The following is a 265,947-nucleotide window of genomic DNA, read 5'->3' on the forward strand; positions in this document are numbered from 1 at the left end:
CACCGGCACTATTGGTGAAATTTCATTAAAATAAGATGGACATTGACATGATTTAAGATTTGTGGCATTTAGTCCACACATGTGACCTGGTGACAGTATGCCAAAAACAGCTATATGCACAATGAATCCTGAAATGCAAACAAAAAATTAGTAAAATTTAGTAAAGTTAAAAACACTGGATTAAAGAAACTCAGTCACAAAACTCTCATGTTCTACTCAAACTGGCACCATATTACTTCTTGCTCATTTACACGTTTATGGGAGTAAAACATCATTGTTAATATCAAGTAATTAGAAACACCCAGCTTTGACACAAAAAACAAGAAAGGATATAGTATCTGACATGGTAACTGTCATGTCATGGTAACATGTCAGTAACTGAGGTGGCAAAGGGAAAAGGTGCGGGCAGATTTCTGCACTGACAAAGGCTATCTATTTCTCCATCTTACTGATGTTTTGTTCACTGTATGATAATATCATTTCTTCAGTACTATCTATTTCCTAAGGAAATAATTAATATATTTTGCTTACTAAAGTAAGGCTGTTATTGGTAACTGTTATTCCCCAAGAAATACAACCACTACCCAAATACAGAAACTTGAGCACACAAATGATGCCACATGTTCCTTTTTACTCTATACGATGCATCCATTGGAAAATTAACAGCATCATTAACACAAACATTTTTGTGGGATTTCTGTCCTTTTTTCCTTTTTCATATATTAATTTATTTATTCATTCATCTGCTGTATTTTCAATCAACTATCAGAGACACCTCGTCTGATAAATCCAATTAAATAAATAAATGCATAAGGCAAATAGCAAACTTCATACTGCTCAATCCGTTTGATCGCCCACCCATTAGCTCATTTCAATATGAAATATTTACACAGTAAATTCAGAGAACTTCATTAACGTCATGTTATGGTCGAGATTTTAAATATGGAAAGTCATGAAATTCTGTGTTATGTTTTCCAGTGCAATCATTTCTCAGCCTCCTTGAACATAATGGCCCCAATTCAGCGCATCTTAAACAGGAGTACAACTTATTACCCACTCACAAAAGAGTTCAATTTTGTCCATCAACTTTAATGCCTTAATTTTAGGGCTTAGTATATCTACCAATTCTAATACTTCAGGCTTTTCTGACTAGCATACTGGAAAAAGTAAAATCACAGTAACGCAAAATCAAATTTAAAAGATTAAGACAAAAAAGCAGGCTCTGAAGGCAAATCTCTCATCCCGCATTAATGGGATCTACAAAAAAGAAAATTTATCTCTAGGATTTTAAAAAAAATGTTACTTTGAATCTCAGTGTTTTCTACTAACTCACTCTACATAACTAGCAAACTAACATTTTCAAATAATATGTGAACATGCAAATGTACACTAGAATACATTTCAAATGAAAATCCAAGCCTTAAATTAAATCTGAGCTGTAAGTATAGCAGCGATGATGTAAAAATGGAAGAGGGAAATGTCTTTCTATCACTTGATCCTCTGGTACCTTGTGCTGCAACATCAGCTGTAGAGTCTCAGAAGGCAAGGTCCCTGCTCGCTACTTTGCTGACTATACATTTGTTGCAGCAACTGCAGAGGTTCAGGATGGAAAAAGAGGAAAAGATCCATGATGAAGAACCTGCCTTAGGACATGCCTAACACGGAGACTATGTGCATGGTGAATGGGGATGTAAATCTACAATTTTTCACCTGCCATGTGCTAAATTGCTCCAATGAATTAAAAGTTCTGTGGTGCCCGTAACATACTGGTGTTTCAAACATACAAATATTAAGGCCATGATCCTGTTACCTGTTGGGTGGACAGACCCCAACTGATTTCAGTGAAGCTCCACAAGGCGGAGCAGTCTGCCTGTGTAGAGTGAATTACAGGATCAAGGTCTAATTACCCATTTCCAATATTTTATGCTGTAGACAGTGTTGCCTTTAGATACAAGACCTTCTATCAAGCCCTTCTGAAAAACACACGGAAAAAGCAACTCAAAAAGTTTTGAAAAATCTGTTATTTGGAATATTTGGGAAAATCTAAATGGCAACTGTCAGGAAAGTCTCTCCTTCTGACGTGGAAATCTTTTTAACATATGGTAAATACTGTGTACATGCTTAACAATACATTTAGTCTCCCACTGCACTTCCAGAGAGCTGCAAGTTTTCCAGATGTTTAAAGAAATCTCTTAATAATCCCGAAGTGTTTTTTTTTTTTTTTTTTAAATGAGTAACGTACAAGACACTGGATAGCTCTGATGTGTGCTGCGAACTGCCCGCCCCCAAACAAACAAAAAGCTGAAAACCCAAGCAACAAAATCCCAATTCATCTGAAGCATACAGTGCACAACTTCTACATAATCAAAGAAATCACAAGTGCCCATTTTACTTCATGCTTCCTAAATTAAGTCCACTCAGCTTTCTACAAATGACATTCATATCATCCCCGCTGTTTCAACAAGCTGTTCAATATGTCCTAGTTACAGTAATGTTTAGTGTTTCACAGTGCTGTTTAACAGTTATTAATGCCAAAGAGATTTAATTTTGAAGATTGAGATTCTCCAAATATTTGTCTCAAAACAATTATTTTACAAACAGGCACATACTTATTAATTTCATTAAGAAATGTAATTTAGACCTTAATCCAAAAATGTATTAGATGTGGAGCCCCACTGACTAACGGGGGACCCAGTCACACTCAACACCTTGCTTAGGTTTTGGGTCCAAATTAGATTATTTAACTGAAATAAAGGGATACTCATTACGAGTGCTGAGAAGGGCAAAAATGCCACTGTTGTGCATTTATCCAGCTTAAGGTCTTACACAGCCCATTTTTGGAGTATCTGGGCATCTCAGAAGCTTTAATGTATTTATCCCCAACGTAAGCAATGCTGTTATCCCCAATGAAAAGATTGGGAAGCAAGGCACACAAAGCAAGTCTACATTACAAAATTAAGTCAATCTAAGCACAGACCAAGGGACAGGTGCAATCTAAGTTACGTCAACCTACAGCCATCACAGTAAATAAATTGCTTTTGTGTGTCCACACAAGCTCCATGTATCACTGGGGTTCATCCCCACCAGGACCGCTTGCACCCAATTAACTGTCAGTGTGGGGCATTGTGGGACACTTCTGAAAGGCAGCAATAGTCAGGATAAGCAACACAGTGTCTACACTGTATCGACCTAACTACATCGACCAAGGTGGAGTTAACTTGGTGTACTAAGTGAATTACATTGTTGGGAGTGACATTTTAAGGCTTGTCTTCGCTACTGGGGTAAATTGACCTAATTTACACTACTCCACCTATGTGAATAACCTAGCTGGAGTCGATGCAGTGTAGACTGACTTCGGGGTGTCTTCACTGCACTGCGTCGACAGGAGACGCTCTCTGGCAGACTTCCCTTACTCTTCTCAGAGAGCTGGAGTACCGGAGTGCGCTCTGCCATCCATTTATCGGGTCTTCACTAGACTAGCAAAATCAACACCTGCTGCATCGACTGCAGCGGCTTCGATCTCCCTGGTTGTGAAAACAAGCCCTCAGTGTAGACGCTTACAATTAGGCTGATGTAAGCTGCCTTACGCTGACCTAACTCTGTCACGTAGTAGACCCTGCTGAGTTTGTGACTTGTCAAGGTTACACAGGACGCCAGCAGCAGATCTGGGAACTGAACACCACTCTCCCGATTTGCAGACGAGCAACCTACCCCTGGAAGCAGATGCTGCAGGAATGGGTATGGGGGGGCATAAACAGGGGGAGAACGCAAGAGGGGACAGACCATCTAGCCCAGTATCCTCTCTTCCGGGAGAGGCCAGTGTCAGGTGCCCCAGAGGGACCGAACAGAACAGGTCATCATCGAGTGATCCCCCCGTGGCCCAGTCCCAGCTTCTGGCAGGAGGGGGAAGCGGAAGAGGAGACACAGGGAGGATGCATGCGGCAGAAGGGGCACTCTGGGGGAGGGGCACCCACTGGGGAACACGAGGGGGCGAGCACAGACCAAGGGACAGGTGCAGCAGGCCGGAGAACAGGAGCTCCAGGACAGAGGGCACAGGCCCCAGGACAGGCACTGGGGGGACACCCGAGGAGGGACGCTCCGGCGGGGGGGGAGGAGACAGGCACCGAGGGGCGCTCTGGCTGGCGGGGGGGAGGAGCCAGGCACCGAGGGGCCCACACCCGAGGAGGGGGGCGCTCCGGGGGGGGGGGGAGGAGGGGCCAGGCACCGAGGGGCCCACACCCGAGGAGGGGGGCGCTCCGGGGGGGGGAGGAGGGGCCAGGCACCGAGGGGCCCACACCCGAGGAGGGGGGCGCTCCGGGGGGGGGGGAGGAGGGGCCAGGCACCGAGGGGCCCACACCCGAGGAGGGGGGCGCTCCGGGGGGGGGGAGGAGGGGCCAGGCACCGGGGGGCCCACACCCGAGGAGGGGGGCGCTCCGGGGGGGGGGGGGAGGGGCCAGGCACCGAGGGGCCCACACCCGAGGAGGGGGGCGCTCCGGGGGGGGGGAGGAGGGGCCAGGCACCGAGGGGCCCACACCCGAGGAGGGGGGCGCTCCGGGGGGGGGGGAGGAGACAGGCACCGAGGGGCCCACACCCGAGGAGGGGGGCGCTCCGGGGGGGGGGGAGGAGACAGGCACCGAGGGGCCCACACCCGAGGAGGGGGGCGCTCCGGCGGGGGGGGAGGAGACAGGCACCGAGGGGCGCGTGCACAGACCTGGGGGAGGGGCAATACGCTGCCCCGCACGGCACGAGCCGCCTCTGGGCCTCAAACGCCCACGGAACGATCCCTTCGCCCCGCCCCCCGCCGGCCTGCTCTTCACAGCCTCGGTCCGGGAGCGCACCGCGCGACCCACCCCCATTGGCTGGCCGGCGAACGGTTCCGTCTTCTGATTGGTCATTCTCGTGCAGCGGCGGGAGGAGCCGCTCCGCTCCCGGCACGCGCCCGGAGCCTGCGCCGCCCCCCCCCCCCCCCCCCCCCCCCCCCGCGGCTGCGTGCGGAGGCGCCTTCCCGCCGAAACGGCGGGCGGCCCCCCGCAGGAGGCTGCGCAGAGGCTGAGCCGTGGGGCGGGCGCGCGCTCTAGCGCCACCTAGCGCCGCGCCGGGGCGGGCCGCTCTTCGGCGAGACGCTCCAGCCCCCCTGGCTCCGGCCCCGGCCGCTCAGCTGCCCACCCCGCGGCTCGCGCTGAAGGGAAGCGGGGCCGTGGGGGCAGCGGCCCGGCCCTGGGCACGCCGGAGGGACGGGGCCTCTCCGACCGTTCGGGTGGAAGCCAGGCCGAGCCCTTTGAAAGCGGGCCCCGGCGAGCCTTCGCAGCCGCCGCCCAGGGAAGCTTGTGCTCCAAGAAGCGGGTCGCTCGCTACGGTGGCCCGAGTCCTCCCGTTCCTTGTCGCGGCTCCGGACTAACACGGCGGCTCCTCTGACGCCTTCCCGCCTGTTCCCCAGGGCCGCAGCCCGCGCCGGGGGCGCCAGCTTTGTGCAATTTTTGCTGGGGCCCCAGGGGAGCCGGCCGCCCTAGGACGCCTGTGGACGGGGCGGCTCTGAGAACATGAACCCAGACACTGGTGGAGCTGGCCCCCTGTCCCTCAATAGTGGGGGAGCACGGGCCCCGAGAACTCGCCGCCTATGCCAGGGCAGGCCCTGAGGTACTTTGTTCACCCCATTGTATATTTAGAAGGTTAAATTTATATATATTTATATTATTTTATTTAAATATTTAATTAATATTTAAAATAGTTCAGGTTGATTTCACAGGGATTGATATTACAAGGGTACCTTTTAGGCCTGTCAGTAGCGTGGTTCCAGTATGGCAGATGCTGTACAAACCCACGTTCCCGACCCCCAATCGCTTACACGCACTATACATTTAAAAAAAAAAAAAAAAAAAAAAAAAAAGAGGACGTGTGGCACCTGAGAGACTAACAAATTTATTAGAGCGTAAGCTTTCGGGAGCTACAGCTCACTTCGTCAGAATACACCATTTTTATTTGGACGGTTTTATAAAACCATCCGTCTTTAAAAATGAAATTAGGGCATCCACAACGTAAGTGGCATTGACAGGGCCGTGTACGGAAACACACCCTTTCTCCAGAGAATAGGCACCAACCCCACCAGCTTCCTCTCAGTGCCATCGATGTATCTCAGTCCCAAACACTGCTGGAGGTCAGATGAAAAAAGAAAAGGAGTACCGGTGGCACCTTAGAGACTAACAAATTTATTAGAGCATAAGCTTTCGTGAGCTACAGCTCACTTCATCGGATGCATTCATCGGAGGTCAGATGGTCTCCATTAACCCATCAGCCAAGACCTGAGTGTGGTGTCCTGGTTAGGCCCTTCACTAAAGAAACAGACTGAGATCACCAGCTCATTTCACTGTGGTTATGATTCATGCAACAGCTTACACGTGGTAATATTTGGCATCCAGGGGCTTGAGCCCTATTTGAAACTGGTTTTAAAACTTTAGTTCGTAGAGTGGACCACATTAATAGAGATCACTGAATGGAAAATTCTTTGTACAAATGACAGGGATGTAAAGGTAATGTTACAAAAACAATGAATTTATTTTAAGCTTTTAGAAGGAATAGCATCTAGAAATGAGGAAAGCAACACCACATGAGCAGTCTGTGGGCTACTGGTTAGGAACAGTTAGCCTAGAGAAAAAGAAAGATGCTTCCCTACCAAACTTCAGAACAGTGTAGCAGCAGCAGCTTTGCAGTAAAGTTCTGATTGCATGGACTTGTTAAACATCTTTGTGAAATTTCTGCTGAAATACAGGGGCCTGTACACTACAACCTCTTAACTACACTATAGCTGATCAATTCAAAAATAAAAATATTCCATCCTGTGTGTCTTTCTGAAATAAAATGTGTATTAGGATAGGCTGGGATATTGGTACTGGCTGTTTCCTACCAAATGCAAAACGTCTACAAACACATTACACTTAAACACATGATTATTAAAGCTAAGGCTAGTCAATGTCTAAAGGCATAATTTAGAGCTAATTATTAATGCAACACATTAGGACAAACTCATAGACAAGTTTGTATTGGCACCTTAATTGCTATCTTGATACATGGCTATTATTGTCTGCTTACTAATGAATAGAAAGCACCAGCATTTGCTTTATTTGGGGGCGGGGGGGGGGGGGGATGTTAGCTTTTCTTATGGCCCAACTCATTTTAGAACTGCTGATCTAGTGAGAACTAAGGTATTGCTTGTTGGGAGACTAAGGGGTCTGTCAAATACACATTGAGAGTGTAGGACTCAGTTCTGCAGTCTTCATTAATAATTTTATTAGAATGGGATTTTTTTCTGAATAAGACCTTCAGGATCAGCTCTATCAACATTTTTCCATATCTCTGTGTGGCGATAGTGCCTACAGTATATGTTTTCCCCCTACTATATGTAATATGGAAAGCCAGATATATACAGCAACTGGCACACATACTGTAGGGTCCTCAAGGACTGCATTTTTTGCACTGTATGTAAAGCTATTAAAATTGAGATAGAAGAATTTGACCTGAATTACATTACTGTACATTATATATAGCAACATTATAGATACGAATTACAAAATATACATTTCCTCAATTATATAGGCTTAAGGGGTAAAAACCTACATTGCTCTGACAACGTCAAGAATCGTTTCCCCTGTTTAGTAGGGAGAAAGAATCAGTGACTTGTCAAAGCAAGATACTGACCTAAGAAGTCAAAAGAATAAGAAAAGTGGAGTAGAAAAGGAGGATTTCAATCAGCTGGCACGACTGTGTTATGTCACGTCTGGGGAGCTAGACACTAAAAATATAAAAGGAGTACTTGTGGCACCTTAGAGACTACAGCAAACAGGGAAAGATTAAGAATGAGCTCTCAAAACTGGATCCTCTCATAAAGAACCAACCTTCCTATATAGTCTCTAAGGTGCCACAAGTACTCCTTTTCTTTTTGCGAATACAGACTAGCATGGCTGCTACTCTGAAAACTAAAAATATAAAGCATTTTACTCAAAGCAATGACTATCAAGACAAGATGTTATGATGGTAATTTGTATACATTCTTATACTATAAATTACCTAAGTGCAAATTATGCTAAATTTAAAGCCACACTACTTTTTGGCCCTGCCCTTTACATTACTCTTGAAGCAAGTGTGTGTCCAATAAAATTGTGCCTTACCCGTATATCCCTAATCTCATGAGAAAGACATCAAGCTAAAATAGGAAGAGACTTACTGGCATTAGGACCTCATACTGGTTTAATGCTATTAGTTGGCTATAATGGAGAAAAATATATACCAATGGAGAAATACTGTCAGAGGAAGGGAAAAAGGCAAATACTGCATTTTCCAGTTAGTACATTTTAAAACTGTATATAGGTAAATTGGGATACCTGTATGGCCACAGCAAGATGAAAATACGAAGTTTACAAGATTTTGGTGAATAAAAATTACCTCGATGTCTATACAGGACCCTTTTGAATGAAAAGGAAAAGTGAGTGGTGGCTTATATACAGAATGTGATAAGTAAGTGATTATACCAGACACTGCACCACACTACTAGTTTAGTTCATCCAGCAGAATCAATGTTGTTCTAATTCTGGGTATTTCCCAAGCTCAAGATTGCCAAATGTGCCTCACTGTACGGTGGTGAACAAGCATCTATAAAGGACTGGACTGACACCTTCAAACCTATTTATGGCAAGTTTGAACCCTGGTTATCACCATAGTTCAATCTACTTAAAATAAAAACTACAGTTCTCATTGCAGTGGTCTGTAGGAGAGCTAGCATTTTACATGTTTTATATTTACATTCAGAGATAGAAACCCTTATAAATGTACATTTTAATTTAAATTGAAATAAACTCTTATGTTACTGTAATCTGTTCGTCTAGTTAAAGAAGAAAAGCCTACATTTTCCAATACAGACATTTATCATGATAAACCCCTCCATAAAAATGCCCAAGTAAGTAACATCAGTTTCTGCTTATGGATCTCCAGATCAGTTCAGGTCTATATGTGCTTGTTTTTCTTAACAGAAGAATTGATTTTAAAAACCATTTAAGTTAACACGTGCCATAGTTTTTTAATACAATAAAATTAAACATTTCAAAACAAATCAAAGGACAGCAAATTTAAATATAAATTATTGGAACATTCATTCTGATTCTGCAATGAGCTGCCACATGGAGTCCCAGGGAAGTCAGCAGGTCTGTGTCCACACTGCAACTGAGAGCACATCTGCCAGTCCGGGCAGACAGATTCACACTAGCTCGGCTGGAGCTAGCATGCTAAAAATAAGTGTGGATGTTGCAGCTGTGATAGAGCCTCAGGCCACCCAAGCTCAGACGAAGAGGGTAAGGTTAAGAGCCCGAGCTACCGCCGAAGCCACATGTTCATACAGCTATTTTTAGCACACTAGCTCCAGCAGGTGTTTCTGTCTGGGTTAGGAGGCTCACTTCCCGCTGCAGTGTAGACATACCCTTGAACTCCAACCAGATGCACTGGCTTGGAGCAGTCGGAGCAAACGTTGTTACTCCCATTTAAAGCCCTGTTAGTGTGCATTCTTCATAGGAAAACAATGTGCTACAACCAATTGATATTTTTCCACTGCAATTAAACCTAGATCATACGGAGATTCAAAGGGAACAAAAATTATGTTTGAGTATAAAGCTAGTTTATCACACTGAAAGATTTCTTAGAGGCATAAGCATCCAGGTTATGAAATTTGGATTTGACTTCTGTGATAAGAGATTAATGCATATGGATGCAAGATGAAAGTTCCTTTAAAAAAAAATCACAGCACTTCCTGATGAACAAAGTATTTGTTTTAATTTTTTGGCCCAACCTTTACTGTTACCGATTTTTCTCCTGATTTTTGCCACAAGACAGTATTTTCACCGCTACCACAAGAAGAGATGCCAAGCGGCAATCAATCACACAACTTAATCCTTTAATAAAATACTATGGTATGTTTATTTTAATAAAAAAACTTCATTGTATTTTGTAGACACTAGAGGCTCTATACACCAGAAATTATAAAAGTCACAGGTAGTTGCAAATCTGGTTTCTACATCTAGTTTGACGTATTCAGCAAGAAACCTGGCTCTGCATCTGAAGAGTCTTGCCTAAAAGTTCAGTTGGAGGTGGAGATTTCATTTAAGAGAGTCCTTTTACCCACTATACAGCTCTATATCCGATTGAGTAGGGCAAGAAATTATGGTCTAGGTATACTTAAATCCTGCCTTAGTGCAGGGGTATGGCCTCTTGAGGGCCCTTCCAGCCCTACATTTCTCTGATTTCTCTAGGACCACAGAAGTCTCCTCCTCCCAACTCCCTCTTCCAAAACACTGACCTACTCCTTCCCCACTGATGGTAAGCCAGATGCCTGAATTCATTCAGATGGAATGAGGAGTGTTCCTTCTCTAGCCAGAGAAACCACATTCAGTTAACATTTTTTCTGACCTTTGGTGGGAATTAAGCATAGAGATAAGCAATACTTCCTTTAGTGGACAACAGCAGCATCCTGTATTCTAACTTCTAAATATGGAGGGAGAAGCAAGAATAGTATGTGGACCAGAAACCTAAAACTGAGGTTAAGGAGAAATTTGGCCTCTTGACCCTGAATTTGGCAAGTAGGTGGCAAGCAACAGAAGTGAAGGGATTCTGGAACAGTCAGCATTCACGCAAAATTATTTCTGTTGAAGAGATATCTAATCTTATATCTGGAACAGAGTCTTTGGGAGTTTTGTACAATAATCATCTGCATTCCTTATGTACTACAAAATTTCTCTGGATGGGGGACAAATTGCTGGGCTTTATTTCTCAGATAACTGCTTTGAATTCAACATTATAAATCTGTTCTAATGAAGCAGAGCTGTAATGCTAACTGTGAGTCACTAGATTGTGAAAACTGCCTGGGATATTTTAATTAGTTATGTTTTCTTTTTCCAGTAGAAAAGTGTTTTATAAAAGACCCCAGGAACAGTTTTGCAATTACAGAACTTGTAGAAAAATGTATGTAGCAATGTATTCTAAAGTGCTTCTTTTACTTCTCAGCTACTTATCAAAAATTAGACTGGTGTATCTTTTGTAGAAGCACACAGATTCCTAACAGCTCAAGTACTGCTAGGTGATTCCTGATGTAGAAGAACCCTTCACTCATTTTGTTTAAATCAATTATATTTGCTTTGACAACTGTAGTGAAATGACTTAAATGCAATCCACCTTTTTTAAAACATGGCCTTACTCTGGTTTATTTATGCAACATTATTACATCCTTTAAAAGAAGTAGTTTACTTCAATTCCAAATATAGGGATTAAATAATACACATAAAAAGCTGTAATTCAGTGAAGCTATTGCCTATTCACCCTGAAATAAAATAGTCTTATGATTGAACTGGTGAAAAAATCCTTCCAATCACCTTCGTTTTATTGGCAAAGTCATTTAAGGTCACTTTTGCTTCCAAGACCATCATCTTCCATGGTTTCCACTGAAGGAGTTTCGCTTTGTAATGGCTTGTGGTTCCACAGTGTTTTGTTAATCAACAGGCTACTATGAATATACTACTGTAGTCACTAAATTTCAGATACTGCCATGAGAAGTCCAAAAATTACAGCTTTCCCGCCGCCCCGCCCCCCCAAATTTCAGCAAGACAAAAGTCAAGTCCCAGTTTAATCTTTATTTTTAACACCATTTTAAATGGCAAAAAAATGGCTGCTGTGCCTTTCAGGATGAAGAACTAACACGATGACCGGTGTGATTGTTAAATGGTATACAGGTACTGTACTGCAAATGTACCAAACATACAGAGTGGAAAGACATCTACAGGCACAGCCATTTGGATCAGCTACTCCTATGTATATAGTGCAGCAGGATTGAATCTGCGTAGAGAGAACCACAGTTTGGTGGCATATAGCAAATGACTGCACGTGTTTGGGGATTTTTTTGTTCTCTGGAGGCATGATGATAAAGCATCCCAAACAGCAAAAGACAAGCTTCTCCAATGTTGTTCTCATTCCATCAAGTAGTAGTTTTCAGTGAAGGCTGGCTATTATTGCTGAGATAGTAAAGCACTTCGATTGGCCTTCATCTTCTCCAGCCGTTTCACTAGATGGCCATTGCTAACTTCAAGCTCTTCAGTTTTATCCAATGCTGAGCGAAGCTGAAAGGAAGAAGCAAAGGAAAAGCCATCACTAGCTTTTGAAATGTTTTTCCTTTCCTAAAGAATGTGGCTTGGGTGTCTTAACACTAATTCTATTCTGAATTCCATATTGCTGCAACCTCACTAAAAGAACAAGCAGAAGGTCCTGACAGATTTTCAATAAGTTCTGACAAATTAAGCAACTGCCTGCACCATTACTTTGAAAGCCACACAGTGTATGTTATTCATAAGACATTTTTTCAAACTAACATGCCTCAGATTCTGAATCCAAGTGGTCTATAATATTATGGTCATCCCTTTTACAAGACACTGATAATTTTTGTACAAAGTATGCCTTGTGAGTTATCATTTGAAAAGTCATAATCTGCTGAACATTATTATTCCATTGAAATATGAGTAGCAACACTATGTGTAAAGTTATGAGATTCTACTCTATGATAGTTACTGAAATATGTTGCAATTCTGGGTAACACCCACAAACCAGTTTTTCAAAGACAAAGAGACACTGGCCCCAGCCAGGTGTTAGAAACAATCAGATACTCATGTGACCTTTCTCCCACCGGGGTGGGGGTGAGAGGGGGCAGGGAGAGGAAAGGCATGAATAAGCAATTTACATTGCATCACAGGAACATTTCAAACCTCATTTTCACAACAGACTGTCACCACGACTCAGCAAGGCCATTTCTAGCACAAGAAATTAAGTTATAAAGGGGGAAGAGAATGCTTGACTTCACCTCTCCTTTTCCCATTTCTCTGCTCATAACATAATGAATCTCAAAGAACTGAGCTAAGGAGGGAGTGGTCCAGGGCTGCAAGGAGACCTAGCCTGTGAAATTTACAACAGTGTATGGTAAGACAAAACCTTTGCTTTTAAGTTCAGTTAGCTTTTTAAGTTAGGTATTAGCTTGCTTATTCTTTTATTTTCTTTTGTAATTAAATTCCAACTTTATTCATTATCACTTGTAATCACTTAAATTCTATCTTTCTGTAGTTAAACTTAGCTTATTGTTGTATCTTAACCAGTGTGTTTGGATTGAAGTGCGTGGGAAACTCTTTTTGGGATAAGCCCTTAGCCTTTTCCTTTGATGCAATGATGGACTTTCTATGAGTTTGAATTGTTCAGTAGTGTGTTGGACAGCACAAGACGCACATTTCTGGTGAAAAGTCTGGGACTAAATTTGTAGGTGTCGCCCTATATGTAATTCATTAGTGACTGGTCAGAGTGCACATGTATTTAGCTGGGAGTGAATTTGCACGCCGAAGGCTGTGTGAGCAGGCCAAGAATGGATGTTCTGACAGCACAGCTGCGTAAAAGGCACCCCAGGCTAGAGTTAAGGGGACACTGCTGTTCAACTCTCCACATTCTACCCTGGGGAATGTCACACCAATTAAATAGCTTGAATTTCAGAGGTGCTGAGCAAACCTCATTCTCTCTCAAGTCAGTGCAAACTCCAAGAGGAATAGTACGTGTTCAGCACCTCTGAAATTCAGGCCATTTACTTAGGTGCCTGAACATTATTACTTTTGCTTACTATATAGTTATGGTAGCACCAACTTCCCAAACACTCATGAAGGATAGTTTCTGGTCCAGTGGTCTCACACTATAAGAACAGAAGTAGAGAGTGCTTTGGGGAAAAGGAACAGGAACATCAATAAGCAAGTAATAAAGTCATTGATTCATTATAGGCAGCATGGAGGAAATGGGTCTTTTAAGAAGGCCTTATGTTGATAGAGTAGGGACACTGTGGATGAGATCAGTGAGGCTGCAACATGCAGAAAGGGCCACAATGAAGGTGACACAGAGGTTATTGTGTAAACCTGACAAATGAGCAGACAAGGGCTGGAGTAGCGGTGGACTGGAGGGGTGGACAATATGAAGCTTGACAAAAGACAAGTAGAAGGGGCAGAATTATACAGAACTTTGAAGGTGATGACAAGATGTTTAAATTTGAAGTGATCATGTATGGGGAGCCCATTGAGGGACATGATCAAAACAACAAGCAAGGAAGACTAGTTCAGTAGCTGCAATGTCAATCAATTTAAGTGCTTGACTTTAAGCACCAAAATTTGAAAATGTTGATATAAAATTTAGACTTCTGCCAAACATGTAAAGTTGCTTGTGTGACCTATTTGCTATGTCCTTTATTGTTGATTCTGTGTCATTGTGATTAAATAACGAAACATGACCTCTGATACCCCCTTGCCAGTATTCCCAGCTTCCCACTCCTTTCTCATTTACACATCTCATTACGGTCAAATATCTGAAAGTACAAAAACAGAAGCTGTAATTGAGAACTGATTCTTAATGAAGTTAGTTAAAGGACATGTATGCCAACACTTGTAACAGTTTTTATAGTACAAACACCAATTACTCAAGTCTTAGGTATTCTGACTGAAATGAACATTTTGGATTTGACACTTGTAAATGATACTTTGTCACTGAAGTAGAACTGTACTGAAGGATACAACTCTGGGATATGAGAGCTCCAGTCTAGTCAGTAGCACCAAGTCAGAGAGAGATGCTAGGCATTAAGGATGACGTTTCCTGAGAGTCAGTTACAGGGGAAATGTGCTATTGTGAGTTGTCACAGTTGTGTTTGCACTAACCAGATCTAAGAGTGGGAAGATTCTGGCCACATCCTTCAGCACGACTAACAGGACCAACACAAAAGTACCTTGCAGTAACCCAAGAATGAGGCAACTATTGGAGAAAACAGCTTTCAGAGATGTGTCTGCTTCTCCTCTGTAGAAATGGAATTTGCTTGTCTATAATGTTGTAACAGTAAATTACCTCTCTTTGGAGTTTGCGTTTCTCAGCTTTCAATTCATCTTCTATTTTTTCAGCATTTTCAGCAGCACATTTGTATCGAGCTACTTGACCTTCCAACCGTATTACCTAAGGTTAAAAAGCAAGTATACCATTAAGAATTCTATATAGGTAAAATAACTTCTAATCCTGTCTTTCCTTTGGCAACCCAGTGAAGTTGGGAGTCTACACTGTGTTCTTATTAGAATGAAGGGCATGTTCTGAGAAATAAACTATGCCACAGAGATGTCAGTTACTGGTAACTCCAGGTTGCTTGTCCATATTTTTCTCTAATACTCTACCAACGATATGGGGAAATGCTTCAATGTATTCAAAAAAACATAACTTACCTACACTGAAAGTTAAACAGGGCAAACTTCTCTACAACCAGTGACTAAGTAGGGCCATTCTTTCCTCCTGAAGAATAACTGTGTGGCTGACTTATGCAGGACAAAAGGAATAATGAGCAGTGACACCAAACTATGTTATGCAGACTTGTACCTACATCATTTGCCTCCAGCCAGTCAAGTACTGCAGGCATCTGGATATAACCACATTCTAAAGTGTTCTTGTATTTTCAAAATGGTGTTAATATAGATCCTTGAAGTTGATTGTTGTTTTGAACTCTACATTTATAGAATAATATTTCTGATACGTAAATGAAAGTATTTCCACTCTGTGTGAACACAATTAGATCGCTCTGACTCCCTAACAATCCTTTCTTCAAAGCTTCTTACAGCAAACAAGACTAAAGGTTTGCCTACACTGCCTCAGAGTTTGGACTACAGGGTGTGAATAGCAGTGCACACCAAATTGTTGCACTGTAACTCCCCCATGTCGATGCTGCAGGTACTAACTGAAAGGTTCATAGTTCGCGTTAATGTAGTCCTTTTCAAACAAGACTACTTTACTCCTGGGGGAATGCTGCACCACTGTGCAATGCAGAATTTGCACAGAATTTCATTTTTCCCCTTAGAATTTGCACTGCAGAGTTGCTGGCCGCCCATAGAGGCTGCTGGACCCCACAAAGCCTGGCTCCCAAGCTCGCAAATAGAGAACACTGCCAAGAGAAGGGGGAGCTGGAGAGTTCCCAGCATACCCTGAAGGAAGGAGGCAGTGTGCAGGAAACTCCGTATGTGCCCAGGACTCAGCATCATGCTGTTTCTCCCTCTACGTCCCTGGACTCTGGGAGTGCGGGTGTCTGGCCCCGTGGCTGGGTTCTGTGGGGAGGGGGTATGGGTGTCTGGGCTGGGAGGCCCCACGCAGCTCTCTCTAACGCCCCCCAAATATACTCTCCTAGCATCCCCAAATATACTCTCCTACAGACCTCTCCAGCATCCCCAAATACCACCTCCAGCACTCCCTAACTGTACCCCCTCCAGCTCCACCTCCCACTCCCCCCCCCCCAGCAGTATCCTCTATTTGGAAACCTCTATATGGTAATCCTACGGGAGCAGGGCGAAAAAAAGAGAAGCAACTAAAAGACCTCAGGGGCAGAGTTTTCTCTCAAGATGTGCCCAGCTGGCACGTGACACATCCAACAAAAGCACAAACAGAAAAACAGTAACTGGGTTGTTGAAGGGATTTCTTTAACTCTCTACTTGTGGGGGAATCTTTTTTTGTTGTCTGTATTGCAGACATGCTTGCTGACAAATAGGCATTTTGAAATAAATTACCAAAATAATTGAAATTGGCACGATTATATTGTGTTATTTTGACAAATAAAATATACAGAATTTTAAAATATCATGCGCAGAATTTTTAATTTTCTGGTGCAGAATTCCCCCAGAAGTATACTTTAGTGCGAACTAGAACCTTTTAGTTTGTGCCTGCAGTGTCCAGACAGGGGAGTTACAGCACTTTGGTGCGCACTGTTATTCACACCCCCGTAGTCTGACCTGTCAGGCAGTGTAGACATAGCCTTAGTTTATCATGGAACTGTATTTCTTAGCTGATCACGCACTCTCCATGTGCAAACTTACATTCTGCTCCAGAGTTGTTATCTCTTGTTCAGACTTTGCAAGTTTAAATTTGAGGTCACTGATCTGTCTGTTGGCATCTCCTAAAAAAATTACAAATCTATTATCAGAAATGTAGGAACAATCTGGACAGGGCTCCAGTACATAAAATGCTGGAGCTTTAAAATGTTGCATTATTACTTTGTGGGGCTGGCTAGTGGGCAGGTGGTTCATGCTCTGTGCTTTGCCATGAAATACTCTGTAAAGTTCCCTTATACATGCAAGCTGGTACGCATAGACACTCCAGTCCCTGTTAGCAGGGAGCGATTCAGATCACATCACTTGACAATTCTAAGAGTAGAATTGGTAGTGTGAAGGGAGCCCCCACTCAGCCCTACTTGATAATACAAGGGAGGTTTCTGTGCAGCATAGTCTTGAAAGCGGAAACTGAAACGCTAAGGACACCCCCCTCCTGCACCTACTGTAGAATCTTATCTACCTGCCCATTGCACTGAAAATTCTATCAATGTAACAAGAATGAATTGAACAAGTGGATAGACAAGATAACCTGTAAGTGAGAGAGACTCAGAATTCAAGAGTAAACCAATATACCGCACATAGCAGTTTACTCTTAAAATGGAAATTAAGTTTACTTTGGAGATCAATCATGTGCATATCTGTCCCATTCTCAAGAACTTCATCTTCAGACTGCATATTCTCCATCTTGTCATTCTTCTGCTTCTCTTCCAGTTGTCCTTTTAGTGTTTTAATCTGAAAGTCCCAAAATAATTCATTAATTTCAGTGTCTCTACAGAGAGTGGTCCAAATCAATCTACAGACTGCCCCCCACGAAAGTTCAGTTGGCCAGAAGGAATGGTCATACTTAAATCATCTGTCTCACAATATATGTTTGTCATAAAATAGTCTCCTACAAATTCCTTTGCAGCACTGTTTAACATGGGAAATTATTTGGGAAACAGGGTATAGATTCTAGAGTAGAACTAGTACGTAACATTGAGGGGACAGAGTTTTTGGTAATGAAGTTTATACTCTACATGCAAATTAAAGAAAGTCAGATTTTTTACAACATGAGTTAATGCAGGTGAACAATTATAATAGTCCCAAAGGTCTCAAGAGAATAACTGATAGGAATCTTTATACTATCTTGGAATTTTATGATGTATAGTTTCACCATCAATAATTTGGCTATCATTTACCCAGCTATTGTATTCCTATTGCATTTTTCCTTCTAAACTGTACGTTGTGAAACAAAAAGATTGTCAGCAGCTATCCAAGGAGACAGAGGGAATATGAAGTAGGGCTTCCCCCACATTCACAGAAGGCTAAGATTATGTCATGGAGGTCCTGGAAGTCACGGAAGTGGCAGGACCCCCTGCAACTGACAGCTGCAACCCGAGCTGCCCAGCTGCCACCCACCAGAAGCAGCTGGGGCCCCACCACAGCTTCGTCGCCAGCAGCAGATGGACCCTGAAGCTGGTCAGTGGCCAAGGGCAGGGCCTCCTGCAGCACCCAGGGGCCCCAGCTGCTCAGCAGCTGGGGGAGGCCCCCCACAGTTCCCCAGCCTCCATCACTAGCAGGTCCCCTTTCCCCCCATAGCTCCCCTGCCTCCGTGGGTAGCAAGGGGGACCCCCCCATCAGCTCCAAGCCCTGCAAGGTAGTGGGGGGGACAGACCTGCGGGGGGGGCCCCTCCCAGCCACTGGGATCCTGCAGCTCCCAGCCAGGACACATCACTGCTTCCATGATTTTTTGTTTTTTGCCCGTGACTTTTACTAAAAATATCCATGACAAAATGGTAGTCTTAATGATAAGCCTTATGCAAAGACAGGCCAGCATGCAGACTGTTTACTGTTCAAAGGGCTGTTTTCTCTGGAATGTTTTTGTTCTAAGCACTTTGCTTTAAGAAGGCTGTCTGGTCACTGTTTATCACCATCATTGCATCCCGAGAAAGCAGAACTGCCTGTTGAGATAATCATGGTTAACTTTGGGGACTGCAGTGCAAGGCCTAGTCTGAGTCGGAGAAAAGCATGATTGCACCCCAAGAAAGGTGGCTGCGTGAGGCCAGAGACCTGAATGGGGCACCCTTGAAGAGACCAGGAGGGGTCTACAGTGCAGTTAGCCCTGTAACACATGCAACTAGACCATTGGGGGGGAGGGGGGAAGAGAAGAGAGAATCCCCCATTCAAAATCCTGATGAAGTTTTTTATGAGGATTGTTTTTGAGTGTGTCCTTTCCCGTGTATGACTGTTTTTGGCAGAAATCTGCCTTATACCCATCCCCATAAATATATCTCCAGTGTACAAAGCTGAACCCAGTTCCTGTGGAATAAAAACACTGAACACAGGAAGGGAAGCAATAGCAGCAGCATTTCCAGCAACAGCTGCTATGCTTTGTTGGGCATTATCGCCTATGCTCTTTATGTTATAGGAGTATTTTGTTCTCTTGTAAATCTCCTCCTCACCATGTTGCTTTACCAGGCATCCAGCAATACTGAAATATGTTAATTACCTGTTCTAGCAAGGATTCTCGTTCACCAATGAGCTTTTTCAGTCTGTCTGAAAGAGAAGAGAGAGAACTCAGTGCTGATTTAGTTAAATTACATCTTTCAGGGTGTATATTTAATCAAAGAAAGAATTGTGAAGGTTAGTGAAACTAATGATGAAGGTAGTTATGCACGTACCACAGGAAATGAGGTCACAGACAGGACTGGGAAGGGGTTTCAGCCAAAGGAAGTTATGTCATTCTCACTGAGCATGCTTGTCACTTCAGTAGCAGCACCCAGCTGCATGCAAACAGGCTAATCTTCTATTTTAGGTTAGCATGCAAGAACTCTAGGGTCAAACACAACTGCAACACAAAAATCTCACAAATCTTTAAAATTTAATATCATTAACAAGAGATTATACACACCTGCAATCATTGCTAATCGTATTATTAATCGTAATCGTTAACATTTTAAAATCTTAACTAAAATCTTTGCAACTAAGTAGCTTGGCTACAACATTTTCTTTCATTATCTCTAGTAAAACATTTGCCTGTGATTTTTTTTTTTTTTTTTTTTTTTTTTTAAGAAATAAAGTCTGGTGAAGTGGTTCTCTCCATTTTAGTCCTTCAGGTCGAATATAAATGGGAGATTGTTAGCTTAGACAATTTGCTGTGTTAGACCTGAATTTTGAAGCAACAGGGATCAGTATACAAAAAAGAGCGAGCATACTGTTTTGCAGAATTAAAAAGATAATTTTAAGAAAAGAAAACTGAAGTAAACAAACAAACACTCGTCTCTTTCCTTTGAGGCAAAGGGAAACATTTCAGCAGGTGCCATATGTTTTATGCAACAAGTGATTTTATGAACCATGGAGCTACGTTACCGCCAAGTTGATTTTACCTTTATACTGAACAAAATACATTGAAAAATGTATTCCTTTAGAGCAGCTGAATTTGACCAACAGAATTTTCCTTTTTACAAGCTGCTCAGTGTTTTGTTTTATACTTATTCTGTAGAGCATCTATATTACTTTGTCCTCCCTACAGAGAGAGAGACAGAGTAAACAGAAGTTGGTCCAGTAAAATATATTACCTCTGCCACCTTGTCTCTCTATTACCCTGCAACCAACACAGCTACCCTCCCACAGCACTCCTTACAGATAGGCAGTCAGCTACATAGAGCCAACCATATAGGTGCTGAACACTCAACTACCACATCAGGATCTGGCCTACTAAGTTAACTGCCAACATCAGAAGTTCATTCAGGAAAAAGAGTTCTTGCATTTCTTAGAGTTTGCAATTGACAACTCACAATCAGTTATAGATTTTACTGAAAATATTCCTAAGGATATAATTTGTGTAAAGAGACCTACACTGTATGTTTTGAATTCTTTATATGAAGATAGTAGGCCTTTTTAGATCTTGTATATGGAAAAGGTCATCACTAAATTATTACCCTTTTTCTTTGTTGACATATTATACTTAACACAGGAAATAACTGTGGCATCGGAGATTACCGGTATATGGTAAATGAGAAAATGTTGACTTTTTAAATGGAAGCCTCTATATATGGCAAATCTACAACTAACAATGGTAACTCGAGATAATGCAGTAACTCATCACTGTGGGGTGCCTATAATCACAAAGAGAGGTCATTCTAAGATTATGAAATTGCACCTTTTTATCTGTGGTGTCTGATACAACAAACACACATATCATAAGTAACATGACAGTTCAGCAACATTGTACATCTACTATATGAAAGCATTCAGCATTCAGAACTGCCCAAGAAATGGACAGGACACAGGAAATTTCAAGAACACCCGTCTTTGTGGTAGCCAGGCATCGATGTGAAACCATATTTTGTATACTTTCTTTGGAAAGCAAAACTTTCCTGATATGAAACTGAAAGTGGGGGTGGAGAGGAAGGGAGGGAGGGACGACTACCCACATATGACACGTTGTGGTAAGTCCTGCAAAATAAATAACTTGGTTTGAAACACATGTGCATGTGCATATACAGTGGCCAAAAAGCAAAGGGAGGTGGAGAGCAGAATACCCTGCTTAAAGAAGGAAAATAGAAGAAAAATGGAAACAAAGCCAAAGAACAGAAGAGCAAGGAAAAGTACTGCAAGGCTGGAGAGAGGGTTGGAAGTCAAACATCAGAAGATGACCCAGAAAGCAAACTGCTAAAGAATGAGGTTTAATATAGGACAGAACGTTCCATTTTAAAGTTAGCCCCACCTGCCAAATGGTCCATTTAATTCTGGAAGATAAATTAACCATGCACACATATATACACATAATTATTACACTACTACCACAGTATTTACAGTATGGTACACATATGCCCTTTGTGTTTGAAATATATCTGCAGTGTCCAGAATAGAAGCACTTAATTATCATAGTTATTTTTAGAGCTACCCATTGCATTTTTTGGGACATTTGCAAAGCAGGTTTTCACACCACTCCCCACAACATAATGGACTTCTGTCTACTTCAATCACGAGTCTTGTGCAGGTGTGAGGATCTGGGGGAGGGCAAGTGAAATGGTTCTTCTAGGTATAAATAAAACAAAAGGGGTGTGTGTGTGTGTGTGTGTGTGTGTGTGTGTGTGTGTGTGTGTGTGTGTGTGTAAAAAAAGAGTTCTTTAGGTTCTCCCCTTTCCACCCTTCGTCACACGCATAGAAGAGGAGCCTGTACTGGGGTCTGTGAAGAAAAACCCACTATATTTTTATTTTGAAATGTTACGGTTTTTTAACAAGCCAAGTGTCTGAGGGGCAGTAGGAGTATAACTCCATTCTACGGTGCCTTTTATATGTGGTAGCTAATTACCTACTTTACGGGGTACAGTGTATCCCCATTTTGCTGATGGCAAAAACTAAAACAGAGTTTGGGATTTGACTAAGGCATCTGTATGGCATGCCAGAGCTGAGACATGGATACAAGATACCTTTGCTCTCCATCCCATGTTTAACCTATGCGGTGTCTCACGCTATTCAACTATCTCAGTTGTGGCTGCCCAGCAACATAGCTGGTCAGTTGCAAGAAACCAAGTGGGAGAACTTGCAGGAGTCCTAGTGCCATCAGCAGCAGCATGGGCAGTATTGCTCCCCCAGACCTGTGAACTGATTTGGGATTGGGACCATCCCCAAACCATGGGTTATGTGTACCCGAAAGGCCAGCGTGGCAGCTGAAAGGTGTGGGGGGGGGGGGGGGGACGACTGCAATTAAACCATGAATCTTTAGGAAAAATTCAGAGTCTAATTTTCAAGGCTAGTTTTAGAAAGAAGAGTACTAGGAACTTATTTTTTTTTATATGAAAGCTGAGAATAGCACTGCCATGCTAGATACCCAGATAAACTGGAGCCACTGGCCACTGGCTTCGGAGGGCCCCAAAGGCTAGCTCTGATCACTTAATAGCCCCACATACAAAGAAACTACAGAATTTCATTAAAGAGTCAATGAGTTTACTCCATAAATTTGTGCTTTTGTTGACTGAAGGATGATTCAGTCCACTATAATTAAACCATCCGATTACTTTGTCAGTCTGTGACAGCTGCCATCATATGGGATTGACATGGGGACCTCCACAGCTAAAAGAAGTTGTAGCTATAAGCTTGAGCTGTTATGTACTATGGAATTATTACACCAAATAATCTGATTTTCAGTTGCATACTTTCTAACCTTTGGCATTATTACATAAACACATACTGGGAAGTCATATTTCCTAAATAACAGTGCACATTTTGCTGGGTGCTATCTATGTAATCTTCGAGGACTGGTAAGTAACATTTTTGCCCTATTATCTGTGGTTCTTTTCAAGATGATTTGCCTGCATGGAACCACACTCATGCAGTGCACATAACCCAAGGCATGCATACACAATGAGTGGAGATTCACATCGGAAAATAACCTAAGAACTCAGAGGCCTTGTCTACACTGGGTATTTGACCTGATTTCAGCAATTGGTGGCCAGTCATGGATGTAGCTGCACCAGTAAAAACTTTGCTACACTGATGGCTGGCCACTGAATGCTGAAATCATGGCCAATATCCAGTGTAGAGAGTGCCCAAATTTGGAAAAATAGAAGACAATATGACCAAGTCATTAAATGAGTCATAATTGTATCGGTTTCCCTGGCCCTGTACTAATGTTCTAAAAAAATTCTTAAAGATGTGCACATGCTTCAGAGGAAAATAAACTGAAATATTAATGAAAAACTAATATTAACTTGCCCTTAATTATGTCAGAAGTATTTAAATTACATTTCTCCTTATGAACAAGTTGTCTCCAGACATACCAAGTGCTGGTATATGCTTCAATGGATTAGGCATCATTAACACATATCTAACTATAAATGACTTTCTAATTATTGACAAAGTCTAGTGAGCACATTTATTTATATTCCATTTGAGATTCAAGCAATGAAAAAATCTTCATACTAGTTAACTGTACTATACAGTAAGAGGTGCTTTGAAGACCTGTTGCAGGTCATCAGATTAATAGTGTAATGATTATATTCCAATATTAACATTTATTGTCCTCAATCTTAAGGACTGCACATTTTCATAGAAACTGCACCAAAGCTGCCATCACAGTGTCAGAAAGGAAGCCATGTAAAAAGCACTGTAGGTTTAAAATTACTGACTCATGGAATGTCATATTAAGTTCCTGGGATGTGGAGGTCAAGGTTTCTTAGCAGAATTAAATCACATCAGTTCTACTACCTATAATGAGCATGGAGGAAAATGGTCAATAAGAAGTTAGACATTTAGAAAAATTACAATACATAAAGTGTTTGAGAGGCCACTCTGCAATGCCTTTTTACCAAAAAAAGCTTTTAGAATCTCGTATCAGTTTAGACTGAATTTTATGCAGTGCTCTGGACAGGTATTTTAAAGTATAAAATAAGTTTATTTCAATTATATACAGCTCAATACATTTGTGATATACATCTTGAATCTTTTCAATGTATTTGCACTCTACTAATTTTGTAACAGCAATACAAGCAATATCTTGCTATAGACCGCCCAAAAGCTTGAGTCTGCATCCCCTTTTCATTTTCATTGCTTAACACAAGTTTAAAAGAATGTTTCCTTTTGCAAAAACCACATTTATTCCCAGCTGGTTTGGGAAAATTTGCAAATAAGACATAAATCTCAGTTTATAAATACAGTTTATATTCAGGCTATCACAAGCAATCTAGCTGTTGAGAGGTATTTTCAAAAAGGCAGGTTTGGCTATATGGGCACTAGTACATAAAGAGCAATACCAATTATCTGATTAAGACATTCAAAAAGATTAAGACATTCAAAATTGACTTCATCCTGGCAAGGAGGAAGGAAAAAGTATATTCAGAGATAAGAAAACATTCTTTCATAACCATATTTTTGCAAAAAAGACAATGCAATTTAAACAAACTTTCCTCTAAGAAAAATAGATATTTTTTCATACTATTAACTTTGCAAGAAAATGTACTTGACAGAAAATCTACACACACATTAGCATGTGTACCAAAACAATCCTAAAAAAAAAAAAAGTACATGTGAGACATGATGTAGAAGGCTTATTCTGGTGCAAAGTGCCTAGATTAAGTAAACATATATACTTATTCCTTTCAGAAGACTAACAGGTCAAAACATTTATGTTTTACTTTCTTAAACTCTATACTGTTCTTTCAAAGTGTGCAGACTAAGCAGATTCACAGTGACCTAACTAATATTTTGGCATTTTGTGTGTTTATCTTGTATACCATGCTCTGGAATGTGTTCATACTAAAATCATACACAAAGTAGGTTTATATGTTGTTTTTATTTTTAGCTGTTATATTTGGTTCCTGAACCTGTAGGTATTCACAAAGAAGTTTGGATATTAGTACAGTGCTGTAATGCTTGAGAGTTGCTTTATGATAGTTACCATAAAATGGTGATGTACCTAACAGAACTCTCTGGCAGGTATTTAAGTACATTCAAAATATCTAATTTGCTTAAAACTAGTCTAGAAAATAAGAGCAATATTTAAGGTCCCTTGGTAGGAGATATCTGCCTTAAAGGCATTTTAACTAGACGTGAATCTGAACATACATTTGTGCTGCTTGTTCTTTTGGTGATAAAATATGAAACCTGAGAGATTAAAAACAAATCTACATGTTTAATCTCTGGTGGACATGTATCGCAGTAAATAACTTGGATGGATGTCCACATATATAGATTGACATTGTACTATGAGACTTGCATATAGAGAAATTTAAAGAATATTTCTAAAGTCTGATTTATTGTGCAAAATGCATTTTTGTATTGAAACTGATCTAATAATATGTAACTTATTTGGGTCCTTGATTTTGAACTCATGATATCATACAATCTTCTTTAGATCTACCCTTGCCCCGTCTACTAGCTTGCATATCGTCTTTGCTTTCATCCCTAGTGTTGCCTAAGTTTCCTAACTCCTGTTCTGATGAATATTCATCAGCTATTTTTTCCATATTATTGCTGTCTAACACGGTTTCATTTTCAGTTTCGTCTTCCACCAGATCACATGCTTTTTCTGGAGCTGCAGACCGAGAGGTATCAGTTTGCAAATGACCAGCTTCTTCAGCTTCCTTTTCTTTTTCCTGCTGGATACTAGCATTGCCTTCAGTAACCATGCCCTCATTCTCTACACTCTGTGTTCTGCTTTGATGAGTTTCCTCCTTTTCACCTTTTTCTGTTTTGGCAGTTTCTGTGACTATTTCCTTTCCCCTAACTTCCTCCAACGTTTGTGTATTAACTTTCTCAGCATCATGCTTTCCGGGAGTTTTTAATATCAGCCCTAAATCATCATCAAAATCAAATTTTTCACCGTCATCTTCCACTATTTCCTCCTCTTGACCCTCCACCTCAACTTGTTCATTAGACTTCTCATCCAGCTCTGCTTTCTGTGTCTTGATGTAATCAGCATCTTCCTCAAAATCTGGAACAACTTCCTGTTTCTTAACTTCTTGTAATTCGTTCTGCTCTTCTATTCCTTTATTCTCATCTTCCTCATTCCCATTTCCCATCTGTTTTGTATCCCTTTCTTTTCTGCTAAGTTGACATGCATCATCTAACACAGTTTTCTGAATTTCCATTTCCTTTGTGTTGCCTTCAAGGGATTCATTAAATTGCTGTGACAGTTCTGTGATTTTCTGCAATGAACTATCATCAGAAACAGATCTATCATGCTGCTGGTCTGTAAGATCCAGCTTCTTGCTACTTTCCACTGATGCCTCTTTATCATCAACTTTCTCTTCAATAATTACACTGACATCTTGAGTCAATTCCTGTCTAGATTCATCTTCCTCTTCTTTAACTACTTTCTGCATTTCATTTTCTACAGTCTTATCTTTTTCTTGTATTGGATTATTCTTTACTTCTTCACTGCACTTAATTGTTTGGGTTTCTACCTGTGTTCTCTCATCTTCCATCAACTCACTTCTACTTTCCTTTCCTTTCCTAGATTCATCCCACGTTTCTGTGTTTGACTCCTCAATTTCATGATCGCTGGGACTAGTAACTAAAATGGTTTCTTGGGATTGAATTTCTTTCATGACATCTTGGTCCTGCTCTGTCTGATGCGATACACCCTCTTTTACCTCTGCAAATTCATCTAGGGGTACCAGAGGTGGTTCCTCTTTCACCCTTTTGTTTTCAGAATCTGGTTTTATGTCCAACATGCCTGTTACTTCTTCCATCTTTCCTGTGTCTTTTGTTTGTCCCCTCTCAGCAATATTCTTCTCATTCTCTGCCTCATCTTGCATATTTCCTTCCTCTTCTGCAAATATCAGATCATTTTTTGAAAAAGTGGATAGAGTATGTGTTTCATCTGTTTTTTGTTCTTTTACAATTGTATCTGGTGTGACCTCACTTGCACATGCTGTTTCTCCCTCCTCTTCCACAGAATCTACTTCTTTCCTTCCCTGACTCTGAACTGTATTTCCAGTCTTATTTTCTTCTTCAGCTGTATCACTGTCATTTTTACCACCCTCTCCTTTACCAATTGTTCTCTCTATGCACCCTTCATCAAGCTGTTTCTCCAAGCTACTCATAACCTCATTTTCAGTGCTTTCTTCTGCTTGATAGAGACTTTCAGTTTGAGCCTCCATATGTGATTCTTTAATACCTGTACCTGCTCTTGCATCTTCTGGTGATCCTGACTGATCAGAAGCTGACGCATGGCTGCTAGCCACAAAATCAAGAGCTTCCTGAAATATTTCACTACTGCCTTCTCGCTGGCAAATTGTAAAATCCTCTTGTGTTATTTTCTGCTCTTGTGCAAGTCTTTCAGATTCGTGCTCTGTGTTTAAGTCAGTAGGTCTTCCCTGAGGAGTCTCAATACCCTGACTTTTCAGTGTACCCGTTTCCCAATTCTCATTAGTCAAGTGATTTAAATCACTACTATGTTCAGATTCCTTACTACCAGACTGTTGGGCTTCTAAGCTATCATCTCCTGATTCTGTTTCCTTTCTCAACTCAATTACATCACTATTTTCAGTGGAAGAAACATTTCCTGAAACATGTTCTGTATGGCTTTGAATTTGTTCCTCACGTCCACTACTTAACATCACTGTTGATGTGACATCATTGTCTTCCACGGTTTTCTCTGCCTCTGTATTTTCATCAGCATGCAATGTCTTTATCTCCTTTACAATTTCCCGCTCCTCAGACTCCTCTTTGTGTTCCTCATGCTCAGTATTCTGCAAGATTTCTCTTTTCCCCATATCCTCCAAAATCTCATCTTTCATCTCCACTTCATTGGCTCTGCCTAAAAGACCATTGAGAAAGTTGAAGGGACTACACCAAGGGGTGACTATTTAAATTTGTTAAACATGTAACACTTACCTCCCCACTTAAAACCCAAAAGAGAAAATGAATTAAAAGAATCGGTTAATAAAAGATCAGCTTTTGCCAATTACGTGAGGCAAAGCAGCAATTGAATTAGTAAATTCTCTGATCAGTGAACCCCCCGCTTTCCCAAAAGCAAGAATTGTATCCGATTCTGGCATCAGATAAGTTAAAGATTTCTCTAGTTGAAGCTGTATGAAGTACAGCTTTCATAAATGAGATGAACATTTTTCAAGCAGTGCAGTTTATTAATAGTAATGTAACAAAACTCGCAGATTTAAGATTATGAGACAAAGGTAGTGGGTTTTTTTGCTGCCAACAAGTACAAGCTATCACCATATTTTTAACCCTCACATTGCTCTATACTGTATTATTATTGCCAAGCTGTGTTTGTTTGATGGCATTACAACCAAGTAACTTACCTAATACTCAGCAATATTTTATAGCTATTGACTTAAAAAACAGACACTATTTTATAAACAAGTGTGTATAATGAGTGTTATAGAAGATGGGATCTGATTGGCAGGCAAATGTTTTGAATGCACGGATATCAGACATAACACACAAGGTTGAAGCTCAGTTATTTAGCGCTTCCTCCAGGCACTCCATCCAAAAGGGACAATATTTCTTCCCAAGTATTGTTTAAAAATATAACTTTTCTTCCAATTTGCAGCACTTTAGGAGCAAAAAAGCAGGTGTTAACCAGCACTCAATGTCAGGTATTAGCTTTTGTTCCTATGACGTACCTGTTTCCATAGAATCAGAATACATTAAAACAGACTAGAGTTTTAGATACAACTTATAAATGTTCTCATATCCTGTTTTTGTTGTTTCAAATTGTTTTCACCCATGGAATGAGAAAAAGCTGCCAACAGCTATATCTGAGAAAACTCTCACTTCCAGTTAAATGGTTGGCTGCCTGTTGAGATTTGCTAGTATTTCAATTTAGTAGTAAACATCCAGTATTTTCTCCTCTTCCATGAGCATAATGAGACAGTGGAAAGTTCAATAGCTAATGAGTTCAGATTCTGACTATAAATCATAATTGCACCAAAGTCAGAATCTTTGCCAACCAATTAGATTCCTCCTTGTCTGAGGACACACATACATAATGTATACTTCCTGTACACACTGCTGGGCATATCATTGTTATAAAATTTCCAGCAATATAAATTGCTTTATACTTAACAGTACTAGATATTAAGAATTCAAATGTTAAAATGTCTTGCAACAGCACACTGAACTATTGTTCAGCAGACATTTATGTTCTCAAATAATATATTAGTTACAGAATTTGTATACTAAATTTACATATATGAATTCAAATGCTCTTATTCTGGTTCTCTCTCAGCTTAATTCTTTGTGTTAGAGAAAATAATCAAAGCAACAGTAGGATTGTTGAGGACATTCCTAAATTCAGGTTTTAATATTAAGCTAAATAAGCTGCTACTCATCTTGTATTTATACTTGTGTCATGACCATTTATTTTCTCAGGGTGCAGAATAAAGGGAATATACAGTAAAATCTCCTTTTGCAGGTACAGAAAAATGTCATGATATGCTTGAAGTGAAGCAACCCTAATCAATAAGCAGAAAAAGGCATAGGAGGTGATTCAAGAAGCTGCGTGATTGGTTAATTGTCTAAATAATGAATGCTCAATCTCCAAGCAAAAAAAGTGAATGAATTATGATTAGACAGATGGAAAAGTCTAGTGCAGTGATACTCAGACCTCAGTGGTTCAGGAGCCAAATTAGTAATCAGCATTACCCACAAGAGACACAGTAGTGTGAATTCATTGTTTAATTTACTATTGTACTATTCATATTTAAACACTGCAAGTTGATAACTTAATTGATTAATAACTTAGTAAAAGCATCCCGCATTTTAATATCACGTGCTGCAAAGAGCTGCAGGAGACGCATTGGAGGGCCATTTGCAGCTCACAAACCACAGTCTGAGTATCACTGCTCTAGTGGAGTGTGAGCACTTACCTAGTGTCCCATCCCCAACTGTCTGTAAGGTCTGAGTCGCCCCTGGAGTAACCTTGGTAGAATCTGAGTATCCTTCATTATTGAGACCATCTAAAGCCTCTCCATTGGTGGCTACTTCCAAATTTGGGATTATTCCATGTTTCTGTGTATAAGGAAGAAACATTTTAAAAGTCTGGTATTCAAACAATACAATTGGCTGAACATTCTTGCCCCTTTATATTTTGAGCAGTGGTTGCTTCATAACAAAAGCAATGAGAATGTGCCTTGTTCAAAGTTCTGACAGAACAGATCTGATCACCTTTTTAAAGTAACTCTGTTGCCCAATATCTGAAATGTTCCTTGGACAACAGCCCCTTGCCTATATTCACTATAATATATTAGGAGTACCAACAACCACAGAAGAGATAGGTAAGAAGCAAATTCTTGAAATGAATGAGAGGAACATGTACATACGGCTCATCAGGGCTGGACAGCTGAAACCAGCTTTTCTGTCCAGTGCACCAGAAGAGAAACCAGCAACTGATTACTTAATTGCTTTAGCAACAAGAGTTTCTTCTGTTCTTATGGCATACCTTCAGTTGTTCCTTCAGCACAACCACCTCATCTCTGAGGTCATCCCGCTCACTCCTTATGGAATCAAAGAACTCTTTCTGCCTCTCTAACGCCTGAGTGTTCACAGAGCAAACAGACAGAAGGCAGGGAGACAACAAGAAAGGAGAAGAGACTATGTAAGGCAAGTTAGAAAAAAGAATAAGCAGGTTTCAGTTATTCAGAAATTAATGGAAATGACATGCATGAAAAGGAGAAAATTAAAAGATTAAAGGCTATATTTACAAATTCATAAAATATTTAAATCCAGTAAATATATGATTTAATCCAAACATTCAGTTTAGGGAGTTCATAATAAATACTCAATCCCTGATATCCTGTGCTATGTTGGGATTAGATTTTTCAGTAACTAAATACAATAAGGCAGCTAAGAACAGATTTTTATTTATTTTACTGACTTTGAAATTTCCTATAGTACTTTTGTGTGGGTGTGTTTTTTAAAATCAAAATACATTAAAGAAAATGTATGAAAGCTGGTCTGACAGATCTCAGTGGCGTCCATGGAACTTTATTTCCATGACAGACTGCAAGTGCGTATACCTCAAGTATGCAGCATGTAATACAAACTTTTATAAAATTCTCAGCGGTAGTGAAATTTTGTGGGTTTCACAAAATTGTGGGTTTCAAATTGCCATAAGTCATCGGACAACATCATGGACAAATGACTTGCCAGTTTCTTTTGTCCACCCAAGAAAAGAGTCTTTCACATCTCATCTGTCACTGACTACCATATTTCTCTTTAGAAGTGCCACTGAGAGTTAGCATTTCATTTACACTGGTGGGGGGAAATATGAAGATTTTCATCCCAAAAGTCCAAGGAGCTATAAACAAGCCTACTTTCTCCTTTCCCACAGTGCAGTTATGGTTTAAAAGAGTAAAGGTAATAAATTTGAATAGAAAACCAATTCCATTCAGCATTGAAACCACATCATGAATAGCCAGTATTTTATTAAAGGGCACTCCTTTCTTAGTTCTACATATCCATGATGGGCATGCACACATTTCACCATGTTATGTGAATTCCAGTGAATTTTCAAATCTGGTCAGAAGATAAGCATTTTCTTGGACCTTATCTTTTAAGTTAAAGCCACAATTCAATGTAAAGAGTATATTTGACAGATTGTGGGTCACATTGTATAGGGTAATATTTCATTCATGAAGTTTTGCAGGTGCGAAGACTGCTAAAGAAGCTCAGTGTGAAACTGAGCAAATTTCAGAAGTTGTGTGCGTGTCCTACCCCTATTTTTTTGTCTTTCCACTCTATCGTCTCCTGAAGATCAGAAATTTCCCTGATATAGTTCTCCTGTTTCTGTTGTAGCTGTCGGATTTCCTGAGGGGCAGGGACACATAAGAAGACAGAAAGCAGGTAAAGGGTTAATCAGAAGAAAAACCTCAAGATTGTAGTGATGCAAAGAACAATGAAATCAGGTGTTAAAGTACAATCATCTACCTACATGCATCACTCCCATACCCAACTGTTTTCATTCAAAGAGATGAATGCAACTCCTGAAACCTACCCTGCTAGGGACAGCCAACCTCTCACCTTTAGTATGACGACAAACACCTGTCTACTGGAACTATTTTGCTCTGAATCCTTACTTGAGTTTTATGCCATTGTCCTCTTTCTTCCAGCCTCTCCACAAGAAGGAGCCCAGAGCATATAACAACTTATTTTGAGAAATTAAAGACAGCGTAACATACAAATCCAACTACGAACAGTACTTCTGAAATATTTTTGTTTCATCAGTCCTAACCCATTTCAGGTCTAACAGAATGAACCTACAGTACTGCGTCAGATGAGAAATCTGCGGCAGGGACTAAGATTCTCCATTCCTGTCTGAGCCTTCTATCCTCTAACTGTTAGTTTGGAACACACACAACAAACAACCACATTAAACACAACGGAGTAATTACCTACCTCGAGCATTTCTTCTCTTTGCTTCAGGGTCTCCTTGATTTCTGTGAACTGAAACTGCAATATGCTATGAGCATGCTTTTCCCGCTCAAATTCCTGGAGAGGCAAGGAAATATTTATTTGTCATGCATAATAAAAATACCACCTAGAGCTTTTTCATACACAGATCTCAAAGCTTTACAGAGGGGGCAGTATCAATATCTCAATTTTAAGCTTGTTTGTCTGCGATTGGGACTGGGTTATTTCAAACCAAATGCTCAATTTAGACACTGATCCACAATAAACTGGGTGGTGTGTCTCTTATGAAGGAAATCAGATTGTGACTGGGTTATTTCAAACCAAATGCTCAATACAGACACTGACCCATAATAAACTGGGTGGTGTGGGTTTGGGGGCAGGGGGAGTGCACATCATTTACAACACTCAAGCCCTGCTGACCTCAGAGATAGTGACTAGGAATGGAACCTACCTTTTCCAAAAGGCAGAGTACTCCAACTTGGCCAGTCCTTATAGTGAAATTTTAAAAGCAAACCATTTACCAAAAGCTATGCATGATGGAGGACACACTGACCAATATCTCATGAGTCAAAGATTTAGCTCCTGAGATAAGCCCAATGGAAATACTAGTTTGCATGAAAGTTAACTCAGTGAGGCTCATTCCATCACCTCAGTGAGGTGACAGTAATTCAAGTCAATAGTATATTTTCAATAGTTAAGCCCATGAATGCCTTAATTTGTTTAAGTACATCTCACAAAACCCTCCTATGGCCTTTTGAATTAAGCTTTGTATGTAACCGTGTCCCAGAAGAAACAGGAAAGCCTTCAAAAGTTGCTAGGGATAACATTTCCTGGAGTCAGAAATGCTTTTTGGATATTCTCCAAGTCAAAATGCAGATGAAATTCATAAAGCTATAGTGATGAGCTTGTATGCGAAAAAGTCACCATATCCTGGATATTGACTTATAAAATGTAAATCTCATATTCACGTGCCTACAGATAAAGGCAGAAAAGGCAGCCAAGCTGCTAATGAGTGCTATTCAAAGGGTAGATTTCTATATACTTGATTCATCCCCCTCTCCTTACAAAAAAAAAAAAAGTAGTTTTTCTTCCCTGAAGATATTTTTTCAAACAACTTTCAGCTTCTCAAGAAGTGTTCATACTTACTTTGCTTTTCTCTTCATATTGCCTCCTGGATTCTGCCAGCTGTTCTTCTAACTCTAACAATGCATCCTTCAAGGTATCTACTTGGTACATGAAGTTTGTTTTCTCATTGTCTAGCTGTGCATTAGACACCATAGCCTTTTTATATTTCTCTTCAACTTCTGCTAGGGAGTCCTAAAGGCAAGAAATATGTAGGTACAATGAGAAGTTACTTCAAAGAAAGCACTTTTATACGTTGCAAAGTATGCAAGTACATGCTTAATTGTAGACATGCAAGCAGTCCAACTGAATCAACTGTTAACCATGGCTTAAGTAACTTTGCTGACTGGGACCCCAAACCTGGGAGAAGAGGTGGCAATATCTGCGCTTTTTGCGGTCTTAAATTAGGACTCTAGTATGTTTAATTAAAAATTGCAGTTACTGTACACTACCTTTTGGCTATGTGCACACTTAAAATGCTACCAGAGGCACAGCTGCAGCACTTTAGCTTAGACACTCACTACAGCAGTTAGTCTACCTCCCCAAGAGGCAGCAGCTAGGTCGCCAGAATGTAGTGCTGTCTGCTTTCGGGGTTAGTTCGGTCAGCATAGCCACATCCCTCAGGGGAGTGGATTTTTCAAACGCCTGAGAGAGACAGCTATGTAATGTCAGTTTTCAGTGCACACCAGCCCTTTATACTGCATTTTTGGTTAGATTTTTGCTTCAGATGAAGTGTGAAACTAATTTTTTTCCATGCTTACCCCTTATTTTATTAGATCACCTTTCTCAATCTGTTCCTACTGCCTAGGCAATTCAGATTTATTAACTCAGGCTGAGCATGAGAACAGTTCAGATATAATAATAGCTGAAATGTTGGCAAGATAAAACCATTTTCCATGTTACACCGCAGGTCTAAAACCTCTCCTGGTATACAATTTGAATTAAGACCAACCTAACAGGAACTTTCGAATGCATTGCAGTGTAAGTATGCAGGCAAGAAACAAAAGAGATAGATGTCTTAATTTAAAGCTAGGATCAACAATCCACCAGTTCATTAAGTCACATTGCTAGCATTATATGGATATCCATGATAAATTTTTGATATTATAATATTCCATTTCTACTAGATCCATAAACATTAAAGGGGGAAATGTGCAGACTTTTAAATATGAAAAGATGACAAAATACGTAAATTTCAAATTAAGAATCTATTTTGGAATACTATTAAAGAATAAGGCAATCTGACATTTTAAAGGTACAAGAACTTGTATCTCATCATTAAATATGAATCATGTTACTGGTGCATTTTGCAGGTATAAGACAAGAAATATCAGTTGCTGAAAGGGCATTAGGAATCAATGCAGCTACATGATTAATTAAACCCTTAAAATTAGTTGGCACAAAAGTACACGAAAGTACACATTGTTAAGGGTAAATGCAGAATCATAGCAGAACATGCCCAATTTTGTTTTATTAGTATTATCAAATTCTATCCCAACCCTGGACTGTCATTTAATAATTCTAAATTTGAATACAGAGAATAAAACCACTAAAGAAACAGCCTAAATCAGATGGAGGTTTCAATCTATTCACTATTTATCACTTTTATTCTGTGCGGGGATGAATTTAGCTTGCTTAAAATGTTCCAGTCTCTTCCTGGCAAATTCTGAGGAAAGTTACTATAGCTGGAAATTTTTAATTAAGTACATGTTCCACATTCTATGCCAAAAGCAAGATCAGAGGTGACTAAGCAAAACTGAAGTTGTTGGTCTTCAAAGACGCAAGCAGACCTGGATAAAAATGCTACAAATGCACTTGAAGGGAACAATATTACAAAAATCTAGTTCACTTATTCTCACAGAGTAAAGTAGATTTGTTTGCAGAATCTAATATATATTTTGTGATCTAGAAGAGAAAAAAGTTTAGGCTTCATATATCTAAAATATGCAAAAAAAAAAGCACAAACTATTTTTTCCATTTGCAGGTCACATAAGATGCCAGTAACCGAGTATCTTGTATTACTGAACAGATGAGGAAAAAGTATAAGAGAAAGTTTTAATTTTAATTAACAATTATGTTAATATGTACTATATTAGCATATCTGGAATGCCAAGTCCCCAGTACACTCATCTTTACATGCCTTCTGTTATTCAAAATGTGAGCCAATGCAGCTGAATACATAGGATAAAGTGTCAAACTGATACATTTATTTAGCTGCTACACCAAAATCCTTTTGTGCATTAATGGAATTCGTAGGCATTCCTCCCCTGCAGCTGCTGTGACTGTTTATCCCATACAATACGGAGGTTTTACCGGGGCTGCTTGTATAGCATGAGATACGATTGCCTCTCCTTCAGGTATGCATAACTTACCAATTGTTTTACTGGGACTCTCTACCAAGTACCTTTTAAAATACATTTACAGTATTTAACTTTGATTTCCCATGGCACTGAACTCCACAGGTTGGTTACACGCTTAATAATCAGCATTTACTTTTATTTTAAATATACCCTAAAATTTTGAGTGATTTCCTGTTCTTGTATTATGGACATATTTTAAAAGGAGTAACTGATCGGTATTCTGTATGCTCTAATCTTTATATTACAGTTGTTGATGGAGAATTAAATACATTCTCAAGACACCAAAATATAAGACATGCAGTAGTAAGAGATCTCATTAATCGCCTTTTCTACAGAAGTTAATAGACTATTTACATGTGCTGATTACCAAGAATTATCCAAAGAAATGATTACTGGTCATCAGAATGGGAAGCATGTTTTCCTCACTGATGAAATGCTTTTAGTTAATTCACACCTCAGCATAAAAGCATGCAGGTTAAATTCTAGTTCTGTCTCTTGTTGTGACTCTCTGAAAGTTTAGCTGATGTTAATATCACATGTTCAGTCTGCAATAAACCAGTACCTTCATTTCTTTCAGTCCCTGCATGTATTTGCCTTCTACATCCTGAATCTGGTTCTTTAACTCATTGATATCCTGAGGGAAATGGCAAGAAAAGTGAATGATGTCAAGAAAACTAATGGGCAGTTATCACAGCTGAGTGAGAAGCCGGTGTTCAAAATTCCCATTTACAGACACGTTTCTACTCTAGTTTGAGTTTTCTAAACTTCATTATAAAAAGATTTACAGGCTTTTCAGCCAATCATCCTTCTTGAATACATGTATATTCCTGTCCTAATCATTTTGATTAGGAAAATAGGTTGTTTCTACAACAATAAGGATGGTCTTGTGGTGAATGAACTAGATTGTGACTCAGGGGATCTGAATTCTGTTTTCAGCTCTACCACAGGCTGTATGATATTGGGCAAGTCCCTTTCTCTCTCTTGTTCTGCCTCAGTTCCCTATATGTAAAATGGAAATGCATCCGATGAAATGAGCTGTAGCTCACGAAAGCTTATGCTCAAATAAATGTTAGTCTCTAAGGTGCCACAAGTCCTCCTTTTCTTTTCTATTTCTCTACTAGCACCCAACAGCGGTGTTGTGAAGATAAATTTATTAGTGCATGTGAGGTGCTCATAGCTACATCACTCTATGATAAGTCTCAGAGAATAGGAACATGAGCACTAACAGGACATCCCTAGGACGTTTGGGAAATACCACTGGGAAATGGAATAAAGACATTCATTTTAATTATGAGCCCAATTAAAGCTTTACACAATCTCTCTCTCTCCTTGGTCACCTACTGATGCCAGAACTGCAAAAGAAATAAAATATTATAATTTGGAGGTGACCAATGAAAGAGAAAGGGAAAGGGATTGGGTTTGTTTCCCACTTTCATGGTTTTTAACACCGGATGGAACTATTACGATCATCTAGTCTGATCTCCTGCATAACACAAGCCATAGTGTTTCACCCAACAATTCCTACATCAAGTCCATAACTTCCAGCTGTGCTACCGCATCTCTTTTTAGAACAGCTATGCACCATTTTTCCAAAAAATAAGATTTTTTTAAACCAACCAATAAAATACTATAAGGTGGGTGAGGTAATATCTTTTACTGGACCAACTTCTGTTGGAGAGAGAGAGAGACAAGCTTTCAAACTTACAAAGAGTTCTTCTTTAGATCACCCAAAGAAAAGCTCTGTGAAAGCTTGTCTCTCTCACCAATAGAAGTTGGTCCAATAAAAGATAGTACCTCACCCCATCTTGTCTCTCTCATATCCTGGGGCCAAAATAGCTACACAACTCTGCATAAAAGAGACCACAGTTACTGCCCACTTTTAGACATCAAAAGGGCTAAATCTTTAGATGAATTAGGTGTTTCTGGTAACTCCTGCCAATATTGATTTGCATGTGTAATTTCCCACACATACTGATGGAGAAATATAAAACTATGCTTTTAAATAATTCCACTGCTTACTAAGTCAAACTTAGTGGGAAACTTCAAGACATGAAGAAATACATTCTGACTGGCAAGAGACAGCTCCTACCAATACATGTTACTTACAAAGACTTCTTACCTTTATTTCTCTAATGGATGCCTCAGTATCAACGGAGATGGAGGTGTCCCCACTGCCTCTCCGGGAGGAAGTTCCACCCAGAGAGGCTAGCGTAGCTGCTGATAAGCTTGACACAGTACGAGCTCCCTAGAACCATACACAGTTTAAATAAAATGGGTTATGAAATAATCCTTTTTAAACACAAAAATGAATGCATGTGAATATTTTGAGAATGTGATCTGCCTCTTTATATGCATACCAAATCAGAATGATCACAGTGATCTCTTTGGAACAAAGAAAGTTGTTTTCATTTATAGCAAATGGATCATCAGTAGACATGCTGTGGGTCACAAAAGAACTTCTGTTGAACAAATTTTATGTCCTGAGAGTTTTCAGATCATTTATAGTATGACTACGGATGGAGACAGAAGCCTTCACTTTGAGGGCACCAGTTCAAATTTGGAACAGGATGAAATTGACTGACAGAAGTTACCATCAGATAGCTAATTGGTGGGCTATGAGAAGCAAGTCTGTGCCTTTAATTCAGTCCAATTCACAGTGAGGTGTCCAACGTCACCAAAATTATATAATTGGCACTCATGTTGGCAATTCCAGCAGCGGCCAGTGTTTGAGTACAGAGCCTCAGATGAGAGTTTTACTTCATTACAGTGAGGCAAGGTGAAGCTCACTGAATTTATTCTGTAATATTCATAGATTTTTAAGGCTAGAAAGGACAATCTTGTGTGGCCTCCTGTAATATCACAGAAATTTCACATCAAATTTCACCCAGTTACCTCTGCGTTGAATCCAATAGCTTGTATTTGACTATAACATTTCTTCCAGAAAGGTACTCAGTTTTGATTTGAAGATCTCAAGAGATGTAGAATACACCACTTCCGTTGATAGTACATATCAAAGGTTAACCATCCTTAAGGCTGCGAGTCTGTCACAGATTCTGTGACTTTCCATGACCTCCATGACTTCTGCAGCGGCTGCCTCAGGGGTTGCCCAAGCCGGGCAGCCCTTGGGCCAGCAGCAGCAGTTTCGGTGTGTGGGAGAGGGCTCAGGGCTAGGGACAGGAGGTTATGGTGTGTGGGGGGCTCCCTGGCTCCCACTGGCATGGCCCTGCAGTTCCTAGGCAGAATGGCCAACGGGGTCCTGGGCCGTATGCCGCTGCTGCACCCCCACCCCTCCGTCACCAGCAGGTTCCCAGGCCACCTCCCTGGCACCCCTGGACTGCCCCCTGCAGTCTCATGCCCAAGTTTTAGTTTGGGGTATATAGTAAAAATCATGGACAGGTCACGGGCTGTGAATTTTTGTTTACTGTCGTGACCTGTCCATGACTTTTACTAAAAATACCCGTGACTAAAATGTAGCCTTAATCATACTCCACTGTTAAAAAATTGTGCCTGCAATAGGCTATACCTCTCTGACACCCCCCTCAGAGAGAGTGGGCTCTGCTCTTGCCTCAGAGTTGGGGGCACTGCTCTCTGGCTGTGCTTTTTAAGATGTTGGCCCCCTTGCAGGAGGAAGTTAAAGCAGTTTAAACAAGAAGTTAGTATTCTTCCACAGCAAGCAGAGTTGTAGTCCTTTGGGAAGCTGAAGAAGAAATGAGAAAAGTATCTCTTTTCTGAGAGGGCCTGGGCAGCCATGGTCTCAAGCTGGTTCCCTAGTCAGCACTTTTAGAGGATGGGGAGCTCGGAGTTGCAGTCCTGTTCCTTCAGGATATCACTCTGCACTGAGCAGGGATCCGGATCCTCCCTTTTCACGGCCTGCCCCACTCTAGGTTTGACAAGCCTCACAGATGTACTGGGTTGAGGCTGATGGCACCCAAAAGGGCTCTTTAACCCCTCTCCTGACTGGGTGGGGTTCTACTCCACCACTGTGCCTTATTTCTAATTTGAATTTATCTGACTAATTTCCAGCCATTAGTTCTCAAGCTCTGCTAAATTAAAAAGGCCTTTTAGTGCCTAGTATTTTCTCTGCATCAAGGTACTTACACACCATAATCAAGTTAACTCTGTCACCTTTTTGATAAGCTAAACAGACTGATCTCTAAGTCTCATTTTAACACTTTTTCCCCTGCCCTTGAATCATTTTTATGGCTCTTTTCTGTACCCTCTGATTTTTCAACATATTTTTAAAATGTGACCATCAGAACTGGACACTGTATTGCAGTATTGGTCTCGCCAATGCTATATAAAGTAAAATCATCCCCCTACTCCTATTAACTACTACTGTTTATACATCCAGAAAGGGGAACTATATGAAAAGGAGGAAGCTAGTTAAATGGAAATTAAAAAGTACAGTCACAAAAGTGAAATGCCTGCAAGATGCATGGAAACTTTTTAAAAACACTATAATAGAGGTTCAAGTTAAATGTATACCCCAAATTAAAAACCACAGTAAGGCAACCAAAAAAGTGCCACCATAGCTAAACAACAAAGTAAAATAAGTGGTTAGTGGCAGAAAGGCATCCTGTAAAAACTGAAAGTTAAATCCTACTGGGGAAAACAGAAAGGAGCATAAAGTCTGGCAAGTCAAGTGTAAAAGTATACAATTAGGCAGGCCAAAAAATAAATCTGAAGAGCAACTAGCAAATGACTCAAAAACTAACAGCACAAATTTTTAAGTACATCAGAAGCAGGAAGCCTGTCCAACAATCAGTGGGGTCACTGAATGATTTAGGTGCTAAAGGAGCATTCAACAAAGATGAGGCCATTGGAGAAAAGTTAATTGAATTCTTTGCATCAGACTTCACTGCAGAGGATGTGAAGGAGATTCCCACACCTCAGCCACTCTTTTTAGGTGACAAATCAGAGTGACTATCTCAGATTGAGGTGTCAGTACAGGAGATTTTGAAACACACTGATAACAAACAGTATTATGTCACCAGGACGAGATGGTATTCACCCAAGAATTTTGAAGGAACTCAAATATGAAATTGCAGAACTACTAAGGGTGGTATGTAACCTATCGCTTAAATCGACTTCTGTACCAGATGACTGGAGGATAGCTAATGTGACATAAAATTTTTGAAGTCTCCAGAGGCAATCCTGGCAATTACAGGCCAGTAGCCTAACTTCAGTACCAGGCAAACTGATTGAAACTACAGTAAAGAACAGAATTCTCAAACACATAAGATGAACACAATATGTTGGGGAAGAGTCAACATGGCTTTTTAAAGGGAAATCACGCCTCACCAATTTATTAGAATTCTTGGGGGGAGGGGGGGTCAACAAACAAGTGGACAAGGGATCCAGTAGATATAGTGTACTTGAACTTTCACAAAGACTTTGACAAGGTCTCTTGGCAAAGGCTCTTGAACAAAATAAGGAGTCATGGGATAAGAAGAAATGTCCTCTCATGCATCAGTAAGTGGTTAAAAGATAGGAAATAAAGCGTACGGATACATGGTCAGTTTTCAGAATGGAGAGAGATAATTAGTGGTGTCCTCCAGGGATCTGTACTAGGACCAATGCTTTTTGACATATTCATAAACGATCTGGAAAAAGCAGTAAACAGTGAGGTGGCAAAATTTGCAGACAATACAAAACTACTTAAAATAGCGAAGTCCAAAGCAGACAGCGAAGAATTACAAAGGGATCTCACAAAACTGGGGGAAACAGAGACCAAAATGGCAGATGAAAATCAATGTTGATAAACATGAAGTAACACGCATTGGAAAACATAATCCCAACTATTCCTACAAAATGATGGGATCTATAGTAGCTGTTACTACTCAAGGAAGATCTTGGGAGTCATCATGGATAGTTTTCTGAAAACATCCACTCAGTGTGCAGTGGCAATCAAAAAAGCTAACAGAATGTTAGGAACCATTTGGAAAAGGATAGATAATAAGACAGAAAATATCATTATGCCACTATATAAATCCATGATACACCCACACAAATACTGGGTGTAGTTCTGGTCACCCCCATCTCAAAAAAGATACATAAGCATTGGAAAAAGATACAGAGAAGGGCAACAAATATGATTAAAGGCATAGAACACATTCCCTATAAAAGGTTTAAAAGACTGGGACTTGTCAGCTTGGTAAAGAGACAGCTAAGGGGGGAGTATGATAGAGGACTATAAAATCAGGAATGGAGTGGAGAAAGTGAATAAGGAGGAAGTGAATAATTTACTGCTTTACATAATACAAGAACTAATGGTCGCCTAATGAAATTAACAGACAGCACATTTAAAACAAACGTAAGGAAATACTTCTTCACAAAACATATAGTCAACTTATGGAACTCATTGCCAGAGGATGTTGTGAAGGCCAAAACCATAACAGGGCTCAAAAAGAATAAGATAAGTTCATGGAGGATAGGTCCATCAATGATGATTAGCCAAGATGGTCAAGGTCACAACCCCATGCTTTGGATGTCCCTAAGCCTCTGATTGCCAGAAGCTGGATGTACATGACAGGGGACAGATCACTTGATAATTGGCCCAGTTCTATTAATTCCTTCTGAAGAATCTGGTACTGGCCACTGCCAGAAGACAAGCTCGTGGCTAAATGGACCACTGGTCTGATCCAGTCTGACCATTCTTATGTTCTTACTATATGAAGCCATATCCTGCCATGGATTTTATTCAAAATCAGTGTAAATTCAATGCAAGTTTAACATGGAAAAGTGGTAAGATATGTGTTATGATCAATATAATTCATGTCAACTCTCTTACCTTCTCAAAGTCTTTTTCTGGCCTTTCTTCAACCTGCAAACAAGAGGGAGATTATTTAGAAGCAATACTTGGATAATATTGGACAAAGGGAAGACAAAATAAGCCAGGCTGTTTGTTTTTAAACCTAGCTCTGAGGAAGAAGGTTCACTGGCAAGATATTCTGCTCAAAGAACAACCACAACACATAGCACTGTAATATCCTTTGTGGGAGGAAGCAGTCTGGATCACACCTCTCAAGCCTTCCTTCGTGTACAATACATTTTAAGATGGGGTATTCTTCTAACTGATAAAGTGAAGCTTGTGAACTTTTCTGTTAGGACTGCTCACATTATATAAATGCTCTTTACCTTAATCAAGAAAGCCATATTTCAAATCATTCAGAAATTAGACAGGTGTACAGGCCACATATAAATCACTTGGAATAGAAATCCATATCCAAATCTCAGCCACCCAAGAGCATACTTCAGATTAGAAACCAATCTATAATAAGATGCTGAAAAGGGGGATAGAAAAAGAAAAGATGTAAGATGAATGAGATTAACCAGAAGGTGGTCTTGGGGTGGGCATAACTTTGTTGTAGCTCTGTTCTTTAAATTAAAAATAAAATATGAAGAGTGTCTCACACATGGAGGAGACAGGATAAAACAGACAGGCAAAAAGGAGGGGCCCTTGGCATCCATGTAAATCCTCCCAATGTAGTACAAATGATCAGATGGTAACCTATCCCAAAGAGCAAGGGTTGAGGTCCCATTTGCAGAGAATGTACCTCGTTTGGATTGCAAAGAGAAGTAATCCAAGTTGAGAGTACACTGGTTTAGATTACGAGTTGGGCAGGAAAAATCCGCAAATTTGAAATTTCAGTTCCAAAACACAACAACAAAAAATTCCCATGAAACTACATTCAAGAAATTTTATTTTGGATAAAAATATTTCAGCCTGATAAAACATCTTGTTCCAATTTCACCTTTTAAAATGTTATATAACATAAAACGGAACTAAAAAATAACTAAAAAAAATCAAAATGTTATTTTCCGAAAATGCTGAAATGGAACATTGACTTTATTTGAAAAAATGGAACAGAGTATTCCAAGTAAAATTTTGTCCATCTCTATTTAGGGCGCAGCAAGTCAGTCATTTGAGGACTGATGTAGATGCTATTTTGGTATTTTATTTTTGGATTTAAAGGAAGGGGAATGCAGAGGGAGGGGCTGCAAAGATGGTAAAAGGATTAATAAAGGAATTAGCTATGGAAGTATACAAGCAGAAATCAAGCCCACTCAGGCACACAATTCTGAATACAACATAATTAGAAATGAAACATTTGCCATACAATGGTTCATGCCTTCAAATAGCCAAAGAGACATACAACTTTCAAGTTTTGGATAAGCTAACGAGTTATCAGTGTCTTTCCCTTTAAGGTATCATTTTTGAATGTCAAAGGGCAAAATAATGTCATTAAAAGGAAAAAAGGTCTGGTAGAACTAAAAAAAAAAAAATCACTCAGATTATTTCACTTCAAGAAATTCATTTTCAGGAGGACCAGATTGTAGCAGGAAAGAATTGGTTTCAAGATGATTTTTTTATTTCTTTCAAAGGCATATTTGCTAAACACAGGCATTTTCAGATTAATGATCATTTTAAGAATGAAGGATGGTTTATTTTATTAAACAGCACAATTGCTGAGTTATTAACAATAGTGGGCTCAGTCTAGGATCCAAGTCAACAGCAAAGAACATTTTAAAAACATTTCTTTCAAATACTGCAACACTTTGGGAAGGGTAAATCCTACTTGGAAAAGCCTTCAAGTTTAGACCAATGTCTTACTGGGACAAATCGGATAGGAAAGAAAAAGTAGATAAAGAAATAGGTGTAGCATTAACCTTTCTGTACCAACTATTCCAACTCAGGTTACCAGAGATCTGGATGATGGGATGGACTGCACCCTCAGAAAATTTGCGGATTACACTAAACTGGGGGGAGGAGTAGATACACTGGAGGGTAAGGATAGGGTCCAGAGTGACCTAGACAAATTGGAGGATTGGGCCAAAAGAAATCTGAGGAGGTTCAATAAGGACAAGTGCAGAGTCCTGCACTTAGGACAGAAGAATCCCATGCACTGCTATAGGCTGGGGACCGACTAACTAATCAGCAGTTCTGCAGAAAAGGACCTGGGGATTACAGTGGACAAGAAACTGGATATCAGTCAACAGCGTGTCCTTGTTGCCAAGAAAGCTAACAGCATATTGGGCTGCCTTAGTAGGAGCATTGCCAGCAGATCAAGGGAAGTGATTATTCCCCTCTATTTGGCTCTGGTAAGGCCACATCTGGAGTATTGCGTCCAGTTTGGCGCCCCCCGCCCCCGGAAAGGATGTGTACAAATTGGAGAGAGTCCAGCAGAGGACAATGAAAATAAGTACAGGGCTGGAGAACGTGATTTATGAGGAGAGGCTGAGGGAACTGGTCTTATTTAGAGAAGAGTGAGGGGGGATTTGATTGCAGCCTTCAATTACCTGAAGAGGGGTTCCAAAGAGGATGGAGCTAGGCTGTTCTCAGTGGTGGCAGGTGACTGAACAAGGAGCAATCATCTCAAGCTGCAGTGGGGGAGGTGTAGGTTGGATATTAGGAAAAACTATTTCACTAGGAGGTGGTGAAGCACTGGAATGAGTTACCTAGGGAGGTGGTGGAATCTCCATCTTTTAAAGGCTGGCTTGACAAAGCCATGACTGGGCTTATTTAGTTGGTGTTGGTCCTGCTTTGAGCAGGGGGTTGGACTAGATGACCTCCTAAGATCCTGAGATCTCTTCCAACCTTAATCTTCTAGGTTTCTATGAAATGCTTGTTTCTAAATCTTTAATGAAGCAGACAAGATCTGTAGAAACTGGCATGGCTAAATAATCCCATTAGAAGTTATACTGCATGGTTGGGGTGGGTCTCAAAGATGATTTATGGAAAATGAGTTTGATTCTCCAGGACAAAAACTGGATGACAACAATTAATGAGGACATTATATTTATATCATTTGAAAATATTGAACAAAGAGTTATCTTCTATGGGAGGCATTTGGAGAAGTTTTTAGGGGTCAGCTGATAAGCAGAACCTCTCAATTGAAAAAGGGGATTAAGAAAAATTAAAATCAGAAGAGATTCATAAAACCCCAGGTTCAAAAAGTATATAAATAATTAACTAATATTAGTGGGAAACTAAATATGTTGATGACACATGCCACTGAAAAAGCCCTTAGATATATAAAGCCGATGTTTTATGAAACAAGAAATAAAAATGGTAAATTACTGTCTTAAATTTATAGGGATTCAAAAGCAATTATGCCACCAATTAACAGCCAGCAACAGATACACACCCTAGTGATGAGTGCTACTTTTGCTGCTTATTATAAACCCACTCTTCTTCAAATACACCAAGCTCTGAAGTGATTCAAAAATATCTGGAAGTAGCAGGCTTGCCAAAGATACATGAAATTGATAAAGAAACTGTAGATAACAGAAGAAGAAATCTTAGAGGCAACACCAAGCATGGAAAGTACTCATATTTCAAGATCTGATGGCTCTTCAGGTGAGTTTTATAAGGTAATTTAAGGAGAATATTAGGTCCCTTGAGGGATCCCTTTAGGGAAATTTAAAGCTCCAACCTAAGGCCTTGTCTACACGATAATGTCAGAGTGACATAGCCACCTTGTGTCAACCTAATTGTGCACAAGTCTACACTTAAATTTGCCTCCCACCAATGTAAGTGCTCCATTATGCCAACAGAGTAACAGCACCTCCCCAAGTGGCACTGAGCCATGGTCCATGTACTGAAGTCGACACAGCAAGAATATAGATATTGCATTACCTTTGTCAACTCTAACAGACCTCCAGCCCACAAAGCCCAATACTGACTGCTCTGGTCACAGTTGTCAACTCACTGTCCAGGGTCACAGAAACCAGGAGTCCCCCACCCCCATTAAAACCCCACAAATTTTTGAAATGCCTTTTCCTGATTGTCTATCTTGGCAAGTACACCTAGCAGCTCTCCACTGTTGTGTGCAACTGCCCAACAGCCATGTTGGCTACACACTCCAGACATGCTCCTGCCTGGAGCAGACAGGAGGTATTTTATCTCCAGGGCCTGTGGAGAGAAGAGGCTGTGCAAGCACAGCTATGGACCAGCCATAGAAACATGGACATCTATGAGCATATTGTACAGGAGATGCAGGAGAAGGGGTGTGACAAGGATCAGCAGCAGTGCTGGGTGAAAGTAAAGGAACTGCAGCAGGCATATCAGAAGGCCAGAGAGGCCAACGATCAATCTGGTGCTGAGCAGCAGACCTTCTGCTTTTACAAAGAGCTGCATGTCATATTTGGCAAACTCCCCACCGCTACCCTATACACCACTGTGGATACTCCAAGGCCCCTAGTGTGAACAGTGAGGAGAGTGGGGGTCCTGTGACTGTGGGGTCCAGCTATTCCACGAGTCAGGAGCTATTTGAGATTCCACTGCAGTTCAGTCAGTGCCAACAGTTGAGCACAGGGAAGCCTGATGCAGGGGAAGGAACCTCAGGTACATGCATCCGACGAAGTGAGCTGTAGCTCACGAAAACTTATGCTCTAATAAATTTGTCAGTCTCTAAGGTGCCAAAAGTACTCCTTTTCTTTTTGCGAATACAGACTAATATGGCTGCTACTCTGAAATCAGGTACATGTGTAATTGTATTTCCCATTACAATGATGTAATGATCCCTCCCCCCAACTTAGCAGGACACAGGTACTGACTTTTCATTAATTTACTTGTACTAGAAGAGGCAGTGGTACAATAAAGAGCTAGAGTTGCTATTGGTTTTTCATTGCCCTGCAGAATTAGTAGGGGGGCCATATAGAGCAGTTTATGTACACAGGGGTGTCCCTTGAATCCTCTTCATAGATCTTAGTGAAACTTCCATGGAGGTATATTGTAAATCCTCTCCCAAAAGTTTCTAGGGATGACAGCCTTATTTCTTCCTCCACAGTAGGACACCTTCCTATGCCAGTTAGCAATAACTTCAGCAGGCACCATTGCAGTCAACAGGCTAGCAGCATAAAGATCCGGGTGGCTTTGAGATGCCAGCAACAGCTGTGCTCTCTGTGCCTTTGTTACCCTCAGACGTGAGATTTCAGCTAAATTCACCATCTCTTGCAGAAAATGGAGCCATGATGGGAACCTGACCCTGCAGTCCCAGTCACTCCTGCATGACTCGTTTCTGCCCCATAATACCTTGCCAAAACTTACCAAAAGACAGTGCACTGAACGGTGGTGAGTTGCATACTGGGATACCTACCCATGGTGCACCACATTCCTGGTGAGTTCTTGCATGGCGGACACAAGGAGCCAAGTATGCACGTGCACAAGCAATATATTAACTGCAGCAGCTTTTATGCTGACGTAACTTGCATTGGCAAAAGTCTGTAGTGTAGAAATGCCCTCAGCTCCAGTCATCAAGAAGAGGGGATTCTCGGTATCCCCTGTTAGTTAAGAACTGACATCAGCATGTAGAAGGCCCTTAACATTTGAACCAAGTGGAAACTGTAAACAGTGGAAGTTCATGAAAGAAAGTTTGTTTTTCTTTGAGGTTACACAAAGTTGTTGCCAAACAATGCTGAACTTCCAAGTTACTGTGCAACAAAGAATGCTATCACAAAAGCAAACCGATGGAGAACAACCTAACTGTCTCTGAACTGCTCACCATACTTTCTACTGTAAAAATAATAGCTAATACATGCTACAGAAAAAATGAAAGAATAAAGTACCTGCCAAGAAAATAATATAAATAGGAATACATTTAATAAAAATGTAAAAGCTTTTTATTGTAGGACTCTATTAAAATAAATCAAAATCTGTATGTTTTAATAATGTATAATAGTCATCTCTACTAACAGACCACCTGAATCCCCATCATTTCATGGGGGGTTATGCAAGAGAAGGAAGGCATACGTAGAGCAGTTTTCAGTAAAATTCCTATGTGCAGCATTGTAACTTGGCAAGGGGTACAAGCTGTTCTTTGTAAAATAAGCACATCACAGAGATCAGAGTTCAGCCTCTTTTGAAGGTTATTTTTCAGAATAAAACCAGAGCCATGTTACAAAAGCATCAGCACTATCAGATGGGTGAATGCAGCTGGAAGCCAAGCAGGAGCAGAATAAGTCTACAAGTCCATATATGGAAGTATTGCCTATTTTTCATAAACAGTAATGAACTACTGCAGTTTTAATACATTTAAAACTTATTTTCCTTTTTCTTTCCACTTAACTAGCAAATATTTGCTATTAACCCTTCAAATGCCTTGCCTTTACACATACCCAGCGCCAGCATTGCTACCGTGCACTAATATAGTGCCTTTCATCTGAAGCTCTTAAAGTGTTTTACAAACATTTACTAAATAAACTTCAATACTCCCGTGAAGTAGGTTCATATTATCCCCAGTCTGTGACAAACAGAAACAACCAAGTTAAGTGACTTCAAGGTCAAACTAAATCAGTGGAAGAGTCAGGCCTTTAATCCAGAACTCCCAGACACCAGCCTCTTAAACTAGACCACATATGCTTACAAATTTTGACAAATTGCTCTAGAGCACCTTGCATTGTACAGCATCAGGTACTAAAAAGCCCACAGCCAGCGTGTGAATGTATCACTGAATTGCTCCTCAGCTCCGTTTCAGTGACATGGGATAAGATCATTTTCCCAATGAAAAGCAAGGTCTTTTTTTCCTGTTTATTGTGACATGAATGAAATCTGAGATCACATTTTCTATTCTAAAACTAGTAGAGTATTTCAAAATCATTTATGTTCTTAGGGGAGTGAGCTCACCATTGATACAATTTCACAGTTGTGTTGACCTTTTCTGCTCTATAAATCCAGCACCAGAGGGCAGTCTCAAACTCATAATCAAGAAAGAATGAAACAGCACCACCTCTGAGATGGACAGGACATACTATCTAATGCTGAATGAGAGATGGACAGTGATTAGATACAGGAAATTATAAACCTATCTTAACACTGAGGAAATACATTTTTTACTAATTTTAATCAGAATGTAGTGTTCCTTCCTGCCTCATTGGGAAACAGTGACTGATGTAATCAAACACCACTCATTAAAAGTACAGTATACCAGAGTCTAAAAGTGGTAAATTCTATGGGCATACACAGGGCCATCTTAAGGCCTTGTGCATTTCAATAATAGTCTACCTTGCCGTAGGAATCAGTACAGAACTTTTAAACGTTACTAGCGAGAAAACCTCTGAACTTTGTCAGGTGAGGATTAGGTGTTTCTTCAGGATTCTTTGTAACTAACCTAGATAAGGAATGACTATTAAATCAATCCTTCTTACTTAAACAAACCTATCAGGAATTTCTGGAATGCAAGTCAGCACTGCAACAGATTGCCACTTCAGACAAGCTGAAGCACAAACAGATCTGCCACTCTTCACTGGCTTTAGCTGTCAGCTTTGGTATACCAGTAAAATTTTAAAATTGAACGGGGAGACTGTATTGAATGAAAGCTGTGAAAAATGAGGGCAAGGCACCAAACAACTAACATTTGCTTAGAGTTAAATCTACTTCCGTTATCACTTGTGTGCTGTTAGTCATTAAAGGTGTACCCTCCTACAACATAAAGAGTAAGTTGCAGCTCTGCCAAAGAATTACTATGTTGGTTTGTTACAGCTAGGCCTGCACATTCTCCTAACCACACTTGCATTTTCAAAGACATGTCTTATAATGAAAATATTGTGCAGCCAATCAGCTAGTACAGCCCCTCATAGGCTACAAAAAAACCTGACTGTTGGTCCCCACCCTTCTATGCGTCTCCAAGAAATGGGAAAAGGAACATAGCAGAGATTACCTGTTGTGTCCAGCTAACAAAATATGCCTTTGAATTCCAAACAAACATGTTGTCTTCTTTTTAGCCCTGAGAAATCTTTTAACAGATTCAGAGAATAATGGAATTGGTTTCAAAGGTGTATCTTTCAAACTACTAGCTCCTCTTAGTGATTAAAAAGTCTGAACATTTTTAAATTTCCAGACTTAATAGCATAGAGTGACACTTTCCTCTTTTCTCAGCATTTAAAAGACTAATCTACATGATCAGGATTTACCTCCAATTTTTTCTTAATTACTGAAGATTTATGGAAAGTGAAATCTGCCAGCATTATCCTGAAGATCTGTATTTATACAGAAAACTATGCAGTTTACTGTTATATTAGCATGTAATTATTTGTACATAGGCACAGACACAGGAGTGGGCAATAAAGAGACAGTCACATGATGGAAGGGATTAATGAGCATCAGATCAACTTGCAATCAGCAAACTTGACTAAGTACCATCATCTTATTACTTCAGTTTAACGACACACACGCAAATATAAAAAATTATAATTTTACATACATCATTTTAATATTACCAACTATATTCCCAACACATGCATGCATATTAAAAACTTCACAGCACTAAGACTTGTGCAGGGCTAAATCTGCATTCTCAATTGCTTGCAGGTGCCGCTACTGCAGTTTTTTGCAAAAAGGAGCTGAAATCAGTGCTGGGTGGAGAAATGGAGTAGTGAGAAAAGCTAATGAGTTTGAGGGACATTTTCCAATATTTAATTTGAGAAATCAGCATCTTTCAATGGCACTCCACTCCTTCAAAACATACACTGTGAAAACTTAATACCATTTAGTTGTGTTTTCTTTCTCTCACAGCACAATTAACAAGGGTAGGAAATAGGTACAGTTGTGTGCTGACTTGAGAATACCTGCTGTAAGGGTGTAAAGCCAAGTTCATTTCAATGCTGCCAACTCACATGATTTTTATTAATTATTTTTCTCATAATACCTGGACTTCTCCTTAAGTGTTTAAATACCTTAGTGTAACTGTTCATTCTAATTTTCCCTATTTTGGAGGGTTGAAATCCAGCTTTCAATGGCACTTAAAAATGTTATTGCTATATTATATGCATTGTAAAAACTCCACAGTTCCTTCAGAACCATTACATACTATTATGCCATTAAGTACTTGTTTAAAAATGCCAATTTTTATTTACAGGTTAATGGCTGCAGTATGTTAGCTGTGCACTGAAAATCCTCACTATATCATTTAAAAAATCAGAAATACCCTGACCTTTATGATGCAAAGTTTGTTTTTAAAGCATTAGGAAATTACTTCCAAAGATCTGTTTTTTTCAAAACAGAGATCCATTTCTCAGTAAGTCCTCAAGATTTTTTTTTTTTTAAAGACCTGAAAGACTGGATTTTTCAGTAATACATTTTCAAACTAAAAATGTTTTTATTTTTAATAGTACAACTTTAAAATGGTCATTATTTCGCTGAGATCATACAAACCCACATTTAGTCCTTTCATGCTGATACATATATCAGAAAGTCATAATTACCCTGTGTCAAATACATAGTTATTTATGGGAAAATTTTCTGTACAGAGTTTTGTACATTCACATTCTTTGTACAATGTTACCAAACTTCATACCAGGACAGCTCTACTCCTGTTTGAGCCAAACACGAGAATCAAAAAACAGAACACTACCACCTAATGAAAGTCTTTCAAAGCCAGGTTTAATTGTTAATAAGTAACCCCTATGGCAAGCTAACAACAAACAGAGCACCTTTAAAGAAAAATACTGTATCATAATTACATCAACTGAATTCTATGGCCTTTAGTGAGTGGAACTTCTTAAGGAAGGGATCTTAAACATCAAAGTCTTGTGTGGAATTAAGATCCAATGATCCCTTCTGTAAAATAAAGTGGGGTGCGTGTCCATCAAAAGTTTACCTTCTAGGCCAGGGTGGGCAAACTTTTTGGCCTGAAGGCCACATCTGGGTGGGGAAAGTGCTTGCAGGGCCATGAATGTAGGGCTGGGGCAGGGGGTTGGGGTGCGGGAGAGGGTCCAAGGTAGAGGAGGGGGTGCAGTGTGCAGGAAGAGGCTCAGGGCAAGGGATTGGGGCACAGGAGGGGGCTCAGAGCAGGGGGGCTGGGGTGCAGGGGGATGCACAGTGCAGGAGGGGGTTGGGGTTCAGGCAGGGAGCTTAGGGCAGGCAGTTGAGGTGCAGGATGCAGGAGAGGTTCGGGCTCTAGCCTGGCGCAACTTATCTGGAGCGGCTCTGGTATGGCAGCGGCGCGCACCGGGACCAAAACAGTCTCTCCTGCCTACATGCTGTGGCCCCGGCCCCACGCCGCTCTGGGAAGCGGCTAGCACGACGTTCCTGAGGCCCTTCGGAGAGAGGGGGCAGAGAGCTCCGCACACTGCCCTTGCCTGTGGGTACCTCCCCCAAAGCTCCCATTGGCCACGGTTCCCCGTTCCCATTCTTTATTCAAGCCTAAGTTAATTGTATCCAGTTTGCAAATTAATTCCAATTCAGCAGTCTCTCGTTGGAGTCTGGTTTTGAAGTTTTTTTGTTAAGAATCGCAACTTTTAGTCTGTAATTGAGTGACCAAAGAGATTGGAGTGTTCTCCGAATGGTTTTTGAATGTTATAATTCTTGACGTCTGATTTGTGTCCATTTATTCTTTTATAGGTTCATAGATACTAAGGTCAGAAGGGACCATTCTGATCATCTAATCCGACCTCCTGTACAACGCAGGCCACAGAATCTCACCCACCCACTCCTACGAAAAACATCACCTATGTCTGAGCTATTGAAGTCCTCAAATCGTGGTTTAAAGACTTCAAGGAGCAGAGAATCCTCCAGCAAGTGACCCGTGCCCCATGCTACAGAGGAAGGTGAAAAACCTCCAGGGCCTCTCCAATCTGCCCTGGAGGAAAATTCCTTCCTGCCCCAAATATGGCAATCAGCTAAACCCTGAGCATATGGGCAAGATTCACCAGCCAGATACTACAGAAAATTCTTTCCTGGGTAACTCAGATCCCACCCCATGTAACATCCCATCACAGGCCATTAGGCCAATTTACCATCAATATTTAATTACCAAAATCATGTTATCCCACCATACCATCTCCTCCATAAACTTATTGCGTTTAATCTTAAAGCCAAATAGATCTTTTGCCCCCACTGCTTCCCTTGGAAGGCTATTCCAAAACTTCACTCCTCTGATGGTTAGAAACCTTCATCTAATTTCAAGTCTAAACTTCCTGCTGGACAGTTTATATCCATTTGTTCTTGTGTCCACATTGGTACTGAGCTTAAATAATTCCTCTCCCTCTCCGGTATTTATCCCTCTGATATATTTAGAGAGAGCAATCATATCTCCCCTCAACCTTCTTTTAGTTAGGCTAAACAAGCCAAGCTCCTTGAGTCTCACAGAATCACAGAATATCAGGGTTGGAAGGGACCTCAGGAGATCATCTAGTCCAACCCCCTGCTCAAAGCAGGGACAATCCCCAATTTTTGCCCCAAATCCCTAAATGGCCCCCTCAAGGATTGAACTCACAACCCTGGGTTTAGCAAGCCAATGCTCAAACCACTGAGCTATCCCTTCCTTTCATAAGACAAGTTTTCCATTCCTCGGATCATCCTAGTAGCCCTTCTCTGTACCTTCTCCAGTTTGAATTCATCCTTTTTAAACATGGGAGACCAGAACTGCACACAGTATTCCAGGTGAGGTCTCACCAGTGCCTTGTATAATGGTACTAAAACCTCCTTATCCCTACTGGAAATGCCTCTCCTGATGCATCCCAAAACTGCATTAGCTTTTTTCATAGTCATATCACATTGACAGCTCAGTCATCCTATGATCAACCAATACTCCAAGGGCCTTCTCCTCCTCCTCCGTTACTTCTAATTGATGCGTCCCCAGCTTATAACTAAAATTCTTGTTGTTAAACCCTAAATGCATAACCTTACACTTCTCACTATTAAATTTCATCCTATTACTATTACTCCAGTTTATAACGTCATCCAGATCCTCCTGCATAATATCCCGATCCTTCTCCGAATTGGCAATACCTCCCAGCTTTGTATCATCTGCAAACTTTATTAGCACACTCCCACTTTTTGTGCCCACGTCAGTAATAAAAAGATTAAATAAGATTGGTCCCAAAACTGATCCCTGAGGAACTCCACTGGTAACCTCCCTCCAGCCCGACAGTTCGCCTTTCAGTAGGACCCGTTGCAGTCTCTCCTTTAACCAATTCCTTATCCACCTTTTGATTTTACACAGAGACTGTCCAGTTTGGCCAATGTACATGGCAGAGGGGCATTGCTGGCACATCATGGCATATATCACTTTGGTAGATGTGCAGGTGAATGAGTCTCTGATGTGATTAGGCCCTATGATTGTGTCCCCTGAATAGATATGTGGTCACAGTTGGCAATGGGCTTTGTTGCAAGGATAGGTTCCTGGGTTAGTGGTTCTGTTATGTGGTGTGTGGTTGCTGGTGAGTATTTGCTTCAGGTTGGCGGGCTGTCTGTAAGCAAGGACTGGCCTGTCTTCCAAGATCTGTGAGAGTGATGGGTTGTCCTTCAGGATAGGTTGTAGATCCTTGATGATGCGTTGGAGAGGTTTTAGTTGGGGGCTGAAGGTGATGGCTAGTGGCGTTCTTTATTTTCTTTGTTGGGCCTGTCCTTTAGTAGGTAACTTCTGGGTACTCTTTTGGCTCTGCCAATCTGTTTCTTCACTTCAGCAGGTGGGTATTGTAGTTGTAAGAACACTTGATAGAGATCTTGTAGGTGTTTGTCTCTGTCTGAGGGATTGGAGCAAATGCGGTTGTATTGTAGAGGTTGGCTGTAGACAATGCAAACTTGATACAATTAACTTAGGCTTGAATAAAGACTGGAAGTGGATGCGTCATTACACAAAGTAAAACTATTTCCCCATGTTTATTTCCCTCCCCCGCACTGTTCCTCAGATGTTCTTGTCAACTGCTGGAAATGGCCTACCTTGATCATCACTACAAAAGGTCCCCCTCCCACCCCCCTGCTGGTAATAGCTCACTTTACCTGATCACTCTCGTTACAGTGTGTATGGTAACACCCACTGTTTCATGCTCTCTAGGTAATCTCCCCACTGTATTTTCCACTGAATGCATCCAATGAAGTAAGCTGTAGCTCATGAAAGCTTATGCTCAAATAAATTTGTTAGTCTCTAAGGTGCCACAAGTACTCCATTTCAAATAGTTGACAAGAATGTGTGAGTAACAGTAAGGGAAGAAATTAGCATGGGAAAATAGTTTTACTTTGTGTAATGAGCCATCCACTCCCAGTCTTTATTCAAGCCTAATTTAATGATGTCCAGTTTGCAAATTAATTCCAATTCTGCAGTTTCTCTTTGGAGTCTGTTTCTGAAGTTTTTTTGTTGGAGAATTGCAACATTTAGGTCTGAAATTTAGTGTCCAGGGAGGCTGAAGTGTTCTCCAACTGGTTTTTGAATGTTATAATTCTTGATGTCTGATGTGTGTCCATTTATTCTCTTGTGTAGAGATTGTCTGGTTTGGCCAATGTACATGATAGAGGGGCATTGTTGGCACATATCACATTCGTAGATGTGCAGGTGAATGAGCCCCCCAACCTGCAGCAAATACTCACCAGCAACCACACCCCACACAACAGAACCACTAACCCATGAACCTAGCCTTGCAACGAAGCCTGAATAAAGACCAGGAGTGGATGGGTAATTACACAAAGTAAAAACTATTTCTCCATGCAAATTTTTCCCCCTACTGTTACTCACACCTTCTTGTCAACTGTTTGAAATGGGCCATGCTGCTGATAATAGCCCACCTTAATTAATTGGTCTCATTACAGTTGGTATGGCAACACCCATTTTTTCATGTTCTCTGAGTCTATATGCCTTCCTACTGTATTTTCCACTGCATGCATCCGATGAAGTGGGTTTTAGCCCACAAAAGCTTATGCCCAAATAAATTTGTTAGTCTCTAAGGTGCCACAAGTACTCCTCGTTTATTTTTTAAGCTCACTTTGAAATATCCTTAGATTGCATATTTCAGAACAGCAGATTGAGTGGCACAGTGGTTTATGTACCAGCCGTCTTCACACAGACGCTTCAAATTTGGCTCATTTATTGTGCAGTATATTGGCTCACCTGACTTGAGTACACTATTGCACCCGAAATCAGCTGTTTGTTGAATTCCACTTCATTTTCTGCATCATTGAACTAACTCAAACCCCTCTCAATTTATATATACAAAGGGATCTGTCTTCCTCCTGCATAGAAAAAGCCCCTGAAGTTTTGAGTTCAGACATCTATTGGTGCAAAGTGGGACTGCATCATTATACCCCCCCATCCCTGCCTTCTTCCCCTTTTCCCATATAGCTGGGGTTGCATCACCACATCAGTCTTTTCCAGGCTTGCTGGTCCAATGCTTGCTTTGTAGCCACTCCATCCTACCACATACAGTCCATCCACCATTTTCTTGGCCATCCTCTTGTTCTTCACCCATGTACTCTAATCTCAAGCATCTCCCTAACAAGATCCCCTTCATCCGTTCTTTGTACACACCCATACCATTTCAGCCTCTTCACTTACAGCCTCTTTTTGATATCACAGACCTTGGTTTCACTCCTGATGACATCGTTCTGTTGTCCCTCTTCTTTTTCTAAAAGCAAATTGCTCCTTTCCTAAAATGGGCTCCACTGTTGGACAAACGTGACTATGATTCTCTCTAACATCTTCATACAATGGGACAGCAATGCAATTCCTTATTACTTTGAATGTATATGTCACCATTTTGTTTGCATAATGGTACCAATATGGACTTTTTTCATTCTCTTGGGAGTGTTTTCTCTTTCCAAACTGCACACAGGACTCACTTGAGCCAGCATACACGAAACTCTTTCAAGGCTTTGATAATTTCCACCATGACTTCATCTGGACCTGCTACTTCTCCAGGTGCCATCTTCAGCAGTGCAGTCTGGATGTCTGCCTCTGACAGGTCAGAGACATCTGTGATCATCGGTTCCCACAATGGTAGTGTAGCATATAAACAGACCCTCATTAAGTTGACCCTCAAAGTATTCTTATGGTTATTCATATTCTCACTCACTCTCATATCTATATCTATATCTCATCAATACACAGGCTTCCAAACTGGAAGCCACATTCACTGGTGACCTTTACCATAATTAATTGGTACCAGATTTTGATTGTTTTATTTTCAAAAGGAATAATCAAAGTTACCAAGCCCCGAACTTATCCTTTTATCTGGATATTTTCCCAAAAAAACCGAGGTGTAAGTATTTTCTAAAATTATCTCACAAGGGAAGGCCTAAAACAGAATTCAAGTTTTAGCTCCTCAGCTAGGAGGTGCATAAACTCATGGTGGAGTTTATGATGACTGGGAATGTCTATTGAAAGTGTGTGTTTGTTCATGTCATCCTTGTAAAAGCCCATATCTTCGCTCCCTAAGGGGAAGTGCTGCAGCATGTATCTGGCAGATAATAATGATTGAGTCTAAGGGAATTAGTATAATTATACTGGTGTTAAACTTTACTAAAAGTGAAGTGATGCTTCGTTCAAGCAGACTCATAGCCCTTTGAAAGTCACTGGAAAAATTTAAGACTTACTCCACTACAAAACGAATTTTGCTATAATCTAGTTCACTATGCAGCACGTGGGTGTGGGTCACTTGCCAGAATTATCTGAATGTCTCTCACTTACTCATTTCCCTGCCATTGTGGGGGCCTCAGGCACTGGTCTACTTGTATTCTCTGCCTGTGGATAATTTTTTTGTTTGGTTAGGTGCAGGAAAATGCTAGATTGATGTCTCTGGAAACTGAAGTTCTATCTTTATCCACATAACGTACACAGTGCTGGCAGTACAAGCTTGCTCAAAATGCTCTACCAACATGCCTCACACTTAACCCTGTGGTGGCATTTCTAGAAATTAAATGGTGTTCAGTGCCTAGCCTTTCTGCTGACACCACCGAGTGCCAACTGTAGCAACAGCTTTTGCAACAGTCAGCTGTTCAGCAGCAATTAGACGCAACTCATCTCATTTAAACCACAACCCAGCTATCAGATCTGGTCACTATGACGTCGGTTAGATTTAAAATGATGCCTGTGAGGTGAAAATCTCTAATTGTCCATTCTATGAGTCAGTTTCCCTGATCTCGTATGGTACATCAGGTTTAAAAAAGGATTTCTAAAAATGTAATTTTAGATCTTATCTAACAGATCAAGAGATGACTTAGTAAGTTGTGCACTTATTCTTTAAGAAAGGCTGCATACTTCCAATTGGTCTTTTCTTTACTGAGTATGTTTATGCATATTTATGTAAGTACTGTAGATTGAAAACACAATTCTCTTCCATCTCAATAATTAAGAACAGAATTTATAAATAGCACCATGATCAAGAAACAATGGGAAAGCACAGGATACCCACAGGAAGCATATACCAAACATTTTCCAAATGGAGATAAAAGACAACAAGCAGGGAGAATGTGAGGCATGACTACAGTACACATCAAGGGAAAGGGAAACCCAAATCAATATAGCCGCTCCAAATTCACAGTCCACATATTGCTAACAACTCACAGTAAATATCGGTTTTTAACTATACGGAGACACCCATCTCTTATATTTTATACTAACTTAATGAAGACGCAGGGTTTTGTGGCATGGTTATTTTGTTGATACAGTTTTTTCAGCATTACATGATACAAAAGACTTAGCCACAAAAGGTACAAGTGAAACGTATTGAAATGATCCTGTCATTTTCTGAGAAAGCCCAAATAGTTCTCTTTAAATTCCACATTCTAGGCATGCTTAATAGGTAGCCTGGTCCTAAGGACCATGGAATTCTGCAGTTAGATAAGGAGATAACATTGCTTAAAAGGAGAGGTTTTTTCTGGTATACAAGTTGTCTGAAATAATGAAATGTCTCTTCAAGTAAGGTCCAAAGCCTCTATATGATAATTTTGTCTAGTAAAATTACATTTACTGGCCGGACTGCTAATAAGAATTATGGACTCACCAAGCAAGGCTGAAGGACAGCACTTTGGCAGTAATCTCAGCATCCTCTATTCCAAGCAAGAGTGGAGTCCATACTGTACAAGGGTATTGCTATTGTACAGTGCATTCCCTCCCCCTCACCTTAATAGCAGTGTCTGCTAGTAGGGCTAATCTTCCGGTTCTTGGGTGTCTGGGAACATACAAGAGATTAGGTGGGCAGAAAATGGGTGGGAGACAGATTGGACAAGTTAAAGTATGGTATAAAAAGATCTTGAGAGAAGAAAGAGCCAAATATTTGGAAAGAGGTAGAGAACAACACAGGGAAAGATAGATATACACGGAGGTAGGAGAGAAAAGAAAGAAATAGGAAAGATTGAAATCACCACCGGGGAAAAAATGCACCATGAGCAGGTCAGAAAAAAGTCTAAAAGATGCAGGAGAGGGAGGGAAGTTATGTTTCAGGTAGTTAGATTGACAGATGTTTGATTAACTTACAAAATGATTACACTATTTATTTATTCCTTTAAACTGCAGGGCTGTGGCAGCAGCCAGGTATTTATTACCCTGCTAGTGGAGGCAGGGTAAATTTTGAGCCAGCCCCAACATCTTCAGTAACCAACAAGTATCAATACCCTATTGACATAATTGTTGCAGAGTCTCCAAGTCTAGTAAACTCTGCTGAACTTAGGCTGTTGCACTTTTGAGTTCTGTGCTATCTGGAGCTTCACCTGTTAAGAGGCCTGTCAGAGTGTACTGTGCACCTCTGACTCTGAAGAAAACCTCAAAACTGCAAGATGTAAAGATGGAACCTGCTTGGCACAGACCCTCATCATACAATTTGCAGGATATTGAGAAAGGAATGAATGTATGCATGTTGGGATGGCTAACTGATGGAAGAGCACATCTTAGATTGGGTATGGTTGTGTCTGGTGATGCTTCTCCAAAACTTAATATTTATTTGGTTAGAGGATTTAGCTACGGTTCACACTGTTTCTTTGTATTTTCTGATCCTGCTCACTGATCCTTAGTTATGATCAATATTGTATTATAGGTTAAATTAAACTTGCAATTGACTAGTTGTCTGACACCACACTTTCTGCACAAGTATAAAGAAGCCTTGGGAAACACAGGAATGAAGCAGCTGAAAAGGAGGAAGAGATAAAGAGAAGATATGTGCTCACCACTGGACTTGCCCGAGCAGAGCTGGCTCTAGAAGATGCCCGAGATCCGGAGCCGAGGTAGCAGCTGTACTCCGACGGCTGCCCACAAATACCCCAAGAACACAGTAAGCAGAGATAAGAACAGGATTAGCACTGGAGCAATCAGAGCAATAGAAGAGTCAGAACACTACCATTTCAGGTTAGTTAAAAAAGGGGTGCATGCAGCTGTGAAAGAAAAAAGAAGGTTGAAGTTGAGAGCAGAGACCTACATTAGACAAAAGGTCTGCATAAGCAATTGGTACAGCTAATGGACTCAGTAAAAAGGTTTTGGTTTAACTCTTTTACACCATGTGGAGCAGAGAGACGTTTGTACTTAATATTTTATTTGAAAGTTTAAGGTATCAGCCATTCCTTCAATCTCTGTATGTATGGAGTGATTCCATCCCATTCCTTCATTAAGAGATCTTACCTCCTAGCTCTGTTCAGTCCTGTGATGCTTTGGGAGTTCACCAAGACCAGTAAGGGGGTTCTGTCAGCCCCTACCCTGTAACCTTGGGTGCCTTTAGGCTGTGCAGCTTTGGCTGAGAGCCCTGACGCCAAAAGTATGCGCACAACACAATGGTCTCACCCTGAACTCTGACCAGCCCACTTACTCCTTGCAGGATGACTCCAATAATCTTCCAGACACGAGTCTCCCCAAAACCATCTCCCCTGTAGCGTCAGTCCCTTTTACTGCTCACTCACGGGCTAATAAGTTGGTTTTTGTTCTGGCTCTTGGGAGGCAGCGAACATGGTGTTACCTCTGTGAGTTTGCTGCAAGTTAGAATGTTTTGGGGAGCCTTGGGTCCAGAAGGGTTGCTGGGGATGCCCTGCAAGGAGTAACTGGGCTGGTGGAAGCTCAGGGTGAGACCACTGTGCTGTGAGAATGCTGCTGGTGTCAGGGCTCTCAGCCAAAGCTGCACAGCCTAAAAGGTACCCAAGGTTACAGGGCATGTGGCAAGAGAACCCCTTTTTGGTCTGGGTGAAACCCCAAAGTTTCAGAAGCCCCTCACCTCTTCTGCAATACTGTGCAGTTACAAAATGCACACTTGCTCCATACCCAAAGCAAGAAACCTCCATGGTTGATAAGTGTTTCTTCTTGATTGGATACAGATACTATGGTAAGAATTGTACCTTCCCATAGAGACTGAGAGCATCACCCCTTCAGCCTCCATCTCCTGCAGATGTAGGGATTCTAGTCTTTCCTAAGAGCAGGTTTCTACAGAGCAAGATATAATTGACAGTGTTGACTTGTGGCTGACAGGTTTAGGCCAAAATAGTCAGAGACTTTATCATGTTAGTCACCACATTGACAGGCTGGAATCTGGTGAAAGTGGAGAATGCAACAGTATAAAATAAGGAATGAGTTTTACCCATTAGAAAATCAGAATTGAAATCCCTTAGATTTGAATTTCTGAATTCCCCCCCTCCCCCATTTGACACATACTTCCACAGCACCAATCAGACACCCTATTGCACTGCTCAGTATTTTTACACACATGAATTATCAGGTGTATATAAAGATTTCCACATATTCATACCACACTTAAAAAAAATGTGCTCTTTATGCTCATTTCCTGTGAGACTGTTTCTGCCACTACTGCCTCAAAGACAACTTTGAATGTAATTTTTCAGAAATGCAATTTTGATTGTTAAAAAAGCAGGAACTGAAATACACAGAGCATGTCCTGTTTATTGTGTCCTTCAATGATCAAAAAAACTTTTATATTTCAAATGTTGTTGGAGACAAGACTGATGTTTTGTTGACTGCCTTGTCAATGAATTCCTATAATTAAAGATGTCATCAGAGATGCAGATTTCTGAATCATATTTGTTAGTTATTAGCCAGTGTTGAGTAGTAGTGGAAACTTACACATCCTGGTTTTGGATGGCAATTCACAGCAGTGTGTGAGAGATACTAGGAATTTGTAGTAATATTGGTGGATTTATTTTGTAAATAAGACTAATTTTGGAATAAAGTGCTCACAATTGAAGCTTTAAAGGTTTGACCTTCTAAACAACTATTAGAATCTGAAGAGGAATGACCTTGACACTAAATAGATTCATAGATACTAGAGTCACAGATACTAAGGTCAGAAGGGACCATTATGATCATCTAGTCTGACCTCCTGCACAACACAGGCCACAGAATTTCACTCACCCACTCCTGCGAAAAACCTCTCACCTATGTCTGAACGATTAAAGTCCTCAAATCGTGGTTTAAAGACTTCAAGGAGCAGAGAATCCTCCAGCAAGTGACCCGTGCCCCATGCTACAGAGGAAGGTGAAAAATCTCCAGGGCCTCTCCAATCTGCCCTGGAGGAAAATTCCTTCCTGACCCCAAATATGGCAATCAGCTAAACCCTGAGCATATGGGCAAGATTCACCAGCCAGATACTACAGAAAATTCTTTCCTGGGTAACTCAGATCCCACCCCATGTAACATCCCATCACAGGCCATTAGGCCAATTTACCATCAATATTTAATTACCAAAATCATGTTATCCCACCATACCATCTCCTCCATAAACTTATTGCGTTTAATCTTAAAGCCAGATAGATCTTTTGCCCCCACTGCTTCCCTTGGAAGGCTATTCCAAAACTTCACTCCTCTGATGGTTAGAAACCTTCATCTAATTTCAAGTCTAAACTTCCTGCTGGACAGTTTATATCCATTTGTTCTTGTGTCCACATTGGTACTGAGGTTAAATAATTCCTCTCCCTCTCCGGTATTTATCCCTCTGATATATTTAGAGAGAGCAATCATATCTCCCCTCAACCTTCTTTTAGTTAGGCTAAACAAGCCAAGCTCCTTGAGTCTCCTTTCATAAGACAAGTTTTCCATTCCTCGGATCATCCTAGTAGCCCTTCTCTGTACCTTCTCCAGTTTGAATTCATCCTTTTTAAACATGGGAGACCAGAACTGCACACAGTATTCCAGGTGAGGTCTCACCAGTGCCTTGTATAATGGTACTAAAACCTCCTTATCCCTACTGGAAATGCCTCTCCTGATGCATCCCAAAACTGCATTAGCTTTTTTCATAGTCATATCACATTGACAGCTCAGTCATCCTATGATCAACCAATACTCCAAGGGCCTTCTCCTCCTCCTCCGTTACTTCTAATTGATGCGTCCCCAGCTTATAACTAAAATTCTTGTTGTTAATCCCTAAATGCATGACCTCGCACTTCTCACTATTAAATTTCATCCTATTACTATTACTCCAGTTTACAAGGTCATCCAGATCCTCCTGTATGCTATCCCGGTCCTTCTCCGAATTGGCAATGCCTCCCAGCTTTGTATCATCCGCAAACTTTATTAGCGCACTCCCACTTTTTGAGCCGAGGTCAGTAATAAAAAGATTAAATAAGATTGGTCCCAAAACTGGTCCTTGAGGAACTCCACTGGTAACCTCCATCCAGCCTGACAGTTCATCTTTCAGTAGGACCCATTATAGTGTCCCTTTTAACCAATTCCTTATCCACCTTTCAATTTTCATATTGATCCCCATTTTTTCCAATTAAACTAATAATTCCCCATGTGGCACCTTATCAAACGCCTTACTGAAATCTAGGTAAATTAGATCGACTGTGTTTCCTTTGTCTAAAAAAATCTGTTACTTTCTCAAAGAAGGAGATCAAGTTGGTTTGGCACGATCTACCTTTTGTAAAACCATGTTGTATTTTGTCCCATTTACCATTAACTACTTTCTCCTTGAAAATTTTTTTCCAAGACCTTGCATACTACACGTCAAATTAAAAAAGAAAAGGAGTACTTGTGGCACCTTAGAGACTAACAAATTTATTAGAGCATAAGCTTTCGTGAGCTACAGCTCACTTCATCGGATGCATTTGGTGGAAAAAAAAACCAAATATTTTTCCACCAAATGCATCCGACGAAGTGAGCTGTAGCTCACGAAAGCTTATGCTCTAATAAATTTGTTAGTCTCTAAGGTGCCACAAGTACTCCTTTTCTTTTTGCGAATACAGACTAACACGGCTGCTACTCTGAAACATGTCTAACAGGCCTATAGTTACCCGGATCATTTTTTTCCCCCTTTCTTAAAAATAGGAACTATGTTAGCAATTCTCCAATCATATGGTACAACCCCTGAGTTTACAGATTCATTAAAAATTCTTGCTAATGGGCTTGCAATTTCGGGTGTCATTTCCTTTAATATTCTTGGATGAAGATTATCTGGGCCCCCCGATTTAGTTCAATTAAGCTGTTTGAGTTTCACTTATACCTCAGATATGGTAATATCTATCTCCATATCCTCATTCTCATTTGTCATGCTACCATTATCCCTAAGATCCTCTTTAGCCGTATTAAAGACTGAGGCAAAGTATTTGTTTAGATATTGGGCCATGCCTAGATTATCCTTGACCTCCACTCCATCCTCAGTGTTTAGCGGTCCCACTTCTTCTTTCTTTGTTTGTTTTCTTCTTATTTATATGGCTATAGAACCTTTTACTATTGGTTTTAATTCCTTTTGCAAGGTCCAACTCTACTTGACTTTTAGCCTGTCTCACTTTACCCCTACATGTTCTGACCTCAATAAGGTAGCTTTCCTTGCTGATCCCTCCCGTTTTCCACTCCCTGTATGCTTTCTTAATTTTTTTCTTAATCACCTCTCTGAGATGCTTGCTCATCCAGCTTGGTCTACAACTCCTGCCTATGAATTTTTTCCCTTTTCTTGGGATGCAGGCTTCCGATAGCTTCTGCAGCTTTGATTTAAAGTAATCCCAGGCCTCCTCTACCTTTAGATCCATAAGTTCTTCAGTCCAATCCACTTCCCTAACTAATTTCCTTAATTTTTGAAAGTCAGCTCTTTTGAAATCAAAAACCCTAGTTGCAGATTTATTTTTGTTAATCCTTCTGTTCAGTTTGAACTGAATTAGCTCATGATCACTTGAGCCAAGATTATCCCCTACAACCATTTCTTCTATGAGGTCCTCACTACTCACCAAAACCAAATCTAAAATGGCATCCCCTCTAGTCGGTTCAGCAACTACTTGATGAAGGAATCCACCAGCTATCACATCTAGAAAATCTGAGCCCTATTATTATTACTAGCACTCATCCTCCAGTCTATATCTGGGAAGTTAAAGTCTCCCATGATCACACAGTTTCCATTAGTATTTACTTTATTAAAAACATTAAAAAGGGCTCTATCCATATCCATATTAGATCCTGGCAGTCTATAGCACACCCCAAGCACTATACCATGGGAGGCTCTAATAGTTTTCTTCCCCAATGTAATTTTTGCCCAGATGGACTCTGTCTTATCCATTCCATCGCTTCTTATTTCTTTACATTCTAAAACATCCTTGATATACAATGCTACTCCACCACCTTTACCTTTATTTCGGTCTTTCCTAAACAGCACATACCCTTCAATACCTGTAGTCCAGTCATGACTACTATTTCACCACGTTTCTGTTATCCCTATAATATCTGGTTTCACTTCCTGCACCAGTAGCTTTAGTTCCTCCATTTTGTTACCTAGGCTCCTCATATTGGTGTACAAACATCTTAATTTTTACTGTTTGGCCTTGCTCACATTCTGTACCCTATTAGGCACAGTCATTCTACTGCCAGTATAACCTATTAGACCAGTATCCACACTGCCCTTCCTCCTTATATACATTCTCCTACCCATGGCTGTATCCTTTCTTACTTCGTTTTCTTCCCTCTCAATGCTAAAATCCGGCGTGGAGATTACCTGGACATCTCCCAACCATCTCCCCCAAATTCCTAGTTTAAAGCTCTCTTAATCAGTTGTGCCAGCCTCCAACCTAGAAGTCTATTTCCTTCTCTACTCAGATGAAGTCCACCCCGAGAGAACTGTCCTCTGTCCACGAATGCCTCCCTGTGGCTATACATCCCAAAGCCCTCCTTATAGCACCACTGCCTAAGCCATCTGTTGATAGTCAATCTTGTCACACCTTTGTTGCCCTTCTCTAGGAACAGGCAGAATCCCACTAAAGATCACCTGAGCCTTGATTTCCTTAAGCGTCTTCCCCACCCTAGAATAGTCTCCCTTAATACTTTCCAGCGAGAATCTAACCTTATCATTTGTTCCCACATGAAGGATAATTAGGGGATTCTTTCCTGCTCCCTTTAGGATCCTTTTCAACCTCAGGTCTACATCAGGTCTACATCCCGTATCTTAGTTACAGGCCTACCTATTCTTCTCAGTAAAGAGTCCCGATCACATAGACCTGCCCTTTCTGTAGTTTCTGTCCATGAAAATAATTTCTGAAGACAGACAACACTAAAATATACCAACTTCCGTAACTCAATTGGGCCAGTAGAGAAGCCATCCTCAACTCCTCAGTTACTGAGAGAACTGACAAGATTGCGTATCCTCAAGATGAACAGGTCAGTGGAAGCTTGCCTACTTTGTTTTACAGGTGGGTAGCAATGCAATTTCTAGTGGGTGGTGTTGGGTTTTTTCCCTTGGGTGGATGTTTGGTTTTTGCTTTGTTTTTTTAAACAAGATAAGAATTGAAGCTTATGTAGGGAAAAAACTTTCAAGTTTGGGACAGAAATGGTCCTTTCTGCAATAGAGCCATAAGCTTAACAATTGTGATTTCAAGACAGTATATTGGCAGCAGATAACAGTCAAAAAGCTATGGAAAAAGGAGAAAGGAGCACCCTCAAACCATGCTTTTATTGATATTCTTCAGATAGTGACAAAGCTTCATGCATGTTGACTATTGAACTTTGTCTCAGAAAATTCAGAGCAAATACTTAAGGATTCCATTCACTTAAGAAACCTGTTAGATGAGTCTTGCTCCATCACTGCTATTAAAAATATACATAAAGTAAAACAAAAATATAAGAAATTATTCTTGAAATATATTACGGGGAAAATGTAACTGCTCATACCAGCCTAATAGTGAACTATTGTTTCTCAGCTACCTCATTTCCATTTTTCCTCTCCTTGCTTTAGCATTTATAACCAGGAATAAAGCTCCTCTTTAAATTTAAGGATCTTGTTGGAAAGCAATTTGTAAATCGTCATTAGCAAAAGAAAAAGATGGATTGCTGAGTTAAGTGCCCTCTGATCAGTAATTTGGGGGTGAGCAAGGAAAGAAGAACTACATACCACTTTGTCCTACACATTCTCTCAGTGTCTTTAGCAAGTGAGGAAGAGAACTCCAACATCCTTCAGAAAATGATTCTTGGCAACAATTGCCCAAAAGTCTCTTCAAGATATGAGCAAAGCTATAAACTTCACGGCCACGAGCATAACTGTGTCAGTGCAAAGCTGTAATCGAGATATTCCTCTGGAGGCAGGGGTGAAAGTAATTTAAAGGACACACCTGTATGCAGGGCCGGGGTCTTGAGCAGGGGGCAGGGCCTCAATCAGAAGAGGCGGGGGCTTTAAATCCCAGGGCCCTTTAAATAGCTATTTAAATCTGGTGGTGATTTAAAGAGCTCCGGCTGCAGTAGCGGTGGCTGGGAGCCCTGGGCCCTTTAAATCACTGCCAGAGCCCTGGGGCTCCCAGCCACCAATGCTATCCCGGGGCTCCTACAGCGTGGCTCTGGTGGTGATTTAAAGGGCCCAGGGCTCCGGCTGCTGCCAGGAGCTCCAGGCCCTTTTAAATTGCCAGCCTGGGGAAGCTGCCCCCTACCAGTACGGTCAGCTGTGTACCAGCTCTTGCCAGTATGCCGTACCAGATCGTACTGGCTTATTTTCACCTCTGTCTGGAGGCAAAGGCCTCATATTTCAACTGTCTTGTGATTACAAAGCACCATGCTACACTAGAACAGGAGAGTTTGCATTATTCACCAGCATGCAGAATCTGTGGCACAGTAGAGAGAAGAAGAGAATGACATTATGGACATTAGTGTCTTTGTACAACATCCTTAGGCTTGGCAAAAAAAATTTTTATAATTTCCATGGATAATATCAATGTTTATTTAAATGTTCACACTTGAAGGAAATTATGGGGGTCCAGACAATTATTTAATGACTGTAGACATTGAGATATAAAAAGTTAAAGTATTAAAGCACAATTTGTCAATACCATGGGTCAAAATAAACTCCAGTAAGTTCTCATGCAGGCATTTTTCTTATTTTGTCTATCTATAAACTTCAGTCATCAATGGAAATATTTTTGCACCTGTGTGGTCAGTGAAATTGAATTTATTGACATTTACTGATAAAAATCTAATCCTTCCAAGCCTCAACATTCTCCATTCAAAACGCTATGCTTCATGTCTCAACAAGATGGAGAAATAACTCTCAGGCTCAGAACGCAGAGCAAATGAGTGTTTTGCCCAAATCAGGACTGCAGGATATGATCCTTTGAGATATTTGTCTAAATGACACACCCTCTACCCACCAAACACGACTGCACTGTCCAGATGGCAAATCCATTGGATTACAGGCTGCTGGGCAACCCAAACTGATTATCAATGGATGTTGCAACAGAGCAAAATGAAAACAAGATCAGAACCATGAAGCAAATTAATTTGAAGGACAGAATAACATTGATAAAATGTACAATTCTATTAGCAAGTCATATTTTGATTGCAACAGAATGTCATGTATTGGTAGAGGATAAAGTGAAAATATCAGCTGAGTTAGCATTACAGAGACAATTTCAATTTATTTTTCTAAGTTAAACAGGACCACGCTTCTAATGCATAAGAGAGCATTAGAATATCTATTTTTCATTAATTATTGGCAAAAAATAATGCAAAAGGTTTAAGACTTTCACATGGGAAGCACCGAACAACGAAGGTCTCTATTTACATTTTCAGAACAGGCACAATGGCAGTACAAGTTTCCTCACACTGCCCCACCAAAATGGCTCCAAACCTGACATGGGGACACTGTCTGAGAGGAGAAGGGGTGTCTTTATCTTTAGCCTGCATTTTGCAATTGACATTAAGGATGTTAATAGTAATGCTGATATTTATAACCTGTTCACTAGTTAATGGACTAAGCCCTACCCATCCTCTAGCTCATTTAAATAAGCCAGTGAACAACCATTAAATGCTAATAAATTGTCATTTTTGACCAGAGTCAGATTTAAATGGGTAGAAGCATCTCCCATAAATGATTCCTTGAGCTCTCCAATCTCACCCTAGCTAACTATTACAGACTATCATCCTCCTAAGTCACCTGGTATAAATAAAATGTTACAAGAGAATGAACCCCAAACCATGACTAAGTCACAAGTGAAAACATAGTAGCATGGGGGTACTGAAATTTTAAGCTATGTGAAGCCAGTTTATTTAAAAGTGAAATGGAGCCCCAGGGAAGAGGGGGGTGGGTCTTACATAAATGTGGTTTTCCAGCTGATGTTTTGAATTTTCTTAACAGCAAATAAATTCAAAGGCAGAGCCAAGATTCCTTTCACCAGAAAGGGTAACCCCTTATACTGTGTCATATTGAAACTATAGGGTGATACCCCTGCACAGTGTAGCATGACAATTGCAGATAGGACACTTAGTATTTGACTCCAGTGAATCTACATGGAGGGAACTTTGTAGAGGTGATGCTCCCAGTCTTGTTTACATAAAATTCTCCATCATCAGCTATCTGGCCAATAATCTTATCCGTATCAATGCGCGGTATAAAACTACGCTCTAGTAAAACAGGTTATCATAGGACAAAACACTGAAGACAGGCCCAGCAGAAAAATGCAGAAAAATCTTACAGCACGAGAACTAGAGGCACTATATCGATGATTCCCACTGTAAATGCTCTCATCATACAGAGACGCCTACAATTAAAAAACAGAGTCAACACAAAACTGGTAGACTTTGGTTTTGTTTCTAATCTGGAGCATTACAAGATAGCAAGGTGCAGCACAAACAAGAGGTGCAGTGGGGAGGAGAACGAACAAAGGTGCAGAAACAACACGGGCATTTCCTGTAAAATCCCATATATGGCATGCAAGTGAAGAATGAACCCACCAATTCTTAGCTCCAGTGAGCTGTGGAACTACAGAACACATGCAGAATTAAAATGAGAGATCCAAAAGTCATCAGAAACTTCACACATTCATGCATTCTTAACAGTTCTTTTTCAAACCATCAACTTTAACACTTAAAATTACCTGCTATAAAGTGACAACATCAATTCTTATAATTTTAGTAGTGCTAAATCAAATATTTTGGGGTTGGGACAGGGTAAGGAAAAGAGAAAAATTGATTCCTGGTAAATTTAATTGAAAAAGAGATATTAGTTACTGAATTAATAGGAAGCTGTTGGTGGGGACGCATGTTATAAACCATTACCATCTAGTTCGATTTTGGAACACCAATCTCTGGCTTATGTGGCTCAGAAAAGGCAGGGTAGGTTTTCTATCACCATTGTAAAGACTTGAGAATGAAGTTAGCTGCACTCAGTTTAACACAGGAAAACAGAGGGAATGTATTCTGCAAGATACACTGTATATTTTGTTTTTAAACAAGACAAATTTTTGCCAATTTGTATAGGTCAGGATTGATGTTGCCTCTTTCTAGTCCATATTTCAGTGTCCTACATCATACACCAAAATGAAGACAGAAATGTCTTACTCCAATTAGAAATCTGCAGAAGTGTTACAGATCCATAAGCAACTGTTGCAGAATTCCAATGGGAGTAAAATGTAGGACCAGCAAAACAGAATTGACAGATGCACCATGGGCATATGTGCATTCCATTCAAATGGATCATATACTAAAATGACAATATAGTACAATATAAATAAACTGGACCAACAAGATAGTCTCGACAAACTGCAAAGGCAAAAGACAACATGTGCATGGGTGAGTGCACAGCTTCTGCATTTGTGGTTAAAATGACAAAGCACAACAAACCCTGTAACTTCTGGCAGGCAGAACATCACTGTACAGCAAGGAAGGCTGGGGAAGACAAGCACAAACCTTTTTTATATAAAAATGGATAACAGCAAAAAGTGTTCACATTGGGATTAATCATCCCAGTCAGACGTATTCATGCTATTAAAATTCTTGTGCTATAATGCAGGGGAAGCTGTGTACAGATATTGTACACAGTATTACAAAACTGTATTAACCATCTGTGCTTAAAAACTTGAAAGCTCAAGTACAAACAAAGACTAAGTATAAAGTAGACATATATGCATGTTTCCTACAGGAAGGGAGGATATCAGAGAGAGTGCAGAAGGAGAACCGAGTAACTTATTTTAGTCACTAATCCTCTCCTACTGTCTAAGAGAAAGACCTAGATGTAAAGCTATGATTTTGTCATGGAGGCCATGGAAGTCATAGAATCCATGCCTTCCAAAGACCTCCGTGACTTTAGCCTGCAGGTGGCTGGGAGCTGCAGGGTCCCACTGCCGCCAGCGGAGGCCGTGAGCTGTGGGGTACCCCCGCCGCTCCCAGCCATCTCAGGCGGCAAGGGGGACCCCGCTGCACCTGGCCATCGTGTGGGACCCCACAGCTCCAAGCCAAGGGAGAAGGGGGACCCTGAAGCTCTGAGCCCCCATGGGTGGTGGGGGCCCCCAGAACTCCCAGCCAGGCCCACAGCTACAGAGCGGCTCCCCATTTTGTCAGATATTTTTAGTAAAAGTCAGGGACAGGTCACAGGCTTCTGTGAATTTTTCTTTATTGCCCGTGACCTGTCCCTGACTTTTACTAAAAATATCTGTGAAAAAATCTTAGCCTTGCCTATATGTACAGCAGTCAGAAGGAGAGCTTATGACCATTCTGGTTTCAATCAAAGCCAGCAATTCAAAAAACAGAAGTAACTTTGGTGCAATACCCACAGAGACAGGACAATTAAGAGGGTAGATTTTTAAAATACTCCAGACAGTTTTGAACCATCTGTGACCTACTTTATTATTGAACAGAAAGCGACAAAATCAAATTATTCAGAATCAGGATGGACAATTCTGCTTACATTATAAGACAGGATACCATAAAATAAAAGAAACAGGGAGGTGCATTCACAAAAGACATTACTGTTAGTAATACACATTCCCAGGAGGTGAGTGTGAAGTTCAGAGTGCACATTCAGCAAAGGCTACACAAGGCACAATACGGTGCTGTATATACTGTATATACATTAACAGCACCTTCACCCAGCCAGATACACTGTACTTTGCCTGCATGCAGAGAGGACAATTCAACCGCCAAGAGGATTTTAAGGCCTTATGCTTGGGTGATTTTCCGATGAAGTGAGCTGTAGCTAATGAAAGCTTATGCTCAAATAAATTTGTTAGTCTCTAAGGTGCCACAAGTACTCCTTTTCTTGCCCTAGTAGGAATCATTTGCCTTGTAAATTACACAGAGTGGGAAGGGAGAGGGTTGCAGCTTCATCTCACATGTGCCAAGAGGAAACAGACTGGCAAGGTGAGCAGAGGAGTGGTCTCAGCTAAAATAAACTAGTAATATTTAATGGGGATTTTGCAGTCTTTTCCAAGACAAAATTTATGACAACTGTCAAAAGCAAAATAAAACAATTGCAGGAAAAGGAGAGGCACATATCAACATCATGACCTGTCTTAAACAGATCTCTGTTTCCCATTCCAGACATAAATTTGTAACAAAACACAAGACCTAGACACGCCTGGCAACCAGACCGACAAAAGTGTCATTGCTTCGCACCAACGTACTATCATTATCTGTGTGAATACAGGAGGTTGTATTGTCCAGGTGAACTCAAAACAAAAAAATCAAGGTTTAGAGGGAAACAGACAGTGACAGACCCTATTTCCATTTTGGGAAGAAGGTTGGGATTTGGAAGTAAAGTCACTGTTGTGAAGACCAAGATCACAGTAGTAGGAACCCTGTATCAACAGGAAGAAAAACCTGAAAACTCTGCTTAATGTGAAGGAATTGTCAAATTCTGTATTAATTCCTTTAAATTAGGACAGTGGTTCTCAACTTCATTGCACTGTGACCCCCTTCTGACAACAAAAATTACTACACGACCCCAGGAGGGGGGAACGAAGCCTGAGCCTGCCCAAGCTCTGCTGCCCTGGGCAGGGGGCCAACGCTGAAAGGCTATAGTCCTGGGCTGGGGGTGGGAGGGAAAGGGCTGTAAGCTAAGCCCTGCCGCCCAGGGCTGAAGCCCTCAGCTATCGGCTTCAGACCTAGGTGATGGGTTTGGCCTTTAGCTTCAGCCCTGGGAATTAATCTGACTGAATCCCCAGAGTAGACCGCACTAGATCAACAGAAAAATTCTTCAATTGACCTAGCTACCATCTCTCATGGAGGTGGAGTACCTACACCAATAGGTGAACCCCTTCCATTGGCACAGGTAGCATCTACACTGAAGCATTACAGCGGTGCAGCTGTGGCATTTCAAGTATAGACAATTCCTCAGGCACATAAGCACTTAGACACTTGAAAATCTGACCTCATGTGAAAGAACATATTACTCTCATCCACTATATCCACCAGTTTAATGCTTAAAAGCTCTGAAGCCTAGTGAAAAAAAATCTATATATTCCATTTATCATATTGTCTTGTCCTTGTGCAGAGGAATTACCAATGTATACAAAACAGCAGAGGCACCTCTCATTTAGCTATCATAAATAGATCGTATTTCAGATTTTTAGAACAAATTTCAGTAACAAACAAGCTGCACTATTTTGTGCATCATTGATCGAAATCTGCCAGCAACAGCTTTTCCTAGAATTATTTTCCATAGCTTCAGACTTGGGGAGTCAGAGTGAAGTGAAGCGGAAATGGGGGAGATGAAGGAGAGAAGAGAAGGGATTATATTCTTCGGCTTGGAATTCTTATTAAGATGAAGGTGAGGTTTTATAAAGACAAAATTATTTGCTTTTTCTTGATTTTTCTTTGATTATCAGCATCTCTAACCTTCCCTGAACAGGAGAGACCCTGACAGCTGCAGAATGTGGAATAGAGAACCAAGACAGGCTGCAGCAAACCAGGTTTAACAAAACGTCTGTTCCCACTCAGTTAAACAAGAAACCCAGTAAAACTAGGAAGTAAAAACCAGGCCTTCAAGTAGTAGAAAGGCAGTTTACAACACTTAATAGGACTATTAGTTTCCCAAAAGCTTTAGGAAAAATGAGGTATTATATACTTATACTGTAGCATACAGTAACATACAATATTATGGTTAAGGCATGTTAAGAATTAAATGGCTTGGAGCTTTGCATGCACTAATACCACATTTGCAAATTAAAACCTGTTCTCTGTTTTAAACATATGGGTAGGATGTAAATCTGTATTGTTCTAAGGGAGTAATGTTGGAGATGGAGTTTATTATGCCCTATAAAGACAGCTCAGCTACGTTACTGTTCCCCTAAACCTTACTCTCCCTTCAAATAGTGATCAGAATTACTGTTAGTAATGAAGACACCAAGGAGTGAATAACATGATTGTAATCATGCGCTACATAAACTCCATGCTACAAACCCTGCAGTTTCCACAGAAATCATTTTAATATTTAAATAGAAACCAACCAACTTCTCCTCCCTGGATGGCTTCTTTGTAGATTTTCTGCTCTCCCCGCTGTAGTTGGAGCTCTAGAGTATGTCATTAAAGAACAAGAACATCATTTATCAGAGATGCTGGCACAATCAAAAGAGCAACAAGTCCTCTGAAAAGACTGTACAGTGTTTCCTTTTGTCAAAAAGTTCAGCAAGATTGGCAATACTTAAACTGTTTAAACAACAAAAAATGTCCTTGTATGTGTTGTCTTTTCATAAGTGTCCTTGTTGCAATTTCAGCTAATTACTGCAAATTTAAGGCAGGCATAACGTACAAAGCTACAATTTATTACAACTATATCTTCAATTTTATGTTTTTTCCACTGAGACTTGCTGCACATGTCCACATCGCTAGTTGTCTGGAGTTTTGATCACTGTACGCCTCCTTATGCATATAATGGATGTAGCTACATGAAGTTTACTGCACTTACTCAGTTCATTCTCTAGGTTCCACATGTAACAGCTAAATACACAAAAAGTGTAAAGGCTACAGGAAAAAAAAGTTTACAACGGGGAATTAAAACAAATGCTGGCTTCTGCAAAATGCTTAAGTATATGCTCAACTTTAAGTATGTAAGTAACCCCATTGAATGCTACAGGGTTACTCACATGCTCTGAGTTAAGCATCTACTTAAATGCTTTGCTTAATTGGGTCTTAAAGCTGTTTTATGTTCTCCTTGTATATGCAAGGCTTTTAGTTTGCATGATGTTTATTGAATCCCATTTCTTTAAAGAGAAGCAAATTCTAGTGGTCTGGAGATCAGCTTGCTACAGCATCATTGTTGGCCTTCATGGTGGTAAACACAAGATAAGGGAAAAACCATGAAGGGAAAAATTTACAGAATAGTACATTAAAGGGGAAGCTGGACAAAGATTCCATATTAATGGTCTTGAGCACTTGTTCTGAAACTGCAATCCACTGAACACAGGTCATCCATACATGGACAATGTGGCTTAATTAATGATGAAATTAATTTTTTCTGACTTAATTGTGCATACTGTTTAACATAGTTTTTTCTACTTTTAATAAGCAGTAGCATATTCACATGGCTATAATGTAGCTATGGTGATGCACACAATGGACCTCCATCTCAAATGGTCCCTTGCAAGACTTCATCCTTCATGAAGAATCAGTGAGAGAGGTTAGGCTTCTTAAATCCCTGAAAATTGCATCTTCCAACCTCTTTTGTGGCTGACCTCATGCTCTACATCCTTCAACCTCAGCTCTGTAAACCTTCTGTAGAAGTGTACCTTCTGCATTTTGGACATGACCCCACCATAGTAGTCATCTTGTTCTCGGCTGGTACAAGACTGCAACTTGCTGGGATCATCTAAATATATCCTCCTTTGTGATAGAATCAAGCCAAGGGATGTTAAGCATATGCTAATTTTTGACATTAAAGAGAGTTTAGTTCTCTCCTCAGCTGTTTTTAATGGCTATGTTTCTGCTCCATCTAACAGGGTTATCACCATCAAACTGAATCACACCTCATACCTTAGATGTCACACAGTGTGTGTAAGACAACATTTACAAATACTTTAGTAATACCGTTTGATATGTAGTTCGCAACTCTATGAAAGTTCAGACATTTGTTGTATGCAAAACTATTGTCTTATAGTTGTATTTATGAAAAACACTACCTTCAGATAGAGATCAATAGAATAAATCCCTTTTACGTGTTCACAATTTAACAAATGAACTAATCTTTCTATGTTAGGCTTGGGGTTTTAAAAATTTTTACATTGGGGAAACACATAAAAATGAATTGATTGTACAGATTCAATTAGATATTTCATGCCCATATTCCAATGACAATCAGATCTCTATAAAGGATGCATGAAAGAGCTCCAGAGACTCCAGTCCAAGCTATATTTCTACTGCCAAAGTATTTTTCTCCATAACTTGTTTTGGGTTTTTTTACCCAATTAGTGTTGACAGAACTATATTCTGGCCCTCAAATCCTACCTGAATTTTCTCAGGCCCAGTCTTTTTCCTTCCCACTCACGGCCTCTTAGAATCATAGATGATCAGAGTTGGAAGAGACCTCAGGAGGTCCAACCCCCTGCTCAAAGTAGGATCAATCCTCAACTAAATCATCCCACCCAAGCCTTTGTCAAGCAGGGCCTTAAAAACTTCTGAGGATGGAGATTCCACCACCTCCCTAGGTAACCCATTCCAGTGGTCCACCACCCTCCTCCTGAAATAGCTTTTCCCTAATATCCAACCTAGACCTCCCCCACTGCAACTTGAGACCATTGCTTCTTGTTCTGTCATCTGCCACCACTGAGAACAGCCTACCTCCGTCCGCTTTGGAACCTCCCTTCCACTAGTTAAAGGCTGGTATCAAATCCCTCTCACTTCTCTTTTGCAGACTAAATAAGTCCAGTTCCCTCAGCCTCTCCTCCTAAGTCATGTGCCCCAGCCCCCTAATCATTTTTGTTGCCCTCCGCTGGACTCTCTCCAATTTGTCCACATCCCTTCTGTAATGGGGGGCCCAAAACTGGATGCAGTACTCCAGATGTGGCCTCACCAGTGCCAAATAGAGGGGCATAATCACTTCCCTCCATCTGCTAGCAAAGCTCCTACCAATGCAGCTCAATCTGCCATTGGCCTTCTTGGCAACAAGGGCACTCTGTTGACTCATATCCAGCTTCTTGTCCATTGTAATCCCCAGGCCCTTTTCTGCAAAACTGCCATTTAGCCAGTTGGTCCCCAGCCTGCAGCACTACATGGGATTCTTCCATCCCAAGTGCAGGACTGTGCACTTGTCCTTGTTGAACCTCATCAGATTTCTTTTGGCCCAATCCTCCAATTTGTCTAGGTCACTCTGGACCCTATCCCTATCCTCCAGAGTATCTACCCCTCCCCCCAGCTCAGTGTCATCTGCGATCTTGCTGAGGGTGCAATTCATCTCATCATCCAGATTATTAATGAAGATGCTGAACAAAACCAGCCCGAGGACTGACCCTTGGGGCACTCCGCTTGATACTAGCTGCCAACTAGACATCGAGCCGTTGATCACTACCTGTTGAGCCTGATGATCTAGCCAGTTTTCTATCCACCTTATAGTCCATTCATCCAATCCATACTTCAACTTGCTAGCAAGAATACTGTGGGAGACCATATCAAAACCTTTGCTAAAGTCAAGGTACATCACGTCCACCGCTTTCCCCATATCGATCGAGCCAGTTATCTCATCATAGAAAGCGATCAGGTTGGTCAGGCAAGACTTGGCCTTGGTGAATCCTGTGGTTTACTTTTTTTTGTTTTGTTTTTTTATGGACTTGGTTGTGCCTCTACAGAGGAGCAGATGCCTAGTGACCTGCACGAGTTGCAATATGGAAGTCGGGGGAAAATGCCTTCCAAAGCAGGGACCAAAAAAAGAGCATCTGCTATTTTGCTTTAGAAAAAGCCCCCAGTAAAGGAGACAGTTAATTTCTGGAAAAGTTTCCTGTTAATTCCATGAACTTGAGTGGCATTTTTTAGAAACTCTCTACTAACCCTGCTAGATTTTCTACTCTGGGATGATCCATACATGTCTTCATCATAACCATTTGTCTGTCATGAGAGAAAAATGAGAGAGAAAAAACTTAAATGAAACCAAAAGAGGTCTCAGGAAAAGTCATCATTTATTCAGAGCTAAGACATAGATGGTGCTTTTTCCACAAGTACACCAGGGACATTGGTTCCCCAGGGATCATTATGACTTCAGACAGCTCATATAACACTTGACAGTTTTGTCTGCCAGCAATACCTGTAAACCATCAAAGATGTCCCTGTTTTCACGTCAAATTTTTGTAAAAACAAAACATCAGCAGAATGTATTTAAAGTATCAGTCTTTTCAGATTCCTTGGGATGTGAAAAGGGATGGTTTCACTTCAGTCTACTGAAGGGAATGGGAAAGTTGGTCCAATAAAAGAAATTACCTCACCCATCTTGTCTCTCTTAATCCCTAAAATTGTTATTGATAGGTTTTACTTTTATTACAAATATTCTCTACGTATTTTGAATGCATCACTAAAAGGAACATCAGACAAACTAAGCTGAATCTGTTTTCAAACAAAATGCAACTGCATACTCACTGAAGAGTTGTATGCCAAATTACAGACTGAAACAAATTAAAATGATAAATCCCCTCAAAAACAGAATTGGTAACAACAGCCTGTAATAAAGCGATGTCAAAATGCACCAGTGCATAAACATTTGCATTCATCTAACAGGATTACCAATGATTGAATTTCTAATCACAAACTACACATTTCAAACAGTCCCCTGGCAACATATATGTTGCATATTCTCTCCAATAAATGTATGTGAAAAAACTGAAAATGCTTCTTTCAAAGAACAATGAAATTTAACAAAATCAATAAGAAACTAATTTTTAATCAGACTATCTTCTATATCAGCAAAGAAATAAAAACCCATTAGCTAGCATGCTAATGCTGTTAATAGTTAATTAAATTTATACAGTACAGTGGAGTAAGATATTACTGTAGCAATTAGTGAGACACTTATTTTTGGAGTCATCATAGATTTCCTAGAAAATTTGAGCATTTGCAGTGAACAAAATATTTGACATGTTCCAGCTTTCTGTTGGCCTTTCTACTTGCGTATGCACAGAGAAAAACCTGATTAATGTGGATGTGATTAGGGTCTTCATACTACAGAGACTTATGCACATGCTTAACTTTAGACTGCAGTATGAGAGGCTAACAATATCATGTACATTTGTGAACAAACCTTACGGAATTACAACAAACTTTGGTGAATTAAACTGAACCTTACTGAATTACGGTTAATACCTTTAGGGTCCACTGTATTAAAAATGCAATTGTGAACATGTTATGGCACTGTATGTACTCTCTCTAGTAGGGACAGGGATGCTAATTAATTTCTTCCTTTATCAACCTTAGAAGCTATTCCCTTGGGGAGGGTGCACGTACTTGTTCAAACAGGATTTGCCAGGGATCAACAGAGCAAGAAACAATTTTTTGGATAAATAGCCTAGTTTTAAAGTGATCTAGGGCCTTGTTTCTGATGCAGCAAACGGCTAGGACCTCTGGTCCATGGAGGGTCACAAGCCTTCGGGAAGGACTGGAAGGACTTGGCCTGCTGAGGCCTCATAAGACCACGTGCCTGTTCTGATTTGAAGCTGTAATTAACTTGTAACCACAATGACTCCCCTAGAAAGGAGGCTTGAAGGACTGCTCCTGCCAGAATCCATGTTAGGGTTGGGACTCTGGTAAGCTTATAAACATCTGTGTAAGGTTCTTTTAAAATATTTTCTCCGTAGTGCTTTTACCTTAAGACTAAAGTAGGCTTGCTTAGAAAGAACTGTGTGGTTATTTATATCTGTAGCAGTCACTCTTATCTGTCTCTGAAGAGAAAGCAGACAGATCTGTTTAGGCAGCGTGTCTTTGTTGGGAAATACACATTGAAAGCAGGGAACTGAGCAGCCTGTGAATACCCTTATCAGAAAGGAGAGACATGCAGCTCTCCACCCAGAAAGGCAACAGCTGGGGAGCTGAAACATGAGAGTCAATGCTCTTACTGAACCACTGTGAGGAAATGCAGGGACAGTTGCCCTGAACTGTCGCATTCATCATAAGAGTTACTATGAACAAAGTTGTGGCAGACAGACAAAATGAGTAAATATTTGCCACATTTCCACCTCCAGGGTATTTACTGTATTATTTGGCAATATATTTTGGACTAAATGCAATATTCCAATTGACGACAAAAGAAAGCCTACATGTAGGTGCCCTGTGGAAGTCACATAAAGATTAATTTTACAATAACCTTCTCTAGAAAAAAAAAAACAGGTGATTGAAATGTCTTTGGCATGAAATCAATGCAGCAAGAAAACTAGTCCCTAGTTTGGTGGAGGCATTTACATCTGATGACCTCCCCTCTCACCGCCCCGGTTCTGCAAAACCAAGTCTGCATTCCTACCTGGAAGCAATCAAACTCTATTTTCCTTAAAAAAAAAGGTTTCAGAAGTCAGTTCTGTGGATGTTTGAGGGGGAGTCTGTTTTTTAAAGATGGCTATTCTTTGAGTTTTGAAAATTTTCCAGTGTAAAGCTCCTTAACAAGTAGCCTGTAAAAATTGTTTTATTTAATGAAGCACTCTAGAAACTTAAAGCATTGTTCAGTTATTAGCTACTTGCATGTGCTTGTTATATTGAATGTTGACCCATTACTTTTACTGGTTTGCTACTTTAAATGACATTCTCCTTCCTCCTGCCTCATGGAAAAAATACATTAGTTATCAGTCATACTAGCCACTACCATCTTTTCCCTACATCTTTCTACTCACTAATGTAATATATGAAGATAGAGTATCTTGAAAAAAATCCTACAAACAGTACTGCTGTATAATCATTTGGGCTGAACTGCATTTTGTAATAAGCAAGTGATACTTAGTGCTTTTTGACAGGTTTCAGAGTAGCAGCCGTGTTAATTTGTTAGTCTCTAAGGTGCCACAAGTACTCCTTTTCTTTTAGTGCTTTTTATGCACCCACAACCACAAAGAGCTACAATATATTCTTGGCATGAGGCTGATGTATCAGTATAAACGAAAACTATTTGTCCCAATCTGGCCATAACCCTATGGCCAACAATTTTTGCAAGTTCTCTCCAGCCCCATCATAACCCTCTCAGAGGAAAACACTCTCTAAATACATACTGTATTGGAGTTCTTCTTTTTGGGCCTCTCATTTTCTAATCCAGCCTGCAGTGAGAGTAAGAATACCCGGTGAAAAGATCAATGAATTCTTGTATTTCTATTTTCCCCATGTCCTACATGCAGATCTACATGCAAAAACCAGGTCCTGTATTCCTACAAATCGACAGAGCATGATTCAATATACACACTCAGTGAGGATATAGAAAATAAAAAAAAAAAATCACACCAGATTCAGATTGCTAGTTTATGATTTAAAATGATTAAAGAATGATAACCATGCAGTTAACATTAATAGCTGCAGTTAAAACTATTCATGCCTGTTGGGTTAAATCAAATAATAGAGTCCTCTACCATATATACGTACTACATCAATATATCCATGCAAAAACTGAGCACAGCAAGTGTTAGACTCATAGAATATCAGGGTTGGAAAGGACCTCAGGAGGTTATCTAGTCCAACCCCCTGCCCAAAGCAGGACCAATCCCCAATTTTTACTCCAGATCCCTAAATGGCCCCCTCAGGGATTAAACTCACAACCCTGGGTTTAGCAAGCCTGTGTTCAAACCACTGAGCTATCCCTCCCCCCAGTTAGAGCTGTATCTGAATATAGGCCACTGACCAAGGAAATAGAATATATTGGGTGAACAAATTCTTAATTTGAAATAGGGGTAGGGAATGCAAAAAAAGAGAGAAACACACAGCCTTCAATGAAATTGGCCGCAAAAGCTTGTTTTCAAGTTCTGATGTGGAGGCCTGAAGCACTGATTCACAACAGCCAGCTAGAGGGAGGTAGAAATGATGCTTAGTTCAAATGAAGTGGAACTGCTCTTCATTCAGCAGCTTTTAAAAAAAGATGATCTTGTACTTTGCCTTTTGTGGAGGCACAGCAAGACCCTATGCTCTATCACAACAGACTCACAAGAGAGTAGTATTAATGTTGTGTTGTAATCTAAACCCAAATTTAAGGATCCCAATCTTAAAATCCTTTATTTTTTGCAAATAAAAATACTGTAACTATGAATGTTGATTTTTATCTTCACAAGCAAAGATAAGGCTATTCAGACATGGTATATACTGTACTGCAGATTTATTCATCTTCTGTTTCCCGGAACAGATCTACTTGAAATGAGTTATGTAAAATAAAAGGTGCTTGAAATACATGGGAAATGAAAGTTGTATATAATATTCAACTCTAATAGGTAATAGCTTTTCTACCTAGATTTTAGTGATTTCCAAGACAGCTCTTTGCACAATGGGGAAAAATGTCCAAGAGATACTCCTGGGGGAATTCTGCACCACTGTGCATGTGCAGAATTCATGTCCCCGGCAGACTGCTTTGCGTCCCTGCAGAAAAATGACTTTCTGACAGTTAAGCAAAGGGAAGCTGCAAGAGCAGTCATGCACCATTCCATAGCTGCGCAGGTACATTGTTTCAGGCACCTGGAGCCGTCGGCAGAGAGGTAAATCACTGCAGGGCTGGGGACATCCCAGCCAGTGACTCCTACCCTGAGCCGAGATCAGATGCTAGTTCCAGCTGGGCTGGAGGCAGCAGAGGATGGGACTTCCTCTTTCCCTACAAGGAGTGGCTAGGGCTGTGTCAGACCCATTCCCAGAAACCTCCCCCAGCTGCAGGAAGCTCAGCATCCTTCCCTGCTTCCTGCCCTCGTCGCTCTTCAGCTGTGGGGGAGGGATCACTGTACAGGGAGCTGGTCCCCCATCTGCCCAACGCCCATGAATCCTGAGCTCCCACACCCAGACACCCCCGCTGAGCCTCACCCCATACTCCCAGAACCCTCCTAGCCCTCCATACATCAGCTCCTTGAACCCCCTGCATCTGAAGCCCTCTGCACCCAGACCCCCTGCATCAGGACCCCCACCCCTGTAACCAGATCACTCCCATTCAGCTCCCTGCACTCAAGTCCCCACGCCACTGACCCCCCAATTAGCTGCACCCAGACCCCCAAGCCCCATTCCCCCAGCACCCAGACCTCCCTGCTGAGACCCCACACCCAGACCCCTCCACTGAGTCCCAACCACTTTCACCTGGAAGCTCCTGCAGAGTCCCATTGCCCCTGCACCTGGAATCCCTCCAACGAGCCTCTGTGCATCCAGATCCCCCCCATACCTAGACCCTCCCACTGAGCTGTCTGCAACCAGATTGTCCCACACAGAATCCTCTCACCCCACACCTGGATCTCCCCCCATACAGAGCCCCTCCGCACTTGGATCCTGCCTGGTTGAGCCTGCTCACCCACACATGGCACAGAGGGGCAGGGCCCCTGAGTGTTTCTGGGGTAGGCCCAGACCTTGTGCTGTGTCAGGGTCAGGTGCAGCCTCGCCACTGACTCCATGTCCCGGGGGTGGGGAGGCTGTAGCGTGATCTCCCACCTTCGTGCAGTCAGTGGCCTGTGCTCTGCACTGCCATGCTGGAGCCTCTGCATTTATTTATTGACAAATAAAACGTGCAGAATTTCAAAATATTGCGCGCAGAATTTTAGGCGCAGAATGCCCTCAGGAGTAAAGAGGAAAAAAGTTCACTGTTCATGTCTCAATTAAACACACATTTTGAAAAGAGTGAGCTTTGTATTTGTGAAGGTTACCACACAGAGCACTGGAGAATGAAGCCATCTCTCCTCTGAGCAGGTACAATGTAAGTAGTGGTAATGCAAGTTTCTCCACGCAGCCCTGAAGGAACGACACCTTTAGGTGGGAGTTAGTTCATTCTCCATGATTGTTATTTAATCCTTTGCCTTGCTGAGTCTGACAAATGTCATAATGCTAAGTGAAACAGTGGGATGAGTCTCATTCCTTACAGTCAGGTATCCACATCAGAGATCATAACACTGCTATCATGATCATTTGCCTTTTTGGGTCTCCTTCTCTACTATTGACCAGATATAGCAATAGGCGTTAGAAATTGTGGAAAAAAAGTACAATCACACACTGCAACTTCAGACCATTCTCACCACTGGATAGGCACTGGCATACTCCAAGTCAGACTGTCAAGAGCATGAGAGGAAACAAAAACTATCAGGAAGACATAGGCACTGAGGTGTAAAAGTTTAAAATTCCTTGGTTTTGAGCAACGAGAGCACAAATGCCACCACCGGTTCAGAAGTAAGGAATTTCAGCAACCATCAACCAGATTAACGAGAGAAACAGAGACAAGTCCTTGTATGCTGCATCACTATTGGGCGATAATTCAACAATATTTCACCTTGTGGGATCTTGGATGTGGGAGTTGGCCCATTATGAAATTATTAGGGAAAACTGTGGAGAATTTGCAGTAGAAGAAGACTGAAACCAGGATCATGTGTCTTAAAAAAACAGAATGATATTCTAAGTTTTTCTGCAACAAAAATCACTTAAGAGTAAAGCAAGCCTATGAGGCTTCCAGAATGATACGGTAGGATACTTGGGCAGTTTTCATCTGTCTCGGAACAAATCACAGTAAAACATTCTTAGAGGAGAATATTCCAGGCAAAAAAACTCTAAGAAATTGCTGATTTTGGAGGACTGGGAGGTTTCACATGGTAGTAACTTTTCTGACATTGCTCCACTGTTCGGAAACTTCCTGTGCAAAAGAGAAAGAACCAACCCTTCAAGAGAAAATTTGTAAATTCTACTCATCTTGTATGGTATTCCATGAGTGACCATATAGATATTTCAAGGAACTTTCACAGGAAGCAAAACAGCTTCTTTTTGTAAGAAATTAAAAAAATCTGTTTAACACCAAATTCAAATATGAAGATTTCCATAATACAAAATCCAAATATGAAGTTTTCTATAACAAGTAAACTTTGAAACAAAAGGTTTTCAAACAAATTCCACCTTTACTTACTGACAAAGACCCGAGTTCAGATTTCTCTGTGAATCTAATCTAGTTTCACACAAACTTAAATAGAGACAAGATATAGTTCCCTTGTTTCTAAAGTATCAGAGGGATAGCCATGTTAGTCTGGATCTGTAAAAGCAGCAAAAAATCCTGTGGCACCTTATAGACTAACAGACATATTGGAGCATAAGCTTTCGTGGGTGAATACTCACTTCATCGGATATATTCACCCACGAAAGCTTATGCTCCAATACATCTGTTAGTCTATAAGGTGCCACAGGACGCCTTGTTTCTAAAGTGTTCTTTATGTTAACAAGGCTTAGCAAAAGAAGCAGAGAACCCTGAACTCAGATCTTAGGAGGCCAGGTTTTCATTTCACTTTTATACATACATAAAAAAGCCAAACCAAAGACCCCTGAAAGAAGTCAACAGAAGCATAACTAAATGTCTACACAAACCACTTAAAGCATATTCACAATTTTGTCTTGTCAAGCAATTGTGAGCCAGGTATCAATCCTAAGAATATAATTAGTTTTATTTTGTTTCAGTGTGAATAAAATCATGTGCATTAAACCAAGGCTATTAAGGGACAGACTTTGGCTCAGACTTATAAGCTAAATATATCTACCTCCTGTTTTCCTTGGCCTGAAGTCACAATTGCCCCTGGGTCAGGGCAGGAAATCTCAGGGGTTTCTCATTCTTCAAGTGTTAAAATTAAGGGGTCAAACCTCCCTCAATGTGTGTGCAAAACTCAAATATTTGGATTTGTGATCATTCATTGAGAAATGCCCCCCTTTTAACAGTCATATAGGAAATTAGGTGCAATACGTTAGGGATATTATGGCATAAAGTTTCTTCCACAAGACTCTATTAGACAAAGTTTTCCATCAAACAAAGGACATTGCTCACAAACTTAACTAGTAAATATTTATGAGCTAGATTTTCAGCTGCTGCTAGTCACCGACTTCAGTGGCTACACCAGTTTGCACCAGATAAAGATCTGGCTCTTAAAATTGAAAGACTGTATGGTTCGTAGCATGGGAATACTGTTGGATATTAGGGATGCTTATTTGCACTCCAGAGAGATTAGAAATCAGACATTTCTTTTGGGTGAGGAAATGCAGCCTGTTTAGTGAAATGCAAGTTTTAATTACCAATGGCCATCAGAATAAAGTATATTAAGGTCTAATAGGGACCCTTATTCATGAGGATTTTGGAGATGATATTTCAGTCATTAATTTCCTCACAGGCCATGAAAATACACTTATAGTCAGGACTGGATAAACAGTTTAATTGAAAATTGCCCAGAACAAACTAAACTGAAACCTCAAGTGCTCTAGTAATGAAAGCATTTTTCCCTAATCAGTTCCATGCACAATTTTATTGAAGTTTAATTAAACTAAAATCTAAAAAAATCCATTTTAATGTTCATATTTCTTAACCTTTTCCTCATCATTGAGGAAAACCCGTTGATTATTGCTTTCTTGTTAGTGAAATAAAGAATGCAAGGTCATAAAGGTATCAAGCACATTCTAGTTATACTGTTTGGGAAAATTAAATTAATCCACAATTCCAGGAGGTGGGAATGTTACAGTAAAACCAATGTCACATCATGAATAGTATATAGATGTCACACAAAAAGGGAATGAGACACTCATAATACAAGATATACTGTATGTCCACTAAAAGATGGGAATTTAATTAGCAATCACTCATTCAATTTGTTTCCCCAGTGGTGAAATTTTAGGCCTTTTACATATAAATATAAAACTATTTAGAGGAAAATAAGACCATTCCATTCAACAGTTACTCGGGATATTCCTCCAGAAAGAAAAACAAACATTAACTCTTAGTTGAGTAAATAATTACAAGATCTTCCAAGAGCTGCATGAAACCTCCCTGCAAATGGTGAAAGCTAGGATTAAGGATGTGGATCATTCTTTAAAATATATAATCTTAATTTGTCTGAGTTGAATAATCTATATCAGGGATTCTCAACCTTTTTTCCCCGAGGCTCCCCCCAACATGCTATAAAAACTCCACAGCCCCCCTGTACCGTAACAACTATTTTTTCTCCAGCTTCAAGGGGTAAGAAGCAGGGCAATTGCCTGGGGCCCTACATCACAAAGGGCACCATGAAGCTAAGTTGCTCAGGCTTTGGCTTCAGCCACAAGTGGTGGGGCTCAGGGCACCAGGCTGCAGTCCTGCATGACAGGGCTTCAGCTTTCTGCCCTGGGCCCTAGCGAGTCTAACACCAGTCATGCTCAGCAGACCCCCTGAAACCTGCTGACGGGCCCCCAGGTCCCTGGCTGAGAACCACTGAACTACAGCAATCTTAAAGAGGTAAACTAATGCTATTGTTAACTGCATTAAGATTCTGTCTGCATTAGAAGAACAGAACTGGTTTAGGCACAAACGATTCTATGTGCCCACTCTAGCCATGCTAATTCATGTTCCAAACTGTTGCAGTACTGCCCTATGTCAGTACTAGTACTGCTCTAGACCATTTCAATTGCAATGGCCTCTGAGTACCTATCCCATAGGCTACAGAATTTTAAGAGTTTTTAAAAGACAATCGGAGCACCATCGGACAGTAGCAGGAGGGACTCTCTCAACCATGTGCGCTATTATGAGAGCTAATTTGGTCCACGCTGGAATTAAAATGGTGCACACTGGAATGGTAGAGTGAAGCAGTTTGATGTAGCTACATGTATACTGGTTGGGGCTATTTTGTATGTGACAAAGTGTTTTTCAGATATACTGGGAAGATATTACTGTTCTTAAAGGGTAAATTTATCTCATATAGATTGGACCTAAGTAACTGTGAGCTCCTGTGACCAGTTATCCTTCCTTAGTGCCCAGTCTCATTTCTGGGAGGAGACAGGCTCCAAACATCTCAATAATGCCGGCTTTGAGGAAGAAGTCACCTGGATCCCCAAGCTATTTAAAAAGACCAGCTAAGAACAGTATTAATACTAGTTCACAGGAACACTGAACTGATGTGCTTTCCAACAGGTGATTTACATTTAGTTTCTAAACTGTGACCCCCTCACCCCCAACACCCAACCGAGTGAATGCTGCATCATTTCTCAGATTGCTCCATATAGTCACTAATGCTGGAACAGCTTAAAAAGATCCATGCAAGAGGAAATTCTGTAGACCCACATCTTGACTAAATACCTTCCCCAGTGATTAGTGAAGAGAGTATTCAGCAGAAAAAAATCTCTACGGAATTTTATGCTTTACTTATACTCATATTTACAATTTAATGTCTATGAAACTGACAGATCTATCCAGTTCTCCTTGGACGAAAGAATTGTTGGCTTCAATGTAGGCCTCAAGTATAAGGCTACAATGTAGAAAACTAGGAGGTTTGGGAGAAATTATCAGAGCTCTCTCTAGAAGGGGTGCAGAGGAACTTATTGCAAAATGTGGGAGAACAGCAACATCAATACAAAAAATCATGCACTTAATTGTACAAGTTACTAACCCTCAGGCTTCCACGGCTACCCACTGACATGCGCTCATCTTCATCTGAAGCCTATTGAAGAGAAAGTGTAGGAGACAAACAATTAAAAGAATACAGATAACAAGCAATGAAACAAGTACCGATAGAATCAATTAACAAGCCAGAGGGAGGAAAAGATTTTGTGCTAAACTTGTTAAAAAAGGCTTGCCCAGTACATGTTTCATTTACATTAGACGACAAACATAAGAGTAAATATAACAGAGCCACGTCAAACATTGGACCATTTTCAGGCAATACAAGGAAGTTCTAAAGCATTCCCCTACAGGCTGAACAGGTTAGGAGCTTGTACAACTCCTCTTTGTGCTATGTCTGGCTCATGCAAAACAAACAGATTCATTGCTCACTTATGCAAAAGAATTGGATTTTAATTTGCAAAAACTCACCAGAATTCTTTGCAGAGAGGCATGAAGTGTTGCACAAAATTAACAGTAAATACATTTATTTTTAAAAGACACACTGCCAGCGTGCTGCAAGTGACGTATGAAAATACGTATGAAGAATGCACAAAAGAAAATACTAACCGAGGCATATCTTCTGGATCTACGAGAATAACGCTCACTGTCTTCCTATCAAAGCAGCAGAGAAAATAAGAGTGAAATGTTGAAAGGACAGAAATAGTAAAACAAAGCCTTCAGTTAGAAAAAATGAAACTCAGCAGTGTTAAGAAGGAAGCTGGATTTAGCAAGGTTTAATCTGATAATGATAGACGATGCACTATGGCAACTGAGGAAAAAAATCAGAACGTGCTATTTCCCTATACCTGTCCTCCTTCCTTCATTCCAGCCCATTCTTCACTATTATACATTTCTAAAATACAATGGCAAGTTATAAGCATTGTTTTCTTTAGCCATGTTGGTCCCAGGATAGGAGAGTGACAAGGCAGATGAGGTAATATCTTTTAGTTGGACCAACTTCTGTTGGTGAAAGATACAAGCATAGGTGTCGACTTTCTAATGTGCCCGGGGTTGCTCTCCTCTGGCTGTGCCCCCGGCCCCACCTCTACTCAATCCCTTCCCAAAGGCCCCACCCCTGCCCTGCCTCTTCCTGCCCCCGCTTCCCCCTAGCGCCCTGCCTTCCTCCCAGTGCCTCCTGCCCGCCACAGGAGGGGGAGGTGCTGATCAGCAGGGCCACCAGCCAGTGGGAGGCATTAGGGGGAGGGAAAAAGCTGATAGGGTGGTGGTGGGTGCTCTGCACCCATTTTTTTTTCCCCATGCGTGTTCCAGCCCTGGAGCACCCATGTAGTCGGTGCCTATGGAGACAACCTTTAGAGCTCCCCAGGGACCCTAAGAAGAGCTTGAAAGCTTGTCTCATTCACAGAAGCTTCTGCTTGTCTCTCTTATTAGTACCTAGACATTCACAGTGCAAACACACTGATTAAGACAGTTAAATGTACTACCCTAGTGGGTCTGAGAGCCTGTAGCTAAAAGAACACTTTCTAGTCTATAGTACCCTCAGAAAGAAGTCTTCTTCAATTTTAATGGCATTCTCTACCCTGTAAAAATGAGAAGGCAATCCACCTTTTAATGTGGATTTGACTGAAACACATGGCCTTTGCTAACAAGCTAAAAGAATCTATATCCTACTTCCAGTAACTGGGCTGTATTATACATTGCTTTGTATGGGAACTTTGAACACTGACAATGTAGTAGGATGCACTAAATTTCAACAAAATGGTTTTAACACTATTTAGCAATGGCTAAAAAGTGGAATGCAAAATAAACTTAGGTGTTATACAACTATATTTGCCACAGGAGAGTTGTTTAAATTTGTTGGTTTTCAAGCAAGCTTCAGTATTCTGTGGTTAGCACTCTGTCCAATAAAACTAAGCTCTGGATTTGGGAAGCACTAGAGATAGCGAGCTCTCGCTCTCTCTGCGGAGAGCATGCAAGGTTTTAAAGTGACAAAGGCTGACTTGTGAGCTCTCAAGGGAGTATCATCAGATTTGGCAGGTGGGTCTTGCTCATATGCTCATACTGATCACCGTTTTCAGGGTGATGAAGGAATTTCCCCCAGGTCAGCCAGACAGGGACCTTGGTTTTGTTTTTGCCTCTGTCTCTCTGCAACATGGGGTAGAGGTCACCTGCATGGGGTAGAGGTCACCTCTGGATATAACTAAGGCTACATCTACACTAGAAACTTCAAAGCGCCGCCGCAAAGTGTGAGTGTATGAGAGCGCTTTGAAGTGTGAGTGTGGTCACGCACGAGCACTGGGAAAGTGCTCTCCCAGCGCTCCTAGTAATCCACGTCCATGAGGAGAATATCTCCGAGCACTGGGAGCACAGCTCCCAGAGCTCGGAGCCTGTCCACACTAATGCTTTAAAGCGCTCAAACTTGCTAAGCTCAGGGGAATGATTTTTCACACCCCTGAGCCAGCAAGCTAGAATGCTATAAAATTAAGTGTAGACAAGCCCACACTAAATCAATTCCCTGCATTTGCCAAGGCCTTGGGCACTGGTGCACCTCAGACCCTTCTATTCTCTGCCTGTGGCACACAATAGTTTAGTCTCCTGAGGGCTGTAATACCTGAATCTAATCCAGGTCAGCAGGTTCAACACAGGGGTAATGAGGGTGGGGTTTAGTGGCCTGTAATGCGCAGGAGACCAGACTAAATGATCTGGTGGTCCCTTTTGTCCTCAGACGCAATGAGGAACTTCACCTTGTCTGGATGGTAAGTCACCTTGACAATGGTGGGAGTGTAAACCAAGAAAGTGTGTGGCTGGGGGGACAGAGGAAAGGGATCAGGATTCCAAGAATCAAGCCAACAATTTCAAGACACTAACTCATGTTACCAGGTCAGGTTACCCAAAAAGACCAGCCTGGGAACAACAGCCCGGCCTCCAGTCCCCAACTAGTGAATGGCTTTATAAACTAAGGATCAAAGAATTTCTTTTTAAAAACTGAAATAAATACATTTGAAACCAAATCTGGTCTGTTTTAGCAATTGTTTTAGTTATCAGAAAAAAAACTTTTTTCAAGGTCTTAAGCGAATTTTTGTGTGTGCTTTTAAATCAAGAAATCCATTTTTAGCAACTATTTCAATCTTATGTTATGACCATTGGACAGTCGGATATTCTTGAGAGGCTAATCTATGTTTGATGGCTTACTACACAGTGAAAGCTAGGAAGTTAGATTTCAGAACTGATGGGAGCGGGAGCATCACTAGAGTAATTTAAGAACATGCATGTTGGTGTTTGCCCTTCTAACTACTCTGTATAAGGAACAGTTGAAGAGGATAACAGGGTCAATGTGAAGATGCCTGAAAGTCCCTGGCTACAACTCTCCAAAGATTTAAGTATTTATTCAACTTAGACATTGAGAACTCAATCGGTCACGAAAATTCAGACCAAAAAAAAGTATATCCTATTGCTAATGCCAACAATAGTTTTAATGTGTTTTCATTCCAATCAGTTTTATCAGTTTGGGAACAGAGCTTTGTGAAGCAGAACAGCTTCTATAATCACATGCTATATATTAGACCCTTCAAACTGACTACAATATAAAAAATACATATAAGCAATACTCCAGATGCAGAGTTCAAAACAGTCTTCATAAGACTGGAAACTGATTCTTCAAATATAGCAATATACCTGTCCCACGGAATCTCAAAAATTGTAAGCTGTACAAGATTTCAATGGTAAAATTATTTTTAGCTTTGTTGGTCAAGGCCTACCATCCACTGCTCGATGTCACCCCACTTTGTATCCAGACCATAATATTTCTATAGACAGAAAAGGGAAAAACAGAATTCAGATGAGAAAGATAAGCACTGAACTTTGAGACATGCACTGCCAAGCTGCACAGTCCGTCTCTCACACTGAAATACGCATGCTCAAGGATTAGACAAACACGCCAGTGCAAAGCTGAAAATTGCAGAGTGACTCAGCTACTTGATGCCACTGTGAAAAGCAGCGCATGCATGAAACAAGCTTCCTTATAAAGAAGTAAAGTGTTTTGCTTTGTTTTTAAATCAATCATAAACAAAGCTGTGGGCAAAGGAGTGAGAAAGGGTATAATGAGCCTTGTGTTCCTGACCCAGTTCAGTCAAGACTTGTTACAAGGGATCTGAACATAACACTTTCAGGATGAAAAGTTCCATCAAACCATGGATTTGTACACTTGGAAGGAAGACAAAGTGATTAAAATAGAGTTAATCTCCATGTACTCTTATGAAAATGAACAATTCTTAAAAGATCCTTTTCAAAATGTTAATAGGCTTTTCCACAACTTCCATCATCATGAAAGTGGTACAATATCATGAATGGCAAGAGGTTACACGTTACAAGGAATCTGCAGTACAGTTTAGGATGTGCAGAACCACAAAAGGTGGAGGATAAGGTCTGGAAAGCCCACACCCACTCAGTACCAAATATCACATATACGTTCCGGAAGAAAGCCTTCAGTTTCTTGGTTCATATTTTCTTTGCATAACAACTCTGAAGTAACCCTACTGATTTTGTGACTGGATTAGACAAGAAGTGCTTTAGAGTTCAGTAAACTAACAATTTCAGGTTTTTTCTTCCCATATAAACACTGTATTAAAAGCTCTATTTTGGGGAGTTAATGAAAGTCTACTTAACACAAAATAATATGAAAACTTTGTGAAAGTTATGACAATTAAAAAATTACTGCTATAAAGAAGAATCACTGGAAACAAGGAGTAATATCAGCACAGTTAATTCCTGTTTAGGAGGAAGATGCACATCAGAACAATTTGACTAATTTTCTCCTCAAAAGGATTCATATTATTGTAAATAAACCCACATCTAATCTTTGCCTGTACCTGCATTGTTGGTAGTGCCTTTGAGAGGGAGACGGGGAATTGTTTTTAAAAGCATGGCTTCCTATTTTGTTTAGATCTTATAACGTTTAAGTTAAACATTCAAGAACTTGAAGTCTTTATGGTATAACTCAGTGTTTAGCATCAACTCAATTGCAACAGCTTCATTCTCTTACTTCCTAAAGCAATCTGCTTATGAGAAAACTTCAGGAAAGAGACATTTTTTGGCTTTCCTTGTCTAATTCTGTCAGATTACAAACATCTCGCCTAATTGGGCCTTCAAACTAAAGGGGGTGATCTGGCGAGCCCCCTGGAAAGAGAAAAGCAGTGCTTTACAAAGGAGATCATAAACATGACTACTCAAGAGAATCTGGGCAGACAAAAAACACATGATTAACTTGATAGATATCATTGGCTTGGAGGAACAATTGAAAAATAGGTGGATGGATGCTTACTACAGTCTTATACAAGTTTGAAAAATATTAGAATATAAGCTTCCCAAAACAGTCACTGTCATTTAAATCAAACATTTTTAAAATAATTAAAAATAAGAGCATTTATTAAGTGATTTATATGTTTAAAGCACTATGCAATAGCGTTTCTACAACATAAAGAAAAAGACTCTTATTCAGCAAGGTAATTTACTTGCATGTTTAAAAATTCAGCAAGTAAGTTATTGCTTCTCTTTTCCACAAAGCATTTAAGCATGGGCTCGGGAACCTCTTGCAATGGTCAGACGCTGCTTAGCCATAAAGAAATAAGAATCCAAAGTGTACTTCAAGGTAGGGCTTAATACATTTCATTTGTACTACTTCTCGTTCTTTCTTCAGCAACTGACCATAGTTCCATGCTTTATGCATCTCATCATAAGTGCTGAGGTAGAAATGTAATATGACAACCTACCCCAAAATTAAATATAATGCAAGGTCCCAATCCTGTAAATAAATGCACTGGTTTAGACAACTGCAGAGTCCTGTTTGGTAAAACTTATAAATTTTGCTTTGTAATATTCAGGACAGATAAACTGATTAAAATGCACATTTTCTCCAAAACAATTTGCTTGGAATTTTGTCTGTTAACCAGATTGATTTAAATGATGTAATTCAAACCTAAAAATTCCATGAAAATAAAAAACCCAAGCCATTGTGTTTGCATAGGAAGCTTCTATAAATAAAATTAACAATATGCTCAATGTTTTGTGAACCATGCTTTCTGCACGCTTCTGAATTCTTGGCCTTGTTCACAAGACTGGAGATATACATAGAAGATTTCAATGTTTCTCAAATTTACCTCCTGGCAATTTACAGTTCTCCTTTGTGCCTTCCCTTCCTCCAACCACCTAAAGCTACAAGGTTTAATACCATTGGTGAAAGAAAGGCTATTGAGTGCCTTAGAGGTTCTATTCTTTAATTTATAAAATGCTCTGACAAACAGGATCACCTCATATTGATTGAAAATATTTAGTAATCTTTTAAATATGCGAAAGTATTAGACATTTGTCAAACCAACCACATCAAGTCTCTTTCTTCAAGTATTCAAAGTTGACTTATCTAATTTCCCTGCAGATTTCTCTTACAAATGGTAAGTAATTCTAAGACACTTTCAGGAAGAAAAATTATATTCACCCATTCATTTAATCTTTTTAGTTAGTATGCTATTGCAAGCTTCAAGTGCTGTTCTAGTCAGAAACGTGACATTAAATAGCATAGCAAGGTTCCAGTTTTAACATCTGCCAGTGATTCCAGATCAAATTTACTCCATTTATAAGAGTTAAGAAAAAGTAACTGGAAGATTCTGAAACACTAAAGATGGGATTTGAAAGTTAAACCAGGTAGTTCCTGGTTCATGTAGTAATGATTCTGAAGGTCAAATTTTACTTTGCCCTAGCTGCACAATCAGAATCCCTCTAATAGGGATGTACATATGCAGTGTAACTAAGGGTTAAATATGATCCCATAACTGGGACTTACTTAACAAATCTGTTGATGTGCAGGCAGAAACTGAATTCAACTTGCTCTCCCAAAACAGAGTTGGTTCGGCAAGGATAACGGAGATTAAAATTTATTTTTGTCACTGAAGTAATCAAGCTATTACTCTGAACAGATAGCAGATCATTTCAATAAGAAAGTGTCTGTTTTGCATACTCATTTTTCAGAGTATAACAGCACTTTCAGAACTCTACACTATATGGTCAGCCAGTGAAACATGCAACAAAGGATAGGTCAAAGCAAACCAGAGTGACAGGTCAAAGCAAACCAGAGTTTGATTTTCAGAAGACACTTATGGTTCAGTGAAAGGTAAGAGGCTCAGAAGGATCATTTATTAAATAAGGTGGATGACAGCAGGTTTATATAGTCTTGGGTTTCCTTCTCCCAGATATCATGATAAAGTATTTTTTAAAAACAATTTTTCCATTAAGGTGCTACATGGTTCATGCACAGCAAATACTGTACAGCTTGAGATTTTGACCTAACATGAAGACTTGCTGATGATCACTAACTACCATTATAAACATTAAAAATTGTAATTTTTGTATTCATTCCACAAACTGCTGTACGGTTTGTGACACATGAAATCACCACACAGTTTCACATTATGCCTGATTTGCCAAATTAATCTTTTGCTGACTACACTGATCATTTACATGAAAATCAGTGGGAGGGAATAACCTGAAATTATGAGATGTGAGCTAGAAAGATACTGAGGTTAAAAAGAGCATGTTTGACAGGGGAGAGGGTTATTTTAATATGTTTGACTAAGCACATTTTCTTAACTACCAGCAGAACTCTCAGAGCTGGGGTGAAGGAGGGACAGTTAGGGTATGGAGACCACATAATAGTTAGGGATAGTTACACACAGAAAAAAACCTGCTGTGTACCATGCGTTCTTGAAGGGTTTTACTTCTGAAATGGCATCAAGGCCCCTGATGTGACAAAGAAATGCATGCAAATCATAATGCAAGAGACCAGACAAACCCTACCTTTTGGACCTGATAGATCTACAGGAAAAAGGGGAAGAGGAAAGAAATTGGGAAAGAAAAAATGCTTGTATGAATAAATTAATAAATAGCCATACAATTTTAGAACCTATTGTAAAGGGAAAAGGTTGTTTATATAGTACATAGAGTAAAGTGTGAATACAGAAATAAGCCATAATTGAAATCCAGGAAACCTTTATAAAATAAAATTCCCTGCTTTCTCTCTCTGACCCCCCCCATATTGAGCTTAGTCAAATTATGCTATTCCTGATTTTAGACCACTTGATACTATAATACAGAAACAGATGTAGCTGTATGTTAACATGTAAAAACATTTCTCAAACTTTACATTGAGTCTGTGGCAAGATTCTTTCCATTCAAAGATCAAATGATGAGAATTGGATTTGCACCACTTGCATATTCCACCCTCCCTCCAAAACAGTGAATACCCAAATATCTATCCAAGAGGATAGATGCATCTACTATTACAATAAAATCAAATGAGAATAATAGCATTAGCTGTAGATTATATGCCAGCCCTTAGTAATCCCTCACTTTGTTTCTGAGTTGTACTTAGCTAAGGAGAAGCAATGACATTTTAATAACTAGTAGAAAACTGCATCATCATGTACAATTTTACAGAGTACACAGAAAATGTGTCAACTGTTGGCTAGGACTAATGTTACTGCTCAAAATACTGTAGGTATACCCAAACGCTTCCAACTGTGTTCCTCCATCCTCTGTCCAGCTTTTAATTGTAATTGTTAATAGGCCTCCAATGATCCGATTGAAAGAGCACGTCTGCAGCCAGTAACAACGGCACTGCTGCTGCTACTAACAAAACTGTTCTTACTAACAGTTTGAATGGTACACCAAAAAAATTACACTCATGCCTCTCTTTTCTAGTTAGTTTACTGACTAAGAATTTAGTTTAGTTTTTAGACTAATGACAATAGTGTGTTTGTATTGAAAGAGACAGAAAAGGGTAGAGAATGAAACAAGTTTCCTTTTGAATTGCTATTCGTAGCTCTAAGCAACAAGCAGTTTTTGCATTAAACAGACACAGTAGGAAAAACACTATACCATGGAAGGAGGATGCATTCTGTTGTACATGTGGAGAATTTAGAGTGCTCGTCAATTAAGGAAGCTCTTAATCCTTCAGAGTAGCAGAACTGCCAATCAACCATTAATTTTACCTAACATCTATTTTCTTGGAGATTCACAGATACTGAAAAAAATCCTATCACTTCTGAAACTAGGGGGCACACACTCTTCTATGGGGGAAAAACCCATCTACAGAATACAAATCAGTTTCAACTCTGAATTTCCTCTTCATTATTCAGTGCGGAGAGGGGAGCCAGGTTGATCCATCTATGGAATGGACAAGTTTTCAGTCCCCTAAATCAGTGAATTTTGAGATACTCAGAGACCCAGGATCTCCACAGCATTTCTTTAGGCATTCCCTCTCACAGGCTAAGCCTGTGCAAAATTTCCCCTCATCTCCTCAGGGTGATGAAAAGCAGTTGCAGAGTCTGTGTTATTGCCTCAGAAGTATTAACTCTGAGCACAGATGCAGAGGGAATAATTGGAACCTTGATCTAAAAATGGCTTCCCCACACAGCTAACCAACCAACTTGTGCATCTTTGTGACATTACGATACTGGATTGATGCCAGTGCGTTGCTTTGGAATTGGTTAATATTTCAGCATTATAACTTCAAAATTAATTAAGAAGGAAAGGTAAGCTATAAGGGAGAAACACTAAGTACTAATGTCAGTGTTTAATAGAAGTGGAAAGAGCATAGAAGATCAGTTTTTTCTATCTTTCCGAAACCATTGTTCTTCTAGATGTGTTGCCCATGTCCCTTCCATTGTAGTTGAGTGTGCACCTGGTGCACAGTTGTTGGAGAACTTCCCCTCAGTGGTACCTATTGGGATGACTTGAGTGCTATCGCTGTGTGCCACTGCATGCCAGTATAAAGAGAGCAGAGCCACCCCCAATCCCCTTCAGTTTCTTCTCACCAGATAGACTCCAAGAGAGGGAAGGTGTTCAGGTTGTGGAATGGACATATGCAACACATCTCAAAGAACAACAGTTATGAAAAAGGTTGGTAACCGTTTTTTCTTCAAGTGACCTTACATGTCTTATCCACTGTAGGTGACACACAAGCAGATTAACATAGACTGCAAACCTGCCTCGTTCTGACCAGTGATTGTAGAACAAATGTCCAAAAAACTAGCATTGTTTCTGGAATGATGGGAAATGGCATAATGAGCAGCAAAAGCGTGTACCCTAATGACTATAATTCTGTTTTGCAAATGTCTCCAATAAGTACTTGTGCTAGGAAAGCTGCTGAAGCCACTTGCATTGTGGTCGAATGAGCTGATACTTTAGGGGTAGTGTGACATTAGCTAACTAGCAACACAAACAAATGCAAGAGAAAATCCATAAGGAAGTCCAGCATGGAAACCAGTTTGCTTTTCACGCTGTCCACAATCACAACAAATAACTTTGTAAAGGGACTGCTGCAGTCTAAGTAGAAGGCCAATGCTCTTCTCACATCCAATGAATGAAACTTCCGCTCATCTGTATGCACGAGGCTTCTGGAAAAATGTTGGCAAATTAATTGCCTGATGAATGTAGAAACTGAAAACTACCTTTGTCAAGAATTTTGGGCGATAGTGGAGGTAAACCTTATCCTAATGAAAAACCATGTAAAGAGGTTCTGAAATCAAGGCCCCCAATTTACCCACTCTCTTAGCTGAGGTTATTGTACCAGAAACACCATTTTCATAGAGAAGTGGAGTAGGAGGCAAGTCATAAGAAGTTCAAAGGAAGGCCCCATTAATTTTGTTAGCATGAGGTTGAGATCCCATGGGATTCTTGTACTGGAAGAAACAACCTATCCAATCGTTTTAGAAATCAGAGAGTAAATCTTTTTTTCAGCTCCATAACTACTCACTGCAGAGTGGAACGTTACAACCACAAATGTACTTTAATGGGAACTGTCAAGGCATTACTGTTGGAGGTGCCAAAATGTGGTGAATGGAAGCCTGCCCTGGAGAGAGACTTCTCTGCTGAGACCGGATAAAACAGCATTTCCATTTGGCCAGGTAAGTATGCCTTGTTCAAGGTTTTCTGCTGTTCAGAAGCACCTCTCCTGAACGTTTTTCAAGTAAGTCATTTCTAGTGGGGCTAGCCATGAAGCATCCACACCATTAAGCTGATGGCCTGCAGATTGGAATGGAGCAGACGGTCATGGTCCTGAGAAATCATGTCTGAATCTAATGGGAGCAGTAGAAGAGGCCTCACTAACAATGCTAATAGGGTTCAGAACCAGTGTTGCTGAGGCCACACTGGTGCTATTGGTATGAGGCAAGCATGATCTTGCTTGGCCTTGAGTATGACTCTGGGTAGTAACGTTATCAGAGTAAAGGCATACACAGGGTTCATGAGAGCAGGACAGCGTCCGTCAAAGACCCAGGGCTATGACCCCTCTGGGAGTTGAACTGATGGCATTTTCTGTTGACCTTTGTTGTGAACAGGTGCACTTGCGGTGTTCCCCACAGCAGAAAGGTAGACCTGCTCATGTTTGGATGTAGTGACCATTCATAGGGAGGAAAGAAGGACCCACTCAAGTGATCTGCCAACGCGTTCTGCTCTCCTGGGAGGTAAGCAGCTTTGAGGTGAATGGAGTTGGTTATGCAGAGTTCCAAAGCAGAATTGCCTCCTGGCACTGTTGGGAGGAATACGCCCCTCCCTGTCTGTTTATATAAAACATTTTCTATATTGGCTGTTAACACTAACAGATTTTTTCCTGGAATACGTGCATGGAAGGCTAAGCAGGCTAGACAAATAGCATGTAGTTCCCTGATGTTTATGAGTACTCAGATCATGCAAGGACCACAACCCTTGAGTTTGTAGGGTTTCAGTTTGTGGCCTCCAAGCCAGGGATGATGCCTCCATGACCAAAATGAGTGTTGGTTACAGAGAAACGAAGGAAACTCCTGCACAAATGTTCGAGGTCTACTAGTCTAGACAGGACAAAATTAAATGCATTCGAAATGCAAATGACGTCTAGACAATGACGAGAGGAAGCATACACTGACACAAACCATCCTTGAAACCTTCTGATATGTACCAGTGGAGTTCCTCAGGGATCGGTTTTGGGACCAATCTTATTTAATCTTTTTATTACTGACCTGGGCACAAAAAGTGGGAGTGTGCTAATAAAGTTTGCAGATGATACAAAGCTGGGAGGTATTGCCAATTCAGAGAAGGATCGGGATATTATACAGGAGGATCTGGATGACCTTGTAAACTGGAGTATAGTAATAGGATGAAATTTAATAGTGAGAAGTGTAAGGTTATGCATTTAGGGATTAATAACAAGAATTTTAGTTATAAGCTGGGGACGCATCAATTAGAAGTAATGGAGGAGGAGGAGAAGGACCTTGGAGTATTGGTTAATCATAGGATGACTATGAGCTGCCAATGTGATATGGCTGTGAAAAAAGCTTATGCGGTTTTGGGATGCATCAGAAGAGGCATTTCCAGTAGGGACAAGGAGGTTTTAGTACCATTATACAAGGCACTGGTGAGACCTCACCTAGAATACTGTGTGCAGTTCTGGTCTCCCATGTTTAAAAAGGATGAATTCAAACTGGAGCAGGTACAGAGAAGGGCTACTAGGATGATCCGAGGAATGGAAAACTTGTCTTATGAAAGGAGACTCAAGGAGCTTGGCTTGTTTAGCCTAACTAAAAGAAGGTTGAGGGGAGATATGATTGCCCTCTATAAATATATCAGAGGGATAAATACCGGAGAGGGAGAGGAATTATTTCAGCTCAGCACCAATGTGGACACAAGAACAAATGGATATAAACTGTCCAGCAGGAAGTTTAGACTTGAAATTAGATGAAGGTTTCTAACCATCAGAGGAGTGAAGTTTTGGAATAGCCTTCCAAGGGAAGGAGTGGGGGCAAAAGATCTATCTGGCTTTAAGATTCTACTTGATAAGTTTATGGAGGAGATGGTATGATGGGATAATGGGATTTTGGTAAGTAATTGATCTTTAAATACTCAGGGTAAATAGGACTAATCCCCTGAGATGGGATATTAGATGGGTGGGATCTGAGTTACCCAGGAAAGAATTTTCTGTAGTATCTGGCTGGTGAATCTTGCCCATATGCTCAGGGGTTAGCTGATCGCCATATTTGGGGTCAGGAAGGAATTTTCCTCCAGGGCAGATTGGAGAGGCCCTGGAGGTTTTTCGCCTTCCTCTGTAGCATGGGGCATGGGTGACTTGAGGGAGGCTTCTCTGCTCCTTGAAGTCTTTAAACCATGATTTAAGGACTTCAATAGCTCAGACATAGGTGAGGTTTTTCGTAGGAGTGGGTGGGTGAGATTCTGTGGCCTGCGCTGTGCAGGAGGTCGGACTAGATGATCAGAATGGTCCCTTCTGATCTTAGTATCTATGAATCAATGTAGTCTGGCTTGTTGCACCATACAAGTATATGCTGCCATGTGCCACAGAAATCTGAGGCAAATGTCCACTGTGTTCCATTTGCCTCATACCTGAGGAAGTTGCACTGGTCTATATGGATCGCCATATGGAACATCCTTTAAGTTGAGGGCAGAATACCAGTCGCCCTGTTCCAGAGAAGGAATGATGGAAACTAGGGTAACCATGCAGAACTTCATTTTTTTTTTTCAGGTACTTGTTTAACTCTCTTAGATCTCAAATAGTTATCAGACCATATTTTGCTTTGCAAATAAAGAAACAGCAGGAATAAAAACCTTTCCTCTTGAAGAATACAAGAACTTTTCTCTATTGCTCCTGCTATAAGGAGATTCTGGACTGCCCGCTGAAGAATGGTCTTGTGATAATGGCCCCTAAAGAGGAAGGGGAAGAGGAGATAGAAGAAAACTGAAAGGAATATCCCAGCTCTATCATGCTTAGGACCCACTGATCCAATGTGATGGGAGTCCAAGCATGGAGGAAGCAGGATAAATGACTGACAAAAGGAACAGGTAGGAATATATTTACCTGTACACTGCTCTCTAAAAAGGCCGTCAAAATGCATGTTCTGCTGGTCAAGAGGAACCTGATGTTGCAGATGAAGGGGGCAGTGGTCACCACCCATAATTCATGCCCCCTTTTCTCGGGGGATATTGAGGCAGAGGTATAAAACTCTGATATCTGTAAGTCTACTGTGGCTGGAATTGCTTCCTCTTCGTTGACAGTGTTTACATTCCAAGGGACTTCATTGTTGCCCTGGAATCTTGTTAGCTATGCAGTCTATCATCTGTCTTTTCTCAAAAGAGGGATGGACCCTCAAATGGTAAATCCTGGATGGTCTGCTGTACTTCAGGAAGCAGACCAGAAGACTGCAGCCACAAACACCACCTCACAGAAATAGCGGATGCCATGGAATGAGCTGCTGAGTCTGCTGCATCCAAAGCATATTGAAGAGCAATCCTTGCCACCACCTTACTCTCTACCATGAGAGTGAACTCCTGCCTGGAGTCCTCTGGGAGCCTGTCTTTAAAATTTATGATCTCATCCCACAGGGTGAAGTCATAGCAACTCAGGAAAACTCGCTGGTTAGAAAAATCATAGCTGTAGACCTCCTGTGAAATAAAAAAGTTTGCAACCAACCAGGTCCAGCCTCTCTGATTCCTTACTATTCGACATCGACATTTGGTGACCCTGCCTCTCCTGCTCACTAGCTGCTGCCACCACCAAAGATCTGGGGGTGGGTGAGAGTAGATATGGTCAAAGCCCTTAAGAGGGACATAGTATCTCATCTCTGCCCATTGTGCAATAGGCAGGACAGAAGGCGGGGTCTGCCAAAGCATTTTAACTGGCTTCAGAATTGCTTCATTAACAGTAAGTGCCACTCTGGAGGTTCCCACAGAAGCTAAAATGTCCACTAGCCTGTGAGATTTCTCACAAATCTCTTCCGCTTGAATATCTAAAACCAAGGGCACCCTTTTAAGCAGTTTTTGGTGAGCTTTGTAATCCTCTGGTGGAGAATCGCTCACTATCTTTACTGCCTCATCTCATGATGAGGAAGAGGACGCACCAGGACACTGAGGCAATGGCTGATCTGCCTCTTGTGGTGGAGAAGCTGTCTGAGCAGCTTCTAGTTGCTCAGTACTTGTACCGGTACCAGGCATTGGAGAACATTGTCTGTGGTGCCCCTCAAGGAAGTCAACTCAGATGGACGAGGAGAAGTCCTAGCTGGGGGAGGGAAACCCCAGGGTGTCCAGAATGGCCACTGACGTGGTAGTGGAGGGCCCCCGGTTGCACAGGCCATTGCAATGTCCCCACTGTTGGGACATCCATGGACCCCAGGGCTCTGATGGAGGGTAAGCTTCCTGTCTGTTGTGGGACACAAAAGACCCCACTTCTGAATCCAAGACAACTGAGTCCAGAGATAACAGTGGAGCAGAACCTGTGTCAATAGGAGACAGGTAACACAAACCCAGCGATGGTGGCACTGTGGATATTAATGGTGGCTTGCCCCATGAATGTGCCAGTCTTCTAGGTACTGGAAGTGGTTTCAGTCCACACGCTTGTTGCCCAAAGTTGTCTGGAGCAAATCCAACAGAAATTTATAGATGTATATATGGGTTTTGTTACAATCTCAGTGAGTGAAGGATGGGATTCAAATCTGATCCAAATGGGCAAGTCTAGCAAATATTTTAACAACTAATGCTTCAATAAATAATATTTAGGAGGTATCTGGAATGTGGATTCTGGAATATGGGTAGTAGGAGAGCCTATAGGTAGGAAATGAATTATAATATCCCACAGCTCATTTAGACTGAGCAAAAATGCTTATTAAACTCTAGACTTCCACTTCTCTCGTATTTACAGTTGCCTTTCACAGTATCCACATGGCAAAAATGCATCACAAAAAGCAGGTTAGGTGTAGGAGGTATTGGTCTTATTTAGCCTGTTTTTTCTCTCTCCCTGCTTTACCATTCTCATTTTCTTGTACCTATCTGTGTCTCACCTTCATTCTTCAGAACCTTTTACTGTGCGTGGGCTGCTGAGAAAAAGGTGAGGTTTGCACTGGGCTTTGGCAGCATTCACAAATGGGTCCATTCTGGTATCTGACAGATGTTCCACACTTTGGAGACAGTGCAGAGAAAATTTTGCCTCTGGGTCCTAAAATATTCACACTTAGATTAGAAAAGTTTGTGTGCTCAATGAGTACAGCATTTTGCAGATAGAGAGGTGGTCTCAGAGTCTGGACCCAATTTATTAATGGCATTGATGATTAGGCCAAGGGCCTTGATTTGGACCTAGATGTTAATGTCGGGGGTGGGGGAGAGGTAACAGTGGTGATCACAGTGTAATGATGTAATGTGCTGTCAACAGCTAGCCTGGATCAAGAAGTGGGCAGCTACATTTTATAAAAATGAGATTTTTGATTAACCATTAACATTAATTTGCAGGAATTACAGTAGTTCATTTTTGAGGTGAAAATGCATGGATTAGGGTGGTTACATCCAGGTCTGACAGAAACAGGTATACTCTCCAACCAGAGTTAATAGGCAATTTCTAGCTGAGAACAGAAATTTTGTGGTAAGGTCTCAATCTTTGCAACCTTCATACCATACAATCTGGAATTAACAAAACATGGTGGACCCTACAGAGCCCTCACTCCTCAACGTTAGTGGGAACTCCTCCACACTGACAACATGGAAAGTCATCATATAACTAAAAGACTAGGTCCCAACTAAAAATAAAGTAGAATGAAGTCTTCCATACTGAAAGCCATACTTCAACACACCAATATTAACTAATGAATCCTTCAAAAAACCCTCCTGAATTTCTAATAAAGTAGTGGAAAGAGACCGCTTTGTAAATTAAGATTAATCCTCCCGCTTCCAATTTAGCCTTAAAATAGAGAGTAGGTTTATCACAATTTAGAGCCTTTTGGGTGCTCTGCAGCAAGCCCATACAATTTATATAGTAAGAAAATGACTTCTTCATGGGAAAGATTAAACAAAAGGAAAAAATGTCGACCATAATAAGTAGCATAATCAATAACTATCCATTACTTTTAAACAGAGGGATATCCTATTGCAGCTATATAATCAAAGGTTTTTCTTCTTCTATCAATAGATCTGTAAGCAGTCATGACCCTAGTATTTACAATATTTCAATACAGAAAAAAATCTACTTTATTATTTCCCACACTGCTAATAGTGGCTTGGTTACTGCAACACCTAAAATAAATGTACCATTTAACATGAACGGTACGTTTGCTACTACACAAAAATGATCCAATTAATAAATCCTGGGGCAGAAAAAAAGGTAAGCACTATTGTCAAGATGGAAGGTCTATGGATGATGCAGTATTAATGCACATATAACCTTCAGGTCTTCCCCCTTCAATCCTTCCATGAATCATAGTACCTGTTTTTAAGCTGCTGTGTAGTCTCAAAACTGGATACAGGCCAATCTTCATACAGGAACAGCAGTTTCTCTCCCACAGATAAGTGGAAAACAAATTCCAGTCAAAACTTCCCTGCCCTCCAGGCCAAGCCAGCAGGAGTTTTGTTTCCTTGTCGGTCTCTCACTGTCTGTTAGCCATCTAAGGCTGGGAAGGTATCACACAGAATCCTAGTTACCCAGTGTCTGATCTGGGTCAGCAGGTCACATGACCTACAGACATTAAATCCAAGCAAGGAAAGGAAGTGTCCTAATTCTCACTCTGTAGGGGATTAATGGAAATGAATTACAATTGCAAGTCTTTCACCTTTATTTACTTACTTTATTTACAAAAATACATCTTGAAGGAACAGTCAGGAAAGGACACTATAGAAAAGTTTATATCAGTATTTTGCTGTAGCTAGTAAATATATTTTCCTCCTCCTTTGGCTTTGTATGTGAAAGTGAAAAAAAGTCCTGCAGCCAAAGATAGCAATGACTGTATTTTTTGTAACACTACCCCCTCACTCTGACTGTAATGGCAGTAGTAAAGTTAGACAAAGGCAAACGGATTGTTGATGTGTACAGCTCTCTGCTATGTCAGACGACACATAGGGATTTTCTGCTGAGGATTAGAAAGAGTGGGATGAGATTACCACTTTCTTTTCACTTCAGACAATACTATCAATTTAAACAGTGGTATCTAGGTGTATGCCCTAGAAAAAAGCAACACATTTAAAGTCTTGTCAGCAGAGAAACCAGACTGTGCCTCTATGTAAAACACATCTCAGCATTCTACAGTAACTATTCACAAAACTGCACAGTTTACAATAATGTTAATGTCTTGTATCATTGCTGCAGAACATTGTATTTCTTAAATAAGAGAAGAATTTAATTTATTCTACAGCCCCAGAAAAATTTTAGAAAAACATTCTGCTCTCAAAAAGAAGAGGAGTACTTATGGCACCTTAGAGACTAACAAATTTATTAGAGCATAAGCTTCCGTGAGCTACAGCTCACTTCATTGGATGTAGCTCACGAAAGCTTATGCTCTAATAAATTTGTTAGTTTCTAAGGTGCCACAAGTACTCCTTTTCTTTTTGCGAATACAGACTAACACGGCTGCTACTCTGAATTCTGCTCTCAGTTACATCCTGCTAATCTCTCTGATTTAGGCACTTCCCTGTTCAGAAAAACTGAGCTGTATATTCAGGAATTCCTTCTGCTTTACAGAAATTGTTATTGTTGAACTGATTAAAAACAGGAGCCTGAACATATGCAGTCATTTCTCCCAGTAAGGAACATAAGAATACAGTGCCCTGGAGGTAGACATTAACACTACAATGTTAGAGTAGAGTTTGTATGAATGATGCCAACATAGTGCGAGAGAAGACTGAGCCTTGGTCTACACTACCAACTTATGTGAGTATAACTACGTTGCTCCAGAGGTATAGACAGTGCTATGTCGACTGAAGGGCTTCTCCCATTGACATACCTACTGCCTCTCAGGGAGGTGCAGTATCTACACCGACAGGAGAAGCTCTCCCGTTGGTGTAGGTAGTGTCTTCACTGAGCGCTACAGCCACACAGCTGCAGCACTGTAAGTGTAGACAAGCCCTTAGGGTCTACCACTGCTTCAGCTCCTGCTGAGTAAAGCAGTTTAGAAAGGGGTTAGGAAGGGTGAAAAACAATGGTTGCCTGTTATGAATACCTAATATAACCAATTATGTTGGCATCTGCCACAGATGAGGGCTCTATTTACCTGCCATAGCCCCAGGGATGAAATTATATTGGTCCCTAGACTAAGAAATGGGGATCCTTTACCTCTCCCCTGAAACAAAAAGAAACAACTAAATGTGGGAAATATTACAAAAAGCAAAAGAAATTCATATCAATCTATTACTCCCCACAATGCCTAACCTCTGTTACTGCCCAATGCCTAACCTCTCCAATTTCAAAAGCCTTATATAGCCCATGCTGCTGAAGGACAATCATTTTTCTTCTGTTTCTGGGGCAATAATCCTGCCTCGGCTGAGAAGAGTGGCCACAAATAAATTCATTACTTCACCAAGATTAGGTGGCTGGATCAAAATGCAAGTTGGAGTCAAAATTAATCATGGATGCAATGAAGTGTTGTACCGTGACTTCTTTGATAAGAGCAGCTTTACACTCAATCCTTTCCAAAAGGTGTCTCCTTTGAACCATAAACCTACAGCAGAAAACCATGGGCATAGTTTGGGGTGGAAGTGGGATGGGTTCTTCTCCCCCCTGAAATGGCAAGCCTCAGGCAGCTACAGAATTAGACCCCCGCTATCATGGGCAGCCCCATCAGCCTGACTGGTATTTCCCCCCAAATATAGAAGTCAAACTATGCTTATGCAGAGAACTAGTATTCTGCAATAGAAACAAACCACTTATAGGATATGTTTTAATGTACATAATCAAAATCTGTTTTACCCTTAATTAAGAACAGAAAAAAGATTTTACTGTGTAGGAATAGGAATTTGAAAAGTATGTTTACACTGTAGAACATGATAGGCTGGAACTTCACAGGATTATACTGCTCTCCTTTTCTAAGTGACAAAGATTTACAAGAGTGTTATGTTTCTACATTAAACATAATCTTGTGAGTATAACCTCTAAATCCTTGTTTTATTTTTGCCCTCTTCATCGCTCACAGGGTTGCCACATACCCCTCACAAAGGCTAGCACCTGCGTTACTTGGACCATGCACTCCAGGATAGGTCCATTTTTTTCCTAAATAACTCAAGATCAGAAGGTTGTTTTTTCTTTTAAAAGATATTCTCCAGGGGCTCTCTCAATCACCTAGGACTCAAAATGGTTTATAAAAAGATTCTAGCCAAGGAATGGCAAAAATGTTACCTTAGGAAACTTTAATCCTAGGCTTCGCCCTCTTGACATCTACTTGAGTTTTTTCAAAAACAAAAACAAAAAACAAAAGTATATGCCAGGCCCATTCCCAAATCATGCCATCCACAAAACATTTTTCAGTGATCTGTACCTCCCTTTTCCACTAGAATGTAAAAGCGTCCATGAGGTTACAAACAAGACATACCTAAAAGTGTGTATGCAATGAATTTAGTACCATAAGCATTGTATATTACACACAATGCACAACCAACCTGTAGAACTCACTGCCATGGGATGTTGTGGTGGCCAAAAGTATAACGGGATTCAAAAAAGAACTGGCTAAGTTATTTGCGGATAGGTCCATCAATGGCTATTAGCCAAGATGATCAGGGTCAAACAGTATGCTCATAGCAGTCTTACATCTCTGACCACCAGAAGCTGGGAATGGAAGACAGGACAGATCATTCCATAACTGCCCCGTTCTGTACACTCCCCCTGAAGCTCTGATACAGAGCACTCCAGGAGACAGAATACTGGGCAAGATAGACCATGGTCTGACCTAGGCAGCTCTTATGTTCTTACATACTGTACAAATAGGTTCAGTTTCTGATTTCCTCACCCCAAATGAGAGGAAGTTTATTTTATACATCATAGAAGCAGAGTGCTCCAAATGGATTTGATCCTAACCTTTCGAGATTATAGAACTATCACACACACACACCCTTCCCCTGTTAAAATATTGCTGCTCTCTGGTACATCACAAAGTTGCAGTTTGGCTGGATCATGCCCTGCCTCCATCACTTTGTCCATTCTCTCTGCCTCCGGTTTGGTAGCTTACCCTGTGCTCAGCTAATTAGACATCCTGGCCTCGTGTTTTTGGGTTGGTGACGGTGAGAGTTCATGTCTAAGATGCACAGTTTATAGAATTGTTTTATTCCCATTAGCCATCCTTTCATGTGTGCATTCCTTTTCAAAAGTTTATCAAGCAAATGTCTAAATTGTCCTTATATTTAAGGAACAATTTGTGGTCTGTGTTCCATATGGCACGGATGTGTGGTTTATCGAGCTGTTCAGACACTGACTATGCAATCTCTACATTTTCAGTTCATATTGGTTCTGTTTTGTATTGTGTTGGCATTTCTCTCAGAGTTCCAGTCAACTTCTTGTTTCTTCAGTCCTTGTGGTCACCCCATTCTTAATGTTCTAGACATGTTCTCCTCCAATTGCCTGGCTTTCTTTTTTTATCCCCCCTCTTCACTCCCTAAACCTGGATTACTAGCTGGCACCAGCAGTAATTGGTAAATTCCTTCTATGGTATCTCCATTCTCTGCTGCTAAGAATCCATACAACTCTTCTGGTGCCACTGTGCTCCCAGCTTCCCGGACAGAGCTTTGTTCAATTGCTCATTATCACAATAGAGATTTCTCCTTGATTAACTTTACTAATTGCTTCCAAAGGCTAAAAGCAATTTGTATTTTTCCCAAAAAACAACAACAGAAAGAAACTCGTGCTATTTTTTTTGGACTCAGTGTAGGGATCCTATACGCTACCAAAGGCAACCTTCGGTTCCTCTTCCTGCCACACATCCTCCTCCAGGTTTTCTAGTGCCCCACTGATCTTGACATATCAGCATATCACAGACCCTGGTTCTTGTATCCAACTTGACCCAGCTTGAAGCCCGTTACATTTTTCAGGGATTTTTTTTTAAATAAAGATGCCTGGCTTCCTGTCATACGAGACAGCCACCTTGCTCCTCCCCCCAAACATGCTGGTCCCATTTCCCTTGTCTCATGCCATGCCATGCCCACTCACTTTACCCCCAAAATTAGCCAAACCCTGTTCTAGTCTCATCACTCCAAGTGAGAGATTCTGCCCTTTTTTCTCTATCTGCCACAGTTGTGAATGTTAAATTGACCCACTGGAGGGGTCAATGGGAGCTGAACTCAGGCCTGCTTTTAAAGGAGAGTTTACATAATTCTTAACATTAATTCTACTCTAGTGCAAACATTAATCATTGGCACATCAATCAGTAGGCTGTTGTGCAGTTACAATTGTTTCTAGTGGAATTATTGTACAATTATTTTGTAGTTCTCACTAAAGTAACTTGGTAAATAATTTATCATTACTGCACACAGAAAATTCTGGAATCATCAGGAGGAGCTACAAAATAAAACAGCGTTGTATACAGAGTCAAATGATCTTAACCCACACAAGCAACAATGAGCATGCCCCAAATAAGGTGCAATATATATATTATGGTTCACACCATTCCTTTCAAAGAAAAAAAAACTGCAGATGGAAGAATGTACTAAAAAAGGATATTTTTAGCCTCTAGGTAAAGAGAAGGAATTTGTAACTATACACCAATTTTTGCCCTCAATTGTATCCATGGAATGCAAGTAAATTCTGCCAAAAGAGAGGTATGAATTTGGCCCTCCACCATTTATTTCTCCCATTTACTGATCAGCTTTCACTACATACCTGGAACCAGCCTTTGGCTCCAGGCTCTACATATGGGTAGTCTGAAGAACATGGTTACACAATATGTTTTAATAGTCAGCTCTTGTAATAAAAATGCATAGCTCATTCTGCATGCAATAAAATGCAAACTAAGGATTAAGATAGATGTTATTTATACTAAGCTTTTATACAGCATATTTCCTACACTGATATTGAAGTATGTTACACAGAGATCTCAGTTTTATCTCTGTGAAGCAAATATCTCCACTTAACAAGTAGGGACAATGAAGCAAAGGTTGAGAGACTTCACTAATGTTATGTGCTAGTTGGATGAATTAGGAACAAAAGCTAGGGGGACCAATTTCCAGTCCAACTGAAACCACACTGCCTCCCTGTGACTGAAAGTGATGCGGTCATTTTTGTAAGGCTAAAAAACGTTACTTAGCTTGCAATGAGAACATCTGGAAGGTTTTAACTTAAGAACTCTAACAATGTACATATTTTCTTAACTGATCCATGCTGCTTAAGCTGATCTCTCAGGGCATGTGCACTGCTTTAAGCATGAGAAAGTGCACACACATTCACTAATTGATTGGTTCTTAACTGTTATAAATGCCTCCATCAAAACCTTCTACAGTAAATAAAATGCGTGCTTTTGAGTCAGTTATTCAGCATGGCAGCGGTGTGAATTTTACTGCTTTACTGCATGTAGCTCAGGGACAGATTAGGTTTTTTCCTTTCTCTTCATAAAAGAGGTCAAATGCCCTTCTGACTACTGATGTTACAAAGTGTTCTCATCCAAGGTTTAAATGCTAAGAAATCTCCTGGCTGGTGGTTTATTAATATATGCTACAGCAATGCCTTCTGACCTTCTAACATCTGTAATACACTCTTGTCAATGAAAAACTGCATCTGTAGCCACTCTCTCCAGCTCTGCCCTCTCATGGGGCTGGGAATGAGATATCTGAAAGGTTTTTCTGAATACTGAGCATGCAAAATATAAAAAAAATGCAGAACATACATACTACTATGTATTTTATCCCACTGAGAATTACAAATAATATAGTAGGTGTATGTTTAGTCACGCTTGTGGCAATTTTGGAAGATTTTTAGAGGACTTTTATATACACCGTACAGTTTTTCCAAAACGTTTCATTTCAGTTGGTTTTCATTTATTAGATACAAGGAAATGGAGCAAAGTCTCTTGAAAGATAGCTATCTGAAGTCTGCTAAGTTGCAATTTACCAGTTTGCTGTTGGTAGTATCCGTTTTCAGTCTAACAGAGACAAGAAGAGGTCATCAACTGCCTTGTAATTACTATGAAATTGGAAGGTAATATCATTATCAGCTGCTTTAATGTCTATGTGCATTTGCTATCTGACCAGTGTCATCATAATTGTTTACCATGGATTCTTCTAATGCTGTTTAGGAAATCCTGTTACTCATGACTTAGGCACTGCAGGGGGCTCTAAAATATAAATACACTGCCAGCCATGAAAACCTTTTGGCTTTGGCTGAGACTGCAAAAGAACATTCCATTCAATCATAAGAAGCAACTGTAGTCGTAAAAGACTCTTCTTCAAACAACATCCTGCTCAGCTAGTGATCTCTCTCCAGCAGCTGTTTCCCAATCTTCCTTTGTTTTATCCCTAACATCCCTATCCTCTTGTATTTGTTAGAAGAATCAATTCTTATAACAGCACCCATAGGAACATCTGCCTAGTTCATTAGATGTGTGCCCCTACTGCAAACACAGGGTGCATAAGCTTATCTGGACAACACTACCTTGAAAATTCTAGTAACTGATCTAGAGGTTTGGTCCAGATAGTGCCCTGTCAGTCCTCTTCTAGCTTTTATTCCCCCAAGATGAAAATATTGATCTCAATTACTCAATATGGGAGGGAGAGTTTGATATTTAGTACAGCTCTTGACCTGTCAGATTCAACAGGAGCAGAACAAGTCTCTCTAGGTCTGTAAAATTGTTAACATATTGGAGACTAGAGATTTTATTTTAACATACCCCCATGCACAACTTCATTTGGCTGGCAGTAGAGAAAAGGCCAATCTTGTAAGGTGTAGGAGAGACTTGGCTGGTAGTAAAGAGGTACAATTTATCATGGGGGGGAGAGTGACATTTTCATGAGCTCAGTTTTCTACAGTCAGCAGTTGTGCCAATGGTGACCTTACTCTGAGATTATCATCATTCTTAAAAAGACAGGTGTAATCCACACAAGGTCAATGTCACAGTCATACAGCTTGGTTTACTTTACTGCAAGGATGATTAACTAATGACCCATTCGTACTAATTTTGCGAGAGCTACAAACCATAGAGATACGAGTCTCCTCTATACTTACAAGATCGTTTCCTAACCAAGTGCTAGAAAAAGCAACAAAGTTTATATTATAAACAAAAAATATCCAACACTAGTTACAAATCCGTCACATATTCTCCAGTTATAATTACACTGGCTCATGAGGAACAAATACATTGCTGCTGCACAGTCCCTGCATTTTCAGACCATTTTTATCCACAATCTTAGTACCAGTACCATTTACCCCTCACAGGCCCAACTAGGGCTATTAGTATTTCAGCTAACAGAAGATTAACTAGTAATTACAGGACCTTGGAGCCTATTCTGAGGGAGGTAGAGAGGATCAAAACACCCACTGAAAACTTCAAACGTACCTCCTTCTGCTGCCTCTCAAGTTCTTTCATTCGGATCTCCCGTGCCTCAGCTCGTGCGGCTCGCTTTGCTGCAAGCCTTGCTTCAGCCTGTGAAGAGAAGTATAATAAAACAATGTAACAGATGCCAGAGAATTTAACTTGAAGCATTTCTGTTAATCTAGTCTTCATTGCATGTGCTAGTTAAGTAAGACTTGTAATGACAAATGAGTTCTTACAGATGTATGTAATGGCCCTACCTTTCATAACTTGTTATGCTTCACAAGTAGATAACATCTTCACGCAGGCATCTATCATTATCGCTTGTATTCAAAAGCTTTTCTGTGCTCTTATTTAAAGAAAAGACTACCATATTTGTATGAATATGTAGAGAGGAAACATTTATATTAACAAAAGGTGGTAACTGGGCTCTGTCAAAATGCGTATGTTTATTTTTAAACACTTAAGTAACAGAAGCTCTGAAGAAAGAGAGACATGATAGTATACACTTACTAATTTAGGCTGGTCACACTTATATCTTTATCTCTATAATTAGATACCATGTTCACTGTCAAAAAGCATCAAACATCTGTTTTCTCTTAATCTGATATATGCACCTGCATACATGAGCACAGCAGTTGACTAAGCATGATCTGCATGTGTGCATGCTGCACAATGGAGACTAAAATTATTGAAGGGCATTGGTAAACCTACGAAAATCCACTTCAGCTTGGTTAGAGTAAAATATCCAAATGTTCTGCCTCATATCCAAAACCTCCAGTCTGGAAATCTGTCAAGAACAGGCCTTGAGAGATTTCTAGCACTTCATTTCAGCAGATTTGGAAATGACAAAATACCCTCTAGAGTGACATTTTGTTGTTCTTATAATCCCAGACAAAAGCTGGAAGGAGAAAGTCAAGTGAAGAAAGTCTACAATTAGCTCAATTAGCTTTTCAAACCTCAGAATAGGCAAAAGCTCCACTCAATTTTCCCCTGAAGATTTAAGTCGTTCATTCAGCTTTAGTTAGAATCTGGCCCAGAGCAGAGAAAGTGAAATTGATGCTCTAAATCATGGTCACTACACATTTACATACAACTGCCCTCAGCTTTTCACCCCACTGGAATCTCCACCTAGATGCTGAGAGGACAAGTGAAGTGCACGGATAGTGAGAATTCCAGATTTCACCAGAATTCCTATACTATAGGGAAGCATCAATCCTCCTTAAGAAGTATACTCACCTTCAAAATAGAAGAGAAAGAGGCCCCCAACAAGATAAGAAGAAGAAAGGTTCACCTAACATTAAGGAATTACCTGAGAATTAAACAAATCTTACCTCTAACTGAAATTATTTTTGGCAAGAGTAGCCATTTAACTGATCCATGCCAGCTAATGAGTTCAAGCAATTGCTTCTAACAGTCAGTAAAATCTAGAATAAATGTGCATAGACGGCACAGAAAAAAGTTCAATCAAGGGTAAGGACTTTTATTATGTGTCTTATTAGCAAACTCCTTTCCTCCATTTCTGAGGAAGTAAACCATCTCAATTTCACAGCATTACATCCATGATAATCCACACAGTCGGAATTGAAACTTGAGTTTAGTACATTTAACTGTATAGAGTTGGTATCTTTATTTCTTCACAACACAGCTACCTTTGAATTTCATATCAATACTGTAAATAAGAACAACTACTGCTCCTAAGAAAAGTAAACAAAGTCCCTTTTTCTCCCAACCCCTTGCCACACACACACACACACACACACACACACACACACAGCAGGAAAGGCAAAGTAGAGATTTCTCTCAGGGAAGATTGGTATTTTTTTTAATTAAGGTATTTGAGTTCTAAGAAAATGTCGAGCTTTGCCATGGAAGAATAAAGTACAAATATACCTGTTGAAAAACTGTAGGTACAGTAAGTCACTTAAGCTGTCTGCAAAAGTGTCTCAGACCTTTGTAGTCCCAGAATATTAAGGTTATGTATGGCACACTAAGTGTGCTCAGCACTGGACATACGTAATAGGCATGCCCGAAGAACCTGCAGTCTAACAGCATGTGCCTGGTACTGTTCGAACAGGAGTCATAGTCCCCGTTCTAAACAGTTCAGATCTATTAACTTCAGAGTGGAGGCCTCTAAGACACCCACTGTATACATTTCAAGGGCATAGATGCTTTGGAACAGGTAATATGCATAATCCATATGCTCTTTGGAGATGCCTTTTTTACCCTTCAGCCCTTGAAGCGGTATTAAAATATATTTGATCACAAATACACTGTACTGCCTGCCCCTACCTTAGTCAATTTTATTTCACTGACTATAAATTTTCAAATTTTAAAATGCTTAAAAGTGTTGCAGGACATCTGTTATTTTATGTCCCACACAGGTGGAGATTGTAATACGAGGTTAAATTTAGAAAATTAGACCATTCTGCAATATTCAGCACTAGTGGCTGTTAAATGACTCATGGGTATCAAGCACTTTGACAATTACCTTTCTCAATTACCTGCCCAGTCAACATAGCAAGGTCTCATTGTATATACAGAACTCTCGAAAGAGTGGAAAAGCACGTCCCTAAAACTCTGACTTTCCTGGGCACTGTATTTAGAATGTTTGTGTTTCTTGTTAACTTTCTAGCATTGCTTCTGGTTTGATCTATGTAGAGGAGAGGGAGAATTCACACTGAGATGCAAACGGTAAAGCCTTCTTATAGGCAAAACTGAACCACAGGGAAAAAACTGGCAATTCTAGTTTCACAACTCTGCTGCGGTTGCCAAAGTTTGTCAAGTACAGCACCCATTTTGGTGAACGTCTGATTAGCAGCAATGCAATTTGTTAAGTTACAATATTATACTGTAGCTACTGGTGCTTTGCTCTATCCAATATGCATTAATTTAATTAAAATATTTTGCCTAAATTGATTACAGTGACCTTGAGACTCTGAAACAGAGGAAAGAGATAATTCATTCTCCAGGGGAAATGGTCATAACCTGCATCACTCAAAATAACTGGTATGGGGACTTTCTTTAAAGGGAATGTCTTCCCCACCCCCCCAGCCATTGGGATAAGTATGGATTTAGTACAGAGTATATGTAGCTGCTTTACCTGGCAGCCAGAGGCTAAAATGTAAAGTGATAAAAACATTGATTTTAAAATCTTTCCAGGAAAGCATTGGCTTCAATCAATAATTTTAACGACTATTTATATAATATTAGAGACATATGGTTGGTGAGGTAACATCTTTTATTGGACCATCTTGTGTCTCTCACCAACGTTGATGCAATAAAAGATATTACCTCACCCACCTTGTCTCTCCAACCAGGTCTACACTATAAACTTACACTGATATAATTATGTCTCTCAGAGGTGTGAAAAGTCCACACCCCTGAATGATACAGTTATACTGACCTAACCTCTGCTGTATACCGCATTATTTATAACTGTCTATGTCTGTCTACAGCACTATGTTATTTGGAGGCTAATATGAGGGGGAAAGGAGTGCAGGAGAGCTGTATTTTAAAGAAGCCTTATTGAGGGTGCAGGAACAAACCATCCCAATGTGCAGAAAGAATAGCAAATGTGACAGGGGCCAGCTTGATTTAACAGTAAAATCTTTGGTGAGCTTAAACACAAAAAGGAAACTTACAAGAAGTGGAAACTTGGACAGACGACTAGGGAGGAATATAAAAATATTGCTCCAGCATGCAGGGGTGTAATCAGGAAGGCCAAAGCACAACTGAAGTTGCAGCTAGCAAGGGATGTGAAGGGTAACAAGAAGGGTTTCTACAGCTATGTTAGCAACAGGAATAAGGGTCCCACACTTTCCCTGACCTTCCTGAATGGGGGAGGCAACCTAGTGACAGATGTGGAAAAAGCTGAAGTACTCAATGCTTTTTTTTTTTTTTTTTGCGCCTCGGTCTTCACAGACAAGGTCAGCTCCCAGACTGCTGCACTGGTCAGAACGATATGGGGAGGAGGTGAGCCGCCCTCAGTGGTGAAAGACAGGTTAAGGACTATTAGGAAAAGCTGGATATGCACAAGTCCATGGGGCCAGATGCAATGCATCTAACGGTGATGAGGGAGTTGGGTGATGTGATTGCAGAACCACTGGCCATTATCTTTGAAAACTCGTGGCAATCAGGGGAGGTCCCAGACGATTGGAAAAATGAAAATATAGTGCCCATCTTTAGAAAAGGGAAGAAGGAGAATCTGGGGAACTACAGCCCCACCTCAGTCCCCGGAAAAATCATGGAGCAGGTACTCAAGGAATCCATTTTGAAGCACTTGGAGGAGAGGAAAAGGGATCAGGAATAGTCAATATGGATTCACCAAGGGCAAATCTTGCCTGACCAACCTGATTGCCTTCTATAAGATAAGATAACTGGATTTGTGGATATGGGAAAAGCAGTGGCCATGATATATCTTGACTTGAGCAAAGCTTTTGATACGGTCTCCCACAATATTCTTGCCAGCAAGTTAAAGAAGTATGGATTGGATAAGGTATAAGGTATAAAAATATTTAGAGATTAATACAATCCCCAGGGATCTACTAGTTTATTCTGCTTAAATCAATATATCCTCAGCATATTCAGACAGCAAAGTCAATACATCTTCACTCCATCCAATACATGTAAATTCAAATCATACACACAGTATTAGATGGAACAGATTTTCACGTAGGAGCTTCAATTAACTAATGGCTGGTTTCCCAAGATGGTGTATTTTAATGCAGAAGTATATTCTTGCTCATGATCACATAGCTATTTAGAATTAAACACTTGTTAATGAAACCAGCTCTTAGAATCAAAGACAAACATGTTGGGTTCCTGCTGACTGACTGTTGAATATTATAAAATAAAAATTGCTAACTACAACCAATACTGCACATTGTGAAGTTGCAAGCAGCAACACTGGAAAAATCAATGCAGCATAATTCCAACCAAGGCACTAATACTTCATAGAATCATAGAATATCAGGATTGAAAGGGACCTCAGGAGGTCATCTAGCCAGCTTTCTATTCACCTTATAGTCCATTCATCCAATCCATACTACTTAAACTTGCTGGCAAGAATACTGTGGGAGACCGTATCAAAAACTTTACTAAAGTCTAGGAATAACATGTCCACTGCTTTCCCCTCATCCACAGAGCCTATTATCTCCTCATAGAAGGCAATTAGATTAGTCAGACATGACTTGCCCTTGGTGAATCCATGCCGACTGTTCCTGATCACTTTCCTCTCCTCTAAGTACTTCAGAATTGATTCCTTGAGGACCTGCTCCATGATTTTTCCACGGACTGAGGTGAGGCTGACTGGCCTGTAGTTCCCCGGATCCTCCTCCTTCCCTTTTTTAAAGATGGACATTACATTAGCCTTTTTCCAGTCATCCAGGACCTCCCCCGATTGCCATGAGTATTCAAAGATAATAGCCAATGGCTCTGCAATCACATCCACCAGCTCCTTTAGCACTCTCGGATGCAGCGCATCCAGCCCCATGGACTTGCGCTCATCCAGCTTTTCTAAATAGTCCGGAACCACTTCTTTCTCCACAGAGGGCTGGTCACCTCCTCCCCATGCTGTGCTGCCCAGTGCAGTAGTCTGGGAGCTGACTTGTTTGTGAAGACAGAGGCAAATAAAGCATTGAGTACATTAGCTTTTTCCACATCCTCTCTCACTAGGTTGCTTCTCTCATTCAGTAAGGGGCCCACACTTTCCTTGACTTTCTTCTTGTTGCTAACATACCTGAAGAAACCCTTCTTGTTACTCTTAACATCTCTTGCTAGCTGCAACTCCAGGTGATTTGGCCTTCCTGTTTTCACTCCTGCATGTCTGAGCAATATTTTTATATTCCTCCCTGGTCATTTGTCCAACCTTCCACTTCTTATAAGCTTTTTTGTGTTTAAAATCAGCAAGGATTTCACTGTTAAGCCAAGCTGGTCGCCTGCCATATTTACTATTCTTTCTACACATCGGGATGGTTTGTCCCTGTAACCTCAATAAGGATTCTTTAAAATACAGCCAGCTCTCCTGGACTCCTTTCGCCCTCATGTTATTCTCCCAAGGGATCCTACCCATCAGTTCCCTGAGGGAGTCAAAGTCTGCTTTTCTGAAGTCCAGGGTCCATATTCTGCTGCTCTCCTCTTTTTCTTGTGTCAGGATCCTGAACTCGACCATCTCATGGTCACTGCCTCCCAGGTTCCCATCCACTTTTGCTTCCCCTACTAATTCTTACCGGTTTGTGAGCAGCAGGTCAAGAAGAGATCTGTCCCTAGTTGGTTCCTCCAGCACTTGCACCAGGAAATTGTCCCCTTACACTTTCCAAAAACTTCCTGGATTGTCTGTGCACCGCTGTATTGCTCTCCCAGCAGATATCAGGGTGATTGAAGTCTCCCATGAGAACCAGGGCCTGCGCTCTAGTAACTTCCGTTAGTTGCCGGAAGAAAGCCTCATCCACCTCATCCCCCGGTCTGGTGGTCTATAGCAGACTCCCACCACATCACCTGTGTTGCTCACGTGTCTAAACTTACTCCAAAGACTCTCAGGTTTTTCTGCAGTTTCATACCAGAGCTCTGAGCAGTCTTACTGCTCTCTTACATACAATGCAACTCCCCCACCTTTTCTACCCTGCCTGTCCTTCCTGAACAGTTTATATCCATCCATGACAGTACTCCAGTCATGTGAGTTATCCCACCAAGTCTCTGTTTTTCCAATCACATCATAATTCCTTGACTGTGCCAGGACTTCCAGTTCTCCCTGCCTGTTTCCCAGGATTCTTGCATTTGTGTATAGGCACTTAAGATAACTCACTGATAATACCGCTTTCTCAGTATGAGAAAGTACTTACTTTAAAACAATCCACTTTAATGAGATCAATATGCATGTTACAACCAATTTGTTTTTGCATTTAGTACTGTTTCGGCATTACATTTTTAATTAAGTGCTCATCACACACTGGATACTTTTATGCTGCCCCTCTCCAGCATTTTATCAGACTGCCTATTTATATTGTGGTAGCACATAGAGGCCCCAACACTATTATGCTAAACACTGTACAATCATGCAAAAAATGAAGTGTACCCCACCCATAAAAACTGAAAATCTAAGTGTAAGATGAGAGAGAACAGGTGAGTACAACAAATATGTTAGGAGCACAGGGTAACAAGATGATACTGGTCAGCATGATAAGCAGCAATGACTATTTATACATTGTTAATACCTGTTGCTGCCAAGTTGTTTAAGCTGCAACCCAACATTTCAAAACAAGATTTTAAATTTTCATTTTTTAGAATAGATTGATTTGTAAAGGAAAAACCTCAACTGGCAGTCCTATATCATCCACCCTGTTGTTTTGACTGCTTACTTGTTCTCTGTCATCTAAGCTCCCTTCCTCAGGCAGCAAGCACAGCTATCAATGCAGTTCAAAGCACTGTCCAAGGTTCAGGTGGGACGCTGATCAACTGCCCCAGAAAATTCAGTGGTGTTCAGGAAAGCAGCTACCTGGGAAATTAACAGCAATACAGACCACACCCTTTCAGAGAGACTAATCATGATGCTCTCCAGTCTCTACTTGTCCAAGATCACTCAAAAATCAGGTTCTCTAATCAAGGGGTGAGGTTTCCAGTGTTGTGTGTAGGGATTCCTGTGCACTGCACAGAGAAAGTTACTCCTAAATGTCAGATTAGCCTACAATAGAGACTTTACACACAATGATATGTCATGAAAATCTGAGCATTAAGATCTATAAGTGGTTCAAACATCCACTGAACTCTGCAGGAAAGATTTGTGCTGTTAACCTGTGAGATTAACAGCAGAGACTCATTTTAAATCTAAAAATTTTAGTCAAGTTGGTAAAGTTGTGACAAATGAGAACTATTGTGCACATTTATATTATGGCACACAGAGCACTTAAAATCTGTTAACATATGAACAGGCATCACATGTAACTATTCATTCAAGCTGAACTTTACAGAAACATTAAAAACCAGATTACAATGAAGGGTGCAGTATAAGAACTGAAGTAGAGCAGAATGCTGTAGTGTAAGAACTCATGAAAATTAAACACTTCCTCCACAAAGAGAGGTGTTTTTTGCATTCAAGATGGACTAGATCTCTGTTCGGAAGTATCTGGTTTAGCTTGCTCATGTTCAGTTTTCTGCTATAAATATCCTGATTTCCTGTGCATCATGCAAGTAGCAATTTTAATTGCATATTTCTCTTCTGCTGTTTCCTAACTAAGCCAGAACAGGCTTTGCCTGGATGAATTTGGCACTCCTACAGTCCAAGCAGATAAGCATGTAAAAGACTAACTTGAGTCTAATTTGAGGGGGTGATGATGGGAGAAAGTCCCCCAAGTGTGAGGAGGCTGCTGAACTTCACATTAGTGAAATTACTAAATTGTTGCCAACCTTCATGATTTTGTCATGAGTCTCATCATAATTGTTTTCCTTAAAGCCCCAGCTCCTGGAGTCGAGTGGATATGTGATTATTTCAGCCTTCATTATTAAAGAAAAAACCAAGCAGAAAGCAAGTAAAAAGAACATCAAAGTTATTATTTTTAAATAATCTCATGATCTTAAAGCCAATCTCATGATTTTTGGTGAGCCTGACTCCAGATTTTTGAATATTTAGAGTTGGAAATACTTACAATGACTTTAAAAATATATTTTTTTTAAAAAGCTACAAAATGTTACAGTAGTAAAAAGTGCGAGTGAAGATTAACACGAGAATCTCAAAGTTTAATGGGAAGAACTTCTCCTGGTATTCAAGGGTAAAAGTAACTATTAGTCAGCTGTTTTGTAGATTACTTCATCCTTCAAACACTGCCAACAACATGGGGGGGAGGTGAAGGGGGGAGGGAATACAGGCCTCTAATACAAGAAATTTATCCAAAACAGACAGGCACACATACAAATGTAACTACTAGAGAAATAAGCAGAACATTAAATAAAATTTGAAGTCCAGGTACACTTTAAACAAGTTTTTGTATGCTCCTTGTCTAACAGGTGAAAAAGATGAAGTTACCATTTCTGTTAGGCAAATCATGCAAAAGAATAGAGAAGAGTTCCAAAAAGTGCCTTGGGTAGGACAGAGGAAACAGGAGACAATTACTGTGGCAAGGAGGGCACAGAAGCCAGCATTATTACAAAAACTACAGCTTTGTACTGAAGTTGTCCAAAATACTGCAGTAAATGCATACTGTGACATTTTAAAGCCACTACAGGCCCTAAAATAGACACACTGCTGCAATAGAAAAGTTGGATGTTCTTCTCTACCTTACTCTACTCAAAATAAAAAACTCAAGTGACATTTTTTTCTAATGGAAAATCCATCCTATTTAATAGTAAAAAGAAAAGGAGTACTTGTGGCACCTTAGAGACTAACAAATTTATTAGAGCATAAGCTTTCGTGAGCTACAGCTCACTTCATCGCTTATGCTCTAATAAATTTGTTAGTCTCTAAGGTGCCACAAGTACTCCTTTTCTTTTTGCGAATACAGACTAACACGGCTGCTACTCTGAAACCTATTTAATAGTAGATATTTATCCTACCTATTGCGTTCAACCTCTCCAGCATCACCCAGGTAAAAACAGAATACTGCAGCCTGTAAATCTAGTCAGTTTCTCTAGTTCCAATACAGTATCTTGAACATGCCAATTACTTTTGATTTCACCTGCAGACAAAGGTCACCAGGGAACCGAAATTAGGGTTAGTTATCTAGAATTATGGAGTCTCACCTTCTAAATACCAATACCAATACCAACCTAAACCAGAAGCCCAGTTGGAATGATCACCTACAATATTGTATTTACACCCATTTCAAACACTGCCCCGGCACAGCCAGTATGTAATAGAACAATGACTAAGGAAGTTCTCACTTCCTGCCTAAAGGGCACATTGTCCTCTCCAAGCACAGGGAAGTAACATTCAGAAATGTATTTACATCAAGATAAAATTGATGGATTTGATTATGAATATGTTTCTATGACGGAAGCATACCCTGAACATGTGCATGCATAAAGAAATAGCTCTCTGAAACATGCAGACTTCACTGTTAAAATGGAACTCCTGACAAAAGCCAAGAGAGATAGGTTTCAGAGTAGCAGCCGTGATTAGTCTGTATTCGCAAAAAGAAAAGGAGTACTTGTGGCACCTTAGAGACTATTAGTCTCTAAGGTGCCACAAGTACTCCAACAGAGATAGGAAACTGTGGATAGCAAAAAGAAAAGGAATACTTGTGGCGCCTTTGAGACTAAAATTTATTTTGAGCATAAGCTTTCGTGAGCTACAGCTCAATCCGATGAAGTGAGCTGTAGCTCACGAAAGCTTATGCTCAAATAAATTTGTTAGTCTCTAAGGTGCCACAAGTACTCCTCTTCTTTTTGCGAATACAGACTAACATGGCTGCTACTCTGAAATCTGTGGATAGCAAGAAACCCAGCCACAGTGACCTTTGTAATCCCCATGAACGATTCCAGATACAGAAATCTTCAAATTCTCCAGATAAATCATTAAAGCAGTACAATCATTCAAAGAGACTTGATTTTACCAAGGGTCTAATATTCAAAGCCAAGAGCATGTGCTTTCTGTGAAGAGAAAGGGTTAAAGAAACAGCTTGTGAGCAGAAACAAGTTGCCTGTAGGAGTTCATTCTTATCAGATCACGTTATTAAAGTACTAATTAAACAAAAACAATCTCAGTGAAAGTTCAGTAACCTACCAAAGTGGCAATCTGTATGCAACAGCCACAATATTTTTTCCATCTCGAGAATCAATTTATTCTCAAAAAGAAAAGGAGTGCTTGTGGCATCTTAGAGACTAACAAATTTATTTGAGCATAAGCTTTCGTGAGCTACTGCTCACGAAAGCTTATGCTCAGATAAATTTGTTAGTCTCTAAAGTGCCAGAAGTACTCCTTTTCTCTTTGCGAATACAGACTAACACGGCTGCTACTCTGAAACCAATTTATTCTCACTTTCTGCTTTAAAGTTATTACCATTATGCTAAAAAATACATCCAACAGTTTATGTTTTGAATGTTTTTCCTGATTAACAGGAAAAAATAATCAGTTCTGCCCCACTGTTTCACAGTTAAAGGCTTGTTTTCTCCATACTTTATACTGGCCTTCATTCCACTTGTCTATGATATACATTCAATCAGTAAACTGGAAAAATAAAGCAATGTAACCAAGGCTTTGCTGTAGATTAGCAGTTTAAAATTTCTCTAGCCAAGTGGAACATTGCTTGTGATAATCCATTTGGCTAAACACTGCTATCCTCAGCCATAAGTACTAGCAACAAGACCAGATATTTTTGTACATTTATTCCCCTTCACCATTGTTTAATAAGGTGTAAATGTAATGAAGGGGTTACTCAGTTATCGAAATGAAATTGTCATCACTCCTTCCTTCTCACTAGTGAAGCAATCATGACCTAAATTAAAGAGACAGAACCAAACTCCAGCCAGTACCAGACAATGCTGTTTTACATCTGTGTGTCACTGAATGAACAAGATGGCTGAGACCAGATGGCTCAGGAAACAGACCAGCAGTGCCAACTCAACCACACAAATGGTATTTAAAAAATAAAAACAAAAGATTGTTCATGTATTTAAAGCAAAGTTTTACAATTTTCCAATAAAATAATTAAAATCTAAATCAAAGCTGTCCCACTGTTTATTAATATTGCCAAATTCTGCAGTGGTTTTTTTTAGCGTTTTTTAGAAATACTGAAATTGTTCACCCACAAGAACAGTTTGATTTGTGGAATAATTCCTTAATTCTTTACTTTCAACAACAAAAATCTAGGGAAGTACCCAGGTGACCAGACTAATAGGCCTCACTCCTCCAATTCCTTAGGGCATGTCTACACTGGAAACTTCAAAGCGCTCTCGAGGGAACGCTCCCATGGCAGCGCTTTGAAGAGCTCTCCCAGCACTCCTGGTAATCCACCTCCACCGCTCGGAGCCTGTCTACACTAGCGCTTTAAAGCGTTCAGACTTGCTGTGCTCAGGGGGGTGATTTTTCACACCCCTGAGCCAGCAAGTTAGAGCACTATAAAATGTAAGTGTGGACAAGCCCTTAGTAAATGTTTATCTCAGCTCATAATAATTCACAAACATCAGCCCCATTGCTAAGGAATGGGCTTCAAGGTACTTGGCATAGATTATTCACACTATCTGACCTGTGGACCACTGTAGAGTCTGTTTAACTCTTCACCTTTCACCTATATAGACTGCACCAGGACAAAAATTAAACCAAGTTTCTCCTTTAGCATCCTAATCATGTATAAATGCATTAATTACACTCACTTAACCATGTGCCAAAAATCCACACCTTAGATATAAGCCCATGAATGCCTGTTTCCATTGTAAATCTTTTGCGTATTGCATGTGCATACATGGAACTGTTTTGGAACTTCCAACATTAAGCTAAAACTCTGTTTGCATGTCTGCTCACAGGCTAAATCAAGCTATAAATGGTTTAGATATTTTTCTCTTCCCTCCCCCCCCCCCGTTCAATAGGCCAAACAAGGAATAGATAGTAACTGGCTCTAGGTACTTTCAACTTTTTTTAAACTAGGCGTGAGAAAAATAACTTATTAAAAATATGTAATATTTGAAGTGTTGATATAAAATTTAATTATTGCATTTGGTCAGTAGCAATCTTCTAAAGGTAACGCTTAGAAGTAACAAGCAACAATAGGGACTGACAGCTAGCCCTAAGGCTTCTCACGTTCCTGCTTTATTTTATGTTGTATGAGGCCCAGCACAGAAGTATTTAGCTATTTTGATGCTGTGAATTAGTGACTAAGCAACAGTTTAAGCAGGTGGGAGCTTAATCCCCATCTGTTTTAAAATACATTAATTTTTTTCTAAAAAAGCCCCACAGGGCCAGCTCAAAGAGTGTGAACTGCCTCAGTGGTGGAGGAGCCCACCTTCATATATTGCAAGTGGAAGTCAACTTGGGGATTGACGTTTGGGCTTGGCTGGCACCTGGACTCTAGGACCCTGCAAAATGGAAGGGTCCCACAGCTTGGGCTGCAGTCCAAGCCTGAATGTCTACACTACAATTAAATAGCCCCTTAGTCCAAACCCCGTGAGCCCAGCATAGTGGGGAATAATGCTAGTAATTCAGAGACAAATTAAGGATTTTACTTTGCAGAGAGAAGCTAACTTTTTAAGTAGTAACTTAAGTTTAGAGTTACCTCTTACAATCCCCCCTTGCTCTTGCAAGATTGAATGCAATACACAGGAACACCCATTCTGCTGGCAGCAAGCTGAATATATATGCCAGACATTTCTGTGTATGAGGAGAATCTCTATTTCTTTTCCTTAAACAAGCTACCTGAACACTTTCCTTGACTGTCTCATTGAAAGAACTCTCCCAAATGACACATTTCACGTTCAGAAGTGTGTCCTTATTGTTTCTCCAAATGTGTGTATTTATACATGTAAAATGTTAAGAAGTAGGAGGCTGACAACAACTACAGTGACAAAAAAAATTTATGGAGTAGATCAATGGCACCAATGGGCTCAAAAAGATTCAAGTTCAAATGGAAAAAAATTAAAGAATATTAAGAAAAAAAGTCAAAGGAAAACAATAATGAACATCAACTCTCCTCCCCATTTTACATTCCATTTGAGGCTGAAAATCTAAGATGACACACCAACCTTCCTTCTATTATACCAGCAAAATGCAAGACATACAGTTCTATTACCTGAAATGCATTTGATCCATACAGAGTTTTTTGTTGACGTTTCCAGGGTAATGTTACACTGGCACTTTGCAGAGCTTGGGGAAAAGAATGTGAATTCCCATAGTTCATGGGAAGATCTTTTACCTTATGATAATGATCTCACTTCTCACAAATTTCTGCAATTAAATTATTTATTGTACATTTTGTACATAGAAACCTTCTTTAAAAGTTTCTTTGCTGTATAAAAGAGTAACAAGTAATATTCAAAAACATTTATATAGTTAATAGAAACATCACAACACAAGCAGGTAAACTGAATTTAAACTGAATTGTTATTTGTACAAGTATAGCTGCAGACTCATGGAATGTGTATTCTGGTGCATAAAACAAAACATTTATAATGTATGTACGCACACTTACTTCCTACTGTACAGAACAGTAAACCACAGCTTCTTAAATGTCATCGGAGACCAACATGTCAAAGGCAGAACAGGCAGTGGAGCTTTCAACAAATACCAATACACCCATTAACTAGTACCTCATTTTTAACTTTTAAAGACAGCACAAACAATAGGAGATTTGGACCAGCAGATTATTTCCCCCACACACACACCTTCCTTACCAGTTTCTGAGCTTCGGGACTGAAGCAGTCTGCTTCCGTTTGCATAGCTGCAAAGTTTGTTATTCAACTTCAGAGTCTTTGAAGTTCATACACGAAAAAGGAAACAAAATATCCACCCTACTACTTGCTAGGCTTCTGCTTTATTTACTTAACATCCCAGGAAAGTATTTCTGATCCAGTTTGTCAAGTGTTTATCCAAACAAACAAGATGACTCTATCCACCTCTCAAAAATCCTCACATTTCTGTCAGCCTGCTCTGCTGACACAGAAGTCCACCTAGGGGAGTGGTCAAAACACAGGGCAAGTCACACAGGTGCTCTAGGGAGCACACAAAGAGTTAGTGTGCTTAATAAAGGAATCCTTCCTTCACCGCTTCAGAAAACACAAGCACAAGCACAGACTTCCTCTCACAAAACTTTCAGTTCTTTCAGTTCACATTTGTATTGAAGTTTCCACCTACCCTCCCCACCCTACTTCAAGGGAATGGCAGGACAGTAATAGCTTAGGGCTCCACCCTGTCAGTAACTACAGTTCTTGAGTCAGCAAGTGAGCAGCTAGCTCCAAAGATGCAGGAAGGCAGACAAGCTTATTTTTCCTCTTCCCTAGGCACAGGACCTTTGACTAAGCAACTGTCGTCATCTGCAAGTTTGATGCAAAATCATTCAATGTTCCTTAGTCTTGCCACAACCAGCACTACAACCCCCAGAACAGGATGTGTTTATTACTGTAGTGTTTTCTATAACCATCACTTTACAGGCTGTCAAATACAAATAGTTTGTGCTACTTTATGAAGCCCCTTGTGCTACTACTTCATGATATTTTTATGCTAGTGCATAAACTTATTTTTAAAAGCAGAAAAAAATTCTGAGATCCACTTGTAAACAGAATTCCTTTTTGCCTCTTATCCAACTTTTCATACTGCGCGCTGATGTGGTTGTCCCATCTCAAAAAAGAATATATTGGAATTAGAAAAGGGCAACAAAAATTATTAGCGGTATGGAATGGCTTCCGTATGAGAAGCGATTAATAAGACTGCGACTTTTCAACTTCAAAAGACAACTGAGGGGTGATATGATAGAGGTCTATAAAATTGTGAGTGGTGTGGAGAGAGTAAATAAGGAAGCGTTATTTACTCCTTCTCATAACACAAGAGCTAGGGGTCACTAAATGAAATTAATAGGCAGCAGGTTTAAAACAAACACAAGGAAGTATTTTTTCACACAATGCACAGTCAACCTGTGGAACTCTTTGCCAGAGGATGTTGTGAAGGCCAAGACTATAACAGGGTTCAAAAAAGAACTAGATACGTTCATGGAGAATAAGTCCATCAATGGTTATTAGCCAGGATGGGCAGGCATGGTGTCCCTAGCCCAGAGGTGGGCAAACTAAGGCCCACAGGACCATTCTGCCCAGTCCCTGAGCTCCTGGCCCAGGAGGCTATCCCCGGCCCCTCCCCCCATGCAGGCTCAGCTCACTGCACCACCGGCACAATGCTCTGGGCAGTGGAGCTGCAAGCTCCTGGGGCAGCACAGCTGCAGAGCCCAGCCTGACCCGGTGCGCTGTGCTGCGCAGCACAGCTGCCTGTCCTAGTGTAGCCGCACCACCAGCGCTCCAAGCAGCGCGGTAAGGGGGCAGAGAGCGGGGGAGTTTGGGGTGGTGGTCAGGGGGTTGGGGTGTGGATTGGGGTCAGGGCAGTCAGAGGGCAGGGAACAAGGGGGTTGAATGGGGGCAGGCGTTCCGGGGATGGTCAGGGAGAAGGGGTGGTTGGATAGGGCAGGGGTCCCCGTGGGAGGGAGCAGTCAGGAAAGAGAGGAGGGGTTGGATGGGGCAGCGGGGAGAAGTCGGGGCAGGGGCTCCAGGGGCGGTCAGGGAGCGGGGAGGGTGGGGGCAGTCAGGAAGGAGGGGGATGGTCAGGGGACAGAGAGGAAGGGAGGGAGGGAGGATGGGGAAGGGGTCCCGGGGGGAGCTGTCAGGGGGTGGGGTCGGATAGGGAGCAGGGGCCAGGCCACGCCTAGCTGTTTGGGGAGGCAGCCTCTCCTAACCGGCCCTCCACACAAATTTCTGAAAACCAATGTGGCCCTCAGGCCAAAAAGTTTCCCCGCCCCTGCCCTAGCCTACATTTGCTAGAAACTGAGAATGGATCACTTGATTACCTATCCTGTTTATTCCCTCAGTGGCACCTGGCATTGACCACTGTCAGAAGACAGGATCCTGGGCTAGATGGCCCTTTGATCTGACCCAGTATGGTCGTTCTTATGTTCATAATGTGAAGCAAAAACCCCATCATCAGCAATAACTACACTAAAATAGTGGCCTGTGTTTACATCTCTGCCATCTAGGACATGGACATTACCCAAGCCGCTACTCTGGGTGCATTGAAAGTTCACATTCAATAATGCTTGAGTGGATTCTCACATGTGACCAATGTTCACATCTTGGAAAAATCCAACTGAAGTGCCTGCCACTTTGGCACAATTACATCAGTATGCTGACTTTATTTACATAGATTTTATTTTAAAAAACAGACAGGTAGGGTCATCAATGTTGAGTGTGACACAAGGAAAACTTCTGTTCTGTAATGAATGGGAACTTAATTCTAACTGACTAAAAAAGGGAACAAAAAGCAAGGAACAAGAGTGAAGAGGTTGACAGCGATTAATTTAGAGTTCACCAAAATCTGTACACTACCAGTTAAGGATGAGACAACAGCAGAACAATTAAGAGAATCCTAAACTGTTACTACCTGTACTCTACCCATTTTGGATAGATCATTTTGGATGGATCACTTGATGATTACCTGTTCTGTTCATTCCCTCTGAAGCACCAGGCATCGGCCACTGTCAGAAGACAGGATACTGGGCTAGATGGACCTTGGTCTGATCCATTATGGACATTTTTATGTTGTCAATCAGGAGATGGAGTTGGACACCAGCACATTTCATAGTGTTCTAAAATTCCTTAAACGCTAAACCAAAACAGAATGTAACGTTTTGTTTCCCCAAACTCAAACCAAATACTAATGCAGATTACCACACACTTAAGTCACTTTCTTTCATATACTCACTGCATTTCTCCAGGCTATCAGGGGGTTGGGATTAAACTGCACATTTCTCTTCTCTCTATCCCATCTGAAATGTCACCCTGGGCTTATTTTGGTTTAGTAAATTTTTAAATTTCTTTATTTTCCTCATCACTCAGAAATGATCAGGTGAAAGCATATAAATAAATATTAAAATGATTATGGGCACATTCCCCAGAAGATTTCACCTTTAGCATAATACTACATGATATTTATAGGTACAGAAGGACAGATCTATGCACAATAAGCAAAATCCTGGCCATGTTCAAGTCAATAGCAAAACTCCCATTAACTTTAATGGGATCAGGATTTCACCTAATGTATGCATGCACACCATCTCCCACAAAGAAAACAGGCAGGAAATAGACATGGCCCTGAGAAGATAATCTAAATTTCAACGGTTATTTTTCAGCTGTTGACATTTTGGAAGACTAGAGGAGGTTTGTTGTCAACAGAGTCCTCTCTTCTTGGCTCCATTCCTTACATTGTATGGACAAGCAAAATAGGTTGTTACCTAGCAACCAAGCCATTATGTTCCTTCCTGGTCAGCCAGCAAAGGATGGAGAAGCCTGTAGAGGCTCCACCTAGCAACAGAGTTCAATTTTTCCATAAACTCCCAACCTACTGCCAATCCCAGCCAAAGAACTCAGTAGTTCATGCTGTTCCCATAGTATCATCCATATAACTGGCAGATTGTTTTCTTAATTCATTTTTAAGTGCATAGAATAATTTTTTATTCACAGGCTAGTATTTCACAGTAATTTTATTCAGTGAGTTCCTGGATACCAACCATGTCCCATTGTTCCAGAAAGGCCAAGCATATTCTACAAGGCTTCCTCTGCAGAAGTGCTCCAAGTATGCATAATTTACAAGCTGTTCTTCAAAACTGTCATTTGAGAAGACAACTTATTTAAAAAAAATAGTAATTTTGCTTTTTCATAATAGGCCTGCACTGTCCTATGGGGAAATTTCCACCACTTTCTTCAGCTTGTGAAACTGTGAGGTTAGGGATAGGAGTAGCAGAACACTAGAGTATACAGAATCATATCCTGCTCCCCTGGGTCTACCAGAACGCTCATTCATCCAGTGACATTTGGATCAGCAGATTTGCTGACTCTTTCTTTCATTTTACATTAACTGGCAAGTCTCCTCAAGAGGGTTACTAAATTATAGAAAGAGAATCAGAGAATTTTCGAAGTACCACTTAGACGTCAAATTCAGGGAAAAAACATAGGGTATGACCAAAGGATAGATTGGAGACCAAAACAACCACATGTGGTGAGCCTCCAATGCTGTTTGTACTTCAAATGTTTCTTCCAGTTTAAGATATTTCCTGCCTATTTTTCAGGAAATGCAAGAATATTCCACTAAAATTTTCAAACCAAGAGAAACTTTTGAAATGCACCCTTCAAGGGAGAGAATTTTTGGAAATCACTTCCAGTTGCTCTTATAACTATAAATATTAAATCAGAAATTGTTTAATTCTGCCAATGAGAACGCTGTTACTAGTATCAACTTTCTCTTCAACAGGCATCGTCCTCAATACGGATTAAGAAAGGAATTTCAGGGGCTAGGTAGCTCAGTATATTAGTATACTTTTTTCCCTATTCAAGTCCTCTTTTGGTCATACATTTAATTTGATGGTCTCCATATTGTCAGATGGCAATTTCTACTCTCAGCAGGCCCAAGATCAGATCAGCAGATCAGGTATTACACATCAGAAACAAGTGCAGTGGAGTTTTCATAGCACTTACCTGCATTACGCCTGGCTCTAGCCAGTTCTTTTCTTAAATACTAATTTTAAGTTATGGGAAAACAAATTCTTAACGGAGAAATTCTGTTGACGAGACAACTAACTCCAAATCATACCCGCTTCTCCAAGACAGCTACCCTTTTGAATTGTTCTATGCCTTTGTCATCTACAAGTTGGATTACAGTAATATACTTTAGTTTGGATTGCTTTGCGAGACCACCAAGCAGCTTCAGCTGCAGAACATTCCAGTCTGTCACCCAGCTGTGGTGGGCAGCGGACTGTATGCAGTACCTTTGCCTAAGATTCTACACTGGATATGTTTGCTTCCATATGCAAATCACTTTGCTACCTGGTTACTTGAGAAAACCCCCTTTCCCTATGATCAGTCACGAATGTTAAGGCCCGCTGTGGACTCATGGGATATAATTCAAGGTCCAATAGCAGTGTGTTTTCAGCAGAGACCCATTCCCAATGGCGCTTGCAGTTTAACAGACCTGGCAGCTTTCAGGACACAATTTTTTTTTTTAAAACAGGGTTGGGTTGAGATTTTATACACAGGTTGCAAGATTCATACTGTTTAAAGCTGCAAATGGGTCAACATATTGGATTTGTCTATCCTATGTTGATTATACAATTTAATTATTAAAATGTGAAGCATCAGATGTTGTGACAAAAGGTGTTGCATATCAATGTTCATGTAAGTAAACAAATCAAAGAACTAGATGCAGCACTAGATGCTAGGAATATAAAGGTACCTTTAAGCCCCAGGTTTCAGAGTAGCAGCCGTGTTAGTCTGTATTCGCAAAAACAAAAGGAGTACTTGTGGCACCTTAGAGACTAACAAATTTATTTATTTTTAAACCCCAGAGCTTTTTAAATCTATGAAAACTAATCTCCACCTCTCAAACATACCTAAAAAAATTGAAGTGTTGTGAAGAGAAAGAAATGGCTTATAAGATTCTGTAAGTAAACAAGCTAAAACACAATTTGGAACGCTTGGGTGGCTTGTCCCCAGGGTTTGCAAATTCCAAGTGGGTTCATGTTGCTTGGCTGAGAGTCAAACTGCTCAACTGCCTCAGGTTGATGGTGGTGGTTGTAGTGTTAGTAAACTAGAGACAAATTGTTTGCTAGAGACTTGGAAAAAATCCACTGACCAGTGGCTCGGTCACATTCACTGGAAAGTGAGGGTTGGCTAAATATTAATTTTTCCAACAATTACATTTGTTTTAAAAAATGTTTATAGCAAAAATAGCCATCTAAAGTAACTGATGCAGTGTGATCTTCTTTCTGAAGCAGTCTCCAGACCCCAGATGAGGCAGTAGCACATTCCTTCTAATTACCAAATTATGCAAACAAGACTCTCCAAGAAATGATCTGGCTAAGACACCTGGGTAGGAAACCAAGCAACTGTTATTTCCCAGCAACTGGAGATAGTACGGGGAGAAGTTACTGAACTATTACACTGGGGAATTTCTGCAGGACTCCCATTTTCAAATTTTTAACTGGCTAGTCAGGGTCCATTTTCTCAACACATTCATTTGCTACACCTGTAAGAACCCAGCTTGCAAAAAGGACAAATTAAATAAATGAGAGTGAAATTTATTAAATATAGGAAGACAGTTATGGAAAAAGCCTAATGCTCACACCAGAAGCGTGCTTGCCTACAATCCCAATCCAATGCAGCCCAAAGAGAAAGCTAACAGTGCAGACCTTTCAGTACAAATGCAACATTATATGTAGATAACAAAAACAGAAACAAAAAGGGAGCTGTCACTTTTCTTCATAAGGCTAAAAGAGCAGCAGCATTAGTAATAATTAATTAGAAAAGCAGCAGTAAAGTTATAAGGTGCAGGAAGCTAGTACAGGTATTAATCAAAGGATACTGAAGACATCTTTTCCCCCTCCCCTGTGGAATATATCAGGGTATTGCACATGCATATGATTTGCAGTTACACAGAAACATACTGCATGCTATATATTCACATGTGAATATGGAGCCTAAACCCTAAACATCAAACTCCATGGGATTGAAACCGGAAGGGACTTGAAACACCCAAGCGATAATCATGAAAGAGCTCCTGTGTAAACTGGAAACGGGAGTATGGTAGAAGGCCCATAATGTTTGCTATAAAGAATGTCAGAATCATTGCTAGCACAAACAAATGCCAATGAAGTTTGGCCTTTAAGTTAGGGCAAACCCAGGCATTTTGTCTCCATGGTATGTTGCGTCTCACCAGACCAGGGAATCAGTTTTTCAAATTAGCAGGAAAGTTAGGCTTTGAGTAGGAGCAGATAAAGGCAAATCCTGCATAAAAAAAACTGAGAACATCAAAAACTTTGAGGGCTCTATTATACAATAAACCCTGCCCAGCCCAGCCAAAACAATACGATTAAAAACTTCTTTGCTGTGGTAATCAGTGAAGTAACATTACCATAGACCACCTCACAGCATTTCATTTCAATTCAGTAGAACTTATCGTTCTGGATGGGAATGTTTGAAATCTTATACGTTCCTTTGACAAAGCATACTACTTGGAGACAAGGATATAGTCCTATCTATTATCTATTAGAGCCTTACCAAAAAGCCAACAGAAACCTGTTATACCCTAGTCACAGTGTAACTCCTTCTCAGAAGGACAAAACACTCTAGCTTAAGGTACATTATTGCAGCATCAGTACAGCATACAACCTGGGGTCTTAACGTGACATGTGAATTTGCATTCTTTTTTGCAAAATACTGTCTGAGACACCTGGCTCATCACTTAAAAAGAAAATGAAGTTATTTCAAAGTAAGTTATTTCAAAGACACACACACACACACACACACACACAGACTTATTTTCAAAGTTTGAGGAAAAGACATCTAATTAAAAACTCAGCTTTTTGCTTTGACCCTTTTAATACAAATAAATATTTTTTTTTAACACTGGGCCAAACAGAATAAACTTTTTTTTACATAGATTTTCCTGCCTTATTTACCTGTGAAATTTGTACAGAATGTTAGAACCGAGGTGACATTCTAATTTCATTATTTAAGGAGCAATACAAGTTCTCATAACATCAGTAAAATTCCAATATGATGTTACACTTCTACTGCGGTTCCAAAGCAGAACTGTGATTTGTAGTTCTGATGTTCTTTAAAATACAAGTCTCATTTTCTGATGGACAGAATAGATAGAAAATACATCATACTGAAAAAGAGTTGGACAGAGTTTAACTGAAACGATACTATCTGTGGCTCAAGTAGTGCCTTTATTTAACATTTTTTATCCTGTTCTCAGGGCATTTAAGAGTGTGTCTATATTAGTGCTTTGAGAAATATCCTTTTTTGAGGCATAGTTATGCAGAAAGATCTTTTTTTTTCTATGCCATGACCCCACTTCATCATTACTCTCTTCAATGGGCACAACCTGGCATCCTTACAGTTTAGCTGGCAAGGATTACAAGAGCTCCTTGTAAATAGTAACCAAGGAAATGAACTCAAGTATATACAGCTAAATGCTTCTTTGGAAAACAATGTTAAATTTTCATCACCAAAATGTACCACCAGAATCAACAGATTACTTTCTATGGAGGCTAACATGAGACATAGCAAGAAAGAGGAAGGAAACCCGGAAAGGTATTAAGTACTTCTCAACTGCACTGAAATCAGAATAGTTGACATCATGCTAACTGCGGAAGTTTAAGGATACGCCTACATTAACCCCAAAAATCCCAAACCAAACCAACCCACAGCAGAAAGTCTCAGAGCCTGGGTCAGCTGACTCAGGCTCACAAGGCTCATGCTACAGAACTAAAAATAGTAGTCTAGACATTCCTGCTCAGGCTAGAGCTTGGGCTCTGAAACCTGGTGAGAGGGGTGGGTCTCAGAGCCTGCACAGGAACACTGCTACTCTTAGCCACGTAGAGTGAGCCCTGTGAGCCCAAGTCAGTTGACCTGGACTCAGACTTACTGCTATGGGTTCTTTGTTTTAGGATATTAATATTTGTGTCTATGGAAAGTTATGCTTTTTATTTTTAAAAAGGAGCAACAGTTTACTGAATACATCCGATGAAGTGAGCTGTAGCTCATGAAATAAATTTGCTAGTCTCTAAGGTGCCACAAGTCCTCCTTTTCAGTTTAAGAAGGGCTTGTCTAGCCAAATGACTAGATGTACTCATTCCTACAGTTCTTGGCTCCTTTGCTTGATAAAAATATACAAGCTGCGAAAGGTAAAATATCTTGAAAACAATAAATAAAAAGAGATGGTTTTTATACAGGGCTTCAACTGCAGATAACCATTAATATGCATTATTCACTGTAAGATGTCATCCCACAAATGACCAAACTACACAAGAATCAAAGTTTAAATAGAAGTGGGATTCCAATTCAAACAAAAAGATGGAAGCTATCTTTGCTTGTAGTGGATTGCTCTTCTTTGCAGGATAGCCCAGTTCAGCATCTGAGTACTCCTGGGCCCTACTTCAAAACCCTGCTTGTTTTGCACTACAAACTATATTGATAACCTCCCCAATGGCAGTTTGAAAATTAGAATGTAAAGAGTGTCTGCTCAGAAGAGGCCCATAAGTGGAACAGCAGAGATGTTCACTTCAGTCCTAACAATTATTTGCAAAGCTACGTGGGAAAGTATGACGAAAGTCTACTAGGAATATCCTTGGCTCTAGAAAGTACAGTACTACTAATCCTTCACTTTCATAAGCACTTCACTGATTCTCATATTCAATAAAACAAAAGGCCAACCAAAGCAGCAAGAACAGTCAATTTTGAGTAGCTCACCATCTTGTCATGTCCCTATATAATGGTAGTTTCAGCAGAAATAAATTTGGCCTTGTTTATCACACAATCATTTTATAATTTCAGTGAAGAAATTGACAAAACTCTCCAGAAAGCTCATTTGCCAAACTGACAAATCATGAAACATGTCACAATGAACTGAAGTCAAGAAAAACCTATTTGATTCTTACCAGGTTTGGGAAAATTAAAATCAAGAAACTCAATCCTCAAGTCTCAAACCTCCAGAATAGGTATTAAGATGAATGCGTGCCTCTGAGCAAAGAGGTTTTGCTGAACACTGGAAAAAGTGGGAAAAATACACCTTCCACAAAACATTTCCTTATTATTACTCAAATCACACAGCATGGAAGTGTGGTGAAGGTCTGGATGGTGTGCTTCTTTGTACATGAAAGAACTATCTTCACATTCTTTTCATGCAAGAGTTCAGAAAATCACCTCCCCTTGCCTTTTATTTTTTTAAACCTCTTAAGATGCCAAAAGTTTTTTTTAAACCTGGGCAGCCAAGGGTACAGAACTAGCTGTTCTGGAATGTCTATAGAGAGTTGTAAGTCATCTACATTTAAAGATTGAATGTTTTTGGTCTTATAGCTCAACATTTTGAATATCCAAGGCCATGGATTGTGGGCAGGAGGAAACATACGAATGATACACAATTCTCACCTGAACATCGCTTGCTTCAGAAGAAAAAAAATTCCCCTACGCTATTGCCAGAAGATACAAGTTTTAAAGAAAGAATTTAAGCACAGGACTGGGAGCCAGAAACTCCTGATTCTGACAGGCTCTCTCAGTCTTCAGCAAGTCACTTAACCATAGGTGAAAAGTACTATTGATGTAAACTGATCAATTATTTTTTGAGCAATTTGACAATTTTCCCTCCTTCCCCCCCCGCCCACTATTCTCTTCAAATGTCCCAACTGCATGGGCTCAAGCAGTTGCAATGTGGTCTAGGTGGCCTGCCTCAGAACCTCTTCCCTCCCCTGTATGTCAGAGAAATGACGCATTTGTAACCTTCTTCAGTGGCTTGTCTCAACTTCCTGGACCTCCACTGCTGTGTTGGTCTCCAGGCAGCCCAGATCGACAGTTTATGCACCTGACCTGTGCCACACCCCAGCCATGGACTGGACTTCTTCTTTGACTCCCCACTCCCATGCTACCGTGGCTCCATGGAAGAGCACAGACAGTATGCACTGCAATTCAAATAACTATCTGCTGTAGAGAAGTTGGAGAGAGAAGTAAGGTCCAGCAGGTCAAGGAGACAAAATCGTTAAAGCACCTAGTGCAGCAAAATGACCTTGGCAGAAAAGCTCAATTTTGTGGAATCTTGGGAAAAGGCCAAATCCCACAGGCACCGAATCACAGAGTCACATGTATAAATAGGAAAAAGAAAAGGAGTACTTGTGGCACCTTAGAAACTAACAAATTTATTAGAACATAAGCTTTCGTGAGCTACAGCTCACTTCATCGGATGCATTTGGTGGAAAAAACAGAGGAGAGATTTATATACCCACACACAGAGAACATGAAACAATGGGTTTATCATACACACTGTAAGAAGAGTGATCACTTAAGATAAGCCATCACCAGCAGCAGAGGGGGGAAAGGAGGAAAACCTTTCATGGTGACAAGTAAGGTAGGCTAATTCCAGCAGTTAACAAGAATATCTGAGGAACAGTGGGGGGTGGGGTGGGGGGAGAAATACCATGGGGAAATAGTTTTACTTTGTGTAATGACTCATCCATTCCCAGTCTCTATTCAAGCCTAAGTTAATTGTATCCAGTTTGCAAATTAATTCCAATTCAGCAGTCTCTCGTTGGAGTCTGTATTTGAAGCTTTTTTGTTGAAGTATAGCCACTCTTAGGTCTGTGATCGAGTGAGCAGAGAGATTGAAGTGTTCTCCAACTGGTTTTTGAATGTTATAATTTTGACGTCTGATTTGTGTCCATTCATTCTTTTACGTAGAGACTGTCCAGTTTGTTGACTCTGTCAATCTGTTTCTTCACTTCAGCAGGTGGGTATTGTAGTTGTAGGAATGCATGATAGAGATCTTGTAGGTGTTTGTCTCTGTCTGAGGGGTTGGAGCAAATGCGGTTATATCGTAGCGCTTGGCCGTAGACAATGGATCGAGTGGTATGATCTGGATGAAAGCTAGAGGCATGTAGGTAGGAATAGCGGTCAGTAGGTTTCCGATATAGGGTGGTGTTTATGTGACCATCGCTTATTAGCACCGTAGTGTCCAGGAAGTGGATCTCGTGTGGACTGGTCCAGGCTGAGGTTGATGGTGGGATGGAAATTGTTGAAATCATGGTGGAATTCCTCAAGAGCTTCTTTTCCATGGGTCCAGATGATGAAGATGTCATCAATGTAGCGCAAGTAGAGTAGGGGCATTAGGGGACGAGAGCTGAGGAAGCGTTGTTCTAAGTCAGCCATAAAAATGTTGGCATACTGTGGGGCCATGCGAGTACCCATCGCAGTGCCGCTGATTTGAAGGTATACATTGTCACCAAATGTGAAATAGTTGTGGGTCAGGACAAAGTCACAAAGTTCAGCCACCAGGTTAGCCGTGACAGTATCGGGGATACTGTTCCTGACGGCTTGTAGTCCATCTTTGTGTGGAATGTTGGTGTAGAGGCTTCTACATCCATAGTGGCTAGGATGGTGTTTTTAGGAAGATCACCAATGGACTGTAGTTTCCTCAGGAAATCAGTGGTGTCTCGAAGATAGCTGGGAGTGCTGGTAACGAAGGGCCTGAGGAGGGAGTCTACATAGCCAGACCAGTTCTTGTCTTGTAGGTCGGAGTATGAACAAGAGGCTACTAGGCAGCTCTCCAACACCACTTTCTACAAGCCATTACCCTCTGATCCCACTGAGAGTTACCAAAAGAAACTACAGCATTTGCTCAAGAAACTCCCTGAAAAAGCACAAGAACAAATCCGCACAGACACACCCCTGGAGCCCCGACCTGGGGTATTCTATCTGCTACCCAAGATCCATAAACCTGGAAATCCTGGACGCCCCATCATCTCAGGCATTGGCACCCTGACAGCAGGATTGTCTGGCTACAATAGAGGAGGGAGTCTACATAGCCAGACAATCCTGCTGTCACCACCTATATCGGAAACCTACTGACCGCTATTCCTACCTACATGCCTCTAGCTTTCATCCAGATCATACCACTCGATCCATTGTCTACAGCCAAGCGCTACGATATAACCGCATTTGCTCCAACCCCTCAGACAGAGACAAACACCTACAAGATCTCTATTATGCATTCCTACAACTACAATACCCACCTGCTGAAGTGAAGAAACAGATTGACAGAGCCAGAAGAGTACCCATAAGTCACCTACTACAGGACAGGCCCAACTAAGAAAACAACAGAACGCCACTAGCCATCACCTTCAGCCCCCAACTAAAACCTCCCCAACGCATCATCAAGGATCTACAACCTATCCTGAAGGACGAGCCATCACTCTCACAGATCTTGGGAGACAGACCAGTCCTTGCTTACAGACAGCCCCCCAATCTGAAGCAAATACTCACCAGCAACCACACACCACACAACAGAACCACTAACCCAGGAACCTATCCTTGCAACAAAGCCCGTTGCCAACTCTGTCCACATATCTATTCAGGGGATACCATCATAGGGCCTAATCACATCAGCCACACTATCAGAGGCTCGTTCACCTGCGCATCTACCACTGTGATATATGCCATGATGTGCCAGCAATGCCCCTCTGCCATGTACATTGGCCAAACTGGACAGTCTCTACGTTAAAAAATGAATGGACACAAATCAGACGTCAAGAATTATAACATTCAAAAACCAGTTGGAGAACACTTCAATCTCTCTGCTCACTTGATCACAGACCTAAGAGTGGCTATCCTTCAACAAAAAAGCTTCAAAAACAGACTCCAACGAGAGACTGCTGAATTGGAATTAATTTGCAAATTGGATACAATTAACTTAGGCTTGAATAGAGACTGGGAATGGATGAGTCATTACACAAAGTAAAACTATTTCCCCATGGTATTTCTCCCTCCCACCCCACCCCCCACTGTTCCTCTGATATTCTTGTTAACTGCTGGAATTAGCCTACCTTGCTTGTCACCATGAAAGCTTTTCCTCCTTTCCCCCCCCTGCTGCTGGTGATGGCTTATCTTAAGTGATCACTCTCCTTACAGTAAAAAGAAAAGGAGTACTTGTGGCACCTTAGAGACTAACAAATTTATTAGAGCATAAGCTTTCGTGAGCTATAGCTCACTTCATCGGATGCATCCGATGAAGTGAGCTGTAGCTCACGAAAGCTTATGCTCTAATAAATTTGTTAGTCTCTAAGGTGCCACAAGTACTCCTTTTCTTTTTGCGAATACAGACTAACACGGCTGCTACTCTGAAGCATGTATAAATAGGGGCACACTGTCTGCCTCCAACTGGAAGGACATCAACTTGTTGGGATTGCCTTCACTTGGTCAAATATGATAAGTTGGGGAAAACCCATGCACAGTGAGTTTTCCCTTCACCTACATATGACTGATATTTAAATCTATAACGATCATTCAGGGTTTATAGTCTGAAACAGGTATTTTCTCCTCATTAAGTGCTGCACAACTCCATCAAAGGGAATTTCCAAGCAGTAATGCAGAAACATACTTCAGCTTTAAGTGCTGTCTGCATTCCATCTGGCAGAGGGCCAATGCTGTATCAACTAACCACATTTAGGTCACTTCTTCCAATGACTTTTTCTCAAAATAGCTCTAGGTCAGTAACATGCTACTCCTGCTAGAGAAGAATTTGAATGTTATTTAGAGAAGCACAGAAATCTGAGTACATCTCTCCCAGAAAGGATTCATATAAATTAAAATCTCAAATTTTCTCTTTCAGAGCATGATTAATACAAATAAAATCCATACATTTAATTTTTTCCCAAATCTTGACACAGCTGACTGTCATTTTAGTTGAAAAATTCAGGCTTAGGAAGACACCCAGGATGGAAAATTTCATCCCAAACAGTTACTCACATCACATTCTTATAACGAACAGTATTGGGCAACATTAACCTTAACATTTACTCGTAACATTGCTAACTGCGCTGCATATAGTACAAAGCATACTGGTTTGTAGTAGATTGTACACAATGGTTTCCTAGCTGTTCTCTTTTCACCTCACTTTTAAAAAAGATACAAATATTTTCTTTATAAAATATTGGAGAAGCTGATTACAAAAATTCTATCTGCATTCTTCTGGGTTCTCCCTCAATGTAAGCTGCTACAAAATGTAGCTAGGTTAACTTATTTTAGCTGAAGAGTTAGACATCTTTTTTGAAAGAAAAAAAACCTAAAAATATTCCAAAAGCAAAAAAAACAAGTTAAGGTGTATGTAGTGGGGTGTATTTTTTTGTTTAAATTATGGCTATAACTACTGCATTTGTACTCCATGACAGTGTTCATACAATGCAATATGGAATTTGTCCCAAACTTTGCACTGCTCAACAGACAACCTTCTAGCTGATAAACAGCCAGTGCTGCTGAGTTCCAGAGATAATCACAACTAGCTCTGTCCTCCTTAGCTGAAAACATGGTGGCTGTGATGGAAAATTGAAGAATTTTGGGGAGTTTGGGGAGGACAGAGGGTGAGGATTAAGTGGAGAGAAGAAGTGGTGTCAAGGCTCAAGACCAAGGACAGGCGTTAGTATAAAGATGGAAAGAAGAGTATCTAATAAGTGACATGTTATTTATTTTCTGATAGGTGGAAAGTATGCATACACAATAGAGAGGACATGAATGTTCTAAAGTTAAATCTATAAAGTTTGCATTTCAGAGAAACTATTTCTTTTTGCAAATTATTATTTTGGGGATTTTGAATACCAGTGTTTTCTCCAGGAGGAAAAAAATACACAGCATTCACAATAGGTCTGAAAGCTAATCACAGCTGCATGAGCCACAATCACTGCAAACCAACAGTTAATATACAGGACCTACGTTTTTGCTTCAAGAAAAATATTAGGATAATAATATGTAACATATAATGTAAGTTAACACATTAAGGAGTCTGCAGTCTCATTAATTTGTTAGCACTTCATTAAATCATATTGAACAAAGAAAAAGCTAGACTGTATTCGGATGCCCTGCTCTTGTGTTGTGTGCTGAATCTCCAGCTATTTGTTTGTGGATTTACTTGTGTTAATGGCTCTATTGCATGTGCTCTTGTCAATTTACTCTTGAACAGCTTCAACTGAGACTTGCAACAAAAACTCTGTTTAAGAGAAGAAATGTTACTGGCTACCTATGAACCCAGATGTTGCTATTACTGTTGCTACCAAACAAACCAACTGGTTATTTTCTACCACACATTCACCCACAAGCACGCAACTTACACATCACAAGCATCAGCAAAACTCCCTCAACTGTGCAGCATATATACAAAAATAAAGCCAGTTATTGGTACATATGACTAGAAACCAAAGACAATTTATCTTGACTGTGCTCTGGGTGAAGTAATCGCAATGACCAAATTTGGGCCTTATTATAAACAGTGGTATTTCATCTGTCCTCTGTACAATATAAACACAAGTTGGGAGAGGCTTGTGTGCGTTCCAGAACTGGGCTAACACAACCATCTCTCTACATGGACAAAGAATTCTACATTTGTCTCCCCCTTCCTGACCCGCATAAACAGATGAAACATTTTCAGAGGAACGTTACAAGCAGGGTCTGGCCCTTCCCTCAGGTCATTACACCACCATTTATCAGTAGAGTCCAGAGACTGTGAGGGTCTAAATATTAGTTACAATTCCAACATCACATCAACCCTTCCAGGAGAACCTGTCTTTTTAAAATAAATCCCTACTGCTGTGGTTTTACACTCATGAGGTGAATTTGGGTCTGTACTGCATGCAAAAAGTTATTTCTTCACATAAGAGCTGCTACTATTTTCTCCCTTGAGAAACATCCTGCAATCTCATGATTCAAGGTAAGCTTATAGACTATTAAATACCTGTTAAAATACCGCTAGGCAATTTTTTTATGGTAAATATTGAGTACCCTTCCTTAAAGTATTCCTAGTTCCTTAAACCCTCATATTAGAGGCCAAATATTTATTTCAATATTTATCTGTGTTCATAGTGATTATGTCAAGAGAAATCAGGGTATATTTACACCATAAATAGAAGACAGCTAAAGGGGGCATATGGAAAAGTTTTAATTCCTACAGCACTTTTTCCAATATTTTTGTACCAATCATTCCCCAATGTCCACTATGCCAATCACCAGTCCCAGGAAGAAAATGATTATTCTAATTTACTATAGGAAGCTGCCCAGAAAGGAGTGCAAAAAGCATGTAACCATCTCAAACTGCTGCAAGCTGTGAAGCAGGTCATCAGGACGACGCACTGCTCTGAGCAGAGCCTCTAAAAGCAGACCCATTCTCTCTCCATCTCTATGCACTTACCACTTCATTCAATTTTAAATCTAATTGTTTAGCCTTTATATCCCAAATTATTAAAAGTAAGTAATTTTTAGAAAAAAGAATCCAATACGTTAGCATCCCAACTTGAGAGTTCTTCAGTTAGAAACAAAAGCTTATAGGAGCTGAACAGCTTACTGTTATCATATTGTAGTGCTCACATAGCAAGAATCAGTTTCACAAATCCAGTTGTAGAAATGCATACAAACTATGAACTACACCAATTCCAGATTCCAGAGGGGACCCTCACGGACAGAGGTAGGAGTTATTAGTTTAGTAGAGCTGTAGCACTTAATATTTTGACTCACTGCTCACACACGCTGATGGTAGAAATGATACTAGTATCACTCCTTTGCATGCTAGCCCTATTAAATCTTCATTGGTTATAATGCCATGAATACACACACAAAAAACAGTGAATCTGCCTTACCACTTCAAATATAACTGCTGGTGTCAACATTTAACACTCTTAGAAAAGTTTCATTCTATTCCTACATAATAGGAAGAAAGTACTTTCTGGACCACTCCCGACCCCTAGCAACCTCCAACAGCTTGGTTCTCCAAATATTTAATTCTGCAAGGAGGCCACTATTGGTGGTCTACAAACCAATAGTCTTAGAACCGTATTATAATAAATGTAAGTTTGGATGGGGTTAAAACAGGTACTATGCCAAAGTGTAAAATTACTGATCTTAAGGACTTCCACGTACGAATACCTAAAGTGAGAGAACCAAGACAGACAAGAGAAAGAGGACAACTGTGAGGTGGCTCCTACTTGGAGGTTAAAAACTCATAGCAGGAAGGACATGCTCCTGATAAACCATAACACTACAAAACCACTGAATCAGCTTGGGAAGAGCTTGGTTCCTTGTTTGGCATGCCCTGATTTTTTTCTTTAGAGATGAAAAGCGAAGTGCATGTACAACACAAGACCATACAGCCATGTCAACAAGGGAACAAATACCAGTAACAAAATTAAAGAGAGGCACAGATAGCAAAACAGACTTCTTTAAAAACACATTTTGCACTACTTACACTTAACGATCTGCAGCTTCTATCGTGAATGGTATGAAAGCCTTCAGAAAGGTGTGAGCAGTTCACAACAGCTATGTTACATTCCTATTTTGCAATACACCTTTTCCATGCCACAGTGCTCTAGGTTGTTCTGGGCACAGGAAAAAAGAAGATGTACAGTATGTAAACAAACACTTCTTCCCAATTCTTGTAAGAGCCTGGGCATATTTTCAATATTTTCCACAAAGGGCACAAATTTCAATACAGTCTACAGAATTACTCTTCTATCTATGAAACTATATGTGTTCCTGATGACATCACAATAAGAATGTGTGAAAATACAAACCTGGCACACCAGAAATACTGGTTCTGGAAAGTGCTGTAGGCATTTGGACTAAGTTGGAAGTATTCTTTGGAAACTGCTGCAGATTAATTCTTTTATACTGTGTGTCTTTTTTCATCTTCGCTTTTATCAGAGCCAGTGATAAGTCAGGTTATCCTTTTGAATACAATCTCACCTAAGTTTTACACATCATTCATTTCTAAGTAAATGCCAAACCACATTTATATATTTTCTTTTTACAAAGCTACCAATTAAGGTAGTTTCCTCCTTTCTGATTTGACGGGTTTGAGTTTTTGAAAAAACTTGCCCCTCTCCTCCACTAGGTAGTTAAGAACAGACAGATACTTTAAAAATCTGGACTCTACATGGACCAAATGGGAAAGCGGGATACCGGGAGGAAGCACAGGCAGGAATGTCTGTGAGGGGAGGGCTCCTGCCTCATACTGGGAATGAGGGGCGATCAACAGGTTATCTCAAGTGCTTATATACAAATGCACAAAGCCTTGGAAACAAGCAGGGAGAACTGGAGGTCCTGGTGATGTCAAGGAATTATGACGTGATTGGAATAACAGAGACTTGGTGGGATAACTCACATGACTGGAGTACAGTCATGGATGGTTATAAACTGTTCAGGAAGGACAGGCAGGGCAGAAAAGGTGGGGGAGTAGCACTGTATGTAAGGGAGCAGTATGACTGCTCAGAGCTCCGGTACGAAACTGTGGAAAAACCTGAGTGTCTCTGGATTAAGTTTAGAAGTGTGTGCAACAAGAGTGATGTCATGGTGGGAGTCTGCTATAGACCACCGGACCAGGGGGATGAGGTGGATGAGGCTTTCTTCCGGCAACTCACGGAAGCTACTAGATCGCATGCCCTGATTCTCATGGGTGACTTTAATTTTCCTGATATCTGCTGGGAGAGCAATACAGCGGTGCATAGACAATCCAGGAAGTTTTTGGAAAGCGTAGGGGACAATTTCCTGGTGCAAGTGCTAGGGGAGCCAACTAGGGGGAGCGCTTTTCTTGACCTGCTGCTCACAAACCGGGTAGAATTAGTGGGGGAAGCAAAAGTGGATGGGAATCTGGGAGGCAGTGACCATGAGTTGGTTGAGTTCAGGATCCTGACGCAGGGAAGAAAGGTAAGCAGCAGGATACGGACCCTGGACTTCAGGAAAGCAGACTTTGACTCCCTCAGGGAACAGATGGCCAGGATCCCCTGGGGGACTAACATGAAAGGGAAGGGAGTCCAGGAGAGCTGGCTGTATTTCAAGGAATCCCTGTTGAGGTTACAGGGACAAACCATCCCGATGAGTCGAAAGAATAGTAAATATGGCAGGCGACCAGCTTGGCTTAATGGTGAAATCCTAGCGGATCTTAAACATAAAAAAGAAGCTTACAAGAAGTGGAAGGTTGGACATATGACCAGGGAAGAGTATAAAAATATTGCTCGGGCATGTAGGAAAGATATCAGGAGGGCCAAATCGCACCTGGAGCTGCAGCTAGCAAGAGATGTCAAGAGTAACAAGAAGGGTTTCTTCAGGTATGTTGGCAACAAGAAGAAAGCCAAGGAAAGTGTGGGCCCCTTACTGAATGAGGGAGGCAAGCTAGTGACAGAGGATGTGGAAAAAGCTAATGTACTCAATGCTTTTTTTGCCTCTGTTTTCACTAACAAGGTCAGCTCCCAGACTGCTGTGCTGGGCATCACAAAATGGGGAAGAGATGGCCAGCCCTCTGTAGAGATAGAGGTGGTTAGGGACTATTTAGAAAAGCTGGACGTGCACAAGTCCATGGGGCCGGACGAATTGCATCCGAGAGTGCTGAGGGAATTGGCGGCTGTGATTGCAGAGCCCTTGGCCATTATCTTTGAAAACTCGTGGCGAACGGGGGAAGTCCCGGATGACTGGAAAAAGGCTAATGTAGTGCCCATCTTTAAAAAAGGGAAGAAGGAGGATCCTGGGAACTACAGGCCGGTCAGCCTCACCTCAGTCCCTGGAAAAATCATGGAGCAGGTCCTCAAAGAATCAATCCTGAAGCACTTAGAGGAGAGGAAAGTGATCAGGAACAGTCAGCATGGATTCACCAAGGGAAGGTCATGCCTGACTAATCTAATCGCCTTTTATGATGAGATTACTGGTTCTGTGGATGAAGGGAAAGCAGTGGATGTATTGTTTCTTGACTTTAGCAAAGCTTTTGACACGGTCTCCCACAGCATTCTTGTCAGCAAGTTAAGGAAGTATGGGCTGGATGAATGCACTATAAGGTGGGTAGAAAGCTGGCTAGATTGTCGGGCTCAACGGGTAGTGATCAATGGCTCCATGTCTAGTTGGCAGCCGGTGTCAAGTGGAGTGCCCCAGGGGTCGGTCCTGGGGCCCGTTTTGTTCAATATCTTCATAAATGATCTGGAGGATGGTGTGGATTGCACTCTCAGCAGATTTGCGGATGATACTAAACTGGGAGGAGTGGTAGATACGCTGGAGGGGAGGGATAGGATACAGAAGGACCTAGACAAATTGGAAGATTGGGCCAAAAGAAATCTAATGAGGTTCAATAAGGATAAGTGCAGGGTCCTGCACTTAGGATGGAAGAATCCAATGCACCGCTACAGACTAGGGACCGAATGGCTCGGCAGCAGTTCTGCGGAAAAGGACCTAGGGGTGACAGTGGACGAGAAGCTGGATATGAGTCAGCAGTGTGCCCTTGTTGCCAAGAAGGCCAATGGCATTTTGGGATGTATAAGTAGGGGCATAGCGAGCAGATCGAGGGACGTGATCGTTCCCCTCTATTCGACACTGGTGAGGCCTCATCTGGAGTACTGTGTCCAGTTTTGGGCCCCACACTACAAGAAGGATGTGGATAAATTGGAAAGAGTACAGCGAAGGGCAACAAAAATGATTAGGGGTCTAGAGCACATGACTTATGAGGAGAGGCTGAGGGAGCTGGGATTGTTTAGTCTGCAGAAGAGAAGAATGAGGGGGGATTTGATAGCTGCTTTCAACTACCTGAAAGGGGGTTTCAAAGAGGATGGCTCTAGACTGTTCTCAATGGTAGCAGATGACAGAACGAGGAGTAATGGTCTCAAGTTGCAATGGGGGAGGTTTAGATTGGATATTAGGAAAAACTTTTTCACTAAGAGGGTGGTGAAACACTGGAATGCGTTACCTAGGGAGGTGGTAGAATCTCCTTCCTTAGAGGTTTTTAAGGTCAGGCTTGACAAAGCCCTGGCTAGGATGATTTAACTGGGACTTGGTCCTGCTTTGAGCAGGGGGTTGGACTAGATGACCTTCTGGGGTCCCTTCCAACCCTGATATTCTATGATTCTATGATTCTATGACCAGGTTTGTGAGTTCCAGTGTAATGTTTATCTTCTCTTTCTAGAATATTCACGGGAGTGACAGGGAGCATAACTCTCTTTAGGACATATCCAATATGATCCTGAACATCTAATACAATAACTTTGCACAGAAAATATAAAGGCAAGTATTAACTGAGCTTGATCCTTTCCCCATCTGAAAGATGGGGTTAAAATTGTGGTACCAGTAGTTAATTTTGTGTCAAGATTCTGTCCAGTCTACAACACTGACCAGAACAAAAAAGTTGATTATGCAGGGAGGAAGAAGCAGCCAAGAACAGGAACCAAAATGTTTTGTAGTTACTCACTGTAGTTACTAGTTTCAGTCCAACACTGGTTTGTTTTCCTTTAGAAGTTGTCATTGTGTAGTTACTCCCTGTAAACTTTTTGATAAGGAAGGTCAAAAATCCAGAAGTACTTATAATGACTCAAAGAAGTTGCCAAATCAACTACAGCCTTCAAACACATACAACAGTGGCTCCCTTTTCCAGAGTTGTCTTTGCAATTACAGAATAGCATTATAGTGAAATGAATGTTAACTGTATTTTTAGCTGTTTGTCACAAAATAAAAATGTATGTATATTTGGTTGCCTTCAGTACATGCTTATAAACATGGAGAAAATTAGCTCCCTGAATTATACAAAAAGGTGTTGAGTATAATTTGCAGGACAAGTGTCACCAACTTCTATAGATCAGGTTTTCATTTAAAAAAAAAATAAGTGTCCGGTCATTTTGGTTGTAAACGTAACATTCCAAATATGAATTGAACATAAAATGGTACAGTGCTATTTTCTAAATCCACTGACAAATTGTGCCAGTATCTACACTGCTGCTTGTAGTTTTGCTAAACAGAAGCATCATGAAATCACAAGTTGGTTTCACATCTTCTATTCAGAGCCTTGTTGACAAACTAGGAAACTGATACAAAACATGCTTTCTGGGATTATATGCTGGTTCTAGGCAAAGTAATGAGCACTGGAAGAGAAAGGTACATCTGTGATCATGGTGTCTTCAAAAGTTATTTTAGATCCCTAACTGCTGGAAGTTACAAAAGCTTAAGCTCCTAAACAGGGCCCTGGCATAGTACCTTGATCAGAACCAAGCTTGCTCCCATTTCCCTTCTCTGTTTTCTACATAAATATGTATCTGAATTAGAGCAGGGTATGTGGGTTGGTATAATAGATAGATAAAATAGTCAAATTATACAGAGTACAAAGGAAGATGGGTTTGGAGAGTGGGAATAGACAAAAATATTGGAAGAATATACTGCAAGGAAAGAATAAAAAAAGATAAGGAGGACTCAAGGAGCAGGGAGTGAGTGGGGAAGTAAGATACTGATATCAATGAATGAAATTATAGGTCAGAAAGGGAAGGAAAAGTGAAGACAGGCCAAAAAGGGAAAGGCGGCTTAATTAAAGCATGGGAGACAAAAAACTACATTCAATACAAATGTTGATTGGTATGTTACACTTACTATATACAATTGGTTATTCCTTTAAATTACAGGGGGTGACGCCTTGGTAGCACAAATATTTCCCTCTAGCCCTAGACTGTTTATTAAATGTTAGGTAAATTTCTCAACTACTGATAATTCTGCATATAAAAATACTTCTGAAAAGAGGACACCCAATTGTGTGATGGCTGTTTAGACTTGTAGCTATACAATATAAGCAAGTACATCAAGACCCAAGCGACCTGTTACAGAAATGTAACAATTTTATAAGAAATCCAAATTAAAAAATTGCAGTTTTTGGATAGTCACACTTCAGATAATTAAAAGGTATTTGGCATCTATATTTATATCTGGACATTAACCGAGTTGTGCAGTCCCAACTGAGGTTAAAGGCATATTAGTGCCATATACTATTTGCATGTGATATTGGATTGGCTCAGAAAGGAATATAGTTATGTAATTAGGAAAATTTTTTAAATCATGTCATATATTCAGTTGTCCCTCAGAGCCATTCCAGACAAGTTACATATTACTTACATTTAAAGCCCAGATTAAAAAGCATAAATGACTGAAAATAATAAAGTTAAGAACCATTTTTAATTTGTCTATTTTACAGTTTTTAAAAGAAATATCTGACCACAATCTAGAATAATCACCTCCCGACTACACTTTTCAGTTACCGACAGCCTGAAATCAGTAAACTGTTAGAAATAAATGGCAATCAGTTTCACACTTGATACAAAACACTTATCTGGATTCAGAGTAGCAGCCGTGTTAGTCTGTATCCGCAAAAAGAAAAGGAGTACTTGTGGCACCTTAGAGATTTGTTAGTAACACTAACAAATGTATTTGTGCATAAGCTTTCGTGAGCTACAGCTCACTTTATCTGGAAACATTCAAGAAATCCTGTAAAAACTTTATTAAATCGAGGTGGCTTGTGTACACACTCTTTAGGAATTTTACTGAGCTTTTAACTATGCTATATCATCTCATCTCACCTAAACAGATTTTACTACATGAAAATGATTTTGGGATGATCAGTATAACCCACTCTAAATTCTGGGTAGAAGCAGGAGGAAAACTAAAAGACAGTATTTAGAAACTAACTTTAATTAAATAATACAGCCTTTCTAGAAAGAAAAAAGAAACCAGCCTCAAACCATCTTGTTATTTAAACAAGATCTATGATTTTAGCTATTTGGTTCATGCAACTATTCTCTGGCTATAAATATAAGAGAACCTCCTCTTTGACAGATGACCAGCAGCCTTCTCTTCCTGATTTGATTACAGTCAGAACAGGTTCCCTGATGTAAAAAAAAAAAAAAAAAAGAACAAGTCACTGGGCAGAAATGGGAGGGAGTCTTTCACAGAATGACTATAGTACTTATTCATCTTGTAATCAAAGCCTGCCATCTACCCCATGAGGAGAATGAACAGACTACACATTTATGCTGAATACTCAGCGGAAGATCAGGAAACTCCCATTTCCTTATGGAATTGAATAGGTTGTATTATATTTGAATGGCTTGGTCTGACACCAAGTGGATGAACTATTTCATTTTTTCGTTTAGTTGTTAACATCTGACTATAAACACTTTCACAAGCTTCAGCATCCTCCAGAGGGAAGCTGACATTTTTTGCTGCTCTGTATTTTGTTGGATAGAGAGAGGTAGCAGAAGAAAGAAGGGACGGTTTAGCTCTGTAATGACCTTGGAATACCTTCCCTTCAATGTTGGTTATTCAAAAGGTTCCTGAATATCATAAGTTCTTTGTAGAGATTCATTTCAGAATAGCAAATATTTAATTAGCCTTTATGTATCATGACAACATTTTATTTTTGATACTGCCATTAGTAAAGAAAAGTCACCATGTTAAGAGTTGTTCACAGCCCATGCACAGTAAGCACACTGGCCATGCCCACAGTACCTGGCCATCCAGTCTCCTAGGATGCCTTCAAAAATGGAGTTGAGAGATGGAGATTCTGGTGCAAACTAAAAAGGGTTTGTTTCCCCCATAACCAAAACTGATTTTCCACCAGGAGGCTGCAGTCCTTTATAAAGAAAGTATAAATGTACATTTTTACACTCTCAGAAAGGAGGTATTTATAAAGGGAAACAAATTAGCAGTGGGTTGCAGAGAGCCTCCCTCTTGCTCCTGTTAGCCTTACTGCTTCCGATGGGTTTACCCAATAACGTCCCCCTTCAAGTCCTCCCTAGTCTATGAAAAGGGAGCCATTTTGATACTAGTCTCCATTCCCTTTTCCCACCATACCTTGCTATATGAACGCATCCATTGTGTTGAAATTCATTATATTTTCCAGTAACTGACAGACGCAGATCAACATGAACAAGGAGAATATGCAGCTCACCAACACACCCCAACTGTAAAGGTTGGGTTGGGTTTGGGGGTTTTTTTGGTCATACTCAAGAGTAGTTCATGAAGAGAGTACAAAAGTACCAGAGAATACTTTATACCAAGTACTATGACTTAGCCAGCCTGAAGTGAGAACAGGCTTATTCTTCTGCAAGGACAATGCTCAAAGTGATCTTTGATGCCGTTTCAGTCAACTGGAAAGAACAGCATGAGATCTCTTTTCCCACATAGGAATTGCCTTGAGGCACAGCCAGAATGTTGTATTCAGTACTCAGGCCAAAAGGTAAAAAAGGTTAGATTTGATTCAGAGGTATGCATTCCTATAAAGAACAAACAGTCTTCTAACCAGCACAATTGGCTCAGTGTTAGCTCCAGCAGGACAATTAAGAGGCAGCTTATTAACCTGAGGCAAGTGATAAGAAGCTAAATTGTACCTTTATTTCAACATAATGTGATGAAATAGACATTTCACCACACGTACCAGTTATTTGCAAGTCATGTTGACAAGTGACCATTTGAAATGTTGTAATAAGTCAGAACTTAATTGGTCTCTGAACATTAGCTCACAGTTTAGGAGGAAGCTGAGAACTGTTGGTCAGAAAAATCTAGGTTCCACCACGGGGTTTGCCACTGACACACTGCATGACCATGAGCAATTCACAACCTCACTGTGCTTCAGTTTATCAATCTACAGAACAGACATAACATTTCTCTACCACAAGGGAAATATAAATTGTAATTTAGTTTGAGATTCTCATATACAAAGAATCATATAAATTCAAAGTATTGTTATTTTGACTAAAGCAAGGATTATGAAACTTTCCCAGTGCAGACTACAGTTTCAGGCTTGTCTTCATTGCAACCCTAGGCAGAGGGTGGACAGGGCAAGAGGTGTCTCAGTTCCCCCCAACTCTATTTTGTGAGCCACCCGTGTGCCTGCCCCCTGCAGCAGGTGAAGCTCTATGTCTGGCAGCACAAGGAAGGGCACAGAGGGTCATGGGTGAGGTGCTGGTTCCTGCCAGGTGGTGCTAGAGTCCTGATCTCAGCAGGGTATACTGGCTCCTTAGTGGCACTTCCTGAGACGGTTTGCTGGGATAGGAAAGCTCCTGAGGAGATTGGGGGGAGGAGAAGGGGAATCCCAAGGGAAGGAGAGAGATCCTGAGGTGATGGGGACAAAGGGAGAGATCCTGAGGCCACGTCTGGCAGCACCAGATCCAGGAAGGGGGCGAGGTGGGTTGTCATGAGTGGAGGGCCCCAACTGCATATGGATGTACGCATCAAGCGACACTGTGGCAGGCTCCTCCAAGTCGGCTTGTAGTGAGAACCAATGGGCTGAAACCCATCCCTGTGGGACAGGAGTCATTGCTGCAGGGTGGAGGCTAGTTTTAATCCAGCCATCACAGCTGAAAATATCAGTGAAGATCCAGCAGCAGAGATTTCAGAGTAGGCCTGCAACACACAAGTATGAAGCCCCATGTCCCCAGGCAGGCTTGTACAGCTTGCGCTGAAGAATGTGTCACCATGTCTACACTGCTATTTTTGGCCATGAGAGCTAGATTAAAGCTAGCACGTGTATTCCTACCTGAGCTGAAATCACACCTTTCATTGTAGTTTGACTGCAATGGAGACATTCTCAATCACAGCTGCAGGAACTATAGTAATTACTTACATGGAACAATGACATTAAGGAAGCAATTATTTTTAGCTGTTTTAATGGGACTTTTTGTTTCTGAAAGTAAACATTAGAAGTACTGACAGGCAAGCTCTGGAGACTATCAGCAAGCTCTCTAAGACAACCACTGGTCCATGGACCATAGCTTGAGAGCCTGCAGACTAAAGATTGGGAAAAGACATGAGAAGTAATTTAACCAAATCAGTGTAGGTGGTACTTGCCACGTGTAACAGGAATGCAGTGGCATACATAAATCGTACTTTTTTTGGCCAGGACAGAAATGAAGCAACACCCCTTGAAAGTGCTGATTTTCTAGTTTCCTATTAGTACTACATCATCAGGAATTTGGATGAGAAAGCAGGAAGATACCTCTGCTTTAATAGGTTTACTCTTCCTGAAATAATGGAGCACTCTCCTCTTATTTCCAAGGACTGGAGTGTCTAGGAAGGTCTTCCTTTGCGTAAACCAAATGTGCTTATGATCACTCAGATATTGAATGCATCTCTTGGGGGATCACAATGATATCCAGAACACACTTGGCACATCACAAATGTTATAAAGCCAGCCCTGCATTGCCCCTTTATATGAGAAAACATACACAAAAATAGAAGAAATTAAATCTGAGAAAACAGATGATTCAGCTAATTGTTATAGTTTTAATTAAGGAACTTTAAGAGGGCACATTCTTCATCATAACCTTTCACCAATGATTTATATTCTGTATCCTGTTGTCCAATTTACTATGAAAAGTTGAACTGACAAAAATTACAGCCATTCTATTCTTATGTGTTTGATCATTCATCCAGCATCCAGAACACAAATTAGAGCTGAGACAGGAAAATTCATGATGTGACTTGACAAGGTGTATAACTGTCCCTGACAGGTGGTGTATATACTGGCTCCCAGAAGCATACTATGACCTTCTCTTTAACTACAAGAATTTACAGTCTGGGAGCATGTGTAATTCCATAGGCAAGTTAATGACAGAAAGGTAAGAGATGTCTTGATTTCTAAAAATCCACAGAATCAATTTCAAAGGTGTGACCCTCTGTGGTCTGACAAGGGAGCTCACTCCTCACCCCAACTCCCTAGCTGCCAGCTCCCGGTCCTGTGGAAATTTTAGTAATATAGTGTCATCGGAAATGGGTCAGTTTGATTATTGTTCAAAAGTCCTTTCTTCCACAAACACAATGGTACCAAACATGACAAACCTAGAACAATTATGTAGTTATATATTCAAGAAAATGTTAAAACATCTTTTTTTAAAATTATACTTCAACACAGGCATGTCAAAAATGCAGCCCTCACAAAGTTAAGTTGTGGCCCTCGACTGAAAGTACTGTGTTATTAGTTAATGCTCAGAACATACCTGATTATATTTTTTAAATGTTAGATTACTTTAAATGACCGGAGTGCTTCAAGTTGATTTGCCATCAATAAAAAATGTTCAGTGATACTGATTATAAGCTAGGTTTATTATGTCAATGGAGTTGTCATGAAGCACTGATGAAGATGGCAGTTCCCAGCCGGAAATTACTGGAGACCATCCGCAAACTGTATGCACATGATTACATAACATATCACATAACACAATTATTTACATTCCCAAAGTAATTTATTACAAAATCTTTATTTTTTACTTTGGGCTTGATCATTTTTAGGCTTCAGTGGGGAGGAAAAGAGTACTGACTAATAACCGAATCTTTGGAGAACACCACCATGGAGCATCTAATTAAAAATACAACACTATAAGCAGTACACCGATAAACCGAATGTGGCAAGGAGAGAGAGTACATCCAGCTTCAGGAAAGAGTAGAAGATGCCAGGACAAGTGCCAGCAATGGGCAAGATTTCCCTTACACTTGGTCCCATAACATCCATTTCTCACCTGTCTCGTGTTGAAACTGGGCTTAATGAAGGCTTTCACATTTCCAGTTTACCACAAAACAAGCAGATGTTCTTCTTGAAATGCAAGTAGTCACTTATAGCAAGAACATGGTATGGAAAGAAATTCAGTAGGTTCACTGACCCAAAACATGCCCACACATACAATGCTGCACACCAAGTGCTACACCAAGAATGTACGTAATATGTTGTGTCAAAAGGTAAAAGCAACAGAAACAAATATTTATTTTACTGTTGTGAACTATGCGACAGCTGGAGTTCATACATTGGCTTGAAGAGATTAATGGATCAGAAAGTGGTGGTGATGGCAGATGCAGAGGCTAAGCACAACAAAATATGTGCTTTGAATGGGATTTAAGAGGGACGGATGCTTAGCAGAAAGGCTGTTAAACTGTGGTATATGGATGTAATTTTTAGCAATCCTCTCTGCAGAAACGAATCACAGCGCATATCCTTAAAAGCCGCAAAAAAGACATGGTACTAGCAAAAGCAGAGAAAAATGCTGATGTCATCAGTAATACAAAGACTGTTTGCAGCTGCTAAATTTTTATGGAAAATCATGTAGTGCTGCAGTATGTGGGAGTTTAAGGGATACATAGCTGATGCCAAACCTGGGGGGGGGGGGAAGTGTAGGTCACGTGGATTTTTAAGTGGTACATCAGTGGTCACAGTGACTTCAGCACCAGCAAGCATGACAGTAAGCAAGTAGAGCACAAATCTGCCATTTTACTGAAAAGCCTCATTTGAGTGCTTGGGTGAAAGGCAGGTTTCCAACACTTACTCGTCAACTGTGAGGCATATGCGTAATCTACCACTACAAGTGACTGCTGATTGAACAATTCATTCTGAACCCATAGCAAATGCCTCATGCAGCTTATGCGCAGCATTGGTTCCACCACTGAGTACAACAAAGTACTCTGCCTGGCAACTGCAATTGCCAACAAGGTTCCTCCCCACACAGCAGTGAATAAAGGATTGTACATTCTCCCAGATCTTGTCAAGCATAGGTTTATATTTTGTGCTGCTGCTAGCTTACCTTTCCTTGAAGATACAGCAAATGGCAACAGTACCCTTCATACTATTGGTATCATCTGCTATCAAGAGAGTGTATTAATGAGAACCGGTCTCAGCCTCAAGTGCTTTCTGGTCCAGCAAAGAACTGTTCCTTGAAGGAGCATCCTGAATTCACAACTCACTTTCCTACAAAGGTCCAAAAATTTGAAGCTAAGCAGTCCAGTTTTCCATGAAGCAGAAGTTCTGTATTCACTAACCTTGACCTCACTTGGTTATTGTGCAAAAGTGGGATGAACTCCAGAAGTGAAAAATCATTGAGTAAAGCTTCAGCTGAAGAGATAGAAGACATAACCTCTTATGACCCAGACACCCTGGATGTACCACATTACATCATTTCAGGAAAAAGGTACACTCCAGCACAGTCAGCCTTTAACTGACCTTTTCAACAGCTTCTAATGTCCCTTGATAATGAGCTGCAATATCACAAAACAAATCAAGCAATTCAATGAGTTGAATTGGTGATAAAGACAACTTTCAGGATGGTGCAGCAATATGAAGATGGTTGAGTCTTTGCTTCTTTTTATTTGATCTCTCAGAACTGCTAATTGGAATTTGCACCTTACAGCAGTGGTTCTCAAAGCCGGTCCACCGCTTGTTCAGGGAAAGCCCCTGGCGGGCTGGACCGGTTTGTTTACCTGCTGTGTCCAGTTCAGCCGATCGCAGCTCCCACTAGCCGCAGTTCGCCGCTCCAGGCCAATGGGGGCTGCGGGAAGCGGCGTGGGCCAAGGGATGCGCCAAGGGATGACCCTTCCCACAACCCCCATTGGCCTGGAGCAGCAAACCATGGCCAGTGGGAGCCACGATCAGCCAAATCTGTGGACGCAGCAGGTAAACAAACCGGTCCGGCCCGCCAGGGGCTTTCCCTAAACAAGCGGCGGACCGGCTTTGAGAACCACTGCCTTACAGCATTGGAAGACTTCTTTGAATACTTTTTTGCTTTAGATATAACCAACCACCCTGCTATGTTTGCCTGGTACCTCACTGAAATAAGAGGTGTAGACAAGTCTGATCCTGACATCTGGGAGGAATTTCAAAAAGGAAATTGGGTTGTTAAAAGATCTCCAGTTCACTTCTGTGAACTTGGTTCAGATGAGGACCTAGAAAACAGAGCAATCAAAGTTCCTGTGGGCTTGTTGGGCATAACATCAAAATGCTCCCTCCTGTTTTTTCCTGACAACCCAAGAACTCCATCCAATTTCAAACAAAACATCAAACATGATTGGGATAACTTCTCCAGAAGTAACCAAGCACCATCTAGACTCCTTAGGTGCTGTCAAAAGCCAAGAAGGAGCAATTCCAAAGCTACAGGATGAACTTTCATTGGCAACCTATTTGCTCATATGATGGCCCAGAGTCATTAAATATCTTGATGAAAGCAGTCTTCAGTGATGAGATAGCTGAAGACGTCAACCCAAAGTAGCCATTTGATTAGGACTTGTATGAAGCCTTCAAAACCTCTGTCAATCTATGGGCTCCCAATCAAAAATAGACTAAAGCTATGCTTGAATGCAAAGAAGAAAATCAGAGTAAAGATGGCAGGGACTATTACAGAGCTAACTGCAGACAGGTCACTGTTTGCTTGTCTTTTGGTCTTGTCCAGATCTCAGCTGAGATACTGAGAAAGTAAAAGTTCTCCAGAGCACCATAACTGATGTTCAAATGAGATGGAAGAAGGAGTGTGTGCCAGGTGAAAAGCAAGTTAATGCACATCTTGAATGGTCTAAGTCAGCACCTACTGACATGACCAGTACCTTATGCCAGCAGAGCCTTTCAACACTGCAATCAAAGAAGGTCTGACTGAAGTACAAGCTCTCAGCAAACCAGGAACTGTTAACACCTAACAAGATTTGGCTGATCACTTCATTATGAGGCTACAGAGAAAATACTGGACCTATGATGAAGTCTACCTCATGTTTGACAAGTATAAAGAGGAATCAATTAAAACTATTACAGGAAGGGAGAGACTCCATGGTATTGCACCTGTCCAACACAAAATCGTCGACTTCACAAACATCTCCATTGTCACAATGGATACTTGCATGAAGGATGAGTTAATTGCATACCTTGCAGGAAAAATGCTCCAGCATGTGAAGAATTTTCTTAAAGAACTACATCATTGCATGGCATAATGAAGCTGCTACCTTGCACTGTTCACTGGAGTGCCTTCATAGCTCCCACAAGGAGGCTGACAATAAAGCTACCTTGCGTGATGTCATGCCACAGAGAAAGGTGCTACTAAATTCTGGATTTTTACACAAGACCCAGACATCCTATTGCTATCTGTGAGATGCCATGACTTCTGCAAGAGTCTGTTTTTTGTGCCTGCTCCTGGGGAACAGAATCACTTTATATCCCTCAGCAATGTGTTCCTATCAATCACTAGGACCATTGAAAGCCACTGCACTACCAGTTTTCCATGCCCTTTCAGGATGTGGTACTATTGGAAGGCTAGCTGGAAAGACCAAATTATCTTACTGGAAGGCATTTGATTCAGCCTCCAAAGACTCTCTCCTCACTCTGAAGGTGCTCAGAATGGCTGAAAGTCACTGGTGAGGTCATAATTGGAGATATTAACATGCCAAGTTTACCATCTGATGACAAACATTATGATCCTGGCAGGGTTAGGCTGGTGGACATTTTCCAAGAAGACAACAAATGGAGAAAAACTGCCACCAACAAGGGATGCGTTTATACCTGCTATCAACAGAGCAAGTTATCAAGCAATGCAGTGATGCTGGGATGATCAAGTGCATCAAAAACTACTCTATAGTGCATGGATGGGTCTTGGAGGATGGACTGATCACACCAGTTGTGTGTGAAATATCATGCTTTCCCAAAACAATCCTTCAGCTAATCAAAAGCTCGAGTGCAAAGACCAGATACTTACTACCCTGAAAATGTTTGGCCAGCAGCCTGCCTTGTACTGAGATATGCAAGTGTAGCACGGACAAGGATCAATGTGACAATGTGTCTATCAGTGGTGCCATAGACCGAGATGATGTTATGACAACTTTGATAAATGAATGTTTTCAGTTCTACATGTCAAGGACAACATCCCTAGGATACCAAAGATCAGCGTCTTTTTTATGCATCCCTGTGTTAAAGTAGAATTTAAAAAACATTGTTTTTTAAACATTTGCTCCAATATACAGCTACATAACTGTTCTAGATTTGTCGTTTTGGTACCATTGTGTTCATGCAAGAAAGGGCTTTTGAATGATACGATTGGAAATGGGTCGAGTTAGGTATTACCAACATTTCCATGAACTGAAGGACCTGGAGCTGGGGGAGAGGGGTGAGTCCCTCTCCCACCCCTGCCATGCCATAGAGCGTGACGGGTGACACCACTGAAGTTAATACATTTTTACAAATAAAATGAAACCTCCCTTACCTTTCTATCAGGAACTTGCCAACAAAATGAGATTTTACTACATAATGCTTCCAGACTATTAACAAAAGTACTGAGCCTTTTTAAAATCCTCTCTGTTTCACTGACCACAATGGCACCTTTCAGGTATGACACCAACCCTTGCACATAAAATCAACTGCATAGGAGAATACACAGGATCAGATGGACTCTTACCCAGAGCTAGGACCACCTGTACCAGACTGGCTTTTACTGCCTTCTACCCCCACCCCAGACACTGAATTTCAGATGCTTGTTAAGCTATAATAGCTGTTAACAGCAAACGCTGCAAGACTGAAAATTCTGCATGCAGCACATGAGTTTTTAAAAGCTTAACAGCTCCCCACATTTTATTTTCTTTCATTACAATTTAGATATTTTCTTTATAATTCCTAAGGTCTGTCAGAGGCGATGCTAAGCTGAGAAGAAAGGAGGTTTATTATTTTTCAAATGATAAAGAGAGAAATAAAGTGGCAGGAAACTATGCATAGGAGAAGGCTTCAGATTACTCAGCCTTGGAGATGGTAGATCCCAACTACAACCGCACCCCCTGCTGGATAATTCCAGGAACTCCACTGATGTATGTTTCAGATGCAGATCAAAGAAACATGGAGGCTTTACACTGTGGCACCCAGCCAAGAAGTGAGAGTGTAGAAGCCTTAAGTCTATGTTTAAGCCCTCAGACCACCTGATCATTAATCTCTTAGCAGTTCTTTTAAAATGGATGTCTGGGCTTACACCTCTCTCTCACACACAAGCTTTTGTTATTTCCCCTCACTTCCTAGAGTTTCTTTATGTGATACCCTAACACTAAGCTTAAACTTTTTCTTTGTGGGCACAAAACAGGTTTAAAAATCACAAAGCAGCTAGTGAGTTTGGTCATCCAAGCCAGTCTCCATTAAACTAATCAGATTTTAACATTCAGATATCTCTAAACTCTATTTCTGATCTCTTGAAAGCCAGAGAGACTGATGCATAAATATATTTTATATGCAGTAATACTTCTATGCACTTGAACATATTGCTTCCATTTCCCCTGAGAACAATGTCCCCTCCCCACATACACATACTAATTGATCTTAACATATGCATTAAAGAACAATTCCCCCATTATACTGCATACTGCAGAACTAAATTTTTTAAGTGGTTTTGCTATAGATGAAGCACTACTGGAAGCCAAGCCAGTAAAAAGGAATCAGCAGCTTTTAAAAGGTAAACTGTTTGAGGCTACATTTTTCATGAGCCTACAGATGCTCCACCTTCTAAAAACAATAAAGACAATTAAACGATACCTTCCCCTCACATCAATAGTTACCAAAGTCACAAGAAAAGCTGCGGCTGAACCCATAACAGGGCTTTCAGGGCATAAATAAAGAGATCTGTGAGACACAATTGTTACATTAATTTATTATTTTACATTTAAGTATAGTTAGTAATGTCCCCTAATGATCATAAAATATTTCAAGATCACTTTTCTTGAAGTTCTAGTTATGCTTACAGCCATATCACTCTCTGCAGTCAGATCTCATAAATGAAGCAGGGTTGAGTTAACTGAGAATTTGAATGAGACACTCTCAAAGGACACTATGTGTTGTCAGAAGCAATGACCATGTAGTGGATGGCATGCCTCCCTCTGATAAAGAAAAAGAACCAGTGAGCTGGCATGGTATTTGATTAATATAACATGCTACCAAAGGTGCTGTGTTTCAGATGATAAAAGATTGTTTGTTTGAGGTCACTGAAGATTTCCAAGCACTTTCTGCAAGGGTTCTATTCGTGTACAGTATCTTCACCAAACTCCAGATGAGAAAATTACATTCTGCCTAATCTTCCCCTGCAGTTTCATTAGGCTATGCTGTTTTGAACTGCTGTGAAGTGTTGCTGTGTGCTGTCAAATGGCAGCTTATCACACCATACAACAGGACGGAGGTCTGATAAAACCTACATTTGCCAAACTAATGTCAAAATTGATTCCAAAATAAAATGGATCTAGAGAGCATGAATGATAAGCCTACTCAGCTAATTATGGCACTTTAATGAAGTCACTATCCTTCCCTAATCTTTTCAAAATGTAAGAACTACTGCTAAATACATTTTGTAAAAACCTATCCAAATACACATTTACTTGTGACATAAGAGTTGACATGAGTAAGATTTTAAAAGCTTGAATGAAAGTCTGCATCATAATACACACACAATGAAAAAGTTGCCAAACGGTAAGCAAGGCCTTTCGGCTTCCAAGTCTCAATCTTATATCCAGGAAATGTAGTGTCCTGCAGGCAATAATGTCATTTCTCCCTCCTCCCACCACCCCCCAACCGAGCTGAGGGCTCATTGAGACAGCTGCTGGACAGGATCAGGCAGACAATAAATCAGATGAACCAGAAAAGTGAAAGAATCTAGAACTCTGATGCTCTGAAGAATTTATTAACAGTAGTTAAGTTACATAGGTAAAGAGAAACTAAAGTAGTGCTGACTGTTTGGTCAATATTTTAAATGCACTCAGCTTGGTATATGCTCTATATTGCATTATGGTGGATGTAAGGTTATAACAGAAAAAAATAAAAAGTTTTAAAGTAGTTATTTATATTGTGTATAAATCAAATACCACATGCAAATCCACTTCAGAGTTTACACTGCTGCAGCAAAAGCAAGTGCTAATGAAAGAGATATAAACTTGTCACTTCACTAAGGTGTGTGGAGATATTGCAAATAAACTGTTTATACCTCACACTACTCTTTTTATAATAGCTGAAAATAAATCTGCATAATTATAGTCATAAATGCATTGTCACTGATTAACTGTCTTTTGGAAAGCCAACTTAAGACCACAACGTGTAGCCAACCCTGAAGTTCTCTGGGTAGTTTGCAAAAAAGAACCTTGAAAGTCTTGCCCAAGTTAAACATACACATTAAGGAAAAATACAGAATTTTCCCAATTACGAGATTTTAATTAATCACTCTACAATATTCATAAAGCAAACAAGAACTGTAAGGTCACTTGCACTAGAAATTTATGTTGGTTGAAAATTAGAAAGCTGATGAGCATAAAACAATTTAAGAAAAGCCATGGTTTAATCACAGTTGCAGGCCTGCGGAGGACAGTGCTAACTTTTCCCCTTTAAAAAAGACAAATAGTCACAAATCAAGCCCCAGACAGTTTCCAGTAGCAATAATGTAATTTGTGCTGAACAGTTTAAGCTGACAAAAATTACTGCATCCATTTCCCCAAACATAATCAGCATGTTCATAGAGGCAGTCTATTAGAACCTCAAGTCAATACAAGAATTGGGACGGACATGCATGTTGTTGCTAAAGTATGTTATGTTCACACTGAGCCATGACAACATTTAAAAAAATACTATTCACTATATCTGAAAAATAACTGTGCAGGAAACTAGCTAATGAGGTAAAAGGAATGCTATGCATGGGAATACAGGAGTCATTTAACATGTCATTACCATTAGATGTAGCCCAAGAAGCCAGAGTTTGTGGGGCTACAATTACCACTTGGACTCTTCTGTATGATTGACAAACATCAGTGTTTCTAAAACCTGCTAAATTCTTGTCTTGTTACCTGTTCTCCATGCAGTTCACAAAAAAATTCTTAGTGGGTTATTTAAAAAAAAAAAAAAAACAGTTAATATTCCAGGGAAACACTATACAAATGTCTACACCAATGAAAATAGCTGTTCTGTACCTATGTGAACAACAGGCAAGTCTCTCTCCATTCACAAACCTCACTTGAACACGCTGGTACAATAATCAGGAGCCTCACTGTGAAAGATAGCCAGCCACTCCTGAACTATACTGATCACATACAGAGAACAAGAACACAGACCAAAAAAGGAGGAGGAAAAATGTTTTCTTCAGCATGACACTTGCAGATGCCAGAAGACAATCTGACAATGTTAGCCCATTCACAATAGTATCCTCATGCAAACAAGAAAAATATTCCAATGACTGTCATGTACCTATTTAGTTGTCAGAGAAAAAGATCCCCCTTTTTAAAGCCAGTCAGTATTAAAACCCCCCAAAGCCTAGTGAATTATGTTGAACATATGTTGTTCAATATACCTGCTTCAGTGACAAGCTGATGTTACGTGCACTTAACAATCCTATGTACACTGACAGGCATGTGATCCAAAACTAAGGGAAAGCTGGCCTCAGTTTCCTTGAGCAACCCCAACAAGATTTTTCCAGTGTACAACAGGTGGCCCAGTTTGCTGAGTGGAGCTATGATATTTACTTAAAAACTAGGGCAAAAGGCCATTTTTTATTTTCAACCTCTTTTTCAACAGCCATTATTATTTAACAAGCAATGCCACTGTACAACAAGACAAAATTCCTACTTTATAGCACTTTTCATCATAGATGGAAAGAAATCTTGGGTTACAGATCTCAAAGTACTTCATAAAGGAAGTCAGTATCATTATCCGTATTTTACAGATGGGGAAACAGAGGCACAAGGGGGAGTAATAACCTGCCAGAGCGAGGAACAGAATCCATGTCTTCCAAATCCCAGTTCAGTGCTCTATGCACTACGCCAAACTGCCTCTCTAAATAAAGAACCAGTTTTTCAATTGGTGTTCAATAAGAAGTCCTGTTTGCACTGAATATTAGGGCATTTTGATTGATTTTGAAGTGCAAGACAACAGCTTGTCATGTGATAAGTAAATGCTGCTTGCCCTGACCCCGAGTTTGGCTGTCCCAGCTGAACAACAGAATTCTCCTCCTAGGTTGTCCATGAACTAGCTAGTAGGTTTCCTCACTGCCTCTGAAAGCTCTGAATTTTTCAGGATGTTACTTGGAAACCTCACAGGCCCCAAAACAGCTGAGAATACTTGCTGTTTCCAACGGAGCGTTCGGAACACATTGGTCACTGAGAAATTGACTTCAGCCTCCACTACTTTCCATTCACCACACAACAGCTTCTTTCCAATAGAGCATTTGGCAGCCAGCCTAGCAACAAACCATTGTATTGTCCTACATCTATTCATAGATTAAAACCATGCACACTGTGTGTATATATGTATTATACATACAAAGCGAGGAGGCAGAGAGAAATATGCCAGGTAGAGCAACGCTTGCCTATAACGATTAACGAACCCAACAAAGTCTGTATCTTCCAGGACATAATGTTTCCACTTTATTACTTCGGTTGTGAATGCAAGGAATGTGTTGATAAACCCTTGGTGGTTCCTACTACAGTTTACCATGGATGGTAGCGTGTAAAAACCCCCACAACAAAATACAGTAGAACCTCAAAGATAAGAACACCAGAGTGATGGACTGACCAGTCAACAGGACACCACGTGGAACTGGAAGTAAGCTATCAGGCTGCAGCAGAGACGGGATACTGTACTGTGCCGGTAGTGCAACTTAAAGACAGGCACATCTGGGTTGCCTATCCCCACCACCACCCTCATGCCTGGGGCAGCCACTTACAGCTAGGAGGTGAAGACGCTGATGTTCGCAGGCACAATTGTGAATCCCAACTGCCCGCCCAAGCAGGCAGAGCAGGAGCAGCGCTGGGGTCTGTGCCACTTTCCGGTAAGCCGTGGGCACTGTTTTCGCCCCCTGCCCTCCATCTCCTCAGCCGGGAGGGTGACAAGCTTGCAAGCTCAGCCCAAGCCCAGGAAAGAAGCTGCCACAGCCCAAGTTGCTGATGCTGCAAGGAAGCTGCCTGCGCTGGAGCGGGAACTGCTGCCCTTGCGGCCAGAGCCTGGCCTAGACTGTGAGCTGCTGGTGCCAGAGCCTGAGCTGCTGCTGGCATGCTGTGGACAAGAGGAGCGGCTCAGTTTTAAAGGGCCACAGCCTACACCACATGCCCACTGATGCCACATTGCCCCAGGGTGCCTCACTCATCTTTGCAGCCAGGGAACCAGAACTAGCTGCCTGCCCCTATGCGTAGGGCAGGTACTTACAGGTAGGAGGTGAAGATACTGTTCAGAGTTACAAACAACCTCCATTCCCAAGGTGTCCATAACTCTGAGGTTCTACTGTATGCCAGCAGAAACAAATCCAGGAAGTGTTGTCACTGTGTGCAATAGGGCAAAGAAAGATGCCTCTGAATTAAGAAATAATGAGCAGAAAATTCACCAAATCTTTCACCAATTATCTTTAGCAAGAGAGGAAAATAAATCCAATTTAGGTTCCTTGGAAAATGGAGAGTTGGGCTCTGACTGAAGGCCAATGAGATTCAGGAACTTAATTTCTCTGAAAAATCCCAGCTTTAGATACTTACTGCCAAAGTAGTGTACTAAAGTATTAAAGTTATATTTCTCAAACAAGAACCTTCATACTTTCTCCCAGGATGCCTCGTAAGCTTGGGATGTGCTCCCCGTAAACATGCACAAAACTAACTAAGGGCTTGTCTACACTGGCAATTTACAGCACTGCAACTTTCTCGCTCAGGGGTGTGAAAAAACATCCCTGAACGCAGCAAATTTCAGCCCTGTAAAGTGCCATTGTAGACAGGGCACCAGCACTGGGAGCTACGCCTCTCGTGGAGATGGGTTTTTTAGAGTGCTGGGAGAGCTCTCCCCTAGCGCTGCACTGCGACCACACGAGGCACATTAAAGTGCTTCTGTGGCCTAACTGCACTGCCACAAAGCCAACAAAAAACCTGACACCAGTTAGGCTGCTGGTGTGCTGACATCCCAATACTGACCAATATTGTCTCATTGTTTTCTTGTACTCCCCCTTCAGTCAATCTGTAACCATCTGTTGTGACTTGTCTTGTACTTAGACAGTACACTCTTTGGGGCAGGGACTGTTTTTGTTCTATTTGTACAGCACCTAACTCGATAGGGTCTTGATCTATGACTGTTGCGCCTAGATGCGACAACACTACAAATTAAATTGTTATAGCATGGATAATTACTCAGGAGTAAGGCAACGTATAGGAGCCCTGAATTTACAGACTGAATACCTACTGAAGGTGGGTTAGACAGCTTTGAAATTAAACAACATATAGTACTGGATTTGTGTTCCATGTGTCTTTCCATTATTACCATTAAGGCAATTTTAACAAGGAAACTGCTAAACACCACATTCTAGCTCTTACTTTAGTGCTTCAACAAACAAGTTCATTTGTTTTTAAATAAGAAACATTTCCCTGATCCTTTTGTCTCTTTCTGTAAATCATTCACCACAATCAAGCATGAGATAATTTAATCTGTTCATCACAATGACACTTTCAGGTCATTCCCTTCACTGACAGGTGTCTCATCGTTGAAAAGTAATCTGCACTATTAAGGAGGACAAATTGGTTTTTTTGTTTCCCAGTGAGGACCTATACCCTTAGAGAAAAACAAAAGTTACTATTAATTCAAACAGTCTAGCCCCAATTAAAAACATATTTCACAAGTTGATGCAATACATGTCCTCTTTATAAAGAATACTGAGCAGGAATACCCAGGTCTGTTTAACTCGCTGCATTTACCTGGCTTTTCCATAAATTATGTATTGTTTATATTACAGTGGCATCCAGAGACCAACTGAGATCTGGACCCATAGGGAGTGCGTGTCCCTGGCCTGAAGACTTTACAATCTAAACAGACTAGATAAACGGAGGGGAAACAAAGGCACAGAACTGAAATGCTTTGCCCAAGGTCATAGCAGGTCAGAGGCAGAGCCAGGAATAAGACCCATGTCTCCTGACTCCCAGTCCATTTCCTTATCAGCCAGATCACACTGCCTCCCTAGTGTCAGATGCATTTCCATAAAGATTCTTGTGAGAGTACAGTATACAGTTCCGAACTAACATCTAGCACTTTTATCCTTGAATTGGAGAGTTCTAGCAGGTGTCTGTCTCTATTTCCACAACAGCTGAGAAATCAAGTCATGTGGAAACATACCCGGACTTGGCTGAAGCAAATTATCCTGTGCTAAGCAAAAAAAGACTACAACAGAGGAAGAGATTTTGGAGAATTGTTCTGTTGTGTCAAAGCTCAACAAGAATAGAGTTCAAATGTGTCCTGACAAAAAGTAAACAGTATTAATAAATTGTATTTTTGTGTTTGTGTGCAGGAAACCAAAATATTAACACAGAATTTGCCGAGAACTAGATATTATATGATGTTTGTTTGAAGGACTGCATTCTCTGCTCCTTATCCTCTGCTCTGTCTTATCTTATGCTCATTGCATACATGCAGTTTGTTTAGTTTAATTTTAAAACTGAGTATTTCAGTTGCAGATTTTCATGCAAGTGACACCAGGCCATCATTGTTTTTATGAGACTAAACCACATTTGCCTCAGTCTGCTACTGCCCACATCCATTCCAAAATGTTATGCCAACGCACTGGCTACCTGGCCTCTTATGCCAACACACTGGCTACATTGCTTCTGATGCTGAAAGACAGCTACCTGATGTTAGACAACATCAAGCCTCCTGCTGCATATTAATCCTGAGGTATCAAAAGAGCCAAGAAGTGCTGCTTCAACACAAAGCAATAAAGAACAGAAAAACTACATAATGCCCCACTGTGCAGCTAATGCTCTTACAGCAAGCTTCGTGAATACACTGTAGACAAATCCCAGCATTCGGAAGCATGGCTCATTTGTGCTACAATATTGTGTCATAATCCACATAAAAATTCATGTTCTTACCTTTCACATTCTCCTAACAAACGCATCAACTCCAAATTGTCATCTGTCACTACTAGCAGGTAGCCAACAAAAGATTTTCCTTTCCTTTGATTTTGTTGGGAGTGAGTCTGCCATATCCCTCAATTTTGATTGAAAAAGGAGAGCTCAAACAAAAAGCAAAAAAAAAAAAAAAAACCCCAAGCGATGGCCTCAATTTTGCAACTGGATCTATGCAAGGGATTAATGGGGCTTCGCATGGGCGCACAGGTCAGTACACAGAGATCCAGTTGCACAATTGAGGCTTAAGTCTTCCACACCGACAGGAACAAGCGCACTGGCGTGGCCACATTTGCGGCACTGGCAGTGGCGCATTGTGAGCAGCTATCGCACAGAGCACCTCTTCCCATTCTGGCACTGTGGCTTGTGGGAAAGGGGCGGGGCATTCTGGGTCCTGTCCCAACACCCCAGGATGCATCGGTTCGCATCCCAGCGATCCCTGTGCTTCTGTCCACATTTGGCGCCATCTTTCAACATTTTTTGTACTGCGCACTCTGTCTTCCCTTTTTGTCTGTGGGAATGGACCCTGAACTGCTGAGGAGTCTGCTGACGAGTCTCGCCAGCATGTCACGTTTGACAGTCGAGTTATTCCTAATGATCCAAAGTGACAGTGAGGGCTCCGATGACAATATCAACTCGAGTAACACATATGACACGAGTTTGCTTGTGGCATTCACGGACATGCTCACCACCATGGAACACCGCTTCTGGGCTCGGAAAACAAGCACTGAGTGGTGGGATATCATCATGCAAGTCTGGGATGACAAGCAGTGGCTGCAGAACTTTCGGATGAGAAAAGCCACTTTCATGGGACCGTGTGAGGAGCTCGTCCCCACCCTGCGGCGCAAGGACACGAGATTGAGAGCTGCCCTGACAGTGGAGAAGCGGGTGGCTATTGCAATCTGGAAGTTGGCAACTCCAGACAGCTACCGATCGGTCGCTAACCAGCTTGGAGTGGGGAAGTCAACCACTGGAATCGTGCTGATGCAAGTTTGCAGGGCCATTAATCGCATCCTGCTCAGAAGAACCGTGATTCCGGGTAACGTGCATGACACCGTGATGACTTTGCCCAAATCGGTTTCCCTAACTGCAGAGGGGCGATAGATGGCACACATTCCAATTCTGGCACCAGCCCACCTAGCTTCCAAGTATGTTAAGCGGAAGGGGGTATTTCTCTATGGTTCTCCAGGCGCTTGTGGATCACCATGGACATTTCATTGACATTAACACAGGCTGGCCGGAAAGGTGCGTGACGCACGCATCTTTCGAAACACTGGCCTGCTCGGGATGCTGCAAGTCGGGACTTTTTTCCCAGACCAGAAGATCACCCTAGGGTTTCATGAGCCACGGCATTAAAGGGTAAGCGGGTCTCCAAGGATCACAATGGGCATTTCGACTTCCCATATGGTGATGGGGCCAAACTCCTGCTAGATATGACCACACTCTTAAACTTCTTGCATATTTGTTCCAATGAACAAATGTTAAAAATAATTATACAAGATCTTCACAGCTCTTAGGATTGATAGTAATCCATCTGTACATAAGAAAAACTGTTTCTCTTTCAATCAGTCTGTCACATTCATGTTCATTAAGCCTATTACCTGAAATGTTGTGATTTATTTCCATATTTGATTAGTATAACTCCAGTGGGTTTCATGTTTCAATGTGTTCACTGAGAAAAAAAAATGGTGGTACAGTGCACTAGATTTCTGCCTCAATAGAATTTTGCTCTTAACACCTCATAAGGGTAATTTAATTATTTTAACTCCCCTAAGGGTACTTGTGGTATAGGTGCTAATAGTCGGATTTCTCTGGAGGCCTGCAGTAGCAGCCAAGCAAATAGGCTACCAGCTGATTTTGCAGGAAATCAGTTAAGGGTTGCAGGGGGCTCTATTTTTTTTAACGGCAGAAGTGGGAGGAGTATATGGTAAAGTCAGATTAAGAAAGTCATGTAGTTTTAAATAGCAATGCAATTTGGCAACCGGAAATAAAAGCCAACAGCATATGACTATCCAGCTCTATAAAGAACAGGACATGTTCTGCTGACCAGTCTAAGAATGGATCAGATGACTTAACAAGTCTGTTCCATCTGCATTTTTACAACTCTGCAATACCAGCCTAAGAAACAAGTCTATGAATGCAAAGCACTGTTCTAGCTTCCTGGTCATATACAGAGATTTGCCCTGAATGAGAATCCTTCCATAAAACTGAATTGTGCTTGATGAATATTAAGGTAAATGACACTGTGCTACTGATGAATACCTGAACTTTAGGCAAGCACATGCAAGGCATACTGGTACCAGTAAACAAAGGACTAGTGCTCTAATTGAGCATATTTTAAAGATATATATTTTCATTATTGTAAGAAAGAAAATAAATCCTCTGACAATTTTGCTGCTATTGAAATTGTAAGGATACAGGGTAAAATACTAAAAAGGGCCTAAGTGATTTGAAGCTTAAGTACCATTTTCAAAGTGACAGGTTCCTAAATCTCAATTTTCAAAAAGAAAAGGAGTACTTGTGGCACCTTAGAGACTAACAAACTTATTTGAGCATAAGCTTTCGTGAGCTACAGCTCACTTCATCAGATGCATTCAGTGGAAAATACAGTGGGGAGATTTATATACACCGAGAACATGAAACAATGGGAGTTACCATACACGCTGTAACCAGAGTGATCAGGTAAGGTGAGCTATTACCAGCAGGAGAGCGGGGGGGGGGGGGGGGGGGGGTTTGGAGGAAAAAACCTTTTGTAGTGATAATAAAGGTGGGCCATTTCCAGCAGTTGACAAGAACATCTGAGGAACGGGGGGGGGGGGGGGGGGGGGTGTCGAGAAACATGGGGAAATAGTTTTACTTTGTGTAATGACCTATTCACTCCCAGTCTTTATTCAAGCCTAAGTTAATTGTATCCAGTTTGCATTGTCTACAGCCAAGCTCTACAATACAACTGCATTTGCTCCAATCCCTCAGACAGAGACAAACACCTAGGAGATCTCCATCAAGCGTTCTTACAACTACAATACCTACCTGCTGAAGTGAAGAAGATTGACAGAGCCAGAAGAGTACCTAAGAAGTCACCTACTACAGGACAGGCCCAACAAAGAAAATAACAGAATGCCACTAGCCATCACCTTCAGCCCCCAACTAAAACCTCTCCAACGCATCATCAAGGATCTACAACCAATGCTCAAATAAATTTGTTAGTCTCTAAGGTGCCACAAGTACTCCTTTTCTTTCTACCCTGAAGGACGACCCATCACTCTCACAGATCTTGGGAGACAGGTCAGTCCTTGCTAACAGACAGCCCCCCAACCTGAAGCAAATACTCACCAGCAACCACACACCATACAACAGAACCACTAACCCAGGAATCTATCCTTGCAACAAAGCCCGTTGCCAACTCTGTCCACGTGTCTATTCAAAGAACACCATCATAGGGCCTAATCACATCAGCCACACTATCAGAGGCTCGTTCACCTGCGCATCTACCCATGTGACATATGTCATCATGTGCCAGCAATGCCCCTTGCCATGTACATTGGTCAAACTGGACAGTCTCTACATTAAAGAATAAATGGACACAAATCAGACGTCAAGCATTATAACATTCAAAAACCAGTCGGAGAACACTTCAATCTCTCCGGTCACTCGATTACAGACCTGAGAGTGGCTATCCTTCAACAAAAAAACTTCAAAAACAGACTCCAACGAGAGACTGCTGAATTAGAATTAATTTGCAAACTGGATACAATTAACTTAGGCTTGAATAGAGACTGGGAGTGGATGTGTCATTACACAAAGTAAAACTATTTCCCCATGTTTCTCTCTCCCCCCCCACTGTTCCTCAGACGTTCTTGTCAACTGCTGGAAATGGCCCACCTTGATTATCACTACAAAAGGTTCCCCCCGCCCCCGCTCTCCTGCTGGTAATAGCTCACCTTACCTGATCATTCTTGTTACAGTGTGTATGGTAACACCCATTGTTTCATGTTCTCTCTGTAAATAAATCTCCCCACTTTATTTTCCACTGAATGCATCATATGAAGTGAGCTGTAGCTCACAAAAGCTTATGCTCAAATAAATGTTAGTCTCTAGGGTACCACAAGTCCTCCTTTTCTTTTTGCGGATACAGACTAACATGGCTGCTACTCTGAAACCTGTCATCGTTTTCAATGAGAGTTATCTGGGTGGACTCCTCCTGAAGGTCGAAACAGCAGCCTGGATTTCTACATAGACTGCTTCCGCCGACGTGCACGAGCTGAAATTGTGGAAAAGCAGCATCGCTTACCCCATAACCTCAGCCATGCAGAACACAGTGCCATCCACAGCCTCAGAAACAACTCTGACATCATAATCGAAAAGGCTGACAAAGGAGGTGCTGTCGTCATCATGAATAGGTCGGAGTATGAACAAGAGGCTACTAGGCAGCTCTCCAACACCACTTTCTACAAGCCGTTACCCTCTGATCCCACTGAGAGTTACCAAAAGAAACTACAGCATTTGCTCAAGAAACTCCCTGAAAAAGCACAAGAACAAATCCGCACAGACACACCCCTGGAGCCCCGACCTGGGGTATTCTATCTGCTACCCAAGATCCATAAACCTGGAAATCCTGGACGTCCCATCATCTCAGGAATTGGCACCCTGACAGCAGGATTGTCTGGCTATGTAGACTCCCTCCTCAGGCCCTTCGTTACCAGCACTCCCAGCTATCTTCGAAACACCACCGATTTCCTGAGGAAACTACAGTCCATTCGTGATCTTCCTAAAAACACCATCCTAGCCACTATGGATGTAGAAGCCCTCTACACCAACATTCCACACAAAGATGGACTACAAGCCGTCAGGAACAGTATCCCCGATACTGTCACGACTAACCTGGTGGCTGAACTTTGTGACTTTGTCCTCACCCATAACTATTTCACATTTGGGGACAATGTATACCTTCAAATCAGCGGCACTGCGATGGGTACCCGCATGGCCCCACAGTATGACAACATTTTTATGGCTGACTTAGAACAACGCTTCCTCAGCTCTCGTCCCCTAATGCCCCTACTCTACTTGCGCTACATTGATGACATCTTCATCATCTGGACCCATGGAAAAGAAGCTCTTGAGGAATTCCACCATGATTTCAACAATTTCCATCCCACCATCAACCTCAGCCTGGACCAGTCCACACAAGAGATCCACTTCCTGGACACTACGGTGCTAATAAGCGATGGTCACATAAACACCACCCTATATCAGAAACCTACTGACCGCTATTCCTATCTACATGCCTCTAGCTTTCATCCAGATCATACCACTCGATCCATTGTCTACAGCCAAGCACTACGATATAACCGCATTTGCTCCAACCCCTCAGACAGAGACAAACACCTACAAGATCTCTATCATGCATTCCTACAACTACAATACCCACCTGCTGAAGTGAAGAAACAGATTGACAGAGCCAGAAGAGTACCCAGAAGTCACCTACTACAGGACAGGCCCAACAAAGAAAACAACAGAACGCCACTAGCCATCACCTTCAGCCCCCAACGAAAACCTCTCCAACGCATCATCAAGGATCTACAACCTATCCTGAAGGACGACCCATCACTCTCACAGATCTTGGGAGACAGACCAGTCCTTGCTTACAGACAGCCCCCCAATCTGAAGCAAATACTCACCAGCAACCACACACCACACAACAGAACCACTAACCCAGGAACCTATCCTTGCAACAAAGCCCGTTGCCAACTCTGTCCACATATCTATTCAGGGGATACCATCATAGGGCCTAATCACATCAGCCACACTATCAGAGGCTCGTTCACCTGCGCATCTACCAATGTGATATATGCCATCATGTGCCAGCAATGCCCCTCTGCCATGTACATTGGCCAAACTGGACAGTCTCTACGTAAAAGAATGAATGGACATAAATCAGACGTCAAGAATTATAACATTCAAAAACCAGTTGGAGAACACTTCAATCTCTCTGGTCACTCGATCACAGACCTAAGAGTGGCTATCCTTCAACAAAAAAGCTTCAAAAACAGACTCCAACGAGAGACTGCTGAATTGGAATTAATTTGCAAACTGGATACAATTAACTTAGGCTTGAATAGAGACTGGGAGTGGATGGGTCATTACACAAAGTAAAACTATTTCCCCATGGTATTTCTCCCTCCCACCCCACCCCCCACTGTTCCTCTGATATTCTTGTTAACTGCTGGAATTAGCCTACCTTGCTTGTCACCATGAAAGGTTTTCCTCCTTTCCCCCCCCGCTGCTGGTGATGGCTTATCTTAAGTGATCAGGTTTCAGAGTAGCAGCCCTGTTAGTCTGTATTCGCAAAAAGAAAAGGAGTACTTGTGGCACCTTAGAGATTTGTTAGTCTCTAAGGTGCCACAAGTACTCCTTTTCTTCTTAAGTGATCGCTCTCCTTACAGTGTGTATGATAAATCCATTGTTTCATGTTCTCTGTGTGTGTGTATATAAATCTCTCCTCTGTTTTTTCCACCAAATGCATCCAATGAAGTGAGCTGTAGCTCACGAAAGCTTATGCTCTAATAAATTTGTTAGTCTCTAAGGTGCCACCAGTACTCCTTTTCTTTTTGCTCCTAACTGCTTAAGTCACTTTTGAAAAATGGGATTTAGGCTCTTTTGAAAGTGTTACCCATAAACAATATTCCTGTAATAAAAAGTTACTAAACTTCATTAAAACACAGGTTTATAGAAGATGTCATTACATTTAAATGGGCAGCTTTTCAATTTATTCTAAAATCCTATTTCAAAATAGATGAAGCCACTAGCATTAAACTAAGGAAAGAGTCCCTATCAAGGGCATTTTTATACATTTAAAGAAAACTGACTCACTGGCTTCCTCCACATTCTTGTTTTTAAATACACATCAAGAAAATGTTAAATGCAGCGCTTCTTGTTTCTACCATTTATAGATTATAGAGGCATTTTAAAAATGCCAGATTTTTTTTGTTTTAAAAGCATGGAAAAAATCTTTATCCATTTTTTCAGAAGTAGTGTTTCCAAAACCCCAGTGATATTCTCTTATTCATATACTTTGCTTCTTTTGATTTGGGAGGTGACCCTTTTTATGCTTATTAATGCTTATTAATGTTAAAGAACTGACACAGACTAAAGACTAACCACCTCTGGTAATCCACAAATCAGAAATGCTGGCACACTGTGCAGTCAACTCCACAACCCCCTTTTTCCAGTCTGACTTCCACAGACAGCATTTTGTTTAACCCAATATTAACAGCCCCTCCGCACATATTAATATTACATTTTTAACAGCCTGACACTTGCTGGTTTGCTCAGATTACAGTAGAATATCTAATGCTTTTCAAAACTATTGCTGCTTTTAGCCAGGAAAAAAAACTGGCTCACATGTTTCATGTTTTATCAGAGCTCATGTACTAAATGAAGCCAATCAGCCGCACCTACTTAAGGACCAGATAAAGATCAGTAACTGACATGGGGCAGCGGAAGCAGCTCAGTCCTGCATAGCATAATCCATGCAAGCTAAATTCTTCATGCATACTTGACTTCATTTGAAAGACAGTCCCACAGCTTCCATTCCCAGCTGCAGAGCAAGGGAACATGTCTTAACAAAGCTTTCCATTGGTTTAACACTTAGTATAAGAATAATAGCAACTCTCGAAGTCAGACCGCCTTTGCAAAAAAAGGGTGCAGGGTTTCCAGACTATTTTACAAAAAGTGGACTACATTCAGTACTAACACCCACACACAGGTCTGAATGGATTTTCAGACTGTTCTGTTTTGATTCAATTTGATTTGATTTGCTATATACTCCTTCTCACCTATACAAGGCAATCAGCAGTGGATTCTCCCAACAGTATGGCCCCAATCGTGTTTACTGTAGTTTAATTTAACAATTTTACACATACTGTATTTTAAGGCATCAGTCATCTACTAAAATAGAAATAACTTGCTTATTTTAATATAACAAAGAATAAATACTTGATCAAGGCACATACATATTTTTACCTATACTTTTTTCTCTACCATCAGTAATTGAGAAGTAACTTTTCTTTAGGAATTTAAACATAGAATAAATTTAAAATTGGCCCAAATTCCTAAGATCAACTCTGTGGATAGTGGCTGGATAGCAGACAGTAATGTGACGTGTAGGTACGGGACATGGCAAAAAATTGGTTCACAGGTCTGCCCAAAAAGGTTAAGGCCAGTCCCAGATGTAGTGCTCACTGGTTACATCCACATGGTGATGAGACCTGCAGCATGTCCTGAAGTGGCCCAGTTCAGCTGACTCAGACTTGCAGGGCTATTAAATTGCTTTGTAGATGTTTAGGCTCATCCTGGGGCCCAGCTCAGAGGCACTGTGAAAGGGGTGGGTCTTGTCCATGTGATTTTGAGTCTGGCTAAAGAAGACTGTGCATATGCAGGGGGAAGAGAAAGAGGGGTTAAATGGAAGGTTGGTTTAATTTTAGAAAAAGCCATTCACATGTCTCCCTGTGGCCTAGGGCTCCAGCCCAAACATCTATTTTTAGCCTTACAGTCCAAGCCCTGCAAGGCTGAGTCAGCTGACCGAGGCTTGAGACTCGGTGCCATGGGATTTTTGTAGACATACCCACTGACAGCCCTGATATCCACAGAGCATGGGGAGTGGAAGTGTAAGATCTATTCACTGCTCCACAAATAAACTTCAGCTGTAACTTGAAGGAACAAAAAGGGTCCATCCCCAAGTTTAAAAGGTTACAGAGTAGCAGCCGTGTTAGTCTGTATTCGCAAAAAGAAAAGGAGTACTTGTGGCACCTTAGAGACTAACAAATTTATTAGAGCATAAGCTTGAGCTGTAGCTCACGAAAGCTTATGCTCTAATAAATCTGTTAGTCTCTAAGGTGCCACAAGTACTCCTTTTCTTTTTGCGAATACAGACTAACACGGCTGCTACTCTGATACTAGTCAGACTTGATTCATACTAGTGAGGTAGAGATGAAAGCTTGCATATCCCATTACCAATCCCTGAGCCATCCAGTTTCTTGCACAGTATCATTTTAAGTTTATTAAAACTATTCAGGTAACCATAACCTATGCATTTAGGTTTAAACGACAATGTTAGATTAAGCTAAGCATCCTTTGTTTCAAAACAGCAGGTGTCAAAGCTGCAGTCTAAGAAGAGATAAGAGGAATACAAAAAAAAATACCTACAAATATACCATCTAAAATACCCACTTTGCATGCACCTTGTTGCTGAATAGGATTTCTGAAGAAATATTTCTTTAGCAGTTTGGCTAAAAAGCAGTAGCTGATAAAAGAACAAACATACTGGACCAGCTTCCATCTTTTTAGCTTTACCTAAAATTCTGATATTTTGGATACCCAGAACAGTTACTAATTTAAGAGGTCATGACTCAATGTCTAAACTTGAACAAATGTTTGTTTTAATCTAATTTGGTAGAAGGAAGTTATTTTTCCATTTGCTGTGATATTTACAAGTCTTATTTTTGGTACAGTATGCAATGTATCTAGATTTATTCTCATCCAAACACAGGAGTAAGTGGATAAGCAAGCCAGACTCTCAACAGCACAGTCCATCTCCAGGCTAGTTACGACTGCTTTAGGTGCTATACGTCATACCTGGTTCTTGGCTAGACTCCAACATGATCAGATAAAATTGAACAAAGGAAGTTAACACTTCATCTGCATTAGCAGACCAATTAAATTTAGGTTTGGCTTAGCTAACATGATCTAGGTAAGTCTAGCCTAAACCCGACAATTTTTTTAAGTCACGATAAGGCCAATGAAGCAGGAAAAATGCTTAGGGCTCCTTCTGCAAACTGCTTTTGTAATCAGTCCAAATAGTGTTCACTTCCTGAACACTGTGTCTGTCCCCTTTTCACATTAGCCTTCTCTGGTCAAAACACAAATGGTGCAAGAACCAGCCTCAGAGGTCATCCTCCCGTATGCTCTGAGACAGACAGGAATTGAAACTGGAGATCCAGAACGGCAAACTCTAGATTGCAGAGAAATCCTGGATGGTGATTAGTTATCATCCTCTCTGTCAGAACAAGTGAGAAGGAGGAGCCCAACATCTGACAGGCTAAACTACAAAAACAAATTTCACAAACAATGAGATCCACCTTCATGAGGGTGCCAATCCTTTTGCAAGAGACTGATGCATTATAAGAGGGAGACTGACACCCATCTTTTTCATTCACATCCTTCCTCTACAAATATAGTTTCTAAAATATTTCCAGTGGTAATATCAAGATAGAAATATGGACCATTTTGATACTGGACTTTTGTCTGGTCATACAGCATGTGTAGTCTGAACTATGCTGCAGATGCTTTTGGAACAGGGGCCTATCATCTGTTGTGTACTGCACCACATTGTGCAAATTAACTGTTCATTAAAGTAAGTTACAGGCGAAAACAAACAGCTCTGAGGATAGCCAAGGATTGAAGCTGTCGAACAGCTCAGTCATCTCTGAATAAACTCTCATAGCTACAGCATGTAACGGAAGCCTTCCATATTTGTCCACCTCACAGCCACAGAACGACTACAGGGAAATATCTTTCATGCCTTCCAAGTTAAATGGAATACGGTAGAAAACGTCAGGTTTAGAAGATATGTAAAATTTCCCTCTAATTCTGTCATGACTATCTCAAGAACCCAAATTCTCTTTGAGGAAAATGTTTGAATTAGCCAGTCCTGCTGTGATAAAATCCTTTAGGAGAGGAAAGGGGAGGATTTTCTGCTTGTCCATGTGATTTTGAGTCTGGCTAAAGATGACTGAACATATACAGGGGGAGGAGAAAGAAGGATTAAATGGAAGGTTGGTTTAATTTTAGAAAAAGCCATTTACATATCTCCCTGTGGATCACTAGAAATTCTTGCAGAGAACGTAACTGATCTGTATTGCCCCATCCTGCTGTCAAATGTGTAAAGGTAGTCCCATAGGCAGGGTCTTACTGCTTATTAAATGTAAAGGCCTCACCAAAATCAATAAAAGTAACTACCAAACCTTAAAAAGAAAAGGAGTACTTGTGGCACCTTAGAGACTAACAAATTTATTTGAGCATAAGCTTTTGTGAGCTACAGCAAACCTTACTTTTCCAGAAACCAATGCAACAAAACAAAGCTTGATAATTTTTAAATAGCTTGAGGCTTTCCAATCCTGCTGAGGCTTTGACAAGAAGACTAGTTGTGCATAAGGACACTGTGGAACTAGGGTTAGGATTTAGACAATTTATATAAAAGGTACAAACTTAGTCAATAAATACACCAATTACTTTTGCTACTCTTTTTTGCATTCCATAAATGTGATAAACTTTCCTAAAATTCCCACCACCTACTGTATGAAAAAAGTTTTCATAATATTAAACCTTTCAATGATTAAATTTTTGAATGGGGTAGATAAGTGAGCAATTTAAATCAACTCTCATGGGCAGGAAATATCAATAAAGGTAAGTTCAGTCTTTGGCAAGAAGCTACCAGTTCCTCTTTCACATCTTGTTAAAATATCACAACGTTACTGCAGGACAGTAATTAATAATACAGTTTCTTACTGTTTGCCATTACCAAAATTTAAACTTTACCTTTCTGTAATTCAATAGTTTGTGGCTTGTAAAAGGTGAATAAATAAAGGATCAGTTAGTGTTTATAAGAGTGGTAGGAGGCCATTCCTACCAAAGGGCACTCATGAGCAGATCATATCTCTTTAAGCATCAACTCATTGTTAGGGCCCTAACGAATTCATGATTCACTTTGGCCAATTTCACAGCCCCAGGGTCTTAAAATTGGTCGATTTCAAAATTTCAGTTTACATCTGCGGCAGGAGCTGCAGGCTTCAGCAGCAGCCCCCAGCCCAGGTCTCCCAACCCTAGCGCCCCGAGCACAAGCAGGAGCTGCAGGGGGCGGAAGCCTGGAGCCCAGTTCTGGGACTACTGTAGCGCAGAAGTGAGGGTGATACATCCTCACTTCTGCACTGCCTGTGGAGGTGGGTCTGATCTCCCTCCAGTGTGGAAGGACAAGTCCTGTCTCTCCCCAGCCCAGCTGACTTCAGGGAGAGCAGATTTCATTGGGAAGGGCTTATTTCACAGTCCGCAACATGTTTTTCATGGTGGTGAAATTGGAAGGGCCCTATTAATTCTGTAAATTTATGCTCTCAGAGCGCAGCTCCAAAGTCCATTCTTTTTAACAATTATTCATACTAAATTGTTGAAAATGGCTAACCCACTTCATTCAGTTTCTGCTCTCAAAAAGTAGCAGTTCTACTCACAGCTCTAAAAACACAACTCTGAAAAATCAGGTTTAGCTCTGACCTGCAAGCCACTGTTGCCAGCAAATCCTGCAGCTTGCTCAGAAATAAGCCAATGGAATTTTATAGATAAAGTACAGTGTGTCAAAAGGACTAATCTACTTCTAAACCTTTTTGGCAAATTCCCCTTTATTTCCATAGACATTTGAACCTCATTTGGCAGCTTTTCTTCAGCTGTTATAAACTGTAGTTTTGATCAAAGCATAATTCTCCTCCCCTGACAATGTGTGCAACATCAACTCCAAAGGGGGGGGGGGGGAAGGAAAGGGGGAAGAAACTGAATCAAGTGTCTGAAACATCCAAGAATGAATACAATGTAGTCTAACATTGGGGGGGGGGGTTGTTGGTTGGGTTTTACACATTTGTGGTAGGTAAAACGTTCTAGTTCTGACTCTGTCCTTAAGAGGAAAAGGAGTACTTGTGGCACCTTAGAGACTAACAAATTTATTAGAGCATAAGCTTTCGTGAGCTACAGCTCACTTCATCGGATACATGTCCTTAAGAGGTTATTTGTATCATTTCCATAGTCATTTATAATCATTGCAAACAAATTTCAGATCAGTTTAATAGTTCATTATATGAAGGATAATAGCAATTAATTTTACCATTGACCTTCTCCCTAATATGACTGGTTGGTTATTTATTTTCTAGTTAACTTAGGAAGCCTCAGATGAAGAGGAGGAAATGAAAACTCCAGAGAAATTATACGGATCAGTGCACTAGCCTATTACCTGTGAAGATGCATATCCAAATTGTGCCATAGGTAACAATTAGAAAATAGTTTGGTGGTCTCCTCCTAGAACCTATCAGTCCACGCCACAAATTTACCATATAGTTTAGCAAAAGTGAACTATAATACCAGAAGACATTATTAGGGCAGAGATGACGGCAAGGCATAGATGGCAGAGAAGCTTGCACAAATCTTGACTGAACTATGTCTGAATAAAAAGAAAGGGAGTACTTGTGGCACCTTAGAGACTAACAAATTTATTTGAGCATAAGCTTTTGTGAGCTACAGCTCACTTCATTGGATGCATTCAGTGGAAAGCTTATGCTCAAATAAATTTGTTAGTCTCTAAGGTGCCAAAAGTACTCCTTTTCTTTTTGCGAATACAGACTAACACGGCTGCTACTCTGAAATATGTCTGAATAATGGCCAGTGCTATTAGTACTCACTTTTAGGAACATTAGTGTTCAACATTTTATTTTTTCCTTAAAGCCCCAGCTCCTGAAGACATGTGATCAGGTAAGATTTTCAGCTTTCATTTAAAAAAAAAAAAGTTTCCAGCCCTAATGTTTGTGGAGAAAAACTTAAAACTGACAGGAGCGCACAATCTCAATCCTAGTTTTTCACCATATTTCTCAGCCTTTTGCCAGAACAAGAGTGTCTAATTCATTATCTTTGGCTTAATCTTCCACCAATTTATTCCATATGTTAACATCAAGCTAAGATATTGTTACACTCTGTTTGGGTTTCCCCTTTTTTAGATTATAATCCTTTTGCTACCATGAACCATCTATCTACTGATTTTTTTTTTTAATTGTGAAGAGTTAACTTAAGTCATATGACCTCAAGTATGAATCAACTAGAGAGGCAGAAAGAGAACCGTTATAGCAGGAAGTTCAATCCTATATGGCACACGGTTTAGCTAAACCACAGGAATCGCCAGTACAGAACTGCAAACTTCTTAAAGCAGGCAGCTGTTTCACCTTTCAATTTCCAGTTGCAGAGGAAAATGAGAAGGGTGAAGGAGTATGGTTGTGCGGTTAAACCAGTGACTAAAGATTCAGAAGACCCGGGCTTCCCTCCCAGCTCTGCGTGACCCTGGGCAAAAACACTTTTGTGCACTAGTTCCCCCATCTGCAACATGAGGATAATTGCTTTCCTATTTCATCTAACAAAGGTGCTGAAGATATTTAATAAGTGATGAAAGAGACAGGAATGCTTAAACAAAACATTCACTGTCCTGTACCACATACTGTTTAAGCCTTAACTACATACAAAGTAGAGTACCAGCTGTTAACTGAACACCATAGTATGGTATACTGATGATCCTTCACTTATTTTGCTTCTTGATGGCATCAGACCCAAAAAGCTGTTAGAAATCCACACAGTTGGTTCATTACTCTTAAAGGTTATTTAAATATTTTGAACAAGTTTATCATTACAAGGGAAAAGTCTGCATCACCTACTGGTCTTTTTTTAGAAAAAGGCTACATGATCATCAAGTTATTTTTCATTTTTAAATTTTTGAATGAATGCTTTGAATGAAAGATTGTAGTTTCACAGCCCAGGAAGTGCAGAATTCCAAATGGCACTCTGCCAATGTAATTCTTCAAATCTAAATCATCTCCAAGTGAAGAAAGTTCACTCCATTTCCATTCCATCCTTGGCCTCTCTTCTGAAATTTCCAACAAGAGTGCATATTATGGTAGAGAAAATCAACAGACCAATAGCATAAAACAGTGTCTGGCAGTTTTTTGTATTTCTCTAAGTACTGGGAAACAAAAAGACTTCTCAGAAACTGATGATCTGCTGAACTTAAGAACATTCTGTAATGAAGGTACTCAAGATAAGTATGAGTTACATCAAAGTAAGGAAAAAAAGGCTCCATGAAAAGAGAATTGGTACTGTCAAATACGGAGGCACTCAGGCAAAGCAAGTGGGTAGTCTGACATCCAAGAACTACAGGAACAGCTGAGAGCACTGTCATGATTTTCATTCAGACCCTAAACTAGAACCTCTAGTAATGATTTTTTTTAACTGACCAAATGGAATATTTTTATTAAAATACATTTTTATGTAAATCCATTTTTAAATCTAAATTAAATACAGGTACTTCAAATTAAATTTGAAATTGACTTAAGACCTTCTTATAAACTTCTTATAATCTATTAACATAATTTTAATGAAATACAAAAAATAATATTAAGCAGCACAAGTTTTCTGCTAAGTTTTAAAGAAAGTCAGACCATCGAATGGTAGAAGTCACTGGCTAAGCATCTGGAGCTAGGGTTTGCTGAAGTGTTAAACCATCATTTGACAGCAGTCGCTTCTTCTGCAGGTGCAGAGAGAATATTTTCTTCATTTTCATTTATTCAACAAGGGCAGTTCAATGACCAGTTTATTCAAAGTTAAGAAACCAATAGGAATTGGCAAAGCAGGAAAGTTTCTTTTCCTCTTCTCATCTATTAATAAAAACCAAGGTCACAGAGGATGGGATCTATTTGTTCTAAAAATCCTGAAGGACCTGAAGACCACAATCAGTTCTATCTGCTAACTAAAGAACATATCATACTTACTTTGTTTAATAAATTAGTTTGAAATGCAAAACTTTTCATAATTTTTCTGACATCTTCAGCACATTTAAGGTAGGTCTACTGAATAAAAAAATTAAAATACTCTTTTTGTGCTTTGGGTGGAAATTAAAATTCAATTAAATAGAGCAGAATATAAATCAAAAGTAAAATAAAGAAATCCATCATTCACCATATTCTAACAATACAAAAATTAAAAATTAAGAATATCAATAAATGTAAATTAAGCTATATAATTGCTTGATTAAAAATAAAATAAAAAATAAAGGAGATATATAGCGAAATCAAGGACTAGCAGAGATAAAAACCTTAATTCCATAACACTGATATCTATTAAACTACACTGTGGACTTAAATGTGTAAGTTATCTATTGTAGCTCATGACCTATTGGTAATATTTCTGCTCTTAAGGAATTTTTTTCCTACTCTATACAGGAGATTATAATTGTGTATTGTATACAACTTTGGATTCCTTAATATTAAATGATAGGAAGTGGCAGTAGGCTTTTAGCACCACAAGAACACCCTCCATGCAGCTGTTAGGAGAATATAAAGAAAACAAATGTTTACGGCTCAGATTTGAGAGAACATTTTGTCAAGACAACTTTAAATACTTGTTTACACTACACTTACAATTTAGACGGATGGCTGAAAGCATTTTGTCATTTTACATCCAGAAGAGTTTAATTCATTGTAAGAAAAGTTCTACACCTTTCCAGCAACAAGAATTGGAAGACTAGATCTTTTCAGATAAAAAAAAAGCAAAAAACTGAAAATAAAATGCTTTCCTGAGCTTAGCACAACTGTAAACAGAAACAATAAGTTTCCAAGTTTAACAATTCTGATGAGTCAAAATTAAAGAGATGCTACATTAAATATCCTTCCACAAGTACGATGGGCACAGTATGTTTTTCTAAATATGTGCCGTGAACAGAGTACCAGCTGGCTATTTTTCAGACTGAGGTATGATTTTTGAAAGCATTTGAGTAATGGACTGTTGACTTTGCTAAATATAAAACACATTAAGTGGTTTATAGTTGCAAAACAGTTTTATACTCTCTTTCCTTCCAAAACACCAAATACAAAAAAGCTGTAAACAATGAAGTATTCAGGTACACTCATCACACTTGCATTGTGGAGTTCAGAGATACAGTACCTAAATTAAAGGGTATTTGGAACAAAAGTAGTCTGGAAAAAAAAACGTACACAGTATGCAGAAAGGAATTATCCCATATATTGTCCTTTTCATCCCCTCCTCCCATTTTTTTGCCATTAAGTGTAAATTAGCATATAAACACATTTTTAAAAGATCACTGTCCACACTTTGCCTATGCTTTGAAATGTACAAGTCTCCTTGTGAATGGAAAGGGCTGCCCCTTTTTATTCCCCATAAAGATCTTCCATTATTCCCAATGGACTTGAGCCAGTTATATAAAATCTAAAGTCTACCAGCAAAGGGCTAGGAATTTAGAAAACTCCATAACATTTGAATTACATACTGAAATCTGTTCATTAAATAATGATCTTTCCAAAAGGTTATTGAAAATAAGTAAAAAACCAGCTGAGACTGGAAAGGTGTCAATATCCAGAGGCAAACTGGCATTTCAAGCAAATATTGGCTAAATTGAGCTGTAGTGTTAGTATAACCATGACAAGTAATAAATATAGCTCTACAACAAATACAGCATGTTGAACACCTAATATTTATAGATCTGCATTACACTGTATTAAAACAATTTCATTGGCATTTAGCACAAACTCAACTTAAACTGTTTATTTAGGAACCTTAATTTAAACACTCACATATCCAAAACATCTCTCTCTTTTTTTTAAAATAAAAATAAAAATAAAAATAAGTTCCTTAGTATGTGTGTCACATTAAATCTATTCATCAACTTCTGACCTACAGGGTAGAAGCCTACCTGGTTAGTAGATGAGGACTACATTTGATGAGTACTGCTCCACAACCCATTCTCAATCTGGCATTTTTCTTAACATTGTAGCGGTTCTATTCATTAGAAGACAAGACATCAGAAAGATATATACCGTAATTAGCAGTCTATGTCAAGAGGTCATTTTGCAGTGACTCAAGCAGCACTGAATAACGCAACAGCTCAGACTGTTAAGGCCAAAACCCAGAGTTGCTTAAGAAATGATTGGACAGCTTTTGTGTGGGGGTGGGACAGGATTACAGTATCCAAACTGGGACTGAGCTTCAATGGATTAACTGATCTATCTTCTTTCCAAGAGAGTTCCTTAGGTTTTAACCCTAGCTGAGAAATGAGCCTCAGTTTAAAAAAATCTGTTGTGTCTCAGATATACAAAGACTAGAACTATTTATTTTAGTTTTTCGGGAAAAGATGACAGTGTCCGTTTACTCTAGATAGTAGTAGTGTCCCTAGGGCCTTTGCCATATTCTTCCAATTTATAAAATTCCTTACACTCCAAGCACATACAAATGAGCCATTTCTAAATGGCCTCTTCATCTTGCTCAGTTCATCAATTGATCCTTCAGTCCAGGGGTTTGTGAAATCACAACTGTATCCACCTTAATTGATTGTGAGGTTGCTCACTCAGGTTTGGCAACGTTATTAATCTGATATAAGGAGCAGGTCATTTAGAAAGAAGAGCTGATCCCTCATTTTGTTTATGGGCATTAGAAGATTATTCGGGCATTCCATGAGTACATTTCAGCCTCATGCCCTTGTCAAGCCTAAAAAGGGCAACCTGGGATTGATTTGGACTAGCAAAATAGAAATAAAAAGCATTACATAGCCCAATAAGTGCACCAAATTAGAAAACCTTGACTGCTGCCATTGTTTTTTCATGTAGCATAACAGCATTCCTAACGTATCTTCTTCCCCCACACATCTCACGATTGTCCTTCTTAATAGGTTTATGCTAGTTTTTACCATTTTAAGAGGTATTTCTGTATACATGAATATATACAAATACAGGGATTTTCATAAGTGCTTAGCAATGGCCTCTCTGTTCCCAATGACATCAAATGGTAAGACTTCCTGAGCACCTTTGAAAGTCCCACCATATAATGGGGAACTACCTCCAAAAATAAAAATAAATATTTCAGGTTACAATTAACATACTTAAAAAATGCAACTATGTGAAAAGTGTTATAAAGTGTTCAGAAGTTTATAACTCCTGTAGACTTAAGGTACAAAAGGATTTGTGCATGACCACTGTTTTTACATAAGGATTTGTCTGGGGAGGAAAAAACATCTTTAGGTACAATGGCCTTCTCAGTCAGCATGTTTTTTTGCAGGGTGGGACCTAGCAAGCAGCCCATACCTCTTGGGCTGCCCTGTGATGCCAGTCATAGAATCATAGAATATCAGGGTTGGAAGGGACCTCAGAAGGTCATCTAGTCCAACCCTTTGCTCAAAGCAGGACCAAGCCCTAGCTAAATCATCCCAGCCAGAGGTTTGTCAAGCCTGATCTTAAAAACCTCAAGGAAGTTGATTCCACCACCTCCCTAAGCAACGCATTCCAGTTCTTCACCACCCTCCTAGTGAAGAAGTTTTTTCTTGTATCTAACCTAAGCCTTCCCCATTGCAACTTGAGACCATTACTCCTTGTTCTGTCATCTGCTATCAATCAGAACAGTCTAGACCCATCCTCTTTGTAACCCCCTTTCAGGTAGTTGAAAGCAGCGTCCAAATCCCCCCTCATTCTTCTCTTCCACAGACTAAACAATCCCGGTTCCCTCAGCCTCTCCTCATGTGTTCCAGTCCCCTAAGTCATGTGTTCCAGTCCCCTAATCTTTTCTGTTGCCCTCCGCTAGACGTTTTCCAATTTTTCCACATCCTTCTTGTAGTGTGGGGCCCAAAACTGGACACAATACTCCAAATGAGGCCTCACCAATGTCGAATAGAGGGGAACGATCACGTCCCTCGATCTGCTGGCAATGCCCCTCCTTATACATCCCAAAATGCCATTGGCCTTCTTGGCAACAAGGGCACACTGTTGACTCATATCTAGCTTCTTGTCCACTATAACCCCTAGGTCCTTTTCTGCAGAACTGCTGCCTAGCCATTCGGTCCCCAGTCGGCCAATGGACCAGCTCTGCTTTGAGGGGAACTCTCACTGTATAATCCAGGTGCCTGCAACAGGCTCCTGCATTAGCAGGCGGGGGCACAATGTAGTTAATAAAAGGACCAGGCAAGGCAGAAAAGGCCTTCTCTTTACCTTATACTACAAAATCCCACGCTCCATCCCTATGCCGTCTGTGGTTACTGGCATAGGGTAATAATTTGTGATTTGAAGATTATGTTTTGGGTTTGACAGAACATGAATGCAGATAAGTTCTATGGTCTGCAACATCTGGACTAACGCAACTGTGTGGGTTAGTGCAGCGCTCAGACACATGAACTTTGACCTGTGGACCTCATCAGGGTCAAAGCAATTGCACAGGCTCTTCTGGACTTTAAAGAACGGTGAATTTAATTTGCAAAGACTCCTTGGGACTTTGCTTGTTTCAGCAGTTGGTTGGCAAGGATACTGGAAAGATTTATGGGTCAGCTGGTACAAGGTACTCTGAGGACTTAGGATGTCAGCTTGTGTGGTACTATTTGCTTGCTGAATTGGCACAGGTTTACGTTTGTTTCACAGAATCGTAACTTTGGACAGAAGGTCCTGTAAGCAGAGGTGTCAGGTGTGGGTTTTAAACAGCCAGTTTTGAGCCCTGGAAAAGTGTTGTTCCTGAATTGACCATTAAGAAGGGGAAGTAAGGTGAGGCTATTGCATTCCTACTTTTCCATTACTGCCACATGCTGTCGCAAAAACAGAATTAGTATTTATAGCCACATGGGATCTGAGTTACTATAGAAAATTCTTTCCTGGGTATCTGGCTGGTGAATCTTGCCCATATGCTCAGGGTTTAGCTGACTGCCATATTTGGGGTCGGGAAGGAATTTTCCTCCAGGGCAGATTGGAGAGGCCCTGGAGGTTTTTCGCCTTCCTCTGTAGTATGGGGCATGGTTGACTTGAGGGAGGCTTCTCTGCTCCTTGAAGTATTTGAACCATGATTTAAGGACTTCAATATCTCAGACATGGGTGAGGTTTTTCATAGGAGTGGGTGGGTGAGATTCTGTGGCCTGCGCTGTGCAGGAGGTCGGACTAGATGATCAGAATGGTCCCTTCTGACCTTAGTATCTATGAATCTATGGCCACATTTTCAGGTGTCTGTGTCCATTCTCAGTAGCCCATGTCATTTGCAAGGATCCTCTGAAGTACACATGGGTAAAATGACAGATGTCAGTTCAACAGCATTCAGCACCCCCTCAAACTATTTAAAGAGAAACTGTATTTCCAGTATTATCCCACTTGATCTTTTGTATGCTAAGTTGGTAGACCGATTAGGCAATAAGAGGCTCTATGCAGCCAGCTATCCTCGCCCTGAAAGATGAACATGTTCTCAAACTTAAATCTACAACTGTAGTTCATTTGTTCTGAAAGCAACATATAGATGTACCCTCAGCAAACAAAGAACCATTTTCCCTTTTTTCGGACATACTGACAGGTATTTTTTAGCAGAATCATTACATTTGTGAATATGCCAAAACAAATATTGCTGCAAAAACCATCAGACCAGTTACAATATTGTCATTTCCTACAGATACCAAGATTACCCATTAGCATCCATACATTACCATTGTATTTCCTAGAGTCCTTCACAGTTCACATAAAGGTTAGGTCACTTCATTGATTCAATGTATTCATTCTACTTCAGGATGGAATTACTTTTATATTTAATGCACAATGGGCTAACGTGACCTGTGGGTGTCAAAAAAAGTTCCCAAAACCCATTCCAATTTTCAACAGATGTTGATTCAGCACATTTAGCAGTATTTAACCTCTTCAGTGCAGAACAGTGTACTCAACAAAGCAAAGAAACCAAGGCCTGATTACGTCCACGGGCTTCATACACAACAACTGGTATTCTATTGAAAATAAAAGACGACACACAAAATTATACAGCACAATAGATTTAAAAGGACCATTCAAATTTGGGCCAGAATTTACATTTTCTGAAAGCATATATGAAACCTAAGACCAAAAGAAAGAATTCAGTTATTCTTAACCAAAACAATTTGAATCAACTTTTCCCTGCAGCATTTGCAACCCCAAACACTGAAGCTCTGAGACCTCAAAGTGACAGTGACTAAAGAGAAATGTGAAAGTGACTTCATTATTCTCACTGTTCAGAGACATGCAAAGTGACAAGTCAACTAGATTTCAATTTTTTTGCTGAAGGCTCAAAGGTATTTGTAATATACTTGAGGTATGTTTGTTTACAATGCATTATTTTAAACGTGCAGCTGACATGAAGAAGTGCTTCATGATGGTATAAATAGTAAAAAGTTATCCTTAAGATTGACACCAGAAAAAAGCATTGGAATTCTGTTGTGTGAAACATAGGATTGTCTCTGTTCCCCTGCTGTCTTGGTACATTAACTGATAAATGTTCCATAATTAGAAGACTCAAGTGGGAATGCCTGAAATCTATCTGAACTGAGTTCAGAAACTTCAGTCAACTTTTAGCCCACATAATATGCTAGTACTTTGATACTGCCTAGTGGATAAGACTGGCAAAGATGGATGGAAGAGGGAGACTCTTCTAGATATAAATATACTAATTTAGGTAGGGATTGGGATCCTAAGAAAATTTTGGGTTGTGAAGAGAACAAAGTGGAAACAGAGGAGGGAAGCAAAAATCAAATACAAAATGCTTAACTGAAGTTAAATATTGGAGATGGGAAAGGTTACTGAAAATGTAATAATGGCTAGAGTGTTTGTGGGAGGAAAGGAATCATAGCCCTTAGAGTTCAGGGCTTACACAGACAGCATCTAACAAACAGTTTAAGGCAGCCAAGTGACAGCAAGAATTCTCCGCATAGCATCCGCAGAAAAACTTCCTGCTTTACAGATAATACCACCATATATTTTAATTTCAACTAGTACAAAAACACAAGTTAGCTACAAACTAGCTAACTCAATAAAATACTTTAACAAGAAGCCGTTACATAAAGCTCGATTTCAATAAAATAGGGACATCTACTTGCACTTTCTTGCGGAATCTACATTTACCTAAAACATGTTTATGTGCAAATACATTTCAGAACGTAAGCTTTGATTTAATGAGAAAACAGATTTTTGAGGAAACCAAAAGTAATTTGTGTTTTATCACTAGCTCATTCATTTGGCAATGAATTACATTTAGGCAAGGTAATTTACTCTACTTAACATACAACACAAACATTATGACAGCACAAAAGAAACATAATTGTTGGCTCTAACATTTAACCACTGTTTTTGTATTTCCAATGACAATGAGCACTGCCCTATCTAATTGCTAAGTATCAAGGAACAGAAACACAAGCAGCAATAAGCTTGGTAATTTTGGTTAACCAAGAGGCTCTCATTTCTTGTGCAGAAACATACAATACAAAAATAAAATGCTAAATATTTACTCAGAGAAACTGCACAGCAGCCAGGAAACCACCTTAGAGCACTGGAAGTATGTTAACATTCTACCTATTGTTATAAGACAATAAAAACTGCAACACCGAAGAAACTTTAGGTCTCAGTTCTAGAAATACAGTGGTATTCACCGGAGAAACAAGGTTAGTGGTGGGGAAAGGGAACAAGAAGATAAAAGTGGTTAGAAAATGAGTGGGCAACATAGCAGATTCTGAATGATGACCTGTTGGCCAGACAAAGGGCAACCATTTATTTTATTTGATCTCACCACAGTAATTAATATCATAGAGCATGGAATGTTGTTGACTGCCCTCAGATGCAGAGCAGCAGTAAACAGAAGTGATAAATGGGTCAATCCTCTCTTAAATTGCACCCCAAAAAATCATAATGGCAGACTACACTTCAGCCTCAAGAGGTCAGACCAATGATCCATTTAGCCCAGTACCCTGATTTCTGACAGTGGCCAATGGCAGGCGCTTCAGAAGGAATGAAGAGAACAGGGAATCTTTCCCCTCTCATCTAATCCCAGCTTCTGGCAGTCACAGCCAGAAACCCAAAGCATGGGTTGCATCCTCAACCATACTGTCTAATAGCCATGGATGGACCTATCCTCCATGGACTTACCCAACTTTTGAACCCAGTTATACTTTTAGCCTTCACAACATCCGTTGGCAACAAGTTCCACAGGCTGACTGCATTGTGTGCAGAAACACCTGGAAGTTCTATTGCAATAACTTTTTATGCAGCAATTAGCAAAGATACTAAATAGTATTGTTAACTCCCCAAATTAGAACAATTTACTACCACCTATACTAGTAGCTGAATTTTACAGGCGATTTTTGGAAATAAAAGGTCAGTCATCCAACTAGCTATTCTAAATATTTCAGACCATAAAGCTCAGCCATTTGAGTTGTAAGCAAAGAACTGTCTTTAAAACAAAATAGTTTTCATCTTTCCATAAATCAGAAACAAAACTTCCAATTTTGCTCAAGTTTTCCATTACTTCTGGGTTAAGAAAAATTAAATTTTCCAAAAGTTATGAGAATCTGAAAACAGAACTACAAGTTCCAACATAACCCTGACTGGCACCTTCTGATATAGAACGTCCACTATAAGACAGTACAACTAAGTTGTGCACATGACAATTTTGGGTTGAAAGCAGCAGTGCAAAGAGTGACAGTCCAAATGCTTACCATTGGTCAAATGTGTTAGTAGCTAGACATTTATCTCTGAGAACCACATTTAAGCCAACAAGAGATAAAACACTGACAGCTAGCAGGAAAGTATTGGTTGTTGAGGGGCCATCACCTTTCAAGACAATTAAGTCCTGGTATTCCCAGCAATTTTAGTAACTATCATTCTAGCTCTTCCTTTCCTCTATAGTAGTTAGTTATTCTCCTGCTGCATGTAACAGGAGGAAAACACCAACTAACCTTTGAGGTCAAATTTTTGTTGCACCAACTCCTACTCACCATCTGTTCCATCAAGCCAAGTAGCAGGACTCTCCAAGTTGTGCCTAATTTCCAGTCACCTGTGTGTTAATCATTTGCATTTTCAACACACCGCTAGCCTAAGTGCATTTATTTAATAACTTTTCGAAGACAATGATTTTAAAATGCATCCAATCACATTTGTGAAATGGCTTTGGAACTGAACTATGGAAACCGAGTTCTCTGACTGGCTGACAATAATGTCAGACATAATCTCAATGGTTAGGTCACCTCGTCCATTCTCCTGCCAATGCAGGATTGTTTCCTATACTATGTACTTCTGCCCTTTGACCAGGCAGTCTAGTTTTGACTAACAGAGCTTTCACAACACGTTTGGAAGACAGTCAGACAAATGTTTTTTCCTGACATCTCATGCTTTCCTCTGCATAATTTCATCCACTTGCTTCTAGCACTCTCTTGGCCACTAATTCATCTTCTCCTAGAAATTTACATCTTTCAAATGCCCATAGTTGATTTCATTTTGCCATACAAAACATGTTAAGTTTTCTTAAAGTCATCCTACCATTTAGTGGGGGGGTTTTTTCTTTGAATTCCCTGCAATACTATCAATATTGGCCATTATATTAACACTGATGTTCCCTATTCCCACATTTCATTAAGTATGGATTATAATAATGCACTGAAGAAGTGGCTGATATTGCTCAGGCTTCAATTTTGCAAATCAACTGTGACAATTATTTTCAAGTGTTCCATTTCTCCTGATTTAGTACTTACATTCTAGAATATGTACACATCATTTTTAGTCAGAATAATCCTGCCTCTCCTTTGTCCTACACTTTTTAAGTGTAAGGAAAGAGCAAAAGCAAACCAACCTCCTGAGAGGAAAAACTTGTGAATTACTTTTATAAAGCACCCTCCCCTTATCACTATGACAAAATGACCAACATCCAAGCTTAAACATGATTCTTTTGTATCTGTCAAGAATAAAATGAGCCATTCATGCCTATGGACTTGAGTCAGATATTTAAATGCATCAGCTGAAGTCAAAAATATGTAGCACTACAAGCTGGAATGCCAGTGCAACTATCCCTTTCTTTCACCTCCTAAGCTAGACTTGTAAATGCAAGTGCTGACAGCATTAAAGTTACCTCATGACTGCTGAAGGTAATATTTTCCTCTCTTATCAGAGGTGAGAAGTCAGGTTCATCTTCCCCTCAAAGGTGGTTTAAGTGCAGAAGTGAGGGAATAGCTGGCATTTTAGAGAAGCTATTTTAAGCTTTGGTTACTGAGTCCATCTAGATTGACGTAGTGTGTGCCTGGCAGCCTGCTGCTGTGGGCATGGTGACCTGACTGTACCCCAGTAAGGACAAATGTTTCTTTTCTTGTTGCAGGCCTGCTGTTGAAGGCATTTGATCTTTATTCTGGTGGTTAGGTCATCTAAATACCACTTTGAAAGCACTCCTCTGACTCCCAATTTTAACAAAAAAATCAATTTAGAACATTGTTTTTCTAGGGTAGGATAGACAGAATTTTCAGAGTAAACATTGAGTCCTGCAGATAAACACCACCTGGGATCAGGCATGGATTTCTATGTACTTACAATTCTTACACAAGTCTCATGCTTGACTGCAATAGGATCCAGGGTTCCAAAACAGCTGTTTCCTCAGCCAGTCATGGAACAGCTGAGCAGCATTCAGGCCAGAAGTATACCCAAAACAGATAACCAATTATTTGAAGAAGCAATATGCATGTTGTTAGGTGGATTATAGTTTAGAAGACCATCCATTTCATTTTGATTATGTGGATTTTAGGGTTTTGTCTCAATTCTAAAACTACACAATGCTTTGCCCGAGCATTTCCTCTGAAAGAGGATGGGAAGTGACTTCTAAAATCAGTGCTCATTGGCTATATAGGTACAATACCTTACCTTAGAAGAGATGGGAAGATCATAAAATAATTAGCGCACATTTACTCCATAAACTATTAACCTTTTAGTAATGGGAACACTTCTCACTATCCTACTGGCAACTGCATCTTCCTCTTTATGGGCCTAATCCTTGCATCGAAGTCACTGATGACTGGGTTGAAAGGGTTCAGGATCAGGCCTACATGGGCTCTAGTAGCTTCCATAATGTTCTGCTTTACTCTAGCAAGGAGATATAAAGCCAGTTCTGCTTTCTCTCTGATAAATGTTGTGCTATGATGCCCAAAATGCACTCTGGTTTACAAAGCATTGATTGGACACGCTCAGTCTTGGGAATAAACACTGGTTACTGATGTCCACTTTCCATTGGCACGTCGCCCAATTTTTTGTATAATAATTTTACAGGAAATAATTTATCATTTGCCCTCTGATCACACATAACCCATGAGAACTCTAAGAAAGCAGAGGGAACATTAGAAAAAAAACAATGAAATTTCTAACTGGAACAAATGAACTTCAAATGTTTGGATCTTCAGAGTTCTTGACAGGAATCTATCAGATTAAAACTAAAAATAAATATATTTGCTTCGTTAAGAAGTTGAATTCAGTTGGAGTGGTGCTCTATGGTTTCCAATATCAGGAGCTAAGTGGGTAACGTCAACCTGTGATGAAAACAGTAAAACTAAAACTAAAATGTAACAAAACCCCTGCTGGTTAACCTCCGCAGTCCTCCCCAATGTCTTATTAAAGATCATTCAAAACCCAGGTCATATTTTTTAAAAAAGTCTCCATCTACATACATATACCATGGCTTATCATAATGAGAAGTTATGTCTTTTCACGATTTAGGATTATTTTAATATTTTGTATGTACCTCACTCAACTTGAACAATGAAGATTGTCTAGTCAGTTTCACTTTAATTTGTAGTTATTTCTAGTGAGCCACACATTCTGCTTTCCATGCACTAGCACAGTACCACAATTTTTGGACTGCAAATGATACAAAGGAAAGCTTAAACCCAATTTCACCGAAAACGATAATGAAAACTTTTTTCCTTTTTTAAAGCAACACACAAAAAGAAGTTGACAGTGTCCTTGATAATTGGTCAAGTAACTAAATACTGTAAATTTGAGATCTGAAAACATTCTCATAACATTATGCCAACTTTAATAGAAAGAAAGTGACTTAAAGTTTTCCAGAACTAATTACTGCCCTTTTCAATTTTATAGATAAAGGGTTCTTTTTAATGGTCACATGAGAAAAAAAAAAAAGCAGAAATGAGGACAAGTTTTCCAGCACATAGATAGTGAAACCCAGTATTGATTTTTAGGAGTATCAAAGTTTGAATACAAGATGCCAGCATTGTGATGTATAACTGAATTTTCTAGATCACCTCATAAAATAGCAATTTACTGTCTTGTGTGCCTAACTTAAGCAAATAATAAATATAGATATATGCCTGTAGCAGAACTATTTCATTTATGCAGCTGACATGAATTTCCTTGCTACATTTACTAGACTCCTCTATATCCATTTAAAATTATTAACAACTAATGAAAAAAGCAGAGTGGAAGTCAGAAAGAGAAAAGTATACCTGAAGAAAGAGTGCTGCTTCAAGTTTGCTTCACCAAATTGTCAGTCCCATCTGCACTGTACAGGGAAATATCAGACAACCAGGCCCCACAAAAATGTAGATACCACGTCATAATGTAGGGTATGTCTTGACAAGTGACTATTAGGGATAAAGCTCTGACACAGGATTCCATTGTGCATGCACTAGTACTTCTGGCCAGACTGGCACAGTACTCATGGATTACTGAACTCATAGACCGTATTATTCCCCTCCAGGAATACATGCCAGCAGTGTTAGCAAAATCTAACAGTCTTCATTGACCTAAACACAGAATAATCTGCTAGCATCATCACGGGTCTGTGACAGAATTTGAAAGAGAAGCCTTTCATTGATCACCTTTCTTCTCACCCTTAAGCATTGACACAATCAAAGAGAAACAGTTTTGGTGATGGAGAGATAAGTTTATACTAGGGGAAGGAGTTATGGTCTTCAAATTCACCAAAAAACAGTACAGCATTTCCCATTTTCAAGGTATCTAACTCTGCACAAAGTCAGATTCCTTCCGCAAAAGCAAGATGGGGAGAAGAACTGTTGATTTTTGAAGTGTTACAGCTGTAGTCTTGAGACAGTACCTGAGAAGATTAAAAGTAGATTGAACTCTATATTGGAAAGAAAGTAGAAATAATACAAAGAATACAAAGAACAAAAACCATAAATTCTGAGTTTGATTCACAGGGCCTCAGGATCACAAGAATAATATCTACATGATCAAGGACTGATATGGCCACTAGACTACCTATACACAATTTGAACATGACAAAATAAGTTACTACAATATACTCTATAGTTTACAAGCTTCCATGGCTGCATGCTAACAATGGCAAGGGATGATGGTTGAAGGAAGTAGAAAAGCTTGTGAACTTCATACGCAGACTGAAAAATAGAGAGAAAACCCACACCAGAAACTATAAATGTCTCAGAACTCTGCCAAAACATGAGGGAGTGAATGTAGAGAGGCTGGAAGAGCTGGCATGAACACTGTCACCCATCTTAACACCAGCTTTTTTCTAGCTATCGTCACTATGATGGAAACAAGAGGATGCTACAAATTTTTTGGACAAATTGATCCCAGAAGTTTTAGACAGATGTTAGTCACACTCCAAAATGCATTCAGATACTAATGTGACAAGTGTGGTAAAAACCTCTATAGAATAGAAATAGAACACTAAAAAACCAAATACTGCATAACAAATGTATTCACTCTACCCCTGAGTGGGGGGGACAAGGCAATAACAATAAAGAATTATGACAGTTACATTATCCAACTCACAAGACTGAAACTGTATGGTACAGGCAGTTAAAAATAATATGAGAAAACTCTCAACTTTCCAGATCTCAATCCTATAGCCCAGTGGAAAAGATGGGAGATAAAAGTGATTAAAGAATTTCAGTTGAATGGATCGGTCCTTTATCCAGCTAAATTCCAGATAACATAGGGATCACACTTACTGATTCCCTTTGGAATAGGAAAGCAGTATACATCTTTCTGGGTAAAGCTGAAACTAGGACAGGAACATGTAATAGAAAGCAAAGACATGGAAGACTGTCCTATTATAAATGAACTCTGCTCCCTACAAAACTATACAGGCTAAGTCAAGCACAACTGGGAATAAGTATCAACTTTTTTGTAATGGCATTTTAAACACAAGAACCAGATTCAGCAAATTCCTTAAACATGATGATGCACTTAAATTTAATCACAAATAATCCACTGAATTCAATGAGACAACTCGGATGCTTAAAGCCAGACACATGCTTGATATCATGCAGAACCAGGGCCTACGACCTTGATCCTGCATCATTACAGTCATGTAAGCTTTTGCCATCAGCTTCAGTAAGCACAAGATCAAGGCCTTTATTACCACTTTCTTCTCCAAAGAGCTCGTAATATTGATTTGCACTGTAAGTTGTTTACACGGCGTAAAAAGTTGATATTAGTTTAGCTGCTTGTTGACACAATACATGCACAGAGGTTATGTCAGATACGTATTTTAAACTGTAGAATCCATGAACATTAAACGTTCATACTAGAGCCACTGTTATGAATACATTGCTGTAGAATAAGTTATTACGTAAGTCTGAAAATTAATTGCATACTTAATCTGTCTAAACCTTATGTCTTAATTCTGTACTCTGCACCTTTCCTATTAACCTATGTTCTGACATTTTTATGTAGCTCAAAGAAAAAACAAGGACCTGAATTTTCTTGTTCTCAGTCATTAATGGTCACCTCACAATCAGTAGGCATACCAGCAGTTTTGCTATCTATCCAACTATAATCTTAGCCTAGCAGAAGAATCTGTCCTATCTCGGTGCCTGTCCTTCTGCCCCTCCACCCCCACCAACATGATACAGTTCTGTGGTGACCTAGAATCCTATTTTCGATGTCTCCAACTCAAGGAATATTTCCAACACACCTCTGAACAACATACTAACCCACAGAGACCTTCCTACCAAGACTATAAAAAGAAGGATTCTGGGTGGTCTCCTCCTGAAGGTCAAAACAACAGACTAGACTTCTACATAGAGGGCTTCCGCCGACGTGCACGGTCTGAAATTGTGGAAAAGCAGCATCACTTGCCCCATAACCTCAGCCGTGCAGAACACAATGCCATCCACAGCCTCAGAAACAACTCTAACATCATAATCAAAAAGGCTGACAAAGAAGGTGCTGTCGTCGTCATGAATAGGTCGGAATATGAACAAGAAGCTGCTAGGCAGCTCTCCAAAACCACTTTCTACAAGCCATTAACCTCTGATCCCACTGAGGGTTACCAAAAGAAACTACAGCATTTGCTCAAGAAACTCCCTGAAAAAGCACAACAAAAAATCCACACAGACACACCCCTGCAACCCTGACCTGGGGTATTCTATCTGCTACCCAAGATCCATAAACCTGGAAATCCTGGATGCCCCATCATCTCAGGCATTGGCACCCTGACAGCAGGATTGTCTGGCTATGTAGACTCCTTCCTCAGGCCTTACTCTACCAGCACTCCCAGCTATCTTCGAGACACCACTGACTTCCTGAGGAAACTACAATCCATCGGTGATCTTCCTAAAAACACCATCCTGGCCACTATGGATGTAGAAGCCTCTACACCAACATTCCACACAAAGATGGACTACAAGTTGTCAGGAACAGTATCCCCGATAATGTCACGGCAAACCTGGTGGCTGAACTTTGTGACTTTGTCCTCACCCATACCTATTTCACATTTGAGGACAATGTATACTTTCAAATCAGTGGCACTGTTATAGGTACCCGTATGGCCCCACAGTATGCCAACATTTTTATAGCTGACTTAGAACAATGCTTCCTCAGCTCTCATCCCCTAGTGCCCCTACTCTACTTGCGCTACATTGATGACATCTTCATCATCTGGACCCATGGAAAAGAAGCCCTTGAGGAATTCCACCATGATTTCAAGAATTTCCATCGCACCATCAACCTCAGCCTGGACCAGTCCACACAAGAGATCCACTTCCCAGACACTATGGTGCTAATAAGCGATGGTCACATAAACACCACCCTATACCGGAAACCTACTGATTGCTATTCCTATCTACATGCCTCCAGCTTTCATCCAGACCACACCACACGATCCATTGTCTACAGCCAAGTTCTACGATACAATCGCATTTGCTCCAGCCCCTCAGACAGAGGCAAACCCTTACAAGATCTCTATCAAGCATTCTTACAACTACAATACCCACCTGCTGAAGAGAAGAAACAGACTGACAGAGCCAGAAGATTGCCCAGAAGTCACCTACTACAGGACAGGCCCAACAAAGAAAATAACAGAACGCCACTAGCCATAACCTTCCGCCCCCAACTAAAACCTCTCCAACGCATCATCAAGGATCTACAACCTATCCTGAAGGACGACCCATCACTCTCACAGATCTTGGGAGACAGGCAGTCCTTGCTTACAGACAGCCCCCCAACCTGAAGCAAATACTCACCAGCAACCACACACCACACAACAGAACCACTAACCCAGGAACCTATCCTTGCAACAAAGCCCGTTTAGATTCATAGATACTAAGGTCAGAAGGGACCATTCTGATCATCTAGTCCGACCTCCTGCACAGCGCAGGCCACAGAATCTCACCCACCCACTCCTATGAAAAACCTCACCCATGTCTGAGATATTGAAGTCCTTAAATCATGGTTCAAAGACTTCAAGGAGCAGAGAAGCCTCCCGCAAGTCAACCATGCCCCATACTACAGAGGAAGGCGAAAAACCTCCAGGGCCTCTCCAATCTGCCCTGGAGGAAAATTCCTTCCCGACCCCAAATATGGCAATCAGCTAAACCCTGAGCATATGGGCAAGATTCACCAGCCAGATACCCAGGAAAGAATTTTCTATAGTAACTCAGATCCCATCCATCTAATATCCCATTCTCAGGGGATTTGGCCTATTTAACTGAATATTTAAAGATCAATTACTTACCAAAATCCCATTATCCCATCATACCATCTCCTCCATAAACTTATCTAGTAGAATCTTAAAACCAGATAGATCTTTTGCCCCCACTGCTTCCCTTGGAAAGCTATTCCAAAACTTCACTCCTCTGATGGTTAAAAACCTTCGTCTGATTTCAAGTCTAAACATCCTGGTGGCCAGTTTATACCCATTTGTTCTTGTGTCCACATTGGTGCTGAGCTTAAATAATTCCTCTCCCTCTCTGGTATTTATCCCTCTGATATATTTATAGAGAACAATCATATCTCCCCTCAACCTTCTTTTAGTTAGGCTAAACAAGCCAAGCTCCTTAAGTCTCCTTTCATAAGACAAGTTTTCCATTCCTCGGATCATCCTAGTAGCCCTTCTCTGTACCTGTTCCAGTTTGAATTCATCCTTTTTAAACATCGGAGACCAGAACTGCACACAGTATTCTAGATGAGGTCGCACCAGTGCCTTGTATAACGGTACTATAACTCCTTATCCCGTTGCCAACTCTGTCCACATATCTGTTCAGAGAACACCATCATAGGGCCTGATCACATCAGCCACATTGTCAGAGGCTCGTTTACCTGCACATCTACCAATGTGATATATGCCATCATGTGCCAGTAATGCCCCTCTGCCACGTACATTGGTCAAACTGGACAGTTTCTACGTAAAAGAATAAATGGACACAAATCAGATGTCAAGCATTATAACATTCAAAAACCAGTCGGAAAACACTTCAATCTCTTTGGTCACTTGATTACAGACCTAAAAGTGGCAATTCTTCAACAACAAAAAATTCAAAAACAGACTCCAACGAGAGACTGCTGAATTGGAATTAATTTGCCAACTGGATACAATTAACTTAGGCTTGAATACAGACTGGGAGTAGATGAGTCATTACACAAAGTAGAACTATTTCCCCATTTTTATTCCCCCCCTACTGTTCTTTGTGACTTTGTCCTCACCCATAACTATTTCACATTTGAGGACAATGTATGCTTTTAAATCAGCGGCACCGCTATGGGTACCCCCTACTCTTCCTCAGGTTTCAGAGTAGCAGCCGTGTTAGTCTGTATTCACAAAAATAAAAGGAGTACTTGTGGCACCTTAGAGACTAACAAATTTATTGAGCATAAGCTTTTGTGAGCTACAGCTCACTTCACCGGATGCATCCTTCTTTTTACTGTTCCTCAGACGTTCTTGTCAACTGCTGGAAATGGCCCACCTTGATTATCACTACAAAACGTTTTTTTTTCCATCCTGCTCTCCTGCTGGTAATAGCTCACCTTAAGTGATCACTCTCGTTACAGTGTGTATGATAACACCCATTGTTTCATACTCTCTATGTATATAGATCTCCCCACTGTATTTTCCACTGAATGCATCCGATGTAGTGAGTTGTAGCTCACGAAAGCTTATGCTCAAATAAATTTGTTAGTCTCTAAGGTGCCACAAGTACTCCTTTTCTGTTGGCACAAAGTAATGTTTCTCCTATACATAAACACTTTAAAATACCGTAGGCTTAAGTGGTGCTCCAAGATCATAAATGGATCAAGACCCTGGATGTTAACGTCACTTTTCTGTTTTACATTTTATAAATTTGCACTTTGATATCAGGTCTCTTCCTAAAGCAGACAACTTTGCTAGAATTATTGCGTCTCTAATCCCTCAGGATACAATTTTGCAAAGCTAGGGAATTAATAAACAACAACTGTGCATGTAAAAAATATTATTATGTTGTTCTATGAAAGTGCACTTCACTTACACCTTGGAATGCTATCAAGAAGCCACCAGTGGAATGCACTATATACAGAAAAGAAATTCAGATTCTAAAGAGTCAGGATATCTCCGGCCAATACAAATAAATAACTGATGTGAGCAAAATACATAACTTGTATGTATGGGGTACCTGTGGCCCTCCAAAATCTTATTCCTGCTTGCTGCTCTCACTCTGTACACCCCTATTTCTAATCAAGGAAAGGGTGGACAATATACTTGTACTCCATCCTAGCAGCCAAACAGAATCTTATCTTACTTCATGTAAAATTTGTTCATTGGATGTTTAGGGCTTCATCCTCTAAAAGGCACTGGTTCTCAACCAGGGGTATGCGTACCCCTGAGGGTATGCAGAAGTCTGGCCAAGGTGTACATCAACTCATGTAGATAGTTGCCTAGTTTTACAACAGGCTACATGAAAAGCGCTAGCAAAGTCAGTACCAACTAAAATTTCATCCAGACAATGACTTGTTGATACTGCTATATACAGATACTCCCCGGGTTAAGGAAGACCCGATTTATGCAAATCCGCACTTAGGGAAAAAAGTCCTGTAAGCTAAAAATAGTAGGTTTTTTTGTTTGGTCAGTTTTTGTGTAATGGTCAGGAATACGTTTCTGATTTATGCAAAATTTGAGTTACACAAGGCGTTCCGGAACAGAACAATTGCCTAAGTCAGGGAGCATCTGTACGCTATATCAGTGTTTCTCAACCCAGGGGTCATGATTTATTTTATAATTATATAGTAAAAATGAAAAAGTAAGCATTTTTTCAGTAATAGTGCACTGTGACACTTCTATATTTTTATGTCTGATTTTGTAAGCAAGCAGTCTTTAAGTGAGGTGAAACTTGGGGTATGCAAGATAAAACTGATTCTGAAAGGGGTACAGTTGTCTGGAAAGGTCTCTAAGAATCACTGCTCTAAGGTGCTGAGAACTCTAAGCTTCCATTTAAGTCGGGGCAACTGTGGGCACTCAGGACCTTGCAGGATCTAGCCCTTAATGTTTAAGTCAAGCCAACCTACAAGCCTCAGACTTCTTGACTCTTAAATCCCATATGAAGCTGTCTATAGTGCAAGTTAATATCACACACAATGTTATGTCTTTAAGACATTTTTCATCACAGAAGTGTGAAACAAAGCCTGAAAAAGAAAATCACCTCCTTTCATCTAGCAAGGTTCACTCACCCAAAATTTTGCCCTTTGCTGCAATTGGATTAGTGCCTATAATAGAGACTGCCCTAAAAATGTTTACTTATATACACAGCATATCATTAAGAAAGAAAAAAAAATACCAGCTAAATCATGTTTGTTACTCTTTACCACAGAATCTCTGGCATAGTCTTTGCTTTTTATCTGAAGCCTTGTAATTACATGTGGGTGTCTCCTAGCTGAGAAAAAAAAGAAACAACACAAGTTTATACAAGCTTTTAAGAAAAATGGCATGGCATAGGGTAGCAATGCAGGGATTTCAGCATATAGGCTGTACTCCACCTTTATTATAAAGCTCCCTCTTATAACACTAATTGATAAGGGGCCACTCTACATTGGTTCCCAACTGCATTCAATCAGATAAATACTCTCAATTCAGATTCCTCTGTAACACATAAATTAGAGTTTATCAGGGCAGAAGGCAAGTCCGGAGATTTAAACTACTACTAACACCTGGTTTTATGTATGTTCCAATATACAGAGTTTTAAAATTTTGATCATGTGGAACAGGAAAATCTTAATTACAGAAACAACAATTAAAGCCACTGAAAAAAGGAAAAACTATGCAGAAGAGCCCAGCATCTCACTCTAGCTTAAACTTTCAAGGGTATGGGATAAGTAACGAAGTATGACTAAATGGATCCATTTAAATACATACTTATTTAATATACAAGTTAGCCAAATGTTATGCCCACAAAACCCGAACACACAAGTCACATGACAAAAAGAATTTTAAAATATGGTTGAGTCTCACAGATACTCAGGACCTATTTCTTGCAAAATCTGGAAGTGTATAGTACTCATCTTCATCGCTCGTTTCACTGAGAAAATCCACGAGTGAAAATCCAAGCTTCCTGCACTTTCCTCTGAATCATATCATCAAGGCATTTCCTTTAGGCCAGTAAAAATTTGTAATTTCACAGTGCAAGCAAAAGAGAGAGCATGGTTCCAGTGGACAGGCGTGTCAGGGTTCCCGCCACAGTGTAGGCCTGAAACCAGACCACCCCCATGTTACACCAGCCTTGGGTGACACTCAATAGATGGAAGTAGCATGAAAAGCCCAGGCAAAAGCCGATCACATGGGAGGGGGTCGCATCCCTTCCTTTCCACTGTAACAGTGCTCCTCCTACTGCAGGATACAATAATTCACACCGAGCGGCAAGTCAAACGGAAGTCTGGAAGCAGCGTGCTATGGAAAGCTGGGGATTTTGCGATTGGGGAAGACAGGCTCCGCAGCGTGACCAGGCTCCCAGCGGGCCGCGTGTCGACACAAGCAGACCGCCCGGGCGGCGGCAGCGCGCAGCTGGGGCAGGGGCGGCAAAGGCAGCTGAGGGCAGGAGCCGGCGTGGGCCCCTGCGGTCGCCTTCAGGCAAGCCCAGGAGGCGGCGGCGGCGGCAGCAGCGGCTCCTCCCCAGCTGTGCACAAGCCGTCCCCCGGGGACCGCCCTTCACTACACACCCCCGGCCCTCCCTGGGCCACCTCAACGGCCTGGAGCTCCCGCGGCAAGACACAGCTGCGCCCTTCACCGCCCGTCCCGCCTGCCACCTCCAGCCCGCGGGCTCCACGGCCGGCCCTAGTCCCGTCCCCTGCGACCGCCGAGCAGGGCCGCCGCCGCCGCCGCCCCCCCATTTCCGTTCCGTGTCAGGGCGGCCGGAGGGACCGGCAGCCCCGAGCCCGGCCCGCGCCTCACCTCCCGGGCGATCTGGTTGAGCGCATCGTCCTCCGCCGTCAGCCGCTCCCGGTTGGGGAGCCGCTTCCGCCCGGCCCCCTGCGTCCCCATTGCCGCCCGCCGCCAAGCGCCGCGGCTCGCCCCGCTCCGGCACGAGCTGCCGCCGCCCCGCGCCCGCCGGCGGCTACGCACAGCGCGTCACGGGGGGGGCGGGGCTCAACCGCCCAGCACGAGGAGGGGAGAGGGGAGGGGAGGGGCTGAGGGGGCATGGGCGGGGCTTTGCTGCAATGGGCGGGGCGCTAGGGAGGGGTTGGGGAGTGGGCAGGGGCTGTGGGGAGATGGATGGGGGGAGGTGGGGAGGGGCTGTGGGTGATGGGTGGGATTGGGAGGGGGGAGGGGGAGCAGAAAGAAAGTGTGAAAAATTGGGACGGGGGCAGGGGGGTAAAAGGTGCCTATATAAGCAAAAGCCCCAAATATCAGGACTGTCCCTATAAAATGGGGACATCTGGTCATCCTAGCAGGGTGGGATGGGGTAGAGAAGGGCTCTGGGGAGATGGGTGGGGAGGGGCTATGAGGTAGGGAGGCTCTTTGGGGAGATGGGCAGAGAGGTAAGGAGGGGGTATGGAGTGGGGAGGGGCTTTAGGGAAGGCTCTTCCTGTTCAAGCAGGGGTCTTGTAGACAAAATAGTATGTGATCACATAATTAAAGACTGTATTATAAGGCAAGGGGGACAAATTAAGGTTGACAGTGCAACCTTAATTTGGGCTTTTCTAACTCCTGAGAGTTTGACTTTGCAACCTAAATACTTTTGTTTTAACATAATTTGTTGTGTGTAATTTCCTGGGTTTAAAAAAAACTCAACCCCTCCCAAAAATGTCATCAGGTGGAATCATATTGACACCCCCATGAGTCATCATCATGGTTGGAGCTTTTAGGTCCACCACACAGATCTCTGCCATTTAACAGAGTAACAGATACCAATAGTAGGTTGTCATCTTCTGTGTGGACTAGCATCAGAGGGGGGTGGGAGACTGTCCCAGTGGGTTTCATAGATATTTGTTGATAGCAGAGGAATGGTGAGATTTAGAAATCTTGTGTTCCGTTCCAGGCTGTGGAAGGGAGTGTGTCTACTGGGCACAGATTCTTCTGCACATTCCCTTCAACTGTTTGACCACTTCTGTCCTGTCCCCTCCAACTATCTCTGCATCCTAGTGCCATTATCCTTGCCTACCCAGATCCAGTCTCCACTCCTCAAACTCCTCAGTCCAATCCCCATCTCCTTGTCCAGCAAGTCTCACCTCTTTGGACTCCCCATCTCAGTCTCCTTGCTCAGCCATTCCCAGTTTCCCTCCATGCAGCTTCTCATCCAATCTCTCTCTCCAATCTCCAGAGCTCCAGTCATACCCCTCGCCTCTCCCACCCTTCGCCCATATTCCCCATCCCCACTGGCTCCCATGACCACTCTCCCTCACCATGCTTCTTGGGCAACGTCAGTTGGCCCCTGCCTCAGTTCCTAGTCTGAGTCTCTACCAAACCAGTCCCAGTCAGTTCTCTCCCCCACCTCATTCATCCTTCCAGATCTCTCTCTTCCTCACACACCTTCTCCCCACCCTGCTGATTCCCAGTTCTCCTTTCCCATATAGAGCAGTTCCCCCTGCCCAAGTTCTTCATCCAATCTTAGTCTTCCCCCACCCCTGCCACTGGCTCCCAGTCCTCTCCTTTCCCACATTTCCCCATAGCTCCCATCCCAGAGTCACCTGCCCCCCAACTCTCACTCCCAGTGTCTAACCCCTCCACTGCCAGTATCCAGTCCTGGTCTCCCCACCAGGCTCCTTGCTCCAGTCTACTATCCCTGCCCACAGGCCCAGCTCTAGTCTTGTTTGCATTCAAATCAAGTGGCTTCTTCTTCCATACTGCCTAGGTATTAGCTGGGGAGTCATTGGGAGCCGAGGAGAGACAGGGTCCCGGTTCTAAGTTCTGATGTGTGGTCTGGTCCCGGTCTGGCCCGCAGCAGTGCAGATCTGCAATTGCAGGGAAAGTCCTGCCCAGCCCCAAGCCGCTGCCAATGGAATCTTCAGGGAGTTTAGTTGCAAAGTCTCTACTGAACATGTGCAAGCTGCACTTTTACAAAGCCTTACAAGTTGGCCTTGTGGACAGCAGAAGGCATATCCTGACACAAAGGCCACCACCTCGCTACCAAATGTGAAGTCTCTGTTCCAAGCATGGAGACACTGAAGCTCCTCAAAGTAAAGGTCACCAGGATTTTTTAACATAGGCAAAATAACATATTTTCCTCTAGCCTCATTCCTGGAAATGGCTGCACCATTTTGACTGTAATTTTCCAGAAAACATCTGTTTGAGGTAGACATTCAGCAAAGAAAATTTCAGCCCAATTGAGTAAAGTTATAAGCAACTGAAAATGGTCTCATAATGGGAAATGTTGAGCAATCTTAGTAATAGACAACACTACCAACCCAACCTATAATTTTGTGTGTTAAATCTGAATGAATTTTGCACAACTTCAACTGGATTGGCATGTACACATCATTGGTGCCCTGCCGCCTGATTCAGGCTCTGACACTGACTCCCTCTCTGGCTTTGGTCAAGTCACTTAATCCTTCTACCTTCCCAGTGCCCCCTCTTATTCCAACCAACTTCCAGATCACCACTCTCTTCATCCCTCCTTTCCTATTCAGCCTCCAAAACAAATACCCTGTTAGTGGTAGTAGAAAAAAGATTGTTCCTTCAGGCTCTGAAGGCAACTTTTCTCCACCTGCAATGATACATTTCCTTGTAAGAGACACTTTCCTATGAATTTTTAAATGAGATTATATTTTATTTATTTAATTTACTTATACAAGAATATACCCTGCCTTGAAATGTCAGATCTAACAGCCAGCCAGCAAGGAACATTCTTATTGTTGTTGTTGCTAATCCAGCAATATTCCATCTATTAGGATCTTCTATTAGGATAAAATACAAATGAAAAAGAGAGAAATTTTGAGTTGAACAATACAGAGAGAACGTTAACATTGCCAGGCCCTATCTTATAGGACACAGTCTGTCTGAAACTCCTATTGATTTCAGTGGGAGTTGCAGGTGCTCATCACCTCTCTATGAGTCAGATCACCTCTTCCTGCTCAGGAAACACATAGAAGTGGCAAGAGAGGTAGGAAAATGCCAGGGGGTAAGTCTCGTGAAGATTCCTAGAAATCATCCCCTCAAGGAAAAGGGGTTGGAGAAGCCTCCCTATCCCAAGAATCTATGGGGAAAGGGACACCCACACTAGTGTATGTTGGAGTGTGCTCTGCCTCCATGTTTTATTGCTCCACTGCCCCTCCATCCCTCTTGGCAGCAGGTGCTGCCGTTGGGCGCTTAAGGGTTAATATAGCTCAAACCTGTGTTAGCTCCCTCCTAGATAGAAATTCTGTTGATTTTCAAGGCACAGTGCTATAGGCAGCATCCCTGCACTGCCTCTGTTTCTGTCTTCTTAGTCCCTTTCTCCTCTCTCCCTCTACCTTACCCCACTTTGCAAACCCCGTGGAATCCTTTCTTCATAGATACCAAGTGAATTTTCATATGAAGTCAAACCATCCATTATCAATTCTAGTAGATTCCCTGGACTACACTTGAAGTGTTGGATACAAAATTCATTTTTGAAACATTTGTGCCAGTTGTCTTCTCATGAAGGTGAAGGATTAATTAGCATTGACAAGGAGCAAGTGTTCTCTGGAATTCCCACTACAGCTCTACCAGGATACCTTAAGTCTGACCTTCTCTTTGCGTTCTGAGCCTCTCATGAGCACGGACCACAAATGTGTGAAATTGTGCAGTGGTTTTGTAATGTGTACATATATCTCCATGGGATTCAGATAAAAACGGCAAATTTAATTTCTTTTATGACCCACTTTATGCTATAATTTGAAACTAGTTTTCCAGAGGTACAAGGCTAGTATGACCTCACTCCTAATAAACAAATACGTTTCAAACACAGCTATATCAATTAACTTCAGTCATCAGTTGCTATGACTCTAGTATTCTAATCCTGAAGACCTCCCTGCCAATTGTGCCGGATTATTTAGTGGTTTTCTGATACAAACAAACATTGCTTTTGTAACAAGGTTGGGACAAACATTTTATTTGTGAACTAAAATAGAAGTTTTTCTTTTTCAAGGTCTAAACTTTCCGATAGAGACAAATACAACCCTAAGAAAGGAGGCGCAGAATGTTTAAAACACAAGGGAAGTTGAAAATTATAGCTCAGGCATGTGCTAAAATCAGAAAGTGCCACGACACACTACCCACAGTGTTATTCAGATTGTGTGGAGCCAGACCCTGCATTCCTTGTACACGTATAACTTCCAGAGATTGATCTGGGAGCTTTGAATGTACAATGATTATGGGATCTGGATCATTTGTGCATTCCTCTGCTGTCCAGTGATGTGCCAGTTTAATTAATATTTCAGCACCTCCCAAAAGACAGGCTCCTGGCTATGTGTGGAAAGGGCACATTGATTTCTATTCCCTGAAGGAGATTTGGATAATGGAACCCCGTGACACAAACTGCCATGGAAAGAGAAGGAGAGAGAGGCCTCTTAAGCAATTTCAAGCAGTTACCCTTCTTCAGAAGCTCTTTCATCTTACTTTGTTTCTTTTTATATACATGAAATCAAAGTGGTTATTTTTAGTTTGTGCCTGGCTGTCTCTATTGTCTGGACAGAGATTCCATTTAGTGTTTGGTGGAGTTATCCAAAATAAACCCTCTCGTTGCCAAATAACAAGGCTGAGAATTTATTACCAAATTCTTCTAGGTGTAAAATGTCTCCTGTAAGGTGCTGACGTACATTTCGGCATGTCTGCCATGTGGCTGAATTACAATTGCTGTGGCAACCATAGCTTTTCCATTTCTGTTTGCTTCTCAACCGTAGCATTGGATCAATGTTGTGTCTTAATTACATTTGCTTGTTTGTTTTTAAAAGAAACCTAATTGATCATTTTGCTAGGGGAGACTGAAATGCAGGCAGCTCTGATGTACCGATAGTCATTTTATTGACATGACTACACATTGAAATAAACATGCTACTTTCTGAGAATAGCACTTAGGGTGAAATCTACTCTGATGCCCCACAAAACCCAGAATAAACAGGCTTTTTGGGTTGGGAACAAAGTAAGGGTGTGTGGCCTCCCTATAGAGAGAAGAGGTGTTACTTTGGCCCAGTTTTTTGGTAACAGAACTGCAGCCTCCACCCTCCATCAGCTAGTCTGCATCTCCAGCTAATGCACGTCTTCTTCCCCCACTGGCTCTCATCTGATTTGCCAGCAACTCAGGCTCTCTAATCCACCCTCCTGAAGTATTTGCTGAATGCCATGATTGCCCCTATAAATTTGTCCAGTAGGCCCTTATCCTCAATTCTGCACTGATCGTCTGATGAATTTTGGCCAAGGACTGTGGACAATGCCTTATTTGCACAGGGATTTCACCTACCAGTGTAGCTACACTCATAGGCACGAACTCCAGGGAAAAGCTAGGGGATGCTCAGCACCGGCAGGGCCAGATTAATCTTTTGTGGCCCTCGGACCATGGCCGCATCCTTCGCTCCACCTGCACTCCGCCCTGAGGCCCAGCTCCCACTCAGCCTCTTCCTCCCCTCCCCCCCACGCCCCCAAGGCCCCACTTGTGCTCCTCTCGCTGCTCACACGGGGTAGGGGGCAGAGAGGCGCACCCACGGACAAAAACAAAAGTCATATCGGCATGCAATATGGTATAGATATTTTTATTTTTTAAAAAGCACCTTTTCAGTCGTAGCCATTGGGTGAGTGCAGCCAGAATTTAAGTTACCAACTGCATGTGCCGAGCAGCGTAACAAACTGGGGTTGCCATCTATCCAGGTTTCCCCAGGATTATCCCTTTTTGGAAATCTGTGAGGGTGCTTAGTACACATGGCCAGTGGGCCAGTGTTATGGGCTCAGGATCACCCCGGATGGCCATGTTTTGTACCTCGGAGATACAACATAACCCTGTAATTTAATACGCCCCTGTTTCACTTGCATTCCAGGCGGTTAAAGAAATTTTATGTAAACCATCTCATTAAAAACACTACATACAGAACCTGCCCAACTAAATATCAAATAATGAGTCAGATGTATATTATTCAGTTTTGGCTACACTATAAAATAGACTGGGCCCTAAATGAAAATTAAATACAGAAATAGTGGCATTTCTTATGATACTTGACACTTTTTTAATACAAGCAAAATGAAACCAAGATTTCTTTTGTATTAAAATAATAATAATGGTGAACAATGACACCCAGCCAAGACTAAGTGTCCCATGCCAGTTTCAAAGTACATTTTTAGGAGTATAATGGGCTAACATTTTGCAGCTTGCTTTTCAATATCCTGTGCAAATAGACTGTTACACCCAAGCAACAACATAATGTTTCTGCGGTGCTACTCTTGAAGCATATCTTGTAAAATCTCACTCTGGCTTAATCAGAACAAGCAATCAGCTGTTTAAATTGCTGCAGCTAAGATGTTACATAGAGTTTATTTTGCATAATAAAGCTGATGTTTGTTTCCATGTTCATTGCAGAATGCAGAGCGTCTACACCGGGGCGGGCAAACTTTTTGGCCTGAGGGCCACATCAGGTTTTGGAAATTGTATGGAGCCTGAGGCCAGTTAAAGGAGGCTGTGCCTCTCCAAACAGCCAGGCGTGGCCCGGCCACTGCCTCCTATACCCCCCTCCCCGCTTCTCGCCCCCTGACGCCCCCCTCGGGACTCCTGCCCCATCCAACCCCCCTCTCCTTCCTGACTGCGTCCATGGGACCCCTTCCACATCCAACTACCCCTTGTCCCTGTCCCCTGACTGCCCCTGGAAACCCCACCCCTGACTGCCCCCGCCACCTCTTCCAACCCCCCTTCTCCCTGTCCTCTGACTGCCCCCTGCCACACCATCCAACTCCCCGCTCCTTCCTGACTGCCCCCCTGGAACCCCTGCCCCCGTTCAAGCCCCCCGTTCCCTGCCCTCTGACCGCTCCGACCCCTATCCACACCCTGCCCCCTGACCACCACCCCTGAACTTCCCTGCCCTCTATCCAACCCTGGAGCAAGGGTGGCTGGCCACCTTGCAATACAGAGACCGGGTCAGGCCAGGCTCTGCAGCTGTACTGCCCCAGGAGCTCGCCACCCCCTGCCCAGAGCATGGCGCTGGCAGTGCTGTAAGCTGAGGCTGCGGGGGGAGAGGGAACAGCGGGGGAGGGACCGGGGGTGAGCCTCCCAGGCCAGGAGCTCAGGGGCCGGGTAGGAGGGTCCCACGGGCCGGATGTGGCCCACGGGCCGTAGTTTGCCCACCTCTGATTTACACTGTTACATTTCTTTTAGTTTCCAGATCACGAGAAAGGGTGATCTGCTGGTTTGGGTCTTTGCCAGGGGTGGGGTTTCCAGGGGCAGTCAAGGGAAGATAGGAGTTCAAATTGCTAGTCTCCCAGAAACTTCCTGTCTGGCCCTATGCAAGTTGCTTAGAATATACCTGCAGTGCACGTTAAGGTGTAATTGTATCATGGATGGGAGTAGCACCGAAGATGTGGTAGCATGGATCTCAGTGCAGGCTAGTAACGTGAACATAACCCAGGGTCTCCGCTGGGGTCTGTGCCACCATGTCTTCACTATTATTGTCACCCATGCTAACTAGATTAAAGCTACTGGGAGTAGGCATTCCCGTGCTACAATTAAACCATTGTTTGCAGTGTAGACATACTTATACCTCCCTGCATCTCACATAACAGAAGATCTCTGCCTTCGAGGGGTGTTGTGAGGTTAAATCCAGTACAGATTGTGAAGTGCTCGATTTATCAAGGTAATGGGGTCGTATAAGGATCATGGATATTTGTGGTCTGCTTCCTTTTCACTATTAATGGTGATGGGAAGACCTGATTTTTCCACCAGAGGGCAAAAATACTTAGCTACTTCTCCTCCTAGGATCAGGATAGCCTCTCCGGCAATTAATCTGGAGGGAGAAAAAACCCCTTCAGATGCTCTTGCTGTGTTTGGAGCAAAGCTGTCACGACAGGGCTCAGGGCACTGCAGTACCAAGGCCTTGGGGATTTGTCCAGATAACAGCTGTTGGTGGCTAGACACCAGGGTAGCTGCACCAAAGCAAACCCCTCGCAAAGCCAAAAGCCGCTATTTTCATCAGTGTGGCCTGTTCCTGTTGGAAACTTCAGTAGGCTCTACTGATAGAAATGGTTGCTTTGCCTGTCTACACTAACGCTTTGCAGCTACACCAGTGGCTAGTCACCAAAGGCTGTAATTGGCAAAGCCTCCAATAAGCAAGGGATTAACGACTCTAGCTTCCCTCCCACTGTATAGTTGCTCAGAGGAGGGGCTATAAGAATGGCTTGGGAGGGGGGGTGGAAGCTTCCTAAAAATGGGTGGGGCAGCTGCACCCAAACCGTGGCCCCACCTCCCATGCCACCCCTTCCCCCGCCAAGCCTCTGCCCTTGCACCGCTCCTCCCCTGCCCCCGAGGTCCTGCTGCTGCACTGCCCTTCCCACCGAGGGCCCTATCCCACTTGTTCTTCTCCGCCCCCACCTCCCCTCGTTTGCCCTGGGGGTATAGCCTAAATTCTACAGAAACTGAAATCGTAATCGTCAATCCTAAATTCTGAGAAGAGATCCCTTTCAATGCTGCTACTGAGACCAGGGGCAGGCTCCTTCCAATAAGCTTTAGGTCTTCTGGCACTCTGGCTCCACACCCTTCCACTCCAGCATGCTCCTTATGCCCACGGGGGCAGCAACAGCAAGCTGCGTAAAACCAGCTCTCGCCTCACCCAGGGGTTCCACAGCTGTCCTCTTAGGGTAGCTCTGCACACAACAGATTGGGGAGCAGCTCTCCAAACAGCAGAGACACTCCAAGCCCTGAGCCTAGTGACTGGATGTCGTGTCTGCCGCATCTCTCTCTGTGCTTGCTGCAGCTGGTGGTTTGATGGGATCATAGCTGTCCCTGCGGCTCTACAGTGAACAGCTAGCAACATACTGAAGCAGCAGCTGCCCTGTCTCTCTGTCCCCAAGCTGAAGATGGAGCCTACCTACTGTTTGTTAATGGTCACTCTGCTGGCTGCTGCAGTGTGACTCAAGGACTAAAGTGTGACTGATTCAATAATACAGTCTCTCTCTGGACCTAATCTAATAACTAACAGTTGCAAAGCCCAGAGTGTTTGCAATAGTCAAAATTAAGCCAACTCAAAAGCAGCTGTAGTAGCAGGCAACTAAGCTTGTACTGGCCTGCCAAGTAGCAGCCAGCAGCCCCTGACTGCAGTACTGAGTGCACAAGAGAGGCCTGTAATGCTCTGCTGTATAATGAGTATTCCTGCCTAATGACAGGTTTCAGAGTAGCAGCCGTGTTAATCTGTATTCGCAAAAAGAAAAGGAGGACTTGTGGCACCTTAGAGCCTAACAAATTTATTTGAGCATAAGCTTTCTTATTCCTGCCTTTTCTTATTCCTGCCTAGTTATTCTACTCAGCTTGCCACAGCACTGCAGACAGCTGCAGAAACCAGGCTCTCTACTCATATCCCCTTCTCCCCCTGCAAATAAACAGGATTTCAAGAGGGAAAGTTCCAGTTTATTGTTTTAAAAAGTCCCTGCTTACAATGCAGCTCTTCCAACTGGCCTATGAACCCGAGCCAAGTGTGACTCAAGGACATCCCTCGTGGGAAGAGAGTCCATCTCTCTAAGGCTATGTCTACACTACCGCCGTAAGTCAACCTATGCTACGCAACTCCAGCTATGTGAATAACGTAGCTGGAGTCGACGTACCTAAGGTCGAGTTACCACGGGGTCTACACCACAGGGGGTCAGATATCTCTTCAGTCAGCTCCTTGAGTATTCTAGCATGTATTTCACCAGGCTTTCGTGACCTGGAGACATCTAATTTGTTTAAATAGTTTTTAGCTTGTTCTTTCACTATTTTAGCCTCTGATCCTACTTCATTTTCACTGGCATTTACTATGTTAGACCTCCAGTCACTACTAACCCTTTTGGTGCAAACTGAAACAAAAGTTATTTAGCACTTCTGCTATTTCCACATTTTCTGTTATTGTTTCTCCCCTTCCCCAACCACCCCCAATGAGTAATGGGCCTACCCTGTCCTTGGTCTTCCTCTTGCTTCTAACGTATTTGTTACTTGTTACCCTTTATGTCTATAGCTAGTTTAATCTTGTTTTGTGCCTTGGCCTTTCTAATTTTGTGCCTACCTACTTGTGTTTATTTGTTTTTATATACATCCCGTGTAATTTGACTTAGTTTCCACTTTTTGTGGGACTCTTTTTTTTGTTTTTTAGATTATTGAAGATCTCCTGGTTACGCCAGTGTAGTCTCTTGCCATACTTTCTATCTTTCCTATGCAGTGGGATAGTTTCCTTTTGTGCCCTTAATAATGTCTCTTTGAAAAACTGCCAACTCTCTTGAACTGTTTTCCCCCTTAGAATTGATTCCCATGAGATCTTACTTACCTCCTCCCTGAGTTTGCTAAAGTCTGCCTTCTTGAAATCCATTATCTTTATTGTGCTGTTTTCCCTCCTACCATTCCTATGAATCATGAACTCTACAATTTCATGATCACTTTCACCCAAGCTGCCTTCCATTTTCAAATTCTCAACCAGTTCCTCCCGATTTGTCAAAATCAAATCTAGAACAGCCTCTCCCCTAGAAGCTTTCTCTACTTTCTGAAATAAAAAAAATGTCTACAGTACATTCCAAGAATTTATTGGAGAAACTGTGCCCTGCTGTGTTATTTTCCCAGCAGATGTCGGGGTAGTTGAAGTCTCCCATCACCACCAAGTCCTGGGCTTTGGATGATTTTGTTCGTTATTTGAAAAAAGCCTCACCCACCTCTTCTTCCTTGTTAGGTGGTCTGTAGTAGACCCCTGTCATGACTTCACCCTTCTTTTTCCCCCCTTTTATCCTTACCCAGGGATTTTCAACTAGTCTCTCCTATTTCCATCTCAACCTGAGTCCAAGTGTCTACATTTTTAATATATAAGGCAACATCTCCTCCCTTTTTCCCCTGACTGTCCTTCCTGAGCAAGCTGTACCCTTCTATAACAATGTTCCAGTCATGTGGATGGGGAATTGAGACATTAAGGTGAAAAATTACTGAAATGCTTACTAATTTGGGGTGCTTCAGTTGATGGGTGTCCAACCTGAGACACCTAGGGTTGGTTTTCAGAGGTGCTGAGTGGACACAACTCCCATTGACTTCAGTTGCACTGGTGAGTGCTCAGCACTCCTGAAGAGCAGGCCCTAACACATCTCAAATTGGGCAGAAAATGAGGAACACAGCATAGCGGCCACCCGTGAACATTTTAAGTGACTTGCTCTGCATCACACAGGAAACCTGTGAAAGATTCAGAAGTAGAACTTCCTTATCCACAAGCCCATCCTTTCTCTTCATGCACTCCTGTCTCATTCACTACAAACCTCAGAGTTGTGAGGAAGCTTTTCCTGGGGGCAGGTTAACCCCCAGCTGCTTACAGCAGGGTTTCTTGAACCTTTCCCTAAAGAAGCAGGTGGGTACTGGCTACTGCTGGCTACAGGATTGTAACGGGGCAGAGTGGCCCTGCACTGGTACCGCAGGGATTAACCCTTCCTTCCTGGCAGAGGAAGTCCTGCCCCGGAAGCCCTGCTGGGCATGCTCCAACTGGAGACTAGGTATAAAAGCTTGCAAAGGTGCTCAGTCCGGGCTGACCACCAGAGGAGAAGGAGGCACACCGCCAGCTCCTGAGGAGGGACAGCCAATGATCCAGGGTCCAGCCAAGCCGGGATGCACCATGCCTCCCAGATGGAGGTCTCGACAGGAGGGGACGGACTGGAGGACCCCCCCAGAGTGGAGAACACGATGTTGAGGGTAGGAAGTGACCCAGGGGAATTTTAGAGACCAGCAGCGTTAATGCTGCACTGACGCTCGGCGTGTTGCAGGAGGATCCCCGCTGAGTTTAGCGTGGCAGGGAAACTCCGCCAATAGGCAAGCCCTGAGTCAGGACCCCATGGAGAGGGTGGGCCCGAGTCCCCCTACCACTCTGACCATTGGGATACACTTCCCCACCTGAAAGGGGGAAGGCTATGGACTCTGGCCATTGGGTCACACTGCCCTGATACGCTGGGCAAGCTGTATGAACTCTGGCTGTTGGGCCACACTGCCCTGACCAAGGGGTGAGCCTGGGGAGACTGGCCATTGGGCCACATTGGAATGCCCTTAAAGGGACGGGTGTGGGAACTTAACAGTGGCGAGGCCCCAACACCCCATCCAGCCCCTGCCACAAAGGGGTGCTGCGGTGCTGGACCCGTCCCAAGGATGCTGGACTAAGGTGGATCATTGATCTGTTACAGACTAGCGGTTGCTTTGTTCACTTCTTCAGCAAATGCAGAGAGAATCTGACAGCCATCAGCCCATTCACTGCACAGCCCAGATTCATTGCTATCACAGCTTTTATAAAGAACAGGAATGGTGGCAGTGAATAAGGGCAATTGGAGGGGACAGAAGGACAGCTTTATCCATGTTGGCCTCTTTTTGTGCAGCCACTAGCTCCAATGCTGAATCACCCCAAAGGATGAGACACATTAATGACTAATTGAAACTAATTAAAAACTCCCCAAAATAATTTTTAATATATTTTTTTAATTATAAAGTTGCTGTAGGTAATAGAGCAGTTGATGGTTTCTCCCTGAGATATCTTCATTCCTACCTACTTTACTGGCACTAGATGACTTATTCCACCTTCTGAGTTATAAAATGAATAGGTTAGCACTCCTGTAGCCTTGGGTCGGATTAAACAAGATTACCCAACTCCTGCAGCTAACGAGACTGCTTCTATGCCTATGGTCTCTTATAGAGCGCCTCTAGTACCTTCTGTCTGAAGGGATGAGGTGAAGTGGCTCAAACAACAGAGCCTGGCTTCCAGTGTACCCCTGGAAGAAGCATGAGAGTAAAGGAGGCTGTTTGCCCAGTGAAAAGCATGACGGAGAGATACAGAACCCATCACAAAATGTTCTCACTGTTAGCCCTTGCAATATATCATGCCTCACCACTAGCTTTTGGGACAGGACTTTTGAAAACCTGCTTTAGCACATGGGATAGCTTCCAAATCCACGTCAGATGCTATTAGCTGCTTGGCTGTCATTTCAGACTCTCTTGCGATCATTAAAAAAAAATGCAAATCTGTTTGCACACTATGTTGTTTTGCACATTTTGACGGTAATTGACAACACATCTGGAGACTATTGCTTCCAAATCCTTGACAATTTCAGTTGGAAATAGAGCTTGGATACACCTGATCCACACCAGAGAAGGCAATTTATTACTTTGTTTCCAAGTTCTGCCATGGAGCCAATTCTCTCCCTGTGAAGTATCCCTTGGGTCAAATATAGACCACAAGGCTCTACGACAAAGCCCCACCTCCCCTAATTCCTCAGAAATGGAGGTGTGGTTCATGAAGATCTCTACATGTAAATTGCATCTCATTCCAAGCAAAAGATTGGAGAGGATGGAGCAGTGCATGCTGGGATATGTAGGTAGCATCAAAAAGATGGGAGTGGCTACAGCCTGGGGCATTTTATGGAAACTAGAGGCAATCTCTGAGCTCCTGGCAAGTTGCCAACATAGCCCTCTTAGCAGTGTGAAACCAGGGCACCTTGGCTGTAAAGGGAGCCAGCCATTAGCATGGTGGTGACATGCTCACTAGATTAGATTATGATGATGACATGTTGGGATACATGTTCTATGCATGTATTTTAGTAGGGAAACCGAAAACCACACAGTTCCTGTCTCTCTCTTCATTAGCCTGATAGGAAGAGACAACCCAAGCTTTATTTCTTTTTTTAAATTTTGTGGGGGGGTTTTAAAGCAGCTCTCACAATTTGGGGGCAGGGAGAGCCTGAATCGTGATTTTTTTTTTTTTTTTTTTGAAGCCTGCAGTTTGATGGTACTGCACCAGGAACATAAGAATTGCCATATCAGAGCTGAGCAGTATCTGCCTACTCTGTTATACTATGCTGGATAGCAGCCAGTACCAGATACTCTAGAGCACTGGTTTTCAAACTGTGGGATGCGTACCCCTGGGGTGGTGTGATAAGGTTATTGGGGGGCATGAGGTAGAGCGCTAGGCTGCAGCTAGCTGGATTTCCAGGCCAGGGTAGGCCAGCAGCAGGTAAAACAGGCAGGGATTTAGCATTGAATAGGGGAATCATAGCCCTGCTCAGTCCCACCTTGGCATCAGCCTACTGCTCTCCTGGTCCCTGATCACTGGGGACTGATTCTCTGTGTGCTCTCCCGATGCTGGCTTGGCCTGGCCACTCAGCTGGTCGCAATCCCACGAATTATGAACCCTCCAGAGGGGAAGCAGAGCAAGGATTCCTGGCTCACTTGGTGAGCCTGAGGGATCTGGCCTCCACTTCTGAAACTCTTACCTTCTTGGTGGCAGGGGTTACAGCAACCACATGCAAAGAATCTGGAAAGCTGGCTCAGTCCACCTCTACCTCACCTGTGCCAGCACGCCAGCAGCATGAGCAAGGAAGCTCCTGGATGGCCTTTGGGTTGTCTGAGGAAAGCACTCTTCCTCTTCAGCCCATGGAAACTTCCAGAGATAGATGCAATAGGATGAAAGTGATCCACTGTGAATCTGGGCAGCTAAGATGCAGCTAGTGCATTAGGGTATTGTTCTGAGTTGGGAGAGTCCAGACCCAGCAGCGCGGTCAACATAACCTGTTCCTGTTTGAACTACTACACTGAGTTTGTGCCTCAATACAGAAGCTCATACTTGGCCAAGTAAGTAGCATAAACAGTGCTCAGCCAGGTGTGGCTATTGAAGCTAAAATCTATATCCTAAACAAAAAGCTAGTTAAGAGAGGCTACGGCTGACAGTGTGTTTCCATGGAATCCAGCTAACACTCCAAAAACAATGTCACACTCTCAGCTTTTAACAGCCTAAATGTTAGAAAGTCTGGCTACGAACAGACCATTCTCATTACTATGTATTACAGTAACAGTAAATACTGTGCCGGGCACCATACATACACGTAGGAAGAGGCAGTCCCTGCTCCAAAGAGCTTATTAAATAGATAGACAAAGGGAGGGAGGGGAAATAGAGGTGCAAACAGGTGAAGTGACTCTCCCAAAGTCACATATACCTGAAAGCCAAATTGGGGAGGAACCCAGAATGAAAGCCGGCTCTCCTAAGACCCAGTCCCGTATCTATTGCCAAATAGACTGAACAACAGAGTAATAAATATCTAACACTTTTTCACTGATAGATTTCAAAGCATTTAACAACAGAAGGCCAATATCATTAGTACCATTTTACAGATGGGAAAACTGAGGCATGGGACAGCAAAGTGACTTGCCCAAGGTCACCCAGCAAACCAGCAGAAGTACCAGGGATACTAGGAGATTATTGGGAAAGGCTTCTATAATCTACTCATTTATTTTGACCTTTCAGTAGGTTTTCAGACGCCCATATACATTAGTAATAAACATTTTTTCCATCCAATTGCCACCCTATGATGGGGGAAGAATTTTTAAAAAGGTGAAGGTAAACAAAAAACACAGGGAAGAACTACAGATGGACCCTGAGCACTCGGCTCAGACCTCTGCACCGGAAAGTCTCACCTCTAAGGGAATGTCTACACTACGAAATTAGGTCGAATTTATAGATGTCAAAGTTTTAGAAAGCGATTTTATACAGTCGATTGTGTGTGTCCCCACTTAAAACCATTAAGTCGGTGGAATGCGTCCACAGTACTGAGGCTAGCGTCGACTTCTGGAGCATTGCACTGTGGGTGGCTATCCCACGGTTCCCGCAGTCTCCGCCGCCCATTGGAATTCTGGGTTGAGATCCCAGTGCCTGATGGGGCAAAAAACACTGTCGCGGGTGATTCTGAGTATATGTCGTCAGGCCCCCCCTTCCCTCCTTCCCTCCGTGAAAGCAACGGCAGACCATGGTTTCGTGCCTTTTTTCATGGGTTACCCGTGCAGACGCCATACCTCAGCAAGCATGGAGCCCGCTCAGCTCAGCATCACTGTATGTCTCCTGGTTGCTGGCAGACGTGGGACTGCATTGCTACACAGCAGCTGCTCATTGCCTTGTGGCAGCAGATAGTGCAGTACAACTAGTAGCTGTCCTCATCGTCTCCTGGGTGCTCCTGGTAGATCTCAGTGAGGTCTGTCGGGGGTGCCTGGTCGGACATGGGTGCTCCTGGCAGACCTTGGTAAAGTCTGTCAGGGGCACCTGCACATAAATGGGAGTGACTCGGGTAATTCTCTTCTTTAAGTTTTGTCTAATGGAGATTCAGTCCTGCCTGGAATATTGGCACAGGGATAGCTCGGTGGTTTGAGCACTGGCCTGCTAAACCCAGAGTTGTGAATTCAATCCTTGAGGGGGCCATTCTGCCTCAGGCTCTTCCAGCCAGCAGCACCATCTGCTGCCAGCCTACCCTTCCCTCCATGAAAGCAATGGCCAACAATTGTTTTGCACCTTTTTCTGTGCAGGCGCCATATTGCTGTCAGCATAGTCATCCATCTGCCACTTCCGCTGCCACTCTGCTCTTCTGCTCTCGCCATACCATGGCAAGCATGGAGCCCGCTCAGATCACCGTGGCAGTTGTGATCGCTCTAAACATCATGCACATTATCATGCAGTATATGCAGAACCAGAACCTGCAATAGCAGGCGAGTAGGTGATGGCAGTGCGGTGAGGAGAGTGATGAGGACATGGACACAGACTTCTCTCAAAGTCCGGGCCCCCGCAATTTGGCCATCCTGGTGGCAATGGGGCAGGCTCATGCCGTGGAACACCAATTCTGGGCCCAGGAAACAAGCACAGGTGGGTGGGACTGCATAGTGTTGCAGGTCTGGGATGATTCCCAATGGCTGTGAAACTTTCGTATGCGTAAGGGCACTTTCATGGAACTTTGACTTGCTTTCCCCTGCCCTGAAGTGCAAGAATACCAAGATGAGAGCAGCTCTCACAGTTCACAAGCGAGTGGCAATAGCCCTCTGGAAGCTTGCAACACTAGACAGCTACCGATCAATCGGGAATCAATTTGGAGTGAGCAAATCTACTGTGGCGGTTGCTGTGATGCAAGTAGCCAACGTGATCACTGAGCTGCTGCTATCAAGGGTAGTGACTCTTGGAAATGTGCAGGTCATAATGGATGGCTTTGCTGCAATGGGATTCCCTAACTGTGCTGGGGCAATAGACGGAACGCATATCCCTATCTTGGAATCGGACCACCAAGGCAGCCAGTACATAAACCAAAAGGGGTACTTTTTCAATGGTGCTGCAAGCACCGGTGGATCACAAGTGATGTTTCACCAACATCAACATGGGATGGCCGGGAAAGGTACATGACGCTCGCATCTTTAGGAACTCTGGTCTGTGGGAGCGGCTGCAGCAAGGGACTTATTTTCCAGACCAGAAAATAACTGTTGGGGATGTTGAAATGCCTATAGTTATCCTTGGGGACCCAGCCTACCCCTTAATGCCATGGCTCATGAAGCCATACACAGGCACCCTGGACAGTAGTCAGCAGCTGTTCAACTATAGGCTGAGCAAGTGCAGAATAGTGGTAGAATGTGCATTTGGATGTTTAAAAGCGTGCTGGTGCAGTTTACTGACTCAGTTAGACCTCAGCAAAACCAATATTCCCATTGTTATTACTGCTTGCTGTGTGCTCCACTATCTCTGTGAGAGTAAGGGGGAGACGTTTATGGTGGGGTGGGAAGTTGAGGCAAATCGCCTGGCCACTGATTACATGCAGCCAGACACCAGGGCAGTTAGAAGAGCACAGCAGGGTGCGCTGTACATCAGAGAAGCTTTGAAAACCAGTTTCATTACTGGCCAGGCTACGGCGTGACAGTTCTGTTTGTTTCTTGATGAAAACCTGCCCCCTTGGTTCACTCTACTTCCCTGTAAGCCAACTGCTCTCCCCTCCCCCCCTTTGATCACCGCTTGCAGAGGTAATAAAGTCATTGTTGTTTCAAATTCATGCGTTCTTTATTAATTCATCACACAAATGGGGGGATAACTGCCAAGGTAGCCTGGGAGGGGTGGTGGAGGAGGGAAGCACCGGGTGGGGTGGGGAAGGAGGGGCGGAGGGAAGGACAAGGCCACACTGCACTTCAAAACTTATTGAATGGCAGCTTTTTGTTGCTTGGGCAGGCCTCTGGGGTAGAGTGGTTGAGTGCCTGGAGGCTCCCCTCCCCCCGCGTTCTTGGGTGTCTGGGTGAGGAGGCTATGGAACCTGGGGAGGAGGGCGGTTGGTTACACAGGGACTGCAGCGACAGTCTGTGCTCCTGCTGCCTTTCCTGTACCTCAACCATACACCGGAGCATATCCGTTTGCTCCTCCAGTAACCCCAGCATTGCATCCTGCCTTCTCCCATCATGCTGACGCCACCTCTCCTCTTGCTTGTCCCTCCTGTCCTTGCTTTCATTTTGTGCTTTCCTGGACTCTGACATTATCTCCCTCAACGCACTGTGCTGGGCTCTTTCAGCTTCGGAGGCCTGCATGAGCTCAGAGAACATTTCATCACGAGTGCATTTTTTTCAGCTTCTAATCTTTGATAGCCTCTGGGAGGAGATGATAGGGGGAGTGTTGAAACATTTGCAGCTGTGGGAGGGGAAAAAAGGGAGATTAGTCTTTAAAAAGAGACATTTTCGAAAACAATGGGTAGACTCTTTTACGGTGAACTAAGCAGTTAATGTTACATAGCATGTGTGGTTTCTTTACAACGTGGCATTTTGCCTCTTATATCAAGGGCCTACCGGTTTGGTGTGAGAGATCACACACACAGGGTCGGCAGGCAACAGAATTCGGCTTGCAGGCAGCCATGGTAAGCCACAGACTTTTGGCTTCTTTAACCTTCCTAACATGTGAGAATGGTTTTAAACAGCAGCACCCTCATTTCACATACCAAGCACCTGTTGGGTTGGCCCTTTAAAATGGGTTGGCCATTTAAAAGGAGGGGCTGCGGCTTTCAGGTTAACGTGCAGCACAAACCCAACTAACCTCCCCCGAATTCTCTGGGATGATTGCTTCACCCCTCCTCCCACCACATAGGTAACAGCAAGGATGATTTCTGTTCAGCCACAGTCAAACAGCCCAGCAGGAATGGCCACCTCTGAATGTTCCCTTAATAAAATTCCCCTATTTCAACCAGGTGACCATGAATGATATCACTCTCCTGAGGATAACACAGAGATAAAGAATGGATGTTGATTCCAGATTATGTGCTGTTGGCCTGCCATGGTAAAGTGTCCTACCATGGAGGATGGAATAAGGCTGCCCTCCCCAGAAACATTTTACAAAGGCTTTAGGAGTACCTCCAGGAGAACTTCATTGAGATGTCCCTGGAGGATTTCCGCTCCATCCCCAGACATGTTAACAGACTTTTCTAGTAGCTGTACTGGCCGCGAATGCATCCCAAGTCTTCAGGGAAAATTAATCATTAAACACGCTTGCTTTTAAACTGTGTACTATATTTACAAAGGTACACTCACAAGAGGTGCCTTCTCTGCCTTCAAGGTCCGGGAGACTGGGTTGGGAGGGTATTGGCTCCAAGGTGATAAACAGTTCCTGGCTGTCGGGGAGAACGGTTTCTCCGCTTGCCTGATGTGCGCTATCTTCGACCTCCCCCTCCTCATCATCTTCCTCGTCCCCAAAATCCTCATCCCTGTTGCATGAGACTCCCCCCTTGCAGGAGTCCACGTACAGGGTGGGGCAGTGGTAGGGACACCCCCTAGAATTGCTTGCAGCTCATCATAGAAGTGGCATATCTGGGGCTCTGACCCCGAGTGGGCATTTGCCTCTTGGGTTTTTTGGTAGGCTTGCCGAAGCTCCTTAACTGCTATATTTGTCCAGCTGTCTGTTGTCGAGACACAAAATTCAATGCAAGACTTTCTGTGGTCTGATATACTTGTTAAATAGTGCCCTCTAGTGGCACTTGGATGACTGTGACCTCTAAATCTCAGATCTTCAAAGATGCTTAGGTTCCTGACATCATAGATTCCAAGGCCAGAAGGGATCATTGTGATGATCTAGTCCAGGGGTTCTCAAACTGGGGGTTGGGGCCCCTCAGGGGATCATGAGGTTATTACCTGGGGGGGGTCACGAGCTGTTAACTTCCACCAAACCCTGCTTTGCCTCCAGCATTTATAATAGTGTTAAATATATAAAAAAGTGTTTTTAATTTATTAGGGGGGTCGCACTCAGGGGCTTGCTGTGTGAAAGGGGTCACCAGTGCAAAAGTTTGAGAACCACTGATCTAGTCTGACGTCTTGTATTACATAGGCCAGAGAACTTCCCCAAAATAATTCCTAGAGCAGATCTTTTAGAAACACAATCCAATTTTGATTTAAAATTTGTCAGTGATGGAAAATCCACTCTAACCCCTGGTAAATTGTTCCAATGGTTAATTACTCTCATTTTTACACCTTATTTCCAGTCTGAATTTGTCTAACTTCAACTTCCAGCCCTTGGATCATGTTATACCTTTCTCTGCTAGATTGAAGAGCCCATTGTTTAAAATATTTGTTCCCTGTGTAGATACTTACAGACTGTAATCAAGTCACCACATAACCATCTCTTTGTTAGGATAAATAGATGGAGTTCCTTGAATCGATCACTATAGCAAATGTTGTCTAATCCTTTAAACATTCTCATGGCTCTTCTCTGAACCCTCTCCAATTTATCAACATCCTTCTTGAATTGTGGACACCAGAACTGAAAATGGTATTCCAGCAGCGGTCGCACCAGAGCCAAAGAGATGTAAAATAACCTCTCTACTCCTACTCAAGATTCCCGTCTTTATTGCATTCAAGGATTGCATTCACCTATTTGAACACAGTGTCAGCTCCTGGTCAGCTGATTATGTACCACAACCCCTAAATCTTTTTCAGAGTCACTGCTTCCCAGGGTAGAGTCCCCCATCCTGTAGTATGGCCTGCATTCTCTGGTCCTAGCTGTATATATTTACATTTAACCATATTAAAAATGAGTATTGTTTGCTTGCATGTAGCTTACACAGCGATCCAGATTGTATTGAATCAGTGATCTGTTCTCTTCATTACTTACCATTCCTCGATTTTTGGATTATCTGCAAACTTTCAGTGATGATTTTATGTTTTCTTCCAGGTCATTAATAAACGAAAGTTAAATAACACAGGGCTAGGAACTGATCCTTGAGGGACCAGCCATTCAATGATGATTTCCCTTTTACAGTTACATTTGGAGACCTACCACTTTGCCAGTTTTTAATCCATTTCATGTGTGCCCTCTGAATTTCATATCTAGCTTGTTTTTTTAATCAAAATGTCATGTAGGACCACGTCAAATGCCTTACAGATGGCTTCAACATGACTGCAACAACACAGTGTTGCGCAACAGCTATGTTACATCAACACTATTACCTTTATCAACCAATCTGTAATCTCATTAGATAAAACGATATCAAGTTAGTTTGAGAGGATCTATTTTCCATAAACTCATGTTGATTGGCAGTGCAGCTATTAGAAGCTTCCTGTAGTTAGGAGCCTACCTTTGAGAAGGTGAAAAGAGAGTGTAACTGCGTTCTAAGCCAATGTAAATCAGCCCAGCTCCACTCACTTCAGAGGAGCTATGATGCTTTACAGTAGCTGAGCCCCTAATGGTTTCCTGTGTTGGGGTGTAACAGATTAATAAAGGGCGTGACAACACTAATATTTGAAAGGTATTCTCTAGCTGTACAGACAGGCAGAGAGATGACACTGCTATGCAGATGTAAGCAGAGTCAGGATGAGATCTACCCTGACATTTGGTGGTGAGTTATGGAAAAAGACTTCAGGGACTGATCTCGTTTTCATGGGCACACCCACCCCACTTAGCATGATGGGACTGCTTGCCCAGCTGGTCACTTTGGCTGCTGTGGGATCCCCAGTCTCTTTGTTATTGGTGGCAGGATGAATAAAGTATTGTTATCCTGGTTATGTGAATCAAGGACAGTAGAACTATACTTGGCATTTTATGATGGAGGGACTCGTCCTCAACTAAGTAGCACTCACTAGACAAGGGACATGGATTCCAACCGCCCCCAGTGAATAGAGAGAGGGTGGGGAGAATTATTTGTAAGTGATGGTATGGGCCCCTTCTGAGGGCCCCCAAACACCAATTTTATCCTTCTTGTCTCTCTGCTGTATAATATTAGAACTAATTTTGATTCTATTAGGAGTCTGGTTACAGGCTGTTGAGCTGATTTCACTTTAGCCCAATGGTGCACCAGCACTGAGGTTCCCCCACTATGAACTGAAATCACTAGAAGAGCTAAAATCATTGAATGCTGTTAAGTTGGGGGGGGGGGCTGAAGATATATTGGTGAGTGACTAGCAGGACTTCTGCTAGAGAGGAGTGGCACAACTGGCTGAGCAGAGCAGCTCCCGATGGAGGCTGCAGCAGACCCCCATGGAGAGGCAGGGCAGTCAGCCATCGACATGAACAGCGGAGCACTTAAGGTGCCCCCATACCTCCCTTTTTCCACCTAGGCTGGGAAGTAAACTCTGCAGATGAACTTTTGGGTTGCTGGACTTTTGGGACTTCGGGTGACTTTTGGGTTGCTGGACTCAAGAACCAAAGGGAAAGGACACGGCCCAATCTACTTGGGGTGGGTCTTCTGGTTCATGGTTTGTGTTACGAATTATGTTTGTGGTATTTCCCCAACATAATGCCACATTGTTTTCTCTCTGTTATTAAAAGGCTTTTGCTGCACTCAGACTCTGTGTTTGTGAGAGGGGAAGTATTGCCTCTTAGAGGTGCCGGGGTGTGTGTGTGGTATTTATTTGTCGCAGGTCACTGGGTTGGGGCTCGAGCCAGTTTTGCATTGTGTTATTGGAACAGAACCCCTAGATACTGAACCCGGCCCTTGTTGCTGACAACTCGGATGGTCAGAAGGTTTACACAAATATCAGGCTCTTAAGCAGCTGTGTAAGTATGGAATGACATTTCGTCCAACAGCTACAAAGAAATGGCTTTACATGAAGAAGTTGAAACTTTCAAAGGGTTAAAAGTCTAATGCCCCATTAAAGGCTATTTGCCTTTTTTTCTAGTAACTGACTGGGCCACAATTGCAGTCCCTACTAACAACCCTGCGGGGCACAAACTGCACCAGGAGAGGTGCAGAGGAGGTGGGGTCCTGGATCCTTCTCTGCACTGCACATCTCTTAAGAGGTGCTCACACATGCATGCTATTGCTACCCCAGCCAAGTGGGAGATACTGCACTTCCTATGACTCTCCTAGGGCAAGGTGACGCCACCCCGTGCTCTATACTGGACAGTGCGTTAATGGCACAGTCTGGCCCTTTCTCAGTCATGAATATAATAGGTTGTCCCTATAATTTCAAAATGGAGACAATGATCTGACAGTGTTACCACCTGAACACGACACCAAGGGCATAGAATAATAGACATGACAGATATATTAGACCATCCCAGCTCCCATTCTTTTGGGCAGCTTGGATTCCCATGGATGGGTAGGGACGCCATCTCTTAGAGCAGGGGCGGGCAAACATTTTGGCCTGAGGGTCACATCGGGGAATAGAAATTTTATGGTGGGCCATGAATACTCACAAAATTGGGGTTGGGGTGCAGAAGCGGGTGCAGGCTTTGTGGTGGGGATGGGGATGAGGAATTTAGGGTGTAGGAGGGAGCTCTGGGCGGGGACCGAGGGGTTTGGAGGGCAGAAGGGGGATCAGAGCTGGGGTAGAGGTGCGGGAAGGGGTGCAGGTTCCAGCTGGGAATGTGGGCTCTGGGGTGGGGCTGGGGATGAGAGGTTTGGGGTGCAGGAAGGTGCTCTGGGCTGGGATCAAGGGGTTTGGAGAGTGGGAGGGGAATCAGGGTTGGGGCAGGGGGAGAGGCTCAGGGGATGCAGGCTCCAAGCGGTGCTTACCTCAAGTGGTTCCCAGAAGCACCTCATGTTCCTTCTCTGGCTCCTATGTGGCGGTGTGGCCAGGCAGCCCTGCACACTGCCCCATCCGCAGGCACCACCTCTGCAGTTCCACGTAGGAGCCAGAGCGAGGCCATGTCGCGGCTTCCGGGAGCCACGTGGTGCAGCCCTGACCCCAGTCAGTCCACCCCAGTCCACCCCAGTCTTAGAGATAGTGGGTATATATGCTTTGCACCTGGTTCTAAAACAGCTGCCCCATCTTTTAAATTAAGGAGATATTTTCCTCCAGGCTTTTTTTCCAATTAAATGTCCCACATGTCTTTTAAGCAACCTGGATTGTGGAGATGCATTTCATATCTACTTCCGTAAAGTTTGGTAGCATTCTACGCAGTGTTTTTTTTTTTTTTTTAAGCCCCTGCTCTGAAACATATCAAATTGCTGCACATAATGAAGACTCCATGTCTTGTTCAGCTTGGATTCCTATTTACACTATGCAGATTTTTTTTTTTGGAGTCCTTTTTATGTTCAAAAGTCCTTCCCACCCACCCCCACTTTTTCAGTCCCCTCCTGCTTTTGGGTTCCAGCTAAGACTAGAAGAAAAATGCCAATAAACTAGCAAGAGAAGCTGTAGAATATCTGGCCCAATCAGAACCATGAAGTACCAGGAATCAATCTGTTCTAGGAACATAGGGATTGCCAGACTGGATCATCAGTCCAATAACATGTCTCTGACAGTGGCTAGCTCAGACATCTCAGAGGAAGTGCAAGAAACCCAAAATAGGAAGCTGTGTTATAAACTGATCCTAGGAAGGTCTTATTCTGTACCATAGGTTACAGAATGGTTTAAAATCTGAAGCATCTCATCCAAAGCTTTATTTGCATTAACTATTATAACTCTGGAGATTCTTGTTATATTCTATCCCTCTTTTAATCTTACTAAATTCTTGGCCTCAGCAGCATCATGGGGCAATTAGTGCCAGTGTCTAATGACACACTGAATGGAAAAAATGTTTCTTTGTATTGGTTTTGAATTCGCTACCTTCGGTTTTCACTGAATATTCCCTTGTTATTGCATTATGAGAGAACAAAGGCTCCCACTCTGTCTTCTCTCTCACATTCATTCTTGTACGATTTGGCAAAAGTCACAAAATATGGCTGGCATAAATGTTGGGCAAGCATCCATACTTTATGGTGCTAAATCAGCCGCCTCACGTGATGCGTATGAGTTTCAGAAAGCAGTATGTTCCCACACCATCACTGCCAAAATTTGGTTTTGGATCCAAATCTGGATTCCAGGTCCTCCTGCCCCTGAAGTATGAGAGCTGTCAGATTTGGCTCAGCCCATAAAGGAAAAAAACGCCAGCTGTGAAATTCAAATACCCAACTCCACAATAGTTTGGTTCAGGCCTGTCACTAGACAATACTAACCTGGAAAGCAATAGGGGAGTTTGGGGGTTCCAGTGCTTCTACCATATAACCCATAACTAGTGCCAGGGTTACAGGGCTCCTTCCTACCCCACATGATGGGTTATACAGGCTCTCCTCAGCCTACCCCCCAGAACTCAGCTCTCTCCATGTCCTAGCACCCCCTCCCCCCATGAGGGGGACAGAGGGTGCAGCAGGGTGGGGACCTTGGCTTGAAAGGGCCACAAGGTCTGACCTTGGCCTACAAAGGTCACAAGGTCTCCCCCTAACACCTGAACCCAAGGCCTCCTCACCAAAATCCCAGGGCCTTTTACCTCAGGGAACTGTTCATTGGTTTCTCCTAACCACACGGGAAATCAGCCACAAGTTGCAACGAAGAAACTCCTCCATCCCCGTACCTCAGTTAGGTACTAGGCACATTCCTACTTACCCCACTGTGGCTTGAAGGGGCTGTGAGGAAGGGAAGAAACTCCCTAGTCCTTTGCCAGTGGGTCCCTGGGAGAAAAAATTCCTTCCTGACCCCCTACAGAGGCAATCAGCTAGACCTGCAGCATCTGTCAGGCCAGGTTCCCAGTCCTCATTTATGTGGGTAGGATGGCTGCGGGAACGGAGCTGAAAGAGGCTCCATATGGCCCCTGCTCAGAGGTAAATCCTGGGAGCTGGGGAACGCTGGTCAATCAGCACCCCTGGCCCCAGCTGGCCAATGAATGCCAGAGACTCCCAGTGGGAGGCGCTATCTATTATGACTTGGCAAGTGTCTGCCTTCTTTTGCCACAGGGGCTTCTAGAAGGGTGGAATAATGTTGCTGCTGCATGGTGTCAAGGTTGCTGAGCTGTTACAGCTGCTCAGCGCTCCTCTCCTGGGTGCTCAGTGTTATCAGCACTAGCAGAACACAGCCTGCTAATTCAGCAGACCTTGATGTTACTGCTAGAGAAAGACCACAGGCATGGTTCAGTGACAAAGGCTCTCAACCAGGTTTATTGCCCTCAAGACACAATCCTAATGACTTGCACAAGTACCTTAACACAAGTGTCTCGTGGCAAGGAGCAGCTCAATTAGCAGCGGGAATCTCTGCTGTCACTTCGGCCACACAAAGGGTTATAGTGGGGTACCCCACATGATGGGTTATACAACATTTAGGCTGAGAAACAACCGGGCTAAACAACTTTCATACCATCTTGTGTGTTTCATGACATCTGTTTGTTACCCCCCCCCCCCCCCGTTCCTGATATCTCAGACAAAACATGTCTTTTCATTGTTCTCTCAAATCACCTTATCTTGCACTAGATTGGGGTGTATCTGTACTAGCCTTCTGGAATGTATTTATGTAAATATCTAGTGCCTAGTACTTCTTTGGAGTGCCTGTGTTTTAGCAACACTGGCAGCAACTTTGCCAAGTTCACATACCAAACAATGAACTTGTGAGTATCCACTTTAATACACGGCTTGACTTTGGTTCACAGCCTCTGGTTCAGGCCTCAGGTCCTGCACCAGGCCCAGTGCTCCAGGATCTCTCTCTTTCTCTCTCTCCTAACGCACTTTCCTCCTTTCACTGCTGGCCCCATCAAATTCCCCCACCTGTTGATGCAGGGGGATGGCATCTTTAAGTTCTGAAACTGATGGTCAGAACTGAAAGCCCAAGTGCTGTGAAAGTGCCACAGTGCATCCACAATTTGGGCTCTCATTTCCACCTGGAGGTGTAGTGCTTTCATTGCCTCAAGCCACAAGACTGCAGTGGTGCCTCTTCTATGGAGAGGGGTCGGAGTCGGCTCTCAGGGCCCATCTACACACAGACTCACATCAAAACAATATTAATTTGAGCCAGTTCAGTTATTTTGGTACCAAATTGTGTGTAGACACACTCGTTAGAAAAAAATAAAAAATAAAAAGAGCTAAATCACTTTAGCTAAATTGGTAAAAATTTGACATTAGTCACTTTGATTCAGAAATAAGAGTGGCCAGGCAATGATTTGTGTCAAAATAACTCACTCTGTTATAGGAAACACATTTAGTTATATTGGTGCAAGTTGGTATACAGACCATCTCTGAATTACATTGGTGTAATTCTTCAGCACCCACAATGGCATTACTCTGCATTTCTTTCGCTATAACAGAGATCCAACGAATCAGGCCCCCCCAAAATCACGAGATTGGCTTTAAAATGTCGAGATTTTAATTTGTTTTTCCTCCAGCTCTTAGGGCACATGTTTTCAAATTTTTATCCATAACCATAAGGGCTAGAAACTTACTTAAAAACAAAATCAATCAGATTATCACATTATTACATGATTCCGAGAGGTGAGGGTTTAAGGCAAAGACACCAAACGTCATCATGAGACTTGTGCTAAAATTGCAAGAGTTGTCCAAACTGACAGATGCTTGTTTACAGCAGCTGCAATCCTTGCTGTCTCTTCTCATTCTCGATGCAGGACGTGCCATTATATTAATGGGCAGTGGTTTCCTCAATATTGCTATATTAGGGTTCCTGAGAGAGACAAGAGCCTTCTTTCTCTATGAACAAGCAGGCTCCAGTTGCCTGGAGTAACTAGTCATTCCTTTAATTAAAAAGGAAGCAAGAAGGTCCAAGTTTTAGAGTCTGTCTCCATCTCCCTTCCACCTCCCTTCAGGTTCTTTGCGAGAGTGGATTTGCTATTCACAACTACGTAGCAAGCAGAAAATACATCCCTGCAAATTGGAATTGCTCTGCATCTCGGCCCAAACAAAGTAATCTGAGCTCATCTCCTGGTGCAAGGCCATGAACAGAGCATCCTGGCCCTCCCAGGCGCAGAGGTGCTGGAATAGTTTATATAGTGGGGGTGCTGAGAGTCTTTGAACCAAATTGTAAGCCCTGTATATGATGGAAACCACTTCAAGCCAGGGGGTGCTGCAGCACCAGCCGCATCCCTAGTTCCAGCACCTATGCCCGGGGTGGCGAGAATACAGGTGTTATAGTGATCTCGGGCTCTGGAGTGGACCAAGGGGGCCTATTTAGCATTTCTGAAGCTGACTAACACTTCCCCCTCCCCCACCTTGCACTGAGCACAGCTCAGCAGGTCCAAGGATCAGGCCCAGAGATTTTTAGGAATATTAAAAACTTCCTGAATTCCCACTGCTGCTGCTCTCAACTAGTGAGTCATTCTTTAGTATAAGCAGGATGTTACACGCTACATGGTCATGAATCACAATGGAAATGAAATCTAGGGGCGGACACAATGTTTGCAGGACCTAGCAGAAAGATAGAAAGGAATAGGATTATGAAACTGTAGAAAAGAAAGGAACCAGGGACAGCAGAATCACTCTCCTCAGCATTTCACTGGAGTGTGCAGGGCCCCGCCCTTCGGAACAGGAGGCCAGCTCCACTCAGATCACAAGTCACCTTGATTACAGGTTTTATGGCTCTGCATTCCTAAAGGCAAATCAATTAGCTGCAGAATCAGTGGACCTTAAACTTTACCAAGCACTGTTGTGTTTGTGTGTTGATCTTTAGGAGCAACCAGCGTGCTGGTGAAAGTACCTGGCTCTCTGTGGGGTGTTTCAAGAGGTGCGCCATTTACTTTCTACTTTGCCTGGATTTAACTTGTTTCAGCACCTGCACAACCCAGCTGCTACAGCTGCTTCCCAGCCAGCATTGTTTCAAACTTTCAATGGATTGAAGACTCCCCTCCCCGGCCCACCTAGAAGAAAAGCAATGTTTAAAAAGGTGAGCTCTTCCTCTATCAATACCCTGTAAGAGCAGAGGGTGGAGGGATGGGAAAACGAAACCTGCAACAGGCTGAGAAGGTGGTGTGGCTTGCACACATTTAATGTTTAAAGCCATTTCAAAGCACTTTTGGGTATGTTAGCAATGTGGGCACTGTAGGTCAAGGTGTGTGTAACCAGCTGCCACTGCGCCTGACTGAGATGGCAGTGCATCTTTGGTTAATTTCAGGGGAAAGCTCTTTTGGATTATTCACTGCCTATGGTGAGTTGAGTGCTGAGCGCTGCACAGAGGAGATCAGGCCCTGTCTCAAGGACCCTAGGGTTGAAAGAGGCAAAAAACTCCATTGAACCCCAAAGCACTGCTTGACCAGGAGCTGGGTTTACCCTGGAGAAAGGCAGCTTCCTTCTTTCAGCTTCCCAGAGTTGAGGCCAGAGTTTGGGTGTCGGGGGGGGCTTGCCCCTCCCAGCAGGGCTTGAAAGAATGATGAGGAAGGTTTTATCAGAATGCAGGGATCCATCACAGATGAGACTCAGACCTCCGGAGTCCCAAGATAATCCTGCAATAAAGTGAGACTACAGCTATAACTCATTCGGGTTAGGCATTTTCTTTCAAGAATAAGGGCCCAGTCCTACTTCTAGTGGCTTTGGTGAGAATGGATCAGGCCCTACATTGGCACAATATCATCCAAGAATGTCTTTAAGCCTTGAAATGTCCCCTTCCCATTTAGACCCTCAGATCCCAAGCTGATCTTTAGTTAAAAGTAAGCTTTAGCCATGACCATTTGTGTACGCTCAGCATCAGCTTCAGCACTTCCTATGAGACTTCTGTCCCTGTAGTTTAAGGAGGAAGATTTCCAAAGGCACCTATGGCAGATAGCTGCCTGACTCCCAGTGAAAGTCCATGAGAGTTAGGAACTTCCCTGCCATCAGTTCATTTTAAAATCTCACTGAACCTAAAGATGACCTAAACCACCTCAGCTAAAATGTTCAAAAATAGGCACCTAAAATTAGCCTCCCATGCCTGTCCTGAGGCATCTAAATCCAGAGGCCTGGATTTCTACAGTGCGGAGCCACCATGGGAGCGGCTGGGTGCTCAGCGCTTTCAAACATCAGGCAGGGGCCTAAAGATGGATTTTAGGAGTTTAACTTTAGGCTTCTATTTTCAAAGGTTTGGCCATAGGTACAAATGGGCTTTTAAATAAAACGGCATCTTAAAGAAACCATTCAGAGCCAGCATCATCACAAGAGCCCATTTTTACTGGTGTTCTTTAAAGACAAAAGAGCCAACTCTCCGAGTAGATAAAATCCAATTCTCTTTTATCATTACCTGGTCAGCAGTAAGAAAACCTCCCCCTCCCAGCAACCCCCTCACATCACTACAGTGAAGTGGTTGAAACCACCACTCACCACATTGCATTCCAGGATAGCCAACCACTCCATTTCTCACAGGCTTTCATCAAAAGCCGTAAAACAATTTGTTCAGACCCTTCAAGCTGCAGCATCCCTACTCAGAGGCTTGAATACAGTCTGTTCCTTCATCAGTTGAATGATCGGATTAATGGTGATTGAATTTAAGACAAGCAAACACCCTGCATGCAGAAAGAGTAGTGTAGGGTTGGTCCAGCCCAAGTTACTGGGCTCTGTACAGTGGTAAGTGGGTGAGGTTTAGTGGCCTGTGATAGGATCTAAGGCTCTCTTCTAGCCTTAAACCCCTGCAAACCTATGAATTAATCTTCTTAACTTCAGTGTGCAGGCAGGCGGATTTCTCTAACAGGAATCAAATGACAGCAGCCTCAGGGCTAAGAGTTTAGCTGAGCCTGTCTGTTGGGGTCTGTTGTCAGGTGTGTGTCAGAAAAAACTCCAAGTCATTATTGTTAACACACAGGATTGTGCAGTGGAGGATGGGGTCATCAGCTGGCCTTCTTTTCTCCCTAGTCTCTGAGGCTGCTCAGCCTGGCTTCAGTCCGGCCATGGTCTCGGCTTGCTTTCTTATGGAATCTGTCCACGCGTCTCATCTCAGAAATCAACCGGCAGCCCCTTTTCTTCTGTTTGGGGTACTTGTTGGTTCAGGGACAGTTCCCCCAACACTGCCACTCTTCTCTAACCCGCTCCCTAAATTAGTGAGCTAAGCCAGTTGCAGAGACTTTCTGTAAAGTATGAAGCAGCTCTGTAGTTTCTCCCAGCATCTAACCCCTCTTTCTTTTTAGGCTTTTCATAGATTCATAGATATTAAGGTCAGAAGGGACCATTCTGATCATCTAGTCCGACATCCTGCACAGCGCAGGCCACAGAATCTCACCCACCCACTCCTGCGATAAACCTCTCACCTATGTCTGAGCTATTGAAGTCCTTAAATCATGGTTTAAAGACTTCAAGGAGCAGAGAAGCCTCCCTCAAGTCAACCATGCCTCATGCTACAGAGGAAGGCGAAAAACCTCCAGGGCCTCTCCAATCTGCCCTGGAGGAAAATTCCTTCCTGACCCCAAATATGGCAATCAGCTAAACCCTGAGCATATGGGCAAGATTCACCAGCCAGATACTACAGAAACTTTTGTCTGTATTAGAAAGCTTGCTGCATTAGTGCGGTTGGTATAACTAAAATCATTCTGCATCGGGCTAAATGAGTTCAAGTGCATCTACGTTTGGAAAAAGAAAAGGAGTACTTGTGGCACCTTAGAGACTAACAAATTTATTAGAGCATAAGCTTTCGTGAGCTACAGCTCACTTCATCGGATGCATTTGGTGGAAAAAACAGAGGGGAGATTGATATACATACACAGAGAATATGAAACAATGGGTTTATCATACACATTGTAAGGAGAGGTTTCAGAGTAGCAGCCGTGTTAGTCTGTATTCGCAAAAAGAAAAGGAGTACTTGTGGCACCTTAGAGACTAACAAATTTATCAGAGCATAAGCTTTTGTGAGCTACAGCTCACTTCATTGGATGCATTTGGTGGAAAAAATAGAGGGGAGATTGATATACACACACAAGAGTGTAAGGAGAGTGATCACTTAAGATAAGCCATCACCAGCAGTGGGGGGAGGGGCCGGGGGAGGAAGAAAACCTTTCATGGTGACAAGCAAGGTAGGCTAATTCCAGCAGTTAACAAGAATATCTGAGGAACAGTGGGGGGTGGGGTGGGAAGGAGAAATAACATGGGGAAATAGTTTAACTTTGTGTAATGACTCATCCATTCCCAGTCTCTATTCAAGCCTAAGTTAATTGTATCCAGTTTGCAAATTAATTCCAATTCAGCAGTCTCTCGTTGAAGTCTGTTTCTGAAGCTTTTTTGTTGAAGTATAGCCACTCTTAGGTCTGTAATCGAGTGACAAGAGAGATTGAAGTGTTCTCTGACTGGTTTTTGAATGTTATAATTCTTGACGTCTGATTTGTGTCCATTCATTCTTTTACATAGAGACTGTCCAGTTTGGCCAATGTACATGGCAGAGGGGCATTGCTGGCACATCATGGCATATATCACAGTGGTAGATGCGCAGGTGAACGAGCCTCTGATAGTGTGGCTGATGTGATTAGGCCCTATGATGGTATCCCCTGAATAGATATGTGGACAGAGTTGGCAACGGGTTTTGTTGCAAGGATAGGTTCCTGGGTTAGTGGTTCTCTTGTGTGGTGTGTAGTTGCTGGTGAGTATTTGCTTCAGATTGGGGGGCTGTCTGTAAGCAAGGACTGGCCTGTCCCCCAAGATCTGTGAGAGTGATGGGTCATCCTTCAGGATAGGTTGTAGATCCTTGACGATGCGTTGGAGAGGTTTTAGTTGGGGGCTGAAGGTGATGGCTAGTGGCGTTCTGTTATTTTCTTTGTTGGGCCTGTCCTGTAGTAGGTGACTTCTGGGTACTCTTCTGGCTCTGTCAATCTGTTTCTTCACTTCAGCAGGTGGGTATTGTAGTTGTAGGAATGCATGTACATTGGCCAAACTGGACAATCTCTACGTAAAAGAATGAATGGACACAAATCAGACGTCAAGAATTATAGCATTCAAAAACCAGTTGGAGAACACTTCAATCTCTCTGGTCACTCGATCACAGACCTAAGAGTGGCTGTCCTTCAACAAAAAAGCTTCAAAAACAGACTCCAACGAGAGACTGCTGAATTGGAATTAATTTGCAAACTGCATACAATTAACTTAGGCTTGAATAGAGACGGGGAATGGATGAGTCATTACACAAAGTAAAACTATTTCCCCATGTTATTTCTCCCCCCCACCCCACCCCCCACCGCTCCTCAGATATTCTTGTTAACTGCTGGAAATAGCCTACCTTGCTTGTCACCATGAAAGGTTTTCCTCCTTTCTCCACCCTGCTACTGCTGATGGCTTATCTTAAGTGATCACTCTCCTTACAGTGTGTATGATAAATCCATTGTTTCATGTTCTCTGTGTGTGTATATAAATCTCCCCTCTGTTTTTTCCACCAAATGCATCCGATGAAGTGAGCTGTAGCTCACGAAAGCTTATGCTCTCATAAATTTGTTAGTCTCTAAGGTGCCACAAGTACTCCTTTTCTTTTTGTGAATACAGACTAACATGGCTGCTACTCTGAAATCTACATTTGGGTTACTTGTGAAGTAACCAGATTGATTTTAGTCAGACTGGTGCAAGCTTTCTAATGTGGACATGGCGTAAGTGTAGCTTAAGTAATGAGAGTTAGCAGGGGTAGCTTTGCTGTTTAGCATGTTCCTCTCAGATGCCCTATCACACTGGACCAAGATTTTGTCAGAGTTTCCCTGCTCTGCTGTCAGGTGGGATGATGTTTGGCTCTCTGGGTTCTTTAGAAGTGCTCCTGTCAGAGCGCGAGGGAGGGGAGGGGAGGGGAATACTTCTGCAATTCATGTAATACACAGAATGAGAAATACATACAGAAAACCGGGAGGCAGGAGCCGTCTCTTATGCCTTGGAACGTGAACAGTAGTATTTACATCCCCCATCTCTCTCTTAGAAGGGGGCCTTTAAAATATTCAGCATGTTACTTGGTGCTAATAAGTTTAACCCCTACTGTTATTTCCATAAGCAAATGGCTAGATTTTTTGGGGGGTGCACCATTCTCTGATCATCAGTCAACTCTTAATTGGCCTAGCGGACAGAACCCAGTGCTGGCACTCAGGACACAGGGGCCAGCTTGGCTGCTGGGTTCTATTCCGCTGGCCTGCTGGGTGACCCTGGGCAAATCACGCCCCCCCGTGCCTCAGTTTCCCCATCTGTAAAGTAGCGATAATGATACTCCTTTGTAAAGTGCTTGGAGATCTACTGATGAAAAGCTCTGTGTAAGAGCCAGGTGTTGTTATTAATTCTGCTCCATCAGAGTTTAAACCCAAGTCATTTAGCACAGAAAGAAACAGACTAGCAGGGTGGTGAGGACAAGCCGTGGGGGATAGCTCAGTGGTTTGAGCATTGGCCTGCTAAACCCAGGGTTGTGAATTCAATCCTTGAGGGGGCCAGTTAGAGATTTGGGGCAAAAATTGGGGATTGGTCCTGCTTTGAGCAGGGGGTTGGACTAGATGACCTCCTGAGGTCCTTCCAACCCTGATATTCTCTGAAGGGATGATAATATGAGCCTGGTTCTGGCTAGACAAAGCTGTGTGCACAATTCATAGGTTTAATGAGCTCTGCTGTGACAATAAGCAAGGAGCCACTTGCCTAGCCTGCATCCACACAGGGATGGGCACAGCTCGCGCTAGGTTCAGTCTGTCCCCTGCCCCACGCTGACCACTAATGGGGAAGTGAGGGCCCAGAGACCATGTCCATATTGGATCCTCCTCCTGGGGATGGGAACAGTGAGGGAATTCAGAAAGTGCAACATGCTAGCATTAGCAAAGGACCCAGCTCTGCCCAAATTGGGTGACCAAGAGTGGAAGAGGCAGAGTGCATGGGGCACCAGATGCATCCCTTCAGTGCTTGTTCCACAGAGAGAGACCAGGCCACCAGACTCTGGGTAAATTCATGACTGTCTGCCTGTATTTCCATTTTGCATCCCCCCTTATCTCCTGGCTACATACCCCCTGCTGGCCACCTTAAATAGTGGCTCTAACTTAAATGATCTCATCTAACACCACACTCCAAGAGATGGTGTGCATCTCTATAGAAGGACAACCCTATAAACTTGCATCCTCCCCACCCCATATGGTACCCAAACCTGAGTGTGTAATATTAATCAGCAGGGTTGGAGGGAGGGAAGGTAAATTTTCAGTGAAAAATTTCAAGAGAAAACCCCCCAGAATTTTCTCAGAAATATGATTTTTCATTGAATCAGGGGGCAGGGGCTGGGGGCGGGATCCTTTCTCCCCACCATTCCCTTTTTCTTTTCTACAGAGAGGGAGAGGGAATGGAAAGGGGAAATAAAGGAAGGAAGGAAAAAGCCTGGAAGTCAGAAGTTTTTCCATTTAAAATAAATCCACTTTCCCTTTGTTTTGGCAAAACATTTCAAACAATATGAACGTTTTCCGCAGATGTAGTGTATTGTTTGAAAAACCACTTTTCTTCATGAAAGATTTTTCTTTCCAGCTCTAGTGACAAGTTAGTCCTGCCTGTGAGGTTTCGTGTAATATCTCACTAACAAAGGTTTTGCATTTATTATTTTGTAATAAATAGGACAATGAGAAAAATAGCAATGGAACCAGATTAAAAACCAGACCCAGTTAAGCTGCTTTTGAGGCAGATACTTTTCATGCAGACTCTTGACTTGGTGCTTTAGCTGCAGTGGCACATTTTGCCTAACTGGAAGAAGAGATTTTTGTGGTCAAAAATGGGCCCAAACAATGGCTATACAGGGTCCATCTAGCCCAATATCCTGTCTCTGACAGTGGCCACTGCCAGACGCATCAGATGGAATGAACAGAACAGGGCAATTTTGGGTGATCTGTCCCTGTCATCCAGTCCCACAGCTTCTGGACACCCAGAGCATGGGGCTGCATCCCTGACCATCTTGGAGGATACCCACTGATAGACCTATCTTCCATGAATTATCTAATTCATAAACCAGTTATGCTTTTGGCCTTCAAGGCAACAAGTTCCACAGGTTGACTGTTTGTTGTGTGAGAGTTATGCAAGGCACATTACTGCATAGTTAAACCATCTATGCTGCCAGATGTGTTGCTGCTTGAGGTAGGTGTGAGTGGTTTTGATTTCAGTTATACATGTTGGGGCGAGATCCCCAGCTGCCAAAATTAATTGTAGATCCACTGAGGTGACTAGGGCTATAACAGTTTACACCAGCTGAGGATATAACTCTGCTGTTCTTAATCAGATAGGCTGGGAGAAATGGTTTTGATTTGAAGGCATTTAGACAAAAGCCCAGGTGCTGACACAAGTATAACAAATCTGTAACTGCAGTTATAATCATGGGCCCTGATCCTGCAAATACTTAAAAATGTGGTTATATGAGAGAAGCTGTGCATGTTCTTGCATGATTGTGCACTTGGACTATGCAGGCAGGAATGATTCTGTATGAAAATAATTCTGTATGCAATTACATTTTTCCGTCCCGCCCCAATTGGATTTTATGTATTTTTAAACCTCGGGAATAGTCAGCGCTTTGAAAACAAACCACTCAGGGCCTCTCCTTCTGCCCCTCCACCCCCACGAACATGATACAGTTCTGTGGTGACCTAGAATCCTACTTTCGACATCTCCGACTCAAGGAATATTTCCAACACACCTCTGAACAACATACTAACCCCAGAGACCTTCCTACCAAGACTACAAAAAGAAGGATTCTGGGTGGACTCCTCCTGAAGGTCGAAACAACAGACTGTACTTCTACATAGAGTGCTTCTGCCGACGTGCATGGTCTGAAATTGTGGAAAAGCAGCATCACTTGCCCCATAACCTCAGCCGTGCAGAACACAATGCCATCCACAGCCTCAGAAACAACTCTGACATCATAATCAAAAAGACTGATAAAGGAGGTGCTGTTGTCATCATGAATAGGTCGGAATATGAAGAAGAGGCTGCTAGGCAGCTCTCCAACACCACTTTCCACAAGCCATTACCCTCTGACCCCACTGAGGGTTACCAAAAGAAACTACAGCATTTGCCCAAGAAACTCCCTGAAAAAGCACAACAAAAAATCCGCACAGACACACCCCTGGAACCCCGACCTGGGGTATTCTATCTGCTACCCAAGATCCATAAACCTGGAATTCCTGAACGCCCCATCATCTCAGGCATTGGATTGTCTGGCTATGTAGACTCCCTCCTCAGGCCCCATGCTACCAGCACTCCCAGCTATCTTTGAGACAACACTGACTTCCTGAGGAAACTACAATCCATCGGTGATCTTCCTGAAAACACCATCCTGGCCACTATGGATGTAGAAGCCTCTACACCAACATTCCACACAAAGATGGATTACAAGCCGTCAGGAACAGTATCCCCGATAATGTCACGGCAAACCTGGTGGCTGAACTTTGTGACTTTGTCCTCACCCATACCTATTTCACATTTGGGGACAATGTATACTTTCAAATCAGCGGCACTGTTATGGGTACCCGCATGGCCCCACAGTATGCCAACATTTTTATAGCTGACTTAGAACAACGCTTCCTCAGCTCTCATTCCCTAATGCCCCTACTCTAATTGCGCTACATTGATGACATCTTCATCATCCGGACCCATGGAAAAGAATTCCACCATGATTTCAACAATTTTCATCCCACCATCAACCTCAGCCTGGACCAGTCCACACAAGAGATCCACTTCCCGGACACTATGGTGCTAATAAGCGATGGTCACATAAACACCACCCTATACCGGAAACCTACTGATTGCTATTCCTACCTACATGCCTACAGCTTTCATCCAGACCACACCACACGATCCATTGTCTACAGCCAAGCTCTACGATACAATCACATTTGCTTCAACCCCTCAGACAGAGACAAACAACTACAAGATCTCTATCAAGCATTCTTACAACTACAATACCCACCTGTTGAAGTGAAGAAACAGATTGACAGAGCCAGAAGAGTGCCCAGAAGTCACCTACTACAGGACAGGCCCAACAAAGAAAATAACAGAACGCCACTAGCCATCACCTTCAGCCCCCAACTAAAACCTCTCCAACGCATCATCAAGGATCTACAACCTATCCTGAAGGACGACCCATCACTCTCACAGATCTTGGGGGACAGGCCAGTCCTTGCTTACAGACTGCCCCCCAACCTGAAGCAAATACTCACCAGCAACCACACACTACACAACAGAACCATTAACCCAGGAACCTATCCTTGCAACAAAGCCCGTTGCCAACTCTGTCCACATATCTATTCAGGGGACACCATCATAGGGCCTAATCACATCAGCCACACGATCAGAGGCTTGTTCACCTGCACGTCTACCACTGTGATATATGCCATGATGTGCCAGCAATGCCCCTCTGCCATATACATTGGTCAAACTGGACAGTCTCTACGTAAAAGAATAAATGGACATAAATCAGATGTCAAGAATTATAACATTCAAAAACCAGTCGGAGAACACTTCAGTCTCTTTGGTCACTCAATTACAGACCTAAAAGTGGCAATTCTTCAACAAAAAAACTTCAAAAACAGATTCCAACGAGTTGTCTCCAACAACTCTCAACTCCAATGCTGAATTGGAATTAATTTGCAAACTGGATACAATTAACTTAGGCTTGAATAGAGACTGGGAGTGGATGGGTTATTACACAAAGTAAAACTATTTCCCCTTGTTTATTCCTCCCCTCCCGCCCCCCCAGTGTTCCTCAGACGTTCTTGTCAACTGCTGGAAATGGCCCACCTTGATTATCACTACAAAAGGTTTCCCCGCTCCTCCCCACCACTCTCCTGCTGGTAATAGCTCACCTTCCTTGATCACTCTTGTTATAGTGTGTGTGGTAACACCCATTGTTTCATGTTCTCTGTGTATATAAATCTCCCCACTGTATTTTCCACTGAATGCATCCGATGAAGTGAGCTGTAGCTCACGAAAGCTTATGCTCAAATAAATTTGTTAGTCTCTAAGGTGCCACAAGTACTCCTTTTCTTTTTCCCCCCTCCTAGTCTCACTCATCTAGTTAAAACATGGCTGTGTGGTTCTTGGTCAAATTTTCTAAAGGGGCAGGGTGAAAACACAAGATACCCACATGCATCTTACACAAACCTTTAGGACAATACCAAGCATAGGAAGTGTCAAGACCAGGGGGAATTTGAGAGAGTTCTCAGTGAGGGACAATGTCCTTTGAAAGGAGACGTGCTTTTTCAGTCTACTAAAGCAATCACTACACGCAAAGTATTTGGTGCCAAGGGTTCGAACTAGGGGGAACAGCAGGGACAGCAGGACCATTGGCTTTGCAAAAAGCAGGAAGCCTCCTTGTCCTTTCCCTCCCGCCTTGGGGGAGCCCAGCTTCCTTTCCTTGTGTCCCTACCACAGGCTGAGGAAGTGAAGACTTGCCAGACACGGGGAATAAGAGATCCCTATACCTAGATGGAAAGTTTCTGGGGCTCCTAGCCAGAAGGTTGAGCAGCAGTGCCCCAGCCAGGAGTGTCCTACTGTCTCTCCTCCCCAGGGAAATTCTCCACCCATGGCTTTGGTACCCACAGCTGCTGCACCATCAAGAGTCCTATAATTCCCGAGGGCCTAAAAAATCCCCCTAAGCCTGAGTCTAGGGCCTAAGTTTTAGCAGATCTGGGTTGGCTCCAAGTGAACAACCCGGGGGGGGGGGGGGGCTCAAGATGACCTTGGACAGAGGGGGAATGGAAGAGAAAGCTAACAGTGTAGACTGTGTGGTCCAGTGGATCAGGCGTTGGCTTGGGAGTCAGGAGACCTAGGTTCTATTGCTGGCTGGCTCTGAGCTGCTGTGTGACATGGAACCAGTCACTTCCCCTCCGTTACCCCAGCTGGGTAATAACTCCTTTGTAAAGGGATTTGTGATCTGTGGAGTGAGTGCTGTGTAAGAGCTAAGCATGGCTTTGTGCAAGGTGCTCAGATACCATGGTGATGGGCACCCTTACAAAAACCTAAATTGATAGGGAGAGGAGGCGGCTTAGATGGAGGAAGGGAGAAATAAATAAGTCAGAGGGATAAACACGGAAAGAGCGAGGACGGGGCCTAGGTGGATAAAGGAGAAAGAAGAGCATAGCCAATTAAGGGAAAAGGATGAAAACAGAAACTGCTCTGTGGAAAGCTTGGTGCCAAGGAGAAGCGAGGAGGTGGGTCTTTAGAGATGTGATTGGGTTAAAATAATTTAGATGGAGAGAAACTCATGGTTCAGGCCATAAACTAACTGCTAACTTAGCTTTGGAAGAAACCTCCCCTGTGGGAAAGTTTGGTCATGGTCACCTCTTTGGAGCAACTAGCAGTGACGGGCTACTATTCTAGATGGACCAGTGGTCCCATGCTGTGCAGTTATGTTCCTATGGAGATATGCACTGGTGTCCTGTATCAGGTGTAGGGGAGGGGATAATGGATTCTGGTTCTACATGGCATTTTATATTGTTAATGCAGTGCGGCCCTCTGAGGTGGTTTTGTTTTACATTCATGCCTGATGGAAAGGGGAGCAAAGTCATTGATTTGATGCATGTTTATGGATTTCTTAAGACAACTTACTACTGGCAAGTTCTATTAAACAGCTGCAATTGACAACAACATTTTGGCAGAAAGTTTCTCTTCAGCGTTGTCTTGCAATTTCCTGCATTATAGGAGAATTCACTGGGCATTTCAGAAACGTTCAAAGGAAGAAGCTAACTGTTTTCCAATGTCCGTTCTCTTTTTATGTCAAAGGCTTGCCCGTCTGGTGTAGTCTGAATAATGATCGAGGGAGAGAGAAGGGGAAACCCCAGGAAAGGCCCCTACAAAGTGGGGTGTCATGTTGGAGAGTTGCATGTGGTCAGAAGATTCTACATGGTGAAACTTCTGGGGATGGTGTTTTGTTTCTTGCATTTTTTCAGGACGGAGATGTCGCTGTGAAGTTTTGCTTCTTTTTTCTTCATGGTGCGGAGTTTGGCTGGCTTGAGATTGCTTTCAGATTCACTTTCCCTCATTTTCCCTCTCTGCATCCATTCTGCATCTCCACAGGATGATGCAAGGAATACTGCCTCACTGCCTGACAAATGTCTGTCAGCCCAGCACTTAATTTGGTGAACTCCTTTTCTTTTGTTCTGCTTTAATCACTCTCTGTCTAGGAAGATTAAATCTTTCATTTTGGGAGCTACACAGGCTGCTTCTAAAGGTGTCTAAAACTTGATAATGGCTTATACAACCCTGGGCTTTGTGACTGAGCCCCACAGTAACCCATGGGAGGAGGTATAAATGAATGGAAGATCAGGGCACACAATTCTGATGTTTGTGTGGGCAGGTTGTCAGCTACAGGTGGAACCTAGCTCTGTGTCTAGGATCAGCCATCTTCAAAGTGATGTAACAGTTACTCAGCAGTGATAAGGAGTCTTTTATCCAAGGATCTCAAAGCACTCTACAAAGGCAGATATATATGGAGGAGCAAAGATACAGAGACTTGACAATCAAAGTTTACAAAAGGAGCCATTTAAAAAAAATCACTGTCTCTGATAGGCGTTTGTTTTCATGGGTTGCTTGTTTTTAGGGGTTCATGGATCTGTCTCTGTCATTATTACAGTTGGAGTTGGGGGCCTGTGAACATGGACATGGACATAGGTCCCCTTATTTTTTTAAACTATTGCCAAGGCTGAATATAGCCTTGAAAATGTGGCCCATCTTCATAACACCAAGCACTAGAAACAGACTTCAAGACAAGCTATTTTCTAGGATTAAAAGTTCAGCCACTGATTGTTTTTCCCCCCTAGTCTCCCGCCATAGCCAGCCTCACCTGGCCTTGGAGACTCCTGAGAACCACAGGTATAGGGCCAGAGCGGTTTTTTGGTGAGGAAAAAGTCCAACTGATTCATGGCTGTGCATCTGGACTGACACTTGTGAGCCTAGCAATGGAAGCTTTGGGACCACCTGTATCAAGTTTGTTCCATGAGCCCAAGGCAGTGTATTGACAGAAGAGATGTCTCAGGAGGTCAGGTATCGGGGGGAAACGGGTTGGAGCGCTATGAACAGTATTTGGGATGGGGATTATGGAGTTCACAGTGCTGCTACGAGAGTCCACCTGACAGTGTGGCTGTGGCCACAGCAGCTCAGGCTGGTTATGATTCTATGGATTAGACTTTGTCTACACGTACGTGAGGTCAGCACGTTGCCCTGTGGTTGGCCACACACCTGCGTGACATTGCCATGCCAACCGAACCCTCACGGCGGATGCAGCTACGTTGACAGAAGAATGCTGCCATCGCTGAAGCGCCTGTCATTCGGGGAAGCGGTGTCCTGCACTAAAGGAAAATCCCGCTTCTGTTGGCGTTGGCTGCGTCTACATCACTGCGTTATACTGGCCTATACAGGGACATAGCTATGCCGGTACAGCCCCCCGTATTGTACAGGGACCCTTAGGGTTAGACTCCCATTATGATTCGTTTAAGCATGTTAAGCTTGATTGACTAGAACAGGGGTGCAGGAAGAATTAAACTGGAGCCACGTCTCCCACTGTGCTGAGTGGGAAATCAAGGCACAGGGCCTAACTTTTTAGAGTGTACGCAGCTAATCAGCCCAGGGCCCTGAGCTCATTGCCAATGCTTTTTGAATAGGGGTTTTTTCTTCTTTGCAGAATATGGCCCCGAGAAGAACGCAGCAGATGGGGGCGGGGCCTTCCACGGAGCAATCCTACGTCTACAAGGTGGTTCTGCTGGGGAGCACGGCCGTGGGAAAGTCAAGCATAGCCTTCCGCTATGTGAAAAATGACTTCAGGGAATCCATGCCCACTGTGGGATGTGAGTGAGTGGCAGCAATGAACTAACCCTTTGGTGCAATATAAAGGGCCTGACCTGCGTCTCCCTTATAGCAGGAGTACCTCTGCTGAAGTCAGTGGAGCTATGCTAGTGTGAAGTTTGGTTTTGCTGAAGCTATCAGGCCCAGCAAAGCAGCTACAGGACATCACTCAGGAGGCAGGCCCCTGTTGGAACTCCCTGGCAGCTGTGGCGGCTCGCTAATGGGATGTGATCAAACAGAACCCCCAGGTTACAGCCAGGGAGTGCGTGGTTAGTTTGGTTTCTCAGCTCTGGCACAGGATTGACAACTGAGAGATAAGGAAAAGTCTGGTTAAGGTAGCACAAGCTGTGCCCATTTTAAACACTGGGCCTTTTCTGATGCTGCTCTTTACAGATGGATCTTTAGGCACCTACTTAAGAAGCACTTCTGAAAAAAGTCAGGCCTGAGCATCGACTACTCCACTGACACCAATGTAGCAAAGTGCCTTTTGAGTTCAATGGCAGGGAGGATGAGGCCACATGGAAGACACATGTCTCCACTGGGGTAGATTGGAGACACAGGGACCAAGAACAGGTTTCAGAGTAGCAGCCGTGTTAGTCTGTATCCGCAAAAAGAACAGGAGTACTTTATTGAATCTATTTCCCTAAGTTAAGTATCCTCACACCTTCTTGTCAACTGTCTAAATGGGTCATCTTGATTATCACTACAAAAGTTTTTTTTCCTCCTGCTGATAATAGTTCATCTTAACTAATTAGCCTCTCACAGTTTGTATGGTAACTTCCAACTTATCTGTATGTATATATATATATATCTTCCTACTATATGTTCCATTCTATGCAGCCGATGAAGTGAGTTGTAGCTCAGGAAAGCTTATACACTAATAAATGTGTTAGTCTCTAAAGTGCCACAAGTCCTCCTGTTCTTTTTAGGGACCAAGAAATCATGAATAGGGAAACAGCAACACAGCTGTATTCATTGTGCAGTTAGAGTGACATCCAGTGGTTCATTGCAAGTAATGTAGCATTTAAATAGGTCTCAGCAAGGGTCATATTATTACAAAAGCTCATGTCAGCAGTGAGTTTTGGTGGCATTTGAACTGAGCCTGCAGTTCTGACTAACCCAAGAGAGAGTTTATAGCATTTAATAGTAAATGGTAGACTTTCCCCTTTGCAATCCCTCCCCCCACCCCAGCTTTCCCAGCTGCCCCCACAGATATACTACCAATTGCATTGTGTTATCTATGGATGTATGCCAGTCCCATTCTCAGTGCTTACTGCAAAATTGCACCAAGTTCTTACTCTCACTGCAGAAACTGACACAGGTGTGCCCTTGAATCCTAGGAACTGCACTTCAGAGTCTGATCTTCTGGCGTTAGGTCAGATAATTCCTGGGTGTCAGAAAAACAGACGTAACGCTCTGTTCCACCCTGTTTGTGTCAGGGGACTTAACAAGTCTGCTTCCTGGATTCCCTCTGATGGATGCAGCAAGGCCTCCAACAAATGACATTTAAAGGCTGTCTCCCCAGACTCCCAGTAGCTCTGCCCATTAGGTAGCTCTGATCAGCAATCTAGTCAAAGCACCCCACCTAGCCTCCCCCCGATGTCATCGGCATATCTGCCTTTGACATCATTTTCATGGTGTTTAAACAGAAACCCACTCACATGAGAACTAGGTGAAATTTCAGCCAAAGATTTTTTCTGAAAAAGCTGCAGATCCAGTGACACCACTACATTTTATGAGTTCATGGTTGCAGTAAGAAAAGGAGTACTTGTGGCACCTTAGAGACTAACAAATTTATTTCAGCATAAGCTTTCATGAGCTACAGCTCACTTCATCGGTGTTAGTGTAGCCATGTTGGGCCCAGAATATTGCAGAAACAAGGTAGGTGTTTTATTGGACCAATTTCGGTTGGTGGAGGGGACTAGGGTGACCAGATGTCCCAATTTTATAGGAACAGTCCCGATATGTGGGGTTTTATCTTACATAGGCGCCTGTTACCCTCTACCCCGTCCTGATTTTTCACACTTGCTGTCTGGTCACCCTAGAGGGGACAAGCTTTTGAGCTTTAAAAAGCTCTTCAAGGTCTGGGTAAGATGCTGATTATTTAGCTGAAACACTCAGGTTCCTTCCTCAGACCTGAAGAAGAGCTCTGTGTGGCATGAAAGCATGTCCCTTCTCCCAACAGAGGTTGGTCCAAGATAAGATCTTATCTCACCCACCTTGTGAGTTCATGGTAGTTTCACTAAATTGTTGTTTAAAAATAAACACCTGAACAAAATATCACGTTTCAATTTTTTGGTTTGAAATTACTTTCAAAAGTTCCTTTAGTCTTATTTTAAAAAATTATTTAGAATAGTCAAAGTCAAAATAAATGTTTAATTTGACCCAGAATGAAATTTCTCTTGACTTAGAGTCAAAATCTTTGAAACATTTCATGAAATTAATTTTTTTTGACTTTTCAAATTGCCACCAACAAAACCAAACCACCATTATTCACACAGTTCTGCTACACGCTCCCATCATCAGATGCAAAAAGGTTCATCTCAGTAGCAACATTGATGGAAAACATAGCTTCAGTTTTTATTGGAGATGTCAAAACAAGGTCAGTTAAGTCTCTTTAGGAAGTTTTAGAAGCTTACAGACCCTGGTATGAGCTAGAGAGGCCATTGATGTTCTGACGGATCCCCATCTGTTATATGTAGACTTCAATGGAGCTAAGGCCAGTTTACATAAGCAAGGATCTGGCTCTGTACCTTTATGTCAGAAATAGGCAGAAAGACACTTTTCTTCCTGTTTTACAGAAGGATCCTGACCTTTGTCAGGAGAGTGGGGACGGAGGATGGAGGGCCCAAGGGGTCTCCCACTCTTCCACACAATCCAGGCAGTCACAGTGCCTATACCAAGGAGCGTGGGTCATTTGCCTACATTAACTGGCACTCAGAGAAGGCTTCTGTCCCTCCCAGAGCTCTCTGGAGAGCTTTGGCTCTGTACTGCCCCCTCGATCTCAAGCCCATGTATGTGTTAGACAATCTGGCCCTTAACAGATGGCTTCTGCCTATCTACTGTGCACATCCGCACATTTGAGCTGCTATAGCATTTTCAGTCCAAGGTTCTTCAAACATTTTGCAGACATTTTCTGGCTTTCACAGCACTCCAGGGAGGTGGATTTTAATTAGACCCATTTTCCATCTGGGCAAGCTGAGACAGAAAGTTTAAGGGCTAGCTTGGGACTTTGCCCACACATTTGCCTGGGGGAAAATGGGAGAGCAAAGGCCTCTCCTTCCACCTTTACACCCCTGGGCCAGGTGTGCAGGAGTAAACATGCATCTGTAACTTCCCTAGAGCAGGGAGAGAGGGTGAGCAGGCATGGCCTGGGTGCAACCCCCACCCACTGGCCAGCCTAGCCCGGCCAGTTTGGGGTGGGGCAGGTTTGCTGACATGGACTAAGAGCAAGAAAAAGCAGTGATAGAGTTGTAGCTCAGAAGCATCTGAGCACCTCCCTGGGATTACTCATGGGACAGCACTGCTTATGTATAATCAGGGCCCACTCGAGACTTAAGTGACTTGTCCAAGGTCATAGTAATCAGTGTCAGGGAGATTGCAGTATTTCTGTTATAGCAGCACCCAACAGGGGCCAGGCACCATACAGCTGGATTAGAACTCCAGATTCCTAATTCCCACCCTGCCATCACATTTCCTCCAACTAGACAGCTGCAAAACCAAAGCTTGCTAATGCCACTAATATTGATGGTCTGTCAGCCCTGCTGAAGTGCATTGGTGTAGTACAGTGCTGTTATTGGGGAGCACCAGTTCACCAGCATGTTTGTTTCATTGCTTTTGGTGGGGGAGGAGGTGTTTTTATTCTCTCTCTCTCTCTCTCTCTCTCTCTCTCTCACCCCCCCCCATAAACCCTTTCCAACTGAATTTTGACACCCATCTTTCACACAAGTTACCGAGATAAAGCTTAACATCTAATAAAGGGGCATGCTATGGCTTTCTCAATGAGCTGTCCCATCTCTGTTGCTTCCAGGTTCTTTCTTCACGCAGCTGGTATGTTTAGAGACTGCCACGATTAAGCTTGAGATCTGGGACACTGCAGGACAAGAGAAGTACCATAGCGTTTGCCATCTTTATTACAGGGGGGCTAATGCTGCCCTTCTTGTATATGACATTGCCAGAAAGGTAAGACAAGCGATGGCTTGTTCCTCCGCCTCTCTCCTCCAGAAGCCTTTCCAAAATATCCAGACGAATCTTGATAATGCAGCCACGCCGCTGGTACATTGCAATAGTTCTAGTGTAGGGTAGCTTCCCAATACATCTCCATACATTTCAACCAAGACGACTTTTCCCTGCACACGTCATGTAAGGGCTACTTTGTGGGCAGGCTTATCCTTCGTCTTCTGGTAAAGATGGTTGAAGACATGCAAGGAACTGGTACAGACATTTCCCTTACAGTGGACAATAAATGCTCATGCTTTCCCCCTAAAACCCAAGATTTCTCTATCTACCCCTATCTCCCAACCCAATCCACCCCAACAGCCAAGTAGGTAATGAAGGAGCATCACTAAGTGCTCTTTGTCCCCCTACCCTCATGTAACCCACACAGCTTCTGGGTGTGGTGTTCTGTCTCATCTAGTGGCACCGAGACCACTTAGCGAGATAAAATGAGGCTGGCTCTACAGCCTTGCCTAAGAGTCAGTTGGCTTTTAGCTCACGAGGTAGAGGCTCATGCACTAAGCACCAGGTTCAATCCCACCTGCCAACGGCCGGGGTCTGTAGTCATTACACTCACTCCCTGGACTTTAAGGATAATATAGTGACAAAGATTAAACGCATCTATTAGTTGGCTTATACTAATGTCCATTTTTGATGGACTGTTCCAGGGGGACATGTTGCCTGATCTCCCACTACGTTATGCATGACTTTTCCCTTTTACTGGTAACACACAACACACAGGAACCGCAACACCAAGGGCCATATGCCTGTATTACTGCCGTGGTAGTTACGGAAGAAGACCATAGGCTGTGTAGAGTAATGTCTCACAGTAACAGAACTTTATGGAAGAGATAGGCCAAGTTTTTAAGAATCCTTGCCCCATCATGAAAGAGCCAAATCACCTCAGCCCATCACCTGTAAGCTGGGTCTATGACCCACTGGAGATCCATGGTGGTTTGGTCATGTCTGATGGAATAGGAGAAGTCATCGTCCTTGGCTTTGGGGAAGGAAGTACATTCAGAGCCAGTTCCATGTTGAGTAGCCCTCCTAGCATCACTACCTGTGACAAGCACATAACCCATTTGTTTCTACAATTTTTAGCCCTCACTTGCCAATCTCCTTTGGGCCACGTGACAGCTCATGGGTATCTGTCGGTTTATTGTCTGTGTGTCTCTCTCTCCTTTCCAGGCAACTTTTGCGAGAGCAAAGCTGTGGTTGAGGGAATTAGAGAAGGAATTTCTTCACGATGAGATTGTGATTGTTTTAGTCGGCAATAAGACAGATCTTGCTGCTGAGCGGGAAGTCACCTTTGAGGTAAGTGGCATCACTGCAGTAAGATCTCAGCACTTGGTAGATTACCTCTTTCAAAAACACCATGGCTGCACTTCAGGCTTTCAGACTGAACAGTTCATAAGAAAATGTTTAGGTGAATACAGTTCTCCTAGCAGCGAGCTATATAGCGAGAACCCACTGGGTGCCAGGGATATTAAGAGGTCATTAATCCCATTTTGCCCTCTGTTTCAGCTGCTAACCTTTTTGGATCTTAGAGACTTTCCTGAGCTATGGTGGGTTTGTTCAAAGGGTTCAGAGTGTGCCATAGGTAGGCATCTATTGTCCCTTTTTGTGGCTTCACATTAAGATGTACAGTGGATGCATCCAGAAAGATTCTACTGTCCTCAGCAATATCCCCTCTCGGTGTAATGGGCAAAGTCTATCAGAAATGGTAGAATCTTTTCAAGCAATGCACATTGAGACAGCCCTTTCTAGCACTATAGATCAGCTCATTTATCTCTAGATATATCTCTGATGAAGTGGGTTCTAGCCCATGAAAGCTTATACCCAAATAAATGTGTTAGTCTCTAAGGTGCCACAAGGACTTCTCGCTTTTTTAAGATATACATAAATCACAGTGGAACTGCACTAAGAACCACCTTAACACAAGAAACCCTCTGTTTTAAGAGCCAACTTTAAAGTGTTTTCATGATTCCTGTGCAATTGTATGACCTGTCATTAAGTGCTATCTCAACTAGGCAGCCACCTTTTGCTAGTCCCTTGTGAGTTAAAGGTAAATCAAAGCCAGCACTGGGCTGCTTTAGAGTAAAAGGTAAAACAGGTTTATTAACAAAAGGAGAAAGGATTTGAAGTGAGTATAAGTATAAAGGCTAGAGTTAGAAATAGTTATAAACAAAAGTGAAAAATGCTTTCGAGGGACTAAGACTTAACAAAGCTACAGTCTTGGTTCAGAGTAAGATTGGCACATGACCTTCCAACAAGATGGCTGACCAAACCCTCTGGTCAGGATCTCCCACAAAGTCCAAAGTGCTTGGTGCCTTTGTCGTCTTAGGTGAAAGAGCTTTGCCTAAGCAGGTTTCTCACCTCTATTCAATTCCCAGAGACTTCAACCCCCCTTTGGCTGAAGGACCCGTCCTTCTCAGCTTGCAAGAGCTCCGGCCCCTTGTGTCTGTCTAGTGATGGATCATGTAGGGGTTCTCTGCCCCTCTGTTTATAGTCCAGTAAGCCATTGAAAAGCATCTCCCCCAAAGTTCATTGTGCTTGCTTGCAGTGGCAGGAAGGCTTTCTAAGGGTGTATCTCTATCCCCCCATTGAGACTGGTAAGTGGTTATCTTTCCCCACTTGCTGTCCTGATGGCTTGGTTTACCTTGCCCATAAATATGCCTTTGTTGTCTCTTCCTGAAGGTTGGTCAGTCCAGCAAAGACACAGTTCTGTGTGATCCGGACATGCTGACTCCCCAGCTAGTTTGTGAGCTTTGATAGTTCTGTTTACTTACTAGGTAAACTGCAATCCCCCTGTCACTGGCCAACCCTGCTTCACTTGTACTAGAGACCTTGGCAGACCCATTTTCTACTTTGCTGAAAGACAGATTTTAAAATATAAGATCAGAACATCCAGAACTCCATGTATAGTATCAGTACACACATTTCACAATGCTCTGAACCACCAGTGTCACTACTTTTCCAGTGAGATATTACATTAGATACAGATCATGACACCAAGGAATTGGGGTACATTGGTCAAGCCAGCTGAAACGCACTGCTTGATACCATGGAGCCATTGGCCTTTGGGATGCTGTTAGAGTCACACCTTCCCCCTTACAAAGCAGGAGGGTTAGCCACTGGCTGGCCCGGAGGCAGCAGGTCAGAGCCCTCTTTCCTGGATGGGGTGTCTGCCCCTATGTTTTCTTTCCCCTTTACATAAAGGAGACAAAACAGATTCCTTCTGTCTGTTTACAGTCTCTGGGGATGTGGTATTGGGGAATATCTGTGATTTCACCTACAGAGTTATTACAAACATTTCACAGTGACATTACTGACCAGTGTGGTGTTAGATTTCAAACAACATCGTATGCCTCACCTTTTAAATAAGTATCACGACACCAGCGAGTGAGGTGTGGTGAGTATGTCACGCCTGACAAGAGTCACTGACACAGAGTAACAAACCACCAGTGGGTCTCTGTGTCACACTACTAAACACGGGTAGGTCTTTAGTGAGGTTAACCCCCCACCCATCCACACAAAACCCTACCCACTTTGCAGTGAGGGTGCAGAACAAACCATTCCAGTGCTGATAGGCCTCCAGTGCCTTCCCACAATTCCCCTCGTGCGCCCAGAAGGAGAGTGAAGTTCTCCCACAATCCCCTGGGAAAGAATCAGAGTGGTTCAGCGTACCGCAGCGGGGCTATGCCTCCAGAAGCCAGAGCGACACACTCAGGAGAGCGCAGCACCAGTGGGGACACAATAATTTGGGGAGGGAGTTGCCATGTGGCTGCTCACAGCCAGGCTAAGCCAACTTGGGTGCCAGTCACCTGAGTTAGCTGCTGTGAAGACATACCAAGTGAAATATAGCTATAACTGCAGGCTGTGTGTCATCTGGACACTTGCTCAATAGCATGTGCCCTTGCCTAGTGTCATTTGATCATGCAGTCGAAGGCTGAGGTGATGCTTCTCCTCCAGGGCTCTGATCGAGATGGTGGGGATTAGGGCTGGCTGGAAAACAAGACTTCCATTGTGTGAGAAATGGAGGCACCGGGCAGAGCAGGGATTCAAACCTGGGCTTCCCACGTGATCGCCCTACACACAGGGCTGTTGGCTAATCTGGGTTGGGGGCTCTCTCACCAGAACACCAGCCTGGACTTGAAAAATCTTCTTGAGGAAAGTTTAAGCTAAACACACATTTCTACAAAACACATTTTTGTTATCCACACCAGCATTTTCCAACAGAAATATGTTGGCAAAGAATTCCTGACCAGCTGTAGCAGAGACAAGAGTAGGGTGAGAAGGGGCAGGGAGGCCGAGCGCAGTAGCCTTATCTGCCAACTTCCTGGCTTGTTGGCTTTAAATCTTAGCACAGGCTAGCCTGTTAGTAGATGTATGGTTGCAGTTATGCTCCTGCTTTGACCCCGTAGTATTTATGAGTTGACTCCTTTCTCCTCACACCCCCTCCCCCACTTTGGACAAGCTCTCGCTCTGAATATGTCCTGTAGAAACCAAGCCATCTGCAAGGCTAGTGCATCAAAACCGGGTGAGCCAGTGAGTTTTAACACTGTTATATCAATGAGTGGTTCCCACCACACCACACTCTGATTCCAGTCAGAGAGCTGCTGCAATGCCTTGAGCTGTGCAAGAGAGAAAACAAGTGGTGCCTAAACTGTTAGGCTGCAACCGTGTGAATGGAATGGAAGGCGCGTGAGCTGAGGCAATAGGAAGCTTTAGGCTTTGCAGCAGAATCTGCGCGAATGCAATGGTGGCTGTATCACCGGACACCCCGCTCTTCAGAAAGGTGGGGAACTAAAGTCAGTGTAAACTAAGAGCTTGTCTGCATGAGCAGGGTGCAAGATCTACTGTGCACTTGTGTGTTGTGCACTAACTGGCCCATAAGGACCTGCTGGCACCACGGAGAGTTCCCTAGTGTGCGTCACTGTAGCCCGCACACGCTTGTTAGTACACAACACACTGGAATGTACCCCCCTGCCCCCAATGCAGACTAATGCACCATGCAGATGAGGTCTAAGCAGGAAGGCTCCCTTGTACGTCATTAGTTTGACAGTGCAAGTGTTGGCGCTAACGACGGGGGTCCGAGGCCCTAAGGCAGTTTGCAGCATCCAGCGTAGAGACTTGTTCCAGAGCCACCTTTGCGAATAGCTGGAGACTGCGGCATGCTCCACTTCCTACTTCTCAGGCACTAGTCAGCCAGGGCAAGTTGTGGTACTCCTGCTACACCAATGTGTATGTCTGTTCTAAGCTCAGTAATCTCCTCTCTGGGTTGGTTCCATGTAGCCCTGTCCACACTGGGCAGGGCTTGGTCATGCCTGCGGTGACTAATCATACAGGGAGGAGCTGTGTCTCCCTGTCAGGCCTAAGGACAAGATCCAATACCTTCTAAATGGAGCCCTTATTTCCACCACCTTCCAGGATGGTTACAGGGGGACATTTACCAAGTTGGATGTGATTACAGTGCAGAACACACCGAAGTCTACTTTGAAATAACCCTGTTTTTGTACCTTCCCCCTTCCCCTGGACAACTAGGAGGCGGAGGAGTTTGCAAAGAGCAAAAGCTTAACCTACATGGAAACGTCAGCAAAATCCAACCACCAAGTGACCGAGGTCTTTATGGCCATAGGTAAGTTCCAAGAAGAAGCTGCTGTACAGGTAACAGCACTAGAGAGTTGCTGAGGTCTGTGCCACCTCTTTGCCTTCTGAGCCATAGCACAGCACTGCTTATCTCCTCCCAGTTGCTCAGGGGCAATTAGGGTTGAGTCACTTGACCTGAGGAGGTCCAGGAACTGGAAAGTCTTTACCGTGAATGCAGCAGTGCTTTGCCTCTAGGTATAGACAAGAGGTGACTGGGTATACTCTGGCCTGTCAAGCCTGACAGCTGCCAACAGCGAGTGAGACAGACCCAGAGCAGCTGCTTTCCCATTCCAAACACAGACAGGCTGCCCCCCTGTTGCGCCCCCCTCCCCCCAACTTCTGAGACAAGCAAACTTGTGGAGTGGTTCGGCTTTTGCTGGCGGGGTGAGGGTGGAACCTGCTGAATGGGGAGGAGGTTCCCCCACCCAACCACCCTTTGGAACACCAGTCACTGGCCCTAGCAGTGGGAAAGTGGGAATTTCTCCCCACCCACCAGATTCCTCATTGCTACTCCAAGAGGATCTCTTCTCTCCGAGACCCATTCCCCTTGGCCCCAGTTATGATCCCCAAACAAAACAAGCCCATGTTTCTTTCATCCCTCAGGCCAGAGATCAGAGACCTCACCCAGGCAGGAAAACAAGATCCCTAGATCCTTCTTCCTTAGGATCCTTCTTTCTTAGCCCTCCAACTGGCTAGGACCGTGGCTCTCAACCTTTCCAGACTACTGTACCCCTTTTCAGGAGACTGATTTGTCTTGTGTACCCCCAAGTTTCTCCTCACTTAAAAACTGCTTGCTTACAAAATCAGACACACATACGGAAGTGTCGCAGCTCACTATTACTGAAAAATTGAGTTCTCATTTTTACCATAATCAATTAGAATATAAATATTGTACTTACATTTCAGTGTATACACAGAGCAGCATAAACAAGTCATTGTTTGTATGAAATTTTAGTTTGTACTGACTTAGCTACTGCTTTTTAATGTAGCCTGTTGTAAAACTAAGTAAATATCTAGATGAGGTGATGTATCCCCTGGAAGACCTCTGCGTACCCCTAGTTGAGAACCACTGGGCTAGGAAACAGAGCCAGAGGCTCAGCTAGACTGAGTCAACCTCACTCGATTGGACTGGCTCAGAGAGTCTTTGAGGTTTCTTCTTAGGACAAGCACATCCAGCCCTGTCCCAAGAACCAGTTATGCCCAGAGATAATCCCGAGTTGTCAGTCCTCCCTTCACACGAATGTCTGACCACTGCCAAGCCACTAACGACGCTGGTTTCATGGGAGGCAGCGGTTTGTAGACTCTTCTGGCGAGCCGTTTCTTCCCCACATGCAGGCCTGGAACCCTGGAGCTCTGTCCCACCTATCCTACTTAGCCTCCTGGACCTCCAATGCATTGCTTACCCTAGAGATGTTAGCCAGCTGACCCTGTTTTAACATATGGGGATTCAGATATGGACTATGCCTCCAGCTGGACCCTGCACTGGTGCACGTATGGCAAACGGCGTTACCTTGGCAGCCAGTGAGATGGCACTAGGGTCTGCTCGTGTTTGTTCCTGTTAATGAGACCATTCGGAGAAAGCTCTAGAATAATAGGGTACAACAGCAGCAACAGATTCCACCTACAATGTATCATGAGCCAATAATAAGCATTTACTACCCAATAGATATTCTTGCTCCTTAAGAATGCCAGCAGTTTGATAGTGGCAATTCATGAGACTCCTAGCATCCATCTTATGCCAATTTCAAGTTAGGGTCTCCTACTTCTAGTTCCTTTTTAAAAGAATTTCGCTAAAGCTTATAGAGATGTGATTTGCACATCATCACCATTCTATTTTATCATGGGATTTCCTACAGACAACTTGGTGCAATACACCATTTGCTGTACTGTGATGTTTTTAGGGGTATGTCCATAATGCAGATGCAGTGGAATCTGTAGATGTTCTAGGGCGGGGAATGAAGAGGTGTATGGGAGAGTCCTGAGGGAGGGACCATTTTCCCGGGAAGAAGGAGCATGAGGAAAATTGTGAATGGGAGTTTGTTAAATAGTAAGTGCAGGAGTCCTAGGCCAAGAAACAAGTGGGTTTCAAGGTAAAAAATATATGAAGTTAAAAAAGTTAAAATGTAAACTTAACTTAAATCCATCAACATAAATAAGAACATAAGGACGGTCATACTGGGTCAGATCAAAGGTCCATCTACCTCAGTATCCTGTCTTCCAACAGTGGCCACTGCCAGGTGTCCCAGAGGGAATGAACAGAACAGGTAATCATCAAGTGATCTATCCCCTGTTGCTCATATTTAGATATTTTAAATCTTAATAAATTTAAAGAGACAGATCCCCAGGCCTAGCCAAATAGCACATGAGGGAAGGAGAAAGTAGCTTTAAGCCTCCTTTTCCTCTCTCTATTGCTTATTGTGGGTCAGTCCTTGGCATAAATTGAAACAGCCCTGGGTCTGCTCTAAGTTTCACCACCAGGAACCATTCTGCTGTTGGGGATTGGGGTGCTCTGGCCACACCCCAGCCCACTGCTGATGGGAGGGGGACACAGCAGAGGAACTCTTAGCTGCTCCCTTAGCAGCTGGAAAGTTGTCCTAACAAAGTCAGAGCAGGGACTGAGGATGTAGCACAAAATGTTACAATAGCTCAGCAGAGAAGGACTGAGAATTTCTTATTCTGAGTTTCTTCACAGCTCAAAAGTTATTGAAACAGGAACAACAGAAGGATCCAGCCCTTCAGCATCAGTCCTGGAAGAAGTCACGCGTGGATCTGCGAGAGCCAAGCAATCAGACTAAAAAGTGTTGCATGAACTAAAGGAAATGGCAGACTGACCTAGGTTTACCATCAAATGCGTTTTTATTGTGGGGTAGGGAAGGAATGCTGGCCCTATGTATTGTGTGAAGTGCTGTTTTTGTAAAGGCAGCATGGTTTTAGGGGGCAGCTTGTGTGTCACTGTGATTATTGCTTTTTAAAAAAATTATTATTGTCAGTGTTCGATTGAAGAATTGTACGAGAGGAGATATTGCCGAGTGCAAGGGACCTGAAAAGCATTGCAAATCTCCTCTCACTTGTGTTTGTTCAGTGTTATCATTATACAAGAATACATTGTAAAGTATCTTCACAAATAAAAACAGCAAAAAGGAGGAATAGTTTCTCTTCCCCCCCCACCTTTGCAAATTCTATAAAACTTTTACAGAGGCTGTTAACATTAAGGTTACCCAGTCATTAAATGAAAGACATGGAATAGCCAGAATATGTAGAACAAGTTTAATATTCCTCTAAGAACTCATGATTTTCATAGAATCATAGAATCACAGAATATCAGGGTTGGAAGCGACCTCAGGACGTCATCTAGTCCAACCCCCTGCTCAAAGCAGGACCAACCCCAACTAAATCATCCCAGCCAGGGCTTTGTCAAGCCTGGCCTTAAAAACCTCAAAGGAAGGAGATTCCACCACCTCCCTAGGTAACACATTCCAGTGCTTCACCACCCTCCTACTGAAATAGTTTTTCCTAATATCCAACCTAAACCTCCCCCACTGCAACTTGAGACCATTACTCCTCGTTCTGTCGTCTGCTACCACTGAGAACAGTCTAGATCCATCTTCTTTGGAACCCCCTTTCAGGTAGTTGAAAGCAGCTATCAAATCCCCCCTCACTCTTCTCTTCTGCAGACTAAACAATCCCAGTTCCCTCAGCCTCTCCTCATAAGTCATGTGTTCCAGCCCCCTAATCATTTTTGTTGACCTCTGCTGGACGCTTTCCAATTTTTCCACATCCTTCTTGTAGTGTGGGGCCCAAAACTGGACACAGTACTCCAGATGAGGCCTCACCAATGTCGAATAGAGGGGAACAATCACGTCCCTTGATCTGCTGCAATGCCCCTACTTATACAGTCCAAAATGCTGTCATGAGTCTTTTTTTGGGCTGTTTTTTAAAGCCCCAGCTGCTGGAGTCAAACGATCACTTGAGAAACTTTAAAAAAAAACAACTCCAAAGCTAACACTTTCTGGCCCTCATGGTTGTGGAGAAAACTGAGAACATGAAACAAGCATACCCTGAAGGTCCAGAAACCAGATTGTAAATAAGGAGATACCTAAACTTTATTTAAAATCTCATGACTTTTTTGGCGGGAGGTGAGGGCTGGTTTGTCATTTGGGTACCCGAGATTGGCAATACTGCAGTAGTATAGATTTAATCAAGAAATAAATTGGGGCTGGTTCTCCTCAAACTTACACAATTGCAACACTAAAGCAAGTGGAGTTACACTGGTGTAAATGAGAGAATCAGACCTTCTGACTTAGGCCAGGTCCACACTAGAAACTCCAGCTGGCACAGTAATGCTGCATCTACACAAGAAGCGTTTGCCAGGATGCTACCCCAGCAAACTTTTTC

At 41.9% G+C, this 265,947-nt stretch overlaps 2 protein-coding genes across 30 annotated transcripts; one reads left to right on the forward strand and one right to left on the reverse strand.

Moving 5' to 3' along the window:
* Positions 1-8,537: 8,537 nt before the first annotated feature.
* Positions 8,538-209,074, reverse strand: LRRFIP1 (LRR binding FLII interacting protein 1). Of its 29 annotated transcripts, XM_043505725.1 has the most exons (26): positions 208,807-208,990; positions 114,916-115,002; positions 97,451-97,468; positions 93,364-93,411; positions 90,215-90,259; positions 89,655-89,705; positions 85,296-85,328; positions 82,329-82,373; positions 79,144-79,200; positions 75,615-75,677; positions 72,013-72,057; positions 70,866-70,931; positions 61,167-61,244; positions 43,083-43,115; positions 38,412-38,537; positions 36,855-36,926; positions 33,957-34,127; positions 32,796-32,888; positions 32,115-32,207; positions 30,841-30,933; positions 30,269-30,410; positions 19,438-19,484; positions 17,564-17,681; positions 16,935-17,014; positions 14,938-15,042; positions 8,538-12,146 (listed from the first exon to the last, which is right to left on the reverse strand). In XM_043505725.1, exons 1-26 carry the CDS (start codon positions 208,894-208,896, stop codon positions 12,036-12,038), a joined length of 2,010 nt encoding a protein of 669 aa, XP_043361660.1. In that variant the 5' UTR covers positions 208,897-208,990; the 3' UTR covers positions 8,538-12,035. The 29 variants fall into 29 exon arrangements, with proteins under 29 accessions (XP_043361660.1, XP_043361661.1, XP_043361662.1 ...); XM_043505726.1 differs by lacking the exons at positions 30,841-30,933; positions 32,115-32,207; positions 36,855-36,926 and having other exon boundaries at positions 208,807-208,986; XM_043505708.1 differs by lacking the exons at positions 8,538-12,146; positions 14,938-15,042; positions 16,935-17,014; positions 17,564-17,681; positions 19,438-19,484 and adding an exon at positions 24,310-28,197 and having other exon boundaries at positions 208,807-208,982.
* Positions 209,075-237,344: 28,270 nt separating this feature from the next.
* On the forward strand, positions 237,345-264,688 carry RAB17 (RAB17, member RAS oncogene family). Its single transcript, XM_038422088.2, has 6 exons — positions 237,345-237,874; positions 251,528-251,690; positions 255,719-255,870; positions 257,092-257,217; positions 261,448-261,541; positions 264,245-264,688. Exons 1-6 carry the CDS (start codon positions 237,863-237,865, stop codon positions 264,364-264,366), a joined length of 669 nt encoding a protein of 222 aa, XP_038278016.1. The 5' UTR covers positions 237,345-237,862; the 3' UTR covers positions 264,367-264,688.
* The last annotated feature ends 1,259 nt before the right edge of the window (positions 264,689-265,947 follow it).

Source organism: Dermochelys coriacea, chromosome 11 (assembly GCF_009764565.3).
Source record: "Dermochelys coriacea isolate rDerCor1 chromosome 11, rDerCor1.pri.v4, whole genome shotgun sequence".
NCBI classification, from domain to species: Eukaryota; Metazoa; Chordata; order Testudines; family Dermochelyidae; genus Dermochelys; species Dermochelys coriacea.

What these genes read in the sequence shown, in the direction of transcription:
- RAB17 (XM_038422088.2), top strand. An exon ending in ATCCATGCCCACTGTGGGAT is followed by an intron (nt 251,691 to 255,718) that starts GTGAGTGAGTGG and finishes TGTTGCTTCCAG; the next exon opens with GTTCTTTCTTCACGCAGCTG. An exon ending in CGAGGTCTTTATGGCCATAG is followed by an intron (nt 261,542 to 264,244) that starts GTAAGTTCCAAG and finishes GTTTCTTCACAG; the next exon opens with CTCAAAAGTTATTGAAACAG.
- LRRFIP1 (XM_043505708.1), bottom strand. Translation starts at nt 208,896, where the DNA reads ATGGGGACGCAGGGGGCCGGGCGGAAGCGGCTCCCCAACCGGGAGCGG. An exon ending in AAAGAGAAGAAATGCTCGAG is followed by an intron (nt 32,208 to 32,795) that starts GTAGGTAATTAC and finishes CCTGCCCCTCAG; the next exon opens with GAAATCCGACAGCTACAACA. An exon ending in TGCTGAAGGAACAACTGAAG is followed by an intron (nt 30,411 to 30,840) that starts GTATGCCATAAG and finishes CCTTATACACAG; the next exon opens with AAACATGGAATAATCCCAAA.